General features: G+C 35.9%; 3 protein-coding genes across 5 annotated transcripts; 1 reads left to right on the forward strand and 2 right to left on the reverse strand.

Annotated features, from left to right (window-relative positions):
* Window positions 1-9,716: 9,716 nt before the first annotated feature.
* Window positions 9,717-89,294, reverse strand: LOC145684312 (uncharacterized). 2 transcript variants are annotated; one of them, XM_081756496.1, is made up of 2 exons: window positions 88,641-89,286; window positions 9,717-10,229 (listed from the first exon to the last, which is right to left on the reverse strand). In XM_081756496.1, exons 1-2 carry the CDS (start codon window positions 89,000-89,002, stop codon window positions 10,064-10,066), a joined length of 528 nt encoding a protein of 175 aa, XP_081612622.1. In that variant the 5' UTR covers window positions 89,003-89,286; the 3' UTR covers window positions 9,717-10,063. The 2 variants fall into 2 exon arrangements, with proteins under 2 accessions (XP_081612622.1, XP_081612621.1); XM_081756495.1 differs by lacking the exon at window positions 9,717-10,229 and adding an exon at window positions 36,371-37,955 and having other exon boundaries at window positions 88,641-89,294.
* Window positions 89,295-92,507: 3,213 nt separating this feature from the next.
* LOC145683552 (uncharacterized) lies at window positions 92,508-137,448 on the forward strand. The gene is made up of 6 exons (XM_081754892.1): window positions 92,508-92,620; window positions 111,093-111,205; window positions 114,580-114,699; window positions 122,515-122,638; window positions 132,947-133,069; window positions 136,037-137,448. Exons 1-6 carry the CDS (start codon window positions 92,569-92,571, stop codon window positions 136,150-136,152), a joined length of 648 nt encoding a protein of 215 aa, XP_081611018.1. The 5' UTR covers window positions 92,508-92,568; the 3' UTR covers window positions 136,153-137,448.
* A 10,647-nt stretch (window positions 137,449-148,095) lies between these two features.
* LOC145684313 (host cell factor-like) lies at window positions 148,096-192,524 on the reverse strand. 2 transcript variants are annotated; one of them, XM_081756498.1, is made up of 2 exons: window positions 192,388-192,522; window positions 148,096-152,581 (listed from the first exon to the last, which is right to left on the reverse strand). In XM_081756498.1, exon 2 carries the CDS (start codon window positions 152,509-152,511, stop codon window positions 148,156-148,158), a length of 4,356 nt encoding a protein of 1,451 aa, XP_081612624.1. In that variant the 5' UTR covers window positions 152,512-152,581; window positions 192,388-192,522; the 3' UTR covers window positions 148,096-148,155. The 2 variants fall into 2 exon arrangements, 1 of the variants encoding a protein (XP_081612624.1); XR_014131274.1 differs by lacking the exon at window positions 148,096-152,581 and adding an exon at window positions 177,325-177,603 and having other exon boundaries at window positions 192,388-192,524.
* Between the last annotated feature and the right edge of the window lie 23,363 nt (window positions 192,525-215,887).

The following is a 215,887-nucleotide window of genomic DNA, read 5'->3' on the forward strand; positions in this document are numbered from 1 at the left end:
ATATAAGGTAATAACATCTCATCAAAGGGGATAAATTGAGCCAAAAACCAAACACGTGGTACAACGTATTGCTTACGTTTATATTTTGGCAATTTGGTACCCCTAAAAGGAAACGAGGTGGACCATCCAAATTTATCATAATACATATTAGGGTCCTATACTATAATACCAAATGTTGAAATTGGGCAATTTCCAAAATTGAAGGGGTGGGCCAAGGTACCCCTCCCAAATTTCTCAATGGGTGCATTAATATACCCATGTCTTATGAAAGGGAATGGACCCCTGTATACGTCCATATAACCATATAAGGTAATAACACCTCATCAAAGGGGATAAATTAGGTCAAAAACCTCCGAAATTTGAATTTTTGGCAATTTTTTACCCATAAAAGGGAACGACATAGACACCCAATACTAATAGAGGTACATACTATGGTCCTAGGCTACCATACCAAATTTTTAGATTTGGCAATTTCCAAAATTTAAGGGGGGTGGTCCTAGGTACCCCTGCCAAAATTTAGGGGGTGGGCCAAGGTACCCCTGCCAAAATTTAGAGGGGGTGGTCCTAGGTCATTGACCCCGGGCCAAGGTCATTGACCTTTGACCTATGACGTCATCAAGGTCAATTCGCGCAAACGCGGGCCACTACTACTGGGGCTCAGGCCCCCCTTAAACATGAATGACTTCAACACTGTAATGCAGCCTTGCGACTTGCCCTTTGGACATTAGTAGAGCTTGACATCAACTTTGCAACCAATTTTATATATTACGAATTACAAATGGAAAAATGCTTTCTTCTTGCATATACCTTCCTAGAATATTAGAGAGTATGTTATTAGTAATTAATGCGAATTAATATTATTTTACAACATTTACATGAATTGAATAGTAGCATAGTAAAATTTTGCAAATACGAGCAACTTAAATGATTATATCTCTTTGGAAAAAATAAACCGGATTGATTATAAATGCATTTCATTTAATGGAAATCAATGAAAATTCCGAGCAATATAAATTTTGCAACTTCTCAGTTATCTCAGAATTAACGTCGCTCCGGGGACAGAAATTACGATCATTGCCTTATTTTAATGTACCACTCAACATTCACCTACTGTGACTCAGGGAAATCTCTCAGCATGGTCGGGCTAGCATTCTTATACCGGTATTCTCCGATAACGACGAAAGACGCTTTCACGGGACCAGCCAACACCACCTAGATTTCTGAAATCTAGGTTGTGTTGCACCCGCACGTATGTTTTCAATGGTGCACGCAGTTAAGGTTTTGTTTTGGGAGGGGAAGGGGGGATTGTAAATCCGAAGTAGAGTTTTGCAATCTTAGTAAAATATTTCAACAGAAACAGTTTTAAAGTTGAAGTGTCTGCTCGACGATTTAAATTTGAAAAGAAAGTTGATTTGAAGGAGTGACACTCCACAATTAGGGAGATCTGGCAGAATCCCTGATAATCATAAATTAAGTAAAAGATCGATTAAGGTGCAGTTGTGAGTAAAAATGAATCATTCGCGCATTTTGAGATAAAGTGGAAACATTTCAAATACAGTTTCCGTATCCATGAAGGCATGTAAATGTACTTTTGCAGGGCAATACAGAACCAGATTGCTTTGATAGTAAGTAAGTATTTTGAAGTGAAGAGAGAATTTGACGCTCTTTTCCTATTTCTCCATAAACATCTTGCGTTATATTTCTTTCCTTTTTTTCTTTTTGCGCGAATTAATGCTGAGCAAGTGGTAGCGAGTGGTGTGGTTAGTTCAAGACAGGTTACATTCTTTCGTTTCTCATGGTTAATAGAAAAAAGAAAATTTTGTGTTGAGAGAAAAAAAGAATTATTCCTTCATTCATTAACAGGCCTTCAGAGAAGAAATGGGTGCATGACAATGGTTGTTTGGTTTCACAAATATTGAATTAGTAGGCATGTGAGATAAATAGAAGATATCAACTGTGCAACTAGCACACGCCTAATATATTCTCGACCTACGGTACGAAGTGAGGTGGGATGATCAATCTCACGGTAGACCACCTTTATCTTCCGAAGGTGCCCAGGAATACCAAGACGACGGCGCGACGCTGGCACTCAATTTGATAGAAGGTTGAATGCACCTCAGAGCGCCAGGCATAGGAACAATGCGAGAAAGTCTGTAGTATCCTGGCCGGGATATGAATCTGGACCTGATTCGTAAGATGCGCTACCGTCTGAGCCATGGCGACTCATAATATGAGATAAATGTTTATTCGTTTTTCTACGACACCGCTTCAACCATTACTTCTGATCATATCGCCAACCACATAATAAATATCACGATTTTTATACCTCCAATCATGCTTATATTATCCCTGTCTGTCCAAACAAAGAGCTGTTCTCAGGCTAAAAATTAATGAATTTGTATAAAATACAGACAGGTACGAGTCGGCAAATTACTATATAAGAGGAAGGGCAAGGAGCAATGGGTATGTGTATAACGTTTTGTTTATTTGTTTATCGCTTTCTTTCTTCTGCATGGAGTACGGCCAGGCCTAGTGTATTCGGTGTATTCGATTCAAGAAGCGAATTCATCATCCGAATTCGCACTCTTGCGCAGGCGCAGCGGGAACAATATTGCCAACGATAGCTGCAAGAAAAAAAAAAGAAGGGAAGAAAAAATTAAAGCGAAAGTCAATAATTATTTGCTATTGTATGTTAGGGATCGTTTCTTTCGCTTTTATATTCAGAAAAAAATGAGGTCTAGAAACCCTGTAAAAGAATAAAAGTCATCATTTCTTGTAGCTGGACTAAGATGTAGGGTAAAATAGATAACCTAAAATATGACTGAATTGGTAACACTGCAGGTGAATTCGAATACTACGGTATCCGAGTCTTCTGTCTGCTTTGCAGCTTTCGCATTGTGATTGTAGTCAACGTTAGCAGCGGAAGTCTGTTGCTTTCTCGGGCTGGAGGCAAGGAAATGGAAGAGAGAGAAATGTGTAATTCTTTGCTATTTGTTATATTCTCATGATGGAGATTTAGCGTGGTACGGAATATTAAACAACACTTTTTTTTCGAAAATAAATTGTGAAAAAACGAGTACAGCACAAAGTAACAAAAGCGAATACAAAAAGAATTCGAATTCTTTTCCGTAGTACTCGAGGTATCCGAATACTTGAGTGAATCGAATGAATCGAATTCGCTGTATTCGATTCGGCCCATCACTATGCTGTGGACCCTGGTATCCGAGTGAGCTAGCGCAGCATGCTAGTAAGGAAAATCGTTGTTGGCATGAGTTCAAATCCTGCATTAGGAAAATTTTTCTTACTATTTTTAATTTTTCTATAATACTTCTTTCGTTAAAATAAGATTAAAATAATATTCAAAACTGATTTAACGATTATTTTTTAAAATTTTCATTAAACTTCTTTCATTAAAATAAATTTGCCCTTGTACTTTTACAGATCCATAGCAAAAGTAATAATAATAATAATAATAATAATAATAATAATAATAATAATAATAATAATAATAATAATAGTAATAGTAGTAGGAACGGGTTAGAATGCAATTCAGCATTCGTTTTCGTGCGATGTTGCCAAACCTAATGCCTTCTGGCTAGGGCTGAGTGTATTTCGAAAATATGCGTGCGCATGCGTAGTCTGTAAAAAACATGAAAATACATGAAATACGAAATCCGAAAAGTGTCGCACAAGGTAAAACGTGGCTAAAAGGGTACCCTCTGCTCTAGATTAATTAGTCACATGTGGTTAACTTCGTCATCTACTATGTCCTAATCAGAGACTGAATACAATTTTGATAACCATCCTTTAGACAACTCCGTAGTATGGCTTTAATCAGACGACAAAATGACTCTGCATAAGGCCTACAATAATTTACTTTAATTAATCATCCGTCATCTATAGCTTCAAGCGCAGAAGTTATATTAGAGGGGGGAAAAGACAAAATTTATTATGCGAATAGCTTCGAGTAGCATGTTCTTAATTATATCATGTGGTACTTAAATTCTAAATGGCAAAATAAATTAATATCAGTATAGCATATTTACTGTAGGAGAGCATTAAAGTGGTACTATCTAATTTTACGAGGAGACACTGTGGCTGAGTGGTAAAGCTATGCTAGTTCGTTTAGCTTGCGTCAAGTGGGTTTTGTGGTTGACGAACAAAAATGTACGTGGGTTTTCGCGGTATTCTGAGTTTCCTCCCATTTTATCATTCCACCGTTCATTCATTCCTGTCATCAACGTCTGCCTCATTGCATAATTAAGTAACATTGAAGTCATGGGCGGCGATTAGGGGGGACAGTTGCCTCCCCACTTTTTTCAAATTAACCATTAATATATATAGTTCCATTTGGAAATACAAAGTTTTGTATGTATTATTGGTTCATAGAATATAAATGGTGCCACAAAATATTTGTCGTTCCATGAGTACGTATTGGTTGTCTTCCCGTGGAATTAAGAAAGCTACAGGAATTGCGTTTGAACTGCCACTAAAAATGGCCCAAACATTAACCTCTTGGAGCGCCACGATTCGAGCGTACTTTAATTTCTTCTTGCATGGGCTCGATATGTTAGCCGCTCTGGAACTAATTGAGATAACATTTCGGAAGAAAAGAAGTCCTTCACAAGTTATTCTTTAATTGCACAAAAATCAGCAGTTCCTAAAATTTATTTTCTTCTTTCTAATAATAAGGAATATTTTGATTTGATTTTTTTCAGTTTAACATCCTGTTCAGCAGCAAAGTTATATGAAACGTGGACTTAATGATCAACGTGGAGTCCGAACCATGTGAGCTCCTCCCGGGAATCGAACCTGGGTCTCCCACGTCAAAGGCGTGTACGCTAACCGCTTAGCCACGAAGGAGCTCAGTAACGAATATTAATTTTGCAGTGTAATATAGGAGTTTAGGGGTGTACATATACAGTTTTGTCTATACAATTAAATTTAGTAAATTTAGCATAATTCTAGGTTTTAGGATTATTCTGTATAACGTGGAGTGACTCTAAGTATTGCTGAGTTTGATATATTCCAAGAAAGTGAAAAATGTACTTAATGGCAGCGAACATGTTTCGGGAAGCTGCAAAAGTATTTCTTTAAATGTCGAAGCATATGCTTGTAGTATTCAATGTCATTCTAAAAGTAATAACAAATATAATAGCATGCGTGGAATTAAAAATAGGGGAAGGTCGGGTAGTATCGGACACTTAAGGAACATGTGGTGTAACAACTTTATGATAATCAGAAATTAAGTAAAAACCTCATATGTGCAATCATCATACATATCTTTATAACATTATATAAACCATATTTCACTTTTACCACAAAATTTAGAGAAACTGAAAAAAATGTAAAAGTCTAATTTTTCAAGATATAAAAAACTGGCGGGTTATATCGGACAGATCTGTTAATACCTTCTTAGATTCCTTACATGTCTTCTTACATGCCTTACAAACTGCAGATTGTTATGTTGTATTGCAAATATCACATTTATAATAAAATGCATCTCTCTCAAGACTTACGCAGTTTTCATGTGCCCAACCTTTGCACGAATTACACTGTATCCAGTTCTCATCAAAGTTTTCCCCACAAATTATGTAATCAGTCTTTGTTTCACCGTAGAATTTCAGAGACTTCCTTGCTGATCAAACTGCTTGGTTGAGCATCAAATACGGTTTCCTTCTGGAGCATCTTTCGTAAGTTCTTTGTCCATTCTTACTCTTGGAAACACAAATAATGGAGGGATAAATCGCTCACCTGACGCATTATGCACAGAAGAATTGTTACGTTTTTGCCTCTTTCTCCAGATGTTAATTTCCCTACTTGCTTTTTCCCTTTTATAGACAAAACTTTTAACTGATTTTCATGAACTACTGACACACCAGTTTCATCAGCATTAAAAATTCTCGATGGTTTAAAAGAATATTTATTCATAAGCTCAGATAGTTTGTCAAAGAAATATACCAACGTACTCCTTGTTGAATCCTATAGCCCACTGCAAACTTGTGGACTCCGCGCAACTCAAACTTAAATCGGGATGTCTCTTCATGAAAGAATAATAAAAATCTTTCCCGGCTAGTTCTTTATTTCTGTTGAATTTATGGTTCAGTTGCAAGTGTAAAGCGAACTGAAATGCTAGTTTCAAAAGTTCTTTCTTGTTTAGAGGCGTCAGCTGGCTGTCCAGATCTTTGACAAGATTATACAGTAACTTATCTTGTTCATCCGTAAAAGTGTTTTGAAATTTACCCATTGACGGTTTTACTTGATTTTTTTCCCAAGGAAAGAAATCTTACCCTGTCACCTAAAGTGCTTTCCGGGACGGAAGATTGTTTACTTACTTCTCTTGTACTCATCCCACCACTTATCACTTTTTCAATTGCTGTTTTGATATTTTCCTCTGACCATTTACCTCTTTTTTTGTCTATTTTTACCTGAAAAACATGAGAGAACTACAAGATTTCGCATTGAAACTTCGAATATTGCTGTCCGATATTGTCCACCAACACCCTGTCCGATACCACCCGACCACCATGCATGATAATAAAGAGTCTTGAAATAATTTGTCTTGCAATGTAGGCAATGATATAATGTCAATTAGGATACAAAACTACAACAAAAATGTACAACTACTTAAATTCATATTTCACTTATCTTTGTTTCTGTGATTAGCCGACAAAATTAAGTACGTGCAACCACAAACCGCACAAAAACTACAAATCTTCGCACCACATGTACACCTTTCAACGTACTATCTGAGAATGTTGGCGCCACGCTTCCCTCACAAAGAACTACTAACACGTGCCTAAAGAGTGTCGCCATCCTGTTCCGAAAATAGTGAACTATACACTGTCCGATACTATACGCTGTCCGATACTATCCGACTTTCCCCTATAAGTTGTTCATTAATTCCAAGTTTCAAAATAACTTTTGCAAAACAAGCCTCATTATTTATTACTATGATTATTTGACTAATATTATCCTTTCTGTTTATTTGTTCTGCAAATTTTTTATTAAATAGGCCCCTAATCTGATCACACAATTTTCCAGACAGATATTCATGAGCAAGGAATCAAATCTTTTCTTACACCTTCGTTGTTTAAGAGTACAAAGGGCTAATATCTACTTGAGTTGCTCTTGTCAATTTACTTAATAAAATATGAAACAAGATATACGGTATTTTAACTGAAAAAGACTGTATCCTAATAGTTATACAACCTTTCGTCAAACAAAGTGTTATAAGCAATCAGGAAAACTACCATTGATATCAAATATTCAGATCATGTCTTGCCTCCTCACTTTTAACGTCCAATCGCCGCCACTGATTGAAGTAGGGCCTATAAGTAATATTAACTAGAACCTCTCCATCTTAATATTTAACAAGATTGACGAAGTAGAGGTCTGCACGAGCTCAGACAGAGCCCGTGGGCAGGATTCGGGCTTACAAAGCATAAATCACTTCGGGCCTGGGTACTAAATTTTTAAATATATAACCATATTTCTCGGGCCTAACTTTTTAAATATGCTTTACAACGATATTTATTGGGTCGTTCTTTCTGGAGAACATTTAAAGCGTAACTGCATAATTAAACTCCTAACTGCTGTAAATAGAAATACAAATTTACGTTAATTACTAAATTTCTATAATTCGGGCTTATTTGACTATCACATGAGCTCAGGCCTGAATGCTAAAATATATTTCGGACTCGTGTCGGGTCTCACATTATAAATTCACTACAATTCCGCTCCGTGGAGACCTCTAAGATGAAGTCACGGCGGTGCTCCCCCCTCACACACAAAAGGATATTTGTAAACACAAGAAAGTTACTACACACACGAAAATCATGGTATTACTCTAGCAGACAGTTCTACTCAATTTTGGCTCATTTACATTTTCAGGTTATGTTAGAGCTTTGTATTTCTTTTAGCAGATCATGCACTAAATGAGGTGCTCCATTACTACTTGCAGCTTGACGACTCTGTATAAATAGTGTAGACGTATGGCATAAAAACTACATACAGTGCATGAAACAAATCAACTTATGCTAGGTGGCCACTAGAAAGCACGACTTAATACAAACGAATTATTGTTACCTGGTAGATACCCTATTAATTCATATCCATTTAGACCAAGTTTCATTTGGCAGATTATCCGGGACTCCCTATGTTCCTTTGGGGAATCCCTTGCGCGTGCATGGTAGGATTGTGAAACATGCAAAATTCATTAGAGCAGGTACGACTTCTTCAGTGAATTTTTTACCCGCCCTCTTTATGTTGGATAGTTTCCGAACTATTGGCGTCCGAAAGTCATTTTCCCACGCTTTCGGCACCTTGTAGATCTGAAACTATGTCCGATAGCCGAAAGTACAAGAGAACTTTTTCTCTTGTCTCAGTCGCAGGAGCCACCTCCCGAGAGTTGTACCACTTATTATGCAATACCCGATATACAGCCAAGGAAATACCTACCTGCCTTGCTTATTACGTAACAGTCTCCTATTATAATTCAGCTTGGATTGCTTCTCAGAGGAAAGTGCTAGCAGTTACGATTAAAATAAATTGTAGGTTTCGTGTCAGTGAGAGCGCCTATCTGTTGCAAGTTCGAATCCACTTAAAACTTAATCATAATACATCTCTTGTCTGCTTTGGCCTAATAAATTCACCAATAACAATAATAATAAAGTGCTTTTAACTAATGAATCCAAGTTGTATTACAAACTTCAACTTTGTGAAAAGGCTTGAAAACAATTCACCGATTTGATAAATATACATTTGATATAGCTCGTATTTGTTTATAGAATCTTCATATCGTACACGAATGTATCAGTCAAGTAATTTTGTTACTTCCGCTGGCAACAAAACTGCAAGAATTTGACCTATGATAGATTGTCTCTACTTTCAAGCACACACATTTCTTTCTCGTCCTTATTTTTAATCCTATCTTTCGAAGACCGCTCTTTTGGATTTTTTTAACTGATGTAGATATTCTCCCCTTTTGTCATAGTGTTTAAAGATCAGCGTAAAAGTATACCATTATATCGTTTGCAGTAAATTTCTCTTGAACGTACCGAAAACAAATTAATCTGAATGAAATGGCGGAAATACGTCATACTTGACTCATCCATTAGTCCTTTCTGAGTAATTGTCAGAACAGAACTTATTTCTGATGCTATGGTTGTAGAGAATATCTCTTTTTTTTTAATATCGATGAATATATGAGTCTTTTTAGTTAAATCCTTCAACAATACCTGGAACATACACATTTGATCTAGAAATCAATTAGTTCACACAGCGCGTTCAGTGCACAAGCGAATCAAATCCATTTTGAACGTATCTCTTCTTCAGGATCCCCATCAAAACTCCTTATAGAGCTTAAAAGATTCATAGCTTTGTCTCCTTTTGTATTAACTTTGATAATTGAACTTGTTTCCCTTGTCCTCTGATCGCCCCGCACTTATGCCTTTGGCGCACTAGGTGACAGGTTCGATTCCCGGCGGAAGAACTTTCGAAGGTTCTATCGCATTACTGTTATTTATATTCCACCTTAAACTATAGGTTCACGTCTCATATAATCTTGGTAGTGAAAGGGATGCTAAACTCTAATTAATCAGCAAATAAATAAATAAATAAATACATTAATAATTGCCACTACTTTTTCCTGTAATTGCACACAGATCATAGTTGAAAAATACAAATACGTGATTTCACAATTATGGTAGCAAACGAAACAAATGATCAGCAACAGAAATAATTAGGCTTGGATTTTATTTAGACATTATTAACTAAGAGCTCTTTAGCACATTAACTCATGTCACTCGCGCGAGAAATGTTGCATTTAACCAACAATGGAAACATATGGAACCATAATTGTGCAAAAACTGAAGATTACACTAAACCATGACAAGGAAAGAAAATAAATCAATAATTACAGTAATAATAAATTTATACGGTCCATTAAGAAAGTACATGGAAATTGTGTACTGGTTGCTATTCATTTCTCCTATTTAGAAATTAAACTATTCAAAATGCTGGTTCATGGACAGTGAGGAAAGAAAGATTTTTTTCTTTTAAGTCATACGAGAGGGACTACATTTCCAATCCTGTTCACGTAAATTAATTCCAATGACGGACATGCTGCTTTCCCATGAAGTCTGCAAACAGACTGCTCTCCTCGGATATACGTCGGAGTTCCCGCCAGAAGATCCGTTCTTGAAATGGGTGTAAGCCACTTCTTGCATCTGTAATACAAATTTACATAATGAACCCAATTTAAAAAACTGAACATACAGTACATTTCACTATAGCTACGTATGACGAAGTTTGAAATATCATTCTATTTAGGAAAATAAGCTTTAAATTTAATTTGTGTAGTAAAAATTAGCTTTCTTTTGGAATTAAAACACTACAATATATAGAAAAATATATTTTGAGACCATTGTATTCATATTCTTTTATGTTCACTTCCGGCAAATAATTACAGTCTACAGCAGTTTGTATTTCTCATTTCTACAAAATGTAGTACGATTTCATTATTAAATGACAGAAATCAATTACAATTCCCTTACTTTAACTCATTTTTCCTGTAAATCTTCTATTATTATTATTATAATAATTATTATCATTATTTTTATTGGTGCTGGTGTAGTTTTGGCGCACTGCATTTTGAAAGATTACAGGTAAAATTGAATACTTTCTATAAAAAGACATATTTATAAGGAACACATTTCTGCAGGCGACAGAATTTTATAGAAAGTAATACGCCTTATTTTAGGTTTATAAGTGTAGGGTTACTAGGGTAAAATCATTAGGAGTGCTTTACGATGGGTAGAATAAATGAGTGTATGTGAAAGATGACTATTAAATGTTATTTTCAATGGTCGGCGGTGTATTTCTAGACAGTGTACAGAAGTTGTATTGTTACTAGTATTAAACCATGACTAGTGCTATTGGAACTCGTATCTTCGCCAAAACTCATCTTTTCACCATCCTCACGCGTATACACACCAGTGCTGACGTGCTTGCTTCGCAGAGGATGGCCCCGGATTACGCCCGCATAAGCCTGTTTTCAACGTTGTGTTGCTATTTATTTCTTATTATTTTAGTAAGAAATAAATTTGCAGAGTATTTTAATTAATTAGCAAGAGAGCGCCGTGAAACAGCGGAGGTGCCAGGTGTGCCAACTAGTGTTAGCAAGCAGAGGTCGGCCAGAGAGCTTCAGCTCAGTGGTAGACGAAGATCGTATGACGTGAGTGTATGCATACGCTCAAAAGATACCTCATTATCGAATGCAGTAGTCGATTTATAGCAGCTTTCGCAGATGAATACTGTCGTGTCTCGAATGTGGTATAGGTGCCTTCCATATCAGCTCAGGCCAATAATAATAATAAATAAATTTGTACCATCACCCTCTCAGATATTGTTGACACTTTTTTATAGCAACTAGACATGTTTTTAAGAGACCAATATTTTTTTTGTTTTATAGAAAAAATATTCATATTCATATTTATTTGCCTGTTCATAGCTTACAAATGAGGACAATCCTCAATTAAGCATTACAGTTGTCAGATATGATTTACATTCTCTAAATATTATCAGTAAGATAAGTTTCCACAAAGTAATAGCTTTTTTCTAACAATAATTCTAACAGAGTATTTCTGAATATCTGTTTTTCGTTAATGTCCTTATACTTTGTTGGTAATTTGTTATATAATTTTATACAATTCATATACACAGTTTTGCTAAAATTTGCATAATTCTGTTGGATAACATACATATTACAATTCTGCCTAGTATTGTATGAGTGAATCGTATTAGCTAAAGTAAATAAATCCTTGTGCTCGATTACATACATAATTGTGCGATATATATATATAAACTAGGTAATGTCAATAATTTATATTTTTTTAAAATATTTTTACATGAGGATCGCTCAGCCATACTAAACATTATTCTAATATTTTTTTTCTGTATTCGGAATGTACTAGCACTTATTCTCGAATTCTCGAAAATAAAACACCATAGTTTATTATTGAAAAAACTTTGCTATAGAATAAGGACATGACAGCTTCCTTGCAGAAACTACCTTGCAACCTACGGAATGCAAAGCAGAATGAACTGAGTTTAGTATTAATGTATTCAACATGAGTATTCCATGTTAAATCTTCATTAACATATACTCCTAGAAATTTAATAGATGTTGTTTGACATAATTCTACAGTGTCTACAGTTATTGGTACAAGTTCATTTCTTTGGCCCGGGAATCGAAATTTGACAATGTTAGTTTTTCCTAAATTCATAGTTAATTTATTTATGTTTAACCAACTAATAATTTTTGTTAGCGTCTTTGTAGTGAGCCTTTCTGCTTCATTTACTGAGTCTCCACTGACAAGAACATTTATGTCATCAGCATACAATGTTGACTTCACACAGCCTAGACTGTTAACCAAATCATTAGTATATACAACAAACAAAAGAGGACCCAATATTGATCCTTGTGGTACTCCTTTTGTTACTTTCATTAAAGATGATTTAAACATTTTTCTTCTGTCATTTACCTCTTTACAGATGCCAACAGTTTGACTACGTTCAGATAAATACGACTTTATCCAATTGTTTGCCACACCTCTGATGCCATAAGAATACAATTTTTCTAGCAAAATACCATGGTCTATAGAATCGAACGCCTTAGATAAATCAACAAAAATACCAATTACATGCTTTCCTTTATTTATATCCATTGCTACATCAGAGATGAAATTAAAGATTGCAGTGTTGGTTGACTTCTGGCTTTGAATAATATAATGTCCGTGTTGACTTGTGGATATTATATTATTTGAACGGAAAAAGTTATTTAGTCGCGCTTTCATTGCTAACTCAAATATTTTAGAAAAGCATGACAAAACTGAAATAGGACGATAATTATTTAACTCCAATTTACTTCCCTTTTTATACACATGTGTAACTCTAGCTAACTTAAGCCGCGTAGGAAAAATTCCTGTCAATATTTCCCGCCAAGTAATGGGACATCAAACACGGGAAGTACAATTTATGAATTGTAGAAGACATGGAAAATGGTCAAATTCGGAGCCTCACCATTCAGCTATGGAGACAAGTAGAGTTATAATTCTTGTTTTGGTATGTACATAAAGATATAAATAAACTATATTTTTTTAGTTTGGTTTGCGCATGCGTATCTTTTTGTACATAAATTAACAAATGAACGTCAATTTATCTGAAAAGTCGAAGTTTGAGAATTTTTTTCGAGTACTCCCGGTTCGAATTTTAAAATTCTGTTTTCACGTTACTAAGGGCTAGTTACCCGCTTTCTGAAAAAAATTCAAATCGCTTCTGTGTGCAACCATTATGTCGCAAAAATTTCCGGAAATTGTAAAACTTTCAAAAATCACCATTTTCTCGAAAACACCATCTTTCAAAATTCTGAAATTTTGTCAGATGGTTCAACTTTACATGGATAATAAACATACCTAGTTTATATATTATTGACATTACCTAGTTGATATATATATATATATATATATATATATATATCGCACAATTATGTATGTAATCGAGCACAAGGATTTATTTACTTTAGCTAATACGATTCACTCATACAATACTAGGCAGAATTGTAATATGTATATTATCCAACAGAATTATGCAAATTTTAGCAAAACTGTGTATATGAATTGTATAAAATTATATAACAAATTACCAACAAAGTATAAGGACATTAACGAGAAACGGATATTCAGAAATACCGTAGAGGGGGACTACTTAAACTTTGGAGGAAACTTTGACATTTTCGGTGATACTTTGACACCATGTTCTTAAAGATATTGTGAACTCACATTCAAACACACCAAGATAGAAAAGAAAAGGTTGTTGTAATAGGAGACAACTTGGGATCTCATTTCTCCCCAAATGTTGTAAAAGCTGCAGTGAAAGAAGGAATCCATTTCACTTGTCTGCCGCCTAACTCAACGCTTCTTCTGCAACCTTTAAATGTCGGAGTATTTGCCCCCCTCAAAAAACACTGGATACAGATCTTGGAAAAATGGAGGAAGGAATCGCTTCGGAAGGGATTATATTGAAAGGACTCATGCATGCTTTGACTGCTAAAATTCCAAGCAATCTCCAAAGTGCTTTTAGAACAACTAGACTTGATCCCTTCGATAAGCAGGCTATGCTCAAGAATCTTCCTGGAGGTGACAGTGGTACATCTGAAAGGATCTTGGATGAAAGCCTTTTGGAATTTCTGAAGGAAGAACGAGGTTTCAACCAAGAGAGAATCCACCACAGAAGAGAAAAGAAAGTGAACGTAGCACCTGGAGCACCAGTTACTTTGAAAAGCAACAAGAACAACAATCAATTCGAATCTGAAGAACTTCCAGAACTTGAAGTGCAAAGTGATGACTTCCCATTGGATGAACCAGCGTGTTCCAATGTGGCCAAGAAAAGGAAAATAGGCGACAATTTTTATTCTATTTGTAAGTGCAATTTCGCCCATTACCGAGGAAGAGATTGGATTTGTTGTGTGCCATGCAAGTTGTGGGTCTGCGGGATATGTAACAAAGGATCCAGAGATCCGTTCTATGAATGCAAAAATTACCAAGATGATATGTAATATAACTCATTACTGTACCAGTTCTTATTACAAAACATTTTGTAGTTTCGATTTCAATTTTTTAATTATTTTTCTATTGTTTCACTTTGTTTGATAGCCAAGTTTTAGTTTCAGAATTTGTTAAAAGTGTTGTCACATATAGAAAGGGTAAATAAAAGTACAAAACTACCCCATAATCTGCCTTTATCATCCATTAACAAAAAAATGTTTTTTTTAAAAAATAAAATCAAGTGTTAAACAAGCCCCAAAAGCCACCCAAATTTGACCTAAAATGAAAAGAAGTAACGTGTCAAACTAACCCCAAATCGTGGGGCTACATATTCACCAATTTAAGTCAGAATATTTTGGAGTAAAACTTAGTGTAAGGAAAGGTTATTAGTAAGGGTTTGTAGCCGAAGGTCCATTTGGTGTAACTGCACACATGCAATATTATATCGAAAATAAATACGAGAGTTATGTTCAATAAACTTAACAAAACATGTCAAAGTACCCCCCCTTTACGGTACTCTGTTAGAATTATTGTTAGAAAAAAAGCTATTATTCTGTAGAAACTTATCTTACTGATAATATATAGAGAATGTAAATCATATCTGACAACTGTAATGCTTAATTGAGGATTGTCCTCATTTGTAAGCTATGAACATGCAAATAAATATGAATATGAAATATGAATATGAATACCAAATATCATTTTCGACCAATGCTTCATGAATTAACTATAGCCTTTTGAAATTAGCTATTTTTCGTTAACTTTGGTGTCACAGTTAGCAACACTGGAAACAGGAAAATTGCAATGATTTGATGATGTTTGTGGTTCACAGTCATTAAACGAAGAATAAAAGGTTTTCCTGACTGTGTTTTGTTTTTATTATTTTGATCAAAAAGGCTCTCTAAAATAGTAAAATGAGCTTCCCCCTCTCTCCTCGGTTTTTTTATTCCGAAGTAATCTGAGATGGAAATTACGATTACGGTACATACAAATTCCAAGTTTACTTACTTAAAATGATTTTCGGAACCAAAATTTCACTGATTATTTTCATATGGACCAATCATTTGCTTGCTTAGCCTCTTCTTCACTAATAGCATATAACCGTGCAGATGCTTCAATAAATGTTGGTGCACTCACAACTCGTCCAGGGTTACGATCGCCCCTCAGAAAAAGAAACTTCCTGATTTTATATATAAATAAAACCCATCCCAAAGTTTTTAGCTCTTAAAAGTAGCTCTTATAGCAGTATTACAATCCCCCGCAGAAGCCTGTCCTGGATCCGCCCCTGCGTAGCACATCGTCGATAGCCACAAAACACTAATCTTCACTTTTCTTATGCTCTTCTGGAAACATTTACCCTGCTCAAGGTCCATGTGGAAGCATATACTGCGCTTCAACTTCACGTAATTCATGATATATTCATAATATTTCTGCTACGCACTACTGATTATCATACGTATATGTATGTAACAAAGGTTCCTTTTTGCACGCCTCTTAAATCTACACTTTGAACTGCAGAACCTCGATTTTGGGAGGATCATGAAATTAGTTCATGGTGACCCGCTACTGCCATAAAAACTTCGCCAATTTCCGAAAGCCAAAGGTGACTTCGTTGAATACCAGTTACCGGTCGCACACTTTCCCATTCTTGCTTTTTTTTTCTTTCTTCCGGAAGTTGTCGAATTCAGTTCCAGGCAACAAAACGAGAGTAATACCTAGAGTTTATACTTGCGCTATAATCACGAATTCTTCTGCGGTTTTAATACTGTGTATCTGTTTTTGCCTAAGGTTATGCCGTGTTGTCACATTCTTTACACACACCCCTTCCCGGCAATACCGTCGCAAAGACCCTTGCATGGCCGTTTCACTGCAAAAACACTGCTTTATCGGACCTGTCTGCTTCTCGAACATCTGAAAGCGATTTTTAAAGTGGGATGCAGCACCATTAGAAATCACTGACAGGGTTTGGGAAATTGTAGACACGTATTTCACGTTGAGTTGAGTTGATTTTAGTTTAGCGTCCCGTTCAGCAGCGAGGCTATATGAAATGTGGACCTACTGCTTAACGTGGAATCCGAACCACATTAGCTACCGCCAGGAAGCGAACCCGGGTCTCCCACGCCAACGACGCGTACGCCAAACGCTTAGCCACGAGGGAGTTCACTTATTTCCACGTATTCGAATCCTTTTCCATAACCTATATTTTCGCTTTTCTTCGAGTAATTTTAGAATCTTGTCTATGTCTACGAATACATGAGCCGAATCGCGTGTTTTGTCGTCGCTTATTACAACAAAACTGTCAGTTTCATATTCCGGTGATAACTCTGAATTTCACTTTGCAGAATAACAGTCCAATTTTCAACGAAGTCCACATAAAGTAAAATAGAATTTGTATCTTGAAATTTTATACGATGCTTTTCGGTAGGAATTAATTCTGTTTGGATTTTCCTAATGAGGTCATGAATTACAATTCTTAAAGTTAAACGAGCAATGTACGATACGAAAACAGAGTGTGGCACAGTTTTTTTTAAACAAGATCATCGTTTTCCCATATGGCATACGTAATACTTTCATTTTCATCAGGATCAATAATTAAAAGACTCCACACTTATTCCGTTCACTCCATTACATTCATCACATTCTTCAAGAAGACAGCTGTCATTTTCTACGGATCATACTAGTAAAGGAAATAGATCACTCATGACAGCTTCAATACAGGCTGCACCTTTGATTTGTGTTAACGCAGTAGCACCTAACTTAAAATTTGCACAATACACACACTTCCGTCTCAGGTTTTGGACTGACCCACTTTAGTCGAATACTATAAAATTCCGAGTGACCCATTCTTATGCTGGAATTGTTCTGTTTAAAATGTCCGTAAATTACTTCGATGGAACGCGTAAGAAAACGTTTCGATTTTTTTCAACTTTTTGTCCTTTTTCGATCACTGTAATGACATCGCACTTAATTGAGACTGTCTGGAGCATTCCAAATAATCACTGAGCTAATGGTTTAGGCTTTTTATAGATCATCAGAATTTATTGGATGGTTATTTCAAGTAAACTTAAAATTTGTGTAGTTCGTAATCGTAAATTCCATTTCAGATTACTTCGGAATAAAAAAAACAGAGGAGAAGGCTCATTTTACTATTTTAGAGAGAATTTTGATCAAAATAATAAAAAGCATGTCAAGAAAACCTTTTATTCTTCATTTAATGAATATGAACCACAAACATCATCAAATCATTGCACTTTTATTGTTGCCAGTGTTGCTAACTGTGACATCAAATTTAAGGAAACTTCGCTAAATTCAAAAGGCTGTAGTTAATTCATGAAGCATTGGTCGAGAATGGTATTTGGTGTGTTTATTATTCATAGCATAAAGTTGAACCATAAAGGTGGTGTTTCCGAGAAAATGGCAATTTTTGAAAATTTTACAATTTCTGGAATTTTTTGCGACAAAACGGTTGCACACAGAAGCGATACAAAGCGGGTAACTAGGTCTTACCAACCGTGAAAACAGAATTTTAAAATTAGAACCAGAAGTGCTCGAAAAAAAAAACAGATTCTTCGTTGCTAATTATACTCCACCCCCGGAAACTAAATTAGACTCAGTAAACCGAAGGTGATTGTCCGGAAGTATTTAAAATTGGTATCGCTCGATTTGTTTTGTCAAGCTGAATCGATTGATATATAGATTGTATATGTTTCGTTGCTAATTATACCCCACCCCCGGAAACTAAATTATTTCCCTGTTGAGTTTTAATATGGAACATTTTTTTCTTTTTCGAGAGTATGTGCAAAATTTCCTTTATGACAAAGTTTAAAAACGTGCAACTTTTAACCTACTGATCCTAAATGAAATTATTGGCATCTGCAAAACAGGTTGTAATTTTACCTTATTAAAAAGATAACACATCATGGCACTAATTAACCATTTCGAAGCACGAACATTAACTATTCACAGTTTGCTATATCACTTTTACCACTTCAGCTCAGTAAGTATTACATAAAGAGCTTAGATATGTGTCCCTTTCTTCATTTAATTCACACTCATACCTTACTACTTGGAACTTTTCTTTTCTTCTGTAGTTATATATTTGCGTTCAGAAACTGTCGCATCGATTACACTGCTCGCTATTAAAAATGTAATACTAAAAAGAAGACAAAATAACAGCGCCTCCAATACTCTCAGTCTGTGTTCTTCTCTCAGAGTAAGCAATCAGCTTCAAAACCATACACTACAACACGGATGATTATCGTTTTGTAGATGTTAAGCTTCAAAATCTACGACAGAATTCTTGAAGATAAAAGATTCTGATCTGAATAATAACACAAATTCCCTTCTTTCAGTCGAGATCTTATTTCTTCGTAGATATCGTTTTGGTCTGTTAATATTGATCCTACTCTAACAGCACAATTATATAGCAGGCGTATGCCTATCATGTTCCCTCAGGTACATGGAAATGTGCCCAGTATGTGCCTTATGTACCTGTGAAAGAAACCACATGGATGGCAAGTGATAGTCACAGTCTATGTCCGCCCCAAAGCACATGTCTCGTATGTAGGTTCCCCATGCCGCAAGCATCAATGAACCACATAATTATTCACCCAAAATATGTTAAATCGCCTATATGCGTAAAATGTTTACATTAAAGTGAGTATAAAATCACTTTAACCAAAAAAAGTGCCTCAGGGTGGACGTGAACCACATACCATTTAATTACTAGGCGCGTTCTCTTCCGACATGGCCACGAAGTCGATGGGGAAAATGTTGCTTGTAGAGGGATAAATCCTTGAGGTCTTTTTAATTTGGCTAATCAGAGTGCTATTGTAACCCTGTAAATTCGACGATAACCATTTGGGATAAGATAAAAATCCGCTCGCCATCCCGCTTCTCTTTACTTTATTTCATGGTTCTTCCATTTTCACTTTCAAATGATCGGCGACAGTTGGCATCTAAAAAATTCAATTCTTTATCCCTAACTACGTAAATAATTAACTGTTCACATGTGTATAAAAGATTCATCTTAATTTTTATTCATCAGTTAGGTCATTTTTTCTACATTTATTTCCCAAATTTCATGCATTTATTGCTACTTTTTTCTAAGCGATTGTGTACTAGGACAGAAAGTGGAGCAAAAAGCGCGAGAAACCGTTGCATGCTACTGCGCATGAGCGAATGCAAAGAGCTGACAGTCATTCGTGTGTCACTGCAAATACCAATTATGTCATAAGTATCTGAAAAAGTATGCACCTAAAGTAAGTACCTCGAACATGAAAGATACATGTCCCAAGTGACGACATAAAAACAAATGATTATCATAGTGCTAAACTGAGCCAAATATATAGATGCTACATTTGTGGTACATAGTAGCAAATATCAATTAGATGTAACAAGCACCTAAAACTTTAGCTAGCTCAAGTACATACTTAATACATGAATATAATATACCAAGTGTCGGGTACCTAAAAAGATGAGACACCTAAATGGCACATGCCTAGCACATCTTGTGCTGTTATGGTAGATATTTGAAAGTATCCACTTTATTGAAAGAATTCTTTGAATTTTGACATTTCCATAACCCGACCACGGAAACTCAGGCTTAGTAAACGGGAACTGGTTAACCGGAAATAGTTAAATTTGGTATCGGTCAATTTGTTTTGTCAAGTTCAATCGATTGATATATAAATTGTATATGTTTCGTTGCTGATTATACCCTACCCCCGGAAATTAAGCTAGGCTTAGTAAACCGGAAGTAGTTAAATTTGGTATCGATCGATTTGTTTTGTCAAGGTGAATCGATTGATATATAGATTGTATATGTTTCGTTGCTGTTTATACCCCACCTTCGGAAACTAAATTACGTTCAGTAAACCGGAAGTGGTTAAATTTGGCATCGATCGATTTGTTTTGTCAAGCTGAATCGATTGATATATAGGTTGTATATGTTTCGTTGCTGATTATATCCCACCCCTGGAAACTAAATTATTTCCCTCAACAGATATTAGTAAGATCACTATAAATATGATTTGTAAGGATTTATTTTATTTTATTTACAACGTTACATGTTCGATTATCATGCTCCGGGCTTGGGGAGACGTTGATAATGAAATGGATGATAAGGGCGAAATGAAGAAAGCAGGAAACGGGAACATGTCGAAGAAACCCACTCACATAATGCTTGTCCACCACAACATCCAGTTGGCGGGAGCTGGGATCTAACATGGGAACTCATGCGCCACAGGTTGGCGTGGGAGACCCAGGTTCGATTCCCGGAGGGAGCTCATGTGGTTCGGATTCCACGTTAATCAGTAGGTCCACGTCTCATATAGCCCCGCTGCTGAAAAGGGACGTTAAACTCAACATCAACTCAACTCATGCGCCACAGGTGAGCGTTCGGTTACAGTGAGCCACTTGTGGCTTCACAGATCCAAGGATTACAAGCGGAACACAGTCGGTGAACCGAACCGTTAAGCTCCATCGTGCAAAGTTGGAGAACATAGCCAATGTTGGCTAGGAGAGCACGATCATCAAATATAGTGAGTGATCTTTATTTTTTAGAGAATGGATTACTTGTTACCAATTTTCATTCAGATTCACCCAAATACAGGGTATTTACCATGAAATAGATACCACGTACATCTGAGACAATCCTGTCACTAGCCGTGGGCGGCCACAAAATATAGCAATTTTCATTCCTTGGACGATGGGCTACTTGCCCACCACATTTGGTGGAGATCCGGCCAGTAGTTACCGAAATATATATACCTGGAGTGAAACTATAAGATCCCGTATGCTTACGCCGAGAGCTAAAAATTGGTCAAAGAAAACAGAAGACAATAAGTAAGAATGTGTAGAAAATTAATGTAAAAATATGAAAGTATCGAGATAACAGAGGAATCGCACACAATGCGCTGCACGTAATGATCCCAAGATCTATTACAAACATTACTTTGCCGTCCTCCTTGCTACTGCAGTAGCTGTGGTCTTCGGTACGATTTCAGGTAGAAAAGCACCTAACACACTTTAGGGCTCGGGTTCTACTTCGAACTGTAAATCCACTGTGGCCTTGATATTAAAACAGACGTTAACTCCCAAATAATTATTAAGATTTTTAATTTAAACCCTCGGAGAAATAAATTGAGTGCTAATCCGAAAGTCTTCATGTGTGAAAGAGATTTGTGTGTTCAGATCTTCCTAAAACTCCGTAATTTCTTAAGATTCTAGTAACGCGAGTCCAACGTGCTAACCAAGTAATAAATATGCTTTAAATAGGATTTTTGGTGAAAAATTAAACTAACTTTATTCACGAAGCCTTCGAGATGAGTACTCAGTTTTATTTTCTTTAGTACTGTGCTTCGCATATATATTTGCATGTGACAAAATTTGACTTGTTATTTATATCATAAATGTGTAAAGCGTTTTTCTTTCTTTTATAGCCTGTGCTCTGCGCAGGTGTAAACGCTTACTGATTGTGAGAATGGACACAGATCATCGGATACCCACAAGCCCGGAAAGTGAGAATATAAAGGACAGTGTTTATAGGACTTGAATACAGAATTAGTTGATTTGTGTCAGAAGATATTTGGTGTGTGGATGATCATAATCACAACTCAGGTGCTTGAAAACACGTGACGTGAGGAATAATCTTGTGGGACGTTTCTAGAGCAATACGTAGGGACTTATTGAGCCATTATTCCTTTGACTATCTGTATTTTTCTGACTTTTTGAATTGCATATAAAAAGTTACAATTCAATTTTCATGCCTTTTTTGTATGAATTTAACCTAATTAAACTAATTAAACTAATTAAACTAATTAAACTAACCTAATTAAACTAATTTAATATATATATATATATATATATATAGTTTAATTAGGTTAAATTCATACAAAAAAGGCATGAAAATTGAATTGTAACTTTTTATATGCAATTCAAAAAGTCAGAAAAATACAGATAGTCAAAGGAATAAGGGCTCAAACAGTAACACAGTGGTTCCCACCTTTACTTACACATCCTTTATTGAGGACAACATCGCGACACACATGTTTGACTTTTTAAATCAATAATAATATAAATTTTAATAGTGTAAATCTTAAAGTTTCTATAAAGTAGTGAATCTATGTAGTACTAAACATTGTTGCTGCCACTGGAGGCGTCGACTGGTACAGCCTGTCTCAGAATTAATTTTAACTAATTAGAAAATTGTTGATTTTTAAATTCTAAAATTTCACGACACACTGCTTCGTAATCACTGAGGTAATATATACCTCAATATGGCCATTGTGGAAAGTATGTCGTATTTAGGCCTACTTTTCACTGAAAAATTCGTGCTATATTAAAATATTAAACAGTGACGTTTCCGGAGGACCTACGACAAAAGAGTAGTAGGGTGTGAGTGCTAAATAGGTGCACCAGATGAGGTTTTATGAATCAGATTATCTTGATTTTGACAAGTGACAACGGTTATGATATTGAAGCAACATACCCAACTAAATCTTTAATTATCTATCTTCTTAAAAGCTTAAACTAATTCCACCTGAAATAATTGAAACAACTAAAAAACGTATCTTATTTTCTCTATACTATGGAATAAGTAAAACACCCTTTTCCTATTAAGAATGAATAACTATGGTGTGATTAGAAATATATATATATATATATATATATATATATATATATATATACAGAAAACCGTTATTTAGATGTTTTAAGGGACAAAGTAAAAAAATAAATAAATAAAAGGAACATAAGAAAATCCAGGTAGTAGGTGGAAACTTATTTCTTTCCTCATATCTGGAGAAATGTTGCTTTCACTGGCGATTTTCAGAGCAGGAGTAAGATCAATGTCTATTAAACAGAATCTCGCTTGGAATCATTTCCATAAGTGAGAAAAGCAATTCACACAGCTACTTACTACTGAAATCACATAAGATGTGAATATGCGGGTCTCTAGGAACAGCGTAGGCAAGCATTTCTAAAATTCTGAGATACAACAGTGAATTTAAGTTTTACAGTTGATGAGCCCTGAATTTCCATTAATTCCACCTGTAAATGGATTGGTACTTTCTCAATGTGGGTACAATTATGTAAATAAGTAAATTATGTATTTTTGTTTACTTGGGATGAACGGAGGACCACAGAAAAATGAGTCAAGAGCTGCATGCAGCGTGCGAGCCACGAGTGTGACATGCTTGGTCTAGATGCTCCGAATAACAAAAATATATTTTCATGTCATCACTAATATTTCTTGCAGAATGACTGCAAGTTCCTTGACATCTAATCTTCGTTCCGAAGTAATGGATTTCATCTTTCAAATTTTTCAAACTTCGGGTATTATGGAATTAACAGCACAGTAACGATAATTTCCTTGTGAATTACGAAACGTAGAGGACGAATTACATGATAATACACAATTATATAACATTCATGGAAATGCTATACGAAGAAAATAGGCACAAAATATAGGAAGATCGAACCAAAATGCCTCTTTGAAATATATTTCATGATTACAAATAGGATGGATGCTGCTTAGTAGTTTAGTCGCTGAGAGACATTTTGCAAGATTTCACTCTTTGTGTGTAAGTTTTGGCCCTAAACATCACCGTAATAAATTCTAATAGGTTTCGCCCGTTAACTCAAAATTAATAATTCCTAATATTAAATATCTGAATATTCTGTCATGGATGAGTTGAATTTCAATAAAAAAAAATTAAAAATCACTTAGAATAGGGTATTCAGATGCCTCATTTATAACATGATTATCCCCTTCTTCAGTAATTCGCCCAGTGTCCCGAAAAAAATGTACACGAAAATGAAAATTGACAAGGGGACACACACACACACACACACACACACACACAAAACGTCAGGCTCAGTTTGCGAACCCGAAATAACGAATATCTTAACTTATTGTGTGGAATGGTGTATTTGTCTTTTCTTGTGACTTCTGAAATAATTACAAATCTATGCAATACCAATCGAATATAATATATACGAAAAGTAAACACAATACGACTGGACCAACAGCCAAAACTGGGTCTTCGGTTTACGGTACCGATGTTTTAACAACTATGCTACCCAATTCGCTCCATGGAAACTGCGCATTCCGTCAGGCGTAAGGTTTGTGCTCACCCTGGATTGTTCAACAATTTATGTTCTTTGATAATCCTGTTTCCACATTTTGAAGACCTCTGACGCTTGAGCTCATATTATGTGTCATAAATGGACGAAACATTATTATCTAATCCCTATAGGTAGAAATTAAGTAGAAAGTAAAGCTATGCACGATTTAACAGAATCGAAACACACTCGGATTTACCATGTTCATGCGTTAACCCCTATGCTACCTGAGTACCTATACATTCCATCACTTGAGGTCAGTGGTCAGAACACATGAAAACTTTCTTGATCCAGTCACGCATTGTTTCACTTTGTACGTAATTAGGTTTTCACCTACAGAGGAGGTGGTGTTAGGTAAAGTTGGTTGTTTCGTCTATATATTGCATAATCTTTGCATATGCAATCTTGATAAGTAGAGTATATTTACACACAAAAATTTTAAGCCTACATGATACTTATTTATATAAAACAAATAAGTCTTCTTATAATATGTAACTTTTTCAAAATGATTTTGCCCATTTGGTATAGATTTTGTTTTAGTTTAATATTCCACGATTATGCATCGACACTAAGGAGAAGGTGATAATGAGATGGATGATAATGGTGGAATGACGGAAGTAGAAGGAAACTGGAGAACCCTGAGAAAACCCTCGCACGTGATGTTTATCTGCCACGAAGTCCACTTGATGGGACCTGGAATCGAATAAGACCCCTCACGCACCAGAAATGAGCATTCTACGACTGAGTCACCGCGGTTTCTGTATACGATTTACAAACTTCAATAAGACAGAACGTGCCAAATTGTTTTTGCATTCAGAGAATGTAAATGTTTACATAAAATAATACGAGAGGTAATAACGTTAATTTGAAATAATTATACAACAGAGTACTGAATAAAAGTATATCTAATACAAAGGAAGATAAGAATCGCTTTAATGTATACTGTATATTACAAATATCTTAAAATTATCCATTTTTCCATGGAGTGGGTCATCGGAGTATAGTTGGAAATTTTCTATCATAACAAACTAAGAAAAAATATTAAGTGCTTTACTTCCGTAGAATTTTGTGCAAGAGGCGCAACGTTTTGAAAGCAGTGAAGCAGTGTTTGTGTAGCATCCATCTTTGTTTTACGAATGAATATGTAAATGTTTGTGTAAAAGCGACCGCTTTACATACACAATAGGAGAAACACTCAGGAAAAAGGAAGTTTGTTCAAACATTACGTGAAGGATAGGAAAGAACACGGAACACAATTTTCAATTTTACTGCCACGACCCATTGATCTTTTGCGTGTTAGCCTATCATGAAACAAAACTGCTTAAAAAGCTAAAGTGATTTTTAATAATTATGTTACGAACGGCAACTACCACTTTCACATCCCACTATTATATTTCATCTGCGACATCAACTAACTGCCTTCATTGTAGTATTCAAACGTAGGCCAAGAACAAGAAATAAATCCCTTTTCCCTACACCTAGAACATTGCTTTATTGCATCTAATGGTCTTATATGATGGAGTTCCCACTTACCTTGGCGAGCACTAATTCCGTGACATTTAAGGTCACAATTTACAAATTTCGAGGGCGTACTACATTATATATATATAAAATGTAGTACGCCCTCGAAGTTTGTAAATTGTGACCTTAAAAAGTCAGGGAATTAGTGCTCCTCAAATAAGTGGGACCAAAGTGTATATATATGGTGTGTGTGTGTGTGCGTGCGTGTGTGTGTGTGTGTGTAAGTAGGTAGAGATGGTTCCAAAAAGAGAGATGAATTTTGAGAAATAAATAATTCGTTCTTAAAATTCCCTGGAAAATCCAGATTTTTAAACCTTAACACACCAAACGGGTTCCTCTAGGGATCCCAGAGGGTGATATTTGGTGATACTGCTGCAATTTATTCTCGATTTTTGTATGTGCCCTACATCTTTTTGGGATATCTCCTACATAATTAGATCAATGATACGTTTGTTGAAAAGTTCAAAAAAAAAAAGTTGAGAAATTAAAATAATATTTGGGGTCCCTAGAAGACCCCAGCTTGGCAAACAACGTTGACGATCTAGGCTTGATGCGTTAAGGGTTAAAGCGTGTCACGAAATTCCTGGACTTTTCCAGCAATTTTTACGAGAAAGTTGAATTAACTTTCCGGGTTTCCAGATTGGTGGAAACCCTGTAGAAGACTATTATACTAAATATCTACATAGCGCTTCTCCATTAAGACTGATGATAGCTATCGTTAGAGAGGGTTTAAAAAGATAATCATTGTCACCTAAGATAACATAGCCTTCTTGGATTTGACCAGTCTCAAAGAGCATAATCTTTTTACAATTTTAGAAAATTCTACTGTCGTGCTTCTGGATTGTTAAATTCTAAAATTTTAAAACGTAATAAAAATCAAATTCATGTACAATTCGGGTTCTGACTTACTCTCCGGTAAATGTGGAGAATGTGAAACTATCTTGTGTGATTCTGTGTAAAATCCGTTGCTATAATACAAGTATATTTGAAAGAAAGGGATCGAAAAATCATATTTGGTAGTAGAAAAACCGATTACTAATATTCCAACGTGCAATGTTTTATTGTATCCACAATTTAGAATGCCAACAATTTTATGGTATATTTAAAGTATGTATTATGCGAGAACGTAGGAAAGGGATATAAAAAAAGTTAGAAAGGCTGATTAAAGAAGACTCGCAGAAATAAAGCAAGTTACTACAATTTTATTTGATAGAAAAGGCAGATCTGAACGTTTTGCTCAATAGTTTAATACATTACTCCGTGTACCCAATATTCTAGTACAATGAATTTCAACATTATTTGGGATCTACCTAGGAATTTTAACACTTCACGGGATTTAGGAAACAAGAACATACAAACAAAAGCGTATGTTATTTCAGAAACAAAATCACTAATAACCAGTTTCAGAAATTGAAAGTGCTAATTAACAAGCAAGGCAACATACGACATAGATCTATAGCTTATATAAAGTCGGAGGAACACAATCCAGGAGTTTTCCATACTGACCTCTAGAACGATAACCATTTCAACATGAACGAACACACTGCTTTTATTTGATTCCAAGCATATTCACACAAAACATTGATATAAAGATTAGCATGAAATACCTAATACCATACCCGAAATGTCATGTTCACATGCTAGTGTTATCCAAAAAGTTAAAGCTAAGAGTATATATGATACAAGAACTTCTTATCCATTAGCCACTTCCAATTTAATGGTTGAGAATCGTTGTTCTGTACGATAAAACAGAAGTAATAAAAACAAAAGAAAACCTAAGATTGGCCTTAATCCCTGTTATCCATAATTCCCCACTGCATAAATACAAGACAAATCGAACTTCGTAGTTTCGCATATCATTTTTTTTTTTTTTTTTTTTTTTGCAACATAGCAAGTACAGTAGACTTTCGTTAGTCTGGAATCCCCGATGGTCCGCCACCGGCATCATAGAGATTTTCTTGTTTTAGCTATAAATGCTTCTACGCAAGTCAAATCAGAGGATCACGTCTTGAAATGTCGTATTCAACGTGATTCGAGACTAATTAGAAATGTTCGGCGCGCATTGTTAGAATGCTTGGTTATTTATTATCAGTACAGTACTGTAATCAATTATGCAGAACTAATTCATTTGTATAAGGAATAAATTTTTTAACAAAGGTAATTGATTCTAGGAAGCTAAACGACATTAGAGAATCTTTTAAATAAAAATCTTGTTAGTATATAAGCTATAGGCCTCAGTAACTCTCTATCAATCCGTTGTTTTTAAAATGGATTTTGGTTGTGTTTGATTTAGAATGATTATCCTACCATTCCTGGCAACAATATTTGGTATCAAACATCAAGCTGTATTCAGTTTACGACTTAGAGTTTAGCGATTGCAGGAGGCAATGTCCGAAAGTCCTGCATTGACGAATTCCCGAGAATGCCAGTTTATCGGAAGTCTACAGTACTAAGTGTATAAAAAAAAACTAAGTGAGGAGCTGTCTCGAAAGATTGTTTTAACGCAAAGTTTCTGGCAAATGCAGAAACCTAGCCAACTTCAATATCAGATTCTCCTATTACTCTACCCATAATTGACAATACAGTTAATGTTCATTCTACCGACACTACATAATTTTCTGAAATATATTGGATTAAGTGACGAAAACATAATTAAAAAGAAATCTGTATACCTATGACGTTACGAAATGGCAGTGGAACCACAATTGGCACTTACATCACTTTGTCATAATGAGAGTTGATCTGACATTGTATACACATTGTATACATTAAGGAATCATAAATCACCACTATTCTTCTAAGCACTTACACATTAAAGCATAAGTTTAAAGTGGATTAAGCTATTTGTTGATTTATTCTAATGTCTACAACCACAAATTCGATCACACTACCAGTCAAATAACGGAAAGTAGCCACGTTATACTGTACATCTTTAAATTGATTCAAATTTCACTGTACTACATTACTTACAATTTCACAACAAATTGAGAAAAATACAAAAAGAATTAACAAGAAATAGAAAAAAAACAAAAAAATGTACGTAATTACTTAGTGTTACATTACGAATACACTTCTAGTGTATATGATATATTCATTAGGAATAAATAAACACTAAACAGTTTTACAGCTTCTGAAACAAAATATTTCGTATGGTACGCAAAAGGTGATTAGCATTATTTTTGTCATCTCTTCTACGAAATTAAAATTCCTCATAGCTTACAAAGCCAGTAACTCACACGTTAAAAATAGTTTTGTCTATGTATACCGTATTAATATTAACCAGTGATTATTTGACACCGGAAAGAGACCCCCCCCAAAAAAAACGAACAACATTGTTCAACTTCATCAATCTCAACAGAGAAGCGTACTCACAATAAAGTGACAAAGTTTTTAGAGCTTGAATAAAAGTACGGGTATACATACACATTTTAAGAGCTAATCCTTTACATTTCGAACATATCTTAAGAAAAAAAAATTCACCTCTTCTAGCTACTTACCTCAGAAGAAGGTGATAGTAGCGATCACAGAAGAAGAGCGCAGTACCATATGATAAGTGAACTAGTACGGCTGAAGGAAAGTCATTTATGTAGACCTTTTATTATAGTTGCGTTTACTTCGTTCTCGTAAGAAACGCTAACCATACCTCTAAAGAATATTTGCTACCTGTACAAATTTAGTAAGATGTTAAAATAAAGTGTAATATTACTATATTATTTACTAAATTTACTGGATTTTGTAAAATAATCAAGTATCATTTAACTACTTCATAAATTAAAATTGAGTACAATAAGTATGATTTAGTTTTACGGCGAACGTTACGCTCTATAGACTAAAGATGACAGATGATCCATGAAAATGGATGATTATGAAACAACTGGTGGAACGATGATGTGAGAAGAAAGAGAAGAATATCTAGGAACCCCACAGACAGATGTTCACCCCAAACACACATTGCCTGATATCGAACCAAAGACTCTAGCGTCAGAGGTGAGGGCTCTACCACTAAGTCGCCATATCCTTAATATCCACGCAAAATTACCTTAGATTTCTTATCAGTATGTACGATATACCCACGAAACCTCAATCCGTAAGGAAACTTACAAACAGGATTCTAAAATGTTTATTAATAATTATTTCCAGAGTTCTTCAGTCGAGACTTCTAAATTGGCGCAATTATACTTAGGTGTTGTAGAAGTGTGTGTGGGAAGGTAAGATTACTGACATTGCATTGCAATCTAATGGCACAAAGTCGGAATGCGAAGAGGGCCAGACAAACGACGTGATTTCATTACTATTTCATATTACAAGATTAGTGAGAATTCTGCTCAAATTAAACAGTTCGGATTTCACCTCGACAATCCACTTCCTACTGATCATATGTATATTAAACACATTGGTTGCGAATATAGAGAAAAGAGAGTCCGCACTACTGAAAGAAGCCTCAGGATGACTAAGAACATTTTTACACTGGAAAACCTTTTGATCCAATAAGAAAAGCCAATGAGCACAATCCGCAATGCTCCGTGTACTTTGAATATCCGCCGCAAGTGAAAGACGCATTCGTAATTACTGAATCTCATTCCTACAAACTGTAGGGATGAGTACAGGTGCATGTATGAACTGAAAATGATGTAAACAGAGGCAAATTCTGCCAAATACTACTGCTAATATTGGGAGAAAACTGAGATCCCATTCATAACATGTTAATGAGTGATAAGGCCCGTTTTCACTTATCAGTATACGCGAATAAGCAGAATATTCGCTACTGGCGCAAGATTAACCCGAAGAACTTTATCCAGGACCCTCATACAGTGAAAAAGTGAGAGCATGATGCCCTACATACCTATTTCTTACCTCGGAATTGGTCTGTACTGTTGTGAAGATAACAACAAGAACTATGTGACTGTAGATTCTGAGCAATACGTGGCAATGTTAAAAATATTCTTGAAGTCACAACAGGCAACTTTCTCTAAAATTAACGGAGATATATGGTTTCAACAAGACGAGGTTAAATATTCATGGACGTTGTCAGGAGTATTTCGAATCAGGCCCATAGCCAGCACAAAATTTAGGGGGGGGGCGATCCAACCACATTATAGTTCATCACCGTATTATAGTTCACTTGTAAGCCTACCGTTAAAATTTAAGGAGGGGCCAGTGAAAATTTAGGAGGGGCCGGCTCCTTTAGACCCCCTTGGATACGGGCCTGTTTCCAATCACATCATCTTGAAATATGGTAACTTGCCTTGCCCTGCGCGATCGGATATTTCCGCTTGTAACTACAGTGGAGCCCGGCTAATCCAAAATAATTGGAACCAAACCCTGTTCGGATTAGACGGAATAACAGCAAAATTGCTGTTTGAAGCGGGTGTATTGTGTTGTAATACATAGCGTATATTTCCAAACACGTTTTCTGACTACAGTATATGTATATATGTTGTAACGTAATTAATGGAGGAAATGTCGGGAGGGGATTCCTGTCCGCGAGATAAAACGAAAGGTATAGAGGTAAGGAAAAATGCCTTGGAGCTATGACCACCCGTAAGCTTTCGAAAAAATGCAAAAGCAGCCATACTCGAGAACGAAATGTCGGATCGAAATCCGGCAAAAGGTAGTAGTCCATCATTTTTAGACGTAGATTCCATTAGATGGATGTAATGCAGTAGCGGTGCAAGGATGAGTCCCAAATAACCTGGAGTATTCCATCGTATATATCTTCAAACGTTGAATGAGGAAAATGAACAACAATCAAAAGTAATAATACGTCGTTCAAATCACGACATTGAGAATTCGAAAGAAAATGAAATGAAATGAAATCTTTAAGTTTTACGTCCCACAGTTATGCCGGTTAGGCTAAAGGAGACGGTGATGAGAGATGAGTGAAATGGTGGAATGATGAAAGTGGGAGGAAACGGGAGAACCCCGAGAAAACTCACGAGCACGGTGTTTGTCCACCACAAAGTTCACTTGGCGGGGGCTGGGATCGAACCCGGGACCCCAAGCACCAGAGGTGAACGCTCTACCACTGAGCCACCGCGCCCCCCAAGAGAATTCGAAAGAAATATATACATATGTGATTGATCTATTTTGCCTGAGCACAGAGTAAACTCTCGGAAGAATTTAAATGAAAAGAAGTATTAAACCATTACAGTTTTATCTTCTAGGCCAATGGTGACGGATAATAAATGAACGGCTTCCTGACAGTTACGAATGTGCGAAAATGGAAAAAATAACTTTGAGTCAATTTTACTAACACAGAAAGCTCTACACTTTTACACGACTTTGAGTGACTGGACAGATCCCTCTACCATTGAAGACAACGTTCTTATACTTTTATACAGTAATTCCACACGCAACAGAAGAGCATCGGACTATGTATATAACTCACAAGTTGTGTAGATGCGTACTAAAACACAGACATTCTAATTGACGCCATTGCACAACAAAACTGAAAGACAACATTCCTTGAGCCACTCGCAATTGGCACACAACCGACGAGTTCCGTAGTATGCAACCAAGCATCATGCCCTTAGTGACAGTACTGTGAGCCACGTACATGTAGCTATGTGTACACAAACGTGCCACTTTATCTTTTCTCCGTGTAGGTAATCCACACATCACCAAGGCATATTAGAACCTGGGAAAAAACATATCCCCCCAATTTTTAGGACGTAATTCCATCGAGCATTTCATTTTCTCACATTCGTACCTTGAACAGGAAGCTGTCCATTTACCATCCGCCATTATTAACCCAGAAGATATAATAGTGATAGGTTAAATACTTCTTTTCATTTAAATTCTTCTTCCAAGAGTGTATTCTGTACTGAGATACAATATATCAATCACACATGTGTACCTGTCTTCCTTCGAATTCTAAGTGTTCTTTTAACTTAAACAATGTACTGTTTATTTAATGTTGTTGAAATCTTATACATAAGTGTCTCTCACCCTTGCGCCGCCTCTACACTATATCCGATTCTACACTAACGGAATCTACGACTGAAAATAATGGCCACTTACTTTTACTAAACTTCCATTCGACGTTTTATTCTTGAGTTATCGATGTTCTTACATTTCTCCGAAAAATTTTAATCAAAGCACTGAGACAACGTATTTTTACATCAAGTTGGTGTATACTTTCTTTTTATCTGGGTGTCAGGATTAACGTCCCAATATGTGTTATATTAAGTTACAGCCTGTATATATACCGGAGACATTTTATATATAAACCAACACAAATGTTCAGTAACGCAAATAGCTAAACTGTGAAAACGTCTTTACTAGGGAAATACTTTTTTGTTCTTGTAATTTTTTTGTCAAACAAAATGAAGCTAAATATATACCAATAAATTAATATATCTATGTTTTAGAAATACAATAGGCACTGATTATTTAAACAGTGCTCTAAAACACACAGGAAGACTCAAATTTGTAAATAAAGAGCTCAAAAAGTCTTGAAATATTTAACCCTTTTAGGATTTTTGGTAACTTTTGTTACCATGGCGTAGGATGACATTGGCCGCTTATTTAGATTCTTTAACAGGTATTTAAACCGAGTTATTTTTATTAGGCAACTCAAGGATGCACCAAAGAACACCCCAGGTGCGTCTTCAAACCGGATGTTCAACTTGGCGTCGAGGGTCGTGACTAACTATTATTCAATAAGGCAAATTTAAACTTCTTCACGCCTTTAGTTTTCACGATATCAGATCGGATGTTTGCATATCGATTGTGTGTGTGTACTTTGCTTTATCTGCAATTGTTCTGAGATCTTTATGTGAAACTATAGCTGGGCATGACAAGTGCAAGTGTCCCGAGGTGGTGATTGAGGAAACTTTCTGGTTTTTCGCGATTTTTCCGGTTCAGGTATACGACATGGGCATGTGATTTATACCGTTGGAAAGGGTGTGTGCGTGTGTGTAGAGAGAGAACCAAGATTTAGCCTTTCAACAATTACTTCCGCCTATTTTTTCAAGGTACAAATTTGCAATTTTGCAAACTTATAAAGAACATTAAACGTATTTGTGGTGAAAACTTCATAAACCTATGTCAGCCCAGGCCCGGGCCAAAGTGCTAAAGTGTTTTGGTGCGATTTAAAAGTGAGTAGAAGCGTTGAAAGTGCTCGTTACACTGAAGAAAGCGGCGTTTGTTCCATGACTCTAGACCAAACAAGAATGAGGCGTATATGAAAAAGAAAAAATAGGTCACTTTCTTACTTTCAATAATTTCTCCCAACTTCAGTTTTCAAGATACAAGAATGAACGTTTACACACGAGGTTATGTACACGTCGTCGTATTTTGTTAAAGAAAAAATCAGATTCCTCCGTGAGCCCAGCTTGGACCAGAGGAGCACAAACTTGAAATAAAAAATTCCTTTCGAAACATTTCTTCTTTTTTTAAGATTTTTGAGTTTCTGGTGTATGACACGAACAAGCAAGTGATACCGTTGGAAAGTACGATTGATAGTGAAAAAAATTAGGTACAAGCCATGATCCTACGATGAACAGTAAGGAAGGAGTGGCTGTTTGAATGAAAGTCCAAAAGTTACCTTAAAAAGTGGATATCCTAAAAGGCTTAAACTGCGCTATATCGATTGTGCTTAGCTTCTGAAAGTTGTTTTGCAATAGATGAGTAGCAGCACAAAAAAACTCCTTTATTATCTAACAAAAGAGAAATACATATCGATTCTTTAACTGGCTTTGCATATATATTGAAAAAGTGATTTTCCTGTTTACCTGCTTTTTGCCTGTAGCAACTGTATGAATGTATAATACCAAACCGGTATGTAGAAGAATGAAAAAGTATTTTTAATGTGGTATTTCGAAGGCCGCATTTTGTAAGGAAACACACGTTCTTTATCAAGAGCCACTATATGATGTTTCGCAGGGCGTACTGTACACTTTAAGACTATTTTTGTGAACAGTAACATTATGTATTTATTGCACGGTACTGTGATGTACAGAAGAATAAACAGAACCATCATTTTTGAAGTTTCCTAAGGGTGCCTTATGTGAAGAGTGCACTACTTAACCGGGTGCTTTGCCAGTAGAGCAATAACTAAGAATTCATTATTTAGTAAGTACTTTTTATTTATAATGTGATGTTTCGGAGGGTGCTCCTGCATATGTCCCTGTGGGACGGCACGGACCTGCTAGGAAAAGGTAAAATTGGGTTACATTTTTCATCTTACCTTTGAAAAAGAATTAAAAATGAAGAACTTTTGGAAAGATTTTACTGTCACTCACTGATTACCTCCAAATTGATGCTTGAACCGAAACTTCCGTTACTTGTTACATGTCCCACACGCCAACTGTTTTGCTCCAAAGCCACGTGACCTTCTTTGTTTATCAGTTCTCTGTTTTTAACTTTTTGTTAAAAAACTGAAGGGAAAATCCATGATCGAAAAAGCATTGAACAAGAAAGATCAATAGTAAGGTCTGTTATTTTTTAGTACTATATACCTCTCCGAACGAAAAATTTGTGCGTATTGAAAAGCCGACATCATCCAATAAATGTCATAATTTAAAAGATGAAATAACAAAAATTGACCCTGCGTTTATCGCGTAATATATTGTAGCTATAAACCCATTTGATAGGACTTTCCGTTAAAAGACAAGAATAATACGAATCTTGCGCAAGGGAATAGAACGGCTGTTCGCGCCTGACGTCACCAAATTCCTAAAAATTACCGCTGTTTTACGAGAAAGGGGAACAAAAATAAAAATTGGACAATTTTTAGGTATGTATGCGTAAGTCCAGTATTCTCTTCAAGTAGCTAACTTCTTAAAGTGTTTCAGCATTTTGACACTAGATATCTGGAAAACTTTTAGAGAAAATAGCAATACGCGGTTGATATTGAGGTTCATATTTATGTCACAATGCTTTTGGATTTCTCTTTCTGAGAAATTCCATATTCCAAATGTAATCCAGTAACACCGTAGCTTTAGTTTTACCAAATAATTTCGACAGGGATACGGTGACCGTTGCCCAAGGTTTGACTCTCGGCCTGACATACAAACATTGCAGGGTTGATCAAACATTGAGGGAAAAATTAATAACTTCGGTACAAGAAGAGGTTAGCTTCATATTTTTAAGATTAAGTGCTTCACAGTGAAAAGTATGAAGAAAAATATTCTATTTCCTTGTGTACGTGTTGTAGCAGGTTATGTCTTTTCTTATTGGTGGCAAATATTAGTTGGATTATTAAATTTTTTTCGGCAAAGAACGACATATCTCTAGTAAATAATTACACATAAACACCACAATATCATAGAAATGAGCTTCATACAAGCGAATTCTAACAATACTAAATATAAAGACAAAATCGCACAGACGTATCAGTTCTGAGATTTGAAATATGTGTTAAAATATTTTGATAAAGAATATTTTTTCAAAAGATCACACACAGGTTACATGTGTGAGAGTTTTGATTTCTGTTTTAACATATGCGTTGCCAAATATGATTTTTTAGTAAATCCCTTTCCACAGACTCGGCAAGTGTGCGGCTTTGCACCTGTATGTATTAAAATGTGTGTTGCTAAATTCCACTTTTTTATAAATCCCTTTCCACAGATGTGGCATGTGTGAGACTTAACACCTGTGTGTGTTAACATGTGTGTCTTCAAATTTGAGGACGGTCCGAACGTCTTTGCACAAACCTTACACTTGCGAAGGTTTTTACCACTATGTACTAAGATGTGTCTTGCCAAACTTGACTTATAAAAAAAACATTTTCCACACTGTGTGCATGTGTGCGACTTTTCAGCTGTATGTTTTAGAATGTGTCTTGCTAGATCTGACTTTCTAATAAATCTCTTTCCACAGACCTCGCACATGTGTATCCTTTCACCAGTATGTATTAACATGTGTCTTGCTAAATCATACTCTCTAAGAAATCCCTTTCCACAGACTTCGCAAGTGTGAGGCTTAAAATCTGTATGTGTTAACATGTGTCTCTCATAATCTGATGTAAATAGGAATGACTTTACACAAACGTTGCATTTGCGAAGCTTCTCATCACTATGTGTTAACACGTGTGTCGTCAAACCTGATATACTTAAAAACTCTTTTTCACAGACCCTGCACTTGTGAGGCCTTTCCCCTGTGTGTGCAGACAAACCCAACTGTGTAATAAATCCTTTTCGAGAAGCATCACATGTCTGAGTCACCCGAACTGTGTGTAGCAACATGTGTTTTGGCAAATATGAAGAATGTTTAAATCTCTTTCTACAGACTTGGCATTCGTTAGGTTTTTCACCTGTATTTATTAATAAGTGTCTTCTCACTATTGAGCGTTCTACAAAACTATTTCCACAGACATTCCATTTGTCCGACTTTTCATAAATGTGTTTTAACAGGTCTCTCTTAAAAGGACATTGTTGAAAAAGTCCCTTTTCACAGACTACGCATTTGTGAGCTTTTTCTCCTGGGTGCATAAACATTTGTCTTTCCAAGCTAGATTCGTAAAGAAACCCATTTTTACAGATTTGACAACTCTGACGTTTTTCATGTGTGTGAAATAACTTACGTCTCCCGAAAGAGGTTTCTTCAGTAAATGACTCCGCGGAATTTCGGCAGCTGTGAAGTTTTTCTTGTATAGCCAACGTATGTCTTCCCAAGTTTGATGGAGAGGAAATAAAAGTGTTAGTTTTCTCATCTGGGTGAGATATAGAATCCTTTTGTGAAATAAACACATTGGATATTCTGCAAAAAAAACATATTTATGGAACTTGTAAGAAATTCGGTAAACACAAAATGGAAATCGAGATAAAAAATATGAAACACTAAAGAAATGGAAACGCTTAAATATAAAATACAGCAATAATGCGAAAAAACATGTTATATGTGTTCTTCCAACAGAATAAATTTTTGCGCTAGAAAATTTAGTAATTACGAGGACCTGTTGCAATTATAATTACCACACACAGTTATTATAATCACAAGTAACCAAAAGAAAGCTATAATTTTTTATATAATGTTATATAATTTTAGTCTGTATACCAAGTTTTACTAGTCTCTATAATATCCTCTGAATACTCCGAGATGTTAAATTTTAATTCATAAAACTATATTTACGTCTGTTGAAATATATCTATCTGATACGATACGTAAATACTTGTTCAGATATCTTAAAGTGTCTCACGTCTAAAGCTGAAGATTTCCCGGCATATAACTTAAGAATCCTTTTCATGAAATATCAGTTTCGTATTTTCATTGTTTTTCATTCAAATAATGCAATATTTTCTTTATCTACGTGTCGTCTCATTAGTTGCGTAAAATGTCAGGCATCACACTTTCTTCGTCCGGAATTTACATTCATATTACGTGTTTCATTACCGAGTTCTTAGCTAACAATATTCACGGGACAAGAATTCGGGAACAGCCTTTATAAAGAACATGTAGTTAGTTTTAATGGTTTCATATATAGATTTCCTAAGCACACACTTGATGGAGTAAAATTAAAAGAGTGATCCTCTAGAAAGGGATTTCTCAGACAAAATAAAGGTTTAGGAAATACCTTCCCCTCGCATTTACCAAGGCCTTCTAAATATGTTTCGCGTCTTGAACACACAAAAAAGTTCTGCATATCCTCGTGAAGAAACAATTGATGACGAAAAAGAGATAATATTTGTAACAGCCCGGAACTTCGTTTGAAGTATTATAGTAATTTACACTGTGTATTTTTGTACGGTTATGACAAACACTGAAGGAAAAATAATATACTCTTTATGTTAAACATTAATATTGATTCGGTAATATACGAAACTCATTTATATTGTGATTAAACGAACCCGAAGCATCATTGCGTCAGAAAGAAAACTTCACTACTCCATTTAATTCTGGACTAATGCAAGCCACCTTGGATTCACATAACCCACTTTAATATGATCCTGCTATATAATATTCTTCCACAGTTTTTTTATATACTAAAGTGTCTTCCAATATTTTTCTTGAACAAAAATTTTACGACTTCCATGCGAATTACTGGAACACGCGACGAGAACTATCTAAAAAAACTTCTGCGTGAAAAATTTGTGATACTTTTCTATTGTAAAGGTCAACTATACCGATAATGACGTATATTTTTTTTAGTTCACCTTACGCTAGGAAACTTACTTAAATTTTGGTTTAAAAATTCATCGGTCCCCTTTCCTATGAGTGTGTTAATATGGTTCCCATATAATACGATATCCTGGGCATGTGACACTGTTATGTTATCCACCGTGATTAAAGGCGACATAAGTAGGAAAATCGTTCTTTTCCGAACGTGGTCTTTCAAGTGAACATTTCAGAGCTGAGTTATCATCTTGAGAATCTTGTCAAGAAACAGTCTCTCATTCGTACTCAATTGCAAGTAATATTGAAAAGAAATACGTTAAATAACACAACTTGAGCTACGTAATAGTATATTTCAATATCTACATTCACTTCCATGATTACTGCAGCAAATATCATTCACATAAAAAATAATACATCCAAAACAATTTTCTCTTAGAACGTGCCATAATTGCTATTAACCTTTAGAATTTTGGAAACCAGTAATCTCTGGTGACACATATATAAATAAAGGTTTATTCAACATGCGAAAGCTTATTAAACTAACCACTCATGCTCTAAAAAAATATTATTACATATCTAAAAACATTTGTCCTAAACGTGAATCGAATAAATGATTTTGTGCTTGTAAGTCCGACGCTTCACCAGTGACATATTTTTTACCTTTTATTTATAAGCTAGTTAGTATGGACATAAAAGCGGACAAAGCGTTGCAAACATATCGCCTGTCTTTTCCAAGAGTGACGTAACTCACAATTCCTAACTTTTTAGGAGAAGCGTCTGAACTTTTGAAATGCGGCATCTCTTGCATCTTTGCTAAAGGCAATTATGTCTCTCTAGCTACCACCATTACACGGTAATCAGTACCAATTTTCAAGTTAAACAAGTGAATATCGTTTCATACTGTGAATCTGACTATTAAAATATGCGAAATTTATATTCCAGGTTGAAGAAGTACAACTGTAACTACAGGTAGCAATAGAGTAATAAAATCAGCGATAGAATTGTTTCTTGGACGCTGAGTCCATCACCTTTTAGCTTCATGTTCAGCAAATCGTTAAAGAAATCATTCCATCAATTTAAGATGCTATTTGTATCAGTGAGAACTATTTCGTCAGTTTTCTTTAATATATAAGCATAAGGTTGATAGCCTTTCTTAAATTTGTTGATTCGTTTATACATACCCCGAAAGTTTCTATTTCTTAGTATTATCTCCAATCTTCTTAATTATAGCTTTCAAAAAATCGCGTTTCTTTGTTCTAAAAGTTTTGAAAATTTCCCACTAATCCCTACAATATTTTGTGTAGTTATTTAATTTGGATTTTTTTTGGCAAACGTAGCTTTTCCTGTTTTCTCTTCGCTGCTAATTTAGTGCATATCTGATGTAACCATGGTGTATCCTACGAATTTCCGCGCGTCCCAATTGCTCCCAATATATGCAATACCTGTATATACATGTTCCAAAAAAATGAAATGAAATCTTTGAGTTTTACGTCCCACGATTATGCCGGTGAGGCTAAAGGAGACGGTGATTATGAGAGATGAGTGAAATGGTGGAATGAAGAAAGTGGGAGGAAACGGGAGAACCCCGAGAAAACCCACGAGCACGGTGTTTGTCCACCACAAAGTTCACTTGGCGGGGGCTGGGATCGAGCCCGGGACCCCAAGCACCAGAGGTGAACGCTCTACCACTGAGCCACCGCGCCCCCATACATGTTCCAATATATATACCTATATACAGGAATAGGTAAAAAAAACGTGAGTGGTTTCAAGTATTCAACTCAGACATCTATTCTTATAACAGTGTTAACGTTCATTATTTTAGTGATTTTGTATAAAACTGATGGACATGGCGAATAAGTATGACTGAGCTTTGAAAAATGAAAGTTCATCAGATTTTGTTTTTTCAACTATTTCACAGTAGAATTTTGTCAACAAAAATGTTTCTCTATGTCAAAAAAAAAGCTATAATCTGGCTCGAACTGCTTCCCTTTCATTCTAGAATTTAAACAGGATCACTCAAACATTGTTCCAGGGGGATTTCTAACATCAACCGTTTCAATATGGCTAATACATGCAGGTCCACACTTGGAGTTACAAATAACCATTCTCTGTGTTTTTCGGTAATTTCAACTGAAGATATTGCTTGATTTGCACAATGGAACTGTACTTGAAGTGTGAATTGTATATTCATCGCAAATATACATTTTCTGTTCTTTTTATTTTACCTATTATTTCGTGTTCCTAATACCTGTGCACTGTGTCATTTTTCGTTAAATTTCCCCTAGATTATACTTCGCGTAATTATTTTCTTTAGTAAGGTTTCAAACAATAAACGTTTTTTGCATATAATTTTCTTATTTTGCTTTTATTTTTTCTAAAAAATCATAAATAACTATTTATTACTACACTACTTTGTCAAAGAAAACACGAAGAAGCAATAATACTTGAAGAAACATGAGTTATTAATTAAAATGTAAACAATGTATGTGATTTTTTTCCGGATAACGGTACATATGTTGGACTATCGAATGATCATCTCAATATTATAGGCGAGAAAAAAGGTGCGTTGTCATTGTAGATGTTCATGTAACACGTGTGCCAGAAAAGTTAGTAATTACGAGGACTTGTTGAAATTACAACTACTAAAACAGTTACTATAATGAGAAACAAAGAAAGGAAGGGTAGAACATATTTTATAATTTTGCACAAAATGTGTCATGTCGTGTTGTATATCAATCTCCACTAGGATTTATAATATTCTTTGAATGCTCGAGATATTAAATTTCAGTCTACATTACGATCATTATGCCTATTCAAGTATATCTACGTGATTAGGTGTGATACATATAGCCTTGTTTCAATATTTTAACATGTGCCTCCTCTAAGAATGAAGTAGTTCCTTTTACATAACACTGAAAAAACATTTTCAGGCGAACAGGGTGTTTTCATCATTTTTGTTCCAAATAATAAAATACTCTCCTTCGTCACGTGTCCCTTTACCTATGTTGAGTATTATATCTATTGGCAAATACATGCCAAAGAATCACAGTTTATAATTGCGTAACTCACATTCATATTACCTGTTTCATTACCGAGTTATGCCACTACAATATTCACGGAATCAGACTTCCTGGACACCCTTTATTAAGTATATCAACGTAGTTTTAAGGGGTGGGTACATAATGTAATCTTCCTAAACACACACACTTGCAGGAGTGAAAATATATTATCCTATACGCCTAATATTGTGATGAACAGTCAACCTTTTTAATCCTTATAACGCCGATTCTAGGAAAAAAAGAGTTCAAATTTAAAATAAAGCTTTAGGAAATATCTTCTTACGCCGCCTTTACTAATGCATTCTGAAAAGAATAGACACTAAAGTTATTTTAGTTCAGATAAAGCCTGTTTTCTTTCCAGAAATGCGTCCGGAAACTTTGCAATAATTCATTCCACTAAGAACACTAGTCAACAAGATTTTGGCACACAAATGAAAATACCTGATTCTAATAGAAATTTTCACGTAGAATTCGAATCTGTAATTAGTTTTTCTCCATCATACTTAGTTTCCCCGTGACAGAGGGATTCTGGGGAAATTTCCCCTCAAATTTTCCTTTTTTTTTTACAATTTTTGTACCTGTAGCTCGGGTACCCTTAGGTATATAAACATACGAATTATATTGTATGTTAGCTTGATTTATACTTAGTAATCCCTCTAAGTTTCATAAGACTCGTATTATTCTTTCTAGAGAAATAAACATACTTATATAAAAATATGCTATGTCTACTGTTCATTTTACCATATTCATTAGTGCAGATAAAATCACATATAACTTCCACGAAAATTACATCAACAGGGTTTATACCTCATTGAACTTCAAATAAACATATTTTCAATGATGTGTACACCATGTCGCAATGTTTGTATGAGGGAAATTCTAGAGGGAATTTGTTGGAAACTCCCTCCAAAAAGTAGTTTATAGGATTTTTTGTCTCAACTTGCTATTTATATATAGTGATATAGAAACAAAAACTGCACTAAAACATTGTTTTATATATACTTAATAAATGTTCATTTTATGTGAATTGCATTATTCTGTCTAGATATATGAACTATTGTGTCTATTTATAGGTAATAAAAAATGTACTATGCAAGACTTTTACCATACACAGAAACCTAACGTTCAAGTATTATTGTCGGCACATAGATAGATATTCAAACACAAGCACAAATACACGAACGCTTTCTGTGGAAAATAAGTCACTTTTTAATATTTTGATCTGGCAACAAATCATAAAAAATTGATGACTCACGTAGCCTGATGACTATTAGCGTTGAGTGACGTTCCAAGCTGGACGTGGCCGCGTATAAGTTGAAGTATTTGTGCATTGTGGAGTTCGAATAGATTGTGTTGTGTGGTGATGCACTGAATTAGATCACGTTTGTGCTGCTTTATGATTGATAGTGTGTAGATTCGTGTGTGGGGGGGATACCTTACAGGATACAAGATGCCGAGGAAGTGTGTAAATCACCCGGACAATTTCTGTTATGTAGTGGGGAGCTGACATTTAAATCGCAATGTCGATGTTTTACCCCACTTGTGAGGAAGTGTTATCAGTTATATTTTGGTTCCTGTGTAGGAGACCAAGATAAGAATTGGTCTCCTCACTAAATTTGTTGTACTTGCGTGAAACGTCTGACTGGGTGGGCAAACGGTGAACGAAACATGAACTTCGCAGTACCGATGATCTGGAGAGAACCAAAATATTACTCTTCAGACTGCTACTTTTGTATGACACAGATAAAAGGAATAACCAATAAATCTAAGCACACAGTACAGTACCCTAATCTGCCATCAGCAATTAGGCCAGTTCCACACAGTGCCGAATTACCTGTACCAGAACTTCCTGCCCATCTTACGGTAAATGAGGATTACGTACTTGAGGCAACTACTGAAGCTCCAAATGAAGATGATCCTACTTATGTAGGAAGCACATCTACATTGGATCCACATTTAATAAATCAGGGTAAACTAAATGACCTCGTTAGGGATGTAAAACTCCCCAAGATACAGGCAGAACTTCTTGCTTCTAGACTTAAAGGCTGGAAACTGCTCCATTGTGACACTAAAGTGTGTATTTTTCAAAAGCGTCATACACAGTTTCAAAACAACTATTCTCAGGAAAACGATTCAGTGTATTGCAATGTCTGTGCTGTGATGGATACACTCGGACATGCAAGTATAAATACAGAGTGGAGACTGTTTATTGACTCTTCCAAAACAAGTTTGAAGGCTGTCCTTTTGCACAATGGCAACCAATTTCCTTCAGTGCCTTTGGCTTATGCAACTAATATGAAGGAAACCAATGAAAACATCAAAATAGTGTTACAAAGAATTCAGTATGAGAAATAAAGTGGACCGCTTGCTCTGATTTAAAAGTTATTTCTTTGTTAATGGGTTTGCAGCTTGGTTATACGAAATATTGTTGTTTCCTCTGCAAATAAGATGTTCGATTCGTGACCAAAAATTTGAGGATCTCTTAACTCTGGTTGAGAAAGCAGCTTGGTGTTCATTTAAATGTTTAACAGATTTTTTTAGGAAATCAGAAAGCCCCAAATTACCGTGAAATTGAGTGATTTCCTGCAATCATTCAAAGAAATGGGTTGCAACATGTCCCTTAAAGTTCACTTTCTAGACTCCCACCTGGATTTATTTCCTGAAAACCCTGGTGCTGTTAGTGATGTGTATTGGGAGCTTTTTCATCAGGGCATTTCCTCCATGGAGAAGAGATATCAGGGACAGTGGAGTTCACAAATGTTGGACACTCAAGAGAGATGTTCCAGAAGCCAAACACAGAAGAAAGTCAACAACAAAAACATTTTAGTTAAGGTAAGTAAGTGTTCATTTATTAAGAAGATACCACTTACTTCTTTTGTATTATTTATTAAGTAGACATAAAACTGTATTTTAGTGCAGTTCCTATTTCTGTATCATTATATACAAATACCAAGTTAAGACAAAAAAATCTTATAAACTACTTTTTGGAGGGAATTTCCCACAAAATCTCTCTAGAAATTCCCTCATAAAAAATGGTGACATGGTGTATACATCATTGAAAATATTTTTTATTTCAAATCCAATGAGGTATAAACCATGCTTATGTAATTTTCGTGGAAGTTATGTGTGATTTTATCTGCACTAATGAATATGGTAAAATGAACAGTACACATAGCATATTTTATATAAATATGTTTATTTCTCTAGAAAGAATCACAGGAAAACTGAGGGTGATTGAGAAAAACTAATTGCAGATTCGAATTCTACGTGAAAAGTTCTACTAGAATCAGGTATTGTCTTCCGTGTGTCAGAGAAAAAGTATTTTTTTCTTGACTAGTATAATTAGCATCAACCACACGCAGAGATCCTGAACCGGCGAACAATATTCATAACATTACTATCGTTGTATTAATGAACGATCTTAATTCAAAAGTGAAGTTTTCTGTACATACTGTTGCAGAAGTCCCAAACTCCGGAGCAAGTGTGTACTTCGCTAGCTACAAGTGAATTTAGAAGTTGTGCATACGTTCGCGAAAGTATGAAGGACGTCCGAAAAGAGTTAGTATTTGCAACTGCACCAACTTCATTTGAAGATTTGATAGTGATTTATACTGGGCATTTTTACCAGGATATAATAAACACTGAAGAAAATAGAATATGATCCTCACGTTAAACATTAGTGGAGATTCGGTAATATGCGAAACTCATTCACCTTGCGATTAAACGAAACTGAAGGCTTATAGCCTCAGAAATAAAACTTCTTTACTGGATACCATTCTGGATTTATCCAAGCCATCTCAGACTACTATCACCCATTTTAATAGAATCCAGCTCTATGATATTCCCTTATAGTTTTTGAACTACTAAACCGCATATAAAAATTTATCTTTAACAAGAATTTTACGATTTCCATACGTATTACTGAAACAAGCAACGTGACTCTCTATCGAAAACATTTCCATTCCGTTATTTGTGTACAAGTGTGGCATGTTCCTACTGTAAAGATACTTATAGTGATCTATGCTCTCATTAGTTCACCTCACCCTTGGTAACTTACCTTAAATTTTGCTTTCAAAATACATCAGTCTTCATTCCTGTCTGATAATATAGTTGCTATATAATACGATATCCTGGACCTGTTACAGTGTTATCTTATCCAGCGTCATTGAAAGCGACATAGGTGGGAAAATCATATTTTTCTTAATGTTGTCTTGAAAGTGGATTGTTTACAATTGAGATATCTTGTGAATCTTGTTAACATACAGTTCCCCTGCGTACTGGATTGCTAGAAATGTTGTCAATTCTTACATTCAAAGATAAAACTGAAGTTGTGCAATACTTTTATTCCAATAGCTACATTTATTCCCTTGACTATAGCAACAACTATCACTCACATATATTATTATACATGTAAAGCAAATTTTCTCCCACGTAAAAATCGTTGGTATTAAGCTTTAGAATATTACAAACCGGTAAACTCTGGTGACACACATACGAATAAAAGTTTATTAAACGGGATAAAAGTTTAGTAATATAATCATTTATCTGCTGAGAATATTATACCAAGGGAAATCGACCTCACGACCTTGCTTTTCTACGCCCAACGCTTTACCATTGAGCTAATATATTCAGCTTTTATTTATAAGCTAGTTAGCACTGTCATTCAAGTGGACAAAGTATTGTATACGTATGAAATTAGAAAATAGAAAAATGTTTAAAAAAACTCACCGAATCATTTTCTCTACAATAGGATAAAAATGGTCAAATTAAAGGTTAAATAAATATTTGTGATTAAGAACAAGTGATATGACGTTAACGTAATGTTGAGGTACACAATGTAAATATGTGGAATGCTTAAATATAGATCATTGTCTGAACGACGAACCAAATAAAAACATTGCTTCAGTACTACAAAAATAGTTAGAATCAGGATAAAGGATTCTAGACTGGTTGCACTGAATGACAAATGGTGAAAACAAGATTTTGGCCTAACAATTCACACAACTTCTCACAAGTATCTATTACGTTCTTAAACTTTCTAATCTATGACTAAGACTATCAACCTGTTGGTATGCGTTAGACGAGTTATCAGTACAAAAACCCAAGTTACACAAATGAATAGCGTTTCACAATGTGAAGAAAACACTTTTAAATTACGCAAATTCGATTTTCAAACTTTAAGTAGTACATGTATAACTACTAGTTGGAATACAGTAAAAAGATGAACAATAGAAACCTCTTCCTTGGACGCTGAATCCATGTCAAAAGAACATACTTAACTTTGCCTTACTCATTTTCATTTATGGAGATAAATGTCGAAAAATTGTTAATTTAAAGCACTTCAAATCTGAATAGATCGTTACAGGAGAAGATAGAACGTGTGTTGTGATGCTGCACAGATCGCAAAAGACTTCTCCAGAACCATTACAGCTATTCTCTACGAAAATGTAATACCAGACGTACTAATAAATTCAACAAATTGCTTTTTAATATAGTGATACGGGTTGCAATTAATTATATATGTACGATTGAGAAGTTGTACCATTGTGAATATAATTTGTCGCTGTTATTGTGCTCTGGTATTAAATTTTGAAGCCTGGAATCGATAACTTGAACCACTTCCGGTTTAAAAAGAAGTTTAGCGTAACACAGAATTTATTCCTGTCAAAGTAAATCAGTTTTGAAAAAATAACGGAAATAAACAAAATAAGAAATAAGTAATGAAACTGGTAATAATTATTATACTGGAACCATTTACTCTTTTGCTAGATTGTTGTTGATTGTGATGCTATGCTGTTTTGAGACTGAATCGTTTGAAAAAATTCCTTGATATTACTATCCATTTCATAAAGATAGGCCCCTGACTTCGAGGTGCTGCTGTGACGTCCAGTCAAAACTTATACTGCATTGTCGTACCTCGTTGGAATTGTTGAAAGGTTGTCTTTTCAATACTTAAGACATACAAATTTTCTTTGTACTGTATAATGAGAAAAAAATAGAAATTAATGAAAAAGTGCGTATTTTTTCGTATTTTTTTGGTAAATCAATGTTTGTAGGACTATATCTCGGAAAGGAGTTAACATGAAATAATTTCCTGTGCAAGATATGTAGATGCATATATTACCTGCAAGTTCTGAAAATTTCATTACTCAACACGTAGTAATTTTCTTGTTATTCAGCAAAAAGTGAGACATCATTATCTCTGAATTGCGGCGGTGTATTAACAATCTGAAAAAACTTTTAGAAAGATCTTAAAGTAGCTTTTTCAACCAAACTGTTTTGACTTGTTTTAAAAGATAAACAATCACAAATATGACATTATGATTTTCTCTGCTTTGCGCCCTTCGCTATCGCAGTTTATACGGAGTGCTACGTTGCCACATTTTCCTGACGCGTATACACTCTCAGCCGGACGGGTATTTAAACTTGTTACGCACTGTCCGTCACTTTTTAGAGATATTTTAAAAATGTAATGTCTCCACAGATTTTAAACCAATTTCTTAGAAATTAACAGGATATACAGTAAATGTACCAAGTGTTCAAAATTAGAAAAGCAAACTCTTATCTTGTTTGGATTTGCATGTGATGGTCCTCGAAAATTTGTTGATTTTTGTCAGTTCTTCACTTATTGCACGCAGTACAAAATACACTTGCACAGAAACAAAAACACGCACAAAGTTTATTATATGATACAACCTTAGTTGATATGTAATATTGAGTTTACACTTCACAGAAAATCTGTTTTCAGATCTAAGAGCTCCAAGCTACATTAGAATCTGCCTCTGAATAGGAATGGCGGTTTTTTTTTTTTCGGTGCAGCCTCAGGTTTACTTGAAACAGAGTTACTATCTTGTTCACTCCCGGATACGCCACTGACCACAGAATAATCAATGTCCTTACTATTAATTACTAACTCATAACCGTCTGAGTCAGTGTCATTCATCAGTTCTGCGATTTCATTATCGCTAAGCATTTTGCCTCTTCTTTTTGTAATACCGCCGCTCGTGAAGGAATATCCACTTTTTTCTTTTTTTTTTTTTAAATCAAAAAGCACAAGATATACTCACGAAAATATAAATGCCCGTTCGTCCGTCTCATTGCAATGAACCCATATGATATGAATGCGTGTGTAAGTTTTTGACGCCTACGAACCGAAGGGAAGTATTGAAGACTTAATCAGTGCGACGTGATGAGACGCAAATACAGCCCTCGTCACCTACTCATTGCATTGTTTTCTTTCGTTGAAAGAAAACAAAGGACCCATTCTGTGTTACTGTACATTCGGCAAGGGAATTGATCGCAGAACTTGGGTGAACACGTGATTGCCAAGGCACATTTCTTTTTAACCTTTCACATGTTCGTAAGCTGGAGAGTGTGTAGACTGATAGATCTTGGTAGAAATGGAGCAATTGTTTATGAATATTAGGGAAGATAGCAGGAGCAGCGATGAGTCAACAAAGTCATGACGAAAGTGAATGAAGTAAATAGATTAAGAGATGAGTTTTTGGATGTGTTACTTCAACGTTTTATTTCGATTACATTGAGATGTGTACACTCATGTCCAAAATTTTTGTCGCATATCTATAACTGTCTTCTTGTAAGAATATAATTTGATAATGATTTTGCAGGGTACTTTTAATACTGATACTATATGTAGAGTCGGGAAATGTATATTTGTGGTAAAGTTCATAGGAAAAGAATACGAAAATTAGCATGAGTAAAACAAAATGTTGCTAAATGGATAAGAAAATTTTAGTTTCGTTTTATTGTTCTTATTTACTGATCTTTTGACATGAAATTTTCCACATAGCCTACATGTCTTTGCCGATTATACACATACTAACATTATAAGAAATACCAGGCGAATTCGTTATCAAATTATATTCCTACAATAACATATTTATAGACATGCGACAATAATTTTAGACATGAGTGTACACGCATTAATGTTTTTATGATGTTGTGAAAGGTTATAATAAATACTTTTTCCTATTACATTCTTATGAAGTAGGCTTCGCGCTACAAGCTTCCTGAACGCGACAACACTGCACGACAGCGTTGCCGCACTTCCATTTACTGTATGCTGTTTCTTCATATAAGCGCGGGGAATTTAAAGATTGGGTTGCAACATGGCTCACCGCTTAACGCAGAGAACATGTTGAAGTAAACATATTTTTAAAAAAAATAAATACTCTACCAACTAAACCCTTTTTTGTTAATAGTTCCAAATATTTGGAACACTAGACTTCCAAATTTTCGAACAGTATTTTGTACGTTTCTCTACCTACCATGATAAAGGAGATCAGAGCTTCGCACATTTGTTTTAATTACACAAAAAATATCAAGTGATGAAAATTGAACTTTTCACAACTTACAGTTAATGGATGCATCTACATATTGTACACAGGAAATATATTTCACGTGATCTCTTTTCTGAGATATAGCTCTATAAACATTGATCTACCAAAAAAGTACGAAAAAATACGCACTTTTTCATTAATTTTTATTTTTTTCTCACTACATAGTACAAAGAAAATTTTTATGTCTTAAGTATTAAAAAGACAACATTCCAACAATTCCAACGAGGTACGACAATGCAATATAAGTTTTGACTGGACGTCACGGCAGCACCGCGAAGTCAGGGGCCTATCTTTTTGAAATGGATAGTAGTTACTGTTTTCCTTCTATGTTGATAAAGTTGAAAATGCAAACGTCTAATTTAACTACTTCTGGCTTGAATAGATCTCCTATGGTAAAGATGGAACATTTTCTTGGCAAGCTGGTTCAACTGCAGAAAACCTCACCTCGATATCTCTTACCATTTTCGCTGTACGGAAATCAGTATTGAAATCTGAGTAGTAGGCTGTCTGTAGGCTAAATGTTGAAGTCTGAAATGGCTAATATGTAGAACTTACGGTTTGTATAGAGGGTTATCGGAGGACAAGGAATCTATTCTTGTGAAGTGGAATTGATTGTATGAAACCGCATCTCGAAATCTCTTACTATCCTTACTCTATGAAAATCAGCATTGAAATTAGCAGTAGTAGTAAATTTCAACCACTTCCGATATTGGTAGAATGCTGTGGGTTGTGAGATGCTCCTTTCAGACCCTCAATCGACTGCAAAGAAAAAAAAATCGCTATCTGTTACCGTTTCTGTTCTATGGTGACTAATATTAAAATCAGAAATGGCAAATTTTAATCGGTTTGAATAGGAGTTAACGAAAAATGTGGAATTTTTCTTACAACCCCTAATCGTTTGAAAAATTTCATCTCCATATATGTAACTATTCTTGCCCAATATATATAAATATTAAAGCCGGAAATAATATTAAATTTGAACCACTTCTTTTTTGGTAGAGTGTTCCCAATAGTCTGATGCCTTTAACACTGAATCATTTGTTAAAACATATCTTGCTAGCTGTTTCCGTTCTATTGCGATAAAAGTTCAAACCGGAAATGGCTAATTTAACCATTTATGTTTTGAATAAAATTTAAATGCAGAAAACGTAACCTGTGCTTGAAATGCTTCATCGATTACAAAAACATGCTTCCTGAATCTTTTACCGTTTTTGTTCTGCGGAAATCAATATTGGAACCAGAAATAATAGTAAATTTGAAATATTTCCGGTATCAATAGATTATTGTGGTAGATGTGTGTTGTCCAGATACACTCAATTCTCACTATCTGTTACTGTTTTTGCTTAACGACAGAAACACGCCAAAATTGAAACCGATATTGAAAGCTTCAATAATAATATATTTGAAGAACAACCGGTTATGGCAGAGTGTTATAGATATTTGTTGTCAATTGACACTGAATAGTTTGCAAAAAATGGTTTCTCGTTATTTGCTACCGTTTAGCTCCATGGAAATAAAGGTTGAAACTAAAATGACTAATTTGAACAAATTCTGGTTTGAGTATAAGGTTAACGGAGGAAATGGAACCTACTCTTAGGACGCTCAAATAATTATAAGAAAATACTACGTGACAGGATTTACCGATAATCCTCTATGGAAATCAGTTTCGAAACTGGAAGTAGTACTAAATATGAACTGCTTTTGTTTCGGTAGAATATTCTCAATCGTCTTGAATGTTGTCTTAAGACGCTGAATCATTTGCAAAGATCACCTTCTCACTACAATGCCATTTTCGTTCTATGGAGATAAACAATGGAATTGGAAGTTGCAAATTTGAAGCGCTTCAGGCTGGAATAGTGAGTTAACAAAAAAGATGGAGCCTATTCTTTGAACGCTTAACCAATTACAGAACACTGTTTTACGATATTTTTTAACCATTTTTTATACCTATTGATAGACTTACAAAAACGTTCTCCAAGACTTCCGACACTTACGCACAGCTTACATTAGAAGTGTAAACAATTATCTGATCTCATACACAGTATGAACAAAGCAAAGAGGCTTATATATGTAGTTCGAAAAATTAGCCGGGATACTATGCTAGATACCAAACCAGTTGTGGTATACACGCTTTAACGTTACAAACATAGTTAAAGATTTGTGGGTTTTCAGGGAAAAACCAATACAAATTTTAACACACAAGCTTTCATTTTTATCGAGATACTAATACGTAACTCATTTCTAACACAGTTGGTGACACACTATGTGTGGCTGAGCACGCGATTTGACATAGCGTTTACGACAAGAAAGCTTATGCGATCGGCACTGACGTGAGAAAAATTCTTAGGTGGGTGGAAGGCACTCGCAGTAATTTTGTGTCAAAGTGAAAGCAATGAATTGCTGTCTGAAGAACGTGTTATCTTGTTGTTTTATCGGTTGTGCAAACCTAACCTTACTAAATCACAAATAACCCATAGTCACTAAAAGCGCAACAAATAAATTTAGTAAATGTGGATAGAAAAATATTTTGAAACAAAGAAACGAAAGTGTACACATACATAAGCGAAGCTGACTTCACGTAACCCGGTCAAATGTATAGTTAGTTACTTAAGATAATGTACGAAAACTACAAGAAAAGCAATTAAAATAATATATGTGAACAAATAGGAGTATGTTTTGAAAGAAACAGAATCTGCTCCTGCCGTTACTCGATCCCCGTACAAGTACTTTTATTCCAGAAAATAACGCTGAACTATGAGCCCACCGAGTCAATGTTGCAGATATTGGTTTGACCAGATGACGTCAGAGCCGGTCAATCAGATCGTAAAAGAATCTGCTTATTTTACACAGCATAACCTCCTCGAAAGCACTTAATGGTCGATGGAATAATTCACACTGTCGAAAAAAAGAATCAAAAGTGTGACGTAGCTTACACTAATTCATGTTTCCTTTTTTATGAAAATCTACAAATGCAAGAAGGCAAATACTAATAATAAATACGAAAATATTCATATTTATTTTGAAAGAAAAAACTAGTACCAACCAAAAGTGCCCGAACTCATGAGCTCGGCTCTCGTGAGTTCGGGACTCATGCTCGCTCGACCTCACCCTCACGAAGTTAGCGTGATGTCGAGATTATATGAGTGCGAGTTCGAGTGAGCGTGATGTCGAAGAATAGTGTGAGTGTGAGATCGAAAGGATGCTGCGAGTGTGAGGTCGAGTGAGCTTGATGTGGAAATGATGTGAGTGTGAGGTCGAGTGAGTGTGATGTCGAAAGGATGCTGCGAGTGTGAGGTCCAATGAGTGTGGTTTCGAAAAATATGATCGTGATGCCAAAATGATCGTAATGTCCTAATGACGATATCAGTGTGAGGCCGAGTAACCATGATGTCCAGATGTTCTCATCGTGAGGCCGAGTGAGTGTAATGTTGAAAGAACGTTGTGAGTGTGACTTCGAGTGGGCGTGTTGTCGAAAAATGTGATCGTGAAGTCAAAATGATCTGATCGTGAAGTCAAACTGGCAATGTGAGTGTGAGGCCGAAATAATGTGATCGCGAGGTTAAGTGAGCGTAATATCAGAATTGTTCATCTTCAAAATGGTTTTTCGGAAGTTAAATTTTGCATCTTTATATGAATCTATGTCGGCCATTATCGGTTGCACTGGAAAGCGCCAATTAAGATTCATTTGAAACAATTTTTAAATCTACATACTTCTATTGCAGAAAATGCAATTCCTAGAAAGTACTATATAGGTGATAAGTGAGAAAAATGTCTTATTATTTAAATATAAAAACAGTTCATATTATAATACTGTTTCTTAGTTTGTCTTATGTATACTGTGAAGGAGCTTCAAGTTTGTAGCTACTACTAAATGCTAGGGGAGAAGGAAAAATCGGTGTAGGAAATCTCGGTGTAAAAAATTCAGTGCACAGAAAGTTTGGTGTATGGAAAATTCAGTGTGGAGAATTCCAGGTGTAAAGAAAGATGCGTTGTATTAGACCGTAGGATTCATTAGAAAACTGAAATGAAATCTTTGAGTTTTACGTCCCACGTTTATGCCGGTTCGGCCAGAGGAGGCGGTGATGATTAGTAATGAATGAAAATGGTGGAGTGAAGAAAGTGGGAGGAAACGGGAGAACCCCGAGAAAACCCACGCACACGGTGTTTGTCCACCACAAACTTCACTTGGCGGGCGCTGGGATCAAACCCGGAACTCCTAGCACCAGAGGTCAACGCTCTACCACTGAGCCACCGCGGCCCCTTACGATTCATTAGAAACCTAAGTTTGAAGCTAAAGGAACGTATTAGTTTTAAGTTCAAAATTTGTGTGGAACGTACTTTTACTGTCTATTATAAGGGTTAAAATGATTGTGATGGTGAAAAATCTGAAATCGAGATTTCAACAGATTTTAACACTTGATGACCCTTACATGACAAGAAATTTGATTTTCGATGTCCGCTCGTGTGATTTAGCGAAGCGATTATTACCACCAATTGACATTTAGTATAAAACTTTCGTTCTTTTTGTACTTTAGAAGGTGTTTCCTAGAATTTTCTACTTCCAAAAACAAATCTGTTACTGGACGAGTAGAGTTGAAAATTGCCGATTTTCAAAAACGTTCTAACGATTTTACGTCTATTTTATAAATAAAGACAAATCAAAATTCTTCGAAAGAACAGTTTCTTTATTCATCACATCCTACTCAAAGGCGTAAATATAAATGCCGTAACTAAAGTATCTACGCCTGATTGGACGAGAAGTCAATAAGGATTAATAGAGCTGCAGTACTTATTTACTTTAATTTAAGGCATACAAACTGAAGTGCCTGATTGGAGGAGAAATCAATTATTTGTACAACTATTATCGTAAAACAATCCTGCTTTATATTGCCTATCCATTAACATAAGACTTTTTTGATCAACATATTCTTACGCTTGTGCATTCGGTTGGAATGCTTTCGTCGTCGTTTTGAAGAAAGAAAAAAAAACTATAATCGTTAATTTGGGAAATATAGCTCACTGGTAGAATTGAGAGGTATCTGAGAAGACGACGAGCGTTTCTAGTTTGTAGGGCATATGGAAACAAATAAATAAGAACAAATATTTTTAAAAAGAGAGAGTCGAGAGTCTCTGTTTAGGAGGAAAGAAAAGGAAGGTTGTTAGGGAGTTTAGGTCCTTGGATGAGTGTTCCGTAACTCAGTTCCTGGGCGTCGACTGGTCGTCTCCATGTCTCGGCCTCTGCATCAAATTGGCGTGGGATTTGGTATAATTCTCTCCTGTGTTGCTCACACTCGCTCCTCGTGTGCTACTCCCATCTGGTCCTGGGACGTTTTTATACCAACTGAAGTAGGAAGATGGCCGTCGAAATTACGGAAAACATCCAAAGTTCGCACGTGTAAGGATTCAGGAAAGTGCAAGGTAAATGGAATTCTCGACTTATTTAATAATTTATCAACAGTTACAGAACACTTCGGTTACATCAGGTTATGTAAGTTACATAAATTTACCAACAATGAAGAATGAGGAATCGTCTGCTAAAGAGAATTTTGAAATGTTTGCTGACTGTCTTATTATTCCAAGTTATAACTGTTTCTATTCATCCACAGAAAAAAAAGAAATCGTTATTAAATCTTGATTTTTTTATATACTGAATACTAATAATATGAGGGAAATCAAATATCTCTACATTCCCGCCACTAAATCTTACTGAACGACGAGAAAAGGAACGCTGTCGTTTCAGGTCCAATTACTTATTGAGCGCACTGTATATTTTGTACTATATCAATTTTATGTATTATATATATATATATATATATATATATATATATATATATATATATATATATATATATATCATTAATCACACGTCACTAAAAAACACTTAAATCATTAGCGTTAACAGATAATAAAATGTAGCACTATACTAATCAATCAATCAATCAATCAATCAATATTTCACCAATAGTAAACATAGACGAAGAATAAATACACAAGAAAGAGTTAGTTTGTCAATATGTAAGAATATGTATCTTGAAAGCATCATCTTTCAATGTCTTGGATAGTTCCTGTCTTTTCCCTCGTATAAATTATTGATGTAATTGTTAAGATACATAGCAAAATAAACTGAAGCACATGGTCTTGTTTATAACATTGAACTTAAAGCTGTAGAATGCTTAATCAGCAGAGCCTCAGCTACGAGATAATCTTGGCCAACTTGGTCGTTGACCATATGCAAAGGACGTAGTGAAGTTGAAATAGCTGTCACCAGATGGCAAATGTTATCGGCTAGGCTGCATGAATGTGAAAAAAAATGAATGTGAACAAACAAGGAATAAAACGTTCAGCAACATATCATTGCTTGCTTCGGTTGGTGGGCAAATTCTGAGGTTCAAATCTGAGCGCTGATATCTGTGGATGTCCAATATATCCTCTTCTTCTTAGTGGTGTTATGCTGCATTGAGGTACGGAAAGGAGTTGTGGGGAGATAAAATTTTAAAACAAATAATAAAGGGAAAAAAGGAATAATGGTTGAAATTATCAGAAACATGTCACTCTGTATATGTGTATCTAGGATGAAGATTAAGAAAGGGTATGTATCACAAGGGGTAAAAAGTGAAAAATATAAATGTTATAATATAAAGAAATAGGAATGCTAGCGAAAATTTGGCAAAGGGACACAGTTTCTAAGCCGTGGAAAAATGTAAACATGAAAATTTTCAAGATGGCTGCCATGACGCTATCGGAGAGGATAGGAGTTTTCGCAAAGACTGTCGGTATAGTAATGGCCGACGTTTGTTTATAAACAGGATAGGAGCAAAACGAATGACAAGTTATAATAGTGTTTTTTTTTCGGGGGACACAAGAGTTAAAAAAAAGGATAATGATATTGGGAGGGTAACATTTGACTAAAATAACTATTATTAGGCTTTTGAAAGGCGATTTCAAACTCAAGGTACCTAAGCGTGGATCCAGTTGCGTCTCGGGGGGTTGGTTTTACAAAATAGTGGAATTGTGGAGATTTGAAAATAAGGAAAATTAGAGTGAAGTGCGGTAAAGTTATTATCCGAAGACTTACTTCCGATGAGAAACAGGGTTGGCAACTCAGGTAAGAATATCAAGGTATCGTAGGAAAAAATCAGGGAAGATAAATAAGGGAAGTGTCGTTATTTGAGGAGTGGGAGGGTGGTTTCTATGAAAGTGTGAGGGTGATCATAGTATTTCAGTAGAGGTGGGTAGGAGGCACCAGTAAAATCGGGACAATAGAAAAACGTAAAAAAGAAGAAAAAGGAAGAATTAGTATAAGTGCTTCATATTCATGAACTGACCTAATGCCCAAAATGTCTAAACAATTTCCTATTAATATCTTAAATACAATTTTCTTAATATCAGAATCTAAAGGGGCCGTGGGGCTCATTATTTCCAACCTAAACCTAACCCATTTCCTGATTAGGTTGGGAATTTAAGGTAAATAGAGGTTGGATTCGGTTTTATCGCCCAATACTCGATTGTGTCAGTAAAATTATGTTGGAAATAAAATAGTGAAGGGGGAAGAAAAAAGTCTCTAAATTCATAAAAATAGGTATGTCCGGTAATGATTATCAATTGTATATGGTTTGCGTATATACGTTTTAATATTTTCTTCTAGATGCTGTTTTACAAAATGCGTGAATTGCTCGACATCTCAGTTTCCGTATCTACTTTTAAGAATACACTATATAGTTGAAAATGTACGAAGATTTTACGTTAGAATTCCAAGAAGGTAGAAGGCGGCACTATAATCTGTGTACCAAAACATCCGTCACTAACTATCAATTCTGCTGGAGGAGGAGGTAAACTCAATTCTGACACTGAATGTGAATCCTCATTTCTGTTCGAAGTGGTGCACTTTTCTGGGCTTACTTCAGGTTCTTGATCTCTTTCTTCAATCCTCTCCTTCCTCTTATTCTCAATACTCATCATCAGCAGTAGCGTATCATCACCAATTTATTTCATTAAACTTTTCATTACTCTATAGTGCAAAATTAAACTTACAATTGCAATAACGGCTTGCACAATGTCTAAAAAGTAGCTCAATTCTTGCTAGGAAAATTCTGCAGACGCACTACATTTTCTACAAAACCATATAAAATTGAAAATCCCATGTTCTCTGAGCAAATAAATAAGTAGAAGAGTGATGATTCCAAATAATAATAATTCCTGGTATAAAATATTCATGCTTATAGATAGGCATCTTAATGGGTGTCTGGTCAATTATCGTAAATGCTGATATATGCCGGATCGACGAACTCCAAACATAGTTAACTAAAGATGAAACATTAAAAAATTCATTCCCTTTATACGTAGATCGTAATAACATCAGATCATTAGAGACAAGCTGGCTCGGAAAAGATGTAAAAATACAGGTTCTGTAAGATCATTGTCGAGACACGGAAAGTCCAATCTGACAAAAAGATTTCTCTCCACAATTAATTTAGTATTGCATGGTATTCGAATTTTAAGGGCTCCGTATAACCTGCCTTCTTCTGGAACTCGAATAGTAGACACATTTTCTCTAGTCTTCAAAGTTAGAAATTCTGGCGGGTGTGTTAAAACAAACTCATGCGATCCAATGTCTATAATCTGTGCCTCTTTCGAATCATAGCACGTATGGTCATAATTGTGTGATATTTCCGTGACTGTACTGGCAACGAATGCTACGTGAGCACAATTTATTAAACGAGATCGTGTCACAGTGTCTGTAGGTATCTTACATAACTTTGATTGGCTATAATGACAAGCAACTAAGCTTGTTTCTGTTATTGCTATAAGAACTTTTTTATCTTGAACTACAATAGATAAAGGCTGGATATCCACGGTACAAGTTTGGTTATATACTGCAAACGGAAGTGACTGCCCATCATATAATTCAAACGAAGGCTGTATTTCAACGATCGGAATTTTTATCTGTAGGTAAATGTACGTGTCGGTGATTGAACAAGTCAAAACATTAATTGAATAATACATCTCCAATAACGACTTATCTATGGCTAACTTATATCCACTTTTCAAAATTAAGTTCTCAAATTCAGACAAATGTGCGTGCAACACTTGATAAGGAATTATATTAGGGTTCAGCCTTGCATCTGTACACATCCGAATTGTCAGATCATATTTAAAAAATTGTAGAAACTATACAAACTGCGTTAAAATCGGATAAAACTTTTGAGTGAACGAAATGACCTCTTTATGGACTCTATTCGCAAGCTTATTAAGGTGATCTCCCAGATCATGTTCTTGATCCAATATTTTTGCCGAAAAGTTTCTAATTTTATGAAAATTATCCTGTATCTGATCTTGAAAACTTAAAAATTCTGAAGTTGTGTTTTGAATATATAAATTATTTTTCAACAATAGTTTTTGTAAACCCAGTACTGTTTGTTCCAAATGAAATTCCTTCTTATTTATCGAATCAATAGATGAACTGTCAGCTACGTCACAACACCAATTCAATGCTTTGCCAATGAACCCTAGCAGTGCACGCGGAGATCTGGTTGATAATCGATGAAACCGTGGATTTGGGGGCTTTAAAAAATAATCGTTAAATATGGACTTGCAAATCATGTAGGCCTTTCGCAGCTTCGCAGACGTCTGGAGCAAGAGTGTCACTTTCGTTGCAAAGCAGAGATTCAAAAAGAGAAGAAACCTTAACATCATGCGGAAAGGAAAATGACAAATTGAAAGATATCGGTAATGAGTGTTTGTACAAAATAACATTTGGGAATTTACGGAAAAATAAAACCAGATGTTATTTGGAACTCGGTGTTATTAGGCGTCACATGTGGGAAAGAGAAAGATAGGATAATGCAGCTTAAAACAAAGTAGGTCATCTGAAACACAAATTAAATATAATGAGGAATTTAGAATTTTCACATGTTCTATTGATTATTATCTCTGTTGTCTAAGGATATATGTTCTTGTTAAATTGCGTTACTAATTTCAATGTTTCCTTTTTTCTAGGTAAGTGGAATGCCTACTAGTACATCTCAGTACTTCACCTAATTTTATTTTCAACAATGAAGGTAGAAAAATCATAGCTGAAACTATTTTTGGGAGATGGTTTAATATTTCCTCTAGACCTGCACTTTAACAGAATAATGGACACAGGATTTTTTCTGGTGGTTGTAAAAGCTTGTACTAACATACTACAAATTAACATAGAAATAGCTCCCTGTTAGGCCAGTAATAAACTAATCCCTAGGTTAAGTACACTGTAGATATTTTATGCTCTTGTAAAGGACATAAAACTTATTTCGGGAAACATTCGTTCATCACTTTTTCGTAAATAATTTGATTTTCTTTATAGAATTGAAATTTATTTTTTTTTTCAAAATAATCGAAATACTCCTCGAGATACTCCCTTACTACGTTCAAAGCAATTCTTGCAGCCTCCAATTTCGGGTAGTTAAATACTCCTGTAGCTATATTCGGAAAAGCAATGGTCGTTATGTCATTGTCCATAGCCAAATGCAGGGATTTCTCATAACGCATCCTTAGGCGCTTACCATTTTTATCATCGGGTGCAGATACATGTATAACATGATCTACAGGTAAATTATATCCTGAGGTTAATACGGCGTTACCTGGGTTCAAATGACCAAATTTCTTGCACTCCTGCCTCATTTCACTTCCCGCCAAAGACTGTACCATCAAGTCTACACCTCCTCTTCGTTGCAACTGAGTGTTGGATGAATATACGATCGCCTGTCCTACCAGTGAAGTAATAGACCCATAATACAAAGCCACTTTCCGGTTAATTTCCTCGTTAACGGCAAACTTCGGTTTTTCTACATCAGCCATCGATTTGGTCCGGTCTCGTTCCACGACGGAATTTCGGACATCAATTTCACATCTCGAATGAACAATGAATCCGCTTCACCCGTGCTTTCCTTGTAACGTTCCTCTTTGAGCGTTACATTTTCTCAAAGAGATTATTTGTGGAAATATTTAATCAGCTCTTAGTGTTATTTTCTTTTATATTTTCTCAATTCTCGACTCTCGTGAAGGATTCAAGATGGTCGACAATTGGACTAATGTATGTAGTCAGAATATGCTACTTTTGTTTGCATGTCCATGTTTCGCGTTGAGCGGCTTTTGTGAATAGCGCTGACTGTTTGAAATAATTTAAATTTTTGTGTTTCGTGTAAACGGAGGGGTTATTATGAACATGCATATATAAATGCTCACTCATATAATTTTTATTTTTATTTGGATATATATATATATTTTATTATTCAAATTGTTGTTCTGGTACTACGCTTTAATACGTAATAAGAAGCGACCAATCAAAAGCGAGCGGGCCGCGGAAGCGTGCTCACCTTTGTTTCAGCCCTTTGTACCAAACATGGCGGTAGATAAGAGGGAGGCGTAGTTTTTATTCATGTCTTTGGACATGAAATTATCGCGAATCGTGCAGTAAGTGATCGTTCTTTTATCACAAATGTCATTAAGAGTTGCCATAGTCGAACAGTATGTTGGGCTAATATATATACAGTGAATCACAAGAGAATTTACCCATAAACACTCGACCTGTGCGTGTTTGGAGTATTGCTGGGATTGGTGTGACACTCGCTAACCACTGCTGTGATGGAAGCTGAAGTTCAATAGTCTTCTCGGTATTTGTCTCTGGGACCGAATTCGATTGGTGTATGGCCTTTTCCTCTTGACGTTGCAAATTTCCGTCCTCCGTCCCTTCGCTTTCCTTAATAAGGGACTCTGTCCTCTGTTACTTGTCGTCAGTTCCGCCTGCTTCTGTGGGACTTAATGTGCCTGACTGTGGTCGTTGTTGCGAATGTGAGCGTTGCAGCAGCTTTGCAGTGATAATTTTGTCTACCTGGTGAAGATAGTAGCGAAATGTATGTTCTTGCTATTAACCAAGGAGAGGTCCCCGTTTGATCAACCTGCGCCGAGGTTATGGTTGCACTTGTTACATGGTGAGATGTCGAAGAAGTCCTCTGAACCGGTTGCCACCCTAGGACGTCGTCACGAATGGAGCCCGATGTACTGGTCCGGGGGGGCTAATGTTGTCTACCTGTGAAGCAGGGAACCAGGTTGGGTGAGCTTTGGTCACCATTCCAGGTAACTATGTCTTATTATTCTCTATTCCGTCGTGTGAAAGAAGTAGTGTCGTCCAGGAAGCTGCGAAAGAACTTGTCCACCGTGCATAAATTCGTCCGAGTTGTCTCTGTTTACAATATCTAACGTTATATTATTACTACAGTGTGTTTACTCTACTGCTTCAGATCGTTTTATAAAGCAAACAATAACATACATTTATTAATCATTCGTTCCTCAGTGTATTTACATACTATGTGCACCAATTCTACAATGTCTATAATATTGTCTAAAGTAAATCTTGTCCGCAACATGTCCGAGTAAACGAAAGTGAGTCTCTATCCAGTAAGTCGAATCATACGCCAGCGGGGTAGTCTGATATCAACACCGTTTCTCTCTTGCTCGAACGAAATCATTTCCCAGTTGTGTAAATGAATAACGTATCACTCGCTACCATCTAGCTCATGTTTGTCCAGTAGCGGGCGTTCCGTATTGTCTATTTCTCAAGTATCTGTTTGATAAAGCAAAGATTGATTAGCGATGGCTAGCTCATGTTTGTCCAGTAGCGGGCGTTCCGTATTGTCTATTTCTTAAGTATCTGTTTGATAAAGCAAAGATTGATTAGCGATGGCTAGCTCATGTTTGTCCAGTAGCGGGCATTTCGTATTGTCTATTATATATATATAGTTCACAGTCCAAGTATTAAGTTGCCACACAACGAATTTTATGTAAATCCCCGAGTTGTCTTTATGTCATGTTATATCTTAGCTATAATGTTGCTTACTAGTTCAGTAAGGCGCGTCGAAGACGGTAGGCGTGCGATGGCACTCACATCTTGATGTGACAATGTCAGGGGTAGAGTCTAATTACTGGTTGGTCTTGTACTTCCTATAATGTTTCTGCAATGTGTTATTATTTTTGCCGCTGTCAATGACAAATTATGTCGAGGGAATGCCCTCTTACCAGCCGGTTGCATAAGTAGTGGAAACGTTATGTGTTTAGGGAGGAAGGTTAATCGACACAGCAATATGCTTACTCCCTCTGCTGTGAGATGTTTTGTAAACAGTAATGAAATTGGTAATTTCTCTCTGTGAAGTAGCCTACTGAGCATTATGTTCTAACATCCAGTTGAAATGTAAACAACTCTTTTTTGTTATTAAGGATACTGTTCAAACATTGTTGTTACTCATATTTTAGTTGTGTTGGCGCTAGAAGTTTCTGAAATCCTTTAAGACCGAATACATATAGTTTTTTTTCCTTCAATTGAGTCTAGCCGTCCATGTTCATTAATGTTAATGAAAGTTTCAATATTATACGTTATTACAAGAGAGTTAAATAAACAGAGTTGCAATATATGTGATGTTGTTCTGAAATGATTTTTTTTTCATCTCTTCTTCCTCATTATCGACGATGCCATTAGCGTGCAAGAGTCTGGAGTTAAATAGCGTTGTGCTTACTGGTCTATAAATTGTAGCGTAAGGAAGGAATAATATCGGCAACCCAGATTTTTTTTCTTTCTTTCTTCCCTTCCCCTTAACGTCAGCTACGGATACAACTTAAGATAAATTGTTACGTTTCAAGCTGGCTACCAGCCATAGAATCGAACTAGCGTAAATAGCGCTTTTCATCCTCTTCCTGATACACCATCAAAAAGGAAGTGGACTCCTGCTGCTGAAAATCCTTTTTCTGGACTCTTTCACCCAATATTTGTGCGTCCTGATTCTCTAACTTTTGCAAGTCCTTAGATATTCTCTTCTCAGGTGGATGATACTTCTTAAGCCGTCTATACAAAAGGAGTCTATTTTAATATGTCCTCTAGGTGTTCAAAACTTAACATAATAGCTGTTATCATGTTTTTTGGACACAATTTGACCAGGTCCAAAATACTTTCCCGAAAAAGCAGCACATTGTCCTCGTTTTCTAGACAGATCAAAAATCGAAATCGCTTCACCCTGCTTGAATTCTTGTTGTATCCGCCTCTTGTCATAAGACTTCTTGGACGTAAGGTGTCGGTTGTATAAATTTTCCTGGTCTTTTTCGCGAATATACTTCAGTGGTTCCAATCTCTCTTGGATTTCTGAAAATTGACATTCCGTACCCAACATGGCGGAATGCAACAACCGAGGAGAAAAGGCGTGGAGGAGTTCGAAAGGAGAATATTTCATGTTCAAATTGCACGTGGCGTGTAAGGCAAAGTAGAAGTTCTAGTAAAAGTTCAATCCAACCTGATTGGTCAGTTTTATCTAAGGCGATCTTCAATTATTGTTCTATATTTCCCACTGCTATTTCTACGCTCCCAATAGAAAAATGCCCTTGAACGTCAGCGAAATGTATTTGAGTCCCCAGTATTTTACATAACTCCTTAAATACTTGATTGGTAAATGCAACACCTCTATCACAACAAATTTGAGTGGGTATCCCATACTTCAATATGACGTTGTCATATATGAAAGCACTAACATAAGCTGCAGAACATCTGGTAGAGAACCAGTAATACAAAGCGAGTTCCTTCATCTATGACTATGATTAGAAATTTGTGGCGTACGATATTATTACTAGGATAGGTCCCACAGAGATCCACATAAATTCTTACGAAAGGATGGACGCTAGAATGTGTCTGAAGACTACCGAACTGTTTTCCACTCCTTTCTTTAAACAACTGACAAGTCACACAAGATTGGCACTTATCATACACATTTTTTTATATTAGGGAAATATACAGACTTTGCTAAGAGGTTGTGTTTTCGAAAATCCACCATGGCACGCACACAGCTTCCCGCAATGCAGTTTCTCAAAGACAATGTCTCGCAATTCCGATGGTACTGCTAACAAATAAACTTTACCGAATGGTGTCTTATTCACTTTGCATGCTACATTATTCTTCAAAATAAAATACGATGCCGGTCTTTCATAGGCTGGATCCTTTTCTGCTCGATCCTCCACGTGATCAATAATTTTCTTCAGTACTGCATCTTCTCGCTGTTCTTTTGCGATATCAGTGAGATCCATGTCGTCGATTAGGAAAATTCTCGGGTCAGAGGCACTCTCTTCTTCATCTTCCTTGTCGCGACTATGTTTAAGAAAGCAACTCAAACTGTCAGCTTCTATGTTGTCGGTACCTTTCACGTGGGCGAAGTAAAATCGTAAATAACAATCTCAGACATCCAGCGCGCTAATTAACCTGTCAGGTTCTTACTGTGGCGAAGAAACGTAATAGCTTTGGAGTCTGTATGGAGATAGAAATATCGACGCACCACGAAATATCTGAAATATCTCAGGGCATACAGCAGAGCCAAGAGTTCCAAGTGATACAGACAATTTTTTCTGAAGGTCCAAGTGCTCGACTGGCATATACGATTGGCACTAATTCAGCTTCAGGATCGTCTGAAATAGGTTGCTTTGCTACAGCTACGAGGCCCTTCTTGCACGCATCGGTGTAGATATGTAAATCCCTCTCTGGTTTGTATGCCATCAATGTTGGGGCTTCCAAAATTGCTTTCTTCAGAGCTTCAAAAGATTCTTGTTGCTGTGTTCCCCACTTAAAATCTTCGTCTTTTCGAAGCAGAGTTTGAAGAGGATAAGCGATTTCCGAGAAATCCTTAACATACCGTCGCACAAAGCAGCACACCCCTAAAAACTTTTTAAATTCTTCTTCGCGCATGGACGTTGGGAATTCTGAATAGTAGCTAACATTCTATCCGATACTTGCACTACAAATTTTGATAAACGATGTCCCAACACTATCAAAGAATAATGTGCGATCTTTGTCTTCTCGGGAGACAATTCTAGTCCCCGTTCTCTAAGTTTTTCAAAAAGGACCTTGCACCAATGCACCATCTCGTCTACAAATGACGTGATAATATAGAAGTCGTCCACATAATGCATAATATTTGTACTTGGAACGCCTGCTAACGTCAATTTGACCAGTCTATTAAGTGCTGCTGCGGAAGAGATGTCCCATATGTAGAACACAATATTGATAACTTGACATGCCTGGTATCGCGAAACCTGTACACACTTTCGACTCCTCTGTGATCAGAATTTGAAAGAACTCTTTGGTCAAATCCCTCGAGGTATAAAGTTGATGACCTGCCATACGATTGATTGTCGTCCACCGACGGTGTCGCAAAATTCGAAGGATATGATTGCAGATTTAATCCACGTAAATCACTTACAAATCGAAACTGATTATTACGTTTCCAAATCAGCAAGACGGGGTGGTTCCAGGGCGAGACTTTTTCCCTCAGAATTCCTTGAGGAAGCATCGTGTATAACTGCTGCTTGAGTACCCCACGGAGATAAGACACTGAGTAGGGCGTCTTATTGAAGAGTGTAGGATCGAATAGACGAATTTCATGAAGGTAGACTCCTGCGAGTCCTATGTCCTCCTCAGACCAACTTGAAACATCGGGAAATTCTCGTATGAGACTGTAAAATCTTTCTTTGTCTTCTAGAGATAGCTCGGAATATACGTCGCCACGACTAGGATCACAAAGTCGCCTGGACATCGCCATCTTCTCCGGGCACGGTAAGCTTCCTTCTACCGACGAAAAACTCTCCTCACCCTCCTCTGGGATTTCCGCAAAATGTTCAGCATCCCTTAAGATGTGTACCTTGTCGCAGTTTGATCTCCTTAATGGTGGGATTCGTAACATACACCACGAGGCATTCTCCATTCACTAACGCACATGGAATAAACATGTCCAGTATTTCTTCTATCCGGCGAGAGGGCGAGAAATAACTTCTTTCCCGAAATATCCCAACAACTGCGTAGCTTGACCAGAGTATGCGAGCGAGGTGATAAAATAGTGCTTTCTAATACTCTAAATATAGTTCGAGATCCGTGCGCAAGCCTGGATGTTAAAATTTTTGACAAATTGACTTCTGAATTCCTTGGAGGTAACGTTTTCAAAGGAGGGCGTCCGAATCGAGAGTTAAATTATGTTTATTGTAATCTAAAACAGCCCTGTGCTTTCCCAAAAAATTGACGCCAATTAAAGGCTCTGAATACATGAGTAAACCATTTTTTACCAATCATAAATTGTAGTGAAGCTATCTCAGAAACTTGTATAGACTTCCCTGTCACTCCCCGAACTCTAGTATTAATACGGAAACGTTTAGCATCTTTCGAGACCAAATTTTCCCCCAGACAACTAATTTGGCTGCCACTGTCACTCATCAATTCTACGTCTTTCCCGTTTATAAAAGCTGACACATGAGGCAATTCGTTAAAGGACACTATAGTAACTATAACGCAACCTTGAGTAGATTCGTCCCGGTCATCTACTCTGTCTGCGTGTTTAAAGAAGGCATTCGACAATATCTCGCAATATAATATAGTTAATTTGCATTTGTAACAAATAATTTGGACTCTATCCGGAGTCGAACCATGACCTGGCGAAGAATTACTATTACTTGAGGACGCAAAATCACTGCTAGACTTTTTATTAGTATTAGCATTATTATTCTGACTTCTGTTGTTTTGATTACCGTTCCGTTTTCCTTAGTAATCCTCGTCTACATTTTTCGGCTGATTAAACTGCTTTTTCCTATATTGAGAATCATCACTTGTTTCACAATTTGTTGGAGCTAAGGCTGAAATCTGCAGCGTCAACTTTGAGAGTTGTTGCTGTATGTCAGTCAACGCGTCGATTACTGCGGGTTGGTTCTGTTGAGTCTGCTGGTTTTGCAAGTATGCTGTCTGTGCATTATACGGTTGAACAGTAATCGGACTTTGAACCCTTACTTCAGCATTATTCTGAGTATTAGCATCTATACTAGCAGGAGAAATTAAAGACGACTGAAAACAGCAGAATTCTTCTTCAAAAATTTCTCTAATTCCTTACGCTTCAGTAACAATTCAATCCTTTCCTCGATAATTAGGTCGTTCAAGAGGTCACTGACCGTGTTATACTCCTTTCGTACTACAACTTTAAAGTAATCAGGTAAAAGTCCCTCCACAATGAATTGTAATTGGTTTTTTTTATCGGCAGTCGGGTCTGCGCGTAAAATCAAATCCTGCTTCGCATAAACATACTCTAGAACGGATTCTGATTCATTTTGTTCACGGGCCTGCATCTGAGCTTCAGATAATTGTGGCACCAAATTGTCCTTAAAAGCGTTTATAAAAGCTTGCTTGAACTGGACGTAAGTCATTTGGGCAAATTCTGGTTTTCTTTCTATGCCAGCAAACTAGTTTTCAGTGGGCCCACGGAGTGGGCTCCCCAGCACCAATTATCGTCTCATACCATCCCATGAATTTATGCTAGCGATGGTCTCATATCGTCTGATGCACTTGTTTGCATCGTCGCCTAAGCGGGCGTAAAAAGGCTTCGGTTCCACAATCGTGTCGTGCATGGCGGAGGTGGATCGTTTCCTCCTGTAGCCATACTACTCGAACTAGAACCACGAACAGTTACGTCTAATGAATCATGATAAATACCTGAAAACGATTTCGAAAATTCTAGCTTCCTTTCAAGTCGTTCTAAATAATTACGTGTGAATTTAGTCGATTTAGGAGACGAACAGGCCGCGGGATCGAAATAGACAGTATCACTTGAACTTTAAAATATCAAGGCTTAAAAAAATAGAGAGAAAATGGTTTAGAAATTTGAAAGAAAACCAGCATTGATAACCGTCTTACGCTGATGAGAGAAAAAAATCATCATCTTACGCTCTGAAGCATAATGAAAAAAAAGTCAAAAGATATTGTGATTGTTATCAGAGTTGGAAACATTGAACATTGCTACGAATAGTTAATGTGCTGCCATCTATAAACTTACTTTTGATAAATTGACCTATCGAACCTTGTAGTTAGACAAGGTAATGTGAACAGTCAACATGTTATAATCTTGATAGTGAAATTGTTTCGAAATTGTGTCGGGAAGATGAGAAGTTAAAAGAGAAAAGTGTATTGTGGTTTGTATAAGGAAACGGAAGCATTGTGAGTGTGGGATTAATATTCCCTAATTCTAAATTTACAATCCTTTTTTTTATTTTGTAATTTTCGGTAAACGACAAGGTGAGTATTGGTCACCCACTTAGGAATGGCCCCGACTCCTATTACATCATATATGCATGTACTTATTAGTATTTGTTTTGGTAATTGATTTCTGAGTAAAATTTTGAGACGAAATGAAAGCTTTAAATTTAAGTTAAATTATTGGAAATTGAATGAATTGTGAGAGAATAGTTAATTTTCGCCTTCCGACATTAAACTGTGATTGCGAGGCAATTTCACCAAGGAATCTGTTTGTTAGTTGTTTTTATATTTATGTTTTCCGTTAAATTATTTGTTATAATAAATTATGTCTAATTGAAACTGATTCCTTCTAATTTCAAACTATTTAATAACCCTTTCACCAAGTCTTGTTTTCCGTAACCACTCGGAAAATGCAGTGTACTTGTCGTATCTTTGACATGATTGCTGCATAGTATTATAGTTACCTTGTCTAACTACCGGAAATATTAAGACTTTGGTTCGAAAGAAAGGGATTTATATTATTTTGGAATTGAACCTGAGTACGAAATTACGAATGACTGGCCAATCATTAAGTGAAAGTGTAATAATAAGTGAAAATAGCGAGAAGGTATTTAGCCTTAGTATTAGAAATTATAGCTTTTGGATTTAAACCTGGGGGGAAAAAGTCACAAAACCTTCTTGAGTGTCTTTCAACGGGTGAGAATGGCAAAGGGAATTCTCCCCTAGTTCACCTTATCGAAGGGAAAAAAGCTAATGCTTGCGGACACGGGCGAGTAAACGATGACGATTCCTCGCTTGATTTCGCAGGTGTTGTCCTTCCTCCACATCGCGTGTTAAAGCCGTCTGTTAGACCAGCCATAAAATGTAATTTCGATAAGCTTCTGGGTGATAACATGTATAAAGCTATAGAAAAGCAGGTTAGTAAGTTACCTGAAATAGATGGAAGGAATGGCTTTGAAGTTTGTAAATTTCTATTAAAATTTGACTTGTTACAAGCCCAACTCGATACTTGTATAGAAGCCTTGCTAGTAGCCTCTTTAAGTAAATGTACAGGCCCAGCTTTCGAAGAAATGCAACGGTTATTAAATATCACCACTGACTGGGAAAGAATTATAGCAGCATTTCTAGAAAGATTTGTTACTCCGCTAGTTAAAATGGAATTCCTGAAAATCACGTTGTATAGAATAATGCAAGTAGAGGAATCTCTGGTAGATTTTATTAAGGAAAAATTAAGCGTATTATTCATTTTTGATATGAAAATGTCGGAGGATGAATTAACTAAAACTATTGCTAACCTTGTATCACCTGAAATAAGGGATTTAATGATAATTACTCAAGTTCCCCATACTGAGAAGGAATTAATTGCATTTGCAGAAAGTTACGAAATGAATCGGCGTTACCGGTTGGATTATAAATTTATTACACAAAAGAAAAATCAGAATGTAAAGCCCCTTGGTTATGTTAATTTGAAAAATAGGCAGAGGACTAATTTCAGTTAATGTAATTTATGTGGCCTTAATAATCATTTTTGGAAAATGTGTCCTTATAATAAAAGAAATATTCGTGGAGAAAAAACATACTATGTTAGTGAGGAACAACTTCCCTCCTTATTACAAATGCCTGTTTCGGTTTGTCGAGAATTGTATCCCTGTATTATTGACTCTGGAAGTAGTCTGTCCTTAGTTGAAGAACAAGTGTTGGCCAGGATTGAACGTAGTTTCCGTCCAAAAACTAGAGTAGTGAACTTTACCCTCTCAGTCATGAATTCTGAACCTATTAAAATCTCTAAACAAGTGGAACTAATATACTTTATAAATGGTGTTAAGTTTGCAAACTGGTTTTCGGTGGTTCAACATCCATCTTTAAAACTGCTAGTGGGACTTGATTTCCTACAAAAATATAACGTTAATATAAACATTCGAAATCGTGAGTTAAACTTTACGGAACTTAATTTAACCGTAAAATTAACTGAATGGAAACAAACTAGTTGTGAATCCAGTAATCTATGCCCACAAATTTCTCGTTTTAGGTCTGGTCCTGAGAACTCTGTGTCGCCTCACGACCTTGACGCAGGGGGAGCGGGGAAACCCAGACCTAGTCAGCGAACGATTCAGCCGTCAACCACTTGTCAACTTCGATCAGCTGATTCCAGGAACAGCGGCCAGACAGTCCAGCAGTGTTTCCATACTCAACGCAGAAGACCAAGCGGAATTTTTGTAGGGAGGAGTCCAAAGTTCGGCAACCGAAACCAGGGACCAGCCAGCGATCTTCCACTGTACTTCAGAATCATGATACTAGGGGAGGTGAACAGTATCAAGACATTCCAGCTGGAGTACCAATTTCCAATCCTACCATCCATGATATTTATCCGGAGGAAGAAAATACAGGTACAGTAAACCTTCATGAAATTATTTTTTCTGACGATTTAATACCATATGTTGAGAACGTGTTAGACAAATATAAGGACGTTATAAATGAAGAATTAGGAACAGTTAAAGATTTTGTTTATGAAATTAAAACGAATTATTTAAGTCCGAGTATAGCTCAACCTTATCCTATGCCACGTCATAAGTTGCGTGAATTAGATGAATACTTGGATGAATTAAGAAAAAGGTAAATTGAAGAAGTTTCCAGTTCTGCCTATATTTCTCCGTGTTTCCTCGTGAATAATCGTGATGGAACCTAGCGGCTAGTGGTAAATTATTTTAATATTAATTCAAAAGTGCTTGTAACTGGATTTCCAGCTCCTAATGCTGAAGCTACTATTGCCAATATAGGTAAACATAAGATTTACAGTGTCCTGGATGCCAAGGGGGCATTCCACCAATTACTGTTAGATGAAAATTCTAGGCAATATACTACTTTTGCTACTCCAACTAGGTTGTTAAGATATTTGAAAATGCCGATGGGTTTCATAAATTCGCCATTTATTCTTTCTAGTATCATGAATAAAATCTTTAGGGATCTCTTAGGAGATTATTTAGATATATTTTGTGACAATATTATTATTCATACTGATACTATTGAAAAGCATAAAGAAGTATTAGAGCTAGTTTTACAGAGATTACGAAAATGGGGTATCACTATTTGTAAAAGAAAAACTAAACTATGTAAAAATAAAATAAAATTTTTAGGTTATATATTTTCAGGTGGATATATGATGATCGATGATGACCGTGTGCAGGTAATTAAAAGTCTACCTCGTCCTAAGAATCGTAGAGCGTTGAGTAAGATGATTGGTTTCTTGTCGTATTATTTAAAATTTGTGAAAGATTATAGAGAACTCATGGGTCCTTTACATGACTTAAAATCAAATAAAATACCATTTCGTTGGGGAAAAGAAGAAGATGAGATACTAGATCAAATAAAAGAGGCAATTATAAATCATATTATATTGAAAGTACCGGACTTCTCTAGTCCTTTTGTAATCCACATAGATAGTAGTAGTAGAGCCTATAGCGCTATCTTAAGTCAATATGATGATGAAGGACGTCTTCGTCCTGTATATTCCTTTTCGAAAATGATTCCATCTAGTGATTGGTCTAAAAGTATTTTCGATCTTGAAATGAAGAGTTTAGTCTATGGTTTAGGTAAGTTCGATATTTATTTGCAAAAGAAATTCACTATTTATACTGACAATGCTAGTTTATCATGGATATTAAGAAATCATAAAAGGCAAAAGAAGTATGGTTCTTTAAAAGAGAAAATAAGTAAGTACTCTTTCGATATAATTCACCTGCGCTCTTTTAAAAACCATCTCGCAGATTACATCAGTCGTATGTATAATTATGTAGACTTTACTCCACCCAACAGTGATATAGAAGAGATTAATACTATTAATGAACAGAAGGTCCATCTTTCTTTTGTAAACTTCTGGAGTCACTCCATCTTTAATAAACCACTGGCTGAACATCAAAGAGAAGATCCTCAGTTGAAAGAGATAATTTTAGCTTTACAGAGAAAGGAAAATAAGGATCCGTACATATTGAAAGAAGGTGTACTATTAAAAAGAACCAATGGTAGAAAATATGGTGGTTTACGTGCAGTAATTCCCCATTCTTTGCGCTATTCTGTTATAAAGTATTGGCACGAAGAATTAGTGGGGGATGTCACGGTGGGATCCAGAAAACTATCTCTAAGGTAGCATCTAGGTTTACATGGGATAAAATGTATGCTGAAATTAGTGATTTCGTGAGATGATGTAAAATTTGTCAAGAGAGCCAAGAATTTAATCGGAAGCCGTATGGTACCTATTGTTCTAAGGAGCCTCAACACCCAAATAATGTCCTACACTTAGACTGTATGGGAGCTTTGCCTACTAGTAATGGATTTAAATATATTATGGTTTTGACAGATAGTTATAGTCGATTTGTAATAATAGAACCTTTAAGATCTCTGAATTCTAAATTAATCTGTTCTAAATTAACTAAGATCTTTCTAACTTACGGGTATCCATTTTCGCTTCTGCATGATAATGCGTCATACTTCTGTAGTGATTACTTTAAACAATATTTGTTTAGCTTGGGTATTAAGAACATCTGTACTTCACCTTATTCTATGTCCTCGAACAGAACAGAGCGTATGAATAAGACGATTAAAGGGATACTCAGAGCTTATATTAATAAGAATCATACAAAATGGGCTAACTATCTTTATCAAATCCAATATACTTTGAATATAACTGAAAATTGTGAAACTCAGAAAAGTCCAAGTGAGCTGTATCTTGGGCGTAAAATGTTCAATCCATTAGATATTAACTGGATTTTAGATTTGGGTATAATAAAGAAATCACAAAATAAAGAAGAAATTAATGATATTATAGTTGATAACATCGAGAAAGCTTGAAAAAGGAGACAACAAGCTTATAATAAAAAGCATGTACCTAGTAATTTGCCTGTGGGAGAACTAGTGCTTGTAAAGAAAATGTTAAAATCATCCTTGGATAAGAAATATTATGCCAAGTTTGATACTAAATATTCCGGTCCATTCAAAATTTTGAATTATGTAACACCCAATACTGTGTGGGTTGAGTTAGTTAGTAATCCTGATGTAAAGTTAAAACGTCATGTTCAATTTATAAAGAAATACTTGCTTCCAAGAAATGCAAAGTGTTGCACATATTCATAATAATAATGACTAAACTAAGAAAAAAAATTATTCATTTCCAAGATAATGTAAATTATATATATATATATATATATATATATATATATATATATATATATATATATATATATATATATATATATATATATATATATATATATATATATTGTGTGTAGTTTATGTAATGTTTCTATAAGAAATGTACTGTTGTGTATTTTTAGAATTCGGCAGGTATAGAATTATGTGGATCTACTATGTTTGTGTTTGCGTCTGAGACATCTGATTACCTTGAATCTACTGCTTGGCCGAGAAAAGCCCATTTTGTCAACCCGAAGGCGAGATATGTTTTCCAATCTTGTCATCTCATGGGTGCTTCCAGTCAATCTGTGGCGGATAAGGAGGAAGATCTCATCTTGTTGTGAACATCTACTTCTGGGACTTAAGATAGGACGTCCGGATATTGGTAATCGTGTAATATCTGGAAGTTGTTGGACTACTCTTGGTGAGTTGAACTATCCCTATTTCTGCATGCAGTGATTTGACTTCTACAGTGAATTATATATATATATATATATATATATATATATATATATATATATATATATATATATATATATATATATATTTTTTCATTTCGCTAACCATTGTAAAGAAGCAAAACTTCCCAGAGGGGAGGAACTTAATATGAAGCATAATGAAAAAAAATTCAAAAGAGATTGTGATTGTTATCAGAGTTGGAAACATTGAACATTGCTACTAATAGTTAATGTGCTGCCATCTATAAACTTACTTTTGATAAATTGACCTATCGAACCTTGTAGTTAGACAAGGTAATGTGAACAGTCAACATGTTATAATCTTGATAGTGAAATTGTTTCGAAATTGTGTGGGGAAGATGAGAAGTTAAAAGAGAAAAGTGTATTGTGGTTTGTATAAGGAAACGGGAGCATTGTGAGTGTGGGATTAATATTCCCTAATTCTAAATTTACAATACTTTTTTTTTATTTTGTAATTTTCGGTAAACGACAAGGTGAGTATTGGTCACCCACTTAGGAATGGCCCCGACTCCTATTAGATCATATATGCATGTACTTATTAGTATTTGTTTTGGTAATTGATTTCTAAGTAAAATTTTGAGACGAAATGAAAGCTTTAAATTTATGTTAAATTATTGGAAATTGAATGAATTGTGAGAGAATAGTTAATTTTCGCCCTCCGACATTAAACTGTGATTGCGAGGCAATTTCACCAAGGAATCTGTTTGTTAGTTGTTATTATATTTATATGTTTTCCGTTAAATTATTTGTTATAATAAATTATGTCTCAATTGAAACTGATTCCTTCTAATTTAAAAACTATTTAATAACCCTTTCACCAAGTCTTGTTTTCCGTAACCACTCGGAAAATGCAGTGTACTTGTATCTTTGACATGATTGCTGCAGCTCGTGCATTTGGTTGGAATGCTTTCGTCGTCGTTTTGAAGAAAGAAAAGAAACTATAATCGTTAATTTGGGAAATATAGCTCACTGGTAAAATTGAGAGGTATCTGAGAAGACGATGAGCGTTTTTAGTTCGTAGGGCATGTGGAAACAAATAAATAAGAACAAATATTTAAAAAAAGGGAGATAGTCGAGATTTTCTGTTTAGGAAGAAAGGAAAGGAAGGTTGTTAGGGCGTTTAGGTCCTTGGAAGAGTATTCCGTACCTCAGTTCCTGGGCTTCGACTGGTCGTCTCCATGTCTCGGCCTTTGTATCGAATTGGCGTGGGATTTGGTATAGATCTCTCCTGCCGTTGCTCACACTCGCGCTTTGTGTACTTCACCACTTCTTGTGTGCTACTTCCATCTTCCGGGTCCTGAGACGTTTTTATACCAACTGAAGTAGGAAGATGGCCGTCGAAATTACGGAAAACATCCAAAGTTCGCACGTGTAAGGATTCAGGAAATTGCAAGGTAAATGGAATTCTCGACTTATTTAATAATTTGTCAACAGTTACACAACACTTTGGTTACATAAGTTACATAAATGTACCAACAATAAAGAATGAGGAATCGTCTGCTAAAGAGAATTTTGAAATGTTTGCTGACTGTCTTATTATTCCAAGTTATAACTGTTTCTCATCATTTACAGAAAATAGAGAAAAAAACATTAAAAAAGAAATCGTTATTAAATGTTGATTTGTTTATATACTGAATGCTAATAATATGAGGGAAATCCAATATCTCTACAATACTTTTGCATCTTATATATATATATATATATATATATATATATATATATATATGTTCTATGATGAATTATATGGAAGATGTTTCTAGTTATTTCTACCTGGGGCCGCGGTGGCTCAGTGGTAGAGCGTTCACCTCTGGTGCGTGGTGTCACGGGTTTGAACCCAGCCCCCGTCAAGTGAACTTTGTGGTGGACAAACACCGTGTGCGTGGGTTTTCTCGAGGTTCTCCCGTTTCCTCCCACTTTCTTCATTCCACCTTAAGATTAACTTAAAGATTTCATTTCATTTTATATTGTTTCTACCTCTCAATTTTAGTTGCAATTGTTTATTTCTGACAATGTCAAATTCATTGAGTGATGAAAACTTATAGTAATACTCCACAAAAGACATGAAAGAGATATGGTCTCAAATTATAAAACTGAATTTGCTTTTCTTAAAATAAATACCAACATTTTAGTTGCTGTATTTAGGGTGTTTTCGTGGTCACAATATAAATTTCATAAGTTATCATAAATAAGTGGTAACATTCAATATTACACCGAATTCACCTTACACAAGTTTTCCCATACCGAGTTTTCCGTACACTGAATTATCCTACACTGAGTTTTCTTACACCGAATCTTTCTACACCGAAATTTCCTAGACCTAAATGCTAGGATACGTTCTTTGTTCTGGTGTTCTTTCCACCTGCTATGGCAATAGGGGAAGATGGTAAATTGTAGGAAAAATACTAAGCTAGCCCTCCCTCCTCTCTGAATGACACAACAAAGTATGCCGTTGTGAATTTATCAGCACGTGTGCTGATTCTCGTGTGGGATGACGGGACTTGTCTAGCAAGAAAAGGATTAATGTACAGAGAATTGGAGCATTGTGTTTTTAATATGTCTTTCTTTGTAACACGAATTTGATTGCCATTTGTTCAAGTGACCTATTTCACTTTACACTCGATGACAAGTTTTGTTTTGGTAACTTGATGTCTTACATTGCATACTGAAGATGATTTTACAGTAAAAAATGAAATCTTTGAGTTTTACGTCCCACGGTTATGCCTGTTAGGCTAAAGGAGACGGTGATGATGAGAAATGAATGAAATGGTGGAACGAAAGTGGGAGGAAACGGGAGAACCTCGAGAAAACCCACGAGCACGGTTTGTCCACCACAAAGCCCACACGGCGCGAGCTGGGATCGAACCAGGGACCCCGAACGCCGGAGGTGAACGCTCTACCACTGAGCCACCGCGCCCCCCAAGAAGTTACAGTATGCAAGCTTATTAAGATTTAAGTACTAGCATTGATTTTGTATTCTGGAATCCAGGAAATACTTCCCGCTAACCTAGTGGCTAAGACGTGCGCCTATGATGCATGTAATCTCGGGATCGATCCTCGGTGTGAGACCACAATTTAATTTCCCAATCATTCATTTTCATTGATCATATGCTTCCCTTAGTTTAAATGGTATAACCATGGAATATTAAATTTAAAATTTCATGTCTGCACTCTGAACTGCAAAACTATCATAATCGAAGTAGGAGAGGAAGATAAAAGTGAAAAAGAAACTCTTCCCGCTGGAATGTTTTGATATAAAATTCACATATTTGAACATCTACAATTATTAAGCTATCTAAATTTAAAAAGCCGCAAACTAGTTCTTCAGAAAATTACGAACTAAATATAGATAATTACGAGTGGATTATCGTAATTAATTTGCGGTAATATTGTCACTTTATTCACCAGCACTAACTTATTGCTGGTGAGAATAATATTTGAAGAATATATAGTGGGGAGGTATTCCCCGTATCCACCTCAGGTTTTTAGTTTTAGTGTAGTGTTCTTTAGGCTAAAGAAAATTATTGTTGTTTCTTGGTTTGAAGTTTCTCCTTTAAGCAGCAAGGCTATGTGAGACGTGGACCTTCAGTTAGACATGGGATGGCATATCGGGATACCGAGACATGTCCCGGTGCGCCCTCCGAAACATCACATTATATAAGGTACAAGTTCTTTTAATCTAATAAATTCCTACAGTTATTGATACAGAACCCATGAAAAGTACAGTATGCCTTTTACATAAAACCCTATAGCGAAGCCACATCAAAGATAAACGGTTGTATTTATTCTTCTGCATACCACAGTTCTGTACAATAAACACATACATAGTGTTATTGTTGATAAAGAACCAGTGGAGAGTGCAGTGTGCCTTTCACATAAGGCGCCCTGCGAAACGCCACATTATAGATGTTTTACATATTCTTTTTCTGTATGCCAGTTATGTAAAAATGCAAATAGTTGTTATTGGGAGAGAACAGGTAAGGGTACAATCACTTTTTAAAAAAAAGCATGTATAAAGTTACGTATCTATAAAAAAACATTTATAGTACATCAAGTAAATCACATAACGTGTGGGCCTATTTGGTAAAATAAAATAGGAATTACATTAAAAGACATTCATAGTACATCAAGTAAATCCATAACGTGGGCCTATTTGATAAAATAAAATAGGAATTACTTTCTGCTGCTACCATGCATACCAAAATTTAAAAAAATCCAAAAGGTAAGCGCTGATGATTTTAACGCAATTTTAACAATTCAAGTTTTCTGTTCTTTCTTTTTGAGTATTTTATTTACAAGCTTCATTGTTCCTGTGTATTTTAAAGCAGTGTTGCGGATTATCAGTTTTCCTAAAATCTACGTAGGTATATCTTGATTTGCTGGTATATTTAGCTTCATTTCGTTTGACGAAAATTTTATTACAAGAACTATCAATCAGGTGACCACGCAGCGCAGTATTGATAGCGGAAACTTTGTTCTACGTGAGAAGCTGTACAATGGCATTGTGCAGTGAACTAAGCAGACAGCCAGGCAGTGCTCGTAGTGGCAGAAAAGCAGAGGCGGTATGTTTTATTACGATTTTAACTCGACATACCGGCTATCTAAAAGTTGAAATACAATGAGGGTATGTTGCTTGAAAGATTGCATTTTGTATTTACATAATGACTGGAAGTCACTGGAGGGTTTCCTTTTAGATAGGGGGTCATGAAACCCTCGCCAACAACTTTCTGAAAAAGATCCCCTTATATTGTATTATAGAGAATTATACACGAAAATGTTCCCATATATCGAGATTTCATATTAGCAATTTCCTGCGGGAAAGGTCCCGGTCTCTTTACTCGACTAAAGGACATTTCAAACCTCTGGAAGAATTACCCGAATACCAGACAACCCTTAAATCCGCACATGCCTAAACACATTTATATGAATTAATAAGACACACAAATACATACGACAGAAACTATTAAATATGGCACATCAAAATATAAACTAGATGAAGTTCTGGAAGAATTACCCGAACTAAGAGGTCTGATTTTAAAAGCAAAAGTTAGGAAAAAAATAACCAAAATGTCGGCGTTGTCAACATAGATATTATTTTTACATAACAAATAAAATCTTTTTATGTGCAAAGCTATTCGTCAATTACTGTGAATAAAAATTGAATTTATTAAAGGTATTTAGCATCTACTTTCCAGTGACGGTATGTCTTGATCACAGAAAAACCAGAGCAGGTATGCCTTCATCAATAAGAAAACAGAATCTGTATGGCACACCACCGGATACCGTCTCAATTCGAGTACTGAACATATTTTAAAGTTCACGATTGGTCATTTTCTAGGTAATGCGAGCATGACAAATGTGGTAAGTATGTTGGGTGTGTTATGCGATACACCGTCCAACGGAATGATAGCTTACAACACTCACGTCGAAAGCACATCGGCGAAGAGGAACAGTGGTCGGAAGAAAATTCTCAGTGACAAGTCGCTCCGAGTATTAAAGCGAATTGTCACTCTCAACTATCATCTGACTGCAGTGCAAGAGATAGAGGAACTCCAGCAGCAACACCCACAGTCTATGTCGCAAATCACAGTTGGCTGAGAGTTACATAACGTCATGACCGCCAATAAGGTACATAACGCATCAACACGACCAATGGGGCCGCGCTCTTATAACATTACTGGATACTAAAATGTGACATGGTCGGAAGCAGTATGTCCACGAGATATTTTATAGAAGATTCATATCTCGATTCTTGAAGATCTTTTTCTCGTCTCGTCTTGATCCTCAAAAGGAATTTCTCGTCTTGTTTTGTAAATTTATATTGAAAAATTTGCTTTCATTTATCTTAACTTTATCTAGACGTATCAGAATCTTTCAACGTCATAAGAGGTCTATAAAGGGTGTGATATAAGAACATTTAAATCATATTTATAATTTGAATATATTGTGTAATGATTTGTATCTCTTTAAACGTTTATAAATTCTCCGAATCATGTTTCCTCAATCACTTTATCAATTTATACTCTTCATACTATGAATCGTATAACACTAAATTAGTGTTTGAGCCTTAAGGTTAAGATAACATAACTGTTGTCCAACTCCTCGAATATATCGAAAACGAGATGAGAAATGTAATCTTACTCGTCACGTCTCGAATTTAAAAGAGCACTACTCATATTCTTTTCCAGACGATTATCGTCTCATGGGTAACACGAGAATCTAATGGGATCTTATTTTAAACATTGGCCCGTGTACATATGTCGCATACATTCAAAGAAGCATATCACCTGCAGTGCACCCGTCCAACCGTAAAACACAGTAGCGGCTCTGATGTTATGGGTCGCAATATCCCGGTTTTCAGTGAGTTATTTCCTGACACCGGTAGCGTCGCGAAACTCCTGTTATTGTCATCATGTTAAGGGACCATGTGCGTCCTATGGTTTATATGTTTCCGGGCAAAATCATATTACAAAGATGATAATGTCCCTTCCACACAACTGGAACTGTTGCGGCAAGGTTTGAGGAACGTTGAGATGAAGTTAAACACTTTCCCTGGCCTACCCAATCTCCGAGATTAAACATGATTGAACATCTGTGGTCCGTTGTGGACACACGAATCCGCTGCAGATTTTTGCCTTTATCTTCTCTCACAAAACTGATATTCGATTTCCTATAATTTAAGACTTCTATGATACTATTCCACGTCGCATAGTGATGTTCTGAGGGCGAACGGAGGTCCAACGCTATAATAATCATAAGTTATACCCTTTTTCGATCTTGCCACTAAATCGATATTCTTATTTTTAAAAGTCCCTCGATTATACACCGAGGATAAAGGATACGGTGGGGATGAGATGAATGATAATGTCATAATGATGAAAGTGGGAGGAAACCGGAGAACCCTGAGAAAACTGACGCACACAATATTTGTCCTCCACAAAGCCCAGTTGTCAGGAGTGGGATCGAACAACAAATTCCATGCGCCAAAAAATAGCTCCCCACAACTCAGCCACAGCAGTACGCGATATATAGATAAATATAGATGAAGATATAGGTAATGAAATGACCAAAAAATTCATTGTATAGAAAAGAAGCTACATATTTCCGTTCTTCGCGAAACACAAGCGTGTAAAAACACTCAACATGAGGGTAATTGTTTACGCTGTAGAATGAAAAATTGTCTCTTCAGTTGTAGTTTCAGTTGCTACTTTTTAATATTCGATCTGAATAATCTGAATATTCGTTGTAATTTAGTTCTAAATATTACAGCTATTCACTTCCTCTTAAGGTAAGTCTTTACTCTGACTCCAACTGTGACTTTAATCGGTTCTTATAGGTTCAGTTACTTCCTGGAACTGTTTGTGCGTGAGTCACTTGTTAGAACTGTTCGTACCTTTGGTGTGACGTCTTAGTTCATATTTTTCCCACTAGGTGTCTGTGTAGTCATATGGTAGTTGGTTAGTAGTCACATGTTCTGTGTGCATGTATGTGTGTGCTGCTGTTTGTGGCATGCGTAATTGGGTTAGCGCGTAATTGAATTGGTTGAATTGAGTTAGAGAAAACCTATCATAGTTGTGGTCTAAACTGAAGATATTTTCGACGTATTCTAAAAGTGGACGTTTATTGGTTTCTTGTTTGTAATAATTGCAAGTGTGCTCGGTTTAATAAAACGACGTGTGTGCGGAAAGGAACATTTTTCAGTAATGTTGAGTATTGTGCATGTGTTCTTGGTATCTTATTTTTTCGTGTGTGGAATCAGCAGTTATGAGTTCATTATTCATGAGATTTCTCCTATGGCGAAATGGTGAGTGTTTTCTTTTTTTAATTCATATTATTTTTATTCTTAATTTGTTTTGCATTTGAGTATTAGGCAAAGTATTTGGTTTGCTGCTGCTTGTCCTATTGTCTTGTTGAGATGTAATTTTTTTTTCTTTGTCATGCACTGATTTATGATTAGAGACGAGTGTTTTTTTTTTTTAATTTTTCCCTTCTTATCTTAGCTTTATAGTAGTGGTGTGATTATTTATTATTATTTTGGATGTTTTTATGGTACTTGAGCGGGGGGTTGGGGGCGGTAGCCCCCCATTTAGAGCTCAAAATTCATAGTCACCGCTTCACCTGAATTGTTGTTTGGTAACATTGTGGCCCTTGTACTTATAGTATAATTCTTAACTTCGTATAGTAACATTGTGGCCCTTGTACTTATAGTATAATTCTTAACATCGTACATTACTTTCACTATGTTAGTAATTGTAATCGATTCATGTGATCCGGTTCCGGGAGCATTTAGGAATGATTCCTAAACTGCTCCGGGAACCGGATCACATGAATCGGTTGAAGTCACAGTTGGAGTCAAAGTAAAAATTTGCCCCTCTTAAGCATCCTTCTTGAAAAATTTGACTATTTAATCAAGAAAGCAATTAGTTAGCTCTAGCTCTAGTTGAAATTCATATATTTCCAAAAGTTTGTACAATAGCAACTAATATGTCGATAAATTAATATAACAAAACGCAATGAAAAGAAAAATATGAAATGATTTTTGAATCATTAGAGTGTCATTTGATTTTTTTCGTGGTCGTTATTTCCTGGGGATAAAGCGATCCCATCTTTCTAACGTTCCTTTGGATTCACGTATTTGTGTTGAGATCCTCATTGATGGCTTGTTAGATCAAATGTTTTATTACAAATTGATAATCATTCTTTCAATTACACTTTAATTGTGGATCAACTGTAAAAGTTTACTGAATTGTGAACTTTTGAATAGTTGGTGAATCTCAAATAACGTTCAAATAATGTACATATAATTTTTCTTTTATATTCAATATTTTTTGTGCTACATAAGTTTTGTTCTATATCATAGAAATCCTAACAACTCTTGTAGTACAACGTATTGAATATCTTTTGAAATTCCGTACAGAAGTAAAGCATGACTGAACAGAAGGTGAAGGAAAAGGAAGATACTATACACGACCTTACTAGACCAGAAATAGTAGGTCCACCAAGTTCACATGGGATGGAAGCAAGGATTCTTTGATCAGATATAAACCTTTTACCACGGATCCGTGATATGGTAATCGCTTCAAAAATGGAACATAATGGAGTCTTCAGACTAACATCAGTGGTATGAACGAAATTAACATAGCAAGAACATAATAAATTGAAGTTACAGAAATAACATCCTACAAAAATAAAAACTGACAAAACAATTATTAATTGTTTCAACAGGTGATTTATCAGGCGATACAGTGTTCAAACTCTCATCATAAGTCTCCACATGAATACTAGTGTTCCTTACTAGATGACAAATCTCTCATCTCGAAGACGAGACGAGAAGCCCATTTTGAAATTTCAAAGACGACGAAAAATTTCTTGAGAATCGCGGGTAACACCAGTTCAACCAAGTTTTATATCTCAACCACTGTTTTTGTTATATAATTCATAGTTACAAAAAATCTACAAATTGATAAAGTGATTGCCGAAACACAATAGAGAGCATTTATGAACGTTTAAAGATACGAAAGTCGATAAACAGTATATTCCAATAATAACAGCCGTGTGCACCAACGAAGTTTAAACGAGCGTTCACTTAAACGCGTTCAGCATTAAACTTTCAAGTTTAAAGTGGTTCCCAGACTTATGTTGCACCATTGAAAATCGAAGTTCAGTACACCTCGCTTAAGTAAACTTCGGTCAGTTTGTAAAATCGACTCTGATTGGTTGCCGTCTTTTGTCTCTAACCTTCGTTTAACAAAGTAACAAATAAAGAAAGCGTACCGCGTGCCGGAGTTTTCGACTTTCGAGATTGTGTGCATCTCGAATACATCAAAGAATGGTCCTGTACCTGTAATAAATTCTACCTGTAATAAAATAAACGAGTGATACTTTGTGTTGCAATATTGGTAGTAGATTTTATAGTAGTATGTAGCGTGTAGTTTTACTATACGGATCCATAGTGTAAGTAGTAGTGTAGTACTAATAGTAGTAGGAAAGCGTTAGAAGTCTCGCAGGGTTTTGTTCTCGTTGCAGTTTTACTATACGGATACACAGGTTGTAAAATGTATAGAAAAATATGGGCAAGTCTTTAATTTGCTATTTTGTGTCCAGAACAGATCCCAACTAACCCCAGCGGGGCTTCTAAACCGTTCCTACTACTACTACTTATACTACGGATACGTAGAGTAAAACTGCACGCTGTTCTCGACATAAAATGGACAAATTAAAGACTTCTGCATTTTTCCCGTATATTTCACAATCTGTGGATCCGTATAGTAAAACTGCACTATTAAGATTACACTAAAGTTATAGCAAAGAACAAATATAATGTGGATCTATGTGGACCAGTGGTGACTTCAGGAATTGGCCGGAGGGAATTTCTCTCAGAGAACTATGAAATTCCCTCGGGACCATATATCCTATGCTCAATGTGGATCCCCAGTATTTTCGTTACTATACATTTCATCCCCAGTATACTGAAATTCGCCACCACTAAAAAGAAATAAATTAAAAAAGAAAACTTCTTGAATCCACTGATGAAGAAAATTGATTCAAGATTTATACATATTTCGTCGTGAAAATGTTATTCTAATGTCTTTTACATCCTTTCCTTGTTGGCGTTAGCCTACAATTGTCAGTTAGCATAGGTAAAGTTGAGGAGCGCTACCATTTATTCTTTTCACTTATGATCTAACGTATTCTGCATTTTTAGTTTTTCACCTGTCCATCAGCTCCGTCCACGGTTTATAATATGCTTCCAAACTTATAAATACAGTAAGTGCAAAAACCATGCACGAATGTGTACTATGTGGTCAACATAACCTGAGTTTGTATCTATTCCGACTCCAAGCAGGGCACAATTTTAAGAGATCGCTCGTGATTTTGTCCGAGAAAGCAGGCACATTAGCGATGGTGGTGTGTGCATAAGGAAAGAAAAGTGTGGAAAATATCAACTTCCTGTTTTCCGGTGAAATTTCTCAAAATGCATTCATTGCACATGTAATATGTGATTATAGAAACAGTATAAAATGTATGGTTCATAATTATACAATTATAATGCAAAACCAGCTAGTGGTGATGGTACATATTTTTTGTTCTGATTTATTCATTACTCGACCAGACGGTTTTACCAAGTTTTGACACGGTTACGTTAGAGCTTTCTTTTAGCAGAGCATGCACTAAATGAAGTGTTCCATTACAACTTGCGGATTGACTTTAGGATGGCTCAGTATCATATAAATAAAGTGTGGACGTACAGCATACAACTACTGTGTATAAAACACGAACCAGTTTGTGCTACGCGGCCACCCAACAGCACGAATGCTATCTAACCGAGTTAGAGTAGCAGTGCGGTAGGAAGGCCTGAGCGATTGAGTCCATAGCGAGCAGGCGCGTCACCACCGGGTATACGCATAAACGAGAACAGTAGAAGGGCACACTTACATACACAATAATTTCCTTATTACTAATAATTCATTTCAATATGCTGTGATAGATGGTAATTACTCATATTTACACTTGCATTCCTTCATGAAAAATACTTCACGTCGTAGTTTACCTATGAATTTTCTACCTGGTAGAACCGTCTGTTCGAGTGAACCCTTCATTTCCTTACACGTATACCCATTATCCCAAATTTGCCTGTTCCCTACGGACGGACCTCGACTATAGCCTTCCAGCTTCACATTTGCGTTAACCATAATAGGCTCAAAAATATCTTGTAACAAGCAGCTTGCAAAGTTTGTTGCGTGGTTTTGAGACGTATAGCTTTCACTACATGTAGCTAAGTTTCTATGTGTCTTATACAATCGTATGCAATTGGTTGATACCACTCGAGGAGTAACTAGATAATAAGTTTTACGATGAATAACTGGATAATAAGTTTTACGCTGTTTGCATGGAATTTTGACAAGACATTACTATGATTAATAGTATCCCTTCTATTTATTTGTTTTGCAAATTTGTTATTAAATAATTTCATCACACAATTTTCCAAACATAATTTTAAAATGTCCTTACACTTTCGTTGTTTAAGAGTACAAAGGGCTAGTACCTACATGCGTTGCTCTTGTCAATTTACTTAATAAAATATGAAATACGATATTTTAACTAAAGAAGATAGTACCCTATTGGTTATACAACCCTTCGTCAAAGCTTTAGAAACAACCAGGAAAGTTAACATTTATGTACAAATATTCAGATCATGTCTTGCCCACCCACTTTTAACGTCCAACCGCCACCACTGCATATTGAAATGTTATACTGTAACGCTTTAGTAGGGTAAAAACGTATAATGCATGAAATAAGTAATATTTTGCCTTATATAATGCTAGTGCTATTTTTCTTTGTGTGCTTACCCACCTTCTGTGACGCGCCTTTTCCCAACTAGCATCCGTTTGCTTTCGCGTGGGCCAGTATGCTGCGCTCCTGTTTATGATAGCATATGAGCTCTGAAGAGTCCACCTAGCGCAACTCAGCTAATGTCTTTTGGACAACATTTGTTGTCGTGTACGTACAATGGAGCTCCCCTAATATAAAGCTATACGGAGGAATGCAAGACCGCACTCCAAAAATGATAGTTGAAAATACAAAAAGTGGATTTCCTTAAAAAGAAGTAAATATGCAATGTACATATATATGGATCCTCCCAATAAATCTGTACCCATTTTTGAATAGAGTTATCTCTTTTTTTCTGCTAATGTCTTTTCAAGCCTTCCGGGAAAGTTTGACTGAGTACATTCGAAATAAATCGTGGGTACATCCAAAAACGTCCCTAATTTTTGTTCCAGTATAACGTATTTCTCGATAGAAATTGGGAAATTATTTGATCCGCTTTGATGTTGCTACCTGTTCTTTTACAGAAGGTTCCATTAAAGCACTATCGTAGACGACCCATATTGCAAATATGTGAAAGAGTTGGTGAGAAATGTATTATCAATAATAAAATAATCACTACCTCGTCGAGAAAAAAAAAACGCATAAGATTTGTATGGGTGTTCGGTATTTTTGTATTTTAGTGTACAGCTAATATGCGTGCCCTGGCACTACATACTGTAAATTATTAATCTACGATCGAGGTATCTCACACAGCTAACAATTTCTGCCGAAGTATTGCTTTTAACCTATAAAATATCCTAACTCGAGTAAACACATTACCAATCTAAACCAAGAAAATTTAACATTACCTTTCAGGCCCAACTGAATTTATACTTTCTGTTTTTAATTGTTTGTAGTCATTAGAGTGCAACGCGCAAATCTCCTCAACCCTTAATTTTTTTGGTGCATCTATGCTATCTTCATATGAAGGTTCTTCTTTTGGAGAATCTGATTTTACCGTATCAATGTTCGATTTCACATCCGTAGAATACATAGCTACATCCTTCTCCACTGTTTGCTGCCCTTCCGTTGTAGATAATACTAACTCTTTGTTGTCAGTCATTAGTTCGTATGTCCACCCTTTTCCTTCGAGTGGATCTTCTTGAGGAAACCCATACTCGATTTCTTCTTTGCAAATCAATTCCAACTTAACAGGCACCTCGTCAGCCATTATGACCACATTCAATTCGAGTTTCGAACTGTGCTTGATACTTCCATTTATTTTATGCTGCCAGTGTTAATGAAATGACTTACAAGAACGATCATATAAGCTACATTATACTTGTAATCAAACAGACGATCAAATGTTACTAAAATACAGGATAATTGTTCTTTGAACACAACACATTCAAAACCTTCGTTGTTTTTTCTACGAAACATATATCACAAGTAAATTCCATGTGTACCCACAATGCACTGAAAGTGATGTCAGCGACCGTACCGAACGCACTCACCAAATGGTTTCTAGCTGTTTTGAATTGTACTATTAGTACGAAAAGACACAATCGTTGCAATTGAATATTATCTGTTAGCAGCGGATATTTATTTTTTATTGAGATGTCAAATAAATTTAAAGCACTTTGCAAAGGTTTGGAAGTATTAAGTAAGCATGCGAGTATAAAATGGTAACAATTTATATTCACATTGTCTGATGTTTAGTTTGAACCAGGCCAGTATCCAGGGGGGTCTAGGGGGCCCGGGCCCTTCTAAATCTTTGTGGGCTCCCTTTAAAATTTTCACGGTAGGCTTGCAAATGAACGATAATATGGTGATGAACTATAATATGGTTGGATCGGCCCCCACAAACTTCAGCCGGGCCCCCCTACATTTATGGCTGGCTAACCGGCCTGGTTTGAACGTGACTCGGTTGAGTATTTTGATTCGGACTATTACTGAATTTAATAAATAATAATTGCGTAAATGTATGAATTTGATAATGTAATTTTATTAAAATATAAATACTGTGATTATTTATCGAAGAAAAAATTTTAAAAAGTACGAAAACTACATTTTGCAGTATGAATATTTCTATGATACGTCTCAGACATAGTGATGAGCAGTGGGAAGGAATTTAAAAAATGGGAATATTCCCGGGTTTTTTCCTTGCCATATAAATTCCCGGGAAGGAATTTATTTCCATTTGTTTACTTTATCTTCCAAATTATAAGAACCATATGACTAATTACTTTATTTTAATATATTATGATTTACTTCTAGGTTTTAAAGATGTTGGTGGTTAAAAAAATTTAAAGTTCTTTGACTGTATGATATTTTTAAAGTTCAATTTCTCTAATTGTAACCCTTTTAGGATATAAGAATTTCATTTATTTCTTCACTCGCGCCCCCTATCACTATGTATTTTCGTTCCTATAGTCCATTGAAGACTCAAAGTGAGAAAACCTATGCTCCATCGTCTTATCGTGTTCTCCTTCCCTTCCAAAGAAAAATAGATCCCTGTGTGAGGTGTCAGAATTCAGAGTTGTTGACAAGATCTCTTTAACGCGTGGCAGTGTGTTGATGACAATATCTCTTCGCGCCTCTATTGTATAAGTGTGTTTGAAGCATACTGTTTTAGAAATCGAGTGTTGTACTGCGTTTCAAGTGAGTTATTGGTACAAAATAAAACGAGTTTTTTCACTCTGAAAGTGTACTAATCATCCAGATAATTTTTGTTTATGTGCGTATTAGATTTGCACCCAGACCACAAAGGAAGAAAATATACAACATACAAAACTTATTTATTCTTTCTACTTCGATTTTTGAATTAGTGACCAGGACCAGCCATGGGCTCCTCATTAGTGCTGCATAGCTTGATGAACAAATGTTAAGTTGTGGTTGCATGAGAAACTAAAGGCCTTGCCGTTTACTGTATCGATGGTGTGGAGCCCCACCAAACCACCTTAATGATTTTTACTTCTGCATGGCTAAGATCTCTGTTATGTCTAGAAAAAGTAAACACGTCATTAAGGAACCGGTTTTTCGCTTCTCCTGTAAAATTACAAAATTATGACTTGGTTTAGTTTATCTCTGAGCTCCAGATATAATAAAATCATGACCATAATCATGATCAACCATTATCAACCCACTGCTGGATGAAGATCCGCCCAAGTCTTCACTACAACTATCTACCTTGAGCAATTCTTTTTCAGGTTACTCACTAGTTGTGCTTGATTTCGTGAAACCTTCTTGTACAAGGAGGTTTACTAGGCTGTTTTTATCTCGTGGTATCCTGTGTAGAATTGTTTTTGTTCATCGATCATAATTTCTTGCAATATGTTCAGCATATTTTCCAGTCCATGTTAAAAATCATTTCTTAGTACCAGTCATTAGTTGCCAAATAATTCATTTCTACTATATATATTTGGCCTACAAATAGTTCAAATCCGCTACTTTTGGAGCACAGACACGCTAGTTTTTGATGTTCGAAAAAGGGGCCGTGGTGGCTCAGTGGTAGAGCGTTCACCTCTTGTGCTTGGGGTCCCGGGTTCGATCCCAGCCCCCGCCAAGTGAACTTTGTGGTGAACAAACACCGTGTGCGTGGGTTTTCTCGGGGTTCTCCCGTTTCCTCCCACTTTCTTAATTCAACCATTTCATTCATTACTCATCATCACCGTCTCCTTTAGCCTAACCGGCATAACCGTGGGACGTAAAACTCAAAGATTTCATTTCATTTTTTTTTTTAATTTGGTAACTCTCGGTCCACTCGTCTGGTCCCCAGGCCGCACACAGACAGACAAACAAACTCTTTATTTTATTTATATTAGATTTCCTAAAGTTCATGTGTCTTTGATCAGAGTCAGATTTAGGTTTGGTGGGACCCTAAGCTAATAAAGATAATGGGGCCCTTTAAGTATCAAGATTAACGTAGGCAATCTGTATACAGAAATGAAGAAACTAGTGATATTTTAGCAAGCAGGCTAGCAAAAGGGGCCCCATTATTTACATCACAGAGTCTACACAACACGAAGCACTGTTGTTATATGAAGATATTATTTTATTTATTGTTTTTCTTATATTTTGAGAATGTACATCCAAATTTACAATTTGGGGGGGGGGCAAGAGAGTAGGGCCCTAAGCTATAGCTTGTCTAGCTTATACATAAATTCGGCGCAGTCTTTGATCCTACATTATCAATAGCTCCTATTAAGGGAAATTACATCAGGGGAGGGAGGGGGAATTAAAAATTTATTGCTACAAACTAAGGAAAGAAAACTTATCTAAGCAATGACACACACAGAATTTCATTAAGAGTTGGAAGTTCAACCATTCTATCTTATATTCTTTGAGAACACGTGTGACTTCTGCTAGACATATAGGATACATAATACCGGTAGTAAATGTTTACTTTTACTTAATAATCTTACTCGAAGGAGGTTAAAAACCTCAAATCCTTACATATGGCGTCACCGATTCTATTTATTTATAAATCCAAAACTGTATTTTCATCGATGAAGAGAAATATCAGGAAACTTTTGTCTAGTCGTATCTTACATACCGAAAGAAAAAAACTAGTTACGTATTTTTCTTGTACTAACTTAAAAATCAGTTCTATTGATCTTTAATGTACTGTTTATAATATCTTCACTGTCGGTTATGAAAATAGTCATTATCTTATGTGTTGGCAACATTGTCTCGAATTGACGCTGCTGCCTTATGGGAAGAAAATAATAGACGAAAAGTCGAGAAAGCATCGAAGCTCGCAATAAACGAGAAAAGTTGTAAAAATTTCCTATCTGAATGATGGATGTTAGTAGCCAAGGAGCATGTTGCACAACTGAAACTTCTCAAGGTTAGTTTCTTTGAAAGAATAACATAACAAAATGTACTTAATGCTTCAATAAACTTTTTAAATTATCATATTAATATTACATTGATTCATTTTATTGAAGTAGTCAAATTGGCCTGGTATGAAAAATCGGTAGCATTTTAAGACACAAAAAGCTGCAAAACTTTTTAATGAGCTTTACTATATGAAGTAATGCCCAAGTACACCATTCCAAATGAAATTGCATCAATACAATACGAAATCTGTTTTTCTTTGCTATAGTGGGCTTAGAAGTTATAATTAATTTTTGTGCTGCGATTTTTGTGAAGGATGGTACGAAGTAAGGCCCCAAGTGTAAGTTCGTTGATAACTAATACAGTATTAAATGAATCAATAAGATGAATTTTCATACATTTTCTCGTAAGTTTCAGCCAATTGGTAATATGCTATTTATTTCCAATTCAACCACTCCTTCACTAAGCTTATTACTAATTATCGTTTTCTCTACCTGAATGTTATGCAATGTTCTTTCATTTGCAATACAAAACATCACGCTCAGTTGCAAACTACAAGTACTAAAGACGAAATGAAAAACAGAAGGTAGTATTCAATTTTACATGGATTTGATACTAAGCAGGAACCGTAAATTCCAGCCATTTGTAGTTACTGTTGAACGCAGCGTCAGGCCCGCATCCACGGGGGACTAGATGGCTGGGGTCCCATACTTTTATACTGGCCCACTTAAAATTTTCACGGTAGGCTTGCAAATGAACTATGATATGGTTGGATCCCCCCTAACTTCTACCGAGCCCCCTACATTTTGGGGCTGGCTACGGGCCTGCGCAGCGCTATAATGCATATCGGTCCATGATACTTATTGTTTGTGATTTAATTCCCAATAATAGGGATAGCAGTTGTAATAACTTCTGCATTCTTTAACGTTGCGTGGCGTTGTTGTAAGCACAATTTTGCGAAAATTGGTACCGAATGACCTCCTAGATATTTGTATTTGCATGTCATAATATAAAATGTAAACCGGAAAGATCTGGAAAATATTATTATCAACAGTATGCTATAACATTACCTAAGTGCGTTGACGTAAAACTAAGGGCGGTAAACGGGGCTTGTGCCGCTAGCGTCGAAATGGGGGGAGCGCAAAACTGGACAAATATTTATTTTCATTATAAAACAAGGAAAGGAGTATTAGCAAACTAAAGATCATGAAAAATTACCTCAGAAATTTAACAGGACAACGACGACTCACCAACCTTAGAATCACATTCATAGAGCATAAGTTAGCTTTGAAGCCATCTTTTGAGGACATGTAAATACCTTTGCAGCCAAAAGACCCCGCAAAGTTACATTTTAGTTCCAGCTTTTTGTATTTTCATTTAACTTGCATTTATTTAAGAGATTTGTAAAATCTCCGTGTATAAAACTCAAGACAACAGTTCGACTGTTTGTCATAATTAAATATTCTATCCTAAAGCAACAGACTGTTGATACACATATGCACATCCCGATATAATTACAAAAACATTGTGATTTGCAGTTATTATGATAAGATTATAAGAATATGTCAAGCATAGTACTCTCAGATTATTTAGCAATCAAATACTATAGTAATTAGTTTGGTATTATATCTTGTACTAAAAATTAAATTATGTACTGCATTATTGAAATCAAGCTTTACCAGTTGAAGAAAAAATGGAACATGGGAATTACCGTGTGATGCCAATACAAAGTGTATCCGGGGAGCATTTTCATTTGGTTGATCAGGGAAGAGGGGCGCTAAGATGAGTTCTTGCTCTGGGCGATAGGTGTTCCTTATGCGTTTTTGAAAATTATTTCTTAAGAAACAAATGGCAAAGTACTAAATAATTGGCAAAGTTATTCTTTACTGAAATTACGTTTAAGAACTGCTCACCTTACTAAAAATATACCACATTGACTTGATTCCTAGTCTTCCGTTGCAAGCGCTACTATCGGCTGAAGGAATTCCACTCCCTTTCTCTCGCTTAGCAACAGCTGAACCCTTATTGGCTCAACGCGTGGGTGTGTGAGGGTGTGAGCTTTAGTTCACATTTTTGACACGGCTCAAGACATGTCGGCAGCTATTAGATCGGCTAAGCCCAATGTTTTAAGAAAGTTAATTACTTTTCTCAAAAGTAATAGGACTATAGATGTTTTTGTCGATAAAATAAAAAGAAAATAAATTTCTAATTTTTCGTGCCACAAATATGCTTTGTATGCTAAAGGATTAATAAAAATGAATAGTTATGAAATAATTAGAGGACTGAAACCCGGGGACCCCTTGCATCCGAGGTGAGCTCTCTTACCATTGAGTTACTGTGTTTGTTACCTTTCATTGCGTGAGCTTAAGGATTTTTTCTTAAGAGTAGATAACTCAATTTCACAAAAGGGGGCCGCGGTGGCTCAGTGGTAGAGCGTTCACCTCTGGTGCTTGGGGTCTCGGGTTCAAACCCTGCTCCCGCCAAGTGAACTTTGTGGTGGACAAACACCGTGTGCGTGGGTTTTCTCGGGGTTCTCCCGTTTCCTCCCACTTTCTTCATTCCACCATTTCATTCATTACTCATCTTCACCGTCTCCCTTAGCCTAACCGGCATAACCGTGGGACGTAAAACTCAAAAATTTCACTTCATTTCAATTTCACAAACACTGACTACTCATAATAAGTTACATATATTACTTCCTCCAGCAAAAATCACGTCAAATGCTTATTATTTTGTGTCCTTGTCGAAAACATTTAAAATAATACACGAGGAATGATCAAAAAGTAAGATTACAAAGCCTACAGTGAAACGTGTATTTATTATTTCATACAACCAATACAGCCAACAGATATTAGGATACATTAGGTTATCTTTCGACATAGTCTCCATGTCAGTTGACGCACTTGTCACATCATGGGATGAGTTTCAAGATTTACTCCTGGTTTTAAAAAAATCCTGCTCTTGCGTGTTCAGCCACGTTGTCACAAAGTGTTTCAGCTCTTCGTCAGAAGTGAACCGACGGCCTCCTAGGTGCTCCCTGAAGTGCGGGAACAGATGAAAGTTGCTTGGAGCGATGTCCGGGCTGTAGGGAGAGTGGTCGATGATGCTGTGCTGAGTTCAAATCTGTAGATTCCGTGCTGGATCGGTCACTGCGTTCTTCATCGGCGATGTTTTCTCTACCAGCCGGAAACTTTCGACACCGATTTCCATTTCAAAGATGACACGTGACAAATCACTCTCGATTTCATATCATATGGAGTCTATGTTAACCAATGACGTAGAAAGGGACCTTGACCCGGTGACCTTCTTGTACAGTAAAATCGAAAATGGATTCTACTTACATGCAGTATGTTCTATTTCTGATCCCCGTTGTTACTAAGTTTTTTACATGTATAATTTCTCACAAAATCAAATATTCTAGGCATGTTCAGAAACATTTACTACCTAGAAGCCTTATCATTAACCAGCGAAGGCCTAAGGCCAGCAATGCAGGCGAGTCCATCGTGGCTTGAGGGCTCGCAGTCTCCCGTTTTCTTAAAGAGAAAGGTCACATTATGTATCACGTACGGCAGTTTTGTAGAATAGGCCTAATACAAAGTAAGTGTCCATTATGGATAGAATACAAAATTATCAAAATATCAAATAATTCCGTATTTTAGTTTTGTGCTGATGGAGGTGGTCGGTGCAGTTGTTACGAATGCTCACCGTTTCCAAACGGTATCAGACATATAGTCTCTCTCTCGAGCATATTACTTTCTTTCTCCAGCTTTACTATAGGTACCATCCTAGAAATAAGGAGATTCCAACAAGAAAATACAGGTTGTATAAGAAGAACTGCAGTATAAATGCAATTAAAATGCACAATATGTAACATACATTTATGATAACCCTTCCCATCCTACCCAGTTAATAAATTTAAGATTAATCTCTCGCCAATAGTTTTCATTGACGTTTAATTAACTTTTAATCTATTTCAGCAAATAATTTGTTGACAATGAAGGAATAACCACTGAGACTTTAATAATTTTTAACAGTGTACAGAAGTAAAATCCTCTGATTAAAAAGAAAAAAATGTATTGTAGCACTGAAATGAAAAGACTGAATATTTACAAAATAACCATTAATAATAGCAGAAAAATCTAATATTGGAATCACATTACATGTTTTCCTTTCCACTTAAAGGCATGTCGTATGGTTCAGTTTCCTTTGAGGCAGGGCCGCAACTTGTGGGGACAGGGAGCAACTTCTCCCCAGGGAAGCTCTCTGCCGTTCGAGAGGGTGCCAATTTTTAAGACAAAATTTCCTTAATTCATATATGATACAAACATCAAATTATAAATGAAGCATCAAACAGGTTCACTACATTACATAAACAAAACAACACACACAAGGTAAATAAAACAAAAATGAGTCGTGGGCCCCTTTCAGTAAAAAAATGTCTACTATTAGGGACCCTAGAAATAATATTTATTCGTATGGTTTTGAGATTTGTCAATATTATTTCCTTAATTTGTCATGTATGGAACGGGCTCAGGGGCGTAACTAACTGTCCCACAGACCTTGCCATGCGAAAGGGCCCGCAGGCTGTGGGGGGCCCATAAAGAGTAAGAGAAAGATAGAAAAGGGGGCCCAAGAATTAGAAAAATCATATTTCTAGGGACCCAAATATGCGTATTAATGCTTGTCCCCCCCCCCCTCCAAAAAAAATTTAAGTTACAGCGCTGCTTGAAGTTAATATGGGTGCAGTTTATAAATACTTATCAACATGCACGGCAGTGCTTGACAGCCAAGTTCCGCAAAGAAAATTCATCTTCAATGAAAAACTGGCCTGCACTGCCAAAAGCATGTTATACAGGAACAAGAGTTTTGGGCAAAATCGCCGATTTTGAGGCTTCGTAAAGAAAATATTTTTAAAGAGCTCCTTCGTGGCTAAGCGGTTAGCGTACGCGCCTTTGGCGTGGGAAACCCGGGTTCGATTCCCGGCGGGAGCTCATGTGGTTCGGATTCCACGTTAATCAGTAGGTCCACGTCTCATATAGCCTTGCTGCTGAACGGGACGTTAAACCCAAAATCCACTCAACTCAAAATACTATTAAAGGTAGAAATAGGAAGTTTTAGAAATTAGACAGATATCCGAGAGATGTGCTAATATACCAAATTTCACATTCCTAGCTTTAACCAGATTTGAGTACTGGACCCCTAAAATATGCACTTTTCAGGGTCACTGATTCACTAACTCATCAAATTGATTAGGTACTTCTAAATGAGATAGAAACTTGAAACTCTGCATAAACTATCTTATAATAATTTGAGTATGGAAAAAGGAATTTAAGGAAAGTGCTATGGGAAACTTTTTGTGGGCGAAAAACTGTCTTTAGCCACACAGAAATCGGTTCATTCAGTCACTCATCAACTTGATTAGATACTTCCCAATGAGATAAAGATGTAAAACTCTCCATAAAGGTTCTTTATAATGGCTTGAGTATGGAAAAAGTCCTAAATTTAAGGAATGTGCAGTGATTTTTTTAATGAGCTAAAAACTGTTCTTACAATCAGAAATCGGGAACAGATTCCGTTATTCAACACGTCATGTGCATAGTGGTATGTTGTCAATCGTCCGAGTGATCGAGTGGGCTAAGGCGCGTGCATACTGCCGTAAATTTGGTGGTTGGGAACCCAGATAAGGACTTTTTTTGTGAATATTTTTCCTTTGTCGCATTCATTGGTATTAAATAGCTACTGAAATTAAATTGATAAGTAAGAAAATGTATACGTGAGTAGTAGTGGTAGGCGTTGGCGCGAATGACTCATCCTCACTCTCTTTTATGACCGGGATTTTGAAATTCGTTCCCTTTTACGGCTTAGATGAGGGTCAATGACCTAGGGGTACCTAGGGCCACCCCCTCTAAATTTTGGCAGGGGTACCATGGCCCACCCCCTAAATTTTGGCAGGGGTACATAGGACCACCCCCCTTAAATTTTGGAAATTGCCAAATCTAAAAAATTTGGTGTGGTAGCCTAGGACCATAGTATGTACCTCTATCAGTATTGGGTGTCTATGTTGTTCCCTTTCATGGGTAAAAAATTGCCAAAAATTCAAATTTCGGGGGTTTTTGACCTAATTTATCCCCTTTGATGAGGTATTATTACCCTATATAGTTATATGGGCGTATACAGGGGTCCATTCCCTTTCATAACATATGGGTATATTAATGCACCCCTTGAAAAATTTGGGAGGGGTATCATGGCCCACCCCTTAAATTTTGAAAATTGCCAAATCTAAAAATTGTGTGTGGTAGCCTAGGACCATAGTATGTACCTCTATCAGTATTGGGTGTCTATGTCGTTCCCTTTCATGGGTAAAAAATTGCCAAAAATTCAAATTTCGGGGTTTTTGACCTAATTTATCCCCTTGGATGAGGTGTTATTACCCTATATAGTTATATGGACGTATACAGGGGTTTATTACATTTCATAAGACATGGGTATATTAATGCACCCCTTGAAAAATTTGGGAGGGTTATCTTGGCCCACCCCTTAAATTTTGGAAATTGCCCAATTTTAACATTGGGTATTATAGTATAGGACCCTAATATGTATTATGATAAATTTGGGTGGTCCACCTCGTCCCCTTTTAAGGGTACAAAATTGCCAAAAATATAAACGTAAGCAATACGTTATACCACGTGTTTGGTTTTCAGCCTATTTTATCTCTTTGGATGAGGTCCTATTACCTTATATAGTTATATGGGCGTATACAGGGGTTAATTCTCTTTTATAATATATGGGTATATTAATGCACCCCTTTAAAAATTTGGGAAGGGTATCTTGGCCCACCCCTTAAATTTTGGAAATTGACCAATTTAAACATTGGGTATTATAGTATAGGACCCTAATATGTATTATAATAAATTTGGGTGGTCCACCTCGTCCCCTTTTTAAGGGTACAAAATTGCCAAAAATATAAACGTAAGCAATACGTTGTACCACGTGTTTGCTTTTTGGTCGATTTTATCCCCTTTGATGAGGTGTTATTATCCTATATAGTTATATGGTCATGTATAGGGGTCCATTCCCTTTCATAAGATATGGGTATATTGGTGCACCCTTTAAAAATTTGGGAGTACCTTGGCACACCCCTTAAATTTTGGAAATTGCCCAATTTAAACATTTGGTAGGACGAAACATGAGAAAACATGTTCCCTTTTAGAGGTACAAAATTGCCAAAATATAAACGTAAGCAATACGTTGTACCACGTGTTTGGTCTTTTGGCCCAATTTATCCTCTTGGATGAGGCCCTATTACCTTATATAGTTATATGGACGTATACAGGGGTTCATTACCTTTCATAAGATATGGGTATATTTGTGCACCCCTTTAAAATTTGGGTGGAGTACTTTGGCCCACCCCCTTCAATTTTGGAAATTGCCCAATTTAAACATTTGGTATAATAGTATAGGACCCTAATATGTATTATTATATCCCTTTTAGGGGCACAAAATTACCAAATTTTACTACAACCACGTATTTGGTATTTTGGCTCATTTTATCACCTTGGATGAGGTCCTATTACCTTATATAGTTATATGGACGTATACAGATGTCCATTTCCTATTATAAGACATAGGTACATTTGTGCACCCCTTTAAAAATTTGGGAGGAGTACCATGGCCAATCTTTTAAATTTTTGAAATTTTCCAGTTTAAGCATATACTACTGGACTCTAATATGTATCATGATAAATTTGAGTGATTCACTTCGTTCCCTTTTAGGGTACAAAATTGCCAAAATATAAACATAAGCAATATGTTGTACCACGTGTTTGGTTTTTTGATCCAATTTATCCTCTTGGATGAGGACCTATTACCTTATATGGTCATGTATAAGGGTCTATTCCCTATCATAAGACATAGGTACATTTGTGCACCCCTTGAAATTTTTGGGAATGGTAGGGTCTACCTTGGCCCACCCCTTAAGTTTTAGAAATTGCCCAATTTAAACATTTGGTATAATAGTACTGGACCTTAATATATATTACTATAAATTTGGGTGGTGCACCTCGTTCCCTTTTAGGGGTCATTTTGTTCCGCTTTAGGGGTGAACATGGATACCTTGCAATCGTCCCGAGTTCGATTCTTGGTGCTAGTTTCAGGAAATGTTGAATTTAACGTCTCCGAAAAACGATGATGATGAGAAGTGATAGGACGAAACATGAACTTACTTGATTGAGGATTGAAGCAGAGACCTCACACATTAGTGACAAACGCGGATGGGATGATGTGATTTTGGACCTCTCGTTTCCGTTCATGGATTAAATAAAAAGATGACTCTTTGCTTAAATCTGATTAGTTCATTGTTCGAGCGATTTTTAAACGCCCAGCGTTTGTTGATCAGTAAGCGCTTCATTGATGGAAACAATGTTGCCAGATTTTGAAAATCTAAACTGCTCCGATTCTTTTTTCGAAACGGTTCCGCTGAGTGCAAGAATTTTTCAAAACTAAAAATTTTAAAAACTAAAAATTTTCAAACTAAAAAAATTTAAACTTTTCAAAAAAAATTTTCGAACTAAAAAATTTCAAATAAAAAAATTTAAACAAAAATTTTCAAACTAAAAGATTTCAAATAAAATTTTGAAACAAATTTTGAAAATCTAAAATTTTTAAAACTAAAAAATAAAATCAAACTTTCTGGAACGAAATTTTTTAAACTTAAAATTTTCGAACTCGAACCGAATTTGAAAACTAAAAAACTTTTCGAACCAAATTTTCAATCAATTTTTTTTTCGAACTCAGAAAGTTTCAAACTTAAAACTTGCAAATCAAAATTTCAAACTAAAAAAGTTTTCGATCTAAAATTTTGAACTAAAAAAAATTCGAACTCAAAGTTCTCACTAAAAATTTTCGAACTCAGAAAGTTTTAAAATCAAAATTTGAAACTCAAGTTTCGAATTTAAAATATTTTCGAACTACAATTATCAAACTCAAACTTTTCGAAAATCTTAACAGAGATTGAAAGTGATCACTCGTTTCGCGAGCCGTAACTTTTAGTAATGTAACATAGTTTACGGTTTAAGATTTATATTGTCTTGAGAACGATTGAGTTCGTTTATGTAATGAACCCGTTGGCCAGCCATAGCCTGATTTCACATCGTAGCTCATGAAAGCAATCTTGTTGTAGTTGTGTAGCCGTGACCATTTTTTCTGGACATAGCCTTTACGATCACCAGGAATGAAATACTACTTAGTTTAGCGACCATTAAGATGAAATCTGAACCATCAAATGTTAAGACATCCTGCGATAGAACAAACAAAAATGTGTGTTTCCTTACCTGGAGTCGAACCCCGGATCGATTAGAACTTTAAGAAAAGGACATATTTCGTTTAGCACAGCGATTCATATCTTATGAGCTGGGAACTCGGACCTCAAAATCGATGTCTGCTTAGTTGTTAAAAGCAATGAACCAATTTTCCATTTACATTGCCAAACACTTTAAATATTAAGTCACGTTTTGTCATATTGAAATTGCATTTAAAAAATCACATGCGAAGGCGAAGATGACGAAAGAGAGGAGCGGCTTCTTGCACAAGTTTCGTAACGAAATGAATTTCATTACTTCAGTATCATAGTTTCTTTGTCATAGATGAAGAATGCAGAATTTGCAGTTTTTCTTTATAACGTCATTCAGCTCTGTCATATTGCATTCTCTCTCTTTAAATTGTGTTACTGTTGCTTAGTTACTAAGATATCAGTCCTGTGTTTGTAACATTGAACTTGTCATTTACTGCAATAGTGATTACCGTGTTACCTAGTGATGCTATAATGTTGCATTGAATCCAATTTTTCTGGTGCAAGAGGTTTTCAGTTCGATTCCTTTAGAGTGCTTCCCGTCGTTCTTATAGGATTATCATGTTACTTATTTTATGAAAGATCGTGCCAGTAGTGAATGATGCTACATTGAATTCAATTTACTATGGTGGAAGAGCTTCCCTCATAAGATTGTAAATGAAGAAAGAAAAAAACTGTTACGATACCATGGTTCGGCTTTCCTTGTGTAAAAGAAATGAACGATTTATCGTTTTGATCTCATATTGTTTTGTACCATGGTGTTGTAATACGAGTGATTTGTATTAAATAACATTCACAAGAAGATCGATTCCGGCTGGAAAACAATTTCATAAAAGTGAACAAGTGTATCTAATGCGAAAAGGATTCTAGTTTGATCCTGCTGACGTTCACTATTTTAAGTGAAGTTTTTATACGATAAAAGTATTGCACGAACAGTCTGTGCCTACTGCTAAAACTTAATTACATTTTCATTGAAATCAACATAAGTAATATATATTTGTATTTAAAAAATGTAATCAGTATGTGCTGTAATAAACAACATTGTGTGTTTGTGTGTGTGTGTGTGTGTGTGTGTGTGCGTGCGTGATGTTAGTCTAAACAACAGTCTTTTTCATGAATGGGTTTTAAATTATTGTTGTGGTATTTGCTCCTCGAGAAAAAAGCTGAGGCCTGCAAAATGATCTTCCTCAACTCAGTGACCTTGCTTGTTTCATGTTAAGTATATCATTATCTGTTTACGTTGTGATGACTCAATGACAGAGGTGTGTAAGGTCGCTGGTTCGATCTTAGCTAACGCCAAGTTGCTTTGTAGTGAACAAAAAAGCCGTGTGCGTGAGTTTTTTCAGGGTTCTCCCCACTATATTTAATCCATCATTACATTTATTTCTCATCATCATCGTTTTCTTTAGCCTAGTTAACATAATCGTAAGACGTAAAACTCAAAGATTTAATTTCATTTCTCTGAACCACCACGAGTGTTTTTTGTTCTCTTGACAGTACCGAGGACGTAAATCTTGTGTTCCTAGACTGCATAAGACGTGAACGATAAAATATGAACCACCATAAATGTTTTATGTTGACTTAACAATATCGAGGCTGTATAGGACGTGGACCTACAGTTCAAAGTGAAATGCGAATCATCATAAATGTAGCTATAAACACCAAATATTTGTTTCTATTTTACGTATAAGATGGAAAGCGTTTATGACCTTAGGCTGTATAAGACTTGAACGTACTTCTGTGGGTTGTGTACTTAAACCCGTAATAATAACGCCAAAAATCGAACCTGGACTTAGCCACTGAAATCTCAAATGGTCTTAAGGAAAGATTTTTTTTATTGTAATGCATTCAACCTGGAAAAATGCTGATTAGCACCTTGACCTTCAAGTGAGAGGAATGAGAGGTAAGGAAATACTTCTGTGTTTGACGTCACATGAATGAAATTCTGTCCATCTTAGCATTTTTTCGTTCTGTGCTTTGATCAGTAAGCTGTTATTCGTTTCATACAAGTTCAAGTGTTAATGTGGCTAATATTTATTAAATCACGTCTTAATGGTAGCTAAACTAAGTAGTATTTCATTCCTGGTGATCGTAAAGGCTATGTCCAGAAAAAAATGGACACGGCTACACAACTACAACAAGATTGCTTTCATGAGCTACGATGTGAAATCAGGCTATGGCTGGCCAACGGGTTCATTACATAAACGAACTCAATCGTTCTCAAAACAATATAAATCTTAAACCGTAAACTATGTTACATTACTAAAAGTTACGGCTCGCGAAACGAGTGATCACTTTCAATCTCTGTTAAGATTTTCGAAAAGTTTGAGTTTGATAATTGTAGTTCGAAAATATTTTAAATTCGAAACTTGAGTTTCAAATTTTGATTTTAAAACTTTCTGAGTTCGAAAATTTTTAGTGAGAACTTTGAGTTCGAATTTTTTTTAGTTCAAAATTTTAGATCGAAAACTTTTTTAGTTTGAAATTTTGATTTGCAAGTTTTAAGTTTGAAACTTTCTGAGTTCGAAAAAAAAATTGATTGAAAATTTGGTTCGAAAAGTTTTTTAGTTTTCAAATTCGGTTCGAGTTCGAAAATTTTAAGTTTAAAAAATTTCGTTCCAGAAAGTTTGATTTTATTTTTTAGTTTTAAAAATTTTAGATTTTCAAAATTTGTTTCAAAATTTTATTTGAAATCTTTTAGTTTGAAAATTTTTGTTTAAATTTTTTTATTTGAAATTTTTTAGTTCGAAAATTTTTTTTGAAAAGTTTAAATTTTTTTAGTTTGAAAATTTTTAGTTTTTAAAATTTTTAGTTTTGAAAAATTCTTGCACTCAGCGGAACCGTTTCGAAAAAAGAATCGGAGCAGTTTAGATTTTCAAAATCTGGCAACATTGTTTCCATCAATGAAGCGCTTACTGATCAACAAACGCTGGGCGTTTAAAAATCGCTCGAACAATGAACTAATCAGATTTAAGCAAAGAGTCATCTTTTTATTTAATCCATGAACGGAAACGAGAGGTCCAAAATCACATCATCCCATCCGCGTTTGTCACTAATGTGTGAGGTCTCTGCTTCAATCCTCAATCAAGTAAGTTCATGTTTCGTCCTATCACTTCTCATCATCATCGTTTTTCGGAGACGTTAAATTCAACATTTCCTGAAACTAGCACCAAGAATCGAACTCGGGACGATTGCAAGGTATCCATGTTCACCCCTAAAGCGGAACAAAATGACCCCTAAAAGGGAACGAGGTGCACCACCCAAATTTATAGTAATATATATTAAGGTCCAGTACTATTATACCAAATGTTTAAATTGGGCAATTTCTAAAACTTAAGGGGTGGGCCAAGGTAGACCCTACCATTCCCAAAAATTTCAAGGGGTGCACAAATGTACCTATGTCTTATGATAGGGAATAGACCCTTATACATGACCATATAAGGTAATAGGTCCTCATCCAAGAGGATAAATTGGATCAAAAAACCAAACACGTGGTACAACATATTGCTTATGTTTATATTTTGGCAATTTTGTACCCTAAAAGGGAACGAAGTGAATCACTCAAATTTATCATGATACATATTAGAGTCCAGTAGTATATGCTTAAACTGGAAAATTTCAAAAATTTAAAAGATTGGCCATGGTACTCCTCCCAAATTTTTAAAGGGGTGCACAAATGTACCTATGTCTTATAATAGGAAATGGACATCTGTATACGTCCATATAACTATATAAGGTAATAGGACCTCATCCAAGGTGATAAAATGAGCCAAAATACCAAATACGTGGTTGTAGTAAAATTTGGTAATTTTGTGCCCCTAAAAGGGATATAATAATACATATTAGGGTCCTATACTATTATACCAAATGTTTAAATTGGGCAATTTCCAAAATTGAAGGGGGTGGGCCAAAGTACTCCACCCAAATTTTAAAGGGGTGCACAAATATACCCATATCTTATGAAAGGTAATGAACCCCTGTATACGTCCATATAACTATATAAGGTAATAGGGCCTCATCCAAGAGGATAAATTGGGCCAAAAGACCAAACACGTGGTACAACGTATTGCTTACGTTTATATTTTGGCAATTTTGTACCTCTAAAAGGGAACATGTTTTCTCATGTTTCGTCCTACCAAATGTTTAAATTGGGCAATTTCCAAAATTTAAGGGGTGTGCCAAGGTACTCCCAAATTTTTAAAGGGTGCACCAATATACCCATATCTTATGAAAGGGAATGGACCCCTATACATGACCATATAACTATATAGGATAATAACACCTCATCAAAGGGGATAAAATCGACCAAAAAGCAAACACGTGGTACAACGTATTGCTTACGTTTATATTTTTGGCAATTTTGTACCCTTAAAAAGGGGACGAGGTGGACCACCCAAATTTATTATAATACATATTAGGGTCCTATACTATAATACCCAATGTTTAAATTGGTCAATTTCCAAAATTTAAGGGGTGGGCCAAGATACCCTTCCCAAATTTTTAAAGGGGTGCATTAATATACCCATATATTATAAAAGAGAATTAACCCCTGTATACGCCCATATAACTATATAAGGTAATAGGACCTCATCCAAAGAGATAAAATAGGCTGAAAACCAAACACGTGGTATAACGTATTGCTTACGTTTATATTTTTGGCAATTTTGTACCCTTAAAAGGGGACGAGGTGGACCACCCAAATTTATCATAATACATATTAGGGTCCTATACTATAATACCCAATGTTAAAATTGGGCAATTTCCAAAATTTAAGGGGTGGGCCAAGATAACCCTCCCAAATTTTTCAAGGGGTGCATTAATATACCCATGTCTTATGAAATGTAATAAACCCCTGTATACGTCCATATAACTATATAGGGTAATAACACCTCATCCAAGGGGATAAATTAGGTCAAAAACCCCGAAATTTGAATTTTTGGCAATTTTTTACCCATGAAAGGGAACGACATAGACACCCAATACTGATAGAGGTACATACTATGGTCCTAGGCTACCACACACAATTTTTAGATTTGGCAATTTTCAAAATTTAAGGGGTGGGCCATGATACCCCTCCCAAATTTTTCAAGGGGTGCATTAATATACCCATATGTTATGAAAGGGAATGGACCCCTGTATACGCCCATATAACTATATAGGGTAATAATACCTCATCAAAGGGGATAAATTAGGTCAAAAACCCCCGAAATTTGAATTTTTGGCAATTTTTTACCCATGAAAGGGAACAACATAGACACCCAATACTGATAGAGGTACATACTATGGTCCTAGGCTACCACACCAAATTTTTTAGATTTGGCAATTTCCAAAATTTAAGGGGGGTGGTCCTATGTACCCCTGCCAAAATTTAGGGGGTGGGCCATGGTACCCCTGCCAAAATTTAGAGGGGGTGGCCCTAGGTACCCCTAGGTCATTGACCCTCATCTAAGCCGTAAAAGGGAACGAATTTCAAAATCCCGGTCATAAAAGAGAGTGAGGATGAGTCATTCGCGCCAACGCCTACCACTACTACTACGTGGGGATATTTAGAATTAATGAAGTTTTCCAAGAAAATGAGTAATCTAATTGTTCGACTTTTGTATAAAATATGTTGATGGCAAATAAAATTAAGTTTACAAGCTATTTAAATGGTGTATATCATTGGAAGGGAAACACCAGCCTGGTGTTTCCCTTCCAATGATATACACCATTTAAATAGCTTGTAAACTTAATTTTATTTGCCATCAACATATTTTATACAAAAGTCGAACAATTAGATTCACCAGGCAGTATGAAACTGCGCATGTAATGAACTTCGGAATTTCGCAATGTAGAAGAGTAGAAAGCGACTCAATAAGTTGAAAAACCAGCCATGTCTGGTGATGTAGCATCGAGGATTCAGCATCAAGGGGTTTGGGACCCTCTTAAAAGTCTTCATATTTAGGTAATGAAAAATCAGATGTTAGCGATCGTGAGTTTGTAACTTGGGTAAATGAATTAGAAAGACGTTTGGGCAGAAAAAAAAACCCTTCCCGTTGGTCTAGTGGCTAGCACGTGCATCTTTGTTGTACGAGGTCCTGGGCCCGATTCCTGGTGGAAGAGACCTTGGGAAGAAATGTTGCATGTGGTACATTGTGACTGCTTTAAAACTATACAATCCTAAATTTTAATCCAACAATATGCCACAATTGAATATAAACTAATTATTTGCTGAGCAAAAATATATATTTTCATTAAAATTCAACACGTGTTACAATTTCGCCAACTAACTCTTTGGCTTCATCAGACACTATGTGATACAGGATAACTGTGCAATCGTATATACATACAACAATTTTGCTCAGCAAATAATTAGTTCATATTTAATTATAACAAAGCAAAGCTTCTACTTATGGAAAATGCCACGATTGAGAATCCCAGTATACGATATTAATATGGTGAATTACGAAAAGCAGGGAAATCTGAACAAAAACACCAGAAGAGCAAAAAGTGCAGCCAAGTTCGTCAGAACCAAAGAGTGTTGAGATGAAGATGGATGAGCCAGGGGCGGATTCAGGGGGGGCGATCGCTCCCCAAGAAGAGGAAACTTTCTTAATTTATATATAAATAAAACCCATTCCAGAGCTTGGAGCTCTTAAAAGTTGCTCTAAGAAGCAGTATTACAACCCACCGCCCCCTCCCCAGAAGTCCGTCCTGGATCCTCCCCTGGGATGAGCCAACTTCCTTGGCCACTGCATCTGAAACGAACACTGAAACTTGGTGCGAGGTGTCTAACAAATTCGAATACACCAAAATGTATGTTCTTAATTTCACGGCCGGTACATTTCAGCCTTAAGGCTGGCGGTGGCTCCCAAATCCACCACGCTCACAGGAGCCATCCCTAAGACTAGTCAACATTATTTTCCTTAACATCTTATGGAGGATTACAAGTTTTCCTTTTCTGTGTTTCTAACTAACAACCTTACACAGTATATACGTGCCTTAGCCCACTAGCGAAATTGATATTTCTAAGGTTGGTGCTGCCCCAAAAACACCACTGCTATCCCTAAGGCTCCTTAACTTCATTTTCCTTGACATCTTGCGCCAAGTTACAGTGTTCATTTCAGATGCAGTGACCAAGGAACTTGGCTTACCCATCCTCATTTCAACTGCTCTTTATAGCAATATTAAAATATCAATCATTTATCTGGTAAATAGGTCTAATTGAATTATTCCTCCTTAGGCAGGGACGTACGGAGGGGCGGGGACACGGGGGTCCGGACGCCCCCCGAAATTTCGACTTTTTAAAAATTTAGCCTAATTTTAGGGGCAATTTTAGCAATTTTAATATAAAATAGCTTCATATTTAGTTTGGACCCCCCCCCCCCGAAATAAATTCCTGGGTACGCTACTGTCCTTAGCCTTATATAATCCTTGCTTTTTGAAGTAAAGTTTAGACTTTCAGTCAAGCAGGTACTGCTTCATGGCTATTTATTGTAGGATCATGGTTCATAGCTCGTTTCTTTCACAATAGAGCAAAATTTCCAACAGTACCACTCGCTGTTCGTATCATACACTTGAAACGGGAAAATCGGGAGTTTTTTCGGAAATAACTCTTTTAAAATTTTTCGCCCCTCCTGCCCGGGCCTGGGTTGACGAAGGGATCTCAAAATCACTGGGAAAATATGTAGTTACGTACACAATACGTGTACAAAATTTCAATGTAATATATTGAAAACTAAGGGCGGGATCTTTTTTGAAAATCTCAAGGTGATCAATCTTATATACAGTATATATACAGTGTGGTGTAAATATATATATACTGTGGTGTAAAAATTACCTAAAACAAGACTATTTGTCCCTGAATCATCATTCATACCTCATTCTCTTCAGAATAAAGCAGCAACCTATCAAGGGGTACAACTTACATGCTCATATCATACATACACCAGAAACAGAAAATTAGGGAAAATCCGTTAAATTTTCCAACAACAAAAAAATCCCCATTTTGAAACCTTTGAGCCCTTCGGCCCGGGCTCAGGTTGAGTAGAGATCTCAAAACAAAAAATGATAAATAGTTAGAGGTGTACACAATGCGTGTGCAGAATTTCAGTGATATCTTGAAAGCTAAGAGCGGAATTCTTTTTTCTTTTTTATCAAAATTGCCTCAAGAAAAAAATGTGGTCACGCTCCATGCCCCTCCCCCATTTGGCGCCACCAAGTTGACCATCTGGTTCCAAAACTCATTTAGAGTTTCTTTGGTCCATGTCTGACTTCACTAATAAATGTAACAGCTTAAATACCTGTTATAAGATCTAAATAAAAGGTTAAAGACAACACTGAATTTTGGTATGAAAATGTACCATGGATCCTAAGAAGGCTAATTCACCCTAATAGCTCACCATGCTAATGATTGCAACAGATTTGTAATATTTTTGTTTCTTCTACGGTACTTCGTTCAAATATTTTAGTCTTTTCTCTGCAAGATGGGGTCGCGGTGGCTCAATGGTAGGGTAGAGAGTTCATCTTTGGTTCATGGATTCCCTGAATTGGTCCGAGCTCGCATAAAGTGAGCTTTGTTCAGGGAAAATACCGTGTGCGTGAATTTTCTCGGGGTTCTCCCGTTTTCTCCTATCTTATTTTTTATTCTAGTGTTTAACTTATTATTGTCGTGTCCTTTGACATCCAGGCATGGGCGCCCGAAGTAGGTCAAGGGGCCCGGCACCCCTGGCTCACGAAAATGTATACGTAATATAACAAACCACGTATATTAAATACCAGAAATAACAGCCGTAATATAGGAACCATGGAGATAGGCCCAACTAGAAAATTTTCTCCGGGAATCTCTGTATCCAGGGCATATTTGGAGAACTTTAAACTGAAAGATTTCATTTCATTATCTCAAAGAGTAAGTGGTCATTCGTATCTTATTTTATAGAAGACACTTATAACAATTATACAACAACTAATCCCTATGATTAATTGATCTTTTAGCATTTTTGTTCATCTAAAACATAATACTGCAATTAAAAATAACCAAATACATACATATTAACATTAGAAAATAATTAAACTTAAAATGTGTCATATATTGCATGCAGTTACTCTAAGTGTAAGTAATTTACAATAATGAGTTTTCCTGTTTTAAAATTAACAGGTGATGTATTTACCAAAATGTGGCGATTGGAGAAATATGGTCGTTGGGATGATGGCATTTGGCGCCAAATTGACTGCAATTCAGGAGACATGTTAATGAAAGTAGATTTAAAGGTAAGACATGTTCAGCTCATTCAATTGTGTTCTTGGTCACAGACAAAGGTAAAAGTGGATCTGAAAAGGTAGAAGGATGCATGACGTCACGCCGTCCCCCTTACCTATCTTTGCCCATTGGAATTTTTTTAGGAAGTGGGGGAACGTCATAGATATTTTTTGGAAGTAGAGTAACGCCGTCCACCCGCGTTCCTCCTCACTTTTACCCCTGATCACAGAACATAGTTTGAAATAGAAAAGTATTTCTTTATTATTATTATTATTATTATTATTATTATTATTATTATTATTATTATTATTATTATTATTATTATTATTATTATTATTATTACTTCATATCTTATCAAGTAGTGCTGTCATTGATGCGTTAGATAACATGAGCGTTTGAAAATCCGGCGCAGTCGTTTGAGAAATCAGAAAGTGTACACATTAATGCTACTTGTTTTTGTGTCCTAGACTTGGCCCGCCGTATTCATTATAGGTTAAAATCGTGCTTGACTAGAAGCTTCGTTTATAATTAACAAATTTATTTATTTATTACGGTCCTTGTTCTATTTCGAAATAATTGAATTGAAAGAATATACTTGCAATATACTTACAACGGAAGAGTATCCGGAAATGTTAAAAATTCCTAAAGTTAAGCCCTTGTTTAAAAAAGATCAAACACAAAATATAAGTAACTACAGACCAATATCTCTCCTACCTGTAGCTGGGAAAGTTTTAGGGGGAAAAGGTGTGTATAACAGAGTAATCATTTTTTTATTGAAAGAAAATGTTATATCCACAAAACAACATGGCTTCCTTAAAGATCGATCTACAAACACTGTAATATTTAATTTTATTGAGAAAGTAAGAAATATTGCAGTGTTGGGAAGTAACGTAACGCAAGTAACGCGTTACTTGTAACGCGTTACTTTTTAAGTAACGTTTCCTAGTAACGCGTTACATTTTTTCCAAAGTAACTGTAACGGTAACGCGTTACAAATTTTTAAGTAACGTACCTAGTTTGCGTTACTGTTTTCGCGTTACATTTCGGATGAGTAACTATAATATATGTATATTTTTTTCGGAAACAAATGTTTCTTTCCTGTAAGTGAATTTCTCAGAATGAAACAATCGAGCATGAACTACGTATGTCAGTGACCGACAGTCACAGACACACAGAGAAACAGATAAATTTGTAGTGCCACTTGCTGTTTTTTGAAGATGAGGACAGCCTTTGAGAAATCACGTGTACTGATTGCAAGCACCTGGAAGATTTTGTCGTAGATTTTGACAGCTCCAAATCAATACATTCAGTGAGTGAACTAGGAGTGCAATGATACCGGTAGTCTATTTTACTTTAATTGGTGTTGTTTTTATAAAGATGGAGAACGAAAATATTTTACTGTTCGAACATTTGAAAGAATGCTTTTTTCTTAAGAGCTGAGAATGATGGTGGACAGAATTTAAAAGTAGTGTCTGAAATGGCCCGGCGGAAAATATTTATCAACAACTAGGGTGCCATAATTAACGATTTACAGTAAGGGGTTAATATGAATAAACTGTTTTGATAAGCAGACCTACTTTATTATTAGACAATAGTTTGCTGATGATATGTAATATTGGAGTTCTTTCAGATCAGTTTGCTTATTCTAGAGTCCCATTGATTATAGAATAGTGTAATGTTTCTCTATATTCTTTATTTTTAATTTTACATAACAACATTGTTATTTTTATATAATTAGTTTAGCAGAATAATTATAAGCAACCATTTTTTCTAACGCATAGGGATGAGCACGAGTCAAGCTAAAATTCGACTCGACTCGAATTCAAGTCGAGTTTCGAGTCAAGTCAAGGGTAATATCCTCGAGTCGAATCCGACCGATTCAGTTTTTTTTGCGTCGAGTTTCGAGTCCAGTCGAGTTTGATAAATGGCTCGTTCGTTTTAAGTCGTCTTGAAATCATGGCCTGATTACACTGGAAAACGAAAGCCATGAGAAATGTAAGCTAAACAGTAATATGGAATACTTTTAGTGTTGCTCATGAGATGGGACACTACTTGCATCTCGTCTCGTCTCGATAACGAGACCACAAGAGATTTTTTAAAATAACAAGCTCAGCTCGGCTCGGCTCAACTGAGAAGATGGCTCGAGCTTGCTCGCCTTGGTAGGGATGAGCCATTTGCTCGGTTCGGCTCAATGAGCCGAGGGCTCTAGCCGAGTCGGTTGGGTGAGCTGTTGGCTCGGCTTACTCCTCGGTGCTGGTCGATAGTGAATGAGCTGTGAGACGAACTGCTCGAGTCGTTGACAATTCTAAACCCGGGCCGAGCAGTTTTGAAGATATTTGGCCAGTGCCCTATAACTTTTAACAGTGTTCCGCTCGAGCCCGAATACTCAACCTAGATCTTCAACCCAAATTCAGAAGCTCGTGAACAATGTCCTTGACTCCTAGACTTCATGACTACCGAGGTTGGCAATCAACTATCTTTTTAGTATTCAAATACAAACCGCCTACCTTGCTTTTTATATATAGTGTTATTATAATTAATAATAATAATAATAATAATAATAATAATAATAATAATAATAATAATACGTAATAATAATAATAATAATAATAATAATAATAGCGGTAGTAATAGTAATACGGAAAATTGAAGTCATAATTTATTTCAGATTTTTAAAGTTTCGGACCTAAAAGTAACGCGTAAGTAACGCGTTACTTTCGAAGTAAAGTAACACTTACTTTTTGGGGGCAAGTAACGCGTTACTAACGCGTTACATTTTAAGAGAAAGTAAAGTAACTTGTAACGCGTTACATTTTTACAAGTAACTTACCCAACACTGAAATATTGTAGATAAGAAATAAAACTCTATACCAATCTTTCTTGATTTGTCTAAAGCTTTAGATACAGTGCAACACAGTTTACTTTTAAACAAACTCGAGAACTGTGGAATACGTGGTAAAGTGAGGGAGTGCTTTGATTCGTATTTGAAAGATCGTAGACTGATGGAGAAATATTACTGGGAGTAGACTTGAAGATAAGACGTGTAAGGTATCTACGTGCTCGTCAGTGTCATCTTCGCTTTTTCACTTGTTTAGGAAAGTATTGGTTTGAAATCTATTCTTTCATATATTAATGTATTCATTCATATATTCAGATAAGCATAATTGGTTTGAAATCTATTCTTTGACAACAAGGAATATATGACACAAGCACTTCACAAGTTGTATTAAAATATTTCATAAGTATTAAATAATTACGTGAATAATTTTTCATATTTTTGTTTAGTAAAATATACTGAAGTTGATGACTGGACTGATGTTCACCATTAACCAGATGAGTCCCTGGTAGTCACTTAATAAACAATCTTCTTCTATGTTTTCTCCAGGCGCTGTTGTTGTTAGTAGTGCAGAAGGACCTGGTGCTGGAGCGCGTAAGCTTATCTAACTGCATAGGCGTTCGTGGATTGATGAAGGGTTCGAGTCTTATGATTTTAAGTAAGGTACAAGTAAGTAGTCTCATTTCACTTTCTTAGATTTAGATTCTCTCATAGGAGCTAGATAATAATTTGCAGTTTTGCATAATCTAAACCACAGTTCCGAAAAATATCAAGCGTGAGTTCATCAAATAAATCGCCCTAAGAGATGGTAACGTTTCAATGGACAATATAGATTCATGAACTGTCACGTAACAAATACCCATAGCAACATTCTCTATTATTTTTATCTCGTGTTGCATCCTCCAGCAGATTAAACCACTGTTAATGTCGTGCATAGGCACTTAATGTCGTGCATAATATTTTCTCGGACTTCCTTCTGAGTTGTTCTTTAGATGTATACCAAGTATTTTTAGGGATTTGCTTCTAACATTTAGGTATTTCCTCGTCTTATCTTAGTGTATATTCAAAAAGATTTTGGAAGAGGCTCTGCTACTCCTGTTCTTCAACACAATATGTACCCCTCATTGGAACGGTAATTCATTTACAGCAAGAAACTGAACAACTTCATGTATGCTTTTTACGTAGTGTTGACTTGTTTTTTTCCAAGAGCGTTCTCATTTACCAAAAGTGAAACTGTTTTCCCAACAGAGTGTGATTTTGTTTTTCTACCCACAATTTAATTACAATAATAAATGTGTCGTTGCGGCATGATTTATAAATCCCGTTTTTGATTTGTCAAAAGCCACTTTCCAGTTCCTGAAACATTTTGATGTGAAGATGACTTCTTCACACCCAGAAAGTTGAAATTGAAACTGTCTACACGCATAACATAAAGCTGCGTTCTGAAATTGTGAATATTCCAACCATGTGAATCTTTGAAACCACTTCGCTTGAAAGTATCGTTCGCCTGAATTTCGCGGAATGTTTTACTTTCTTGATAATTACTCCTATGTTTGAAATAACTTGAGGTATAGTAGAAGAGCGTTCCCGTTTTTCATTTTTGTTTCTATTGTTACCAGATGCTGAAAGAAATGAAGCGACGTAATCTCTAGTTACTTTACTATTACGCTAACCGAAAGAACACAAAACAACACACGTGCGTAAGTTCACAATTAAAATCAAAAGGGAAAGGAAGACAAAGTTGTTATACTCAGAAATAAGGTTGGGTGAGAAACGATATGTGTTTAAGAAAAAAAAAAAAAAAGGGAGTACCGTTTCATAGTGTGATACTAAAACTTCCAATTCAATACTCAAACTTGAAGTAGCCTAGTCCATCTATAAGTACTGGGTGCAATAGAGCAGTTTTCGTTCTATGGCGAGAAAAGTTGAAACCAAAAATCATTTATTTCAACCACTTCCGGTTTGAATAGAAGGCTAAGGGAAGAGATGAAACCTATTGTTGGGACGCTGAATAAACACCAAACAACGGCATCCTGATAGCATTTACCAATTTCGCTCTACAGAAATCAGTATTGAAATAATAGTAATAGTAAATTTGAACCACTTTCTGTTTTGCTAGCGTTCTGTGGATAGTCATGATTGTGAAATTAAATTTTTCGTGCTCTCCCACAGGGAATCAAACCCGGGACCACATGCACAAAGGCGCACCCGCTAGCCACTATATCAACGGGCAGGGCTACGTGTCATATTTCTTCTTTACAGCGCCGCATTAATTTCCACTTTCAAGAAGATCTGGAACTTTAAGAGAAAAAAGAAACAGCTATAGATTAACATAATAAATGAAAAGCTTCTTTTTAGAGAACATTGTGAATTTCTGAAAATTGAAACTTTGTGGTGGACAAATACCGTGTGCGTTGGTTTCCTCGGGGTTCTCCCGTTTCCTCCCACTTTCTTCATTCCACCATTTCATTCATTTCTCATCATCGCCGTTAGGCTAGCCTGCATAACCGTGGGACGTAAACTCAAAAATTTCATTTCATTTCTGAAAATTAAAAAAAAAATACCTAAACTTATCATTCCTTCAACAAATATACAAGCAAATGTGTTGTCAAGTCACTTTCAGCGATAACAGTGACCAAGATTTTTTTTCCTGGAAGAAAAATTCGCTTTGTCTCGAGAAAACAATTACTGAAAATACTAATACGTCTTTTGAATTGGGTTCTCTATTGTGCCCTACAGCCAAATCAGAACTTTTATTATTTTTTTTACTTTATTTTTAATTATTTATTTATGTATTCACAAAGTTTCATACAGCACTAGGCCAATTAGCTGAAACTATACAACATAAAGAAAAAGAAAAAACAAAAAAGAGAGAAAATGCAAACAAGGTTCATCTCTCAGTATACAAGGTTCTCATCAACTGAGTTCTAAAGTTTCTTTCAGAGGTAAAAATGTTACATCCTGTTAACAATGTATTATGATCGTGGGCTAGTCTGTAAAACAAGGACCGCTTTACATTCGATAACCTACATGTCTCATAAGTTGAGAGAGTGAGTTCACCACCGAAAATTAATCTGCGATACTAGAAATTGAGAATCAATGTTGCCATTGATAATCTTATCCAAGGAAAGAAAATTAGCTCCGCGACGTCAGGGGAACATAAGTTCATTAAAGTTCTTGTTTTGAGTAATTACGTAACTCGGGAATTCTAAATCTAACTATGCCAAGAAAGAAGTTTAATACAGTCAATGCGAGATAGATTAGTAGGTACTGCCATATTCTTCTATACAGATGAAAAATATTTATTGAACGGAGAAATAAAAGCCTTATAAAACATTTTGATACTTTGTATTTCCGGAAATCTAAAGAGTAGACCAAGTGGTTTCACAACTCGGGATGAGATCGAACTGATATGATCCGCAAAGGAAAGTTTTTCATGAAAGATAGCAATCTTTTTGAGATGAAACGCATTTGATAAGTACATTGTTAACATTATGTATCTGTCGAAGAATATTCTTTTTTAAGGAAATAGAGATTGTATACATTTATAAGGGGCTAGAGACAAAATTCAGGTAGATCACCAATTACTTGACATACGTATCTATGTCAGCTTGTAGTGAAGAAGCATTGTCTACAGTGTTAACGACTTTGAAGAATTTAGTCTAAAAAGCAATATATATTTTATGCTTATGTCGAGAAGATGTTAAGTAAGTAGTCCATATACAATAACAACAAATGTGGACCCAGCACGTTCCCTTGAGGCATTCCGGATAAGACGGGATTAAACGGAGACACGGATCGAGAAAGAGTGACGCGTTATTTTCTTCCTGCAAGGTAACAGTCTAGGAAAGAAAGAAGCGTGCCATGGATGTTATATCTATTAGAGAGTTTGTAAAGAAGCAACTACGTGTTTATAGTGCCAAAGGCCTTTGATATGTCAAATTAAACATTAAGCTGGAAGTTAGCCATGAATACTTGGACCACATGAGTGACTAACACTGACAAATTTGTAAGACACAAACGTCCAGGTAGGAAAAACAATACTGAAAGTTATTGTATTTTTGTGTATTTTTATGTTATTTATTTATTTATTTGCAACGGAAAAAGCTCTAAAAAATTTCTTGATCGTTTACTTTTTAAATGTATATTTATTTAAACAAACATTTGAAAGTTTTAGGGGGATGAACCCCTGCCCCCTAGTTATGTGGTTGTTTTACACAATATAATAATCAATATATCAATATAATAACAATAAAAAAAAGTGATAGCAGAATTACAAAATAAGAAAGAAAATATCTAGTAGAGGAGAAAACAAATGGAAGTGGACCCGCATTTACAAGTTAATTCTTAGCTTATATTGATAATAAAGGCTTCTTCTACAGTAATTTGTGAATCAAATATTAATAAGTTAGTATGTAGAATCGCTCCCCCCTGTGGATACTATTTTAGTATAAACATATTTCTTTTATAAAATATTTTATACTCTTGATAATTTCCACATAAAACTGTATGATGGAGAACGCCACATTGAATTTGGGACTAGTTAGCCATGCTCAGGGGCGTATCCACGAGGGGGTTCCACCGGGTCCGGACCTCACAAAAATTTCGAAAGTTGCCCAACATTTGTAGACTTTCTCAACGAACTATACTTGTTTAACAGAGAAACGATTGATGTAGGCTAAATATTTTATTTTACGCCTCATCATGTACTCTTTCTTTTCTTATAGAAATAATCGTTCTATCATTTTTTCTAAAAATATAGGTAACAGTAAGTAAGAATTACTCATCGTCTTTTCGGGTGCAGAATAAGACAGGTTCCATATTATGTAGACGTATTGGACCTCCCTCAAATACTTTGTACCCCTCCCAGTTAACATTTCTGGGTGTAGAACTGGCAGTGCTGTTTGTTTTAATGTTCTTTTATTTTTGGCTTCTGTTACATGCTGATCCTTCATCTAGCGGGTTTCGAGGTTTCCTTTCCAGAACATATCACATTAGTAAGCATTGTTTCGCCTCATGTGGAAGCAGGGGCGTCATTTCACACTTCGCTTGAGGGGGGCAAGAGCACCACAGACATAAGTCTTTTACGTTTTGTACTAGTATATTGGTAGACAATCGATTAAAGTATATGTATTACTAAAACTCTTGGGGGGGCAATTGCCCCCTCCTGCCCTCCCTAAATGACGCCCCTGTGTGGAAGTACATTGTGTTCATCGTGTATTGCGTAACAACCAAGACGGATGATTTGGAATGTAGTTTTTTCTTTTACGCAGATGTGTGTGTGTTGTTGTATGAACACATGACACTCGCAATTCATATACCAGTACCTCTTTTGCATCAGCTGTTTTGGTTTCTAATTATTAGGTTTAATTTTTTGTGTGTGCTTTAATTCTCTAAATACCTAACCTACAAATTCTGAATTAATTGTATACCATGACTTCTGTAAATAACTTACAAAAAACATTGACCAGCTTTCAACTGAGGAAAAATTTGCAATTAAGGTTTAGACAAAACAAGCAAAGGGCAATTCAGGAGAGTGTTCGAAAAAAAAAATCCAGTTTAAATTTACAGGATATCTTATGGCAGTAGTGTTGTTTGCACCAGATACATTTCCTCAATTTATTTTAAATTTTCCTGGATAAACTGTGAATAAAGTGTGTTCAATGTACATTTTTTTATAACACTAATCTCTGCTACGAACTCTCTTCAGTAAACGCCGAAGAGGAATTCGGATCACTGTGAGGGACTGAGTTTGCTAGAATGAATCGTTCGCAATAATCTAGAAAAAATATTTAGTGAATTTACAAAGCTTCTGAAGTTAATATTAACTGTACCTATGGCGTCAGCAAAAGACGAAAAGTATTTTTTCTACATGAAAAAGAATTGACACTTTCAAGGAATTGAATGTCCCAAGAAAGGTTATCGCCATTGGTTATGCTTTCCATCAAAAAAGACCTGACAATAAGAATACCAAAGTTCAACCAGCATGTATTAGACAGATTTGCTCCAATCAAAGAGAGGATAATGAACTTACTAATTAATTAAGGTGATTAATCGGATAAAATGTTCTGCTTTTTTATTTTTTAAAAACAGAATTTAATTTAATTCCACATGTCATATAGCATTTGCATCTAAAGTTATGCTGATTAGTCAACGACTCAACTTTATATCTTCTGTCTCTTATCGTCCGTACTGCAACACCCGAAACCACAATCCACCGGCCGCCACTGCCTGTAGCTCGGGTACCCTTAGGTATATAAACACACAAATTGTATTGTATGTTAGCCTAATTTATACTTAGTAAGCCCTCTAAGTTTCATAAGAATCGCATTATTCTTTCTAGAGAAATAAACATATTTATATAAAAATATGCTATGTGTACTGTTCATTTTACCATATTCATTAGTGCAGATAAAATCACATATAACTTCCACGAAAATTACAATAAAAGCACGATTTATACCTCATTGGATTTGAAATAAAACATATTTTCAATGATATATACACAGTGTCACCATTTTTTGTATGAGGGAATTTCTATAGGGATTTTATGGGAAATTCCCTCCAAACAGTAGTTTATAAGATTTTTTTGTCTTAACTTGCTGTTTGTATATAGTGATACAGAAACAGGAACTGCACTAAAACAATTTTATGTCTACTTAATAAGTAATACAAAAAAGTGAGTGGTATCTTCTTAATAAATAAACACTTACCTTAACTAAAATGTTTTAGTTGTCGACTTTCTTCTGTTTGGCTTCTGGAACATCTGTTTTGAGAGTACAACAGCTAGCATTTATGAACTCCACTGTCCCTGGTATCTCTTCTCCATGGAGGAAATGCCCTGATGAAAACGTTCCCCATGCTCATCACTAACAGCACCAAGGTTTTCAAGAAAGAAATCCGGGTGGGAGTCTAGAAAGTGAACTTTAAGGGACATGTTGCAATCCACTTCTTTGAATAATTGCAGGAAATCACTCAATTTCACGGCAATTTGAGGATTTCTGGTTTTCTAAAAAAAAAATCTCTTAAACATTATGAACACCAAGCTGCTTTCTCAACCGGAGTTACGAGATCCTCAAATTTTTGGTTACGAATCAAACATCTTATTTGATGGCCTACAAAAATCCCTTCCTTGATTTTAGCGTCACTAGCCCGAGGAAATTTTTCCTTGAGGTAACAAAATCCTGCATTACTTTTGTCCATTGCCTTAACAAAGTTTTTGAAGAGCCCCAACTTCATGTGAAGAGGAGGTAGAATTATCTTATCAGGACTCACCAGTGAGGAATAAACAAAATTCTTCTGTCCAGGAGTTAATACACGCTTTGGCCATTCCTTCTTGATGTAATGTTCCGCTTTGTTCCTGCTCTCCCATTCGCAGAGGAAACAACAATATTTCGTATAACCAAGCTGCAAACCCATTAAGAAATAAATAACTTTTAAATCACAGCAAACGGTCCACTTGTATTTCTCATACTGAATTCTTTCTAACACTATTTCGATGTTTTCATAGGTTTCCTTCATATTAGTTGCATAAGCCAAAGGCACTGAAGGAAATTTGTTGTCATTGTGTTGTGCAAAAGGACAGCCTTCAAACTAGTTTTGGAAGAGTCAATAAACAATCTCCACTCTATACTTATACTTGCATGTCCGATGTGTATCCATCACAGCACAGACATTATTACAATACACTAAATCATTTTCTTGAGAATAGTAGTTTTGAAACTCTGTGTGACGGTTTCGAAAAATACACACTTTAGTGTCACGATGGACCAGATTCCAGCCTTTAAGTCTAGAAGCAAGAAGTTCTGCCTGTATCTTGGAAAGTTTTAAATCCCGTACGAGGTCATTTAGTTCACCCTGAATTATCAGGTGGGAATCCAATGTAGATGTGCTTCCTACATAAGTAGGATCATCTTCATTTGGAACTTCCGTAGTTGCCTCAAGTATGTAATCCTCATTTACCGTAAGATGAGCAGGAGGCACTGGTACAGGTAATTCTGCACTGTGGAACTGGCCTAATTGCTGATGGCAAATTAGGGTGCTGTACTGTGTGCTTAGATTTACTGAACATTGCGATCTTATTGGGCGGAGTGGTCAGAATAGGGTGGCGAAACTGTGACGTATGGCTTCAAGATTTTATTGTAAGGGCAGATCAAGGATCTTATAAAATAGAGAATCTGCCCTTACAACAAAATCTTGAAGCCACCCCTACTCTGTCCACTCCGCTCAATAGGATCGCAATGTTTTGAGCCAACAATCATGGCGGAAACGAAAGTAGCCAATCAGACGATGGCAGAAACGAGAGTAGCCAATCAGACGTGCCGATGCTTGGTTATTTTCTGGCTTCATCGACTTAATAGGATGAAGATATATATGGGCAGATCCTCTGATTATAACATCCTTGGGGCAGATCCTCTATTTTATAACATCCTTGTATTTCCCACATTTTATATTACAGTGTAATTCTTTCTTTTTTCTTCTCAGAGTAACTTCAGAAAATTCCGAATGCGATTTGCTGCTGAAGAGAAATCATCTGGTGCCGAGAATTGCCGAGATTGTGCAGTTCTATTACGACGCTATTTCGTTATTCATGAAAGCAGTGATTCAGGTAACTCTTTATATGAAATAAAATTAGATTTTTTTTTTTTTTAAGTTTAACATCCCATGATTATGTCGTTTAGGATAAATGAAACGAATGATTAACGAAAGTGAATGATAGTGAAATTAAATTTATGTACTCTAGCACTGGGATTATATATATATATATATTAGTACTAGTATACTAGTATATATACAGGGTGTCCATAAAGTCCTTTGCCACCCCTAAAACTCGGAAACGGTGAAATATATGTCAAAACGAGAAAACACGTATTTCATCATTTTAAAAGTACCACATATTAAGGGAAACAAAGTTGCCCCACGTCCATCGGGGGGTCCAACTCAAAATTTTCAAATAGCAAGGGGGTCAAGTTGTATATTGTTTGAAAGCTATTGTTAAAAGAAGGAAGACGGAACAGGTCTTATGTTTCAATATCAACCCTGCGTGAAATGGCGGGGTAATTAAATGTTAACACGGCCTTCATCGAAAAGTCCATGTCACTTCCAATGATCCGAAACGGTAAGACATAATATGTCAAAACGCTAAAAGGGGTGTTTCCTTATTTGTAAAGTAAGTACAGCTTTTCGATGTGCAAATATTTGTCCCAGAATCCCTGCAGGTTCCCAGGTGGGGTCCAACTTAAAATTTGCGAATAGGAAAAGGGTCAAGTACCATATTTTTTGAAAGTAATTGGTAAAAGAATGGAGATGATACAAGTTCGGAACAGCTATGAAAACCGTGTCCGAAAGATCAGGAATTGGGTGAGCTGAGAGATATGCAAACAGTCACATCTATTGACAGGTTTAATTAAATTGGTTCCATGTCTGCATTACTAACTGAGACAATACTGTTTCAAGTAGAAGTGTGCGTACTACTACTTCTGACGCTATTACTAGTATTCCTATTGCAAGTACTAATATTCCTGTTCCGTCTTCCTTCTTTTAACAATAGCTTTCAAACGATATACTACTTGACCCCCCTTGCCATTTGAAAGTTTTGAGTTGGACCCCGTCTGCGATCTTCTCAGAGACCCTGGAGCAAATTCGTTTCCCTGAATACGTAGTACTTTTGAAATGATGAAATACGTGTTTTTCAGTTTTGATATTTGTTGAGTTTTTCCAGATTTCTAGGGGTGACCAAAGACATTTCAATGCAAATTGTATTAATATTTTGACCTGCCTCCATTTTGTACAGGTTTACTATAGAGCATCAAAACTTATTCCATCGTCTTTCTTTTAAAAATAGCTTTCAAACAATATACTACTTGACCCCCCTTGCCATTGAAAATTTTAAGTTGGACCCCTTCTGAAACCCTCTGAGGGACTCTGAGATAACTTTGTATGCCTCAATATGTGGTACTTTTAAAATGATAAAATACGTGTTGTCTCGTTTCGACATATATTTCAGTGTTTCCGAGTTTTACGGGTGGCAAAGGATTTTATGGACACCCTATATACTAATATACTAATGCGTGATTACTTTCGGTGGGCCCATCATCGTGATGTAGGGCTCAATTGAGGAGTTACTTGACTTTCAAGATATAATAAATTTGTATGTTGTATTTGTGATTCTATTAAAGAAACAACATTTTGTGGTACTAAGTTGTCTAGATATGGAGAGTAAAGTGTTAGCAATTACACCTACGTCTCAATACAATGGTGCTTCATTTACTTCAGAAGTCTTAAAGTTACAACAGGGTAAGGACGTCACTTGGGTAGAGCAGCGGGACAATCTCGCCACTGACTTTGGGAAACACATGTCTTTCAATCAATTGTATACTAATATACTAACAAATAACGTGAAACAATTATATCGGTGGACAAATTTACCCCCTGGCAACCTGGAATGATGATACTTCGTCAGGGATGCCCATCCCCGAAAGGCTTGGGAGTAACCATTTAATATTTACTCTGTGCTATAGAATTTTATATCGACCCGAAATATGAGTATAGCAAGGGGGAATACGAGAAACTTTTCTTATTAATACAGAAGGAAGCTAAGCAAAAGTAAGGATGTTTATTCTTATTTTTATTTCATTTGTTTCTTTCACTCATTTTAAAGGCGAGCGCTATTTAAACTTATAAGTAAGATTTATGAATGGTGGTTCTATTTATGAAGGTAACCAAGGAAATTCTGTCGCTTTTTGTGGAGGTCTGTGTTTAATCGGCCCTCACATCGTAAGTTGAATGCGAATAGAAATAAGGAGAGGACAGGGCCGGCGCTAGCAGTTTTGCCGCCCTGGGCGGTACTTGCAAATACCGCCCCTTTAATCCGCAAACCTTATTTTGACAGAAGACGTTCAGCTATTAAGAAAAAAATAAGATACCATATTTAAAAACATATATGAAAAGGAAAATTAAACAAAAAATTAAAGTACCTCTCTCCAATGCTTTAATATTTAAACGACTCCATACATGACACAATATTCAGTATGATCGATTTTGCTGTACGTGATATACAGCAGGGCATACAGGATTTTTTTAAATATACTTTAGTCCGACTAAGAATTTTAATTTTTAAGCTTATTTTATATCAAAAGGTGTTTCCAATAGAGTATGGAGCAAAAAGATAACACAGTGAATCAAATATTACGGCAAAAGTAAGTAATTAGCTTAAGACTTATAATGTACTAAAACACAATAGAAATACACAAATTTAACATACTTTAACTGAAAAAACCTTTCTTGCTTTGATATGAGCAAATTCCTTTATCACATTCGCTCCAGTTAATGTTCCAATGATATCATCACTATACCACTTAAACGTGTTTGAGATATGGAAGAACATAGATAGTTTTTAATAAGCTTAAAGTAAGTTTCGAAAAAATTCTTTCTCTACTTGCCACGGTTACTGGTAAGGTAAACAAAATCATAACTCCAACACTGACATAGGGACCAAAGTCATATTCCTTAATTTTAGGCTCTTTTTGTGAAGTTTTAGGCTTAATTATAGCGGTTAATAGTTTCAGTTCCTCTTTCAAATCACTAGGGTTAATATCTTTTGATTCTTTGCATATTAAAATGCAGGCACTTTTCAGACAAAAGTTCAGGTGGCATATCGTTCAGATTACTTATATCGTAAAAAAAAATCGAAATACTCGCTGTGATGTTTAAGTTGTACAACGAGATACTTTGTATTGTTTAATAATTACCTGTACCTTAGGCAGAAAGTGCTCATACTCAAGCACTATACTTGATATAATGTTAATTTAAAATAACAGAAGAAGAATGTTTTTAATATATGTAAGAAATATACATTATTGTATAATTCGTTGCTATGTAGTTGTTTATAGATACCTAATCAACATGTATGTTTGCAAGACAGTTTGAGTGAAAATACGTTAAAAGAGTATCAACTAATAAACCATTTAATACCGATCATCGACTTGTAATTTCGATAGAAAAGGTGAGAATAATAGTGTATATAATTATTGAAGATATTTTTATGTGTAAACAATTACTACCACTCAAGATTTACTGATATCATTAGCCGAACCAGGTTGACGACTACCTTTGGTGAGTCGTTGTAGTTGCTCAAGCCATTTTCTTAAAGCTAACACAATCACGTCTAGAAGTAGTAATAAAAATCGTTCTTGTATTTTGTTATGTGGATCTTCAATAGCTTCATCCTCTGCCTCGTACTGAATCTCTCTTTTTCTTTCGACTTCGAGCTTGCACTGGATTACCTATCAGCGGGTCATCCATATCTAATGCTGATGCCAAATCATATCAACTAAGATAGATTGAAATTTTGCATCATCTCAGCTCCTCTCAAAGTACCCAGATATATTTTCAAGAAACACCGACTGCATTCAACACACGAGAATCAATGTTTTGGAGATTTTTGCTTACTATGTTTAGGTGGACCAAAAAGTCATACCAGATAACGAAAGAGCAAAGGAAAATAACGTCACGCAGCTGGTTTGCTATACACAGAGCATCGTAGGCGACCATTCTATGTATTCTATTCTCGTTATTTATTTGAAATAAGGTATCATAAACCTCTATTTGATATCTAAGTGGAGTCAGAGCATCAACCCGGCTCTCCTATCTTGTGGTGCTGAATGGTTTTAAAGTGAGACTGCTAATATGTTCCTTTAGTATGACCCAACGTTGGACTCATGCAGAAAAGAAGTCATAAACTTTTTTTTAAACTATACAAAAAAAAATGAAACGGTGGACTGAGATGTTTTGGCTGCATCGTTAACGACAAAGTTTAGTAAAGGAACATAGAAGGCTTGGGAACTTGGTTTTTCTTTTCATATTGGAACTATTGTCATATCTTTGGCCCTTCATGTCTTCGATAGAAGTTTATTTCTTTTAGCTGTTTAATTATTACTTCTGTCAGTTCTAGACCAGTGATGCCTTTTACTGGTACGAAACCAAGAAAGTGTTCGCAAATTTTTACAAGCCATTCTCCATTACTGTATGTAATTTGTACAAAACGAACGATCCTTTGCTCTGTACCAGAAATATCTGGTGTACAGTCTAGCATTATAGTATAATATGTTGCAGCTCTCAACAAAAACAGTATTTTACTTTTAATTTATTCACTAAGAGTTGGAATATTAAAAAAAAAAATGGACGTCTTTTCCTTAGTAGTGGTATTTATTTTGTCCTCCCATAGTTCTTTTAATGTTTTCGGCCATGACGCAGTCAAACTTGTGTTGTTTAAATATAAAAACAATTATATATAAATATATATATTGTTGATAAGATATGATAATGAATAATTTGTAAATTGGTTAAAAACTCGCTGCTAGAACCTAAAGTCTCTAGGTGCTGTAGGCTAGAATGGCTTGTCTCAAGCGGGAGTTCACCTTTTGCGTGCTTGGAGTGGAGCATTAGAATATTGCTGAATAGAAAAATATAAAAGACACTTGACAATCTTATCCGCACTAGCTGAAAATCTTATCTACGCCGCTGCAAGGGAAATCTTGAAGAGATACCTGTGGCTAGTAGTTTGATAATTGGAAATGAGGGAGAATGCTCTGAATTTCCTGAGTGAGTATTTTCCTGAATGAGAGTGAAGTAAGTTTAATTATATTCTCAGGGAACACAATTTTATTTTTCCATGTGGGACTATTACGAAGCCTTATATTTTAATAGTATTCTTTTCTTTTTCAAATTTTGCCGCCCACTAGACGTGCCGTCCTGGGCGGTGGCACGGCTCGACCCCCCCTCGCGCCGGCCCTGGGAGAGGGTCAGTTGTTGATATGGATATATCCAACTTACTACCTGATTGTGGCAGTTCAATTACACCACCAACTTGCGTAAGGACTGAGTGAACATGGAGCCTCCACAGAGCGTCATAAGAGCGTGTATGCTGTACAAGTTCAAACTAGGGTCAAACGTTGCTACAGCGGAGCAAAAGATATACCAGGCCTTTGGTGAGAGTGTCGTGATACACAAACAGTGCAATGGTAGTTTAACAAGTTTAAGGGCGGTAACGAAACACTCAAAGACAAACCGCGTGTCGGAAGACCAACACATGTACAAAATGAAGATCTTCAGGCAGCAATAGAGGCGAATAGTGTCCAGACATGTGAGGAATTGGAAGTACAATTCAGTGTGAGTGAAGAAACCATTCGGCAGCAGCTCCATCAACTTGGGAAGCACTACAAGTTGGGTCGATGGGTCCCGCATAATTTGACTCCGGGCCAGAAGGTAATGTGAGCAGACACCTGTGTTTCTTTGCTATCTCGTCTGAGGAAGGAGCCATTTCTGGACAGGGTGTTGACATGTGATGAGAAGTGGGTCATGTACGAAGCTCCACAGCGCCGTCATCATTGGTTAGCATCCCATGAACCGGTTCCAAAACAGTCGAAACCAATACTGCACCAAAAGAAGGTCTTCCTGTGTGTTTGGTGGACTGCTCGCGGCATCGTGCATCGGGAAATGCTACCAGCTGCTCAGAGCATAAATGCAACTGTGTACTGTCAGCAGTTGAGCCGTGTTCAAGAAACACTAAAACCCTGGAGCCAGCACTTCTGAATATCAAAGAAGTCCTTCTGTTATAAGACAACGCTAAGCCCCACGTGGCTAGGATGACCAGGGACACCATTGTACGCCTTGGATGGGAAACACTATTGCATCTACCATACTCCCCGGACATTGCACCGTCCGATTATCAGCTGTCCCATTCCTTGGACAATCACTTTAGAGGACGCCAGTTCAAATCTCTAGTAGAGGTGCAAAATGCACTTAATACTTTGTTCGCTTCACGGCCCACCAAGTTCTACCGCGATGGAATCCATGGCCTTCCAGAACGTTGGCAGAACGTCGTCGATGCTGATTAGGACTATTTGTGGTCTTCTAAGGCACGTCTTAGGTAACATATCGATGTTCGAAGGTGGTTGGTGAAAAGGCGACAGAACTTTCTTGGTTACCTTTATACTACTTAATTTACCGAAACTCCTATACTTATTGACCTTTCTTCGTGTATCCATCCATCAGATGACAATTTTATCCGCCTGTCAGTCTCAGGCGCAAAATCTCAAACGCGAAAATAAATGCCGATTTTCAAAATGGCTGGAAATCGAAAGCAGATAAGTGAGTCGTGATTGCGGTATCTCATGTAAAATAATATTGTCTAGCGCGCTCTTGTTCCACATTTCGATTATCTTTTATGTATTTGAAGATATCACATAATTACTGTAAAATTAGCGGTATTTTAATTTCGCCGGGCTGAGGCCCCTTAAGCGTCCAAAGAATAAATTTCATATCCATCCTTAACCCTCTACAAAAGCTCAAAGTGACAGAAATCCTATACAACTTCCCGTTTTAATATTGATCGATATGCAGTTACGTAGGCCAAAAACGATCACAGATAGCGAGAGAAGAGTTTTTCTTTACCGATTTAGTGTTCTAGGATTGAGTATCGTCTCTCTTAACTCTCTATTGAAATCAGAAGTTATAGAAATAGCCCACTTCCTATTTTAACGTTGATTGCTATAGACTAAAAACGATAATAGATAGCGAGAAGCTCCTTTTTGTAATCATTTTTCGTCGTCGGGTAAGTAAGTATTACAGTGAAAGCATATAAGTCATGGCTGTGTGAAAAAGTACTGCAGAAAAGTTGAAGAAGGACTTACCGGCATACATGATAAGAGCACTCAAAGGTAGCTCAGCAGCTGTAGCAGCAAATAACCTTGATGAAAGTGTGGATCATGTAATCTATGAAACGTGTGGATTGTGACTTCTGAATTTCCTGATCTTGGAATTTTAGGAAACTCAGCAACCGATTGGAGAAATCGAATCACACTTAGCGGGCGCTTCTGTCAGTCAATATGTTTTCACGTCCGCTAGTCTACAATCACTGTTGCCACACTTGGTACAATTGTACCAAATTCAGCCCTTTTTGGCATTCGTCGGCCTCTTGGTACCACGCTGGCATTTTCAGCCCCTTTTGTGAAAAAGTTGGTACAATTCTACCCAATTCAGCACCATTTAACATTGTCACATACTTTAAGACTAATACTTGTCACATTTTCAAAAGTGTCTGTAAGACTTTTCTTACATCTCACGTTACTCATACTGTGTGTTGGACTCTTAAAAATGCTGTTGAACATTCATTTCTTCAACGTTGCACCGCATAACGCTACGAACTTTGTGTAAAAATTTGGTAATTCGAAGTATACCGAGAAACAAATGACGTTAGATGGGCTCATCCGCGCCGCGCATGGAGACGAAAGAAGCAGTGTGGTAGAAATTTTAGTCGCCCTATTTGGATTTTTTTAAAATTAATTTTTAAAAAGAGCACTTTCTTGATTTGAACTCTTGGAAAAGGAAGGAGTGTTATAGAATTTTACCTCTTTTAGTTTAATGTTATAGAGCCACGTATTTCACTTAGGGGTAAAAGTGGATCTGAAAAGGTAGGGGGACGCATGACGTCATGCTGTCCTTCGTACCTATCTTTGCCCATTGTAATTTTTTAGAAGTGGGGGACGCCACAGATATTTTCTGGAAGTGGGGAGACGGCGTCCCCGCGTCCCCCCACACTTTTACCCCCAATAGTATAAAATGATGAATTCAGCCCTTTTTGTTTAAATTTGGTACTATTTTTCAGCCCACTCCAGAGCTAGGATTGTGGCAACACTGTCTACAATTATTGCGTGGTAGTTCTTTGCTTTTGTCTTATTGATACATTTGGCCAACAGTACAGCAAAGAAATAAGCATTACAGCACCTTAACTCAGTTATTACAACCTTACTGATAAAATGTTTCAACATCTCATAAACAGGCTTTTGGGGCCCTGGAGCTGACTATTTAAAGGGGACCCTACGTTACGATTAATTCCAGCGCATAATTTTCTATGCTGCCTTCCACAGCCTCATAGGCTTATCGAAACACTTAGAACTATGCTGTAATATTTTAATATACTCCAAGTTTAGTTTAATTATATTCATTATAAACAGTTAAATGTTCATATACTGCAATGTAACACATAAATGCCAAATACAAGTCAAATGGTCACCAGTCCGTGTAAAAACACTAATAGAGTAAAGAAGATTTGGAAAACCTCCTAGATTTGCTCTAAGTAATGACAGAGATATTTCAAAGGAATTGTCACAAGCTAATAATTTGGTTTGTAATAGAGGCCCAAAATAGCTCACTCTCTCACAAAATAGTATCGTAAAGACGCTAGTACAAGAAGACTTAACTCTAGTGATACCGTGGGGGTAGCAAGCGGAAAAAAATTAGAGTGGGTCTGAAGCCTATAATGTAATAAGTTGGTTGTTATATTTTAGTATCAAAGAGAGGGATTTTTGGAGGCCCCCTGAGAATTGGGGCCCTGGAGCCTGGGCTCCATTGACTCCGCTCTTAATCCATGTGTCCTACAGTTCGTCGTCCAAGTTGAAGCGCTTCCCTTTGAGATTTTTTCTTGGCAGACCAAACAGATGAAAGTCGCAGGGCAACATGTCCGGGCTGTAGGGCGGATGCTCAAGCTGTTCCCACTTGAACTTGTCCAGTACATTTTGTGGCCTGATCTCATGTCATCACTCAAACTCTCCCTGCCTTCACGGAAACGGGCACTCCACTTTCTCACTAACTTGTCGGACACACATTCTCCCCCGTATAAGGCCACTATCCGGCGAGGAATATCGGTCGGTTTAACCTTTTCTGCAGTCAGAATCCTGATAACACATCGCTGCTCCTCAATCGTCGAATTTTTCAATGTGAACGCCATGATTTTCTCACACGCACTGCTGCGTCAACTGGACGGAACACACAACTGTCTAATTCCCTCCTGCGTCATGTCAGACGCGCCCGCACATGCGCACAACCACGCTGGACACTACATTCTCTTCTCTACATGTCGCACTACGTTATCCCAAAACAGCATATTCTTATTTCAACCAGTTTGGTTTGTACGATGTTTCGTACCTTTTCATTTGAACACTCCTTCTACAATGATAATTACTCAGATTTCATCTGATTACGCGCAAGATTTGTCTTTTTTCACTTGCACCAGCAAATGTGAGACTTATTGGCGATAGCTAGCTAGAATCCAATGGAGCATCAGTCACGTTCGAATTTGTGAGCCCAAGTCCAAGTGAACAAGAGCTCCATTCTAAGTGTAGTGAAATCTAAAGAGCGTGAGTTCTACTGAGAATGGAAAGCTGAGACCCAGACCACTACTCAATTTAGTGCAGTAGTCCCCCAAGAGCAAGTTCCATTCAGATAGTAATCTAGACCGAGTGCAACCTCATTTTAGGTTAGCGAGTCTAACCCAAAGCGGTTCATCTCTGGTGTAAATCTAGCTGTTAGGTTACTTCAAATCTCAACGGAAATAGATCACTAGCAAAGTCAAAGTTTCTTATCATGTACAGTCATGTCCAAAATTATTGTCGCATGTCTATAAAAATGTTGTTGTAGCAGGAATATAATTTGATAACAAATTCGCCCGGTATTTCTTATAATGTTAGTATTGTATAATCAGCAAAGACATGTATGTGGCAAATTTTATGTCAAAAGAGCAGTAAATTAGAACAATAAAACGAAAATAAAACTTTTTGTTTTACTCATTCTAATTTTCATATTTATAATTCTTTTGCTATGAAATTTACCACAAATATACATTTTCCGATTATACACATAGTATCAGTATTGAAAGTACCCTGCAAAATCATTATCAAATTATATTCTTACAAGAAGACAGTTATAGATATGCGACAATCATTTTGGTCATAAGTGTACGTTTTGCTCAAATATATTGTCTTTCCTTTCAATCAAATAAGATGAATATCTAATATATTTTTACTTAGCTTTAGTGTTTAACTTACTTTGATGTAATGACGTTTCTTTATATTTGTAGGAACCCTGAGTCAGGGTGATTATTCGCAACAAGAGATTTCCGAAGTTCGAACTGACTTAACTGCTACAATTCCTGAGTTGGCTCTGCAGCTTATTCGTCGAGAAGCAGTAACAGAGGTGCCAGGTAAGTTGGAGAAGTATATCTTCTAAATGTTTGTAAGATGTGACTATGTATAGTAAGTAGAATGTAACAATAAAGTGGAAGGAAAAATATGAACTCTAAGTCAAACTTTTCATGAGACAACTACGTTCCGAACACTCGATCTCTGCTGCAGGGTTGATCGTCCTATGTATGAGCTCCATGTCTCAGAGTTATGGAGAAAACCGATATTTCATTTGAAATTAATATTGTAGAAGTTCTGCTAAGCAGCTAGAAAGTAGAGCAATCACAGATAGGAATCATTTTTTACCACTACCAATTTTATTAGAAAATTTCCTGTTATAAACAGTATGATATACTATCACTATAAAAGATACACAATTCTCTAATAACTAGGATAAATATGTGTTCCAAGGTCCAGACAGTTTAGGGAAGGATCTACCACAGAGTTCCACGCAAACTAAGTAGGGTAGATTTAGGATTCTCAACGCTCCACTCGAGCAGAGAGAGGCTAGAAAGCCACAAAGTTCCACGCAAGCTGGGTGGTTGAGGTTAGAAATCCCACAATGCCCACGAAGCAAGCAGAGCGGAGTAGATTAGGAAGATTTAGAGCTCCAGACAAGCCAGAATGCCTGGTTACGTACCTCTCAGAGCTCCAGGAAAACTGAGAGAGTGGCGTTTGACCAGCCAAAGACCGATTCCAGATCCAATTGGTTTTGTAACTGCTCCAGTGTAGCGGTGGCGCCAGGGCCGTGCCGTGGAAAATCAGCGCCCGGAGCGAAAGTATACGACGGCGCCTCCATACATATATTCCAAGCAATTTTTCCTATCTTTATCCTTTTTTCACCCGAATTTTTCGTCCCCCTTACTTCAGCGCCCGGGGCCGTCGCTCCGCTCGCCCTTCCCCCCACGGCACGGCCCTGGGTAGCGCTGAAGTTCCTGTCGTCTGACACTGTAGTAGTTTGTAGTAGGACGCACGCAGTGTTGTTTATAAATACAACCACGTGTTCATTGTTTGTAAACAGGGCCATGTGCGGGATATTGCAATATAAAGATAATTGAGACTGTCGGAAACACATCTAAAACTCTACGCATTATGTATGTTTCTGTGCGCTAAATGTTTGTGTCCCTTTTAGGTAGCTTTTAATTTTGGAAACAAAGAAGAAATTCTAATGTTGCTGAGTCAAAGAATTAAGATGGTTGATATTCTCAGAATGGATTTAAGGGACAATACTTTTAGAGCACCTAACGTTGCTTCAGATTCCTGTCCCTCATTCTTTGTCAACATCGCTAAGCACTCGGTGCTCTTTCCTCTCTCTCTCTTCCTGAAGATTGAGTCAACTAGTCTGCAATCAATTTCGAACATGTCAGAAAATGCTCGGAAGATAACTTTAATAACGCTTAAACATTTTTCTTCTTTTCTCTGTAAAGTGAGTCAACTGGTCTGCGATCCATGTTCAGACATGTCACAACACACCCGAGTACGAATATTTGTGAAACTCCTCATCTACACAGCTAGGGCTAAAAATTTAGCCACTTTGTGGCTAGATGTGCCCACTTTAAGAACCTGGCTAGCTTCAAATTTTCAAAAAAGGTAATAGTAGCTTTTCTAGCCATATGCATTTTACTTTTAGCCACTTCTGCCCATTTTTTTACTTTAGCCACTTTTTTCATATATATATATATATACAGTGGCGGATCCAGGATATGATCAAGGGAGGGGCTAAACCATAGTTTGCCGTTTTATCCAGTGTAAAGCAGGATACAAGCCCATTTTATCCAGTGTAAACCTGAGCGTCAAGGGGGGGGCTATAGCCCCTATAGCCCCCTTGGATCCGCCACTGTATATATATATATATATATATATATATATATATATATATATATATATATATATATATATATATATATATATTCTGTGTGTCATTTTGCTGTTTTCTGAAGTTTGATGCATTCTCTAGGTGGTAATTTTCTAAACATCTAAACCCCACTGCTAGAATTGTCCCCATAAGAAAATATCACTTTTTAGTGTCAATAAGGATTTGAAACCGGTGAAACAGGAGTTTACTGATCTAACTTCAACTTTTACTCTGAAATTTGAAGATAATATCGACAAAATTGAAAATCAGTGGCGAAAATAAATTTCATGAAATGAGTAAATAAGTCTTCAATTGAATTTTTTTTTAATACTAATGCTTCCACATTCTAACGTGAAAATAAAGCGTGTATTCAACGAAGTGAATAAAGTCAAAAACAGACTCAGGAACAAATTGAAAACGAAAACACTTTCTTTAATTTTAGTGGTGAGATTTGGGTTGCGCGGTGTGTTAAAGTATATAAGAAATTTCATCCACAATTTTGCAACTAGTTGGAACAAAATCAGCCCGATACAAGCAACCGAGACAAAAGAAGCTTTGCCTCAACCTGAAGTAAAAGATGATGACATTTATCTCTGTGAGGGGAGTTTTGCTTTAATTTTATGTTATTACAGGATTCGGATTTATTTGTCTTTGTCTCAGCGCAGAAGTTTGCTTTTTTCTAACCATTTCTGGCCTTTTTTAGCTAGTGATTTTAGCCACTTTTTCTCGTGGCAACACTACACACTGCACTGCATCGCACTCGTTCTAGAAATTAGACATACCTCCTATAATTTACCTTAATCACTTCCAATAAAGGTGAGAGAAAAGAAAGTGTTTGATTTAAAAGGAAAAAAATAAAATATTTTAAGGCATTTCCATTTAGTAATTTCACCTTAGCTATATCCGCTTAGCAATAACTTAGTTGTATTTCACAAAGAAAATATGAATGGCCACTAATAATACAGTGTCATAGATAGACCATTTCAAACATGTTTTCAGATAAAAGTAAAATAAAATAAATCCGGATGAAAAGTGATTTTGATGAAGTATGAAGCGAAAAGCCTTATATATGTATGTATTGATAGATATTGGGGTGCAAATAGTAATTGTATTTCTCTCTGTTTAATTTCAGATTCTCTTTCGAAGGATTTCCCTCTAGAAAAGGTTATTAAATCTTGCATTTTGGATCCTAGTTTCCCTGATCTTGTTCAAAGAGTGCAGTCGTGCCTTAATAATATGACACAATAAGACTGTTATCTGTTTATTATGAATTAACATTTGTTTTAATTGAAAAGGAAAAGAAAAAAAGCGTTTATCGACTTGTATTTCTTACTTAGGAAGTACTGACAATTGCAAAATAAGTTGTAATAATAATAATAATAATAATAATAATAATAATAATAATAATAATAATAATAATAATAATAATAATAATAATAATAATAATAATAATAATAATAATAAAAATAATAGCGAACAATTTGTGCACAAGAATACAGCATTACACGTGATTGTGATCAGCAGGCTACGTAACTAATACAGTAGGCGATTGCGATTTTGCATTACGATACGTAGCAATATAGTAAATCTTACAAAAGAAAACCAGGGGCGGATCCAGTAATGACTTCTGGGGGGGGCAGTGGGTTGTCATACTTCTACTTTTAAGGGCACAAAACTTTGGGATGGGCTTTATTTATATATATATAAAATAAGAAAGTTTCCTCTTCTGGGGGGAGTGATCGCCCCGATCGCCCCCCTGGATCCGCCCCTGAAGGAAACTAATAACACATAATGTAATAAGTTTTAAAAAGTAAGAATAGTACATTCCTCGTCAGATCTGTAAAATATTGAAGCTTACTCTATCTATATTTAAACTTATTACACTTATACAGGGTGTTTCAAAACAACACCGATAATGTTTGGGAGATGATTCCTGACACCAAAATAAAACAAAAAGTATAGACCAACCTGGGTGCAGAAATCCATAATTTCGAAGTTATAGGCTGCCGAAAACAAAAAATTAAAATTTAAAGGTTCATAGCACCAAAACTATGGGACATACCGTAGTCAGGTCAAGACTTCACTTACAAACTAATATGTGTCCTATCCAAAAATACATGTTTCATAATCCTGTGGTATTAACGCAACAATTTTTATACAGGAAGTTTGGCTATTGGTATATAATTTGAAGTACTCACCAATTACCTCTATTACCTCCATAAAAATTGTTGTGGAAGTACCGCAGGATTATGAAACATGGATATTTGGATACGGATATTGGAGTAATAAACCTTTAAAGTTCTTTTGTTGTTGTTTTCTGCAGCCTATAACTCCGAAAGGAAGCATTTGCACCCAGGTTGGTCTATACTTTTTGCCTTAGCTTGGTGTCAGGAATCACTTCCCAAATGTTGTCGGTGTTGCTTTGAAACACCCTGTAGATACAATCAGATTATATACATATATTCTTTATTATTTTATTTTAAAATTATCTGTTGATAATTATTGCTTGAAGAAAACGTTCAACATTCTAATGATTTGAAATTTCCAGCATTGTAATTATTATTATTATTATTATTATTATTATTATTATTATTATTATTATTATTATTATTATTATTATTATTATTATTATTATTATTTTAAATAGGGAAACATTTAAGTCTGTTTGTTTAATTTTACATCGTGTATTTACACTTTTTGAGTTTAAAAATTAAAATATGCAAGCTAATTTTAGAGTATAACTCTGTAAAATTTTCTGTATTGTTGTTTTTAAATTCCAATCTTAGAAAAATAAAGATTATATTAATATACATAATAAACTATTATTATTACTATTTCTGTTCATTATGAAACAAACTTTTCTATGTGACAACAAATTCTTGAAAGGATCGAAAGGAACTTTTAATTGCTGCCAGACAGTATATACGCACGGCTGCGAGTCATGATGACAATTCAATAGCTCACTTCCAAAATAATATTAAACAAACCTGCAGTGGCGTATTTACGATTCTGTTTCGGAAGGGGGGGGGGCTTTGCTAACTTTAGTCCTAGAAATGTGAAAATTCTGCAAGATATGTCATTTACTTTAATATAGTAAATAAAATTTCGGGGGGGGCTTAAGCCCGAAAGCCCCCCTCTTAAATACGCCACTGCAAACCTATCAAAACACTATTACATAGTGTTACGAGGGATACACCGAAAGTTTTTAGGTATTTGTTGAAATATAAATTTATTTACATAAAATCTTTTATAATTTCTGAAAATAGTCCACACAAGCATCAATACACATTTGTATTTTTAAAAGTCATGAGTCAAATAATTTTCAAAATTCGTTTTCCGGAATATCAGAAATTTCATTATTACTCGTATACGCTGCGATATCCTTGTCACTTTTTTTTTTAAAAAAAAATGGTATCCTCGAAGCTTTTTCTTAAGTTTTGGGAAGGAGGCAAAGTCACACAGAGCTAAATTTGGAGAATAAACCGGGTGTGGTAGAATACGGACTCCACTTTCCTGTAGAAGCTCTAAAGTTTTCGCTGCTGTGTGTGGCCGTGCATTGCCGTAATAAAGAAGAGAGACAATGGAGACTTTCGATGGACAGAGCGCTAAGCTTCAAAGACACTAGAGAAGCAGTAACATATCACTCTGCCGTCACTGTACGTCGGTCATCTAACTGTATAGTTGTTACATGATCGGTCTTAGAGAAAAAAAGATGCCACAATAACTTTCCCGTGGAGTTTCATTTTGAAACCACTATAAGCATTATTGACTGCTGTTTTGTTTCAGGGTCATAGCTGTAAATCCATGTTTCATAACCCTTGTACATTAGAATAATTTGGAGATTCGACGACAAGTCGTAATAAATTTTATTAATTAAATAACACAGGCTTTGCCTTTCTTATATATCTATATAACACTACTCTTGTTTCATTATATATCGTTACAATAAACATAGCCGATCATGTTCATCTCGGTCTCAGAAAATGCTATTTGAACGTTATGCACTCATTAATTGCGACAGATTGCAATTCTAAACTTACTTCGTAGAAACGATGTGTGCTTCTGTTATATGTTCTACATTACGAGATATGAGAAATAATTGAGTATAATAAGAAATTTCAATGCTGGCACAATCAACAAGTTTTACTGCGATCTTGAACAACTTTCAAAAGCCAATGGTAAGAGATATTATGTTGCGTCAAACAGATTCGAAGATCCGTGAATAAAGGAATCTTAGTTAAACATTTTGCATAAATTGTGCCCCGTTTTGTTAAAAGAATAACTTACTGTAATTGCAATATTTAAATTATTTCATTATTAAGTTTTTACCTAATTCACAAGAACTCTGGCAATATTCTATATTCTTTTTCTTGAATGCAAAGGAGAAGAAAAGAAGAAATAAACTTTCTAAACTCAATTGCATAAATAGAAAAAAATGATACTAGATATATTAGATCGTCAAAGAGAAATATGTATATGAAACATACATTTTGTTGAAATTATTCAATTTGAAGAGAATCTGAAGAGAAAACCACTAAGATGTTAGAAAACTTGAGGAAGGGCTGTGAAGCATGATGAAAATAAATGTTAGGCAAAAACCATGGTGATTGAAACGAAGGAGTCTGTGTCAAGGGAAAAAATAGAACAGGTAACTAGTTTTCGATACCTAGGTAGTATTATTATTTATGATATGAAATGTGAACGTGAAATAAAAGTAAGGATAGGAATGGTGAAAGAGGCCTTTAGCAGGAAGAAAATACTATTTTGTGGAGGCTTGAATGAAGAGTTAAAAAAAAAAAGACTCATAAAATGCTTCGTGTGAATTACTGTACTGTATGGGGCAAAAAATATAGATAGGACGCAAAAATTATGAAAAATGACTGGAAGCTTTCGAAATGTGGATGTGGAGAAGAATGGAGCTAATTAGCTGGGTCGAGCGGAAAACTAATGGGAGGATCTTAGAAATGGTTATGGGGGGGGGGAAAGAACAATTTTAGATATTATTAAGAAGAGAAAGAGAAACAGGTTTGGATCTTGGCTAAGAAGGGACTATATCATGAGGATCGTGCTAAAGGGTATGGTGACAAGAAAGAGAGGGAGGGGGAGAAGGAGACTACATTTAATGGACGATATCAAAGCAGAAAAGTCGTACGTGAAAACAAAGAAATTAACGGAAGACCGTGCAACATGGAAGCTTTTCAGTTGCAGCAGGTGACCTGCCAATAATGGCAGAATACTTATGATGATGATGATGAAATTATTCACCATTTTGTGTTCCAAAGTTATAAATATTGCAAGAATTCATGTAGATATTATAATTACGCGTAACATACAAATCATACCAAATGTAAGAAAGAACTATTTATATAATTACAATAATAACAATCCATGACTTTATTGTACAAGAAACGGTCAGATACCTTTAACGTGGCCAACTATATATAAAACGTAATTTATTTAATAAGTATAGACGAATAAGATTCAAATAAGTATAAACAAATATAAAGTATGTTAGGCCCAGAAATTTTTATCCGTAACAACCGTGGCATGAAGATGAAGACAAAGTCACAAAGAAGAATGAATAAACAGAAGCCTAGACAAGGACAAAGTCACATACGTTTTCTGCGGGAAAAAAAAAAGCTCAATAAATTGAAAGTCTGAAAGCTATGAAGATTAATTTTATTTTTACAGAAGAATTTATTTGTGTAACAATACCAACAACTTTCTAAGTATAGGTAATGTAACAAAAACTGATATTTTTCCTTTAACAATTTGTCTATTTTTTTGTAAGTTTTTTGCGGCTACTGTGATGATAATGATACTGATAGCAATTTTGAAATAAACGTATCAAGCAGAAAGGCTGTAACAGAAAGGAAAACTTTGTGCAGTGCAACAGATTATTTCGCACGCTTTGTTACGAGTCATTTAGTGTTGATCATGAATAAAACAAAGCTCTAGTCTTGTGTTTTATTTAAGCTAATTTGAGAAACGAAGAGTATATACATGCAATTTTTGAACACATAATTAATGTCGTGATAAACGAATAATGTAACCAATAGTCCTTAGGAAGTTTATTGTACAGAATGAACTACAATTCTGGACCGGGATGGTAATTTATGAACACACGAAAACTGAAGCTTAAAATCGTACACATATCAATGGCAAAATAGTTTTCAATTCTGTTCTACTGTTCTCGCGACGAACATGTTGGATTCAAGCTCAAAAGAGTTGTCACCTGGGTTTGATCTTTCACATAAATTCATATCAGAAATTATTTCTTATGCGCTTTTTACTATTGTCATTTAGGTTTGAGAATGTTAAAGTATCTGCGTAATATATACCAATTTTACCAATCCTAAAAGCACTATAGATATCCCTAATCCTTATACACCCATTAATCTTATACACGTTTCTATGCTATTATTATTATTATTATTATTATTATTATTATTATTATTATTATTATTATTATTATTATTATTATTATTATTATTATTATTATTATTCCCGGTGGGGTTACTCGGTCGAAAAAGTGTAAAAAGCTTTTTCTGGCCAGCCACCCTGAATGAGGTTTTCCTCATACACATTACGCAAATGGCGGCCGGGGTGATACCTAACTTATAGGACCTAGGGCATTTTCTTCCTTCCCCAATCCTTTCTTCCTTCCATTTTTCCCGGATAGTGTTCACCGAGGGACGTCATCACTCATATGTGATGGGCTAAATGCCCGTAAATGCCGAAAGCCCAGAAATTTAAATCCTCAATTCTTGTTTCACTGTTTAGTTACACCTGTAATATTCAAGTTTTTATATGCAAACTGAAGAAACCCTTATCGCTTGTAGGAACATTTGAACACAATCAATATTTTCAATTGGAATAATAAGTAAATGACGCACGATACATATACAAAAGTAACGTTCTTATGAATTCTTAAATAATTCAAGCCTACATCTATGTGCTGTACAATTTCAACTCTTGAAACTAAATTACAATCGAAGTTGTTCAAATTTGAACGTTACACTTACATATGTCAAAATGTTTTTATCTTCCTCGAAGTTTCGAGTTCTCTTATCTTGCTCTGTTGTCATGCCATTCCCACCCCATTTAGACTTTTGACACACTCAAAATATATCGTCAAAATGTAAGTATAAAGTAAGTCTCAAATCAGAGTAGAGTTTAAGATTTTTGCCGTAATTTTTGAGTCTTTGTAGCAAAGTTAATTACTTTCATAATTCAACATTTTCTACGTATCTAATATACTAGCTTCTTTCCTTTCCTTTCTCCTTTATCAAATGAATACACTTGACGATCCAAGAAATCCTCTATATAGTATTGAACACTCCCGAAAACTTTCCTTCCTTAAGAGCTTACCACACTAAAAATAATACAAAATTTACGATTTTTCTTTCGCTTGTTTGTTTATAAGTGAAAGGAGATAATGAAATGCAACTTACCCAATCATAGATAATGTTATTCTACAAGAGAAAATATGAACCTAAAGAATTTTCAATGTTGCCATCCATAGAAATTACAGTGTTGCCAAAATAACAATTCCCCCAAAATCTAAGTTAAGGCAGCGACTAGAGGAACGAACTCAACTGCATTTGATTACGTATCTTGTTGTTTTGGTATCCTGTGAGCTATCTTTAAATAACATTATTATTTAATTTGGGGGTATCTCTACTCGCTGCCTTAAGTTACATTTTGGGGGTTTTGTTATTCAAGTAAAACTATAATTTCTATGGATGGCAACATTGAAAATTCTTTAGGTTCATATTTGATGTTGTAAAATAATATTATCTATGATTGTGGTAAGTTGCGTTTCATTATCTTCTTTCAATTATGAAAAATAAAAGAAAAATGGTAAATTTTGTATCATTTTTAGTATGGAAGGCTCTTAAATTGTCTTCTATTGAGAAAATAAAGTTATTTATTGTTGTTTCCTTACAAGAAATTGTTCTTACAAACTATATTGTAAAATTATTGTCTATTCATATGTATTTATTTAATTATTATAGTTTCTGAAGAAATTTTCTTTTGTTTTTCACTACAATATAGTTTTATTAAACTGAATTCCTCTTTTATTTCGTGTGCACTTTCGCTTATTACCTTATCAGATCAAAGCGGAACAAACTACTATTATTGACTTGATTTGAGTTGAACGTCCCTTCCAGCAACGAGGCTATTGAGACGGGACCTACTGATTACCGTGGAATCCGAACCACATGAACTCCCGCGGGGAATCGAACCTGGGTCTCCCACGCCCAAGGCGCGTACACTAACCGCTTAGCCACGAAAGAGCTCAAACTATTATTACTATTAGATTTATTTATGACAATGGATTGTAGATAATACAGAATAATTTTGGTGGCATTCCAGTTTCGTTCTGCTGTAATCTGTATGATGCAGAAAGGGTCAAATCCAAGTTGGTGATTTAGTTCTTGCAGGACATCACTATGTTTGTCCTTAAACGTGTCACACTTAAAAATAATGTGGTCTAGAGTTCTGACTCTCTCACCGCACCAACAATGATTAGTTGCTTTCTTTCTAATTCAATAAAGTTTTGCCAGATTACGGACTGTGCCGAAATTGTTTACAGGGTTCCTACTGATCTGGAGAAATCTATTTCCCTGACTATGATGACAGGTGTCGGATGACGTTGATATATAAATAAGGAATAAATAACGGTGAATATTTATGTATGAGATTTATTCTATAGAGACAAATAGTAATCAATTGCTCATACGTACAATTTCACTTACCTCCCATAAAAATCTGAGCAACGTCCCATACTGTAATCATTAATATCTACAAAGCAGAAAATATTGTTTCTTTGCATTCTCTGCAAGAGTGTCACTAATCTGATTTAATGTGAACAAGATCTGAAGTAAGTCAGAAAATAAATTTTAAAAAAGTTCCCTGACTCCCCTTTTCCCTGAGCTTTCCTGATCTACACCATTTTCCCTGACCGGTAGGAACCCTGTTTTATAAAAGAGTATAATTCTGGATCTAGGCCAAGATTTTATGATTTTCCAAAGTTTGTTATTTCTTGTTCCTTCTTTATAGACCTATAAAACTTTCGTGACTGAATTCTATTAAAATTTTTATTTTTCTTATTTTTCTTGTTGAAATTATTCTCTCATGATAAATTTATAGTCTTGGTATGAAATTTTTATGGGAGACGCCTGGCCATCCTTAAAGGATTGTTTAGCAGCTAAATCACTGATGTATGTGCTTTGGATGCCAATGTGATCTAGCGAAAATGAACAATCTTATCCTTATTACTGTCTTCCTTACTTAGTGAACGACATAATGGCTATGTTCATTGTACTCCAAATACAGGGTGGACATAAAGTCTCTCCCTGATAACAAACATTAATAACACGAAAACTAAGAATGATAGAAGCATGCGGTTTGCGGCAGTCTCTCCCTGATAACAAACATTAATAACAAGAAAATTAAGAATGATAGAAGCATGTGGTTTGCGGCAAAGTCTCTCCCTGATAACAAACATTAAAACAAGAAAACTAAGAATGATAGAAGCATGCGGTTTGCGGCAAAGTCTCTCCCTGATAACAATCATTAATAACAAGAAAACTAAGAATGATAGAAGCATGCGGTTTGCGGCAAATAATAGGAAAACTCAAAACAGATTTTCACCTCATTTACAGAATTTCCACATGTGCTCCATTAGTTGCCCTCAAGATATCCATGCGATATTCAATTTCTATCTGTGTTACTCGACATTTCAGGGGTCACTGTGTCTATTGCGACCCTTATCCTGTTTTTTACTGTTGCAATCCTTATCCTGTTTTTGAGTGTTGCAATATCAGGGACAGGCGTTGCGTAAACCCTGTCTTTAATAAAACCCCACAGGAAGAAGTCAAGGGGGGGGTTATATCTAAGTTAAAACAACACGAACAGCTACCACACGTTCTTCACTAACACCCGGTCTACCACTACTATCACGATCTAAAGCACTTCCTGTTGCAATAAACTTGCTATACCATTCCTTAGTCTCTTAACATTTGGTGGCTGCTGTCCATACTCTCTCCTGAATGTTCGTTGAACAGTAACGGAAGATTTTGTTTCATGATACCACAACACACACTTCGCTTTCTGATGTGCTGACGCCATTTTTAAACAAAATACTGTCGCACTGCGGTCAGCTGCAGTAGATGGCAGCACACACAGGCTGTGGCTTTCTTGTTATTAATATTTGTTTTCAGGGGAAGACTTTATGTCTACCCTGTAGTTTTAGAGTTCCAGTTAGTGTTGGTCAATGATAGGAATACATTTAAAAGAAGCAGTACAGATACAGGCAGCCTTGATCTTTGGTTTTTTGTGTAAATAAGCGCCTGGCGGATTGTAAATACTTCATCTTATATACCAGCTATTTTAATAAACAGCAAACATGCTAGCATTTTTCCTGGTTTGTGTATATATATATATATATATATATCCGTTTTATATTTATCCTTGCAGTTCAAAGTATGACGAAATCATCGTATATAACACACATTAAGATGAATAGAATCATATAATATTTGAAAAGTATAATCTACGAAATGAAGTCATAGCATATTTTTTATTAAATTTTTGTGATACAATCACCATAAAGGATGTCTACCTCTCCTCCCAATTTCATTGATGGTGACTTTGTAGAAAATTGAACAACTTCAATTGAATGATATGCACAATAATTTTCTTCGGTATAAAGAGAATCGAATTCTCTGGAGGTGGACTACAAAAGCTATACTCAAGATGATAAGTTTTTATTTTCTAAATTCCTCACAAGAACATTCGCAAAAATAAATAAATAAATAAAATATCAACTTGAATACAGTTTGTGGTAGTCCACAAAGAATTAGATTGTCTTTATGCGGAAGAAAATTATTATTCAAATCATTCAACTGAAGTTGTTCAATTTGTTCCACAGTCATCATCAATAAAGGTATGGGTTACATGCGTTATTAGATTATTACAACCTTGATCGGTTGGCAAAGTTGTAATAAAGCTGTTTGCCAACGTTGGCCAACCATTTTGTGCTATATTCATAGAAACAATGTCTCTTTCAGCAAAACATTAGAAACAATTGCTGATGTCCCTATTTAACGTACAATCAAACTATAAAATATCCAACACCTGGAATTCTTGACTGTCACACAGGAATCCAGAAAGAAAGAATTGAACTTTTCCTGGTGACATGATTTAAGTCTTTTCGTGCTATCAGCCAAGTGAAGGTATTGACATCCGATGTTTCGAATGCAGACATCGCATTCATCTTCAGGGATTGTAATCAAGAGACGGGGACGTGAGCATATATACATGGTGACTATTTAGGAACAGAGCTAGGAATGGAGGCTTGTGATTGGCTGAGGGGAGATGCTGGCTTCTGATTGGTTGAGAGATGCTGGCTCCTGATTGGTTGTTGTTGTAGCTACGAGAAATGGCTTTGTTGAATGCTTGTTTCTTGTTCCTGAAAAGGGCCGACCAGCTAGTGCTGAGTTGAAACCCAATGTCTCTATTGAAACTGTTCCTTTCCCGTGAAATAGCTATGGCTTCGTTTAGTGTTCTGTCCCAGAAATTGCTGCACTTGGCTACTATGGAGATATTTGTAAAATCAATTCTGTGTCCAAGATCTAGGCTATGCTCTGCTAGTCCTAACTTTTCGGGTTGCTGAAGTCTTATATAGCTGTTCTATTCTCTGCTACAAAAAAGGAATGGATGAGCATTCGAACAAACACTTACTAAGAATTGTTGTACATCGTTTTATTACACTGGTACAGCAGTCTCACTAACCACTACGTATAGAAACATCATAGATCTTTTTTTTTAACATTACTTTATAACATTAGTAACACGTTTGCAAAAACTTTCTCAGTCCATTTAGACTAAGTGGTATATATGATTGACATTAACCTAAAATAGAGGCAACTTTATTTCCACTAAATGTATAAGTGTCAAAATATTTATATATCACAGAACAATGTCCATTAAATATTAAACAATGATTATGATATTAAACATTAAAGATTAATAATAATATTAAAAGTTAGTCCTTTACAAATAAAAATTTCAGATTGTCAAAATATTTATACAAGGTGTTATATACATGTGATAATATTTTGGGAATAGATTCCTCACATCAAAATAAGAAAAAAAGTTCATATGGACCTGTGTTCATAGTTCTGGAGTTACGGGTGCCGAAAACGTGAAACAAGTGAACTTTAAAGGTTTATACTTCCACCACTGTAGGACCAGTTGTAGTCGGGCCAAGACATCACTCAGGAACTAGTATGTGAACTACCCAATTGCATAATCATTTTTGAGAGGCTGTTTGGGAGTACTTGATCACTCTCCACCTACCTCTTGGATAGTTTACATACCAGTTCCTCAGTGATGTCTTGACCCGACATACTAGTCGCACTTTTATGCACTTTTTAAGTTCATTTATTTCACATTTTCGGCATCCTATAACTCCGAAACTATCCACTTTTGAGCACAGGTTTATATGAACTTTGTTTCTTATTTTGATGTGAAGAATGTGCTCCCAAAATATTGTAACACCCTGTATATCACAGTAACAATCTCCATTAAATGATATTAAACGTAAGAAAATAATAATATTGAAAGCTGGTCCTTTACAAGTAAAAGTTTCAGATTGTCAAAATACGTATGCATCACAGTAACAATGTTTCAAACTGTCAAAATTTGTATGTATTACGGCAACAATGTTTTAGATTGTCAAAATATTTATGTATCACAGTTACAATCTCCATTAAATTATGTTAAACGAAAAGGGAAAAAATAATATAAAATAAAATTTAGTTCTTTATAAATAAAATTTTCAGATTGGATATAATATTTTACACAAAATTAGGAAAATCATTGTTGAGTTTTGAATTAGTACTACTTTTTTTTTAAAAAGATGGTCACTTAGATTGTTTGGAAATTTCCATAGCTTCAGTGTACATTCAAAATATAATACTTCTATTAATGAATAGTATCTTCACAGCTGCTGTTCACGTACTCATAACATATTTCAAGATAAAAAAAAAAAAAAAAATACACTTCAACTTCCCAAAAGTATTTTGTCTACTGCTATTCAAAACAAAACAAACACGTGCTTCCTGTTATCAAATATATATATATATATATATATATATATATATATATATATATATATATTCATTTAATAAGACACGAATCACCTACAATTGATTTCGAAAAAAGTTCACACAGTCACCACTATAATTCATCATCTAGGCGAGGATTCTTCTGTGGAAAATGGCTAAGCTTGAATGCCGCTGAGCGTTTACCCGAATTATTCACAGAAGAAGGATCTTGTAACCATCTAGCTTGTGTTGCGGGCCCGTAACCTCTATGATTGCGTGCTGTTATTCGGAAAATAATGGCAGGCTTTGAGGAAGTATCAATATGAGCCGCTGCTAACGAAGAATTGGGTACAACGCACTGATTTGCTGGACCGCAATACACCCGAACAAAAGTCAATTGTTTAGAAGTACTGCTGAAAATCCTCATATCTCTTTCAGAATGTGCTGTTACACTCTTAACAGCCATATATACAGAATATTCTATAATGTCTCCACCTGTAGTTTGTGGTGGCTCCCAAGATAGACGAGCTCCGTCTGTATATTTTGAGATTTTTATTGCAGAAGGTGTCCCTGGATAGCCGACAATGCAAGTTTTAAACGCTACCACCTCACTCCACGAACCCCTACCACATTCGTTGATACCGGCGACACGAAGTTTGTATATTGTTGCTGGTTCCAAATCCACTTTCTTTAACATAGTATCGGGATCATATTCCACAGTAATGTCTGTCCTTGTTTCACCATCTTCTACTGGTAAGTAGTAACATCGTACAATATAATTCGTTTCGTTAATGATCCCAACGTCGTACCACTGACTTTCCATCTTCAAGTCCTGTTGATCCTCTGTTTTAATGCCATTGGTTGACATTGAATCACTGAAAGGTACATTTGTCATACTGTTCGCTGTGCTAATCGCGGCAGAAGCTAACGTAGTCAAAGCGTCGGAAGATTCTTGTATCGGTACACTACTGATTACACTCACACTTGATGGAATTTGTCTATTATTTTCATTGTCTAAGGGTTCTTGTTTTGTTCGCTGAAGCAAATCATCCACTGCATCTGAATAAAGTTTCAGTTCTTTCAAACTTCCTTCTTCAGTACTTGAAAGACCACTTCCAGCATTTAATAGTCGATATTTTTCTCGTATTATGTCTTCAGTCTTTAAGTAGACGCAACTTCTCCAAGGCTTATTTCCTTCAGTATCACTTTGTGATTCAAAGCTAGATACGAATGATTTGTTTGTAAACTCCGATGTACTTCTACACGTTACTATACTAGGCTGTGACTCCTGAAAAAATATTTTTTTAGATGGATTCCGAATACCAATGTTACAAAGGTTTGTATTTCCTCCAGGGTTATAAAGATTTGGATTTCCTGGATTGACATCGTTTGCACGATTTGTATTTCCTGAGTTACCTATTTGACTTAGATTGCCTAAATTTTCCTTATCAGGATTGTCACTTACTGGATTTCCTGTACTTTCTAGATTTCTGTTATTTTGACTTCTAGGAATCTGAGAATTGGTCGGATTTTTTGGAGTCGTATTCTCCGAATTATTTGACTTGAAAACGTTTCCGAGGTTGTCGAACTTTTCTCCTCTTTGGCTACTATTATTTGCACTCTGTTGACAATCACTCGAAGTATCTAGCCCTTGATTACACATAGGTAACAGTTTACCCACGTCATCACGCACAATAGAAGTTAGATTACCTGGACTTTGTGAGCTATGTAGTTGTATTCCTTGAGAATCCTGGCCTGCTTCTCTAAGAAAACTAGAATGAGAAAGCTGAGCTAAATCAGAAAAGAATTCTCGGTTCACCTCAGATTGTCCGTTGAATGATGTTGAATCTGCAACAGCTCCCATATTTTCAAAAGTATCTTCTGAGTTTCGTTTCAAAGAACCTTCAGCAGGTTGGAGATCTGAAAGTTTAGTTTCTGAAGCAATTGTTGTTAAAACGGTTGACACGCTACTAGTACCTTGGTTTCCAGCAGTAAGTGCTTTAGAATTTTCAGAAATGGATGACGCAGCAACGGATGTAGCACTTGCTACGCGTGTAATTGTTTCTTTTACATCACTTCTGATTAACCGAATAGTCAGCGGTTTGCATCCAAAGGTAGCAGCAACCTGAGTTTCAGATTTTAAAATGCTTTGGGTAGGTGACGGCAAAACTTGTTTTGACCTTGTATTTGCAGCCGTATTCCCTGCTTCATCTATCGGTTTAGCTGCAATCGTTTCCGCTGTACTTCCTTGCTGCCTAGGAAGAATAATTTTAATCGGTTTTGTTACTGTTGATGTGTCAGTACCTGGAACTGCTCCAGACGACACAATAATCATCTTCACTCCAGAATGCGCAACCTCAGTGTTTCTTGATAACGGCAGAACATTCAGCGTCGACGTTGGTGTAGCACCAGTTCCTCCCTGGGTGGTACTTACTGTCTGATAAGCTCGTAAAGCTGAAGCTGTTGTCACTGCAATAATATGGGACTGCGGCTGTGAAATAGGAGCAGATCCAGGTTTAGTTGCTCCAATGTTTTGTATTGGCTGAACAGTCACAGCTTGTGGTTTGTTCCCATCGACAACACTTGAACATGTAGTTTTCACTGTTGTTAACATCTTTGGCATCGATCCTGCAGCTGCGGTACTCACGCTTACGAGCTTGATAATTTTAGCTCCTTGTGGAATGCTTTTTGTTGTGTGACCCTGGAGTGTTATGACCTGCTGATCACCTTTATTTAAACTTACTTTTGGCATGTTAGCAACAGTCGTTCCCTGACTTCGTTTCACCAGTGTGACGATTTGGGGCTGCCCTGAACCTACTGAACTCATTCTATGTTTCTGCTTTTCTTGTTGTTCCACCAGCGAGGTTTCGGCTTTCAGCAAGCTTACACCAGGACTAGCTAGCCGGACAGTTTGTACTTCTGAAGATGGTACAGATGACACTTTGATCTCTTGTAGCTGAGGACGAACGACCCTTATGTCTGGTGATGCTAAGCTCGCAGTGACTGATGACGATTCTACTGTTTTGATCTGAGTGACTGTAGCTGCTGCGGACAATGATTGAAAACCAGTAAGAGTACTCGTTCCTGTTATTGGAGGGGTCACTAGCGATGGACTGTTTTGCGATATCAAAGCATTCGTAGTGATGCTTCCTCCACTTGGTGATAGAATCATCGGGGAAGAAGAGGTAACACTAATAGGAACTACTTGATGGTCTGGCGCAATGATACCGTAAGCCCTTGGAGGGATTTGCACTCGAGGTCTTAGAACAGGTGTTGCTACCGACAATCCAGGAAATGTAGTCATCACGGTCGGCTGTGTTACATCATATTTCTGAATTTGTAAGAGGTAGCTTGTAGCCGAGGGAACCCCATTCCAACGTACTTCCAACGAATGTGTCGACGCTCGAACTAACTCAACCCTCCCAGGAGAGGGAGGCTTCTCCACTTCTACGTACCACAAATCTTTGCAACAAACCTGGTTATTCCATGCTTTACGATAATTGTCCCGGCCCGACCAAATGTAAAGTTTAGAGTGTATAGCTACAGCACAATGGCCTGCCCTCGCTCTGGGCACAGAACCTTCAACTGCATCTACTGTCAAAGGCTCCCATGATAGATTCTCGAGATTTAAACACGCTAGCGTGTTTGTACACTTCCATTCTTTTACATGCGTTGCAACTTCGAAGTTATCCATCACAAGAGGTACCCAACCTCCAAATATGAACATTCGATTACCAAATAACGTGGCACTGTGAAGTGATCGTGGTAGTGGAGGAATCCCACTAATAATAGGTTTGCTCCAAGTCATTGAGTCTACATCCAGCAACCAGATGTCACCTAATCGGCTTCCATTCATTCCTCCATAAATTACCAACTTTTCCTTTCCTGTTTCCTTGTTCACATATCCTACTCCGGTGTGCGATTCTCTTGGTGAAGGGGGTTCACCGTAAGTCATAGGAATTTCCCACGATAATAAGGAATTCGAACGGAGTTCTAGGACGAATAAATCGTTTAAATATCTGGGTATATTATTGTTTAGATCATCACCATCATTCGCTAATCCACCGAAAACAAATATACGATTTCCAATTAACGTGAAACTATGTCCCAACCGTGGACAAGGAAAGAAGCCAAATTTTGAAGGTTTGGGTTTTAGCCTATTCCATTGCCACTTGTTAGCTTGCAACTCATATAAATCATTAGTATATTTACCGTATTCAAGCATTCCACCAAATACCAAAATCTTTGTCCCGACTACGGTAAAACCAAAGGCAGCACGTCCTGATGGAATATCGCCCTTCACAGAAGGAATAAACCATGTATTATTAGCTGTATTGTACACATGAAGTTCATCGATGATACCTTCATTACCACCACCGAATACTACCATTAAGTTTTTGATTGCTACAGCGCGGTGGCCATGACGAGGTCTCGGCTGCGGGCCAGCATAATTTGAGACCCGCTTCCACTTCAGAATAGGAGCTGCCATGGCAAACAGGTAGTTCCTTTATGTTGCTTGGAAATATGCCCAGACTGCCTTGCTCCAATGATTTACACACCTGGAAAAGGAAATGTACAAGTATAAATTACTGACAATAGTAACTCCATCAATATATAGGGTGTTACAAAAATATGTCACAATATTTTGGGAACAGATTCCTCCCAACGAGTTAAGAAATATTTCACATGGATCTGTGCTCAAAAATGGATAGTTTTGGAGTTGTAGGCTGCCGAAAACTAGGGATGGCCACAAAGTTCCGGTTCCGGCGGAACCGGTTCCGCGAGGAACCGGTTCTCGGAGATCCGGTTTTCAGAACCGGTTCTGGAACCGGTTCCGAACCTGGATCCGAAAACCCGGTTCCAGAACCGGATCTTAGGAACCGGTTCCAGACCTGGATCCGAAAACCCGGTTCCAGAACCGGATCTTAAGAACCGGTTCCAGATCTGGATCTGAAAACCCGGTTCCAGAACCGGATCTTAGGAACCGGTTCCACATCTGGTTCTGAAAACCCGGTTCCAGAACCGGATCTTAGGAACCGGTTCCAGACCTGGATCCGAAAGCCCCCAAAGACCCGTAAAGGAGGCATAAAGTTCACCTTCAAAAATAATGCAAAGAGGACCATGCGCTTGTGTCTTCCCCGCCCAGACCCGTTTGTGCCCCCAGAAAAACAATTTTGGTCCACCAGTGGGTGTTTATCCAAATGAGTTGGCCAGTTTGCCTGTTTAACCAATGAGTTTGCCAGTTACCCAGTTTATTTAGCCAAATGAGACAAGCTGCCGCCGCCTGGGCGCCTGCCTGTCGCTTCCACCATTTCATCTAGCATACTGTTCACAGCTTGCCAGCAGCTCGGGTTTAGCGTAGGGATGGTCACAAAGTTTCGGTTCCAGCGAAACCGGTTCCGCGAGGAACCGGTTCTGTTTTCAGAACCGGTTCCAGACCTGGATCCGAAGAACCGGTTCCAGACCTGGATCCGAAGAACCGGTTCTAGACCTGGATCCGAAGAACCGGTTCCAGACCTGGATTCGAAAAACCGGTTCCGGAACCGGATCTTCTAGAACCGGATCCGTTCAGACCCGAAAACCGGTTCCACCAGGAACCGGTTCTGGCCATCCCTACCGAAAACGTGAAACAAGTGAATTTTTAAAGTCCATAGCTCTACTACTATGGGACTTATCGTAATTGGGTGAAGACATCACTGAGGAACTGGTACGTCAACTATCCAAATATGCAGTACTCCAGTACTTGCACACAAATTTTTAGAGTGGTAGGTGGAGAGTGATAAAGTGCTCCGAAACAGCCTCTCTAAAAATGATTGTACAAATACCGGAGGTTCTGAAACATGGATATTTAGATAGTTCCTCATCCTAGTTCCTCAGTGATGTCTTAACCCGATTAGATCGGTTCTATAGTAGTGAACTATGGACCTTTAAAGTTCATTTTTTTCATGTTTTCAGCATCCTATAACCACGAAACTACGCACTTCCAACCACAGGTCTATATGAACTTTTTTTTTTCTTATTTTGATGGGAAACTTGAAGGGAAAGTGGAGAGAAGGGAGGCTAAAATTCTGTAAAAAAAAAAAAAAAAAAAAAAAAAAAAAAACTCGAGAAGGATTTGAGTGAGAGGGAATGGAAAAAATAGAAGGCAACAAATAGAAGAATATAAAGAAGAAAATCAAACAAGGAAATCCCGACCCCATATAGATATGAAATAAAGACTGATAAAGAACAATTCTTCCGTATTTTATATACAGGAAACTCTAACTTTCAGATTCAACACTGAAGTTAAAATGCATTTTTAAATACACCAGTAAATATTGGTATACCTGCTTAACCTATTAAATTAAGAAATATCCTTATGTTACATATATTGTAGGAGAAATATCAAAGAAGTAAAGAAAAGAATTTTCTTTTAACATTTATCTACGCTGTCATCACAGATTTCAGTTTAAAATGCATTCAAAATTAATGAAGAAAAAATACATAAAAGAATTACTGGTCGTTTACCATCCGGATTTGGATTAGACATACTACTTTACTTCTTTGTAGAAAACGAAAAGATTAAAGCAGCTACTTTTACTTCTCTCTTAACATTTTTTACAGTCATTTAAATAATTCGATAAAATCCCGTCTAAATTTTACATTGTAAGGATCACAATACGAAATTTCCTTTAAAAGTGTCTAATTTTAGGTATGCGAAACGAAATCTTTCAGTATTACGTCCCATGGTTATGCCGGCTAGGCTAAAGGAGACACTGTGATGAGAAATGAATGCAATGGTGGAATGTAGAAGTGGGAGGAAGCACGAGAACTCCGAGAAATCCCACGCACACGATCTTTGTCCACCACAAAGTTCACTTGGCGCGAGCTGGAATCGAATCAGGGATTCCACGCACCAGAGGTGAGCGCTCTACCACTGAGCCACCGCGGCCCGCTTTTAAGTATACAGTTTAAAGGTAAAAAGATATAGAAGTATATGTCCTAACACAGAGATAGAAAAATAATTTAATTATGCAGTTACAAGTAGAAACTAACCACTTTTAAGCTAATTTGAAATTTAAGAAATACAGATCTGTCACGTGCTATTTTTCAGGGCAGGACTGAGATGTACTTAGCTATGGACGCTAACTGAGACCAAAAAAGAACCATATAAAAACTATCACTCAGAAGTTTCTTAATGATCCGAATTTGAGAAATCATCTACTGTGAACCTATTATTTTGAGACAAGAATTTTCTCACTGTGTATCAGAGACACTCCTGTTCAAAGCATAAAAATTGGCGACAGTTAGATCGAGATATGACATACTGTAGATGATAAATCTAATTATAATTGAGAGGTGTAGATGCAAAAGTGGCAATCTCCAATTTTTTGAGAAATTGAGTTAGAGGTGGGACTATATTGTTTTAAGTATCCCCGACCGAGCGGTGAAGTCTGTTTGGATGAAAAACTACATCCTACCAGTAAAAACTGAAGGCGAATATCACGTGACGCATCCCTATTAATCGTAGAAACAGTTTGTACCTTGTTGGTTTCGTTATAAAGCAGAGTTTCCAAATGTAGCACTCAAATTTCCCTATTATGTACCAGAAGCGGGAAAATTCCACCCAAATCGAAAAAAAAAAATGTTTTTTTTTTTTTCAGGAGAAAATTGCCTTTTTGTTCTAAATTTCTCCCCTCAGGGATATTTATAGACATATAGAAGTGGTACCGTTGGAAACCTACTCTTATTTGGAACAAAGCGGGATACAAATTATGATCCTAGAGTAAATAGACATGTGCCAGGAACTTTTCCAATGTTTGAATTTTTGCTTTATTTACACATTTTTAGTCAATGAGTTTAGTAAAGTACTGTATCTACAGCATTATCACTATGTATCCTAAAATCATGACTCGTACCTCGTTCTCTTTGGCATGAATCGGCCTTTCGAACGGTATAACGTGCATATCCCTATCGTGCACCTGAGGGGAGAAAATTCCCCCAAAAGGGAAATGTTTGTGAAAATATCTCCACGTTCGTTTTCAAAACTTGCAATTTCCAATTTTGAAACAGTAATTACAAAAAATGAGGGACTTTCTCTGGGGAAAATTTATGTTCAACCCTCTAATATTGCTACGATCTACTATGCCAGAAAATTTGCACGTTAAAATCTTATGGGGTTTACGAGATATCAATTAATCGCTCGTCCTAAAAAATTCGGCCGAGTGGAGATTGCCACTTTTGCATTTACACCCCTCAATTCTGAAAATAGAAACACAAAATGACAATTTTATATATTTATTTATTTTCAAACATAATTCCAGATACAGTAAACGCCAGTTTACACTGTAATATCTAACAAATCTAAGAGATGATCACATAATAATAATAATAATAATAATAATAATAATAATAATAATAATAATAATAATAATAATAATAATAATAATAATAATAATAATAATATGTAAGTAATAACAAGAAAGGTTGGCAATAGCTGACTAGAATTTATCAATTAAAATAACGTCGTAGTGCAAAGTTATATGCAGCTTCAGAATTAAATAAATCTACGGGTGTATGTGATATTTCATTGTATAACTTAGGAAGCCTGAAGCCTGTAGAACAGAGAGCGTTGAACTATTGACAGTCTAGGTCGTACTATATGTAAAAGATGTGTGTAACGTGTTTGACTGAATGGAATTCGGAAATACAATTTTGAGAGTAATATTTCGGATCTGAGCTGGCCATGTGTGAGTTTGTACAGTTATTTGAGATCACTGATTTTATGTGCTGCTTAATACGAATATAAACAAAAGTGTGGGAGGTGAGGTAACATTAGTTTTGTTTAGAAGATACAGATATACAGGCTCAATGCAGTGACAAAAATTCGAAAAAAAAAATCACATATTTTGCAGTTCTGTAGAACTTTATTGATACAGAAACGTTTATAAAAGCAAAAGTATCTTTTAAATAATTAACATTTTTCTCACCAGAGTATGTACTTCTTTATTAAAATTAAATTTAAATTAATTCGTGACAGTTTCCATAACGTAACGTTCATTGCCATATGTATGTTCATATTAATATAGATAATAGAAGCATCATAATATTAAATTATTAATACACAACCTCAATTGTTGCCTTTTATATAATTTTATATGTAACAATAAGATAACTGGAAACACAACTACATAATGTAAATTATGGGAAGTTCAAGAAGAAATACTGCATGTAACAACTTCTTGCATGCTCTGACAAATTCTCAATATATAGTGATGAATGATGGTAGACCAACAAGAATATCACTGCATGGGAAAATTGCACTAGATATAACTTTTATCGTCATTTCAAAGTTTTTTTTTTTTTTTTCACAACATACTTTTCTGAAAACATATAACAAATCATACTAGAAATAAACAATAACTCTGTACGAAGAACGATTTCTCCTGCGATATTTCCAAATCCCATATGAACAGCATTAATCAACGCAAGATATTACAACAAAGTTTTCAAAAGGCGTGAAATTAAATTTCTATTCTTATTACAAAACAAACACTTCATCCAGTTCCCTTTCCAAGTTGTAAAATGTCAAGGACCGACGAGACGTTGCCACGTTGGATTAAAATGTCTATGCGCTGTATTAGATAAGATGTAGAACGAACTTAGCCGGAAACGCGAGAAAAGCGTCTTCCCAGCTCCCTAATAAATTCAAGATTTCTTGCACCCCAAGCCCCACTAGCAATTGGAGTGAAAACAAAATTTTCGAGAACGTTGTTTTACTTTCTTTGTTTTTCGCTTCTCTGCGATTAGCAACAGCTCCAGCGTTCATTACGGATAGAGAAAGACTTGAATGAGCGTATGTACCAGTGCATGTGAAGTCCCATAATAAGCATTTGCCTCTCATCCATAGAACCAATGTCATCCCATCCGGTCGCTTTCCATCCGAACGACAGCAACCAGAAGGTTCCTATATTGAAGAAATTCCAGCAGTGTTAAGGGCTCGTAGTATTATATCATTAATGGAGGAGTGTCGGGCGTATATACCAGCGCTCTGCATACATGAAAGGCCATGCAGGCCACGTTGGTAAACCTGATCTTCACAAGCTGGACAGCGATGAGGCTCACAAACAGCTAAACCTAAACGTAAAGCAACAGCAATTCGAAAGTTTTCGTTTGATAAATGATGGTCTATAGGCGAAGAAGGTATCGCCATTAACCATACACCCGCTTTGGGAGATAAGGCAGCAAGGAGCCTGGTTTTATCTTCACAGAACAAGATTGTAACAGATGATTATTTAAGTGAGATGCAATTGGTATATACCAAGATAACTGATAACACTTTCTGCTAATTTCTGGGAGATTTTTTGTCTGCTAAACTTGCCCACTTACTAGAGCTTCCTGAACTAAACCCTCTGTGTTCAAACAATAACTCTGAGGAAGGAGATCCTCAACTAAACGAAAACATCCGTGATAAGAATGTAGGAATCGCCATATCCACAGCTAGTCGAATACCAAGACCACCCAAGCCAACAGGTAAACATGCTTGCATCCATGAGCCGTCATTTGAGGAGCAGTTAAAAATTGATTCAAAGCCAGTTTTCAGGACACTATCATATTTTTCCAGCAATGAAATCTCATGCCAAGATAGAAAGCATCGTAAAAAATAGGGTAAACGAGTAATTGATAAAGATATAAGATATTGTTATAATTTACAGTTTAATTTTAAAATTTTATATTATAATTGTTTTTATTAATACAGGAATGCAAATAAGCAACAAAATTTTACTAGCCCAAGAAAAAGAGCTATTAGCTCACATCCCACAATAGAAATCATTTACTTACCTTCGGTATGATATTAAATACTCGCCCGCACCGATGAACCTTTGGTAGTGGTTATTTGCATCCCTCATAATATATTAAAATGAATATACATATGCCAATTAACGTCTGAGGAAGATAACGTTACGTTATGGAAACTATCACGAATTAATTTAAATTTAATTTTAATAAAGAAGTACATACTCTAATCAGAAAAATATTAATAATTTAAGTAATATATAGTAACACAGAGAAAGTTAGAAATATCACATTTTCAAAATGTTTTACGACGGCCTATATACGACCTCCTGTGCTTAATTGTTACCGACTGGAAGTGTATATGTAGTGCCCGTAGTTACTATTCCAACGAGTAAAAAATTGAGCAGATGAAACTATCGCAAACATTTTTCAATATATGGTATTCAATATATATGGTATGGCCTTTCAAAAACTTTCAAATATCAACAAGGTATAAACGAAATTAAAAAACATGTAAAACTTGTTTTTCTTTTGAACTTCTGTCACTACATTGATCCCATATGTCTGTTTTCCAAACAAAACTAATATTTACATGAACTCTCACATTCGTTTATACTATGCAGGATTGAAGTTTTTGGTTGATTTTTAAAATTTAAATCGATTTTTTTTATTTAAATCACTTGTATTATATTAAAAAAAAAAAGCTGAAGGAAATTTAAATTATGTCCGTTTTCTTAATTGGTAATCTACGGGACTTCAGGTTTCTTTATTAAATCATGGTAGAATAAAAGTGAAATAATGAAATTTCTGACATTTATGTTGTTTTCTGCAAAGTGTTTCTCACAAGTGACAGTTACTCAATAGCAGTATAATATAATTTAATTTTAATAACTGTGTGTTAAAACTATTTTGTTTATTACAAACTAAATACACCTATTATTTAAAAAGTAATTAGCAGGATTCCAAGACAACATGATACGTAATCAAATGCAGTTTAGTTCGTTCCTTTAATCGATGCCTTAACTTATATTTTGGGGAATTGTTATTCTGGCAACACTGTAATTTCTATGGATGACAACATTGAAAATTCTTTAGGTTCATATTTTCTGTTGTAGAATAACATTGTCTATGATTGTGGAAAGTTGCATTTCGTTATCTTCTTTCACTCATTAAAAACAAGCAAAAGAAAAATGATAAATTTTGTATTATTTTTTAGTATGTCAGGCTCTTAAGACTATAAGGCCAGTGTTGCCATTCAACTGGTTCACCGAACAAGTTGTTAAAAAAGACAATTTCATACATCATGTCATGTCTCTTGTGTACCAACAAGATTTCTTTAAATGCGCTGAGGAAGACGTGAAGAGTGCCTCGAAATTGTTCTCAGATTTTGTGTCTTCTTTGGATATTTTAATGTATGACAGTGTTTATTTGCTGTTGACTTCCTGGAGTTATTTTGTGCATTAGATGCAACGAACTGACAGGCTTACATTTCTTCACTGAACGAGTATAGAAGTAGTACTAGGTGAAATAGGAAACAGGAGAACGATAATAAAGGAAAAGGTAAAAAAAATCACGAGAAATAGTTGTTTGTGTGTATGGAAAATGGTTATTTATTTAGATTAATAATAATAATAATAATAATAATAATAATAATAATAATAATAATAATAATAATAATAATAATAATAATAATAATAATAATAATAATAATAATAATAATAATAATAATAATAATAATAATAATAATAATAATAATAATAATAATAATAATAATAATAATAATAATAATAATAATAATAATAATAATAATTTGTGTTTAGAAGGTCGGTAGGTAGAAACATCGAACTTATAAGAGTTCTCAGGGTGTCTACTAAAATTCCAAAATGAAATTTTGTGACTTTTTCGTGACCTTTTCTTTACCAAATCTCACAATTTCCCAACATTCTCAAGAGCAAATTTGGGTGCAAAATTAGGCCGAATTTTCATCCATGCGATAGAAACGTACTTTGCTAGCGATTTGGTAGCGTCTAAAGCCGACCATAGACGTTTTTGGTGGTGAATTTTGACGTTTTATAAAACAAAATTTTCCAATCTGTACTTATATTTGTACAGTTAAAAAAAAATCGTGACCCAAAAGCTAAATTTCGTGACTTTTTCGTGACTTTCGTGACCGTTTTCTGATTTCGTGACTTTCGTGACCGATAGACACCCTGGTTCTTTACGTTGGCTTTCTCTTAAGTTCGTTTTTCATTATTATTATTATTATTATTATTATTATTAGTAGTAGTAGTAGTAGTAGTAGTAGTAGTAGTAGTAGTAGTAGTAGTAGTAGTAGTAGTAGTAGTAATAGTTGTAGTAGTAGTAGTAATAGTAGTAATAGTAGTAGTAGTAGTAGTAGTAGTAGTAGTAGTAGTAGTAGTAGTAGTAGTAGTAGTAGTAGTAGTAGTAGTAGTAGTAGTAGTAGTAGTAGTAATTATATTATTATTGATTTTGATAAAACATATACACGTCTAAGAATTTCCAGCAATATAAAATGTGAAGAAAATAAAAATAAAAATTGTCAAATTCGCGATTATTTGCTGGCAGAAGAAGTTTGATTAGGCTTTTGAAGGATTCCAAATGATAATTCATATCAGTCTTCAGGGAATATGAAGGTGAGTAGGTGAGTATAGACCTAAGTAAATGTGCCTTACATTCTGTAAGTAATTATAGCACTTTTATACTATTGTAAAATATTTCTCATAGAACATATACATATACATACACACGCACACACACACACACACACACACACATATATATATATATATATATTATGTGATCAAAAGTATCCGGACACCCCCAAAAACATATGTTTTTCATATTAGGTGCATTGTGCTGCCATCTACTGCCAGGTACTCATTATCAGTGACCTCAGTAGTCATTAGACATCGTGGGAAAGCAAAATGGGGCACTCCACGGAACTCAAGGACTTCAAACGTGGTCAGGTGATTGGGTGTCACTTGTGTCAGAAGTCTGTACGCGAGATTTCCACACTCCTAAACATCCTTAGGTCCACTGTGTCTGATGTGATAGTGAAGTGGAAACGTGAAGGAACACATACAGCACAAAAACGTAGAGGCCGACTTCGTCTGTTGACTGACAGAGACCGCCGACAGTTGAAGAGGGTCGTAAAGTGTAATAGGCAGGCATCTATCTAGACCATCACACAAGAATTCCAAACTGCATCAGGATCCACTCCAGGTACTATGACAGTTAGGCGTGAGGTGAGAAAACTTGGATTTCATGGTCGAGCGGCTGCTCATAAGCCACACATCACGCAGGTAAAAGCCAAACGAGTCCTCGCTTGGTGTAAGGAGCATAAACATTGGACGATTGAACAATGGAAAAACGTTGTGTGGAGTGACGAATCACGGTACACAATGTGGCGATCCGATGGCAGGAAGTGGGTATGGTGAATGTCCGGTGAACGTCATCTGTCAGCGTGTGTAGTGCCAACAGTAAAATTCAGAGATGATGGTGTTATGGTGGGGTCGTGTTTTTTTTTTGGGGGGGGGAGGGGGCTTGCACCCCTTGTTGTTTTGCGTGGCACTCTCACAGCGCAGGCCTACATTGATGTTTTAAGCACCTTCTTGCTTCCCACTGTTGAAGAGCAATTTGGGGCTGGCGACTGCATCTTTCAACAGGATCGAGCACCTGTTCATACTGCACGGCCTGTGGCGGAGTGGTTACACGACCATAACATCCCTGTAATGGACGGCCTGCACAGAGTCCTGACTTGAATCCTATAGAACACCTTTTGGATGTTTTGGAACGCCAACTTCGTGCCAGGCCTCACTGACCTACATCGATACCTCTCCTCAGTTCAGCTCTCCGTGACGAATGGGCTGCCATTCCCCAAGAAACCTTCCAGCACCTGATTGAAAGTATGCCTGCGAGAGTGGAAGCTGTCATCAAGGCTAAGGGTGGGACAACGCCATATTGAATTCCATCAGTACCGAATGGAGGGCGCCACGAACTTGTAAGTCATTTTCAGCCAGGTGTCCGGATACTTTTGATCACATAGTGTGTATATATATATAACAGAAAGAGTAAGATACTTATGAAAGCTCTGGTTGTACCATTAGAAACGCTGGGTTCGAGGTGAGCTGTTTGATGACATTGTAGAAGTTTTTTTTACTTTCGAGCGACGAAAGGAGAGAAGAAACTATGGTAATCGTGAAAATAAAAAAACGAATTTGATATTTTAATGGATTTACACGTTTCATGGCCCATAAATACCGAAAAAGTTATTTTTCGACATCTATCCGTCCACTCATCCTGATGTACACTCACCTAGAGGCCATATGGTTCAATGTATCTTAACCAAATTTTAAACTTAAGGTTTTTATGTGATCCTCGAAGAGATTTCTTTCTTTTCTTTTCTTTTTTTTTTAAATTTTATTCCTATTCCTGAAAATAAGGGTAGTTTACTTAAGGTTGAAAATTAAAGAATAGCTATTTTCTCCACGACGGGTACAACGATTTTGTTTATATTTCAAAAATCAATTTTCCTAAAACAATTCCATCATGTGATGTAAGTCATTTCTCTGGGAAAAATCGAGAAGATATAGTTTACTCTTGGAGGTGCAGTTACAAGAACCAGTTCATTGTGCTAGATCATGAAGACAATGAAGTCTGTTAATCACGATATTAACATTATCAACCACTGATAAGTTTTATGGTCTAGTTCCGATTTATTATAGTCATATCCTAGTGAAAGTACAATAAAACACAGCGAAAACATATTTTTTCAAGCAAAAAGTAAATCAATACAATTGGTGCACCTACATCGGAATTATGAGTGATCATACACACACTTATGATGTGACAACTGTCAGCCATTAAGAAGTTTCATGGTGTAGCTTCGAAGACTATAGTTAGATCCTCCTGAAATTTATGTGAAACAATTGGAAAAGAATACTCTTTCAAAAAAAAAAAGCAAACAAAAAAGTCATTAAAATTTGTGCACCTGTTATACTCGAACATATACGCATTAAATATATAAATATTATTCCCTCATATATATAAGGCAAAAAATACATACAATCGTATACTTTTTGGGTCATCGTCTGGAGACGCGAATTTCACTATGTGGCAACGTCGCAGATAAAGAATCACAGAGAAGATATACCAATCCATCAAATAGTTGTATTGATTCTTTCCAGATAGCAGTTAAAGTCTACAGACGTTGACACAAGCACCACATATTTCCGTAACAATCCATGTAGCTGCTTGATAGATTCATAGAGCATTGCTAATGGTACCAAGTTAATTTGCAACGTTGCCTCATTGTGAAATTTTGATTTCCCATAGGGGCTGAAGGAGGCCCAGGAGGGTATACCATTATATAGCATTTTTGCTATATTTTCATCTGAAGAATAGTTCTCTGTTGTTCATGGGCGCCATTTTAAGAACATCCTATATATATAAACGGGTCGTTTTTTTTTAAGTCGATTAAAAAGACGTATGTATCTCAGCTCAGAAGGTCAGAGACACCACACTCTGTCTACATCAAGGGATTTAAGATACTGCAGCTCAACTGATTTCACAGTTAAAAACCTAACTTTAAATCATGGCACAACACACATAATGCATCTGTAACCTATTATTCTACGTGGTTGTATTGCATGATCTCTAAATCGCAAATAATCCTCTTACATGAAAGTTGTCTTTATTATTGAGAATGACTACTTGATTTCTTTTACATTAAAAGAACTTTCAATAATTTCTCTGACAAAAAAAAAAAAAAAAATCAATAACTTCCCTGACAAAAATCAAATTTTCTGATTTTCCAGGCCCGTGAAAACTCTGGATTGGTGTTCTGTTTGAAACAAAAATTGAAGGGAAAATGTAACAAGGATGAGATCTCAAAACAGAGGCAGTAAAATGAATAAAGAAGTCTTTAAGTTTTACGTTCCACGCGTATGCCCTGTAGGCAAAAGAAAATGTACAATTAATGGAAGCAAATGCTTATGAAAGGAACTGATGAAATGAAAATCAAAGTTAACGGCAGAGCCCCACGAAAACCCACGGGCATGATGTTGTCCATCACGACCTGGAATAAAGCAGAAACTCCTCGCACCACAGATAAATGCTTTATCACTGAGCCACCGTGCTTCCAATACAGAGACTTAATCTATGAATAAAATATCTATCTTAAACGAGACAGAGAATTTAAAAAAAACAAGCTACCTATGAACCAAAGAGTTGTGGAGAAGAAAAGGGTAAAATAGATTATGGGAAATCATTATGACGATGGAACTCAATGGTAAAATTATTATTATTTTCTTAATAGCATGCCTAAAATAAGACTTGAATCCGTGACTAACACGTCTTATGACTATTGCAGGGCTAGCTTTACCATATCTGCAACACACGGGGCGGTAAGTTCCAATGGGCGGCAAAATTTGTTATAACTATATTATTTAAAATAAATATTCTTGTTGGAAACAAACTTCATGACGATGATGGTAGTTAAATTTAATAAGGTGATCTTCTATTTGAATACTACATTCATGCTTACGTCGCATTAGTATAAGGTTACATGGACAATGTTAAAGCAAATGGTCAAAGAAATCCCAGCATAAATTGCTTGATTGTTGTCAAATACTAGAACTCAATTCTCGAAAGTAGCGAATAGCTTTTCCATTTAGTCAGTTATAACAGTTTTGATATGAAAACTAGTCTTGTCTTTGGGTCACAACAAGATGTTTATCACTGAAGGTGGAAACATTTTTTTTTTTTTTTTTTTTAATTAACAGATGTAGAAGGAAAATGAATAAATAAAGATAAAAGAGCTAGTTGCACTGGAATTGCAAATTGATATGCTGAGTTTGAACCTCGATATTGAATTCTATAAAAAAGGATTACCATCTTTCCTCTGAAAGTGTGTTTGCTTTATCTTTCACTAACATAATAGATTATTATTTAAAGAAAAAAAAAACAGACACAACGAGATTGTATTTGTAGTGTTTAGGTCTTTCTGAGTGCGAGGTGCTTTTCCTTCCCCTTCGTTGTTCATGATGGGGTAGCATACTTAAAACCATGGCTTTTAAGATTTATTCTTTCTGGAGAAAGGGTGAGGGTGGCAAATGCCATTGCACGGGGCTGCAAATTGCCTAAGGCAGGCAATGGACTACTAAAATCACCCAGTAAGTTGCACGAGCAAGTCGGTTTGTTACTTTTGTATAATTTCTTGTGTAGAAGAGCTCCCTTCTTTTTATTCTAAAGACCACCATTACTTAATGGTGAGCTAAATCTACATATTATGCATATCATATTAATATTAAAACCTGTACAATCACTTTACCTTAAAAGCAAAAGGGTGCACGTGCATCCCCCTTCGTTGTAAATATACACTGTCTAGAGAAACTAGCAGTGAAAATAGCAACACTTTCCGAAACTTTGTGCCGTCATGTTTTTATTTGGGGCTTCAAAGAAAGCGGTTTTCCAAAAGCAATAGTTTAAGCCGATTTTCTGAAGGTTGAAGGAAAAACGATTCACCAGGCAAAACAATATTCATCATTCACACCACAGTTGTCTAAAGGCTTTTAAAAAAATTAAATTTAAATCAAATGTAGTGGTAGTTATTGGTGCAACTCCCCGTCAGATAATCCTGGATCCAGCCCTGTGTATATATATACTATATATACTAAATATTACATAAATATATATAATTTCTAGGGTATTATTAAGGTATACTGAAAGTATCCAACAGTAGGACATATCAATCGATAAATCTTATCGAACTTAATAAAATGATACGTATGAATGTAACAGCAGCATTTACTGACAACTGAAAAAATGAACATCCCAAAATCTTGGGTCTTTCGCTTCATAGTTTATCTGATATTGATTATATTCTCACGTGTAACTTTTAAGAAATTCGAGATTAAACTTATTTTTTTTCTATAAACATAAGAAACTATGAAAGAGTTGAATCTTTCCTGATGACGTGATTCAAGTAAGTGCTCTCGGGTGAACTTTGATTTCCAACGTTTTGAATGCAGACATTACATTCCACTTCAGGGATTATTCAGGAAAAAATTATGCTCTACGACAACCACGTTGTCTATTAACATGGAACTCATGTTGCAATGTACCCTCATTAAGCTCGTTGTTCGGCAGTGCACGGTATAGTTTACTGGTTCTCAAACGATGTGTCGCGACACCCTGGGGTGTCACGCAGTCCCCTAAGGTGTGTCGCGAAATTTTAGAATTTAAAAATCATGAGTAATTTAATGTAACATCTGTCGTTTTCGATTCCTTCGTGTCCCATCCTTCCTCACCCCTTTGCTGATGGGGGGATGAATTAGGATACAAATACTATCGGGAGGGCCACCTTCTATTTCAGTGATCCTGAAAATCATGGATTATACACTAATATCGATAGTTTTAGATTTTTAAATTCATTTCCTTTCCACCCCATCCTTAACCCCTCCTCACCCCATGCCGATAGTTATAAAAGCGTAAGTTAAGCCACGATCCACTTATATATAATAAATCATCAAAATCGATGGAGCAGTTTACAAGGAGATGACGCCAAGCACCATTACATTCATTTTATTTATATATATATAATGCTTCCCTCAAAACGGAAATTTCAAGAACGCTGAGAAATTCCCCTTATTTTTAATAAGGAATTTACGTATCGAGTTTTATCTTTATAACTTGACGGTCTCATAAGATACTGTATTATTGGAATAAATTTTTATACCCCTCTACACCTCTTCCTCAGCATAAGCCCTTCCCGAAAACTAATGTATTAAACACCAGAACCCACTCATATACCAAAATCATCGAAATCAGTCCAGCAAGGTACGAGTTAACCGTCAAACATTTTAACATTTAATTTTTGAGTAAATAGAATAAGAAGATATACAAAATAGAGATAGATATATATATAGCAACTTAATCAATCTAACCGAAAAATAACCACTTGTGCGTATCTATTCAAAAGAATGGAAACGAATTAGATCATCATACGAATCCTTTCCGTAACAATTATATCAATTTACTAACTTCTGTAAAATAAATAAATAAATAAAAATTAGAAATGCAATTCTAAAATAAATCTTACATAAAATATTTATTATCATCCAATATTACTTTTAACTGATTACAAGTAACCCAGTAAAACAAAACCTTGCAATGCATGAATAAGTTTAGAAGGATATAAGTTGTTTTTTTCATTCAAATACATTGTTAAAATTTCATATTTAATGTTAATTCAAGAACAAATAATAATAATAATATATATATATATATATATTTGGTCTAGGAATTAATTCGTGCGGTTGGTACGCACACATTGAAGCTGTAGTACAAACACAAAATATATAAATACCTTAAGAAAAATACTGTCCATCGCTAGCCACCACTTTCGCCCATCTGTCAGGCAATGTACGGATTACGTGGCGAAAGAAGTCCTCATCCTTGGAAGCGATCCAGTCAGAGACCCATGTTTCGATATCTTCTGAAGAAGTAAACCGCTGTCCAATCAAATCGTTGTTCATGCAATCGAACAAGTAGTAGTCCGAAGGAGCAACGTCTGGTGAATACGGCGGGTGGGGTAAAACTTCCCATCCGACATTTTTTAAATAGGTTTTGACCGGTTTTGCGACATGTGGGCGAGCGTTATCATGTTGAACAATAAGTTTATCATGTCTGTTCTGCCATTCTGGTCGTGTTCTGGCCAGAGCTTGCTTCAAACGCATTAATTGTCGTCGATAACGTTCTCCATTCATAGTTTCACCCGGTTGCAGCAGCTCATAGTACACCACACCTTTCATATCCCACCATATGCACAGCATAACCTTTGCACAGTGAATATCTCGTTTTAGTTGTGATGGACCTGGTTCACCTGGTTTCACCCAGGCCTTTTTTCGTTTAGGGTTCTCGTAATGGATCCACTTCTCATCACCCGTAATAATTCGATGCAGAAACCCCTTTCTGCTCTGTCGTTGAAGCAGCAATTCGCAAATGGTTTTTCGTCTTTCAACGTCTCTGTCTTTCAATTCATGTGGAACCCAATGTGACATCTTTTGAATCATTCCCATGGCTTTCAAGCGTTTGGAGACTGTTGTTTGATCAACGCCTAATGCTGCTGCAAGTTGTTCCTGCGTTTGACACGAATCCTGCTCGAGCAATGCTGTCAATTCTTCGTCTTGAAATTTTTTTGGCTGTCCAGCTCGCTCTTGGTCTGCCAAGCCGAAATCACCACTTCTAAACCGTGCAAACCACTTCTGACACGTTCGCTCAGCTAGAGCATGGTCACCATACACTTCCACCAAAATACGATGACTTTCAGTCGCACTTTTCTGCATGTTAAAGTAATGCAGCAGGACACCCCGCAAAAACACTTTATCAGGCACAAATTGCGCCATGTTCACTTAACAACAAACTGGTGTTGTTGACGCTTTAATCCACTGCCCTATACTACGAACGATACGCGATGACAGGGGTTTGCAACACATGTGTGGATACACGGAACTGTGGGACGCTCCGTTCGTTGCGCCATCTCTTGTCCACCCGCACGAATTAATTCCTAGACCAAATATATACAGGGTTGGCAAAAACCATGGTTTTTATTGAAAAAACAAAAAAACTGTTTTTTTTTTGTTTAAACCAGTTTTTTTTTTTTTTTTTTTTTTGGTTTAAATAATTTGCTCTATATATTCATATCATATATGCACAGAAATAAGTTTGTTTCGCCTTGATGTTATTATGCAACAACCGGGTTACGCTGGAAGGGGTCACATAAGCTTAAAGCGGAATAAAAACCACTTCTCAAGTTACATCTGAGAGAAATTGTCCTCCATTTGAACTCGGAACCAGGACTAATTGGCCACAAATGCGATACGTCTGCCGACTCACTCACGAAGGAATCCTAATAAAAATACGTTGTTCTGATCTTTACATGCTTCTTAATATAACTGTCAAGAGTCATTTCAGAAGGACAAAAAGATAAACAGTTGCACAAAATTACATATGGACAATTTCAAAGTACTACGGAGTACAGAAGAACTAATTTAGTTCAAGTTAGTTAACAACGACTTTTATTGGTCCAAATTAAAGAAATTCAACGACTTAATTTGCATATCAGTACGAAAAGTGAATAAAGATACGAATTATTTGAGTCTACTTTGGCTCAGACTCATTTATACATAAATAGGTACCAAAGATACTTCTCATTTCACTAAATGCCTCTCGTGGGGTCTGTATGACCCCTCTCTCTCACACACACACACACACACACAAAAAGTACGGCATTTCGATGTATCTTATTAATAGTAAACATTGAAACGAAACAATATTTAGAATTTTTCTTTGATTGCAATTACATAACAATAATAACAACTGCAAAAAAATCACAAAATAAACATTTATAAACTTAATCTTTTTGAGTAATGAATGGGGAATTTAGGTCTGAATATAATACGAATAATATACGGGAGTGAAACGTGATAACCCACAAATGTGTGTTCATGAAGATTTTACAAACACTTACACTTTTACAAACATTTTTCGTTTTTTGGTTTAAACCAGTTTTTTTTTTTTTTTTTTTAACCAGCTGGTTTAAACCTTGGTTTAAACCAGCCAACCCTGTATATATATATAAATGAAAGTGACTATATTTGTGACTTAATAACTGTTGAACTACCCGACCGATTTCGATCAAATTTTCAACATAGATAAGGTTCGGGCCTGGGATGGTTTTTATTGTTTTGCTTTGATGGTGCAAAATAATCGATATTAGTGCCGAATTCATACTTTTCGGGGTCTCTGAGGTCAACAGTAACACTTCCGATGCTGGTTAAATCCAAATTCACCTCCGCAACTTGGAGGAAAGGAAGGGGAAGAGTATATAAAAATGATTTAAAATGGGCAATATTAGTGTCGAAACCATAGTTTTTGGGGTCGCTAAAACAAACAGTGACACTTCCGATGCAGTTTAAATCCAAATTTGGCCCTTTATGTCCAAAATGAAACGTATTCTTCCCGAGCGAAGAACGGGTATCCTGTTAGTTGATTTCTATAATAATAATAATAATAATAATAATAATAATAATAATAATAATAATAATAATAATAATAATAATAATAATAATAATAATAATAATAATAATAATAATAAAACCTGGTAATCCTTCCAACAGTATAAAAGGAATATTACTGTTTTTTTAAATCAAACTTTTAGTTTGACGTTTTGCTCTTTAGGTTAAAGGAGACAGATGATTAATAAAAGTGAATGATTGTAAATTTAGTTCTTTCCCACCGCGAATCGAACCCGTGCTCTGTGCACAATAGCCACACGTGCTATCCACTGAACCGGCACGGATGGCCGAATATTAATTTATAACTGAGAAATTACATTAATTTTTAATTGATGTAATGCTGCATAATTTACATTACAGGGATAGTGCATATCAGTCAACATTGTTATTTATCTATTTATTTATTTGTTAGTTGATACTGTTTTATTCAAATTCAGTTCAATTTTCTTAAAATTAAATGTGATAGGTGACAAAGGGTAGAAAGTTACACCTTAAATTCAGTATTACTAAAAGAGAAAGAATAAAAAATGATTAGATGAGCATTTCGTAATTCAAAGAACAATTTTTATCAAATTATATCAAATAAATAAAACTGCAACAAACTTATGTTAGTGCAAAAGCATACTGGTCTAACAGATTTTTTTTTCCCTTGAGAAAACCGAAAAAGGAAGGAAATATATTTTAGACAAAATTTATAGGCATTTGGGATATGGACCTTACTCTCTTCAAAACATATTGACAGTGCCGTGCCGTGGAAAATCAGCGCGCAGGGCGAGAGTATACGACGGCGTTCCCGTACATATGAGTGAGGTCGATAGACCAACCGCGAAGCGCCACCATGGTTATCGTGAAGCGTAAGAAAATGTTCAAAAGTAAACCTGCTTTTCTTTGATTTTGAGCACTTTTAATTACTTTTTTCCTTCCATTTTATATATATATCTTTTGTTTATTCCTTCCAAATTTTGCGCCCTCCTCCTTTGACGCCCGGGGCTGTCGCCCCTATCGGCTCTCTTCCCCAAGGCACGGCACTACATATTGACAACAAATAACTGGAATTTAATTCAAACAATTATAGAATTCTTAAAATACAACGAAATTTAATTATAAAAAATAAAATATCTAGCGAAAGACTCATAGTAGTAAGCATTTTATATAACATTAATATCAATAATTTTACATTAAAATAAATAATTTGTTCACACCAGTTCGTAAATCGAACTATTACACACACACACGTGTATATAAAAGCAATTGTAAGTAACCAACAACCTTATTATTGCAATAATCATTTAGTGACATGAAATAATGCAGGTGCTATTTAACCAATTTACATTTTACTGGACACAACAGAACAGAATTAAAAATCTGAATGGTTCATCGATTAAAAATATCTAATACATAATCTCAACTAATAACAAATAATATGTAATAAGGGTCATAGCTCAAGGCTGCCTTATAATAAATAAAAATCCACGGCTGGGTTCAAGATTAAAAACAATTTCTATTTCATTTTTCAATGTAACTTCAAAAGCGAGTATATGAGCAAAAATCCAACATCTCGACAAGGTCAAGGAAAATATTACGGTCTATTCAACTCAACACTTTACAATCCCTGCTTACTAGACTTAAAAAGAAAATGGAATAGTCGGGATATTATACAGATAATAAGGCATATTAAATACTGCTCTCACTCCGAAGAAACTGTACATAATGAAACGTTTGGATTCACCACTATGCTCCTGCTCATTAGCAATAGGTTCATTAAATCATATAATATTTCAGTGTAAACTTTACCTCACATTTAGAAAAAAACATGTTTAAATTATTCTATCTTCGTTTTTTTCACGGCCTTTTTAATATTCAGTCAATTTTAGCAAGCAACAACATAGAAGCATATAGTTTAATAACAAAAATATTTGAAATAAAATAATCTGCCGTGAGTTTCAAAATGAAATTAAATGAAATCTTATTTACATTTCTCCCTTTTTATATACTTGTATTGCATGTCTTCTTGTGAGTTATTGTACTTACTCCATTAAGTTTTATGTCCCACTGTTATGCCGGCTAGGCTAAAGGAGACGATGATGCTGACAAATGAAGGCAATGCTGGAATGAGTAAGGTGGGAGAAAACGAGAGAGCCACAAGAAAACCCAACCCACGAACACGGTGTTCGTCCACCACAAAGCTCACTTTGCGTGAGCTGGGATCGAACCAGGAATAATATTCACCAGAGGTGAACGCTCTACCACTGAGCCACCGTGACCCTTGAGTTTCTAAACTCGTAAATAATAAATTGCTATTTTGTTTCAATAAAGTAGGAATTTTGGTTCACATAGCTACTAATATAATGATTTCTATGGTAATTATTAATATTAAGGACAATAATATAGAAAAATGAATGACAAAAAGTAGGAACCATCTGAATGTGAAATATTCGTGAACCTCAAAAAACAAATGAATGAAAAAAAGTAGGTGAAATGCATATATTTTAATCACGCTAGACTCTAGCCATAGGAACTAAATACACTGTTCTGATTGGTTGTAGTTATCCGTTTCTCGCCATGTAGCATACATATAGCACAAATCAAATGCTGTGGGTCCTCGTGGTTGTGCACAGACTAGTAATGAAAGTCGCTTTTGGCGTGTGTTCAAACTCGGGCCAAGGATTTTTTAAAACTTATTTTAAAAATTTTCATAACACTTTTGTCATTAAAATAAAATAAAAAATAATACTCGTTTGGTTTTGTACGTAACATATAATGCATAAAAAGTGATTTACTTACGCTACGAAATATAGCTGAGCAAGCGTGAGCGAGTGAAGGGGGTTAGAAGCCGCGCAGGGCTCGTTTTATTCCACCTTGACTCCCATAATAATACAAGATGACAATACGTCAGACTCGTGTGCTGCAACTTCGATGTAAATCTAACCTCACCCGCTTCCCTGTTACCAGCTTAAAACAGCTGGCTAGGGTAGCGTGTGAAAAAAAAATGGTGAAATAGGTCAAAGCCCCCACCTTTTTCTCTTCATAATTTTTAGTAAGGAGTAAGGAAGGAAGGAAAAAGGAACCCAAAGAGTTTATTTCCTAAATCAAGTTCTTTACATAAAAAAGAAGCAATTTCTTACATAAAGGTTGAAGGTATTACTACTATTTAAGAAAGAGGCAAAATAGGAATATATAATTATTAGAGCAACCCACATTATGCTTTATTTTTTGTTTAATTATGCTTTATTTTTTCCAAATTATGCTTTATTGTTAATTTCAATCATTGTTTTACATTAATTATGTATAATGTATAATATTTACTATATATTAAATATTCTAAATATCTTGATCTATTTATTAATATTTTATGCAACCAATTTCTTTCATATTTAATGAACTTTCTACTTAATGTACTGTAAAGAGATATCTGCTCGAGTAAGTTTTTTCTTATCACTTGTGTGCACCTTAGAGGTGCGTATATACAGAAAGGGAAAGTAAAAGATGCCACCAAAAAGTAGAAAGTGCTCAAATTCAAGAGGCATACATAACAATACAGTGTGGAGTTCTTGTACACTATTCATTGTTGACGGAGTTTTCTTCTTCTTTTACTTTTTTTCTCCACATCAAAGAATTACACCGAAAAGAAGTCTACAGCAGTAGAAACAAGCTTTTCATTGTTGCATTCTTATGTTCTCAATGATTTTGCGTTGTAAATATTGGTTTTAAAAAATATTATTTAATAATACAGTATGTTAAACTTGCAGTTAAACAGAATTTTTCAAGAATTGTGCTATATATTTTAAATTATGCTTTATTTTCTAAAATTATGCTTTTAAAATTAGTTTCTTCTAGACCCTTAGACAACCACAACAATGTTTAAGGTACCAACCATATGTGTAAATTGCTATTATGCTTTTGGATTGTTGTAATAATTATAAAGAATTCTATAAATAAAAAAAAATGTGGCAAAGTTAATGTACAAAATTCAGATAGATGTCCATATGTTGCTAAGCATGCAAATCATCTAAATCGCATTTATCCAGATTTCGCAGACCGGAAGAAAAAAACTTGTAATAATGAAGTTGAACTCAAACTTTAATAATTTGAAGAAAGTAACATCTTCTAGTATCACTCATAAGCTAACTTGCTTTTTTGAAAGAAATAACCGTTCGCGGTAGTTTTCAAAATGAAAAGAAATTTCTTAGTTTAACGTCCCACGATTATACCCTCTAGAGCAGGGAGTTCTCAATAATTTCCATAGGCGTACCACCAAAACCGACTCACATACCACTAGTGGTACGCGGAGAATAGGTTGAGAAACTCCTAGGCTAAAGGAGACAGATGATTAGTGAAGGTGAATGGTTGTGAAATTAAATTTTTGTGCTCTCCCACCGGAAATCGAACTAGGAATCACTTGCCCCAAAGGCACACACACTAGCCACTAGACTAGCGGAGTAGACGCGGAAATTTTTGACAAGTTAGAAAAAGAAGAGAAAATACATAAATAACTGACGAAAGATAATAACTGCAATATTGTCGAAAGTAAATTATCTGAAAATGCTAGTTGAAACAAAAAAGTGCATGAAACTCAGTGTGTGAATTGAATATTTTTCACAAGGAGGGCGAATTTTACCCTATTCATAGCCATCACACAAACATATTCTCTGTATATATATATATATATATATATATATATATATATATATATATATATATATATATATATATTGCCTGTTCTAAAAATGGTGCCCACGGACCGTCATCTGACAAAAATCGATGTAATTATTTGATGGTTTGACAGATATAATCTATGGTTCTTTATCTACGACGTTGCCATATAGTGCATATATATTGGTTTATTTTGACTTGTAGAATAGTGCTCTATGGTATATATATATATATATATATATATATATATATATATATAATCAGTACGCAAATTGACGGAGTTTGGTTTCTGGGGTTATGGACGGCATTCCTTGATGTATAGTGATTTTAGAATCAGCCTGTATAAATCATAAATCACTATAAATTTCTGTGAAACGTTAATGTAATTTGTTTTTGTTGCAGGTAATTTGACAGGATGCTAACCAAAGAAGAATGAATAGCCATATTTCTGCCCTGGTGCCTAGTATAACGTATGCACAGGTGCGGAACGACTTTACCCATATATATCGAAAACCTGGCTATGCCAGGTTGGCTATCAAGAATGTTGTTCACAAATTCCGCCGCACTGATAGTGCTGCAGTTAAAGAATGTCCAGGAACCCCAGAAACCAGACGAGCCTCGCAGTCAATTCACATACTGATTAGATTTAATATTATTGAGATTCAATGAAAAATGCATAAATAAAATTAACGAAATATATATATTGAATACATATAAAATAATAAAACTATCCATAAAGAATAAGTATATATATTATTTTAGCGTCCCACGAAGACGCGCCGAGGCTAGGGAGACAGTGATGATGAGATCGATGATATGGTGGGATGACGAAAGTGGGAGGAAACGGGAGAAACAGAAGAAAACCCACGCATACGATGTTTGTCTACCACAAATTCTATTTCGCGGAAGCTGCAATCGAACCAGGAACCCATGCGCCGGAGGTGAATGCTCTACCACTGAGTACGATGGTCCCAAGTAGGGAACGAGCAGCAGATTACAAATTTTGAAAACCGTTTTAATGTGTTAATTCATGTTTCATGAGCTCCCAATTTGTATTTCCTTATACTATAATCATTCTTTTAACCTAAAGAGAAATTATCACTCATTTCGGCTTTAATACGTTTTTCTAACGTAACCAATACAAAATTGATTACGAAGACATTTTGCAAGTAACAAAATAAACTCCTGAGAAATTTTGATTGTTTACATAATAATTTTTGTATTACATTAGGTTACTTTCTGCTACTTGTCAATAGCTTTAAATCTACATTAAAATGACTAAAAGAAATGCATCAATTTGGATTAAAGAATATGTAAGGGACGCTAAGGATTATGATTTTCCAATATCAGGCTTATCTAAACATCTATCCACCTCAAGGCACATCTCATAAAGGTACAATTGCTCCATAAGACCTCTTTACAAATTGAAAGATCTACTTCGAATCTTTCTTTATTAGGAATAGAAAATTGGAACTCTGGATCAAAACTCACTCAACAAAAACCAGAATTATTTTTCTTGGTTCTGTTTTTCACAGCAAATAGACTTTCGAAAAAAGAGGTTTCAACTATAAGAATTTTTTTTCAATGCACATGGAATAACGCAAGATGAAACCTTAAGAAGTGAAATCTGTTGCATTCAATTACCAAAATCTGCTGACCAAAGCTGTCAGAGAACATCGAAACAGTACAGTTAGTAATATTACACATTAAATATTTTATTCAATAAATAAAAGAGTACGTTTACAGATAAAAGTAATTCAAATAAGAAATAGATAATCATTATAAATAGACAGTTTAATTAACATGCAATACTATTACATAGGAATCACATACTAAATCATTCCAATAACATAATGAAGATTTACATACATTTTTCTTTTTTTTAAGAAAAGTTTAATCACACTACACATGATTTGGCAACTGTAATATGAACAACGTATAACGAAATAGTTTTGTTTGAAGAAAGACGCATCATGGTGATAATCCTTCCTTTCGCTTAGGTAAGAGAGTAAATTTACTTTCACAAACCCATCTTTACATAATGTCGTGAGTTACTGAAATTATAAGCAGGTCAATAAAACGTGATCCTTGAAAAGTGTTTAGTTGTTTATATATCTAAAATATATGTTCTTTAAATACTTTAACAAAGCATTAATTCACTTTTAGATTGCAAATAAATCACAAATAAATTTGTTTTTCAAAGGGTTGAGACCCGTTACAACTTAAATAACTATAAAGATGTAATAAAATCTACCTTTTGTGAGAAATATTCAAAATTCTTCAGTATAGGTTTACAACTAGCTTATATCTGTATCTTCTAAAAAAAAAATATCTGTTAATTCTTGTATCTGTTAAATAATCCGTTAATTAATATTAACAAATACTGTTTATGAGATAAAGAAAATTATTATAATTGATTGTTATGTAACTTATAGTATCTATCAGCAATTACTCTGCTGCAGATCTAAATGATGCAGAGAAAAAGTTTGTATTATAATTATCCGACAAGAGAATACTTAAAAATTTATAATTATGAACAAATTAAAGGCAACAACCACACAAATAAATTTCAAATTAATGTGGAGCAGAAGCAGTTAAGGAAAGGATAATAAATATTTCTAAGATAATCTACAAAAAATGGATAAATATTAGAAGCAGCTTTCTCTTTCGACGCACACGTTTCTTAGATAATGTATTTCCAGGACAAATATCGAAGTTCCGAATTTTTCTTAATATGATCATTTAGGGAAGAAGGGAACATTGATCCAGGAGTCAAATGATAGTTGTTGTAATCTCATGTTGAGGGCACTGCCTGGCATTTTTTACTTCTAAGACAAAATTAAATACGCAATATGCAAAATTAAACAAAATGAAATAATATATTAATAATAATAATAATAATAATAATAATAATAATAATAATAATAATAATAATAATAATAATAATAATAATAATAATAATAATAATAATAATAACTGGGATCGAGAAATTAGAACGGATGCAACGGTACCTGCAAACAGACCTGACATCAGTATTATCAATAAAACGAACCAAGAATTCTCATAGATGTAACAGTACCACTGACTCTAACATACGTACACCTGGCTGAGAAATCAAAAAGTTATGGAAATGTCAGAAAGTTACAGCAAGGCCAATCATTATCTCAGCTACATCAATTGTCTCTAAAAGTAGTATGACATAACTGGAACAGATAAACGCAAAACATCTTCTAACAAACCTTCAAAAATCAGTAATAACAGACACCTATCATATAGTCAGGAAGATCTTTGGACAAGAACTCTTCAAATAATCTGCACTTGCCAGAGACGGCCGTCAGATCATCAAGCTGAATCCGGTTTAAACTGAGATTAATAATAATAATAATAATAATAATAATAATAATAATAATAATAATAATAATAATAATAATAATAATAATAATAATAATAATAATAATAATAATAATAATAATAATCATCATCATCATCATCATCATCATCATCATCCTTAAATTAGCAAGGAATCGATATTCCGGTATTTCACTTTCTCGTGAATTTTTAATCCTGTAATACATATCTGCTATTTTTTCCATGTATTTAACATTATTTCTTACTTTCTGTCGTGAGTAAAAATCATTGGAGGGCTCAGTGTGAGTTAGTTCAATGTCACAATAGGCAAATTTCAAGAAAAACGAACACTGCAATATTTATTTTTTTATTAATTATTTATTGTTTTTATTTTTATTATTTTCACTGAAATGGTATTACAATATAAAAAAAATCGAAAGATGAGTTGCTAATTGGTTGAAGCAAAAGTTGGTCGCGTCTTTCTTCCGCTTATATTTCACACGTTTCAAACGGAACATCATGCGGAGGGATGAATTACAAACACAGGAAAAACTAACCAAATAAACATTCACAGAATGATTGATTGATTGTCTTTACAAAAATAACTCATAGAAAACGCCTTCTTAGTTGGGGCCTTAAGAATACAGGATTCCTCCTGATCTGGAAAAATCTATTTCTCTGATTTTCCCTAACCTTTGGCAGGAAATTACCTGACTTTTATGACAGATATCGGATGACGTTATCATATCAATAAGGAATAAATAACGGCGAATATTTATATATGAGAACATTTATTCTATACATACATTACCTAAAAGAAAAAGAAAGTATTGCATGTAGAAGATAAAAATAAACAACAACAAAAATAAAATTGCATATAGAAGGGAAAACAGCAATAAAAACAAAATAGGTATTATAATGGTTGGCTAAACTAAAGCTGGCGTACAATTGATGTTAGAAAAAATATATATTATAAAATTTCCCTCACTTTCCCTAATTTCCAGTGTTTCCCTGAATTTCCCTGACTTGCACTATTTTTTCTGACTTTTCCTGACCAGTAGGAACCCTGGAATAAACAACATATCCTAATTACTGCTTGTGTTACACGTAATGTTAAAACTTTTTTGTGGAGTTTTTCTTTTTTTTTTCAATAAAAATGGTATTTTTTTTCACGTTCTTTTTTCAGATTTTTGCTTCTTTTAAGTATAATAATTCTTTTGCCTCTTTTCAAATAACGTTTAGCCTGAACACTGTTTGAAGGTTGTTTGCACGAGTAAAGAGTACTACGTCCTAAGTATATCAGTCATAGTACAGTAAAACCTTTTTGTGTTCGTCACCATCGGTTCCAATGAAAAATGGCCAACGTAGATACAGGGTCAACTTATAGAATATAAATGTATTTTGAACCAAAATCTATTATAGACTATAATGTAACAGCTTCTAGTGAAATACCTAATTATTATCTACTTATTAGTTTATAAATATATACATAAGCGTTTCTTTAGATTTAGCTTTTTGCGTAGCGATTTCCGAAACAAATTTAAATTTGAATCGCAATTTATAAGTTTTGTACAGCATTTTCGACAGCAATGGCAATAGAAATTATTTATTTTACTGTTTTACGTGGATACGAAGTAATAAAAATGAACAATTTTTAAATATAGTAAACACGCATGATAATGAAATGCAAGCTCTGGTGCTTGGGGTCCCGGGTTCGATCCCAGCCTCCGCCAAGTGAACTTTGTGGTGGACAAACACCGTGTGCGTGGGTTTTCTCGGGGTTCTCCCGTTTCCTCCCACTTTCTTCATTCCACCATTTCATTCATCACTCATCATCATCGTCTCCTTTAGCCTAACCGGCATAACCGTGGGACGTAAAACTCAAAGATTTCATTTCATTTTCAAGATAATGAAATGCAAAACAGAGGAAAAGTAACGCCAAAATATATATATATTGAGAGAGAGAGAGATTGTTAAGTACTAAATTTGTCATTCTATACATTGCCGCCTAGGCTGGTATCTTGATTTGATCTAATTTGAGTTTAGTGTCCCTTTCACCAGCGAAGCTATATTACACGTGGACCTAATGTTTAATATGGGACCCGAACTACATAAGCTCTGCCCAGGAATCGAACTGGGTCGCCTACGGCAAAGGTGCTTACGCTATTCGCATAGCCACAAGAAAATTCTAAAATGGTATCTGGTATTCAATGTGTCCTCATGGAACTTTTCATTAAGTGCTGAATTCGTAATGGAGTCAAGAAACAGGAAATTGGAATTATACAGCTCACGAAGCTAACCTATATTCCTATAATAAAAACGCAATAACTTAATTCCACCGCTGATTTCCTAACTCATATTGTATCCACATGATTCTCTGATCAAGTTTGTTAAATGAAACCTATACTTGTATCGCCATTTTAGTAAAAAACAACAAGATATAGCAAACGCATGTTTCAGAGGCAATGGTATGAAATGACTTGCAGATATATCATTTATGAAATCCTTGCCCCATAGCTTGAAACAATACGGCAGAAAAGAGTACTGCGAAGTCCTGTATTTTCGTTACTTACCTAATTTCCAAAAAGTAAGAGCGGTCTCGGGTTCGATTTCCGGTGGGGACACTCGGTCGAAAAAGTGTAAAACCTTTTTAAGACCAGCCATTCTGAGTGAGCATTTCCTCATTCACACTACGTAAATGCCGAGATGTACCTAACATACAGGTCTCAGGTTGCTTCTTTCCTTCTCCTCATACATCACTGGCTAACATGACCATAGATGCCGGAAACCCAGAAATCTAATTCCAATCCCAATCCAATCCAATCCAAAAAGAAAGCTGAAATCTTGCATTTCGAAAGCCGATTGAGCCGCTTTATTTTTATATGATATAAAATATTAAAGTGAACATAGTCTCTTTGTCGTCAACTCTAGTATTAATACAATATAAAAATATAATAATATGAAAATTGGTTTGTCATTCGCACACTGTTCGAAATTTTGTTACTTCAGCATGGTTGTTAGCTACAAAACGACACGGCACATTCTTTACTATTTTCTCCCTTTCATCTGTGACGATAGATCCAGATGAGGTTGTCAGTTTCATGAAATATTCGCACCGTTTTACGCCTCATAGTAGCATAATGCCTTAAGTGACGCTGTTCTGAATTTGGAAACAGCTGCTAACGTGTGTTGACCAGCAATCAGCAGAACGAAAAATAAATATCCTGTTATGTTATTTTTGTCTTTTTTCAACACTTTGCAACATGAATTAGATCGTTATCTGTTCTAAATTTTTTTTGTTAACCTCCAGAATGATAAGTTTCTACAGCATATTTTTATTTCAGTTCTGTAATTTCTAGAAAATCAATCTAGAGATAATAGTGAATTACTTTACTTCATTTGCATTTTAATTTTTAGAAGCTTCAAAAATGTACATTGATATTAAAATAAGTTCTTGTTTCTTTACTCTATATAATTTTTGAATGTCAAAAAATGTATATAGAAATAGTAATGTGCTTGTATTTTCCAAAATTGTTCTATTACAATTTTCAGATTTTCAAATTGTTAATACTATAACTGAAATGAAAATACATTTTAAATTATCTGTTTTTCGTTAATTTGGTAACACAAACATTTTAAATTGTCAGTTTTTCATTAATTTGGTAACACAAAATACGGAGGGAAGTAGGTTCACAGTTATTGCTCTTTATTTCGTAAATCTACATTAGTAGCTAATCTCAGCACAATTTTGTTTTCTATTTCTTTTACAGACATTTTTTCCAATTTGTCTGAAAAAAAAAACTTACTTTAGAAACGATTCGTAAAGTTTTTCTTTAAGAAAAATATTTTTAGTTTTTTTTTTTTTTATTTGTTCCAGGTCCCAACTCTAGTTCCAGGTAAATTATCTGTAAGATTAGCAGGATATCGGTAATTTTATTATATAAAATGAATTATTGGAGAAATCCAGAGGACTATTTTAAGCAATGAATCTACCTATCTATCAGTTATACATGTTTGAAAGTATAACAAAGTACTTTATAGAACTTCTCATAAATAAAGATCAAATTTAATAAAAGAAAACATTTATCAGTAACAGGGTCGGCCCTAGGTAAATTGCCACCCCATGCAATGGCGTCATTTGCCGTCCCACTTTCTATGGAAAGAATAAATCTTAGAAGCCACGATTTAAAGTATGCTACCCCATCACGAACTACGAAAGGGAAGGAAAAGGCACTTGCACTCAGAAAGAGCATAAACGCTACAAATGCAATCTTGTTGTGTCTATTTTTTCTTTAAATAATAATTTATTATGTTAGAGAAGATAAACGAACAGGCTTCCATGGTCTACACGTTATCATTGGCTCCACATTACTTCCAGATAAATGATGGTAATCTTTTTTTTTTTTTTTAATTCAGTATCGAGCTTCAATCTCAATAAATCAGTTTGCAACTACCTCTTTTATCTTTATTCCTTATTTTCCTTCTATATCTGTTAAAAAATTAAAAATAAAACTTGTTTCCACCTTCAATGATAAGGAACGTGTTTGTGACAGAGATAAGACTAGTTTTCATATCAAAACTGTGATAACTAACTAAATGGAACAAGTGTTCGCTACTGTTCGAGAATCAATTGAGTTCTTGTATTTGACAACGACCAAGAAGTTCTTGCTGGGATTTGTTTAACCACTTGCTTTAGTACTGTCCATATAATCTTATACTAATGCGACCTAAACATAAGTTATGAATGTAGTATTCAAATAGAAAGTCAGCTTACTAAATTTAACTATCATCTTCATGAAGTCTGTTTCCAATAAGAAAAATTTATTTTAAATAATTTAGATAAGACAGATTTTGCCGCCCCGTGCAAATGCACGTGTTACACAAATGGTAGAGCCGGCCCTAATCACTAATCTGTTTTTCAGTTCCCTTTATTAGGAACAAACAGCATTACAGCCACAAGTGCCCCAAAGAAAAAACGGTTTTACAACCATATGGCGCATGTAAATAGAATTAACAACATACAACTGATCATACACAAATAGCTGAAATGGATAAAACATTGGTTCAAAAAAGATAACATAAAAACATGCTGTATCTATTACAAACTGAGAAATGCAAAAATAACAATAGCGAAAGATATAAGCATACGGTAATTAAACATGCATATAGAATAAATATACCATATACCTAGGTAGAATAGATATACCGTATAAAATATATCAGTATTCACAGTATAAGTGAATCAGTTTACAAAATATTAAAACAAAAAAAAAAAAAAAAATAGTTTTCTGAAAGACAAAATGCAGTTGCTATTACAGATTGAAAGAAATATTTCTAAGTTGAACACATCAAGTAAAATACACTCATTCATAAGACTCTAATAATAACAAAAGAAATAAAATGAACACACAAAAATGTAAAAGATTACACATGACGTAAATAAAAACTCATACCTAAGATAAAAAAAGAAAGTGCAATATCCGAAGGAAAAAAGAACTTAAGCATAGAAGAAAACAAAAGATAATAGGAATAATAATAATAATAATAATAATAATAATAATAATAATAATAATAATAATAATAATAATAATAATAATAATAATAATAATAACGTATTTTCTTTAGTGAGATTTTATTTTCAGTTAAGTGATATGAATTTCCAAAGCTAGGTTAAGCAGCACTTAGAAATACTTTGCACTATAATATCCGTTCTTAAAACTTAAGGAACTTTTTTTCCTTCTTCCTGTCTTGTTCAACATGTTAAAACATGAATCACAAAGCTATTAACAACTTATCTTTATAAAAGTAGTACGAATAATAAAGCAATATTGAAGAATCATGTCGTTAACGTTCACTCACCAAATTCAAAAAATGACTACGATTCAAAATTGTTTCTAACTCTCTTCACTGGTGGTGGCTAGCGTGTGCACGTTGGAAGATCGGGGTTCTGAGTTCGAGTCTCGATCGGGGTTCTGGACTCCACCTTAAACTGTTAAGTCCACGTCTCATATAGCCTCATTTCTGAAAAAGGATGCTAAAGTCCAAGCAACACATTCGAATTTTGTCTAAAGCTGGAAGAAAATCTGCTTGCAACTACAAAAACGTTTCGTGTAATGGGCTCAATTTGAAATTTGAAATTTTATTCTCATTATGTAACTCCTGAACAAAGAGACTCCTTTCATTAGTTGATGTAGTGCAGTAAAAAAAATCAATCCTAACGTTTAGAGTTCGAGTGGCTTAGTGGCAGAGCGTTCACCTCTGGGGTCCTTGGTTCGATCCCCACTCGCACCACGTGAACTTTGTGGTGGACAAACACCGTATGCGTGGTTTTCTCGGGATTCTCCCGTTTCCTCCAACTTTCTTCATTCCACCGTTTCATTCATTTCTCATCATCACCGTCTCCTTTAGCCTAGCCGGCATAACAGTGGAACTGAAACTTAATTTTATTTCATTTCTAGAATTCCACTATAGGAACCTTTATGCGTATAGGATGTCCCGGGAGGAAGGATCAATACTTTAGAAAATGGTAGTATGGATGATTCTAAGCAAAAATGTTGATATGAATATGGGTCCTAATCTCAACGGTTTGAAAGCTACAGGTCAGTGCATATTTTAAGACATTTTTCACTAGGCGATATTAGAACTTAAGAGCAGCTTGCATCATGATATGAGGTATCAAATTATCAAATTACAGATCTTCGTAAGGCCTCGTTACACGCTAACATTTTGTGTCACTCATTCAAGTCGAATCGCCTAGAATTAACACGTGAACAGTGAACGTCACACTAGTACCACACTGTCTATAATATATTTTATAAAGTGTGACACTGTCCTTAATGTATCGTTTAATGGTTAATGGCTTAATCATTTAATGGTTACTGTCGTATTAAAACCTTAGTACTTCTAAGTTCCATATTTTTTTATCTATGAAATTGACTGGTATTTGTATGAAATCCAGCAAGAATGAAATTCAGAATATTTAAAATGAAATAATGAAACATTAGCATAGTAGAAACAGAAACTACAGTAACTTAAAAATAATCGATTAGGTAATGAAATATCAGCATTGCAATGCGTTAACATACATTTGACTGAGAGTGAAGAAAATATTAGAAAATCCAAAAATGGATCTTCAAATCAGTGGAAGACAAAACAACAATCTAAATCAGGGCTGTCCGGTAGGAAGTCCATATGTCGTAGAAGCAATTCTGTGTGGCTCGCAAATGCCCCAATGATTTGTCATTTAATACAATATTACATTTTATTGACACTTTATTTATTACTTTTTTTAAAGAGTTTAACAACTTGCCTCGCTCCATATTTCCGGTTAACATTGTTATTGCATTGCGGATTTAAGCATCATCAACGATACACTACCTAAGCGGGATCCCCTCAACTAAGTTTTAACTAAATCTATGGAACTCTTAATCTAAAGATGACAAACAATATAAAATACCAAAAGTAATCACGATGGGCCAAAACAAATGCTGAAAGAGAAGTAATGTTTAGAACAATGATTCGCATATAAATCAAATTCAAAGGTTTTATTTACCAAATAAAAATTTCGAAATAACATCGATCTAATACAACACTGAATATTTTTCTACATAGTCTACCTATTCTTTCATTCTTTGATGGCATAACAAAATTTTGAATATATCAGATACACATAGTTTTGCATTTTTCGGAGAAAATATACAAAGCCTTTTGCATATAACAGATGTGACAAGTGCGAAGCAAAATTAAAGTAAGCATATAAAGAAATAGATCCACGTATTTAAGTAAAATATATATTATTATTTTATGAATTTAACACAGGTACTGAACTCTCGTAAACTTATGAATATATCCCATGAATATATGCATATGAATTTCTTTTATTCATAGTAAATAGTGAATAAATACGCGTAAGTTTGAGAACTTCTGTGGAGATATCAGAGCATCTTTACTTAGTAATTACAAAATGAGATCATGTTCACTAAAATTGGATATTGACGATATATTTAATTTTCTGTATGCAAGTTGATGCTTTTTGTTATTCTATACCATATTATTAAGACTTTCCACACTAAAAGTGAGTTGGTGATCACGCACTTGACGGGTAAAATATAAAACGTCACCACTCCGCGCCCCAGTCTGATAATAATCAACAGAGCGAAGGCTATGGAGAAAGAACATCAAAATTACCGTTGCGATGTCATTTTACTAGCATCGCTGAGTCTGAGTAACGTATCTGAACACCTTATTTTCAGATTACAATTATATATTCCATGGTGAAGAAGTCATCATTATAAATTTAGCGACACTGAATCTAGTCAGCTAATTGCAGTGAAGTCATTGCCTTTGGTCACTAACTACTAGGCTATACTTGATGACATTTAAAGATCACATATAATAAAGTACCTTGGCGCACTATGGCTGTTCAGTAGGCGACACTAGGCGACATGGCTGTTCACTAGGCGACACTTTTGTCGCCTAGTTATACCTTATTTTATGCATTGCTACAGGTTGTGAACCGTTTTTGACTTTATGTTGCTTATTGATCACCCAATATTTACTATACAGAGGCGAGACATAGTGGATTTGAAAGGTGATGGAATGACTTTTCTATCGGTATGCAACATGTGGCAATGGTCTCTTTGGAAGAAAAGTTATTGAGGGATATTTGAAAATCAATGTTACCATCCAATTTCTATAAATAACTTTAACTTTCCTAAATTTCCCTCAATACCTTCTCTTCCAAAGATACCACTGCTGCATGCTGCATACCGTTGGAGAGGCTATTTCATCACCTTTCAAATTCTCTATGTCTCACTTGTGTAGAATAATTACAGATTGAACAATACGCAACATAAAGTCAAAAGTGGTTCACAACCTGTAGCTCTCAAAGCATTGAGATTAGGACCAATGTTCATATGAACTGTTTTGCTTAGAATCACCCATACTACCATTTTCCCAAAATATTGCCCCTTCCTCCTGGGACACCCTGTATAAGTTTTGCTTTTCGTACTTTCGTTTCTATGGATTATAGCACACACTTCTCTAGTTGTTTTCATAAAACTTCTTACAAGCTACAGAATCTGGCTCAAGACCCTTGACAACTACACTACTCGGTTACTACTCTATGATTTTCTTTCCTTTTCTTTTCTTTTTTTATTTTCATTGCCAAATTCGCGACACAATAATTTTAATATACAAAATGAATCAATATTGCATAACAGCATAGAACTATAAAATTATTTTAGAAGAGGAATTCTCTAAGATTATTTAGAATAACTTATTCAGGCATCAGAAGCAAGAATGGAAAGCATAAATTGTAAAATTAAATTAAATGAAATCTTTAAGTTTTACGTCCCAAGTTTCTGCTAGTTAGATTAAAGGAGACGGTGATGATGAGAAATGAATGCAATGGTGGAATGAATCAAGTGGGAGGAATAAAGTAAGAACCTCTAGAAAACCCACGAATACGGTGTTTGTCTATCACAAAAGTCACTTGGTGCGAGCGGAGATCGAACCAAGGACCTCACACACCAGAGGTGAACGCTCTACCACTGAGTCACCGTGGCCCCTGGAAAACAGTAAATTGTGTATTTAAAAAACCGCGATGACGTTTCATCTTCAGAACTGTCGCACTTTAAGGTATCTGCTCAGTAAACTGCCGAATGTGACTAAAACTTTATTTAATGCCCTCCCTGCTTTGGCGCACGAGCCTGCAGTTTGAATTTTCGGTGGAATGGTATTGAATGCAGTACGGTGGTTTGGATCCCAGATTAAACTAAAAGGTCCAAGTCTCATGTAGCCTTTGTGCTGAAAGCGAATGCTAAACGTCAACAAATATTCAACTTTATCTAACACAATTACTAAGTGATACGACAGGATAGGCACATAACTATTAACAGTAAATAAAAATTCTCATACATTACAACATCCAATAGCACAAAGTCTACGAATGGTTTCGATGCATTCTTCAACTCTTCCTCAGCGCTTTTGCTACACAAAATACACAATGTGATGGACAAACAAAGAACGTCATATAGATATTAGGGCGTACAACGGTCAAATGTGTGATAACCTTGTCGAATGCTAGATTTCCAAGGAAACAGTTAGATTTCACCTGCATCGTATAGAAATGGTATACAGTCAGCGGGAAAAGTTCTTTTCGTTTGATGAAATTAGGTTCGTAAATAACTTCAGAATGGAAGGACAATTTGAGTAGTTTTCAGTAAATTTACATTTTATTATTATTATTATTATTATTATTATTATTATTATTATTATTATTATTATTATTATTATTATTATTATTAGTATTAATTATTATTATTATTATTATTATTATTATTATTATTATTATTATTATTATTATTATTATTATTATTATTATTATTATTATTATTATTATTATTATTTTCTGGACGTTCCAGCCATATCATCGTTATTCCCAAAATAAATTTTACCAAGCGGAAAGAACTTTTGTCACTGACTGTACAAGTTGAACAAGTGGGTACCCCCACACACTGTCAGCAGCCAATAAGAAACGAGTGACAGTGTATTTGTCGTTGCTGTTTTAACACCGCAACATATTTGGTCATGTTCACGAGGGACGAAAGGTGGATCAAGGAGGCCTATAACACTCCCAAGCGTCTCAGACATGGGTTGTCATCAAATAAATCTGTGTCTCACACCTCGAAACCACTGCTGCACCCACACAAAATCATGCTCTTTGTCTGCTGGACTAGCGATGCATTACAAGCTCGTACTATCACGCTACACCATCAGTGCGGACTTTACTTGCAGCTGTTGCAACGGACACAACATGCAATGCAGCAGAAGCCAGTGTTGGTTCATCGTAAGGGTGTGACAATTTGAGATCACACATAGCAAGGACGACCAGGGATATCATTCAGCAACTTGGCTGGAGATACTTTGCCACAGACCATACTCGCTTGATCTTGCCCCATTAGATTACCAATTGTTCCATTCCCTGAACAACCACCCGCGTAGGAGACCATACGACAATGAGGCAGATCTACGGCACTCAGTCGCACTCTTCTTTGCGTCCAAGCCCCCGAGTTCTATCGCTAGTGCATTGCGCAGCTGCAAGAATGTTGACAGAGGGTGCTAGATGGCTGATGAAGATGACTTCAAGATCTAACGCTAAGTACCATGCGTTGTATGTGTGTCTGTTTCTGACGATCACGAACGGCAAGAAATTTTATTGATACCTTGTATATTTGGATTTTCAAAAGCTTTATACGAGGGCCATTCGGAAAGTAATCACCGATTGGTTAAAAAGAGAAACAACAAAGTAAATACGAAGAATTTACCATATACATCTAAAAAACCTAATTCTTTGCTTTATTTTTCAACATAGTTTCAATAAACATTCAAGTACTTATCATATCTCTGCACTAGCTTAGAAATTCTATCAGCATAAAAATCTCTCGCGTATGCCTTGAGCCACAGTACTTCCTGTAGCCTAACCTCTGTGTCACTACGTCATATAACACAATCCTGGAAATTTGAGGGAATTATCGGAAAGCTCCGAGATTGTGAAACGTCCATTTTCACGAACTTTTTTTTTTTTTTTAATCAATGTTCTGAACGAGTTTATCAATTAACACTGATGGCCTGCAACTCCTCTCTTAGTCATGAATGTTCGTTCGTCCACTTTTAAGTGAACGAACCCATTCACGAACGACTCCTTCACTCATCACACTTGGTCCATACAGGGCAAAAGTTCCCGATGAATAGCTGCTGCCAAATACTGTTTTGCCGTATAGAAAACGTATAACAGCTCGCACCTCGCATTTGGCGAGGTTTTCTAATGCAGCAGACATTTTGAGACGCTACAAAAGTGGAACTAGTGATCGGACAACCATCACACTACCACGGCTGGATGCAGACTGATCTACTGCGCGTGTCTGTGCGAAGATGGTAGTGCTGTCCCCACTTCTTCATGCACAGTGACCAATCGGAGGTTACTTTCCGAACGCGTCTCCTATGTCTAGTTAAACCATAAAATTCTGGAAAGTTTTGTATCGATTTCATTCTTGTTTCAAGGGATAGATGAAAGCATGCGAAGCCACAATCTGTGTGTATCAAAGATAATACGAAGGCGAACATACTACTGCAAACACAATTTTGTGTGTGAACGAAATCATGAAATGAAATTTCTAGATCTATAGGGCCTATCATGATTATGCCCTGAACGTTTGAAGAGGTGGATGATTAATGAAATTGAATAAATGTAAAAGAATTACTTGAATGAGAAACCACGGGCTCGATTTTATCATAAAGGCCGCGACTGCTCATTGGTAGAGCGATCATCTCTGGTGCGTGGGTGCCTGGTTCGGTCCCAACTTGCGCCAAATGAATTATGATAAACACCGTATGCGTGAGTTTTCTCGGAGTTCTCCCGTTTCCTCGTACTTTCTTCATTCAATGATCATCATTTATCTCATATCACCGTCTCCCTTAGCCTCGGTGTATAATCGTGCCGAAGTTAAACTTTTAAAAAACTAGCATTGCCTGGGATCGAATAAAGGACTCACGCACCAGAAGTGAGTACTCTGTCACTGCACCATCATGCTCTACATTAAATCATGGACGTACAACCATTATACAAATAATGTGGGACATTGCTCCTGTTTTGCTATTAGGTTTTCTTTAGTGGACTGAATGGAATATTTTTAAAATTCTAATTTTTAATTTAACTTCTATGTATTTCACTACGACATGGAGGCCTACGTTTAGTCAATGGGGTCGTTTTATTTTCGAAAAAAAAAAAAGATAAAATTTTGCTTATATCTGTTAATATTAGGTTAGTTTAGGGTAGCTTAGATTAGGTTTGGTTACGTTAGGTTAGGGCTAACTACTGGCATATTTGTATTCATATTCCTGTATTTGCATTTCTCCCATTTTGCATTTTTCATTCGACCATACATCTAGTACGATACCATTCTTAAATGACACAGAAACAAATTACAATTCCGTTACTCATTTCTCCTCTAAATCTACTTTTTGCACACTTCTGGACCTGTTCAACTAAATAGACCGATGACTACTACATGATTAACACACACACACACACACACACTTACTTCAACATGAACCATTCAATGTACATAACTTACATGTCTATACAGAGCAGAAAGGTTAGGCTATGTACAGTCAATTTTAAGCTTACTTCAATCAGTTTTTAGTATCTGAAAAATCTATCTTTCCTGCGATATAGGACCTACTCTCTGGTCTTGTCAAATAATGCGTGCAACTTGAGAATAGATTTGTAATCAGGTATCACATTGAGGATATCCTGTATCTATTTTTGTAAATTCCTAGGTATCTATTTTTTGTAAATTCCTATAATTTCTGAAACAATTTTTCGTTCATGCTAGTCTGTTCTATGTATATTTTATTGCCTATTATTCAGTTTAAGATATAGGCCTACATTTACAAGAAAAAACTGGCTAAAATGAACCTGTGCTTACTTTTAGCATTAAATTGTAATCCAATTTTCACCAAAGTAAACCAAACTCTGCCCAACGAACCTTCTACTAACCTATTTCAAACTCTTACCCAGGGTACGTTACGTGACATAAAAACATGCCACATTTGACTCTACAGTTGAGCATGTTAAAAACAGTGTTGCCAAAATATTGACACAGGAAAGTCTTTAAACGAAATATGGAATGACTCGAAGTTGGGATTTTAAAAAATAATCGCTAAAAATTAAAAACACAGTGCTATAAAATAATTATATCATATAATTTTTAAAAGTGTACAAAAATTAAAAGCTCATAAAGGAAAAAATCTAATACAGGTCATGATTTCAGAATGTTTTCGCAGGTTGAACGGAGTTTGAATAAACCAAGAGTGCAAAAGTACTAATAGCTGAGGTTGAGTACGATCGGAGAAATGCTTCCGTGTGTATTCCGTAGTTACGGGAAGAGTTTCACTATGAACACCCCCTGAAATCATCACTGTCTAGCACCCACTCCACTTTAAGTCTCGCTCCTTTGCTTGATGTTAACGCTGTGTTACTTGTGTCTCTCATGGGAAAATATACAGATTAAGGGGCGTGGAAGGTTGGAATTATTCTCCGTTACAAAGCGAGTGGTAACAGAAAACGAAGTGGAATTGTGGAAGGATGGCCACACTATATTTGCCCAATTGATCGTCACTTCTGCTGATTAAAACAAAGAAAAAAATGGCATATATCAAAACTGCTTTGAACTATAGGCTAGTGCTTCATTTCAAAATGACAAGTTGTTCGCAGCACAAAGGTTGATAGATTTATAAGTATGTCGGAAAATCGTTATTTAGAAATCACTAAAAAGTCGCTTGGTTACTATATGATGTCAGATCCCTAGATTTAGCGACTTTTCTCCTAAACTAGCAACACTAGCAGAAAATCAAATAGGCCTATCAGCTCTCTCTATCCCACCATACTTTGTGACCGGTGACCTCATGTGCATGTATTGAAGAAAACAGCAAGTGGAATTGAGTGTTAGTAATTGTGTTACTTCCTATACTGGGCAAAAGGGAAGCTACCTTGTTCCCGTTCTTCTGAAACATTTTCATGGGAAAAGGTAGAGTTCAATGAAGTTTATGCAATATCAATACATTTGATTTTTGGAACTATTGATTTCAAGAACAAATTAGGGATCAAATGTAATGCCGTGTTCACATCTATCCGTATGTTCCAAGTGTAGCAGCATATTGCAAGCAATTGGCGTGCACACAAGGGGTGTCATTTCATGAGGCAGTAGCCCCTTCTACTAAATTTGAGAAACACATGCTTGTCAATAAATCGTATACCGGTACTAATGGAACGTGAAACTGTTAATGTCAGTGGACAATCCCTACTATTATTATTTTTTTTACTTTATTTATTTTAATTATTTTTTATTTATTATTTTTACTGTCTCTTCCTGCTTACCAGTGGCGGATCCAGGGGGCGCTCGGGGCGATTGCCCCCCCCAGAAGATGAAACTTTTTTATTTTATATATAAATAAAACAGAGTTAGGAGCTGTTAGAAGTAGCTCTAAGTGGCAGTATTACAACTCACCGCCCCCCTTCCAGAAGTCCATCCTGGATCCGCCCCTGCTGCTTACGCAGGGTCAACACTTTTTTTATGATTCGCTTCCATCTTGCTCGGTCCAAACATCATCCTCTATTAAACCCTAGGCTGAGGGAGGAGAGAGAGAACTACGAATGTCAATTTTTTTGAGGCAATGCTTCCTTTGACATGAAAGCGAGGGATAAGAAATTAGTGAAGTAAATGGAAGTTAAAATTCTTCAAGAATATTTCATAAATCTTTGAAGTTAAAGAGGTGACACGATATATAAACTCCTTTTTTTTTAAAAAAAAAAAAAAAGAAAGAAAGAAAGAAAGAAATAACACATATTTTAGCGTTTTCGAAAATTCTGCTCTTATAGGAAGAAAGAGGAGAAACTTCGATATATTTAAACTTCCGATGCTTTATTCGAGAAGAGGCACCGTGGCTCAGTGGTAGAGCTCTTTTCTCTGGTACATGAGGTCCTTGGTTCGATTCGCGGCCAAGTAAGTTTGTGTTGGACAACATTATGTCCATGGGTTTACTCGGGGTACCAGTGGCGGATCTAGAAGGTAAAAACTGGGGAGGTCAACCAGAACCCAGACTATGATAGGTATATTAAGAGTTTACTATAAACTTTCAAAAAGATATAAATAATAGCTTAAATTATTTTTGTCAGCCAAAAACCTTGGGAGTCTACGCTCCCAGCCCCGGGTTAGGTCCGCCAGTGCGGGGTACTCCCATTTCCTCCCACATTTCATTCCACCAATCCTTCCATCATCATTCCCTTGCCTTAATCATCCGTCTTTCTTACCCTAAAGGGCAAAATCGTGGGACTTAAACTGAAAGATTTCATTTTATTTTTTCTTTATTGAAGAAACACCCAATGCACTGGCGTTAAAAAAGGTAGGTAATTAAAAAGGTAATTAAAAATGTAATTAAAAAGAAAAAGAATACATGTTTCAGTGTTTCTGAAAATTCCACTCCTAAAAAGGGTAAAAGAAACAACTTTTATAATATTCAAATTTTCGATTCTTCATTCAGAGACGGCACAAAGTGAGAACTTGGTTAAGTTGGATCCATGCAATATGTACACTCATGTCCAAAATTATTGTCGCATGTCTATAAATATGTTGTTGTAGGAATATAATTTGATAACGAATTCGCCCGGGTATTTCTTATAATGTTAGTACGTGTATGTGGCTAATTTCATGTCAAAAGAGCAGTAAATAAAAACAATAAAACGAAAATAAAACTTTCTTGTCCATTTAGCAACATTTTGTTCTACTCGTTCTAATTTTCGTATTTATAATTCTTTTCCTATAAAATTTACCACTCCTGATTATATACATAGTTAATGGCACAAATCCCGGGGGGATAAGGAGGACATGTCCCCTCCAATCTTGGTACTGGGGGAACTGTCCCCCCAATAATCCGATTTGAAATGTGCTTTTTTTTGGGGGGGGAATGTGATGATTTGTGTCCGATTGCCACAAAGCAAGGTGAGATGAAATTGATGTTCTCCCAGAATAAACCTCAAATCTGCCCGTCTCCCAATGTTGAAGACAACTTTGCTCCCTGATCCTCCACAGAATTGCTTTTCAACTCCCAAATATTTTGAGCATCGCTTGGCAAAAAAAGAAAGAAAGAAAGAAAAAATAAAAGAAAGAAAGAAAAAGAAAGGTCTTATTTGTCCCTCCCTCAATGTTGAAGACAGATTTGCACCGCTGCACATAGTATCAGTATTAAAAGTATCCTGCACAATCATCAAATTATATTCTTACAAGAAGACAGTTATAGATATGCAACAATCATTTTGGACATAAGTGTACACCGTAAACAATTACGGTCACATTTACTGACCGATTACCGTCGATTCTGGGTGCCAATCGGTATTTGTGTTAAAGTTATGATAATAGGGCATAAATACGGCCTTTTATGGCCTATAACCACAAATTTTACAGTAATATCGTAAAATTTTGTAGTAATCAGTTGGCAGCCAAAATTGACGTAATCTGTCAGTAAGTGTGACCGTACAAGTTTTTACAGTGTAATAAGTTCATTAAAAATAAGGGAAAACGTTTTTCAGCGTTTTAGAAAAGTCCACTTCTAAAGAAAGAAAGAGGCCAATTTATACGCGGTAGTATTCTAATTTTATTTCGTACAACAGCAAATTTTAGGATTTGCTGAAGTTGGATATGTGAAATTTAGTATATAAGGTAGACATGAGTCAATACTATTTTAACGTTTAGGAAAATTACATTTCTAAAGAGAGTAAATAAAGGAGGCAATTTCTACAGTGTTCAAATTTCTGGTTTTGAGTTCATTACACGATTTTTCCATGCGAGGATGGGCACTTCTGCTAGTTTATATGCCAGACTCTATAGCGCCTTCGGTAATCGAAGTCATGGGCGCTGTCTGATTTATCTTTGGTCTGCGACCTGACCCTTCGTACCGCATTACAATTATTTCTGGCTTACTTAAGTAGAATCTCTGGCTTACCTCTTGGTTAAGGCGGAAGTTCTTTAATTGCAATACAACACTGGATCAACATTGGAAAATCTCTAAGCTCGTGGCGTGAATTGAACCCGAGTTTATTAGTACAACGTGAGAAGTAACATTGAATAGAAGCCAGTGACCACACATCACTTTGTTAACTATGAACCATACAGTTGTACATAACCTTCCGTAAAACATATAACTTACCGCCTTATGCAGAGTTGTTTTGAGGTATGATTAGCGTCTTACTAAAGGTTTGACTACTGCAGGAAACTTATGTTAGTCAAAGTCTTTAGTATGACACTAATCATTTGTCAAAAAGACTCTGCATAAGGCCCATAATATAGATTAAATTAGATGAGTTTTGATTACATGATTTATTCTCCAAAAACTGTTTAGAAAAGTAGCGATTGTACTTTTGTGTAAAACAAGAATCACCATTTTGATTTAGATATTTATTTATTTATTTATTTATTGAACAAATTCCCAGATACAGCATAACTTTGCCATTTTACACAGGGACATGCTAACAAAAGAAAAGAAACAAGATAACAATAACAACAACATAGAAAAAAGATTGTAAGAGTAAAACTCTTCCGTCAAAGCTCGTTTAATTGCTCTTTCAAACACTGGGTAGCTCGAAAAAATGTCTACATCAGTTGTTACTTGATTATAACAGTTTGGTATTCTATAAAAAAGAGACCTCTGTATAACAGCCAACCTAGGACGGGCAAGATGGAATAGGTGGGTATTCCGAGTGATGCGGGAAGGGACACGTAAGGATAGTTCCTGAAGTAATATTTCCGATCTTAAGCTTCCATTAACTATTTTATGTAGATATTTCAGGTCAGAGATAGTTCTGCGTACTTCAGGAGTCTGAATTAATAACATCCTGTATGTGGAAGCAGTAATGTTCAGCTTGTGCCAGCCGTAATTTAGCAATAAAGATTAACACCCATGTTACTCTCCACAAACGTATTTTATGAAAGTGATGATTCTAACTTGACGTCAAGCCAAAATAGTCACTTTAATTTAATAACTTACCGTACGTAGGAGCACTAACATTGTACTAACGTAGCAATAATGATTGACATTATTTCCGTTTTCTTCAAAACTTATTTTGTAACAGTTGCTCCTTTAGATTAACTAACTAACTCTAACTCTATGGCCTACGGAACCCGGAGGTTCAGTGCCGCGTTCACAAAAGCTCTCCACTGACTTCTATCCTTAGCTAATTGGATCCAGTTTCTACTTTGTATTCCTATCTCTGCGAGATCCATCTTAATATTATCCTCCCATCTGCGCCTAGGTCTTCCTAATGGTCGTTTTCCTATGGGTCTACCAGTCAAGACTTTGAAAGCGTTTCTACTTTCTTCCATTCTAGCTACATGACCTGCCCACCTAAGCCTCCTAGACTTGACGACCCTAACAATGTTGGGTAAACCGTATAAACTATGTAGTTCCTCGTTATGAAGCTTCCGCCATTCCCCATTCTCGTTCCTCTTGGGTCCGAATATTCTTCTCAGGATCCTGTTCTCAAATACTTTCAGTCTATGTTCTTCCCTCAGAGTAAGCGACCATGTTTCGCAACCATACAGAACAACAGGCATGATTATCGTTTTATATATTTTAAGCTTCAAATTCCTCGACAGAATTCGCGACGACAAGAGATTTTGAACCGAATAGTAACACGAATTCCCTGCTTTTAGTCGACATTTAATTTCTTCGTGAATATGATTTTCGTCTGTTAATATTGATCCTAAATATTTGAAAGTATTCACTTTATCAAAAGTATTATTTAATATTTTAACGCCTCCACAATTTGCCGTATTACGGTCCCGACGCACTTCCATGTATTTAGTTTTCTCTGCATTTACTTCTAAACCCATGTCCCTGCAAGCGTTTAATAATATCTCTGCATTTATTTCTACTGTTCTCCTATCATCCCCTATTAAATTTACATCATCAGCATATGCCATAACCTGGTGAATGCCGTTCAACTCTAGGCCCCGGTTGCTATCTTCGATTTTCCTTATGGCGTATTCCAGCACAAAGTTAAATAATAATGGCGACAACGCATCTCCTTGTTTCAGGCCATTTTCGACGTGGAAGCTCGTGGACAAAAATTTTCCTACCCGGACTTTACTTTGGCATTCACTTAAACATATATTAATTAATCTAATTAGCTTTCTCGGTATTCCAAGCCCTGTAAGAACGTTATATAATGTTTCTCTCCTAACCGAGTCGTAAGCCTTTCTAAAATCAATAAATAGTTGATGTACCGGGGTATTGTATTCCCACTTCTTTTCGAGTATTTGGCGAATGGTAAATATTTGGTCGATAGTTGATCGATTTCGTCTAAATCCGCACTGATAATCTCCAATAATTTCATCTGCGTATGGGGTCAATCTTGCTAACAGAATATTTGAAAGGATTTTATAGGATGTTGACAGAAGAGAAATGCCTCGATAATTATTACAGTTAGTTTTGTCGCCTTTCTTGTGAATTGGAACAATGATTGACTCTTTCCACTCTTGTGGCAATTCTTCCTTGTTCCAGATAAGGATAATGAGTTTGTGTATCTTGTTCCACAATTTTTCGCCTCCAGCTAAAATTAACTCAGCCGGAATTTCATCTACACCCGGAGATTTGTGTTTCTTTAATTTCTTTATAGCGGCTTCCACTTCTATTCGATTGGGTTCTGGAATATACGGTTCTGCGGTGTGTATCTCCTTTTCTCCACGCACATTAGTTTTTGGCTGCGTGTTCAGCAGATCGTCAAAGAAATCTTTCCATCTATTTAAGAGGCTATCCGTATCAGTGAGAACTGTTCCGTCAGATTTCTTTAATATATAAGCACGAGGTTGATAGCCTTTCTTAAATTCGCTGATCCCCTTATACATGTCCCGAATATTTTTATTTTTACTATTATCTTCAAGTTCCTTAATTTTAGCTTTCAAAAAATCCCGTTTCTTTGTTCTAAAAGTTTTGGAAGTTTCCCGCCTGATATCTGCGAAATTTTGTGTAGTTATTTCATTCGGATTTTGTAGCCACCGTAATTTTGCCTGTTTTCTCTTCTCTACTAGTTTAATGCATTCTTGGTCGAACCATGGTTTGTTCCTACGTATTTCCGCGTGTCCCAATTTTTCTATTGCTGAACTTTTAATGCTATCTCTAATTTCAATCCAAGTATCCTCAACACTAGTGCACTCCGAGTCTTCTAAAACCGAGAATTTATTCGAAACTTCAATCTGGTATTCCTCTCTTACCTGGCTCTCTTCTAATTTCTTTAAATTAAATCTCTCCGTTTTCGGACATTGAGTATTACATTTATTCAACGATAATCTCTCCCGTATTATCGCTGCTACCAGGTAGTGATCAGTGTCACAATCAGCCCCTCTAAACGACCGGACGTCAATTATGCTAGATTGTCTTCTTCTATCTACTAAAACGTGATCAATTTGATTATGTGTTTTTCCGTCTGGTGATGTCCAAGTGTATTTATGAACGTCGCGATGTGGGAATTTTGTACTCTTCACGATTAGGTTTTTGGATGTTGCAAAGTTCACGAGTCTAACACCGTTGTCATTACTTTCCTTATGTAAACTTTCGTTCCCTATAATCGGTTTGAAAATATCCTCTCGTCCTACCTTCGCATTGAAATCCCCTAATAGAATATTCATATGGTATCGCGGGAGTTGGTCAAATATCCGTTCCACTTCTTCGTAAAAACTATCTTTTTTATCGTCACCCTTATCTTCAGTTGGAGCATGTACATTTAAAACAATAATATCGCACCACCGTCCCTTAAGAGTAATAAAAGAAAGTCTGTCAGTAACAAATTCAACCCGTTTAATTGCTGGTAATATTCGTTTGTGAACGAAAAACCCTGTTCCTAACTGGTGATTTTTATTTCCTTCCCCGTAAAAGAACGTAAAATTTCCGGAATTCTCAGTTCCATTTCCTTCCCACCTAACTTCCTGAACTCCTACTAAGTCCATCTTGTATTTCTCTAACCCACTTGTTACGGATTTTAACGCGCCTGCCCTATAAAGACTTCTAATATTCCATGTTCCAAATCTCATGTCCATTTTCTTTTGCTGATGTCGTGCCAAGTTATCAGTCCTTGTCCGAGGCTTTTGTGAATGTTTCTGAACAAGTACCTTTTTTTACAGGATAAGGGTGTTAGCCTTACCCAAACCCCCAAGCTGGAGGACCACTCCTAGTCGTCTGTCCGCGACTGCTTATTCAGTATATTCGCAGCTAACCTCTATATCTAGAGGCCTTCTCCTCGATCCGCAACCTGAGGACGCGCCATGCCGTGGTGACAGGAACCCACGTTACACGGCCTTTAGATTAACATCAAACCAAAATCCTCACTTTAATTCGTTAATGACTTTCCCTACATAAAAGCACTAATGTTGTGCTTGTAACACTAATCAACAGTAACGTAGCTCTAATGAATGACTACATTTTCATTTGTTGCAAAGCTTATCGTTTTATAAAAGTGGCGATTTTGGTTTGACATCAAACTGAAAAAAAAAAAAAAAATTAATTTGTTAATAATTGTTTGCACGAAGGAGCACTAACTTTATGCCCAGTGCCACATTTAGGAGCTCGGCACCCCTAGGCATTTTTGCTGTCAGCGCCACCAATAATTACGTATTTCTCCATTTCTTCATCCATATCTTAAAAATAAAATTTATGCCTAATTAGTGAATTAACAATTTATTACAGTTAAATATCAGTCACAAGATGCTACAGCTAACAAAAAGTAACAAATGGGAAACATGTTCTGAATTAATTTTAGATTTCTTACGCTATTGCGTAGGCTACATATTACTGCATAAGTTCGAAGTGCACGGTACTTCTATCAAATGTAAACATTTTCTATTTAAGTCTACTGTTTTATTTTTTCAGTGCGAAAGTCAGGGACAGCTTTAAGATTTCAATTTTGGGTAGGCCCGGTCCCTGAGGGTAGGTCCCCGGTATCCTCGCTTATGGGTACATATACACATTTGATTGATTAATGACAGTAGGAAATTACTTTTACAGTGGTGGTTGATGCTATTTGTTAAATAATTATCTACTATTAATATAATATATTAAGAGAAAATATATTTACTCTTTATTGTATTTATTTAGCATTTTTATATTTTACAAAATTTTTGGGTAGGCTCGTGCCTACCGCCCTAGCCGCTAAAACCGCCACTGGAAAAAAATCTGAAAAATATTAATTTTTAAATTTTGCGCTCTAGGCGTGAGCCTAGTCGGCCTATTAATGGGAAATGAGGCACTGTTTGTGCTTGTAGCAGAAACGTAGCAATAATAATTGACATCCTCTTCGTTTCCCACAAAACTTATTTCTAAAAGTGGAGATTTTCTCTTGACGCCAAGCCAGAATCGCAACTTTATTAATAAGTTTATTTACGTAGGAACACTAACATTGTATCTGTAGCACTAATCAGCAATAACGTAGCACTAACGAATGGCAACTTTTCTGTTTTCCCCAAAGCTTTATCTATAAAAGTGGTAATTTTAACTTGACGTCAAGAGATAATCGCAACTTCAATTGTTAATAACTTCTTGTATGAAGGAGCACTAACGCTGTGCTTGTAGCACTACGATTGGTGTAAGCTTTATTATGATTTTGGGATGTGAAGATTGTGTCTTGATAAACCTAGGTTATTGGTGTAGAGAAAATATAATTCATAATATACAATGGATTTAAAATGTATTGGGATTGGACACCCATTTAAAAAAAAAAATCATTAATAGGGTTACACATTTGTGCTATTCCAAATCGGGGCGCTTTGTTGGGAGGTAGTCGGTAGAAAGTACCTAACCAGTAAAAGAACCATTTTTATTTCATTCGTATTGGACGTATCCAGGCACATGCACAGGAATTTATTTTGGGAAGGTCCAAAACTTTTAGAGGGCTTCAAATTCAATATGACGATAAATTATATTAAAATTTGTTAAAGTAACCCCTAAAATTCGACTAAATTTACAGAAAAGTCGGGGTTTCTGGGGGAGAAGGTCTGGACCCAAAGACCCACTTCCTGCGTAAGACCCTGGATGTATTATTAATTGTTAGTTAGGGATAACGTGTTCTAGATCTAAGTTAAAGATTACAAATAAACTAGATGCGCTCTAAAAATATTCAAGCGTACGATAGATTAACATTGTTACGTCATTATTTTTTATGTTTTGTTTTAAATACAGGACTTAAAATTTTTATGTATAGTATCGTTGAGGCTACCAGTATTGTAAGTGTTGTTAGCGAACAGAACGTTAGCAAGAAGCTAAAACTTGCAGATTATCCGGACTCCCCGGATACTTTATTTGATGAAATGAAATGAAATCTTTTAAGTTTTACGTCCCACGTTTATGCCGGCTAGGCTAAAGGAGACGGTGATGATGAGAAATGGAGGAAATGGTAGAATGAAGAAAGTGGGAGGAAACGGGAGAACCTCGAGAAAACCCATGCACATGGATGTTTGTCCACTCCAAAGCTCACTTGGCTCGAGCTGGGATCGAACCAAGGACCCTATGTACTAGAGGTGAACGCTCTACCACTGAGCCACCGCGGACCTTTATTTGATGCAACCAAGTTAAAACATTATAATAGGAAAGTAAATGTACAGTCACCCACAAAAGTACCTGGACCACTGACCGTTATAATTCCATTACTTGGGATCAAGATACATATTTGGGTAACTGTACACCCTTGTCTTTCTTCGGAAAGTGAAAAAAAAAAAAAAAAAAGATTGAAACTTCGGATGACAACAATTAAGGATTTGAAACATTGTCAGATGAAATTGATATTGTGTCTGACGGGGAAGATGTTGGCGTGATGTCACCGATACCGGAATCTACACTCTCGGCATTAGTCTGGCCATCGTGTGGCTGTACGTAGACATATAGGGCCTCATGCAGAGTCATTCTGAAGTGTGATTAGTGCCATACTAAAGAGTTCGACTAACATTTGTTTGCTGCAGTAATCCGGCCTTTAGTATGACGCTAATCATACATCAAAAGGACTCTGCATAAGGCGGATAGTGTATACAAACAGTTTAAAAATTGGATTCCTAAATCATGTGTGTTACGTTATTCATGTTATATTGGTGATAGTTACCAATGGCTACATAAGTGTTTTGATGGAATCTATTGGAATTCGTGCATGGAATGCATTAAAGAATGAAAGTGTATAAGATTTTGTATTGATTTATCCTGACGAACACATTCTAGATGAAAATACAAAAGCCGTATTTTATAAAGAATATAAGATATTCGTAGTACATCCTATGCTTTTGCAGAAAGGTATGTATAATCGTTATCGTAAATATAAACAGAACAACTAAGTGAACTGTGCTTGTAAAAGATTAGTGAAGTGAACAAAATTATGATTTTTTATTAAAACATTACGCATTGTATATATTGTAATATTCTTCAAGTGGTTGTATTTATAAACATCAACATGTGCTTTTTATTTTAAAACAACACCTCGTGCGTTTCTACCACAACTTACTACAAGAAGCAGACAACAGGAATCATCGTCATCACTGGGTCATGTGATGGAAGAAGAACACCAGCGCCTTTGTTATCCAGGAAGAGGTATAAAAACCCATGAATTGCTTCATTGGACATCAGTTTCAACCGGTCACTCCTACTCTCTCAACTTCCTGTGGAGCTCGCATTTTTTTTCTTTCTTTTCACGTGTTACCCTAGCCAATTGTTTCAAGTTGATCACAAGGAATCGGATGATTTTGGTTAGATTTACATCTAAGTTGCACTCCCGAGTACAGGGCCGGATTTAACATTTTGGCGCCCCTAGGCCCAATAATTTTTTCCGCCCCCTAGTGTGGTTAAAGTTACTTTCCTAAAAACCTTTATTAAAAAATTATATCAGGTCTATATGTTAATTGCTTAAACACCACTCCACGATGCAAATAGTTTAACTTTACCAACAATTATTTGTTCCAATGAACTTCAAAATCAGAATGCTTTATTAACCTGATATTTTAAAATCAAATCAAAAAATATGCTAAGTTATGGCTATTTACTTTTATTTCTAGATATTTTTTTATTTTTTCTCTCGGCCGTGCGCCCCCTGGGAGCTTGCGCCAATAGGCCCGGGCCTATTGGGAAATCCGGCCCTGCCCGAGTATGACGTAATGTTACGTGGTATTATTATGGGGTTCAAGATAAAAAAAAAAACAAGCCCAGCGGGGCTTCTACGCCCCTTCGCTCACTCAGCTATGTTCCGTAAGTAAATCGCTTTTTTATGCATTATATATTATGTACAAGGACAAGTGATTGTTATTTTATTTTAATGATAAAAGTTTTATGAAAATTAAAAATAATAAAAACTTTCTTTGTCCCGGGTTTGAACATACGCCAAAAGTGGTTTTCATTACTAGTCCATACGCTAGCTTGCTCTGCCACAAGGGCCAACTGCAGCTAGCGTTTGATTTGTGCTATATGTATGCTACGTGGCGAGAAAGGGATGATAACTTCAACGAATCAGAACCGTGTATTTAGCTCCTATGGCTAGGGTCGTGTGAGATTAAAATATATGCGTGGAGCTCTGAAATATTCCTAACCGCAACCATCCAGCTTCCTGTGGAGCTTTTGTGGTTTTCCTTCCTGTTCAGCTTGCCCTGGACTCCCAATCTATTTTGCTTGCTGTGGAGCACTGACAATTCTAGCTCCCTCTACTCACCTTGACCTAGTTTTGTGAGGGATACTTTCTCTTGGCTAATTGGGCCTTGGGACACCTATTTACCCTAATTACTTAGAGGATTGTGTATTTATCTGTGTTATTTCATAACAGGAAGTTTTATAGTAAAATTGGATGTGGGAGAAAATCGATTCCCCTGTGTATTTGCTCTACCTTCTACCTAACAATGCAATTTTACAATATAGTTAGAATATTTTGTGGTGGAACTTTCTGCGTAATAATGAACATATTAGTGGAAACTATGTACTAAAAATAATAAATGTATACTTATGTCAAAATCCGTTCATGGTGAACCCTGAGAACATTTGTGCTTATACAGTGCAGAGAAATCTCTTCTTAAATTATATGAATTGTTTGAACAAGAACATCGTGAAATCTCAATCACAAACTTTGTACGTGAAACTAGAGAATCATTAAAGGATACGGAATTTGTTGGACCCGTAGTTTTTCCACCTACCAAAGGCTTTAAAAGGAGGAAATGACATTCTGTCTGTATGTGTGTCTTTGTGTGCATGTGTGTGTGTCAACTGTTGTCAATTCAACTCCTGGAAGGTTTTTCCATCTCTTGCAAAAGTCGATTGGCATGACCTTCGGGCGGCCATATTGGATTTATCCTTTGCTGTCGGCCCAGCATATTTCACCAGTATTCGTTCTAGGCCCTCCTCTATCTAAATATATGCGCAGTTTCCGGATCCCCGATTCTTGGGAGAGAATATTTACTTGTTAGAAGATGCGGCAGAATTTTGAAAGATAATTGTGTCAGAGTCGTTTGCACCACACATTTGCAAGGGAACCATAGAAATGCTAAACAGGCTTGCATTACTGAAATGTTTTTCATAGAACTTCTGTTTATACTAGTCCGATCCGTCACAGAACCACTTGATGATCATGTAGAAAGCAGAAATTGTAAATAAAGGTAATTTGTGACTGACATCTTCAGTTTGACATAGCGAGAAACCGTTTGATCGATAAACGACTGGAGGTATACTTCCGTCGGAATTTTCCGTAGAAATAATGCCTTTTGGATAGCACAACTGCTTCGACTCCTTAACACTATGATAGGGAGGATATAATTTAGAACCCATGTTTTCGACTGCTCGCGAATTCGTCGATATTAATTAATAAATTAGTGTCCACCATTAAGGCGAGTGCTTTTTCTGGTGCTAATGACGCTGGCTTTGGAAGCCAGGATATTGGAGCTTTCTTAACTGTTGTTCTCTATTCGAAAATGCAGTGGAAAGTTCTTTGACAACAGCCGCAGAACCTCATTTGCCTTCTTTTCTTAAGTGTACTGCAATAGCAGTACAAAGATCTTCAGTGGATGACTGTAGAAGATGTTTTACTTTCATCATTTTATCCTTAGGACCGCACACAAAAAAAGGTTTCGTTGGCTGACCAGGTCCTACCTAGGACGTTCGTGATATGGTAGGAACATTGTTAACACTGTTATCGGAAATAGTGACATACCTATGAAGCCAGTGGGAATTGCAATGAAGAAAACGTTGTCTATATCTTCCTACCTTCTCCCATTTGCTTTTGATTTGCTGACAAAAATTTCTTATCGTAGTGTTTAGATAAATATTATAATGTTCAATATCCACTTTTATTACCTATTTCTTGCTAGACATGAGCAATCAAATTGTCAAACTTTGCCTCTTTTGGACTTTGAACCCATATTTCAAACAGTTTCCCCTCCAGAAATATGTAGTGTCATTCTGGAACAAACAAACGGAAACAAAAAGGTTCGTAAACATTCGCAAGATCTCTTTCGATACATAGAATCTCAAATGTCCTGGCTATAATATTGGCACAAACACACCGCTGAATTTGGATAAATTAAAAACTAGTACCTTCGCAAGATATCCCTTTATGACTTATTACGTTGCATAGAAAATTAACCTTTTTGACGGACTTTAACGGGCCGACAACTTCAACGTCTGTTCATCTAATCACACCACTAGCTAAGTAAGTGTTACAAATTCACACAACTGCTGCTTCAGGCTTTAACATTCAATAGACGAAGAACACAGGTCAAGGGAACTCGTTGTTCTAATTAGACGCAGAAAAAAATACCCAGAATTCTTGCACAACGTGACGTCACGTGGAAGAGAGCATGAAACAAACACATTGTAAGGAATACGCGGTGTCGATGAATGAAATTTATAAAGAATGGGTAATTAATTATTGAGCCCACTAAATGAATAAAAAATAACTTTGTTGTTGCTCAATGTCCGAATTGAAAAAGGAAGACTCCAGGTATAACATAACCTCGCTTTCCTAAAATGTTGTTGGTACAACGACAGTAAGTTTCTCGGTGTAAACGCGCAGACAGAATCGATGTAAACAATGCTAATATTTATTCTGTTCATTTCCTACCGAAAGATTATGAGATAAACTTACAACACGAACTTCTTAAGCTACCTGTAAGAAAAAAAGTCCCGCCCTCATGCAATTTCTTCTCTGTATATATCGAATTGGAATGGAATTGTTAAGAACGAATAGAAGTTTAAGAGAAAATAATTTATTTTTCAAATATATGAAGTTGAAGAACTTGAAAGAAATTTAAATAACTAGTCATGGATGCAGATCCTGTAGAACGAGCAAAAATGTTATAAAAAAGGATTTGCCCATTTTGTCCCCATAACTCGGTGAAGCCAAAAAATAAACGAGACAAACCTGATTGGCTGCTTTCTTTTCCGCCTGTAATGCTCGCTCAAAACATATGTTTTCCGTACGCCAACATGTAGTGTTCATTGCGTTTATTCTTATTTAAACATTTGCTTTAACGTTTAAAATGGTTACATCTGTAGCTTATGGATTCGTGTTCGTTACCTTCAATGGGGCTCGCGTTCTTATTTCCATTGAGGCTCGTGTTCACTTGGGCTAGGACTCATCCTCCAATAAGGATCACACTCAGGGTCGGATCCAGGATTTTCTGAGCAGGGGTGCACCAATAATTACCAAACAAACCAATCACACTGAAACTCTTCAAAGTGACATGCAACAATATTCTTTACCCTTAACAACGCTGATACATAGAACGCGGGGGGAGGGGGTTAAAGAGGGTCGCAAGTGATATGCAGGAAAAATGTTCTCTCCTCCTAGCTTCTGTTTTCTGTCCTACTTGACAAATGTTACATTGTTTTGCTTGGCGAATCCTTTTCCTTCAACCTTCAGAAAATCGACTTATTGTTTTTGCAAAACGCTGCTTTCTCTTTAACCCCAAACGAAAAAATAATGGCAGAAAGTTTCGGAAATTGTTGCTATTTTTACTGCTAGCTTCTCATTTTAGATAGTGTATATTTAGAACGAAGGGGGTGCACGTGCACCCCCCTAAATCCGACCCTGATCACACTCACTAGACTGGGAGCTCGCGCTCACTAATTTCATTGGGGTTCGCGTTTATTGGGTTTGGGCTCACTACATTCAATGAGGCTCGGTAGGGGCCGCGGTGGCTCAGTGGTAGAGCGTTCACCTCTGGTGCATGGGGTCCCGGGTTTAAACCCTGCTCCCGCCAAGTGAACTTTGTGGTGGACAAACACCGTGTGCGTGGGTTTTCTCGGGGTTCTCCCGTTTCCTCCCACTTTCTTCATTCCACCATTTCATTCATTTCTCATAATCATCGTGTCCTTTAGCCTAACCGGCATAACCGTGGGACGAAAAACTCACAGATTTCATTTCATTTTCAATGAGGCTCGGGTGGCTACGCTCGGGCTCACTAATCTGAACTAGAGTAGGAGTCACTACCATTAATGACCTAGTGCTCAATGACGTCAGTGGGGCTTGCAATGTTTGTCCTTGAGTTCATTACTTTCAGTGGGAAAAGCGTTCACTATTCTCGTTAAGGTTCGCTCTTACTCAAGCTCGGGCTCATATCCTTCAATGAGGCTCATGTTTACTCGGTCTCGGTCTCACATCCTTCAGTGAGGCTCACTCTCACTAGGCTCCTTGGAGATCGCGCACCCTAATCTACTCGAGCGAGCACGCGATTAGTTAGGTTCGGAGTCACTAATCTTAATTAGACTTGCTCACTCGCGCGTGATATCTTCCCTCAACTGGGCTCGAGCTCACTCATCAATGGGGCTCAAACTCACTCACACCAGTGTACCTTATTTTCAGTGGAATTCGTGTTATTTATTCTCGTTCAGGCTCATGCTTATTTGGTCTAGGACTCACATTCTTTAATGAGGTTCGAACTCACTAGGCTCCTTGGAACTCGCGCTCTCTAGTCTCCTTCGGTCACGCACTTGCTTGGATTCGGGCACACTAATCTGGATTGGACTCGTGCTCACTTGTGTTGGCTCACTTCCGTCAACTGGGCTCAATCTCGCTACCATCAATATAACTCAAGCTCACTGACACCAGCGCGGTTTTCACTAATGTGGGCTCGGGTTCATTACCTTTAGTGGGCTCGTGCTCATTATTCTCGTTGAAGCTCGTGCTTATTTTGCCCTGGGCTCATATCTTTCAATGAGGCTTGCACTAACTAGGTTCCTTGGAGCTCGTGCTCTCTGATCTCTTTCGGGCAAGCGCTTACTTGGGCTCAGACTTCAACACTCAGTGGGACTCGAGCTCACTGGCGTTAGTAGGGCTTGTACTCATTTTTGCTTGGGCTCACATCCTTCATTCAGGCTCTTGCTTAGTCGGGTTCTGGTTCAGATCCTTTAATGAGACTTGCAGTTATTAGCCTCCTGGCACTCGCGCTTACGAATTTTGTTCGGGCACATTTTCCACAAACTAAACCCAAAATATAGTAGAAACATATGTAAGAACATTTATTTGAACAATCTCAACCTAAAAAAAATAAAGCCCAAACAATGAAGAAACACAATGCAAGGAAAAACAATCTGTTCCGGGTTTGTGACTTCTAAGGGCTGCAATTAGAATTATCACTAACATTTCCTATCAATATTCATAAAACAATAACAATGAGTGGATGATAACATTAATATATATAGCAATTTATCCTGCGTATTTGCAGTTAGAGTTAGTAATATTTTTGTATCTATGCAGTTTCAACAATCAAATGAGTTAGAACATGCTCGGAGTATACAAAAAGTATATGCTAAAAACAGAAGCCGTGATTTCATTTTTTTCGCGTGACGTCACACTTCCAGCGACCAATGCCAGTTTGAATCGCATATTTAGCAGCCGCTGCGCGGTTGCAGCTGCCTAAAGTGCGAACGTACTCCGTCTGATAGGGATTCAGTGAACTAACAGTTTTCTTGAGTATTAGCATTCTAGAAATGAAATGTAGCGCTCACCAGGAGTTCTCGTTAAATAGATATTTTGAATTTTTTTTCCACCTAGATTGCTGAAATTTCACACTATGCGTCGAGGCATTCAACAGCTTGTTGAACGTTGAGAAGAAATCGTAAAGAACAAGGGAGAATACATTATTGATTGATTTGTTATTAATTTCTTGCTTATTTTGGTGAAAACCTAAACCTGCGAAAAAACACAAATACTTATGGGCCAACCCAATAGTTATCACTCTTTTTTGATACAGCGATTTGAAAGCTGTTGCCACCTACACAGGTAAATTCGAATATTTGATCTCCTTCCATGTAACTTTGACCAGCTTAAGTGTTAATCTTGGTCTCTTAAGTATAGTGAAAATTGCCGTGAAATAAGATGCCATGGGTTTATATCGTAAATGTTAAAGATGAAAGCGATATGATATATCTGTCACTTAACTATCGTTTAATTACTTTAAATAGTAATAATATTTTTGTTACTTTTGCTTTAGTTGTAGTGAATCAGTTTGATACTTACCCTGTTTAAATAACCTTGACGGCATACATGTCTCTTTGGACTTCCATTTGTTGCATCATGTTTACAAATAAATCAAAAAATATAAAGGAGCAAGAAACGCGATATATGATGAGGTACTAAGTAATTTAAGTGTTAACATTTGAAAAACTCAATTAGAAATTATATATATAGTCTTACCATGAATACTGTCTCAAAGTTTTAAATACATTGACACAAAATGATTAGATATATTTTAATATCCTGAGTTACATGGATGCATTATGAACCAAAATCACAATAATTATCCAAAATGGCCACCATTAGTATGCACACAGTCCTTAAGTCTTAGTGGTCACTCATCAATTGCATTGTGCAAAACATCAACTGGAACATCTGCACCTGTCTTCCGAAGAGAACTTTCAATATTGGGATGACTCTTTTTGTAAGCTATCTTGCTAGCCAAGTCTCTTCTTGCAAGCCAATTTGTAGTCGAACCAAACTGCAAATGAAGTCCGAAACATTTGCCTCCAGTCACTCCTGACTTGTTCATGCTTTGTGTGCTGGAAGCTCCAGTTCTGTCCATGGAAGAGGGCGTTGGTGAGATTCTTGACTAGTTTCTCAAGCACTGACTCCTGGTACACTTTGGATAATGTTTTGACCCCTTTTTCACAGAAGTGGAGTTCCGTTGTACCCTCGTAGCTCACACATCACCACACCATGACTGAGGCAGGATGCTGACCCCTTTGGAGCCCAGGAGCCTTTTCACGAGTTTCTCTAGAGGACGTGGCATATATTGTCAGTTTGGGCACTGAAAGTGTAACCCTGAAAACCTTTTCATCTGTGAAAAGGATTTTTGACGGTGCCCATTAGCTGCGTAACGTTTAAGTAAGCGCTTTGCTTTTAGAGCCTCTGTTGCTCCAGTTCATTTGTCCAGAGATGTCCTTTACGTTTTTTTTTTTTTTTTTTTTTTTTTTTTTTTTTTTTTTTTTTTTTTTTTTTTTTTTACACGGAGTCCCAGGTCACTGCTTAACGTGCGAGACAGACATTTTCGATATTATTAGTTCACGAGCCATTACTAACTATTTCCTAACTGGATTTTGTCAGCCACGCACCGTCACTGCCTTCACAAGTTCCGGTATTCGTACTGTGCATGGTCTTCCTTGCCGCGGGAGATCTTTCATAGTTACAGTCTCAATAAAGCGCTGGATAGTGCGGTAAACGATTTTTTAAAAATAATTTTCAACTTCTGAAGGGTTTTCAAAATCTCTGATGATTTGTCTACCTTGTGTAATGCTATCACGGCCACACGATTTTCATATTCGCCCCATTCCATATTGAACATTACAACTGACATCTTCACACATCTTCAGCTCATCTAGCAATGATTGACGCATCATGATACCGCTCTTGCCGTCCCTTGCATGTACGGGCGAAAGTGGTACAACAAGCCTCAAAAATTGGGGCAGTATTTATGGTAAAACTAGGAAAGAGAACAGTTTAAACTTTAAAAAAAGGGGGGGACGGGCTGGGCAGAATGGAATAAACCAAGTGTTGCCAGTGTTTGAGCAGTCATGAATCGACGAGTAGTGTATTTGCAAAACCATCGACTACACCTTGGTTGCTTGTCACTAGCGACATCTATTAACAGGAAGTTTGCTATCTCCTGCTCGTTCTCTGCAAGTAGTTTACTAAGAATCCGAGCAACAAGTGAGGTTTGCTGCCTCCTCCTTGTTCTCTGCAAGTGATTTACTAAGAATCCGAACGCCAAAGGTAGTTGGCTACTTCCTCCTTGTTCTCTGCAAGTAGTTTAATAAGAATTTGAACAGCAAGGGAGGTTTCCTGCCGCCTCCTTTTTCTCGGCAAGTAGTTTACTAAGAATCCGAATACCAAAGGCGGTTTGCTTCTTCCTCCTTGTTCTCTGCAAGTAGTTTACTAAGAATTCGAACAACAAGGGAGGTTTCCGGCCGCCTCCTTGTTCTCTGCGAGTGGATTACTAAGAATCCGAACAGCAAGGGAGGTTTGCCACTTCCTCCTTGTTCTCTAAAAGTAGTTTACTAAGAATCCGAACTGCAAGGGAGGTTTCCTACTTCCTCCTTGTTTTCTGCAAGTGGTTTACAAAGAATCCGAACAGCAAGGGAGGTTTGCTACTTCCTTATTGTTCTCTGCAAGTGGATTACTAAGAATCCGAACAGCAAGGGAGGTTTGCTACTTCCTCTTTGTTCTCTGAAAGTAGTTTACTAAGAATCTGAACAGCAAGGAAGGTTTCCTACTTCCTCTTTGTTTTCTGCAAGTGGTTTACAAAGAATCCGAACAGCAAGGGAGGTTTGCTACTTCCTTATTGTTCTCTGCAAGTGGATTACTAAGAATCCGAACAGCAAGGGAGGTTTGCTACTTCCTCTTTGTTCTCTGAAAGTAGTTTACTAAGAATCTGAACAGCAAGGAAGGTTTCCTACTTCCTCTTTGTTTTCTGCAAGTGGTTTACAAAGAATCCGAACAGCAAGGGAGGTTTGCTACTTCCTTATTGTTCTCTGCAAGTGGATTACTAAGAATCCGAACAGCAAGGGAGGTTTGCTACTTCCTTATTGTTCTCTGAAAGTAGTTTACTAAGAATCCAAACAGCAAGGAAGGTTTCCTACTTCCTCCTTGTTTTCTGCAAGTGGTTTACAAAGAATCCGAACAGCAAGGGAGGTTTGCTACTTCCTCTTTGTTCTCTGAAAGTAGTTTACTAAGAATCCGAACAGCAAGGAAGGTTTCCTATTTCCTCTTTGTTTTCTGCAAGTGGTTTACAAAGAATCCGAACAGCAAGGGAGGTTTGCTACTTCCTCTTTGTTCTCTGAAAGTAGTTTACTAAGAATCCGAACAGCAAGGAAGGTTTCCTATTTCCTCTTTGTTTTCTGCAAGTGGTTTACAAAGAATCCGAACAGCAAGGGAGGTTTGCTACTTCCTTATTGTTCTCTGCAAGTGGATTACTAAGAATCCGAACAGCAAGGGAGGTTTGCTACTTCCTCTTTGTTCTCTGAAAGTAGTTTACTAAGAATCCGAACAGCAAGGAAGGTTTCCTATTTCCTCTTTGTTTTCTGCAAGTGGTTTACAAAGAATCCGAACAGCAAGGGAGGTTTGCTACTTCCTTATTGTTCTCTGCAAGTGGATTACTAAGAATCCGAACAGCAAGGGAGGTTTGCTACTTCCTCTTTGTTCTCTGAAAGTAGTTTACTAAGAATCCGAACAGCAAGGAAGGTTTCCTATTTCCTCTTTGTTTTCTGCAAGTGGTTTACAAAGAATCCGAACAGCAAGGGAGGTTTGCTACTTCCTTATTGTTCTCTGCAAGTGGATTACTAAGAATCCGAACAGCAAGGGAGGTTTGCTACTTCCTCTTTGTTCTCTGAAAGTAGTTTACTAAGAATCCGAACAGCAAGGAAGGTTTCCTATTTCCTCTTTGTTTTCTGCAAGTGGTTTACAAAGAATCCGAACAGCAAGGGAGGTTTGCTACTTCCTTATTGTTCTCTGCAAGTGGATTACTAAGAATCCGAACAGCAAGGGAGGTTTGCTACTTCCTCTTTGTTCTCTGAAAGTAGTTTACTAAGAATCCGAACAGCAAGGAAGGTTTCCTATTTCCTCTTTGTTTTCTGCAAGTGGTTTACAAAGAATCCGAACAGCAAGGGAGGTTTGCTACTTCCTTATTGTTCTCTGCAAGTGGATTACTAAGAATCCGAACAGCAAGGGAGGTTTGCTACTTCCTCTTTGTTCTCTGAAAGTAGTTTACTAAGAATCCGAACAGCAAGGAAGGTTTCCTATTTCCTCTTTGTTTTCTGCAAGTGGTTTACAAAGAATCCGAACAGCAAGGGAGGTTTGCTACTTCCTTATTGTTCTCTGCAAGTGGATTACTAAGAATCCGAACAGCAAAGGAGGTTTGCTGCCTCCTCGTTGTTCTCTGCAAGTGGTTTACTAAGAATCGGAGCAGTGAGAGAGGTTTGCTGCCTCCTTGTTCTCTGCAAGTAGTCTAGTAAGATTCGAGGTAGTAAACTTTTATGGTAGAGATCACAATTGATATAAAAAAATTACCGCACTGGTCTATTACATTCTTTTAGCAGAGGACTTTGTCTCGTAAGTTTTCAGTAGATAACAATAATAATGTATCAGCTCGCAACCCGATTTCTGAGTTAACACTAGGATTCCAATAAAGCATCAAATCCGACACCTTAAGAACCAATAATACGAGGGGTATCGTAAAGTTTTGATTATCACCAGAAAGTTATTACCGTATGATGAAAAAATTTTGTCAGTGTTATTTTAGATTCTTATGTGTGTGGTTAGTGATGAGAGGTGAAAAATTTTCCGTTCTAAACAAATATCAGCGATGAAGTAACAATTCCTCGTTAACCATAAAAATGATTGACTTCATGTACAGAAATGTTAAAAAGAGGGAGATCGTTTAAAGAATCTGAAAATTTTCATGACTCAGAAAACTTCCGGTACTATGTAGGAACAAGTGAAACAATTTTTGATGAACTGAAACATTTTCTGTCGTGTATGGAAAAATTGAAAGCTTTTTATAAGTAGGAAAATTTTCATCATTTTGAAGCAAAAAGTAAAACAATTTTTTTATGAATCGGGAAGTTTTTTTTTTTCTGTAGAAACAAGTGAAGGGAATTTTCATGGATCGGGAAATTTTCATAATGATATAGAAACAAGTGGAAAAACTTTTTATAACCCGGACAATTTTGAATATTATCTATAGTGACGTTAGGTAGAAAATTTTCCACTATATTTAAATGCACATTGAGCTATAAAATAGGATTCCTCTAGAGGAAAGTTAGACAGCAACAAATTATAATTTTCGAATTAGCTTCCGGGAACCGGAAAATTTTCTGATTTCAAGTTGGAAAGTAAAAGCTTACATAGTGTTTCTCTCTCGCTCGCTCTCTCTCCCTGTG

The sequence above is a fragment of the Thermobia domestica genome, chromosome 4 (assembly GCF_964235325.1).
Source record: "Thermobia domestica chromosome 4, izTheDome1.hap1.1, whole genome shotgun sequence".
Lineage (NCBI taxonomy): Eukaryota > Metazoa > Arthropoda > Insecta > Zygentoma > Lepismatidae > Thermobia > Thermobia domestica.

What these genes read in the sequence shown, in the direction of transcription:
- LOC145684312 (XM_081756495.1), bottom strand. Translation starts at nt 89,002, where the DNA reads ATGGCTGACGAGGTGCCTGTTAAGTTGGAATTGATTTGCAAAGAAGAA. An exon ending in AATTCAGTTGGGCCTGAAAG is followed by an intron (nt 37,956 to 88,640) that starts GTAATGTTAAAT and finishes TTTTTTTTGCAG; the next exon opens with AATATCCAATGTGTTTATTT.
- LOC145683552 (XM_081754892.1), top strand. Translation starts at nt 92,569, where the DNA reads ATGATGGATGTTAGTAGCCAAGGAGCATGTTGCACAACTGAAACTTCT. An exon ending in TCATGAAAGCAGTGATTCAG is followed by an intron (nt 122,639 to 132,946) that starts GTAACTCTTTAT and finishes TTATATTTGTAG; the next exon opens with GAACCCTGAGTCAGGGTGAT. An exon ending in AGCAGTAACAGAGGTGCCAG is followed by an intron (nt 133,070 to 136,036) that starts GTAAGTTGGAGA and finishes GTTTAATTTCAG; the next exon opens with ATTCTCTTTCGAAGGATTTC.
- LOC145684313 (XM_081756498.1), bottom strand. Translation starts at nt 152,511, where the DNA reads ATGGCAGCTCCTATTCTGAAGTGGAAGCGGGTCTCAAATTATGCTGGC.